Source organism: Chiloscyllium punctatum, chromosome 2 (genome assembly GCF_047496795.1).
Source record: "Chiloscyllium punctatum isolate Juve2018m chromosome 2, sChiPun1.3, whole genome shotgun sequence".
NCBI classification, from domain to species: Eukaryota; Metazoa; Chordata; class Chondrichthyes; order Orectolobiformes; family Hemiscylliidae; genus Chiloscyllium; species Chiloscyllium punctatum.
Window position 1 is genome coordinate 58491418 of NC_092740.1, and position 288358 is coordinate 58779775.

The 288358-nt window shown below is 40.5% G+C and overlaps 1 long non-coding RNA gene across 2 annotated transcripts; it reads right to left on the minus strand.

Annotated features, from left to right (window-relative positions):
• Nucleotides 1-109395: 109395 nt before the first annotated feature.
• LOC140484505 (uncharacterized) lies at nt 109396-237827 on the minus strand. 2 transcript variants are annotated; one of them, XR_011962219.1, is made up of 3 exons: nt 237655-237827; nt 185585-185717; nt 109396-110169 (listed from the first exon to the last, which is right to left on the minus strand). It is a non-coding gene; the product is annotated as an uncharacterized lncRNA (long non-coding RNA). The 2 variants fall into 2 exon arrangements; XR_011962222.1 differs by lacking the exon at nt 109396-110169 and adding an exon at nt 155340-155864.
• Nucleotides 237828-288358: the final 50531 nt, after the last annotated feature.

Sequence of the window (288358 nt, forward strand, 5' to 3'; positions counted from 1 at the left end):
ATTGAAATCTGCAACACAGACAATATATTACAAGACTGTTGTGACATTCTGCAAACAATTTTGCACACTGCAATCTACAATCAGGATGACTGCAATCTGCTCCACTGCTGTATATCAACAGCTTGTGCTACAGTGGAATTTCAGACTTCAGACAATCACAAAGGCCAATCTTCCATCTATAGAATCCATCTACCAGGCCCGCTGTCAAGGAAAGGCCGCCAGCATTCTCAAAGATCCATCTCACCCTGACAATGTTTTTCTACAACCTCTACCATCGGGGAGAAGGTACAGAAGCCTGAACACATGCAGCAGCTGGTTTCGAAACAGTTTCTACCCTACTGTTGTTAGATTACTGAATGGACTCACAAACTCTTAACATTTACCTGTACCTGTGTTTTTGTTTTTGCCACTGTTTACCTATTATTTACTTATCTGTGCTACTTAACTATGTGATCTGTCTATATTGCTGGCAAGACAAAGCTTTTCACTGTGCTTTGGTACATGTGATAATTCATTCAATTCAATTCAATTCAATACATTTCTGATGAAAAGCAGGATAAAGGGCTATGGGGAGCAGGCAGGAAATTGGAGTTGAGACTCGAATCATGTTAAATGGTGGAGTGAGCTTGAAGGGCTGACTTATTTACTCCAGCTCTTAATTCCGATGTCCTGTTGAGGTGGCACCTGTGCAACCCAGTCCCCAGCTGGGCTGCAGCCTCTCAAACCTAACGTCTCACTGCATGAAGGCTATCCTCTCAGGTATTCACAATAAGTTGGTGGTCATGTCTGTCGTATCAAGTAGAGGTGCTGTATCTTCATCATCACTGTTCTTGTTATTATTGCATTGTCTGGACAGATTGTTGTTCTTGGGTATGTGAGGTTGAAGTTGTGGAAAGACGCTCTGGCCACTGGTTCACCAATGGCTTGCCAAATAATGGCCAGCATTGCCTCCTTCACAGGAGTAGGACATCAAGCCAGGTCTCCTCTGGTTAGCTCTCACTAGTTCCAATTGTCTATCATTTCTTCCTCCGAGAGAGGAAGTTCTGGGGAATGTATTGTTTGATGTGGCTATCATGGTTAAACAACCACTAGTTTGTACAATTTGCAACTCATGGCTGTTAGACTTGTCACAATGTGAAATGCATGATGATGAAGTGAAGCATATGGATGTTAGGTATGAGCCTAATTTGTGGAGATTGTTGGGGGTAGGTGCGACAGGAGTACGGTGATTTGAGCAGTGCCTGAGGCTTCCAGATGGTAGGATGTAGTTTTTGAAGATGCATTCACTGAGCGTGATCACTTGTATGAAGTCATTGTATTTATTTCAGCACTGCATGCAAATTCTCAGGCTTATCTCTGGGATTTGTACATCATTGCTATCTGCACTGTCAATGTGTCGGAGACTCTCATTTCCGTTCAAACCTCTGGACTTCAGTACATGGCTCAAAAACATTGAAGCTTGTTCACTCCCTCCTGCCCATCTGCACACCTCGCCCCAACCAACCCCTTTCCATTATGCTATGCCTCACTCTACCAAGTCAGATTATCTTCAACCACATCTTCCAACATCTACTCTGGATACAATGCATCTTTCCTTTGAAAGGTGCAGAGTACCTTTAAACAGTGCAGGATAGCTTTAAGTGATATTTGTCACTCATGATACTCGTCCCATGCAGATGAGTTCAGCCAATGAACAAGTGCAGTAAACAATTGACTTGGCTGAGACAACATTCAAGTGTTCAGGTAGCATGAAGTTGGTGTGTTGCAATTTACAGCTTGGTTGAAGTATGCATTGCAATACCTGTGTCTGTTACTGGAAACAATCCAACATATTTCCCCATTGTCATGAAAACTATTATATAAATTCCTCTATCTTTACCACAATATCCAAAATGTTGTTTCAAATTTTTAATCAACTAGTTTATTTATCTCAAAGAGTTATAATAAATCTAACAGAATCAAAGTTTCAGATTGATAATTGCTTAAAAACTGTTTATAAATGATCTGTCTGCAAAATTCTACTTAAACAGTTAACATCAATTAATTGAAATGCTGAAGTTTTGAGGTGATGTAAGACGACGACTACATGAAAGGAATGTATGTTGCCACAAAGAACTTGCAGCATGTAAGGAGTTAATGAAAGTCTGTCAGGCTGCAGTGTAGCTGACAGTCAGCTGTCATTCACTGTTTATTGTCCTGAAGGCTGCAGCCATTCAACCATCATTTGTTTGCTTGTTTGGTTGGTGGTGTGCTGAGTGGGGGAAGGGTGTACAGGGTGGGGGGTGCAGGGGCGCAGGGGGATGAGTGAGCATCTGAGAAGTTTCAGGGCTGAATAGACTTTTGTTTTGCTCTTTCTTTTGCCTTCTGACTGTGTCAAATGCAGTGTGTCTCTTACGCAGTTTTGTTCTTTAGACGATCCCAGCCTACTGAAGTTAGTTATTATGCAAAAACAGGCCGAAGCAAATGGAAGTCTTGCCTTTTGCTTGCTGAGACTGCAAACAAGTGATCAGTCTGAAAAATAACAAAGGTTGCAGAGCTGAAAAGAGACTCTTGCCAGCTGAGCCTACCCCTTCAGTGGCTTTTTGCACATACATGAGTTCCCTTCTCTCACCACGACTTAGAAAAAAAGCAAAAGTTCTTTTCCCTTAATAAATGAGATGAAGTATTTAGCAGTTTTGCCAAACTTACTATAGCTCAATGTGTAAATTGTGGGTGATTTTGGTCTGGTTTACTTCATTCATTGGCATAGAAGCATGCACAAATTTGAAACAATACATCTGCCACAAACAATGTTCAGCAAACTGGTAAAATATTTTGCCTTGTGGGATACAATATTATGATTTTTGGATAAACCTACCTGTTGAATTACTCAAATGCAGTTCCAATGTGCCAAATTCTGGCAATCAGTGCACCAGTTTCATTCAGTTCAATAGTTTAGGTCTGTATTCTGGCCAACTTTTAACACTTTATTGTTGATTCAGTTCCGAATTCTCAAATCTCAATTTACTGTATTAATTTGGACAATTCCCCTAAGAATAGTAAACTTATTGGCAATGTTGTGACTAAAATGGTCAAATATTATCTAACCAAAAATGTTTTGGTAATGATGTGTTCTTCTAAATATTCTCTTCGACCAAACTAATTATATATAAAATTACTGCAGCTTGTTGCTGTATCACACTATCTTCCCTCTTCTGCACCATTACCTCCAGAAACCACTAAGGATCTCCCCTTGGCTCTCTCCTGTTTCCCTGCATGCACACTCATGGTTGCAGTGGGCTGAATGTAATATCATTTTTGGCAAAGAGTCAGTTGTGCAGAAGTTTTTGGAGCCATTCTCACCATGAGGCCCAGCAAGGACACTCGCTGTATCTTACCAAACTCACCTCATTAATTATCTGCTCTGCCATGCACCATTCCTGAAACAACTCACTACTCAGCAAGTAACTGCTGAAAGATCAAAATCCCAGCTTCCTGGATAGTTAAAGACACCACTATCCACCTCAATGACGGATGGGATTCCAAAGCTGCCCTGCATGGTGGACATGCAGTAAGAAGTTGGAGAAAAGGAAAATACACAGTGATTCTCCAGCTGGGATTTGGAGTTCTTGGTGCATGGAGTGGTTCAAAAAAAGGCTGTCCTCTTCCTGGAAGACTGGCTGAGGTTGCCACAACACTAGAGCCTGGAGGATTGGCAGAGATTTCCAAAACCTGGTAGCTTGGTCTGAAATCACGACCCAGATCAGTGCAGTCTCCATGGTTTGGGGGAGCAGCTGATAGTGCCACAGAAAAGACAATGACCTTCTCTGCTCACCACACACTTCTCTCTGCTGTCCCATGCTCGTCCTGTCTCTGTAGCTGCACCCACCACAGTATACGATCTGCCACTCTCACTATTTCTTGAAATGTCTTCCCTAGTTTGCTATAGTTTCTCTCTATCCGCCTACAGCATTAACCATGCATGGCCTCTTCATTACTTACTTACTCACTTCAGGTACCTTTTGACTACCTAGACCAGAACTAACAGCAGCACCATCCACTTTCAAAACATTCATTCCCTTTCTCTCTCTAATTCCGAGAAGACAGCCCACAGCAGGGTAGAAAGGGCCTCAATAGGTGACGGGGCACCGGTATCAGGTTTCCCACCCACCACAGGGAGAGAATCTTGGCCCTCACAGGAGATGACTGGCACTACTCCTGTAGGGACGTTGAGACACCTATGACTATTTATCATTTCACTGCAACTCTCACATCAACCCTTCCTTACGTTGCTGTGTCTTGCAGGTACCAGCAGGGTGTGACCTTGGTGGGAATATCATTGCTGAGCATGTACATTGCTACTGATTTCTTGACCTCTGTGTGCAAGTATTGCTGTCAGTGCAATGGTCATAGGTGTCTGGGGCAGGGTGTTGGATAGTATTATACATTAGGGTGGTTAAGGGTTAGGAGTGCCCAGGTCTGTATCCTGTACAGTGAATGAGTCTGTGTGCAATATTCTTGTCCTTTGAAAAGCCTCAAATCATTAGGTGTTGAAGTTCCCTCATTTACAGATTGAGACACATAGCCTACCCACTCCAGGGTTGCTGGCAGTTCTATCCTTCGCCATTGTGCACATTTGATTTCCAGCACGATGAAAGGCAACAGTGATGCTGCTCGGTCAGTGGAATTCCAGCTTCTGCCTCTATGTGTTTGAGAGCATTGACAACCGCATCCTGACAGTCCGTCCCATAAATCCCAGAGACTTCACACCTCACAAATCCTCACCCCCCCAACCCAACTAAATGAGCCTGATCCTGCCCACCTCTCTCCCACCCATCTACAGTTGTCTACCACCTATTTATAATATCATGGAACCCCAACAGTGTGGAAACAGGCCATTCGGCTTAACTGGTCCATACCAATCCTCCGAACAGCATCCCACCCCAAATCCATCCCCCCAACCCTACATTTCCCATGGCTAACCCACTAAGCCTGCACATCCCTGACCAGCTGTCCCTAATCCCTGTGAATAGATTTCCAAGTCTTCTTCCCACAACCGTATCACCTCCTGTCTCACCGCAGCCCCTTTCCCTTTAGTTTCTCTGGACAGAATTGAGAAGCTGACTGTTGATCATGGTCTTGACCAATATAACCAGATCACCCTGATAAGAAGTGTCCAGAGCCCTGCCTGATGCTTGTCCATCTCCCTGACTGCATTCGGTTTAGGGTGAGAGGGGAAAGATATAAAAGGGACCTAGTGGGCAACTTTATCACACAGTGCATGGTACATGTATGTTACGAGCTGCCAGAGGAAGTGGTGGAGGCTGGGACAAATCCAACATTTAAAAGGCATTTGGATAGGAATATGAATAGGAAGGGTTTGGAGGGATATGGGCTGGATGCTAGCAGGTGGGATTAGATTGGGTTGGGATATCTGGTCGGCATGGATGGGTTGGACCGACGGGTCTGCTCCCATGCTGTATAGCTCTATGACTCTATGACTCGACTGCCCATTATAACGACACAGGACTGATCATGACCCTCTTTGGCCTGCAGAAGTGCCGAGTTCTGATTGAAAACAAAACCAACCAACTATCTGATCATGATCAATCTCCTCAGCTGGTGTGAGAGGCAGCCCTTGTCTTACAGTACCAGGACCCTCTGTCTGACAGATGCCTCCATCGACTTTTGTGAGGATGACTTTGAGAACACGCTGCACATGCAGTGTGTTTGCCCTGTGAGCTGCTAGCACATGGTGCAGTCCTGAGACTGACGTAGCATACTGCCATACTACACAATGAACTCCTGCTTGACTGAAGCACTGCTGACCAGCAAGACAAGTGACTGAGCTATGTGATTACATAAACTGGCATAGCAAGGGAAGACAAAACTTTGTGAGCATGCAGGTAGGCACTAAGTGACCTCGCCAGCAGAACTGAGATGCAAACTGGTATGTGCTGGGTGCCCTCTGTTCAGTGAAGGCCTGTGCTTCCTAAGTGTTTTGCAGGTGATCAGAAAGGTACAATCAGGATCATGAGAGATTGGCAGATTTCAGATGACACTGTATGTGGATGAGGGCTGCAGCAGCCAGTCCCCATGGATCATGTCCTGAACGATTGTTTTGTGTTTGTGAGCTGTAGTTACCAAGTACCCACGCTGACCTCTGCGCCGAGAATTCTTGGTTTCTGGTTTGCTCGGGGGTTGGTAAGATAGGAAGCTGCATATTAATGAGGTGAAATGCGCAATTAACAAAGTGGTTAGCAAACAATAATCACCTTAACAGACCAACTCACAAGTCCCTTGCGAAACTTTCACCTCGATGACCAGAACCTAGGTACAAAGACGTGGCAAGTTCCTGCCATCATCAAAATAAGCCTCGCAGGACTTTACGGGTGATTCTGCCATGAATCTCCTCTTAGTCTACATTATTTATGCTCTTATAAGATGCATCCCATAATCTGAAACACAACAACAGATCCTATATTATCATTGAGTCATAGAGTTATACAGCACAGAAACAGACTCTGGTCCAACCCATTCATGCAGACCAGATGTCCTAAACTGATCTAGTTCCCTTTGCCAGCATTTGGCCCATATCTGTCAAAAACCTTTGTATTGGAATACCTATACAGATGCTTTTTAAATGTTGTAATTGTGTGTAAACTGATCATATCCTGCTTTACCTCACTGCTTCATCTCTCGTCCCCAACACTCTGTTTGATTTGTCAGCTTGTTTATCCAACAGCCGGTATGGTACGAGGAGAAATTTCTTACAATTAAATATTGGGAAGAATGACCTTTTTGTTTTCAGCCCCTGCCACAAACTCTGTTGTCTTGCTGTCTCAATCTGTCACCCCTCCCCACCTCAGCTGCTGCTTAAAGCTGAAGCAATTTGTTTGCAAACATGAATTTGAACCCCGAACTGAGGTTTCAACCATATATCTGTGAAATCATCAACAGTGCTTGCTTCATATAGTTGAATCCCATTTAAACTGGTTGCATTTACTTTTATTGTTGAGCTTCTTGACTGTTGTTGGGGCCACACACGTACAGGCAAGTGGACAGTATTCTATCACACTCTAATTTGTGCCCTGTAGATGGTGGACAGGAGCTGGGGAGTAAGAAGTTGAGTTATTTGCCACAGAAATCCCAACCTCAGACCTGCTTTGTGTTTATGTCTTGTCCAGTTCAAAATTGTTTCTGATCAATGGTAATTTTCTGATACTGATAGTGGGAGAATTCAGTGATAGCAATGCCATTCTATGTCAAGGGGCAGTGGTTTGAATTCTCTCTTACTAAAGACAGTCAATGCCTGGTATTTGTTTGGCATGAATGTTACTTGTCACTTTTCTATCCAAACCTCAATGGTGTTCATGTCGAAATGCATTTGAACATGGACTACCCCAGGGTCTGAGGAATCATGAATGGTGTTGAACATTGCAAAACTATCAGTGAACATCCCTGCTTCTGACATTAAAATGGAGGGAAGGTTGTTGATAAAGTTACTGAAGATAATTGGGCAAAAGACACTACCCCAAGGAACTCCTGCAGAGATGATCTGAAGCTAAGTGACTGACCTCCAACTACCACGACCATCTTCCTATGTGTCAGGTATGATTCTAACCAGCAGAGAGTTGTCACCCTGATTCCCATTAGCTCATAGAGTCCCTACAGTGTGGAAACAAGCCATTTGGCCCAACAAGTCCACACCGACCCACCGAAAAGTATCCCACCCAGACCCATTCCCCTCCCCTATTACTTTACGTTTTCCCTGACTAATGCCCTTAACCTACACATTCCTGAACACTATGGGCAATCTTAGCATGGGTAACTCACCTGACCTGCACATCTTTGGACTGTGGGATGAAATTGGGCACCCGGAGAAAATCCTCACAGACACAGGGAGAATGTGTAAACTCCACACAGTCGACAAGGCTAGAAACAAACCCAGGTCCCCAGTGCTGTGAGGCAGCAGTGCTAACCAGTGAGCCACCATCCTGACTCATGTTTTGCTCAGGCTCCTTGATGCCACATTCAGTCAAGTGCTGCCTTGATGTCAAGGGCAGTCACTTTCACCTCACCTCTGGAATTCAGCTCTTTTTGAACATGCCTAGACCAGTAAAGCTAAGTGGCCCTGGCAGAACCCAAGATGGCCATCAGTGAGCTGGTTTTACTGATTAAATGCAGCTTGATAGTACTGTCGATGACCCTTTCCAACACTTTGCTGCTGTTTGACTGATGGAGCAGTTGGATGTACAGATTGTATTTATCGTGCATTTTGTGGTCAGGACAAACCTGGATAATTTTCCACATTGACAGATGGATGCCAGTGTTATAGTTACACTCAACTGTACAGTGTAGCCAAGAATGCTATGTGTTCTGGAGAATACCTCTTCAGTACTATTGCTGGAGTATGGTCAGGGTCCATTACCTTTACTGTATCCAATGCCTTTACCCCTTTCTTATTATCATTTGGAGTGAATTAAGTTGGCTCAATACTGGTAGCTGTGATGCTGGGGTCCTCAGGGGGAGACTGGGATAGGTAAGATTAATAAATATGCTTCAGCTTGGACATGATGGTCTCAAATCCTCCATCATTTTTCCCTAACCTGTCCTTATTTGCTGGTGCACTTATGTGTTTGAACATTGTGTTCCTTCCTGCACTCTCTGTTTATCATTATTCACAATTCTACACCGTGCCTTGTCCTTTAACATCAACTGTTCAAACCTCCATTCATGAGAACCCTTCCACCACCAGCCCCACAATACTATTTAATTTAACATTTCTACAGCCTGAGTCATGTAACTGACTAGGCCACTGGTCCCAGCATGATCCAGATAGTGACTGTTTCAACAGTGCAACTCCCTCTTTCCCTCCTACTGGTGATATCATGTCATGAGATAACAGAGGAGTGAATGTGAAGATAAGGTGGTTCATAATTGTCTACAATTACATCATGAAGCTGTTGCTGTTCAGCCATGCATACAAACTATTATATTGTTGAAGGCCAAGTGTCCTGGTGGCAGCCACCATACCATTATCCTGAGCAGTTTGCTTTTCCTGCTGGCTTTGTGTACCAAGAAGAGTCAGAGGATAACTGCGCAGAAACAGGGGCTACCCATTATACACCTGGCTGACAGCCCCCAAACACCACCTCACCAGGGCCATATTAGCAAAAGCCTCACTGCCAACAGCACCATTGTGGAACCAACCATCAACAATGTTTTATTGGACAACTTGCTGGTCCTCTCATACTCAGCAGAGCATGTTTCTCAACTCATGGTGGTCTATTCATTTCTTCACAACTTCACGATCATGATACTGCGGTCCTTGCCACAAGGCATTCAACAAGAATAGGCAGGGAGGATGCAGCTCGTATGCCTTCGCTTTATGGCTTGTTTAATAATGCCTGCTCAGATGTGGCTTACTTTATAAAAATATCCCTTCATCTGCAAGGCTTCATCGTCTTCTGCCCCACTACATGACCCTTTGACCAAAATCTGACAATGAAAACACCCAGCAATAACATGTGTAGCATCATCTTTATTCAAAAACATACCTACTTTTACAAGAAAAACGTAACTACTTATCCTTGGATATTTCCTGAGTTATTGTCTTGTGGTTTGTTTGCATTTCTTAATGTTCCTATTCAGTGGTACTGCAGTGTTTTGGAATATGGCTGCTGGTAGACTTCCACTGGGGGTAAATTGCAGCTGGCTTTGGAGAATGCCAGTTCTGGAACTAGATAATCCAGCTTTGGACTTTACCACATGTTTGGCACTAACCTAGACTGGCTGACTAAGAGACAAATGTTATGACATTAGTGGAGTGGTAGTGGTGTGAACATGCATTCTGTAAAACAGAGTGAAGGCAGCAGGTTTGTGGTCTGTGTGAGTGGAAGCCGAAGCATTGACCTCTGGATACTACTTTATGGCTGGATGTACTGTCATGGAGGTGTCCACCACTTCACTGGTGAAATGGATGGGTTTTCATTTTGCTAGCTCGTAGGTAGATACGTGGGACCTTTTTTGTTAATAGTTGAACAATCTAACATTTGGTGAATTCTCCCTCACACTGATAGGAAGAGAATGGACGATCAAAAAGGATCAAAACATGACCTCACTATGAACACATGGCTGCCATGAGGCAATTACCTTTCTGGTAACTTTTGTGGAGCTTCCTGCTTAAAATCCGAATATTCAGAAAAATGAAGTCTTGCTTTCATGATTTGCACACATACTGGAAACCAAGATCAAGGAAGCTTTGCACATCTGCATTGTGGGAGGTTTCTATCCTCCCTGAATTTGCCTTAGGACACTAGAATTATAGTGTGCCATGTATACAATTCCAGTCTAACTCCTCACCTGCCACTGTCCCAGAGTAGCTATCTGAGCATTTCTGTTAGGAGTGTGAGCTCCTTGGGACTCACCTCTCTGTCTCTGCAGATGAGTGAGAAATAAATAAGAACGTCTAAGTGGAGGATTGGCAATGTTGTGAACTGGCAAGCTGGGGGTCCAGACTAGTATTCAGGGGATATAGATTCAAATCCCACTATACCAGTTGGTAGATTTCCATTTCAATGGGTAAAATTCAGAATATAAAGCTAATCTCAGTGAAAACAGCTATCACATTTGTTAAACATTCATCTAATTCACTGATGTCTTTTAGGGGAGGAAATCTGCCAGTCTTATTTGATCTATGACTGCAGACCCACAACAGTATGTTTGACCTTAAACTGCTCTCTGAGATGGCCTAGTAAGAAGCCCAATTAAGGATGTGCAACAAACTCTGCAAGTGAAACCACCTCTCATGAAGTGACAAAGAAAATATTCTGAGGGACATTATGTGTCCTTTTGAAGCTCCGAGCATCTCTGTGTGCATGTTCATTTAGTTCTTCTATTCTATGGCTCCCCACCAATATCCTCATCTGGGTTCTCAGGAGCAGAACTAATGTGTAACCATACCTTTTGGTGAGCTTGCACACAAGCTACGGTTTCCTCCTGTAGGTTGAAACATTGGCAACATGCAGATCCCAACTCCACTCTTTAAAGCATGTGCAATGGCAGATGAACATGACTGTGCTTCTTCATAGGCCAGGGACAGCTATCATCCTTCACCCACCAGCTGCTGTGGCTAGCCAGGTAGCGGATCTTGTTTGTTTATAATTAGGAAACCAAAGGTTTGGACTGGGGATAGAAAAGGGCAGGACAAAGGTAAGTTGAGTTTTGGTAAGTGTATTAAGGCCGGAATGTACCCTTGGAAATGTCAGATATAATGGGTTCTGCTGAAACTAGCCCCATGATGCAGAACACCGCCTTCATTCTCAGACTTAGGTGATGCCTGTATCTCTGCTGCTTCTGCTGAGCTCTCTTCTGTTGTGTGCCATGTTCTGTAAGAGAGAAGAAAAAACATCTGTACAGCACTGTATTAGATTCGTGTACCTACTATAACTGAATTTTTGCAGAGGTTGTGAAGTTGCATTCAGCGGAAGGGCGATGTGGAGAATTTGAAGGTTAGAGCTCAATCTGAACTGCAAGAGTCTGCTGACTGATACGTGAATGGGGATGTGGTGCTTTCAAGAGCATCAAAGGCTCTTCTTCAGCATGTCAGGAATGTCGCATGAAAATGCATTCATTAACTTTGACCAATGAATAAAAACGTTAAATTTCTCGTGCTGCTGCTAAATCCTTGGGAACAGGCAATAGGAAATTATCTTTCTGGCCACCAGCTCTAATCCCTTTGCAGAGGTTTCCTTCTGAGCCTCCAAGCCCCATGAAAACATGGTTTCTCCCTTCTCGTTGACCTCCAAAACAAAAGCTTCCAGCACCATTTTTGGGATGCCTTTCCGTCCTACTGCTCCATTTATTGTAGTCAATTCAAGTACACAGTCTGTGCAGCCATCCTGTAAAAGGGCAAGAACAGGAAGCTGGCTCTCATATACTGGGACATGCCCATCTGTATACTACAATCAGGCAAATGAGAAAGCAGTTCAAAGTTTCCAACACAGTTTATCTCAATGGGCCAGGCATAGATGAAACACAAGTTCTGATTTCTATTTGTTGAAAACAGTTTCAAACGAATTTTTGATTGATTGAATTTTTGTCTTTAAACTCCAATACTGCTCAATATGTAAGATGATCTACTTCCAGTTCAGTGTTCCAGGATATCTTACTTACCACTGATTATCAACTCTGGGTTAAGGCCACTGTCCAGCTGAGAGTCAAATTACAGATATTTGTTCTCAGATTCTCCAACCAAAGGCAGCACCAGTATCTTTTACCCAGTGACAGTGTAATTCCCTTTTGAGATCAGACTCAACCTCAGAATTCCTTCCGTGACCACTGTCTGTTCCAGTCTAGAGTCAGTCCTAATTAACAAATCACAGCATCTTTTATATTCAACACAGGCAAGGTGTAATTAATAACAAATGGAAGTTATACATTAAATTGAATGTGGATGGGCTTTCTTTAAAATATGCAAGTATAGTTTTCAGTTCCTTTGGGATTCTTCTGTAGGAGGATAAGCATTTAAGTTATTTCTGTGTAAAATAAGAAGTTATGCCAACAATGCCGAGTATGCACTGACAAAGTAAGAATGGATTGATTCATTTGTGGCAGACACTTTCTGAATTTTTGGTCATTTATTTATATTACAAATCAAGCAGGGATAATGCTGAGTTTTGTTTGTCATAACTGCTAATAAACAGTACTTTCAACGTACTTTTGGTTAGGCTGAAGAAAGTTTTTAAAAACCGACACTTGAATCAAAACATCTGTTAGCTTCTACTTAATAGAAACTTGTAACTGCAAGAAAGTATCCTCTTAAGAACAACAAAGAATTACATATAAATTATTTGATCCTTGCACTTATCAAAAACTGATAAATTGAGGAAATAATGTAGACATACTAAAACATAGCTGATATTAGTGCTGCCTGCCTTGAGAAACTGAGCATTCCCAGAGCTGGAAGTTAGGAATTCTCAACACTGATCCCCTGTGGGTTCTGATCTTAACCTACATTTCAAGCAAGTGAGATAAACACACACTGGAGCCAGCAGATTCTTTATAACAATGCTGCCAAGCTCTGATAGAAACTAAGAAAACGGAATCTGCCATTTGGCCCTTTGAGCCTGTTATGCCATTCAATACTGAGGGTGGCACGGTGGCTCACAGCAGCAGGGACATGGGTTCGGGCGACTATCTGTGTGGAGTTTGCACCTTCTTCTGTGTCTGCATGGGTTTCCTCTGGGTGCTTCGGTTTCCTCCCACATTCCAAAAGATGTGCAGGTCAAGTGAATTGGCCATGCTAAATTGCCAATAGTGTTCGGTACATTAATCGGGGTAAATATTGGGAAATGAGTCTGGGTGGGTTACTCTCCGGAAGGTTGGTGTGGAGTTGTTGGGCCAAAGGGCCTGTTTCCACACTGTAGGGAATCTAATCTAGTAAAATGATCATGACTGATCCTCTATCTTAATGCCATTTTTATGCTTTAATCCCCATACCTGGTGATGCCTTTAAACTGAAAAAAACTCTCATTCTTCAACATATTGGCATAGTGGCTCAGTGGTTAGCACTGCTGCCTCACAGTGCCGGGTTCAATTCTAGCCTTGGGTGACTGTCTGTGTGGCGTTTTCATATTCTCCCCATGTCTATGACCTATATGACCCATGACCTACCTACATGGTCATCTGAGTGCTCTGAGTGCTCTGGTTTCCTCCCACAATCCAAAAGATGTGCTTGTTAGGTTAATTGGCCGTGTTAAAATTACCCATAGTATTCAGGGAGGTGTGGCTTAGGGATAAATGTAGAGTAGTAGGGGAATGGGTCTGGGTGGGTTACTCTTTAGAGGGTCGGTGTTGCTTGTTTCCTCAATGTAGAGATTCTTTCCTATATTCAGTGACTTGACCTCCATAGCCTTCTGCATTGAGAATTCCACAGGTTCACCAATCTTTTGACTGAAGATATGATTCCTCATCTCAGTCCTAAATGGCCTGTGACAACTGGTTGTGCACTCTCCAACCAGGGAAAACACACTCCCTGCATCTAGTCTGTTAGAGTTTTAACATGTTTCAATCAGATCTCTTCTCTTCCTTCCAAACTCAGATCGACCAATTTCTCCACATAGGCAATCTGCTCTGCCCAGCATCAGCCTAGTGAATCTCTACTGCAATCCCCCTGTCGTGAGTTTGTTCTTGCTCAGATAGGGAGACCAACACTCTAGGTTTTCAGAATTAGGTCTATTATCATGTGTACTGAAGTACAGGAGTACAGTGAAAAGTGTACAAAGTCGACTGGTGCCATCTTTGGTACAAAGGTACCCCAGTACAAAATCCTAGATAGAAAGTAGAAGACTAAAGAAATAAGTTAAAAGTTCAACATTACATTCCTTGTATAGCAAGGGGCCTGCAGGTGCTCCACGCTGGGCTTTCCCACAAGGCCACATCCTCTCCTGTGCTGGCTCACCACCAACCACTAACTGGACTCACCACCCACTTTGTTGCCAGCTGCCATCCAGGCTCTCCAGCCGGCAACTGTTAATGCCCCACAGACCCGAGCTGCTGCCAGGAAAGCATATTCGGACTTGCATCCTCAGTGATGAAACCATGCAGGTCAAACAATTTGGCTGGCTGGCTTGAGAAAAGATTTAATCTTAAAAAGCCCTGTTATAATTTCAGAAATCCCTACTTCTGAACCCAAAGCCTCTTGCAACAAAGACCAAATGACCATTTCCTTCCTAATTGCTTGCTGAACTTGCCTGTCCACTTTTATTGATTGACTGGTGTGCAAGGATATCCTTTATATATCTATACTTCCTGATATCTCATCATTAAAATAATACCCTTCATTTCTGTTTTTCACACCAAAGTGTATCATTTCAAGGGGATCTAAGATGGCGGCAATCTGAGAAGATCACACTGCAGAGCTTCACACCGCAGCAGGAGCAGTACAGTCCTTTAACCCACCCAACCGAGGTCATCAGGATTTCTTGGAGTGTTGGAAAGATTGTGGAGCCCCAAGAAACATTTAAAAATTGACTTACCTGTATTTTCAGCTGTCCAGAAATGCCTAAAAAGGGAGGAGGAGCATCTGAGGCCAGGCCTGCAGCTCAGCCTGCAGCAGCCTCAGAGCGGATTACTCTCCAGGACCTGGTGAACCAGCTCTCGAAATCTCGCGAGATGTTGGGGAAACAGATTGAAGATAAGCTGGCTCCAGTCTCTCTCATGCTGCAGAAGCATGAGCAGCAGCTGGGAGACCTGGAGAAGAGGACGGATGAGGTGGAGCACAGGGTCACAGTGGTGGAAGCTGATGCCAGTTCATTCAAGGAAGAGATCCAAGCCCTAAAGACGAGGTTCCTAATTTGCATGACCAAGTGGATGATCTTGAAAACAGGGGCAAGAGAAAAAACATTCGGATCATCGGTCTGCCTGAGGGTAAGAAGGGTGAGCGGCCTGCGGAATTTGTTGAAGATTGGCTTCCAAAATTCCTTGACTTGGAGACTGGCATGAGAGGATTGAAGATAGAGAGGGCTCACTGGGTCGCAGCACGGAGGTCGGGTCTGGGTCAATGCCCTTGTCCTTTCCTGGTGCGGTTCCACCATTACTGGGATAAGGAGAGAGTCATGGAGGCTTCCAGACTCCAGGAGAAGGATCCAAAGGCCCTAATTTACGAGGGGTCTAAGATCATGTTTTTTCAGGACTTTTCAGCAGCGGTGATCTACAAACGAAAATTGTATGATGGTGTCAAGAGAAGATTGAAGGAGCTTGGAATTCAGTACTCCCTGAGATATCCGGAAATGCTTCGAATCGCCTTAGATGGATCCATGCATCTCTTTGACACATCAGAGAAGGCAAGAGACTTTGTGGACAAACTAACCTAAGTTAAACAATTGTAGTATGTATAAATATCATTGCTTGGGTATGCGTTTATCATTCTGTAAAAGAAACGGAGGAAATCCGGTTGGAGCTTTGTTTTTCCCTTTTTTTTACCTCTATTGATTATAATTTGGTTCAAACTATGTCTGGCGGTGGTTAAGATGTACATTTTAAATTTCTAAGTTAGGACATACCAAAGGATGGGTGGGGTATTTATACCCCCTTTTTTCATAACAGAATGTTTTTTTTATTCATATTGATATTCGATGGAATGTTTATTCTTTTTAGCTTGTGCTTGCGATGCGGCTCTAGCTGGGAGAAGTGAAGGTGGTTGAGATGGTTAGATGCCTATTTATGGGCAGTTCGGGATGGGTACTTGCCACCTCCTCTGGGCAGGGGGTGAGCTCCCCTACTCAGTGCTATTGGCGTTTTATATGTTGGTTTGTTTTCTGGTTTTTGTTGTTTTTTATTTTTAATAATTTTGTATGTTTGTTAAATGTAGTGGTTTTAGTTTATGTAGTTTTTATATTTGGTGGATCATGTGACACTAAGGCTCAGCAATTTGTGGCTCGGGTTCCTCCTCTCTGGAATTTAAATGTAATTGCAGAAGATTATGGCTAATGATTTGATTAAATGGTGTACCTGGAATATCAAGGGAAGTCACTCACCAATTAAGAGGAAGAAGGTACTCTTGAGTCTTAGAAAGGAAAAGGTGGATATTGCTTTGTTACAGGTGACACATTTGTATGACAAGGAGCATCTGAAATTACAGCAGAATGGCTTTGACCAAGTTTATTTTTCATCATTTAATACCAGAAGTGGCTATATTGGTTAGGAAAAATCTCTCATTTAAATTGTTGGAATGTGTTAAAGACACATACGGGAGGTTTGTAATTCTTAAAGCCTTGATAAATGGGGAAGAACATGGCATTTTAAATGTTTATTGTCCCCCAGCTCATCCTCTTAAATTCTTGGTAGATGCTTTTTCTAAACTGATAAGTCTCCAGTCTCGGCACATCATTATAGGGGGAGATTTTAACTGCCTCATGGACCCCACAGTAAACAGGTTGCCTAAAGGTCCCTTGATACCCTCTGCACAAACGAAACAGTTATTGGGTTTGTATGGGGAATTAGGATTGGTGGACGTCTGGAGGTGTCTCCACCCTACAGGTAGGGATTTCATGTTTTTCTCCAATCCGCACAGGAGATTGGATTAATTTTTTTCTGATTCCTGCGGTAACCCTGGATCTGGTGGCATCCTGTAATATTGGTAATATTGCCATCTCTGATCATGCTCCAGTGTACCTCATGGTTAAAATCAAGGATGTTACAGTGGATTCAAGGTACTGGCGAATGGACCTCTTTATTCTCATGGACAGCAAATTTGTGGAGTATTTCTCTAGGGAATTTTGGGCATTCCTAGACATCAATATAGGCTCGGTTGATAGCTTATCTGTTCTCTGGGAAACTGCCAAAGCTTATGCCAGAGGGTTGGTTATTTCTTATTCCACAAGCAGGAAGTGGCAGAAGGGTGAGCAGCAACGTCTCCTTGAAGCACGGTTGAAGGCAGCTGAGAAGACCTATTTTGACAGACCCTAGTTGGTCAAACAACAGAGGATTATGGCACTGCGGTCTGCACTAAATTCCGTGCTCACGCAGACGGCAAAGAAGGAGCTGGCTTTTGCAAAGCAAAGGTTATACGAGCATGATTATACGAGTCTGGGAACCTAATATGTGATTCTAAATGTGGCATTCCAGAGATTCTACTCTAAATTATATCAGCCTGAGAATTGTGAGGAGGGGCAGGCCAAAATGGAATCCTTTTTTAGAGATCTGAAGCTCCTGGGTGTGACTCCCGAACAACAGTCCTTTCTCAACGCCCCATTATCAGAGCAAGAAGTGCAGGAAGCTGTGAGGCAGCTTCAGAGTGGAAAGGCACCCAGTCCTGATGGACTTCCCAGTGAATTCTATGAGGAAATTATAAGTATACTGTCAGGCCCGATGCTGAATATGTTTAATGATTCATACAGTCATCTTTGTCTCCCATCATCTCTGAGAGAGGCCAATATTTCACTTATCCTTAAAAAAGGGAAGGATCCGGAAGACTGTGCTTCATACAGGCCCATTTCACTCTTAAATGTGGACTTTCAGATCCTTTCTAAGGCTCTTGCGTTAAGGCTGGAGACTGTGTTACCTTTTATTATTAAAGAGGATCAGACAGGGTTCATAAAGAGTCGCAGATCCTCCAATAATGTTAGGAGGCTGCTTAACGTAATTCAAGCATGCCAACAGCAGTCAATACAGGGATTGGTGATTTCTTTAGGTGCAGAGAAGGCATTTGACTGAGTTGAGTGGCCGTACCTTTTCTATACTCTAGACCGGTTTGGTCTGGGCGAAGTTTTCATAAGATGGGTAAAGGTTCTCTACAGTGTACCTCTCGCTGCAGTCATTACCAACGGGGTACGATCAAGCAATTTTAATATTTCTAGGGGCAGTCGGCAGGGCTGTTCCCTTACACCATTACTTTTTACGTTGGTGATTGAACCGTTGGCAGGGCCATTCGTGGGGATCTCAATATATCAGCTCCAGAAGTGGGGTCAAAATTACATAAGATCTTGCTGCATGCAGATGATGTTCTAATTTTCTTGACAAATCCAGCAGTTTCAGTGCCTTGCCTGATACAATGCATTCATGCGTTTGGCACTTTTTCAGGGTATAAGATTAATTTTGCTAAATCAGAGGCTATGCCTATGGGTGGTCTTACGAAAGAGTTGGCTCTTGAGAGTGACTATAGATTCCCATTTAGGTGGTCACAGGGGAGGTTTTGTGCATTTGGGCATATTCATTACTCCAGTTCTGAATTGGCTGTTCAAAGCCAATTTTACTCAATTATTTGAAAAAAATTAAACAAGATCTCCAAAGATGGAAGGCACATCCAGTCTCATGGTTGGGTCGGATAGCGCTTATTAAGATGAATATTCTCCCTCGTTTGTGATACCCTATACGGATGCTCCCCCTGATTTTCAATAAACAAACACTCAGGAGACTGAACAGTTGGTTCAGCTCCTTTATCTGGCACCGTAAACGGTCCCTCATTAAATTAGCCAAACTTCAGTTGCCTCACACACCGGGGGGGGGGGGGGGGGGGGGGAGTAGACCTTCCGGACATTAAAAATTACCAATTAAGCTCACTTTTGACCTACGTAAGTGATTGGGTTTGTGGGGACCCTCTTTCAATATGGCTAGATATCAAAGTCTCCCAGGCAAGATGCCCCCTTACCAGTTTGCTGTTTTTGGACAAGGCGAGGACAGTTAGGGAATATTGCCATAACCCAATAGTCATCAATACTGTTAAAGCATGGAGGGCAGTTCGGCAGAGGGAAGGTAATATTGGCAAAACATCTTTGTTTACATCTTTAGTGGGTATGCCGTGTTTTCAAACAGGTATGATAGATTCAGGATTTAAACGTTGGGCAGCTAGGGGTATATCTTGCATGGGTGATTTATTTGAGGGAGATGTAATGATGTCCTTCGATCAGTTAGTACGGAAGTACGAGTTACCCAATAGAGACCTCTTTCGTTTTTTTCAAGTTAGGGATTTTATTCAAAAAAGGACCACACTTTTGACTGATCCTTACAAATCTGACATAGAAAGAGGGGTACTAAGGGCTAAGAGTACACTCTCTGTCAGTACTCTATATCACCAATTGGGGGGTGCCACCTCAGATGAGTCTGATCGACTCTGCAAGATGTGGGAAAGAGAGCTGGGTGTTGAAGTTTCTCCAGAGGCATGGGAGGATATTTGGGAGAATGCAAGGAAGATATCAATTTGCAATAGGACCCATGCTTTACAGTTGAAGATTCTCCACAGGGTCTACTTAGCCCCAGACCGTTTGTCAAAATTTAAACCAGGGGTATCTTCAGCATGTCCCAAGTGCAAGGTCTGCATGGGTACTCTTACCCATTGTCTTTGGTCTTGTGACAGGCTTCAAACATATTGGAGCACTGTGGTGGGTGCAATGGAGAGGATTTTAGGTGTAGGGGTGGAGAAGGACCCGATTTCGCTCCTTTTGGGCCTACCCATTATATTTCCTGTAGACTCGCATAAGGCAAAATTTTCAATATTCTTACATTCTGTGCAAGGAAGAATATCTTGCTAGGTTGGATATCAGAAAACCCCCCCAGGTCTGTCGGGATGGCGGAAGATTGTTATGGAGCATATTCCCCTGGATTTTCTCACAAATGTGGTACACCACAAAACTGAGAATTTTTACAAGACATGGCAACCCTTTTTGAAATATCTGGACACAGATTTATCTGCCACACTAACAAGGGCTTTTGTCTTTCATGAATCCAATATCCAGGAAGGAGGAACTATGAATGTATGAGTGTTTTATTTGGCTGGGCTGAGTTATAACTATTTATTTGTTTGTTGTTAGGTATTTATTTAGTTAGTTAAATAGCTAGTTTAGGGTTTTTAAAAAATTTTATACGTCTCTATATATGTTTATACATTCGTATAGGAGGGTGGGTTGGGGAATTTTTTTATTATTTGGGTTTAGTTTTGTACTATTTTTGTACTGTTTTGAATTGCATTGTTTTGTATTTGTTGTAATATTTATAAATCTATTTTTTCTTAATAAAAATATATTATAAAAAAAGTGTATCATTTCATATTCAGCTACATGGTACTGCATCTGCTATGTGTTTGCCCACTCACTTAAATTGCCTGATGACAGTTTTGATCTCTGAATATCATATCAACTAAGTTCTGTCTGGACCCTAGCTGGGTAAAGATTAATCTCTTTCCTTCTGCTTCAATAAAGGTCAATGAAAGGAGTCCTTGTAGACTAGTTGGCAATCAAAACAGAAAGGTAACTCATAGCTTATATTGCATTCCTGAGGAAATAATGTTGAGTCAAGTACATGGCCCATACACTTGGGTATTTCTGAGGAAAGAAGGAAGTCTCTAAGCAAGTTTCTTCCTCAACCATTCAGTACATGATCCTTGATGAAGGACTGTTGCATCACAGTCAAATGTTATAAGTGATTTTTGCAAAAGGCAAAAGGAATTAGCCAACAACTATCAACCAGTTAAGGCTATGCCAATTTTAAAGCACACTAAAAATAATTGGGAGGGATTTTCAATGTGTCCCTACTCATACCACCTTCAAAACATTTGGGCTGAATTTACCAAAAGGCAGCTAAGTGGCAATTTTGGGCAGTATCATGGAGAGTGTTTCTCTCCATGAGCCCCAGCAAATGATCTCATTCAATTCTTTGCTGCTTATCTCATTATGTAAGCATTATGTTTCTCTGCCAAAACACTCACGCCATTGTGTACACTCACCATCAGCAGGAATAGTTGCCGCTGCTAGGACTTTCTGGAATTTTTGCTGTTGGAGTCATTTGTAAAGTTTGGGTCAATTGTTGCTAACCACAGATATTCCTACACAGTACATTTAGTTAAAGAGAAATAAAAAACAGCAGTTTCTGAGGGTTCATAGCTGGCATTTGTGACAATTCATTGCAAATACGATCTCACATTTATAAATGTATTGCAATTTTATGGCAGCATCTGACTTATTGTCTATCATAATAACTGAAGCTGCAAGAGTTAATCTGCACAGACTGCCTGCCCTTAGCACAGGACCATGTTAGAACTCTATCAAAGGAAGTGTTAGTCTTTCCTGAATGCTTAGCAGAGCATAACGTTGTCTTTGTTCAACGTGGGAGCCGCACCAACTGGTAAGCCTTCAAACAGTTCAAAACATTAACTTTTATGGAAAAAGCCAAATTGAAGAAAAAGAACAAATTTAAAAATTGCATTTGCTTCTGGGAATAAAAAGGATTTGCTTGTCTTCCGAGCAAGAACAAATTTAAGTCAATGAATGATCGGTTCACCCAATGTACATCAATTGGAACTGAATGTCTATCCTGCCCAGCTTGTACTCTATGCTGCACTGTTCTATCAAGCTGAAGGTGATGTTCTTCCTGCTCAATATCCTCATGTTCCTATTGGGATGACTGTTACTGCTCTCCCAACAATTCAGAGTCCATTACGTCCTCGCTTTGCTTGCTCCAGTTGTGCAGAACACAGCCTGCATGGATCATGTGGTACACGTGATCTGTACTGTACTGCAAAGCCCCCACCTGATTGATCTGAGCCTTATGACCTCCACCTTCAGGAGCTCTGTTATCTGCCTCACAATGGCCCTGGTGGAAGATTGGGCAGCTTTAACCTCAATCAGTGGGTTGCATAATGGAATCTCAGCCATGGTTGCTGAGGGTGTCCCTTGTCTCCTAGTAACCATCACTGTAAGGCATCCAGCCCTTGAAATGAAGCAAGTACATGAGAATTCTCAAGGATCTTGGCATCCCAACAGCCACAGACTTCTCAGAATTGGTACTGATATTCACAGATGACTTGTTACATTGATGTAATAGGGCCCTTTTCTGTTGATGAAGTCAACTGCATGAAGGTATGGTGCTCTCAATATAATATGTACAGTCTATAGTGCCCTGAAATCGATGGCAAGTATGGTTGACTCTTTACTGCCCTCTGAAATAGTTATATTGTCAAAACCTTCTATGCCTGCTGTAGCACTGCCTTGTTACTGATTTGGAAATAAGCCTGATGTTAGTTTGACCAGGCTTTCTTTTCAATGTAGAGCACAACCACCTGAATAGGCAAGTTTGATGAATTAATATAATGTGCTTTTGTAAGGAACTGTGTTCTTTTTTATGCAGTTTGTTTTTTATTCAGCCATGGAATGTGTGAACTGACAGGGCCAGAATTTGGTGTATCCCTAATTCCAGTTGAGAAGCTGACGCTGAGCTGTCTTCTGAAACCATTGCAATCTATATGGTGTAGGCATACCCGCAGCGCTATTGTGAAGGAAACTGCATGGAATTTGACCAAGTAACAATGAAAAGTGGTGGAGCAATGGTGGCATAATAGTAATGTCACCAACCCACAATCCAGAGGTCCAGATCAATGCTATGGAGAAATGGGGTGGAAATTTTGTAGAATTTAATTTTAATTAATACATCCACCATCAAAACTCATAAATTGTTGTAAAAGCTAATCTGATTTGCTGATGTCCTTTAGGGAAGGAGGTCTGCCATTATTTTCTGTGACCTTTATGTGACTCCAGAACCACAGCAACGTGGTTGACTCTTAACAGCCCACTGAGGTAACTTTGCAAGACATGCAGTTCCCAGGCTGACTAGGGATGGAAAACAAATGTAGCCCTTTCCAATAACACTCACACCCCATATTAAAGAAGCGTAGATTAAAAAAAAGTAGTTTCACATCATGGTATTGTGAGACTCGGAAGGGTGTCAAGCTTCTGTTGTCTTTGTCCTATTGAAGGAACTTTGTTGAGTAGCTGCAGTGGATCTTGTATATTGTACACAATACTATCACAGAGTGGTGATGGAGGGTCTGAAAGTCAAAATTTTTGGTTGAGATTATGATCAAGCAAGCTGCTTTGCTTTTGATGGTCCTGCTGAATGTATACCACAGTACTATCACCCCAGGTGCTTCTGCCTTGCCATTGTGACAGGATAAGACAGGTCATGGTAAGAGACAGTGATTGTAATGCATGGCTATATAAAGGTTCTGACTGGCTTGTCTGTAAAGCTTTCCCAACTTTGGCATATGCTCTCAAATTAGTGAGGAAAACTTTGTATGACCATATGGGCATGGTGTGCATTTGTTATTTCCAGGCCCTAGGTCTGAATTTTCTAAAATTGTTTTAATATAAATGATTGACTTGCTCAGCAACTTTGGAGTGCAAATAACCAATCGACCACATTGCTATGAGCCTGAAGTCCTACGTAAGCAGATCGGAGAAGTACAGCAGATTTCTTTCTCTAAAGGATATTAGTGAATGAGACCTTTTAAAATTGCAATCCAGTAGTTCCATGAACATCAGTATCGGGATCAGATTCCAGATTTATTTTTGAATTTGAATTTAAATTGCACCAACCGTTGCAGTTGGATCAGCATGAACATTAACAGGCTTTATTAAACATTATTAAATACACAGGGTGGTAAGAGAGGACCACACTGGAACTTTTCAGACTCCCAGCTCCACTGATGAACTGATATCAGTACAAACTAGCTCCAGTTACACATGCTTAGTAATTAATCCTAATGTAAAAATATAAGTAACCTTTTATGCCATGACTGCCACGTCTTAAAAATTGTCCATATTACAGAGGAGGAGGTGTTGGATGTCGTAAAATGCAAAGGTGGGTAAATCCCCATGGCCTGATCAGGTGTACCCTAGGACTCTGTGGGAAGCTAGGGAAGTGATCGCCAGGTATCTTGCTGAAATATTTGGATAATAGATAGTTACAGGTGAGGTACTGGAAGACTGGGAGTTGGCTAATATGGTGCCACTATTTAAGAAAGCTGGTAAGGAAAAGCAAGGGAACCATAGACCGGTCAGTCTGATATCAGTGGTGGGCAAGTTGTTGGAGGGAATCCTGAGAGATTGTATGTATATGTATTTGGAAAGGCAATGACTGATTACGAATAGTCAACATGGCTTTGTGCATGGAAAATCATGTCTCACTAAATTGATTAAATGTTTTGAGTAATGAAGAGGATTGATAAGGGCAGAGCAGTGGACATGATCTTTATGGACTTCAGTAAGGTGTTTGACAAGGTTTGAAACAACTAGGTAAAAACAATGACTGTAGATGCTGGAAACCAGATTCTAGATTAGAGTGGAGCTGGAAAAGCACAGCAGTTCAGGCAGCATCCAAGGAGCAGTAAAATCGACGTTTCAGGCAAAAACCCTTCATCAGGAATACAGACAGAGAGCCTGAAGGGTGGAGAGACAAGTGAGAGGACGGTGGGGGTGGGGAGGAAATAGCATAGAGTACAATAGGTGAGTGGGGGAGGGGATGAAGGTGATAGGTCGGGGGGGGGAGGGTGGAGTGGATAAGTGGAAAAGAAGATAGGCGGGTCTTCTTTTCCACCTATCCACTCCACCATCACCCCCCCCACCCCTGACCTATCACCTTCATCCCCTCCCCCACTCACCTATTGTACTCTATGCTACTTTCTCCCCACCCCCACCCTCCTTTCACTTATCTCCCCACCCTTCAGGCTCTCTGCCTGTATTCCTGACGAAGAGCTTTTGCCCGAAACGTCGATTTTACTGCTCTTCGGTTGCTGCCTGAACTGCTGTGCTTTTCCAGCACCACTCTAATCTAGAGTTTGACAAGGTTCCCCATGGGAGACAGATTAGCAAGGTTCTATCTCATGGAATACAGGGAGAACTAGCCATATGGATGCAGAACTGGCTCAAAGATAGAAGACAGAGGGTGGAGTTGGAGGGTTGTTTTTCAGACTGGAGGCCTGTGACCAGTGGTGTACCACAAGGATTGGTACTGGGTCTACTACTTTATGTCATTTATATAAATGATTTGGATGTGAACATAAGAGGTTTCGTTAGTAAGTTTTCAGATGACACCAAAATTGGAGGTGTAGTGGACAGCGAAGAAAGTTATCTCTGAGTATAACAGGATCTTGATCAGATGGGTGAATTGACTGCAGAGTGGCAAATGGAGTTTAATTCAGATAAATATGAGTTGCTGCATTCCGAAAAGGCAAATCGGGGCAGGAATTATACACTTAATAGTGAGGTCTTTGTGAGTGTTGCTGAACAAAGAGACCTTGGAGTGCAGGTTCATAGTTCCTTGAAAGTAGAGTCACAGGCAGATAGGATAGTGAAGAAGACATTTAATATGTTTTCCTTTACTGGTCAGACCATGAGTATAGGAGTTGGGAGGTCATGTTGCAGCTGTACAGGACATTGGTTTGGCCAATTTTGAAATATTGTGTGCAATATCCCTCCCACAGGAAGGATGTTGTGAAATTTGAAAAGGTTCTGAAAAGATTTGTAAGGGTATTGCCAGGGATGGAGGGTTTGAGCTACAGGGAGAGGCTGATCAGGCTAGGACTGTTTTCCTTGGAGTGTCGGAGGCTGATGTGTGACCTTGCAAAGGTGTATAAAATCATGAGGGGCATTGATATGGTAAATAGACTAGGTATTTTCCCTTGGTTAGGTGAGTCCAGAACTAGAGGGCATAAGTTTAGGTGAAAGGGGAAAGATTGAAAAGGGACCTAAAGGGCAATGTTTTCACACAAAGGGTAGTGCATGTATAGAATGAGCTGCCAGAGGAAGTGGTAGAGGCTGGTACAGTTACAACATTTTAAAGGCATCTGGATGGTATTATGAATAAGAAGGGTTTAGAGGGATGTGGGCTGGAAAATGGGGCTACATTAATTTAGGATACCTGGTCGGCGTGGACGAGTTGTACTGAGGGGTCATTTCTGTGCTGTGCATCTCTATGACTCCATGACTGCCATGGTGGAATTTGAAGACAATGTTCCATTTGACACTTAAACAATAATCACAGTATAGCTGGTGTAAGTGTTATTCCCATTCATATTTAAAAGAATTATCAGTTGCTCTTGATAATGTTTTCGGTTGTACTTTTTAGTTGCCAATTTGCTGTCGTTACTGTTTGATGCTACAGTTGTCCAGACTTTCATTAGATTATATGGCTGGGTCCATGGTGGAATATTGACCTGTTTGATTTTCTGATTTGGAATTCATTGAGACTGATAAAGGAGGGGCACTGGGCAAATGTCCAGAGACCTCTAAGTGCTTTGAGGAAGGATAGAAAGTGGGATTTCACTGATGCCTACCTGAGTCCAGTGTACAGGCACAAAAGTGTATTCCTATAGTTCAGCTCAGAACAGTTTGCATCCACTTTAATGCAATGGATCTCTCAGAGATTTGTTACCAGTTGCAATCCAATCCCAGATCACTACATCTTTCTTTGTTTCTCTAATAGCAGCCCTATCCTCTTCAGAGTCATTGCAGGCTGCAGCAATAACATCTGTCATATTAATCATTAATAATTGCATAAAACAGATGACAAATGTACTGTTTACCAAAATCAATCATTTAATCTCATTGCTGACAGCAGAGGCTTCAAGGTAGAAAGACAGGGCTCTGAGTTCACTGAACAGAACAGATAAGTACATTGCTTTATCTATAAGACATATAATGTTATATTACTATAACACTTTCAAACAGGTAGAGTCACTATCATCCAGCAGAACATTGAGCTGCTGTCTCATGAGACAGAGAAAGAGAGAGAGACAGAGACAGTGAGATGACTGGTGGTCAGTTTAATCTGAGTGTTATGACACCTCAGGCAAGGGGTGAAGTTGAGAAGGTAGGACTTTTATGGTCAGTGTCAGAATTCAACCCATGTTGTTGGCATCAATCTGTATTGCAAGCTAGCTGTCCAGCTAACTGATGCCTTTACTTGAACAACTAATGTCCATTTCAAGTTCATTAGGGAAGGCAGAGGTAATGTCACTGGTCTAGTATTTCAGAACTCAAGGATAAAATTCTGGTGCCAGGAGTTTGCATCGCACCCTAGCATTTGATTAAATTTGAGTTTAATAACATCTGGAATAAAAACCTAGCCTAATGACCACATAACCAGGGCTGATTGTTGTAAAAACCCACCTAGGTCATTAATACCATTTATGGAAGGAAATCTGTCATCCATACTGTGTCTGGCCAACATGTGACCCCAGACCCACAACAATGTGATTGACTCCTCGCTGCCCTCTGACAAATTAATGTTAAGCAACAAATGCTGGCCCACCATGCGATGCCCACATGCCGTGAATGACTTAAAACAAATTGAGTGACTGATCTAGATGTTTTTAGTACATTACCCCTAGTGGGGAATGACCATGTCAGGCAAGAAGCCAAACAGCCTTAGTTATGGGAATTGGTATTGAACAAGGAAAGGAAGTTCATTTATGTGTCCCTTTGGCCCATTGGAGGCACCATCACCCCCTTGACGTCACGCCCACCTCTTCCCCTTTAAATTCACCCCCACACCCCAGCCTCTTGAACCCTACCACCGAAATTTCTCACGATTGGCTGGCAGCTTTCTAAGGCAGGACATCTTTCTGAGTTAGGGGTAGAAGCCTTGGCTGGTCTCAGCAGTAAATTGTTGTGAGGCAACTGTTGAGATCATGGATGTTCAACGGACAGTTTAACCAAACAGGTTAGGAGCATGGCACCCTTTACAATCTAACATCAATAATTCTAGATTGTAGGGTGCCAGTTTCTCAGCCAGTGCAGGTTGCATCATTGACACCTACCCAATAATATGGTGAATAGCCCACAAATGTTCTGTACATAAAAGGCAGGACAGATCCAAATCAGCCAATTGACCATCTCATAATCTATTCCCAGTGATCGGGAATGTGATGGAAGGTATCATCAACAGTTAACCAGCACCCACTCAGGAATCACCAGCCCATTGATGCTGAGTTCAGGTTGCACCAGGCACAATCAGCTCGTGGCCTCATTACAGCCTTAGCTCAAATATTAATAGCTGAGGCAGAGTTTAAGAGCACGGAGGTTATGATGGAACTGTATGAAATATTGGTTAGGCAGCAGCTCAGAATATTGTGTGCAATTCTATATTCAACATTATAGGAGGGATGAGATTGGAAAGGGTGTAGAGGAGATTAACTAGGATGCTGCCTGGTGTTATGGACCAGACCAGACCCCCCTCAAAACATTTTAAGTGGATAGCCCAGACCCTAACTTTATTTTTTTTTTAGGCAGATGTAAATTGGATATTCTGGGATGCTGTAGTTGATCAAACTATTCAGTTTTAAACAAAACAGAATTTATTTAATCACCGTGGAGGAAACTTAGAACAACTTAACTTATTTGATAACCCAACTGACATGATGTCGCAACCTAACGAAGCTGTTCCAATTCCTGCAACATCTCATAAGCACTCCCCTTGGCAAAATGTAAATTCAAACACCAGATCTTAAAGACAGGAGTGGTTTCAGAGAGAAAGTTCAGGCAAGATCTCTGTTGCACCATGGAACCTCTTTTCAGTGTAGCTGCTTCTCTAGGTCCCCAGCAAGTTTTGACTCCCTGCTAAAATTCAATCAAACTAGAAAGAAAAACCTGAACTGGGAGAACTGGCCACTCACAGAGTCTCAGAGTCACAGAGACATACAGCACGGAAAGACACCCTTCGGTCCAACTCGTCCATGCCGACCAGATATCCCTATACAATCTAGTCCCACCTGCCAGCATCCGGCCCATATCCCTCCAAGACCTTCATATTCATATGCCCATCTAAATGCCTTTTAAATGCTACAATTGTACCAGCCTCCACCACTTCCTCTGGCAGCTCATTCTATACATGTACCACCTTCTGTGTGAAAGAGTTGCCTCTTAGGTCTCTTTTATATCTTTCCCCTCTCACCCTAAACTTATGCCCGCTAGTTCTGGACTCCCCCATACCAGGGAAAAGATTTTGTCTATTTATCCTATCCATGCCCCTCATGATTTTGTAAACCTCTATGAGGTCACCCCACAACCTCCAACGCTCCAGGGAAACATCCCCAGCCTATTCAGACTCTCCCTCTAGCTCAAACCCTCCAACCCTGGCAACATCCTTGTAAATCTTTTCTGAACCCTTTCAAGTTTCACAACAAATTTCTAACAGGAAAGAGACCAGAATTGCACGCAATATTCCAACAGTGGCCTAACCAATGTCCTGTACAGCCGCAACATGATCTCCCAACTCCTGTACTCTATGCTCTGACCAATAAAGGAAAGCATATCAAACACCCTCTTCACGATCCCATCTACCTGCAATTCCACTTTCAAGGAGCTATGAACTGCACTCCAAGGTCTCTTTGCTGAACAACACTCCCTAGGACCTTACCAGTAGGTGCATAAGTCCTGCTAAGATTTGCTTTCTCAAAATGCAGCACCTCACATTTATCTGAATTAAACTCCATCTGCCACTTCTCAGTCCATTGGCCCACCTGATCAAGATCCCGTTGTAGTCTGAGGTACCTTCTTCGCTGTCCACTACACCTCTAATTTTGGTGTCATCAGCAAACTTACTAATTATACCTCTCATGCTCACATCCAAATCATTTACGTAAATGACAAAAAGTAGTGGACCCAGCACTGATCCTTGTGACACTCCACTGGTCACAGGCCACCAGTCTGAAAAATAACCGTCCACTACCTCCCTCTGTCTTCTACCTTTGAGCTAGATCTGTATCCAAATGGCTAGTTCTCCCTGTATTCCGTGAGATCTAACCTTGCAAACCAGTCTCCCATGGGGAACCTTGTCAAATCCCTTACAGAAGTCCATATAGACCACATCTACCACTCTGCCCTCATCAATCCTCTTTGTTACTTCTTTAAAAAAACTCAATCAAGTTTGTGAGACATGATTTCCCCGCACAAAGCCATGTTGACTATTCCTAATCAGTCCTTGCCTTTCCAAATAAATGTGCATCCTTTCCTTCAGGATTCCTTCCAACAACTTGCACAACACTGACGTCAGGCTCACTGGTCTATAGTTCCCTGGCTTGTCCTTACCACCTTCCTTAAACTGTGACACCACGTTAGCCAACCTCCAGTCTTCCGGCACTTCACCTGTGACTATTGATGATGCAAATATTTCAGTAACAGGCCCAGCAATCCCTTCTCTAGCTTCCCACAGAGTTTGAGGGTACACCTACTCAGGTCCTGGGGATTTATCCACCTTTATGCAGTTCAAGACATCCAGCACTTCCTCCTCTGTAATATGGACATTTTTCAAGATGTCACCATCTATTTCCCTGCATTCTGTATTTCCCATGTCCTTTTCCACAGTAAATACTGATGCAAAATACTAGTTTCGTATCTCCCCCATTTTCTGAGGCTCCACACAAAGGTCGCCTTGATGATCTTTATGGGGTGAAAATGTGTTGCTGGAAAAGCGCAGGTCAGGCAGCATCCAAGGAGCAGGAGAATCGACGTTTCAGGCATGAGCCCTTCTTCAGGAATGAGGAGAGTGTGTCCAGCAGGCCAAGATAAAAGTTAGGGAGGAGGGACTTGGGGGAGGGGCTTTGGAAATGCGATAGGTGGAAGGAGGTTAAGGTTAGGGTGATAAGCCGGAGTGGAGGTGAGGGCGGAGAGGTCAGGAAGGAGATTGCAGGTTATGAAGGTGGTTCTGAGTTCGAGGGTTGGGACTGAAACAAGGTGGGGGAAGGGGAAATGAGGAAACTGGAGAAATCTGAGTTCATCCAGCAACACATTTTCAGCTCTGATCTCCAGCATCTGCAGTCCTCACTTTCTCCTAGAAGATTTTTTCCCTGAACTTTATGGGGCCCTATTCTCTCCTTAGTTACCCGTTTGTCCTTAGTGCATTTGTAAAAAAGCCTTTGGATTCTCCTTAACTCGATTTGCCAAAGCTAGCTCATATTCTCTTTTTGTCCTCCTGATTTCCCTCTTAAGTATATCCCTACTGTCTTCTTGCTCTTCCAAGGATTCACTCGGTCTGTCTTGTCTATACCTGACATATGCTTCCTTCTTTTTCTTAACCAAACCCTCAATTTCTTTAGTCATCCCACGTTCCCTATACCGACCAGCCTTCCCTTTCACCCTAACAGGAACTCCTCTGCCATTGTTTTCAAGTAGACATTTCCAGATATATTGGAACCTCTGTCTTTACGATCCCTCTTGAAAACAAATGAGGACAACATAACCTTGTTGAAGGGGCAGCATCGTCACACTGGCACGTTATGAAGAGAGATTGGATATACTGGGATTATTTTTCTTGGAGCAGAGGAGATTAAAGGTTAAGGTGATGGAGATATATAAAATTATGAGGATCATCAACAGAGTAGATTGGAAGGAAATGTATCCCCTTGGTGGAGGGATCAATGACAAGAGAGCATAGATTTAAAGTAAGGGGCAGGAGGCTTAGAGGGCATAAGAGGAAAAATGTTTTCACTCAGACGGTGGTGGAATTCTGGAACTCACTGCCTGTAAGGCTGGTAGAGGCAGAAACTTTAATTTAGGAGATATTTAGATGAGCACTTGTGATTCTAAGACATACAAGGTTAGGGACTAAGTGCTTGAAAATGAGATTAAAATAGTTAGGTTGTTTTTGATTAATTGATCCTGGGCCAAAGGACTTTTTTCTTCTGCTGTAGATCTCGATAGCTGAACTCTATTGGTGAGGTGGAGTGACTGTCCTTGGTAACAAGGGCACATTTGACAGACAGTGGCATCAAGGAGCCCTCCCAAAACGTGAATCAATGGGAATCAAGAGGACTACTCTCTACTGGTTGGGTCATACCTGGCACATAGGGAGATGGCAATGCTTGGTGGAGGTTAATCATCTCAGCTCCAGGGCATTTCCACAGGAGTTCTTCAGGGTAGTGTCCTAGGCCCAACCATCTTCAGCTTCTTCATTAATGGCCTTCGCTCCATCATAAGGTCGGAAGTAAGATGTTCACTGATGATTGCATAATGTTCATGACCCCCTGGTTACTGAAGTTGCTAAAAGGTGGCAAGTGACATTCATACCACACAAATGTGATCATCTCTAATAAGATAAAATCTAATCACCACCCCTTGGCATTCAGTGGTGTTATCATTACTGAATCACCTAGTGTGTTGTTAAAATCCTGGGGTTACCAGTGATCAGAAACTGAATGGATTCACCTTATCAGTACACTTGCTACAAGAGCAGGTTAGAGGCCAAGAATACTGCAATGAGTAACTCATTTCCTGACTCCCCAAAGCCTGTCCATCATCTAGAAGGCACAAGTTAGCAGTGTGATGGAATACTCCCATTTGCCTGGATGGGTGCAGCTTCAACAACACTCAACTATCCAGGCCAAAGTAGCCCACTTATTTGTTACCACATCCACAAACACTCAGTCACTCCACTACTGATGTTCAGTAGCAGTAGTGTGCACTGTCTACAATATGCACTGCAGAAATTTACCAAAGATCCTGAACAGGACCTTCCAAACACATAACCATTACCATGAAGAAGGGAAATGGTGCCATCAAACCGTACAGATGTTATCAAACAGTGATTGCCTAAAGCTATACCTGCCAACAGAGACAAAATTGCAGATGTTAAATACATTATCATGAAACTACATCTCTAGAAATTTTAAAAATAAATGTCCTTACATAATCTAATTGTTACAATGCTTACATATGGAGAAAGGGAATATTAGTTCCAACCTTGTCATTGCTTCAAACTTGAACTTTTTACATTTTGAGTTTGTTGAAGGTCATTGCTCAAGGCAACATAAAATCCCACATAAACTATTTGTCCTTGCCACCTGGAGACGTCTGTATATTGATGGACAGTTTCAAATATTAACTGCAATTCAAGAAAGTATCTCTGTCCTCTGCAGGCCTAATAATACCACTGAGCCAGGTCAATTTCCTTATGCCCTTGTCTGCTTTGAGCTGCTCTCTGCTGCCCTCTGCTAATCCCTATTGGTCCCCTTGCATTGCCTCCTCTCTGATTAGCCTGTCAAGATACAGGGAACCTTCACAGAAAGCAATGGATTGGATATCTCGCCAGGCCTACAGCTGGCAGCCAAAATGCCACCAGCCCGTCCATTCCACTCTCTTTGTTGGCTCTACTGATTCCATCTGTAGTGCGTGAGCTAATACCTCTAACGTCACCTCTTTATTTAATCACTCTGTCAAAAGTAATGAGTGAAGTTCAAAATTTGGGATCATGAGCAGAAAGGGGCTTTTGAAAGTTGTTTTCACGCCCAATCAAAAATCTACACTTGGAAAAAGAGGAAATAGCACCATTAATGAGCAAACTCACCAGCAACTGGAGGATTAATCGTACGTGTGAAGGCGGAAGGGTTCATCTTCCTAATTTCCTGTGATGGAATTTTCAGTCATTTGTAGCTTCAAACCCATAACACATTTCCAAATACAAAGCTGTGAAGGATATTGTGATAGCATAGAAAAATTAATGTACTCTCACATACTTTAAACAGTTCCTAAGAATACAGGCTCATATATATGTTTAGCCCTTTCTTTACTCAGTGCACAAGGGAAATTCTTTTTTTAATGTTTCAATTATTATATGCTTAAATTTTAATGTTGGGTTCCCTATTTTCATTTGATTTTCTTTAAAAGTGTCTGGTTTTAATGTGCTTCATTTATTTCATTCCAATTGTACAAAAAGGTTATTGCTCACACAAGAGCCATTATGATGTCTTGCTTGTGAGTTGAAAAGTAAATGCAATCAATCACTCCAGTGTTTTCTGTTTACTGTGTGGTGTAATCAACAAAACATGTTGCACTTGTGCTAGTCTGTAAAAGAACCTGTATGATATAGTCATAGCTTCAATAGTGTACTTACTACAGAATGGGCATTGTCACACTCTCCATAATGCAAACAGCACAGCAATTTGTATAGTTTGCAGTAAATGGTATGATCTACAAATTCAGTACAAAGATTTTTGTTTCTCTCATCCAACAAATTGTCAAACTGAACTCCTAATCTGTTACCATTCTCAAAAGTGGCACACTTGTTTCCAATACTGTCTCCTACTGCAAACAGAATACAAATACCATGAGGGATTATTGTAGTAAATGCTCAAGGGCTGGTTCAAAAGGCTGCAACAATAAAGCATTGGCAGTCATGTAAGAGTTGAAATTTATATGATTTTAGTGTTTTCCATTAAGTCAACTGGGATTGTGTATTTTCAAAGAGACATCGGATAGATTTTGATAACAGGCCAGGAGGACTTTATTAGATATAAAGAGTACCTAAAGAGTTAAAAGTCAAATTGTAGCATCGATTTTTTTGAGGTTGGTTTTTAATGCATTGACTTCATTTCTGTCAGGTTCTTATTGGTAAAGCATAAAATGTTTCAAACTGAGATATCCTTTCTTACAATAGAGTTAAAGAGCTGGCTTGTCATCATCTTGTGCTTGAGATGCCTTTATCTTGGTGCTATCTTCATGCATGTTTGCAAAGAAGGAATTCTTTGGGCCCTCAGCCATGTCTGCTCTGAGGTTATTGGGTGTCCGATGTCAGGGCTCAGACCAGATCTGTCAGGGACAAAGGAATGCACAGAAATGATGAATGACTCCACAGCCAAAAGCAAAAGCTTCACTGTAATGGCCACAGTCTCTGTGAGCAATCCTTACTCATAGCTCTCAAGGTCAACAGACGTTCCTACATGTGCAAACAAAGCATCACATTGACCTACGAGCATTAAATAAAAGATTAGACAGTTAAGCTGTGTTTGAAAATTTAATTGCATAATTGTGTAATTGCTTTGTGTACCATATTACAAAAACTATTGCTTTCCTCTACTCGCCATCCAGGAAAGTTTTAAACCCTAGTGACAGGAATATTAATGTGCTCACAGTGTCATATCTGTTTCAGCTCATGCATATTCAGTGGCCTCTCTCTCAAAGATTTATGTCAGACTTTGCTGAAGTGTAGTTTTCACCCATTTTAGATAATAGCGTGCAAAATTGATGTTATCAGCTGTACTCTACACTCAACAGCAAACGAAACACAGAGAAGATATTCTTAACATGCCCGAATTCTCAGAATCAGAGGATTCACTCTTGTGTTTGAAGTAAAAACCTTTCAGGGGGAAAATCGTATATTTTGGAAACAGATTTTAGTCAATCTGATGGATTATCTTTTAATTAAGAATGGTTGATTTGAGCCCACTCTACTGCAACAAACGCCTGGCTGCTAATGAAGTTTAAACAGACTTACTTTATTTAATTACAGCTAATCACCAGGGTAAAATGTGGAATTGTCTTTGATCCACATGGAGAATAGTAATCTTTGTGGCAGATAGCATCTCCTATTCCCTCAGATGCCTTTCAGATTCTCCAGGAGGTCCAAGATTAACTAAGGGTTAATTGAGACAGCTGAACAATGTGATTGATGTATTTTTGCCCTGTAAAGCCATCACCCTTTCTGAAAACCTAGGGTTTCCATGTGCTTGTTTACATCAGTCACCTTAAGGGCATGTAATGCAGTGCAGGCCTAGTCATTTGAGGTAAGGGACTTGAAGGGCCCAAAGTCTTGCAGAATCAAAGAGGAGGCAATGCAAGGGGACCAATAGGGATTAACAGAGGGCAGCAGAGAGCAGCTCAAAGCAGACAAGGGCATAAGGAAATTGACCTGGCTCAATGGTATTATTAGGCCTGCAGAGGACAGAGATACTTTCTTGAATTGCAGTTAATATTTGAAACTGTCCATCAATATACAGACGTCTCCAGGTGGCAAGGACAAATAGTTTATGTGGGATTTTATGTTGCCTTGAGCAATGACCTTCAACAAACTCAAAATGTAAAAAGTTCAAGTTTGAAGCAATGACAAGGTTGGAACTAATATTCCCTTTCTCCATATGTAAGCATTGTAACAATTAGATTATGTAAGGACATTTATTTTTAAAATTTCTAGAGATGTAGTTTCATGATAATGTATTTAACATCTGCAATTTTGTCTCTGTTGGCAGGTATAGCTTTAGGCAATCACTGTTTGATAACATCTGTATGGTTTGATGGCTATTCCCGCTTATTTATCCACATGATCAGCTGATTAAAGATTCTCCATGTCCCTCGCCTTCCTTTCTAATAAACCATGAAAACTTTTTATTTTTAAGACTTCTATAACCAAAGGTTTGACAATTAAATGGCAGAGTCCTCACAATGAAAGATGGCAGGAGCTGGACAGACAGCTCGTTCAGATTTTTTTTTCTTAGTCTCCCTGAAGCAGCTCTATGTACTTTAGAAAAAAGACAGCAAGTCCAACAGCTTGTTTAACAGCATGTTACACTGAACGTGCTGATTATTGTAAAGGTCAGGTATTGACAAGAACTGAGCTGCTTATGTTTCGTTAATGACACTAATTACACCGTTACTCAGTAAGTGGTCAATAAACAAAAATTAGCATATGTAGAAAAACAGTTTATTTTACATTTCCAAGACAATTGCCCATCCTGTGGTTGTCCTCCTTATGCTGGGCTTGATGATGAGCTGTGATTGATGAGGTGATCAAGACAACTGGGTGTTAGAGACCAGGCTCTTGCTGAAAACCTCAACCTCTTTGCAAGCCGATTCACTTGAACCAGACAATAAAGATTTTAAGCTTAGGTCATATGTTTGAACAATGAGTTTTTTTCTACATGCCAATTTTCTAAACAAGTCAGTTTTCTTTGTTTCCATGAACCTTTGATAATTTAATGATCTGCTTGTAATTAAGCTGCTAGCATTTTGATAATAAAAAATAAAAACAGGTCAGCAGAATTAAATATAATTAGATTGTGTGAAGATTTGAACCAGAAAATTACTTTTACTTAAACATATGATTTGAGTTATTTCATTTCCGAATGCCGTTATATTCATTTGATGCTAACTTTCTTTATATATGGTTCATATTTTTTTTTCTGTAGCATTAAGTAGGCAAAAAATGCAGACCATTTTAAAGAGGGACAATTATTAAGAAATGTCCAAAGTTCCACGCATTATCTCATTTTATGATTACCCTCTGTTATAAATTAATATGAAATGAATAATTATGTCAGCAGAATGTTTACAAACCTTTCAGCAAGATGAATTTGATCAACCTTCAATCTACTGAGATAAAATAGCATGTGCTCCTATGAGAAGAGAGTACAAGACCTAGGGCAGATAATGCAGGAACACTGCAAATCTTACAGGTCACCATCACAAAAGTTCCAATTCATGTTATAACAACACACTAAAATATTACCATCCTGCTATAAGAATATATTTCAGCTGAAACTAGGACAATTTTTGTAAACTGTGGGCCAAAACCAGGCAGTAAAGTTCACCATGTTTACCAAAAGCATTATACTACTATACCATCCAACGTGGTAGATCCTTATCAATCTTTACACTGATTGGCACAACACTGCTGATAATACATCGATAAAGTCCCAACAATAGTCAAATAACTGAATTTTATTTGCATTGTCTATAGAATTTAGAAATTGCTTATTATTCTTAAAGTTTGATCTCAGGATGTAAGTGACATTGTTCAACCTTATTTTCTGATAGATGGTATAGGTATTCCTACATCCATGCAATTATTACCCTCCATTGTAAAGTATGGTCTTTAAAGCAAGAATTGATTTATAAATGATTAAAGTGATAAGTTTTGATTTAAAATATATGAAAATAGTAATATTAATCAGAATTTTCTCTAATAATTTAAAGATTCTATTTAGCAATAAATTTATGAAATAGACTATGCACAAGACCAGGTTTGCATAAACTGTTCATAGAATAATTCATAAGAATACCAATGTAAAGAAAACATTATGTTTATACCAAATGAGAGGAGATTGCTAAGTAGTTAGCAAGTGGATCCTGAATGGTTGGAAGCATTACAATGGAGAATGCATCAATTTGGTGATGACTGACAACTAATTGCCAAGCTTTGTTTAAATTTTAAACCAGGAAAACTATTGCCATGAAGAATGAACCAGAGGATGGTCCGTTATTTTATTACGTTGAAAGAGGAGCAGTCTGTGTACATATTCCTTATGTCAGCAAAGAACAGGGTCCTGTGTATTAATATATGTAGTTTCCAATACATGCAAGTGCAAACCAATGCTAGTGGCAACTGACAATCCTGAATTGATTGTCAGCATAATGTTTTCCATGTTCAAAATAAAACTCAACAATACCTAACATTTGTTGTGATTCCACAATTGGATAACATTTTCAAAATCGTCCTGAGCATAAAGTGAAGAACTTTGACAAAATGTACATTTTTTTGAGCAATACTCAAGTTCACACTACCAAGTGACTATTTATAATGAGTTAATAAATAACATGTTCAAAATACTAGCCGCACTACATTTTGCAACTTACAAGTAATTGATAATAAATGAATAGAATTTCTTTAAAAGATTGTTACAAATTAGATGTCACATATTTAATTTGAAAACATAGATAATATACAATTAAACTGCCAAGCTTATTTAAGAAATAACACAAGTACACATTAGTTAGAACCGTTATAGGGTAATAATCTAGATACTGATTCAGAACGTGAAGCTATTGTATAATTTTAATCTTGAGTCCAGGGTAAGTACACAGCGAAAATAGTTCCCAAAAAATTAAACAACAGCTTTTTGTTTCAATTTAGCCATGACTATAATTCTAAAAATGTGCTAATCAAATAGTTAAAATTGCATTCCTTACATTCAGCTCTTACCACCTTTAATCTTTTGTTTCTATTTTTTAACTAATGAGATTAATGCTTATGTTGTTTAATCCTATTTCAAATCTAGTTTTGTTAGGACATTTAGGAAGCCTGGAGTAATGAGTTCACCATCTGTGGAGAGTGGTGCTTGCTGAACTGTGTGGCCTCTGAGCAGTTCTGTAATTTGTGAAAGAGTAGGGGGTGGCAAATTTAGCCATCACATTACCCAGGTGGCCGCTATAAGAGCACTAGGGTATGAAGGTCATGCACAAAGTCATGCTCTACTGTGCATTTATTTGTAAAATCCTCTCTAGTTACAACACATGACCATGTACCACAGGGGTGCCACACAACCCACAATGTCATTGAAATACCAATTTCATTAAGGTAGTTTCATCTTATCAGGTTACGTCTGAAGTAGTGACCAGCTCATTTAAAACAAAGGCAATTTGACCTCTCCCTCTATCTAAGAACATGAAACAGATGGACCTGAACTGACTCATTTCCAACCACTGACAAATCTCTTAAATATTTTTTAATTCAATTCTGCAGATAAACATCACATTCAAACTATAAAGATTATCCTATGTCCCCATAACACAACTTTTAGAAGTTTTATGCTAAATTGTTCTTTTGGTCGTTGTTAATTTTGCTTTCATTCCTTTAACCCCCAATGTAAGACTGATCTCCGTTCAGCAACTAAATCTGACAAAGTTAAATTTTTTCAGTTTACTCTACAAATATTACTAATCCTCTGGGGTTTCAATGCCATTCCTTTAGCATTATATTTCCATATGGGTCAAGGTTATCTAAATTAAGTCCATTCACACCACTATTATTTACTGACATGAATAATATTTGTGTAATAAAACTATATTTTTAAATTATTGATTCATTAATATTGGTTTCTTTTGTCACTTTTAATAGAGAAAAATCATCACAAAACAATTGACTCAAAATTATTACTGGTAAGTGAATGTTTAATGCAGGTGAAAGCTGTAATTACCAAACATAATGGAAAGGGCTACAGTATTCCAAACTGCACAATTTCCCTCTTTATTTCGCTGAAGCTGTAACGCATGCTGGGATATGCTTCCACAGATGATGGCAACCTACCAGCATCTTTCCCAAGTGGTCATTCTTCATGTGTGGGCCTGGACAGTGACTGTCAGCAAGCTATTTGGCAGTGGAAGAGAAATGATAGCGTGGCTTGATCACATGTTTAGCTGAGGTCACACTTAGATTTTCCAACAAGAGTGAGTGGTCAGTCATCAGAAATGGGAATCTTGGGCTATCTGATTTGTCTCCTTATTTGTTTATAATCTACAAATCAGGCAATTGTACTGATCAAATTACACAGAGTTGCATAAGAATCACAATAGTAAAACAATTTATCTTGATGTCTAATTTTCCACACACACAGTAGTCAATAGCCCACGTAACCAGTGCATTCCCCTCATTCTCTTTCTTTTATTAACCTTACAACGTATTCTTAAATGTTGACAAGGTCTTTGCTTCAATCAGTTATTTTGCATGTGCAACACATGGGTGGACAACCATGTGTACAGGAACCTTGTAACTGTAAACCAAGTTATGCAAAGCATCAGATTTCCCTAAGAAAAATAATCAGAACAGTAGGGATAGGATTATCCCTGGGTCAGGAAGCCTGATTTTTTTTTTATTCAATCAGAGCACGTGGGCATCATTGGATAGGTCAGCATTGAACATTGCTAATTGTCCCAGAGAATGTACTAGTGGGCTGCCTTTTCAAACTGGTACAGTTCAGGGGCACAGATATGCCCATAATGCTGTGTAGAAGGGAGCTCTAGGATTTTGATCCAGTAATAGTGAAGGAATCGTGATTTAATTCCAAGTCAGCATGGCATGGAGGAGGATTTGCATAAAAGGTTGCTTCCAAGGGTCTGCATGCCTTTCTCCTTCTAGGTAGTAGAATTCACAGGTTTGATAGGATGTTTTGCCTCAGAGAGATGCCAGCCAATTAGAGACAGTCAGAGACATGCTTAACGGTTGAACACTTGGCATGTGCTTCTATGATAAATTCCAATAATGGGGTGGTGAAGGTGGTGATTGAGTTCCTTGAAACGCATTAACTGTTCACTTAAAAGTGGAAATTGGCCCATTTCAATGCAGGTTACTATAGTAATTGTAATGAGGCAAACCAGATGAACATCATACAATATGACTTCCCTGACTGCGGCTGTTAATCTGGTTTAATCAGGGAACCCTGGCTGACAGATAAAAAAGAGGAATGTCATTTATTCTGACACTCTGGCTCTAAGGGAGCTAAACCAGTGTTAAGAGCTTTCCACATATAATAAAAGGTGACTTGGTGACAGGAAACCAGCCTCAGTGAAGTTACTTCAGTTATCCACTATCATTGCTGCTACTGGTTTAATTGTGGTGAGAGACGGTGGGCAGACAATCTACTGAACTTAATGACAATCTCAAATCCATTGACAAGGGAAAATAAAATCTAGTCTTATGTCCTGCTACAATCTGAATGAGATTGACTACTTCAGCACAGTTTAACAATCAAGTCTGGAGCTCTGGTCTGGAGAGATTGATGTCATATGATGCAGTACACTTATAGTCTATTGGTGAATTGATTTAACACTTGCAGAATCAGTGTGAAAGGTTCTTCAATTATGAATACTTTGGAACTGATCTGCAGAAATTTGGGGTGGAATCTTACTTTTATTTCACAAGTCGAGTTGAGTTTTTTGCAGAATTCCTCACTGTGTGGGTTAGTGGGTTCTCTCATCATATCTTACCTAACTCACCATATGAATAAGCTTGCTTGCTTCATGACTCATGCTGGCTCCAGCTTAACACACACTATTCCCAGTGCAACTTGTCACTCAGAGGATATTCTGGCATCTAACTGGCTTCCCTCATGCCCACATCACTTTTAAGCCCACTGTACACTCTAACAAGCACTGTCAGCCCAGAGCTGCCCTGCAAGATTCCTGACACATGCCCACACATAGCAGACTGAGAAAACTGGCACCAGCCATGTGGTCAGGGAAGTGGAGGTCCTGGAGTAGTCCAGATGTGGAGCTTCCTGTCTCCCGAGGACTAGGAATGCAGGTCAAGTCACTAGGCCATGCCAGCATGGTCTGAAATTGTCATCTGGGTAAAAACAATATCACCATCGAGAAGAATGTGCAACTATGCCAGAATATTGCTGTGTAGGAAGAAGGCCAGTCTCCACTCTATCAGCCTATGTACCGCTGTCTTTCTCCAATGCCTCACACTCACTCTATCTCTGCTACTGCACCCATTTCTCACCAAAGCTCATGCTGTGCCACTCTCAATAATTCCTACAACATCCGCCCTCACTTTGTGCTCCCACTCAAGCCTCTGACAGCATTAACCTTGTGTGTTTTCTGTACTGTCTGATCACTTGGCTCAGGGCACCTCCTCACTTGCACCAAAAGTAACAGCTGTTCCATCAATTTTCATTTCCTTTAATAACTACATCCCTCTGATTCCAAGGAGAAAACATCCCACAATAATATGGAGCAATTCAAGAAAGGTGATGGCCTGCTGAACATTCAGCTCAGATCAGATCAGATGGTGCAATGGGCCAAGGAGTGGCAGATGGAGTATAATTTAGATAAATGTGAGGTGCTGCATTTTGGAAAGGCAAATCAGGGCAGGACTTAGACACTTAATGCTAAGTGTTGCTGAGGAGTGTTGCTGAACAAACAACCTTGGAATGCAGGTGATGGAAGTTGTTGATTTGGAAGGTGTAATACTTTTTTTTTAACCAAAGCATAACAGATTGAAATCAGAGAAGGAATGATTTTCAATTCCGAACACTACTGGTCGATGGTAGTTTTACAAAAATGAGTTCTTTCCGTTGATTAGATAGTCAATTGAGAAAAACAAAATTATAATATGTGAATAATGTACTGAAACAATGAAGGTGGAATTCCTGTACACTTCTTGTAGCAAAACTTAAAACTGACTCATTATAAACGGGCTACATCTAGCACACAGAGGAAATCTTATTGCAATACTGATGTACTGTATAGTGGTTAGTCACAAAATAGCTCTTTCACATTCACTAAGATAATGCAGATGAATTATTAGAAAATTTGTTCCTGAGAATTACAGAATTTGCTGCCTCTATTGTAGAACTGCAGTTCAGAAATTTAACTACCACCTTACCATCTATGGGAGAATGCACTTTGAGCATATTAACATGTCTAGCTGAAAATTGTGCCTTTGGAATCTGAAGTGGACCACCCACCCTTTCCCATATCTCCCTTTACATCCACCTTACCCTAATTCCAATTTTCTATTGCAGGATGTCTGTTTTACCAATGGTGGCAGTTAAAAATCACCTCAAGAATAAGTTCCGTTACAAGGAGTTTGAAAGGTAATAGTTCTGATGCCAATTACCCATTTATGACTATGTATGCTTGTGAAAGGGGATTATTTTACAGAAAGCATTGTGACAACTAGAATTTGTTTACGAGAAGAGTTCTGATATGCACAGATTGCAAACATCATTTTCGATGTGTACAGATTCAGGCCAAAGAACACTTCTCAATTTGACTAAGCAGTTACGAAGCTGAATATTTTCTTTGATGTTTTGAAGCACTGCAGTGCAAATGCATGATTCTGTATTATTGAAGTTCTGAAGCACAGCAGGAGAGAAGACTAGAGTGTTTGCCAGACAATTTGAAAACTGTAATAAGATGTCTTGTCACATTGTCTTGAGGAAACCCGGAAAGTTAGGAAAGGAAACTGGATATATCTGTCAGGAGAAAGTTCTCACCGAACCCCAATAGATAAATCAAAAATAATAGCCACTTACAGGCAATGTTAAAGATGGCAGTGAAATAGGCATAAAGTTGCCTGTTGACTGTGGTATGTTTGAATTTTAAATTTAAGACAATAGGTTCATGATAGAAATTCGTGTCTGTCACTGGATCAATGTCCATTTAGTTTCATTGAGCTGAACTATCAATGTCAAGCAATTTTGCAATACTTTATAAGGTGTATTCTGTATAAACACATATTAACACAAATGAAATATTGGATGGAATTTTATAGCCCAATGTTGACACTGGCCATATGCAGACTGGGTGATGTTGGGGGGTGGGGGGAGGGGGTGGTGCTCATTTATTTGATTAGGAAGTCCCTCTACCAAGACCTGGAGGGCATACATGGATACTACCATGGTTTACTGGGTGGCTCCTCTTTGGGGCCAAGGGCCCAACTTTAGCTGGTAAAATACCATGACAGTGTGAAGATGAACCTTCCCTTGTCATTTTATGGGTAAGCACCCTGCCTCCCAGCCCAACCTAGATAGCTGGTAAAACCTAGTCCATTACTTATGAAAATTGAAGCAATTTTACAAGAGGGAAGGCCTCATCAATAGTCTCACATAACTATGTGAAATGGAAGAGACTTGAATCTCCCAAACACTACAAACACTGCTCTTCCAACAATATAAGTATTGACACCACATACCAATCCACTGTGATAGTTCTTTAGAGTGTCACTCATTTGCAGCTCTATTTTAAAACCATTCCATCGCATGGGCAATGTAACGATTATTCAGAAGTAATGCCACAGCATCAAAAGGTGGTAAAGTACTATAGAATAATGCATTATAATTCAGATCAAGCAAAATAATATCAGGCAATCACAATGGCACCTGACATGCTATGAAGCAGATCAGTGAAGCAAAAAGTCATATCATAAGGTGTTCCATTTATGATTGACACTCTGATTTCTATGTTTATAAAATACACTGAGTATCCCACAAAGTTTCAGTTGCAATTATTTCATTTTTTAAAGCAATTTCTCATAAAACCATATGTAAAGCATATAAGAGTATTCAGATGCAAATCAAGTTTGATTTCATTCAGTTTGAACTGGTCTAAGCGACTAAATCAAAAGCTCACAAATCAATTGTTAGCTCATGTGGCCTCAAATTTAGGCTCTCCAAACGAACACGAACCAGGAGTTTAAAATTAGGTTTCAAATATATACCTAGCCCTCGTATGCCTCTTCTAATTCTTGCCACCTACTTTATAACAGTGATTTTCCTTCAGTTGGCTGTAAAATGCTTTGTGACATCCGGTGGTTATGAAAGGCACCATATGATTGCAACTCTTTCTTTCTTTTTATGTATAGTGTATGCACAAGCACAAATATGCGTACACAAACACATAGATGCACAGCCATCAGCGGTGGTTTCTGTATCAGCGATGGCTCTTTCTTCTTCTCTGAGTCACGTTCTGGATTTAAGTCTAACTCCAGGACTTGAGCACAAAAGTCAAAGCTGACTTTCCAGTGCAGTGCTGAGTGAGTACAGAAGTGTCAGAAGTGTCACCTCTTAGATTAGAAATTTAAGCCGATGCCTGATTGATCTGCTCAGGTGCATAGCAATATTTTGGAAAAGACCAGGCGAGTTAACCCCAGTATCCTGACTAATATTTCACCCTCAATCATAATCACAAAAGCACAAATTACTGGTCATTATCACATTGATGTTTGTGGCAGTTTGCAATCTACTTGTTGGGTGTTGCAGTCCCTATAATATGACACTGATTAGACTTAAAACTATGAAACACTGAGAGAGTCCAATACCCATGAAACATGTCATATGAATGCAAATCTAATTTTATTTCTTCTGAATATATACAAACAACACAAACACAAAATGGCATATTTCGTCACTCATTTGAGCCACTTCTTTAGCAATTCCTATAGAGAGTCCAGCTAAATACCTTGCAGAAATTCACTAATATTGCCAGTTAGAGTGATGAGTATAATGTTAGAAAGTTTGATCGCGCAATACATTGTTTTCCGCATAATGTATTAAAAGCAGTGCCACAGCTGATGAATAACATTCTCCAAACGTCGAAACTTTAAAATTAGGAATTTATTTTTCAACATTAAATATCTGATTATAAATAGAGTCATAGACTCATAGAGATGTACAGCATGGAAACAGACCCTTCGGTCCAACCCATCCATGCCGACCAGATATCCCAACCCAATCTAGTCCCACCTGCTAGTACCTGGCCCATATTCCTCCAAACCCTTCCTATTCACATACCCATCCAAATGTCTCTTAAATGTTACAATTGTACCAGCCTCACCACATCCTCTGGCAGCTCATTCCATATATGTACCACCCTCTGCGTGAAAATGTTGCCCCTTAGGTCTCTTTTATATCTTTCCCCTCTCACCCTAAACCTATGCCCTCTAGTTCTGGACTCCCCGACCCCAGGGAAAAGACTTTGTCTATTTATCCTATCCATGCCCCTCATAATTTTGTAAACCTCTATAAGGTCACCCCTCAACCTCCGATGCTCCAGGGAAAACAGCCCCAGCCTGTTCAGCCTCTCCCTGTAGCTCAGATCCTCCAAACCTGGCAACATCCTTGTAAATCTTTTCTGAACCCTTTCAAGTTTCACAATGTCTTTCCGATAGGAAGGAGACCAGAATTGCATGCAATATTCCAACAGTGGACTAACCAATGTCCTGTACAGCTGCAACATGACCTCCCAACTCCTGTACTCAATACTCTGACCAATAAAGGAAAGCATACCAAATGCCTTCTTCACTATCCTATCGACCTGCAACTCCACTTTCAACAAGCTATGAACCTGCACTCCAAGGTCTCTTTGTTCAGCAACACTCCCTAGGACCTTACCATTAAGTGTATAACTCCTGCTAAGATTTGCTTTCCCAAAATGCAGCACCTCGCATTTATCTGAATTAAACTCCATCTGCCACTTCTCAGCCCATTGGCCCATCTGATCAAGATCCTGTTGTAATCTGAGGTAGCCTTCTTCTCTGTCCACTACACCTACAATTTTGGTGTCATCTGCAAACCTACTAACTGTACCTCTTATGCTCGCATCCAAATCATTTATGTAAATGACAAGAAGTAGAGGGCCCAGCACCGATCCTTGTGACACTCTACTGGTCACAAGCCTCCAGTCTGAAAAACAACCCTCCACCACCACCCTCTGTCTTCTACCTTTGAGCCAGTTCTGTATCCAAATGGCTCATTCTCCCTGTATTTTGTGGGATCTAACCTTGCTAATCAGTCTCCCATGGGGAACGTTGTCAAACGCCTTACTGAAGTCCATATAGGTAACATTTACTGCTCTGCTCTCATCAATCTTCTTTGTTACTTTTTCAATAAACTCAATCAAGTTTGTGAGACATGATTGCCCACACACAAAGCCATGTTGACTATCCTGAATCAGTCCTTGCCTTTCCAAATACATGTACAGCCTGTCCGTCAGAATTCCCTCTAACAACTTGCCCACCACTGAGGTCAGGCTCACTGGTCTATAGTTCCCTGGCTTGTCCTTACGACCCTTCTTAAACAGTGGCACCATGTTTGCCAACCTCCAATCTTCCGGCACCTCACCTGTGACTATCGATGATACAAATATCTCAGAAATAGGCCCAGTAATCACTGCTTTAGCTTCCCACAGAGTTCTAGGGTACACCTCATTAGGTCCTGAGGATTTATCCACCTTTAACCGTTTCAAGACATCCAGCACTTCCTACTCTGTAATCTGGACATTTTGCAAGTTGTCACCATCTATTTCCCTACAGTCTATATCTTGCATGTCCTTTTCCACAGTAAATACTGATGCAAAATATTCATTTAGTATCTCCCCCATTTTCTGTGGCTCCACACAAAGGCTGCCTTGCTGATCTTTGAGGGGCCCTATTCTCTCCCTAGTTACCCTTTTGTTCTTAATATATTTCTAAAAACCCTTTGGATTCTCCTTAATTCTATTTGCCAAAGCTATCTCATGTTCCTGTTTTGCCCTCCTGATTTCCCTCTTAAGTTTACCCCTACTTCCTTTATACTCTTCTAAGGATTCACTCGATCTATCCTGTCCGTACCTGACATATGCTCCCTTCTTTTTCTTCACCAAGCCCTCAATTTCTTTAGTCGTCCAGTATTCCCTATACCTACCAGCCTCCCCTTTCACCCTGACAGGAATATACTTTCTCTGGATTCTTGTTATCTCATTTCTGAAGGCTTCCCATTTTCCAGCCATCTCTTTACTTGTGAACATCTGCCTCCAATCAGCTTTCGAAAGTTTTTTGCCTAATACCATCAAAATTGGCCTTTCTCCAATTTAGAACTTCAACTTTTAGATCTGGTCTATCCTTTTCCATCACTATTTTCAAACGAATAGAATTATAAATAAATTTGTGCAGTAAAAAGCACTTCCCAGCACAAGTGATTCTTCTTTGTGCACCAGACATTTTCCATTTAACTTCCTCCCAGTTCTATATCTCACTGGAAACATCCTTGACAAGAATAAACCATGCCACCTCTCCCCATATCCATATTTTGCAATTCTCACACATGCCAATGCTAAGGTTCATAACTCTTTTTTTCAAGAAATGAAAGATTTGATGTGCTACAACTTTAATATTCCACATGTCTGTCTGAGCAATTCTACTTTTCATCTGAACATAGCAAAAGGATACACTTTTCCAATTATAAAAAAACAATTCTGTTGTGTGATGTTAAGGTTATTTCTGAAACTGTCATCAAGTTTGTTCTTTCACTGTAAGCTGGAGACAGAATTCTTTTCAGTGAGGGTGTCAAGTGCTATGCTTAACATTGTTTCCCCTTTTTTTTGATAATATCAGCCTGAGAAAATTGCAAATGGGAGGTCCATACTAAGATGTTTATTTCTTTTGTGATTACACATACATGTCAAAGGTGAGAAAGAGAAAAAAAACCCAGGAAGCATGTCCAGAATCTTTAATGGAAACTAGAATGTATGTTATTACTACACATTGAAATAAAACATTACAAACATGCAGCCAGTATTATTTGACCAAATGTTCGCCAACCCACACATCAGAGTTTGTTTGTACTGCTCGTTGTTATTCTGTAGCTGGAATTTGGTGGATGTGTCTGTGCTGTGAGGGCACTCCATACGCTTTGCTGTGCATGAAAAAAATCATGTAGAATTAGAGTACATCTCCTGTTAAAATGGGCCCCAAGGGCAATAGATTCATATCTGAACAATGTTAGCAAGTAAAATGGGGATTGCAATTCTACTCAAAACTATGGTTAAATATTCCCTGCAGCCCTGTGCATCCAATTTGATCACACTGCTAATTTTTTTTCCCTCAGTCTTTTTTTCTGACATTGTATACCAAGCCACAGTTTAGGGCTTTGTATCTATGAGAGTTATCACAAAACTAAATAGAGAATACTCATTCTTTTATTTGTAGTTTTGTAAACAATTTATTATTGAGAGTGTCTTTCCATAAAGTTTTGTCAAGAATAAATAATGTCCTGGAGAAATGGTAACCTTTCATCCGTCAGACTTTGCATTCAGGTTTTCGCCAAATACCTTCTCTACAGTAGAACATATATATCGGCCTGCATGACAGTCACCTCCTTTTAACTGCTAAATGAAATGCTGCATATGTGTGACATTTACAAATGAAGTAGACAATCAAATCCTAACATAACTGCCATGGTAAGAGCTTTTCAATAAACACAATGGGTTGGTGATAGCATTTTAAAAAAGTGCATTGCTTTCTGGATATTGAGAAAGTGCATGGTTCCATCTTACAAAATAGCAATCTGAACATTTACATTGGGATGAAGCATCTGACAAAAAGTTGACTTACAATTTTACATTTCTCTAAAAGTCCTTCACAATTATATTGCAATAGGAGGAAATTGAACTGGTTGATCAAAGGCATACAATAGTTTGAAATTATAATAAAAGCTCAGCACTCACCAACATCTATGAAAGGTATCTAAACGAAAAAGTTTTAGGGTAAGAAATAGTTGTAAATGAAGAAATGGAAGCAAGAGAGATACTCAAGAAAATTACAATTTCCAGGAGTTGTCAAGGAAAGGCCACCAGCATTCTCAAAGATCCATCCCACCCTGGCAACGTTTTTTTCTACAACCTCTACCATCGGAGAGAAGGTACAGAAGCCTGAATACATGCACCAGCCAGTTTCGAGTTTCTACCCTACTGTTGTTAGAATACTGAATGGACTCACAAACTCTTACCATTCGCCTGTACCTGTATTTTTGTTTTTGCGGCTATTTAGCTATTAGTTACTTATCTATGCTACTTAACTCTGTGATCTGCCATATTGCTCACAAGACAAACCTTTTCACTGTGCCTCAGTACACGTGACAATAAATTCAATTCAATTCAATTCAAGTGGTCTTAACTAAATCATTGGAGCTATGAGCTGACGTGTGCCATGATCCGGATGGTGTTCATAAAGGAAGTGGCTAATGTGATAGTTGATTTGTTGGTAATAATGTTACAAATTCCCTACATTTGGAGAAATTTCCTTTGGATTTGAAAATAATGAGTAACTTCATTATTCTGTTATGATGCCAGATGATGAAAGTACTGGATGTGTCTGACTTCCAAGTGAAACCTAATTTGAAAATTTTTATTCTTGTCATTTGCTTAATGTGATGGTCAGTCACTGAGTATATCACAACAGGCTGCCAATGTCCTTTTAGCAAAAGGACACAAGTTTATTACACAAAAGTAAAAAAAAATCAAAGCTGTATGTATGAAATTTGTAAAGATCTCAACATAAACAACAAAAATAAAGATTCAACCCTTTATCTAGCAATAGCCCTAATTGTCATTCAATCCCAGTCGAGAGTGTGGTGCTGGAAAAACACAGCAGGTCAGGCAGCATCTGAGGAGCGGGAAAATCGACATTTCGGGTTTTGACTCTAATCTCCAGTATCTGCAGTCCTCACTTTCGTCATCCAATCCCATTAAGTATCATGCTTTTCTTAACTCTTTAATTTCTTACACAAATACTGTTTCAGCCTTTCTCCTTGGACTGATGAAGCAACTTCAGATTTATTTCAACCTCTAATGACCTGAGGACACCTTTCCAACTCTAATAGCCTGGATGCTCCTTTCCAAATCTGACAGCCTTGAGATAGCCACCAACTTTCACAGTCTGGACATTTATAAACTAAAATCTCACTGTCTGGAGATTTCTATGGACTCAAAAATTTGTCCTTCCACTTGGATGACATCTCTTCTACTGAATTCAGCCGGCCTAATTGACACCCCATCCAACATCGTAAGCATTCATTACTTCCACAACTGTTATTCATTGTCAACAGTATATATCAACTATAAGATACATTGCAATAAATGGTGACATTTCTTCTAACAGCATTTTTTAATACACAACATCTACTACCTAGAGGAATGAGGTCAACTTGCGTTGTGAACATAACCAACTCGACATTTTCCTGCAAGTTACGTACAATCCTGCCTTCAAAGTATATCACTGTTAAGCATTACTGGGTTGGTTAGCTCAGTTGGCTGTGTAGCTGGTTTGCAATGCAAAGTGATACCTACAGCATGTGCTCAATTCCCACATTAACCAAGGTTGCTGCAAAGGTCCTGCCTTCTTGAATGGGTTCCTCACCTGATGTATGGTGATGCACAGTTTAAACTCACCACCAGTTGTTTATCTATAATCAGAGAGCAGCCCTGTGGGACTGTGGCAACTTGCACTGATGTTCCCTTCTTAATAGCATGGTTTGAAGACAGTTGTGGTTCAAGAGCAAGCCACATTGCCAGCTTCTCAAGTACAGTTATGGATGGATGAGGAACAATTGATAGATTTGCTGGTAATGCTCCCATCTCATTACCAATCCATTAATAAAAAAAATCATGAATAAAATTAAAATATTGCATTTGCTGAAATTCTGAAATATAAAGATAAATACTGGAAAGGCTCAGGAGGTCAGATAGGCTTTGTGGAGAGAAAGCGTTACTGTTTCCAGATTTATGACTTTCCATTAGAGCATTATATTTTGTGCTATTGTTGTGAAAACATCAGGTAATATATTGTGCAATGACACTCCATCACAGACACAACATTGAAGCACATCTTATATTTTTAAAGTTTGACTCTATTATTCAATGACCCTAAAAAATTTGCAATGCTGTTGGAAATGGTCTGAAGCCCAGTTGTCACCCTGCTTTCTGTCTTCATGTGCCAGGCTACATTGGAAAACTGGTACTTACTGTGAGCAAAGCCCTCCCTATTATTTGCAAATGTGAACAGCAATCAAAAAAAAACATAGGATACTTTTACAACAGAGTATTGTGAGTGATTGGTCATATTTTCAAGATCAAAGGTCAAGATTGTTCCTTAACTATTATTGGATTGGTTGGCTCCAGAGGACCACAATCCTCTGATTACAGACAAACAGCTGGTGATGAGTTTAAACTTTGAGTCACTATGCCTCAGGTGAGGAACCCATTCAAGAAGGCCAGACCTTTACGGTGGCCTTGGCTAACCATTGCAGTAACTGTTTAGGAACAGTCTTGAACTTTGACCCTAAAATTATTACCTATTTTTGACAACGTCTCTAGTAAAAGCACTCTAAGATTTTTTTCGATTGCTGTAAACCACTATCATAGATTGCATGGATCAAACTTGCATGTTGTTTAACACATTATGTTATTTTTAAAAATCCATTAACATTAAAAACATCTCCTGATTTTTTGAATACAGAATTTTGTTCTAAATTTAAAATATCTCCTGATTACCTACTTCTGAGATTCTCAACACTGGAAGTATAGTCAATATACTGCCAATTATCATCTAGTAACACCAGTGTGTTTTTGAAATCTAATAATTTTATGTTTTTATTAAATGTCTTCTGTGCTGCATTATATAGCTGAATAAATGATTAAGTCAACTGTCATATACAGATTGCAAATTGCTTGTTTCATTTGCAATTTACACATATATCTCATTAAGCTGCTATGTATTTATCAGGATTCAATGATATGCAAAGGAATGCAGAGGTGGATTTTCACCCAAGAAATATAAATTTGATGATTCCTGTAACATTCAGTTAATCTTCAGTGTCAGTTAATCCCTCATCATCAAACTGAAAATCTAGCTATTGTTTATTCAATTCATTAACTTTAACTATTTTAAATACTGAACTAAAAGAGTGGAAAATTTGTTCACACCACTTTTGTAACATATTTGTTATTGCCATTCCTAGTGGCGCTACCCATATTTCCATCCATTCTCTGGGGACAGACAGCACTATGGGATACTATTTAATTTTTTGGGCAGCACGGTGGCACAGTGGTTAGCACAGCTGCCTCACAGCGCCAGAGACCCGGGTTCAATTCCCGCCTCAGGCGACTGACTGTGTGGAGTTTGCACATTCTCCCCGTGTCTGCGTGGGTTTCCTCCGGGTGCTCCGGTTTCCTCCCACAGTCCAAAGATGTGCAGGTTAGGTGAATTGGCCATGCTAAATTGCCTGTAGTGTTAGGTAAGGGGTAGATGTAGGGGTATGGGTGGGTTGCGCTTCGGCGGGACGGTGTGGACTTGTTGGGCCGAAGGGCCTGTTTCCACACTGTAAGTAATCTAGTCTCATATGGAATTCTCCATTTAGGAACAGGGTGTAAGCTCAGTAGGTAGTGGCCACCAATGTTGCCTGCCACAGAGAAATCAAAGTTGTCTGTGCTGCCATTAGAAGCAGTGACATATAAGCACATATTCCTGCCAAAACATTTCTCAACCTGTTCAAGCATTCTACAGATTTTGTACATATCAAAGTGTTACTGTGCTTCTTTTTAACCTCTGTGCATAACATAGGTATGCAGCATGACGCCTTGGAAATCTACAAGAGCAGTTCTACTTGTGCTTGTATAACTCCTTTAGTTTGGTAAAACATCCCATGGTGCTTCAAATAAAATTTGATCCCAAATCACATTAGGAAATAATAAGGCATTTGATCAAAAGCTTTGTCAAAGATGTACAGTTTAGAGATTATTTTTAAAGAAGGAAAGATAGGTAGAGATGCAGACAAGTGTATAGAATGAATTTTTCAAAGATAAAATAGAAATGTTAGGAGCAGGAATAGGTCATTCAGCCCATAGACCTGGTCCAACTTGTATTCACAAAACGTGTTTTTCAAAAGAGGGCTGATGTAGTCACCAATGGCAGAGGATGTCAACTGAGTGGTCTGTCTGGAGAGAGATCCATGGAATATCACATCTGCAGATGTAAAGGGAACTTCAAACAACAGTCTTTCAAAGGGGGTAAGAAGAAAATCAAACCAGACTGGACTGTGATCTCATGTAACTACAAAGATAATGGGAGACTGACGACCCCCTGCTCAACAGCAAGCCATCCCCCTGAAGATTATTCCAAACTGCAGAAATACTTTGAAGACTACTCAAGGATAAAGATTTAAAAGCCTGTTTTAACTTTATTGGAGTGCGCTGGTGGGGCTGAATACTCCTGTGTGTATCAGCCTGGGTTTGAATGTTAATGTTCTCTGACAGTCACAATTGAAAGACAACCCCTAGTTTTACCTGCATGGCAGGTAAAGACACTGTGCTCCTCCAAATATTGGCAAATCAAGGAATGATGGAATTTAATCTCAGTTGATAGGAATTAGAACTATGGAATCTCAGGCAAAAGTGAGGACTGCAGATGCTGGAGATCAGAGCCAAGAGTGTGTTGCTAGGAAAGCACAGCAGGTGAGGGAGCATCCGAGGTGCTAGAAAATCGATGTTTCGGGCAAAAGACCTTCATCAGGAATGAGGCTGGGAGCCTCGGGGGTGGAGAGATAAATGGGAGGAGGGCGGGGCTTGGGGGAAGGTAGCTCAATCCCCTCACTCCAGTTTACCCCAATTCCAACTTTCCAGCTCAGTACCATCCTCATGACCACTCCCATCTCTCTATCTTCCTTCCCACCTATCCACTCCACCCTCCCCTCCAACCTATCACCTTTACCCCCACCTCCATCCCCCTATTGCACTCTCAGCTACCTTCCCTCCAGCCCCACCCCCCTCACATTTAACTCTCCACTCCTGAGGCTCACAACCTCATTCCTGATGAAGGATTTTTGCCTGAAACGTCGATTCTCCTGCTCCTCGGATGCTGCCTGATTTGCTGTGCCTTTTGAGTACCACACTCTTGACTATCGAATCTCAAACAACCTACACAACTAAGATTGTGAAATTGACTATTCAACTTCCAACATCAATGCTACTAGAAACCCCCGTTGCAACATTTGCCTTCATACTTTTCACATGAGAAGAAATACTATCACATTACAACGTACCAAAAAGATACCCAAAGTACCAAAATGGATCATTTTTCTTTTTGGCACAATGTATCTTTTGGCTTCACCTCTTGTTACTAATCTGTGTTGGGATTGTATTTCTTCTCATGTGTAGTGCACATGTGTAGAAAGTTTGCTTCAGCTAGCTCCTTTTAAAACATAAATTCATCCGGGTCTGGGAAAAAGGTAAAGGAAGCAACCTCCCCTTGTAAGTTAACATTTTTGCAATCAACCGAAGGGGTTGGTGAAGAAAGGAGGGGAGACAATTCATCCACGAAGGGAGTTAACAGTTTGTGTCATCTCATCTGGCAGCGTAATAAATTGGGGAATCTCCAATTTATGACCTATTATAACATATTTGATAATATGATAACTAGTCTGACTGCAGCATCTGTTATCCTGTCTACCCATTATAACCTTGACTCCCTTGTTAGACAAGAGTCTGTCTACTGCTGCTGGAAAAATTTAATGACCCTCCTTCCACTGCTGTCTTGGGAAGAGACACATAACCCTCTGCAAGAAAAGACATCTCCTCACCTTAATGTTAACTGGATCCCCAGTCTCCCACAATGGGAAACATTCTTTCAGTATCCACCATACCAATTCCCTTCAGGATCTTATAGGTTTCGATAAGATCACTTCTCATTCTTCTAAACTTCAATAGCTAAAGCCAATCCACGCACCTGGTCAAAGGCTGACAATCTGCATATGTCCTGCACTGTTCATTTTATTTGCTCCTGATATGTTGCATAGATGATAATTAGTACCCAGCTTCACCAATGTAGACATGGAGGCACTGCTGGGGAATGTGCATGATCACTATCCATAGAGCATGCTTTGATGTCGGTCACTGATGGAGGACCAGAAATGCAAGCAGTGAACTGGAGTCACCACATAACCACTGTAACTTTAGTGTTTTGAATTGTCATCATTTTTTCTAGCCAGTGAGAAAAATACAAACTGCATTTAAACAAGGTGGGCTAACATAATTTTAATGATGCTAATGGATGGTACTGGGCCGATCACCACTCACTGGTGAGAATCTGATTTCGTCATTCAACACTTGGTTGGAAAATGGAACATTTTGCTTGCAATGGCAAACAGCCCCTCATTGCTAATCTCATGCGATTCTCCCAACTTTCTCACTAGTGCCCAGGTCAATCATTGCCTGAGAAGTTTCTGCTCAAAGTTTTACTCCAGATGTGGTGAAACAGTAAGAGTGTCTAATTAGGCAGGGTAGTGGTGCAGCTAATCCACGTCACCTTCTCGCCTCCACTGAAACTAGATTTGAGGTAGGATGGTCCATAGTTGATCTGCCTGTCCGCCCTGCAGCAGTTGAGGCTTTGATTGGCCTATTAAGGAGCACGTATGAGCCTCAACCTGCTGCCTCTAATGGGAATGTTATTTAATCCATTCATGGGTTGTAAATGTCACGAACTATGTCAACATATATTGCCCATTTCTGAAGCAGGTGTTGGTGAGCTACTTTCTTGAATCATTTGGAATGGCAGAGCATCACTGTGATGTTAGGGGATTTCCTTCTGGATTTTCACCCAGGAAGGAATAGTGATATACTTCCAAGTCAGGATGATATGTGATTTGGAGAGGACTTGCTGGTAATGGTGTCCCTGTATGTCTGCTGTCCTTCTCCTTCCAGGTAGTAGAGGTTGTGGGTTTGGAAGGTGCTGTCAGGAGAACGATGGTGAGCTATTGAAAAGCATCTTGCAGGTGGTATACACTACCATGACTACAGTGGAGGGAATGAATGCCAAATGCAGTGGATGTGGTGCTTAACATTGGGCTGCTTTGTCCTGGATGGTGTCAAACGTCATGAGTGTTATTGGAGCTGTACTCATCCAGAAAAGTTGAGAGAGTTCCATTACATTCCTGAGTTGTGTCTTGTAGATGGTGGAAAGCCATTGGGTGTCAGTGAGTGAGTTACTCACCTCATAATTCCTAGCCTCTGGTTTGCTCTTATCGCCCAGTTTTTATATGGTTAGTCCAGTTCAGTTTCGGTGCAATGGTAACTTCCAAGATGTTGGCAGTGGAGGATTTAGCAATTGCAATGCCTTGGAGAATGTCAAGGGTAATGGTTAAATTCCCTTTTTTCTCTCTCTCTGTTGCTTGGCACTTTTGTCATACGAATATTGCTCACCACTTATCAGCCCAAGCCTGGATGTTGTTCAGATTTGCCGCATATGAAATGCACTGTTTCAGTATCTGAAGAGTCGAAAACGATGCTAAACATTGTGCGAACATCAGCATACATCCCTACTTCTGACCCAGAGATCAACATATGTCACAATGAGAAAAAAAGAGAGAATGGGTTGCTACTCAGCTGGAGGTACTTTGATTAAAGACACTCAGAGCCTGATCAAAGCACATGGGCAAGGGCATGCCTGCTGAGAACCACCCCGCCTTCATTTTCATCTCTCCCTCTCTCTCTCTCTCTCTCTGACCTCCCCTTAATCCCCACCATTGGAAACAATTGCCTCCCTTTATCCCAGTCTTTTATGGATCACTTACCTTGCTCCTGGACCTTTGGATTCCAGCATTTTTCTTCCAGCAGGTGCTATAGTCTTCTCCATGGTACTGCCATCCTCTGATTGCTGGCAAATGCTGGCAGGCAAAGCTTCTCCTCCGGGGGGGCTTAATTCCCGAGAAATATTCCTTGGTATCCTCTGAACTGTCTGATTAGTAGATGATCCAGTGGGTCTTCCAACAAAGAGACAATACAAGGGCTGATTTATGAACATCCAACTTACGAATGCTCATACTTATGAACATGATCCCATAAATGGCTCTAAAAATTTAAAAGACCTGACATCAAAAGGAAATAATAGCCGAGGGGTGTTATCACGAGACTATTAATCCAGAAACTGAGCTAATGTTCTGGTTTGAAACCCACCTCAATAAATGATGCAATTTTCATTCAATTAAAAACAAATGGAACTAAGAATCTACTGAGAACCATTAAACCATTGCCAATTGTTAGGAAAAACACACCTGGCTCATTTGGAGAAGGAAACTGTCATCATCATCTGGTCTGGCCTACATGTGATGCAGACCCACAACAATGTGGTTGAATCCCCAGACTGACCTCTGAAATGGCCTGGTAAGCCACTCAGTTCAAGGCCATTTTCCATGGAGGATATAGGTCTTAGCTGCTGGTTGGAGAGCAAATGAGGAACTTTGGATCATGAATGAGTTCTGTTCTGGAGTCCGTTCACAAATTGGAACACAAGCATTCTTAAGTACAGGAAATATTCATATCATTATTTAATTCATTTGTTGGGTGTGAGCACCACTGGTTGACTAGTGGTAAACACTAGTCAATAAATACTAGTCAACCAGTGGTGCCCACATCCAACAAATGAATTAAATAATGATATGAATATTTCCTGTACTTAAGAATGCTTGTGTTCCAATTTGGGAACGGACTCCAGAACAGAACTCATTCATGATCCAAAGTTCCTCATTTGCTCTCCAACCAGCAGACAAGACCCATATCCTCTGAGGAAAATTCCACCCATGATATATACTGTCAGGTCACCTGTTGCAACAGATCATATTCTTATTTAAGCTTTACCCCAAGCTTGTCACTCACCCTAACTTTAGCAATGTTATTAGTCTGAGAAGAGTACAGTGCCAAAATAGTGATTTTCACAGCCTGCCTTCTCCTGAGGCACTAGCATTAAACATAAATCTTGGTGACCACCATTTTCTCTGACTCCAGGCAGACTGAATTTGCAATGAATTTTTACAATCAGTAATGGGAATACCTAGTTGTTGTCTGTACAGACGTCAAGGAAATCTTGCTGTCAGAGGTTAATGTCATGATTTGCAGTTTTCAAATATATATGTAAGTAAGTGGGCAGTACTTCTGTGTTGTAGCTGGCTGGGATTGTGCAGCGTAAATAAGGCAGATTCCAACACAGGAAGAGCTCCAGCATATTTAAGGGACACCATTGTAATCTCCTGAAGCAATTCTACATTACACAGCTCTTTAAAAAATATGTGAAGGATAATGAAAGTTGTTCCCTGTAAATAAACCACATTATAAAATAGTTCCTCCAATGCAGCATTTATTCAAAAGCCAACAAAATCATCCAGGAAGCAGATCCTGTAGCAATAGTTGTACCCCAGGCGAAATAAAAAAGGACAGTAGCAAAGATCCATTCATTACTCTTGCCTGTACATTCAAGAAGATGCTGAAATGTGATTGGCCAATTCATAAATCAATCCGATAAAAATCAGCCCCATAGTGAAAAGACACATTAGTCATGGTTTTGGAATGTATTTTATTTAAGTTAGTGATTATTGATGAACTAATTCCACTGGAGTGTGTACATGTCAACTCCATGGCTTGATTTAACAAAAGTAAACCAACCAAAAACACTCTTTCTGCTTCATAATGGGAAAGTTTCAGAATTCTGAATGTTTAAAAATAAACAATAACATTAGGTAACAATTAATTGTTTGAAAAAAATTCATATTCAGGCAAAAGCATGAAGCAAGGAATACCTTCCTTGGTATGTTGATTAAACATATTTATACTAGCTAATACTTTTAGCACAGACTGATGTAAAATTCTGTTGACAGGATCCTGTTGTCCTTTGTAACATGTTAATAGCTGTCTTTGTCAGCTTGCTTTCGTTATAGCAGCAGAGGTGTTTTCAAATACGTTATGATTAGCGTTCCATTTTAGGACTGGGGCCCAAAGTCTTGAGCGACATGAGGGAGTACTATAATTCTGGAAGTGCTAAAGAGAGACCATGTCTTTCTTATCTTGTGGACCATAAGGTAGGTACACACTAAGAGCTATGCTTATCATATTTTGAGGCACAGAAAGAGACCATTTTGATTTCATTGGAAGTATTCGCCCAATAATCTTAGCTTTACCAAAAACAGGTTTCCAGCACCATGCTCAGCGCAAAATGTATTTTCTTTGACAGAACAAAATATACTGTTTCAACTACTTAGAAATTTGCTGAGACATCATTAAAATTTGATAAGGTATTAAGAAAAACAAATCTTTATTTTATTAAAGCTGAATTAATTTCTGTAATTTTTGACCACGCGTCTAATTTGCGAAAGAAAGATCTGGAAATTACTATTATCATCCTGGAACCCTCCCCAACTACACCACCACCATTTTCCCTCTGCACCACAATTAAATGATACTTAGATGCCAAATGAGAAAAAGATCCCAATGCACAACCTGTATCTGACCTCAGAATTGCACGATAGCCTTGACATACCCAACCTGCTGATGGAATTTTCATCCATTTGACGTTATGTCAATGCCTGACTCGCATTGCATGGGAGCTGATCACAAGAAGCGTCAATGAAAATTCAAATAACCTGACTCTAGGTTAGTTCCAATCATGGGAATAAAGTGTCATCTCCAGGATGCAGCACTGTAGAAAATACTCCCACAGATTTCTAGGGCCTTCATTTATTGTTTGGAACAAATGATCTTGCAGATGTTTAGATTTTAAATCAGTGCAATCCTGAAAAGTATTAGAGGATATGAGTTTCAGTTTATCCATTGAGCTTTAGACTTTGAATTAATAAATCATAGCTATATGAGGAAAAAGATTGAATGTGAAAGAAGAAGAAATCTGGGAATTATAGACGAGTCATTCTGCAGTCAGTCATGGCCCAGTTCTTCAAATCCTTAATCGGAGATAAAATTGGTGATCCTACAAAACAGCATTATATCCTCCAGAAGAGCCAGCTTGAATTTGCTCTAGGTAAGGTCATTCTGAAAAGATCAGTTGAATTGTAATTTTTAAGTCATCTTAATCACACAGATAAAGGGAACGCAGTTGGATGGACAGGTATTTTCAGAAAGATTCAATAAAATGTTTGGGCTAGATTTTCACCTAGAAGGAAAGATGCAATAATCAGAAGAGTTCCCAACTTGTTGTCCAACTTTACCTTGGGAGAAACGAGCTGCACAGACAGATTTCTCATTGTCAGGGATAGGTACAGGCTGCAGTCAAACCAAACAACCAGAGAAAGAGGCAGCCACAGTGGTTCTGGGTACAAAGTGGAGCAGTTTATGGGCTTCATACCAATTGTAAGCCTTCTTTTCTAAGCACCTACTGCCTACTATTTCACAGCCCAAGTAATCCCTATGTCACATCCACACCACCTCATCCCCTTTACCCACCAGTATTGCCTCTCAGACCCCCTGTACTAAGGTTTGCCCACCAGTCACACCCTATGGCTTCTTGTACTTTTCATGCCAATCTATGACATCTACATGCCCATTGAATCACCATAAAATCTCTCAAAGAACTAGTGAATACTATACTGGCAGTAAGATGTTTTAAAAAAGATTTTAAAAAGTCATTCATTCATAAGTTTCTATTTTGAAAAAATAAGTTGAATGTTTCATGTTTCTGGCTAAGTGTCATTGGCATTGAGTTTCATGAAGGGTTTCTCTCTGTGAGGCTGAACAAAATCTCTCACCATATTTTACCAAACTTACACATCTACCTACCCCACCCATGATGCAGCACCATCTTATGCAATTGTAGCCCCAACCTGCTTCTTACTATTCCCAGAACAACTCATAACTCACTAGATATTTGCAAAAATACCAATACTTCTGGTGCCCACATCATATTTAAAATGTCATTTTGTCTCCTGACTAACAGCGGAATTAAGAAGTTGCCATGGTCAGTCATTCTGAAGATGTCGAAGATGGGAAAATTAGTGCCACATTTCTGCAATATGGCCCTGAAGGTCCTGTGGAATGGCTTTATGCAGACGAGGGGCTCTCCCTTTCTGGAAGACTGTCAAAGGAAACCACATCACCGGACTATAGTAACCTTGTTCAAGGTCCCCACATATCTCACTGCAGTCTCCATTGTCCAGCAGAACAGATCATCTTCAATCTGCCAGATAAAGTGCCACACACCTCTGTCTACCTCATAGTCACTATGTCTGCTACTGCACACGCTCCCCACCAAGGCTCATACTCTACCATTCTCACTATTGCCGACAACATTGTCTCTCATTCTTGTTATCCTCAAAATCTCCCGGATCACTAACTCTTCCTGGCCTCTGTTCCACCTGCTTACTAGCCTGGGGCACCTCACCAGCATTTAACCAGCGCAGCAGCACAGACAGCTGAGCCACCCATTTTCATCTCACTCAATCTCTTCCTTTCTCTCATTCTAGATAAACATAACACACAATAGGGCAGAAAGAACTGGGATGGGGTGTCCAACATGAGGATCCTCAAACTCAAGGAGAGCATCTTGTCTCTCTCAGAAGACCAGGACCATGCCAAAACATCCATGCTCTGCCAACTGAGTAAGTACAATTCTTCATTCCACTGCAACTCTCATTAACTCCAATGTCAGTGTCATTCATTGCTCATCACTTGTACCCATTCTCTCCCTTGATGTCTTGTAAGATCTGTTGGGAGGTCACGATTCCTGCAGGGTGACAACCTGCTCCACCAGAAATCACCTCCTCGACCTTGCAAGGAATGAGTTCCAAGGCCTCAGGAAAAGAATCAACAAGGCTGCCTCCAATGTTGACACCTCAGTGAGAACATCATGTTTATAAAGTGTGGGAGCACAAGCTTGTGAGCATTCAGCCTGCAGCTCTGCAACTGGCTGAGAAAGAAACACCCCATTGCTGGAGACTAGGCATCCAATCAGGAGTCAATCTTTGTCAAATTCATAAAGTCATAGAGTCATTCATATGTACAGCGCAGAAACATACCCTTCAGTCCAACTCATCCATGCTAACCAGATATCCCAAAGCAATTTAGTCCCACCCCATCCCTCCAAACCCTTCCTATTCATATACCCATCCAGATGCCTTTTAAATGTTGCAATCATACCAACCGCCACCACTTCCTCTGGCAGCTCATTCCATACACGTACCACTCTCTGCATGAAAAAAGTCCCCCCTTAGGTCTCTTTTATATCTTTCCCCTCTCACCCTCAACCTGTGCCCTCTAGTTCAGAACTCCCCCACACCAGGAAGAGACTTTGTCTATTTATCCTATCTATGCCCCTCATGATTTTACAAACCTCTATAAGGTTACCCTTCAGCCTCCGACGCTCAAGGGAAAACAACCCCAGCCTATTCAGCCTCTCCCTAAAGCTCAAATCCTCCAATCCTGGCAACATCCTTGTAAATCTTTTCTGAACCCTTTCAAGTTTCACAACACCCTTCTGATAGGAAGGAGACCAGAATTGCATGGAACATTCCAACAGTGGCCTAACTAATGTCATGTACAGCCGCAACATGACTTCCCAACTCCTGTACTCAATACTCTGACCAATAAAGGAAAGCATACCAAATGCCTTCTTCACTATCCTATCTACCTGAGACTCCACTTTCAAGAAGCTATGAACCTGCACTTCAAGGTTTCTTTGTTCAGCAACACTCCCTGGGACCTTACCATTAAGTGTATAAGTCCTGCTAAGATTTGCTTTCCCAAAATGCAGCACCTTGTATTTATCTGAATTAAACTCCATCTGCCACTCCTCAACCCATTGACCCATCTGATCAAAATCCCGTTGTAATCTGAGGTAACCTTCTTCTCTGTCCACTACATCTCCAATTTTGATGTCATCTGCAAACTTACCAACTGTACCTCTTATGCTCGCATCTCAATAAATTTACTGGGAGCAACAGGCACAATAGATCCATATGTGGGAGGCAATGATTTTTCTAGCATGGAGAGTGCCAGAGTACAGCAATGCTATGGGAACCTAGTTGTCGCAAGGGGGCAATTATCTAGCTGATTCCACAGACAGGTTTGCCATTGCCCTTGACAGCTAGGTCCAGCACCCTCAGAGTCTGCTAGGTATGCACATCTGCCTGCACTCCATTTCCCAGGCCACTGGTACTCATGACTGACAGCATGGCAATGGAAACCTAGTGCATACTCCAGGTGCCTCTTCCTCGCAAAGAGACAGGATGGTGCAAAGAGACACTAACTGAAGGAGGAACACCTCAGGCCACTCAGAGTTCTCCCCTCAGGACACTGTGGATGTGGTTGAGTTGTTCAGCTCCACCTTGCCTGGCCACCCCACACCCCTCCCCAATCCTTGGAAGTTCAACCTGAAGACGGCCCTCTTGCCTCTGGCAAGGATACTCTCAGCATGTCTGGACCTTCCAGACATAAACACCTTGCAATCCCTGGCCTCAAAACTTTAATATGAATGGTCAGCAAAAATAACACCAGATTTCTGGTAAGATTTAGGGTCTAGATTAGAGTGGTGCTGGAAAAGCACAGCAGTTCAGGCAGCATCCGAGGAGCAGTAAAAACGACGTTTCGGGCAAAAGCCCTTCATCAGGAATACAGGCAGAGAGCCTGAAGGGTGGAGAGATAAGTGAGAGGAGGGTGGGGGAGGGGAGAAAGTAGCCTTCTGGTAAGATTTAGCCTATTGTCTGTAACATATGATTTCATGTTTGTGACAATGTCAGGCTGTTGCTTTACTAATCTATGGGACAGCTCTCACAATTTTGATGTAAGCCCCAGACTTTGCAAAAAAAAGACTTTGTAATGTTGACAGGACAATATTTGCCATTGTCATTTATGGTTGAGAGTGTGGTGCTGGGAAAGCACAGCAGGCCAGGCAACATCTGTGGAGCAGGAGAGTCGACGTTTCAGGCAAAAGCCCTTCATCAGGAAAAAAATGATTCTGACTAAGGGCTTTTGCCCGAATCGTTGATTCTCCTGCTCCTCAGATGCTGCCTCACCTGCTGTGCTTTTCCAGCACCACACTGTCGACTCTAATCTCCAGCATCTGTAGTCCTCACTTTCACCCATTGTCATTTATCATGCCCAGTTTATTTTGCAAAGCTACTACTGTGTGTATTTAAGAGCCAACCACAATGCTGTCAGTCTGGAGTCATGTGTAGGCAAGTCCAGATGAGAAGTGCAGATTTTCTTCCCTAAAGAACATTAGTGTCCTGTGAAATGAACTGAATTCACTGGCACCAGGTATGGTGTCAATGTCAGAAGAAGCCATTGGTTTAAAAAGGACCCATTGCCCAGAATATGAGTAAGGATTTAAATAGCTGAAGTTATAATTGCAGTGATGTCTCAGAAACATTTTTAAATGGTTGACTTCAAATTATTTTGACTGTTTTGACTGTGAAAATATCATAACCAGTGTTGATGCAATGAAAAGCTTATTGTCCATATTTTGACTAATCTTTACTCATCTATTCACAAACAATTGGGCATGAACAGAAATGCTTTCCATACACTAATAAACATAGAAGAACTTTCTTGTTTGTACAAATAAGGATAAAAGAAGGTCTGGACAGATTTGTTTTATCACAAATAGACCATTTATTTCTATACAGACAATATCAGTTTGCATAGTACTGAAGACAGTATTTCAACATTAACATTTTAAAACTAATGTTCTGCGATTCAGTTTACATTTCTCAAGTGTTATGCACTTTCATATATAAATGACAGTTTATGAAGCAACACAAATTCAGGACTGTCTCATTCTTTAAATCATTCCACTTATACTTCACTTGACTTTACTAATTACCTTAAAGCCTTTGGGACACAAAAAACAGTAATTTTTGACATATTAACACGACTTTAAGATTTTAACCAAAATGAACAATGTCTCAAATGACAACATCATGTGTTTGAAGGGCGATCATAAAATTCAAATTAAAGATTTCTTTTTCTAAACCAATAAGTGTAATAACCTTACTCCTTTAAAAGTGAAATATATCTCTATATTGATTATGACAAATGTAATTTATCCTAGTGTGAATAGTAAGTATTTCCAATATCCAAACAAATTGCTGCAAATACATTTGGTGCAAAATAACCAGTGGCAGATGAAAAGTTGCTGGTTATGTGATGTTGCCATGCAGGTTCAGCACTTATATATTTGGCAATGAGGTATATTACATAAGAGTCTAAATTTGCCTGAGTAAATTCTGACAACTATTACAAGTGACATAAAACTTTATCCATTTTTTAAAAGTGGCAAATGGGTACGGGAAATGTTTCTTTTGGCATAGGTTGTTGGTGAGGCACCATCCTGAGAAGCTGAGCAGAGCAGGCTTGATTCCAAAACAGGATTTTGATCCCCCTTAGCATAAGCCTGCATACAGCAGTATTTCTGTATCTCTAGAAGTTGAGCCAAACCAATTATGGATCAAATGTTTTTCAGACTCTCTTTAACCTGAAACTGATATAGTTACTAACCACGTGCATCAATGATCATTGAGACTACCCAGTGAAAAATCCAGATTGGAATAATAAAATGTTTATGGGCTTCTGTTGATGAGCATGGAATCACACGAAGTTGACTTTCACATCAAGGTCCTGTGCCTATCCCAATACCTTTTGAAGAACAACCTGGAGGACATGATTTGGACTGGGGTGTACAAAGTTAAAAATCACTCAACACCATGTTATAGTCCAACAGGTTTAATTGGAAGCATGAGCTTTCGGAGCACTGCTCCTTCTGATGACCACCTGATGAACAACCTGATAAAGAAGCAGTGCTCTGAAAGTTAATGCTTCCAATTAAACCTGTTGGACTATAACTTGGTGTTGTGCGATTTTTAACCTGGAGAACAGCCACCTTTCTCAGGCAGACAGATTTTCTTAATATGAGAAGTCACAGCATTTGTTGCTGGTGATGAAGCCATCTGCGATTCCAAGTAATAATGAAATATGCAAATAGACTCTTTGCAGGGATCACTCGTCAGTCCTTGCTATATAGCTGCACTTGATCATTATTCAAGGTTAACCATCAAGACTGTCTGGATAACTAACAGAAAGGGAGTAGACACCAACCACTGCATGACAACCACAGGCTATTGCTCTCAGGCGCGTGATTGAGGATCGGTGACAAATGCTCTGCTTAATCTTAAATCACCATTTTCATATTGTTTTCCGCTTTTGGTTTCATGTTCAATGATCCCTTATGGCTGTTAAGCCAAATAGATTGCTTAATCACATAGATGGTTCAAATATGAAAGCCCCATTCCATGATTTTTTGAAAGCTTTACAAGAGTTGAAAAATGAATGGCTCAGATGTGTACCACAGAATAATGATACAAAAAAGCACCTTTTACACTGCATGTGCAACTGAAAAGGAAGAAAATAATGTTTCTAAGGTTAATACCTGTGAAACTTCTGAGTTGGGCAAGGTGTAGCCCCGGAGCCTGCACTCTTGGGAGTGGCAGTGCCCGGAGCGGGGACTCCTGGTAGCGGTAGGCCCAAAGCCTGGACTCTTGGAAGTGGCAGTGCCCGGAGCGGGGACTCCTGGTAGCGGTAGGCCCAAAGCCTGGACTCTTGGGAGTGGCAGTGCCTGGACCGGGGACTCCTGGTAGCGGTAGGCCCAAAGCCTGGACTCTTGGGAGTGGCAGTCCCCAGAGTGGGGACTCCTGTTGGCGGTAGGCCTGCAGCCTGGAATCTTGTCAGTGTCAGCAAGGCAGCAGAAGTAGAAGAGCTGAATTCTCATGTGGCATCAGCGTCATTGTTGCTGTTTCTGGAGTGAGACATCTTGAGGAACGGGACACCTTCCAGACACCTTGCAGATGCCCTGAAGCCATAATTGAAACCCCACTACAAAGGGAAGGTGATCTCTTATTTAAGTTATTTCTCTGTTTATCTATTGTCCCTTAAAATTGTGGGCAACACGGTGGCTTGTGGTTAGCACTGCTGCCTCACAGCATCAGGGTCCTGGGTTCGGTTCCCACCTGTCTGTGTGGAGTTTGCACATTCTCCCTGTGTCTGCGTGGGTTTCCTCCGGGTGCTCTGGGTTCCTCCCACACTCCAAAGATGTGCAGGTAAGGTGAATTGGCCAGGCTAAATTCCCCACAGTGTTAGGTGCGTTAGTCAGAGGTAAATTTAGGGTAGGGGAATGGGTTTGGGTGGGTTTCTCTTCAGAGGGTCAGTGTGGACTTGTTGGACCAAAGGGCCTGTTTCCACACTGTAGAGAATCTAATCTAATCTAAAAATGACACAGGATTGTGGCGACAGAATACTTTTCATGTGTTTTCAAGATAAACATGACAGTAAATAAATCATTTATCATTTATTTAACTTTTCCCTGCCATATTATAATAATGGAGAACCTGGAGTCTAAGATGGAGCTGGCTGCTGCAAAATATGAGCCTCAATTTCAGCTAAATTTCGTCTCAGAGTCATCGAGCTGTGTAGCACGGAAACTGACTTTCAGTTCCACCCATCCATGCTGACCAGATATCCCAAATTAATCTAGTCCCATTTGCCAGCACTTGGCTCATATTCCTCTCAACCCTTCCTATTCATGTACCCATTCGGATGCCTTTTAAATGTTGTAATTGTACCAGCCTCCACTATACTTCCTCTGGTAGCTCATTCCATCACGTACCATTCTCTCTGTGAAAAAGTTGATCTTGAGGAACCTTTTAAATTTTTCTGCTCTCACTTTAAACCTATGCCCTATAGTTTTGGATTCCTGGGGAAAAGACTTTGGCTATTAACCCTGTCCTTGCCATTTGTGATTTTATAAACCTCAAGAAGGTCAACCCTCAGTCTCTGACTCTCCAGAGAAAGTAACCTCAGTCTATTCAGCCTCAACAGCTCAAACCCTCCAATGCCAGCAACATCCTTATGAATCTTTTCTGTACCTTTTCAAGAATTGGATGCAGTATTCAAAAAGTGGCTTAACCAATGTCCTGTACAACATGAAATCTCAACTCCTATATGCAATGTAAAGACCAATAAAGGCAAATATACTAAACGCCTTCCTCACTATGCTGTCACCTGTGATTCCACCTACAAGGAAGGCAGACATCTTAACACTTTCCAGATCCTATGAAAGGGAATTGGTAGCTGGTGAGGAATTGAAGAATAAATGGAAATATTCAATTTTTTAAAAAATGTACATTCTCAAAACCCCTGTGAAGTCACAGAGATATACACATTTTCAACCTAAAGATCAGACCAAATCGAGAAATAATTATTGTCATTGCTTCTTTTACATGTGTTGCCTGGTTTTCCCTTACGTTGTGGGCAATGCTGTCCTGAAAGAGAGATACATTGTGTTAATTGGCTGTTTTAGTCTCCAGGTCCCTTACTCACAGTCAGGCTGGATTTGTGGAATGGATGGTGTAATAATAGGTATTCAGGAGCAGAAACCTCGGATGACTTTCTTTGTGCAAGCATGCATTTTGGGATGTGAGACAGCTGGCGTGTTTCGTGGCAAATAACTTTATTTCTGGGGCAAGAAATGTGGGAGTTGTGGGTAAAAAAACTCATGTGGTGCTAACCATCATTAACACATAGCTTACTGATTGGGTTGGGGAGGTAACTCTCTGCAAGAAACAATGAATTATTGGAACATGGTGGGAAGGAAATCATTGGGGTGGGGATCAGGTTAGCTGACAAATTCAGCAACTTCTTGCCTATTGCATGTGCAGTAATTCCACGTATAGATATACAAGTATAGAACTCAGAATTACTTTTACTGCTTTTTAAGACAGTTGTACCTGGATTTCTGCAATCTGGACCCTGAGATTATCAGGTGATGTATCGAAAAGATTTTACAGTATGGGAGGAAGTATTTCAGCACATCATGTTTATGCTGGACCTTTGGAAAAACTATCCATTTTTTTTTGTTCCTTTTCAAAACTTTGCATTAAATATTCATCCAGTTCCCCTTACTCTTCTTACATCCATATTCCATCACTAATTTTGATAGGGCTCTCTGTTTCTGAACAATCTTCTGCATTGTAAAGACAGAACTCCTAATCTCTCTCATCATTCAACTAAAGGCAAAATATTGTGAATGCTGGAAATCTGAAACAAGCACTGAGAATGCTGCAGAAACTCAGCAAGTCTGCCAGCATCTGTTAACATTTTGAGTCCATTATGACTTCTTCAGAACTGAACTGATGCTCCCAGACCTGATGAGTTTCTCCAGCATTCTCTGTGCTTGTTTCTCTCTCTTTGCTCCTTAGCTGATGATCACACACTTAAGTATTCCAATTACTGTAGAAAATTAAATAACATTTTTTCCTACCAACAGCTCATCATTTAGAAGATCTACATTGGATTGCTTTGTAATATTGATGCAATGCTTTTGCTAGAAGTTGAGTATGCAACAGTTGCACAAATTTATAAAATTACATGTACTTGCCGTACAATTTTACCAACAACTGGAGTAGGCTTAATATTTTATCTGAATTAATTTCTCTTTCTTGAACAAGTAAGTAACATATCACCAATTTTTGATCCTTTGGAACTCATCACATTTTTGAGTAATTTTTTTTTACTTGAAGAGACAGTGTTATTTTGAAAACATTAATCTGGAATCAGCCCGTCCCAATTGCCTTAATCAAAGGGTTCTAGTCTCTCTGTGTAACTGCTGCAGAAGCTAATTTCTAGGTTCTACTCAGGATATTTAAATCAATCATTTCACCAATGACATTTGGAGAGCAAACTGATGTACAAGATGCAACTTTATGATGTAAAAGCATGATGATTGCTAATGATTCGTGTATTGAGCAAGTGGAATCATTTTGTTGTCGAGTTGGTGGGCAATTGTGTGAGAGAAAACAAAGGCAGATTTTATAATTGGCTGCATCTCTGGGAATCCTGCCCTCATTAAAAATTGTAATCTTCTCTCACTGTGTTGACATGTCACCTGAGGAATAAACTGAGCAGAGTGAGAATCTCACTTTCCACATCGATCAACACTTGATAATTTTATTATTTTAAAATCCGTAATGGCACATTAGAGTGCTTCTGAAGTACAACTTATTAAAGGTGAAGTTAGTCATGAAGTCAACACATGATGTATGTTGAAGAGCTTGACTACAGTTGACAACAGTGCCGTTATAGCACTCAGTACAAATCTGTAACTCTGCTCCTTGCAAGTTACATCATCTGTAGGTGCTGCTTCTTTGACAAATGTGGGTGTCTTTGTCTTAACACCAAAATTGTCAAGACTGTTGCAGTCCTATCAAAGCTGAGAGGTCGAATGTACACCAATCACAAACAAAAACAAAAATAGAAACTTTACTGTGTATAAGGATTGTGTTCTCATTACTATTCTTTACTGTACTAAAACACGATCAAGTTATGCAAGCCACAAAAAATACAGATGAGCAGTTTCCACCTCTGCTCCCTGGACAAATCTTGGATATGTCTTGGTCAAAGTGCCAGTTATAGATATATCAGCATGTTTCCTTACTTGAATGACTCCATAGGCAGTAACTCCAGTGAGTTGATAGATTTCCAAGTCAGGATGGTGAGTGGCTTGGAGAGGAACTTGGAGGTGGTGGTGTTCCCATTGATTTTGTACTCCTGTCCTTCTAGATAGTAATGGTTGTGGGGTTGGAAGGTGCTTCTGCAGGAACCTTGGTGAATTTCTGCAGCTTGCAGAATTTACACACTGCTATTACTGAGTGTAAATGGTGGAGGGAGTGAATTTTTGTTGATGTGGTGCCAATCAAATGAGCTGCTTTATCCTGGATGGTATCAAGTTTCTTGGAGCTGCACTCACCAAATAAGTCAGGAGTATTTCATCACAATCCTGACTTGTGCCTTGTAGATGATAGTGGACAGGCTTTCGGGAGTCAGGACATGAATTACTCACAGCAAGATTCTGACCCCCTGACATGCTCTTGTATTTATATGGTCAGTTCTGTTCAGTCTCTGATCGATAGTAACTCCCAGGTTGCCAACCAGACTGCTGGGAAACAAACAAATAAGGACATAAATGAAACATGCAGAGGGAAAAATAAATTATCAGAGGCAGAAAAGAGACCCTTTTGGAAGGAAAAACTATCAATCAAACTCACGCCAATCCTATTCATTGATGCCATTTGCTGAAAAGGCTGTCACTCATGAATGAGCCTCTACAGCCATAATAAATGAGATGGATGGATGTCATGAAGCACCTGGATGTCATGAGTGCAGAGTGCTTCTGGTTGTCCCTTGCTCTTTTGTTTTTCTCTAAAAAGCTTAAAGATAAAGAGAACCAAGTGGTAAAACCCAATATTATTCTTTTGGACTTGTTGAGAAGGCAGAAGCACAACCACTTATTCTGAAGCTCACTTGATTATGCACTCATTTGTTACATTTTCCAATTGAAAATAGAGGGGAAAACAACTAAAATGGTCAAGGAATGACTTGACAAATTGTTCACTATCCTGAATGGATACTTTATTCAGTTCAATGCTACCTATAAAGGAAATAGTAACAGTAATGATGGGAAATTAGATGCTTAGTGTTACAACATTTTAGTTACATTTACATGCATTCACCTACAAAATAGCAAATGGTCCTTTCAAGTTTCCTTCACTGAGTCGAATGGTCACAAAAATGTGAAGAACCAACTTGACACATGTCTAGCTGAAATTTGATCAGTAATACCCATTTTACACCTGATTGACAATTAGAAAACATGCACAGAATAAGTAGTTATTTATGTGTACTTCTTTTGTTTTGCAAACCATAACGTGTTATGAATGGAAAGCAACTTTAGCAAAATAACTGTTAAATCTGTACCAATGATAGTGTAAGAGAGAGTTTAAATATTGTCCATTACAATATTAATGTTGTGTGTTCCTTGTTTTAAACTCACAATTAAAGTGAAGTTCCCTCCAATTCATGTTTACATCTATATATGTCAAACACTCCATAGGTCTGCTTTTCTGTATGAACAAAGCAAGAATGGTAATTTGAAGATTTTTAATTAGGAGTCAGTCTGGTTGACTTTATTTCATGTGCATGGGTTGACATAAAATGTGAAGTAATGTGAGTGAAGCCTATCAATTCCAAGTTATTGTGTTTACTGTTCAGTTCTACCATAGACTTCAAAACATAGACTGAATAAAATAGGTGTCAATTAACATAAAGTGTAAACAATCATCAATTGCAAAGTGCCAGTAGCTTTACAAATATATCGGAGTAGATAAGGTACAGTGTCAATACCTAAAACAGAATGTCAATAGTTGTTAAAATACTCTTTAAAGTGAGTTAGATTTTGTCAATGGCTGTATTCAAGGGACAATAACTGTAAATAGATATCGATATTTGTTTAAATACTCTTCAGATTGAGTTATTCAGAATGACAGCTGCTGAAGAAAAATATCGGGGGCTTTTAAAATCAAACTTGCTCAAAATTAGATTCTGCAATACATTTGTGTGACTCTGTTGTAAAGTAATTCTCAATGTGTAAGTGCTACAATTCAATAAAGTGATATTCAAAATGAAAGACAATTCATTGTCGATATACATTCTGTTAATAGCATGGCTGAAATATAAACACAACGACAAAGGATATACTTACTCATAGACATTCCTTTGGCACACTAGGGATAAATAAAAACTTCAGTGAGGGCAAAGGACTTGCCGTGGTGGATCACCTTCACTGCCCCGTTTTTATCACTGTTGAAGTAAAAGAAAAGGAATAGCAAGCAAGGAGTAATGTAGGGGAAGGAATGGCCTAGTTATATTATCACTGGACTATTAATACAGAAACCCAGGTGATGTTCTAAGGGTCTGGGTTCCAATCCTGCCACATAGAATCTCACAGCAAAAGTTGAAATTGAATTCAATAAAAATCTGGAATCATGAGTCTAATGACAACCATGAACCTAAAGTCAATTGCCAAGGAAAAACCCATCTGGTTCACTAATGTCTTTTCAGGAAGGAAACTGCCACCTTTACCTGGTTTGGCTCACATGTGACTCCAGACCCCCAGTAGTGTCATTGACTTTGAACTGCCCTCTAAGATGGGCAATAAAATGCTGGCCTAGCTAGCCACGCCCTCATGCTGTGAGTGAATATTAAAAAACGGCAGCTGATGCACAATCACCGATTTTAAACACACACTGAAGATGGAAATTAGCTGCTCTTTAAAATGCAGGTACATAAGTATTGTTAAGACAACTACAAGAAATGCATTACATGGCTAAAGTATTTGAAAATTACTTTAAAAAGTCTTAACAAATGTGCTTTTTATATTAATCAAATATTTCAATGTTATGAATTTAAGGCTTTATAAGATTGCTATGTTTTAAAAGTTCTTTCGAATATTAGGTAAAATGGAGCAATGAAAAGGGGCATTTGGCCTGCTGCTAGTCTGCCTGTGTGGCTTTGTTACCATGACAACTTAGGATACAAGTAATCTATCTTTGAAGTCAACGGCTAAATTTAATATCTAAACACAAAGGGCAGAGAAAATGGTTTTGGAATGAATAGGCTTACAGTTGTCAAACAGTTCAGCTTTTTTATTGATTCTGTATACAAAAAGAAGAATATATTTTGCTGTAAACATTTTATTGCCCATCCTCGAGGGCGGTTCAGAGTCAACCACATTGCTGGGGGTCTGGAGTCACATGTGAGCCAGCCCAGGTAAGGATGACAGTTTCCTTCCCGAAACGACATTAATGAACCAGATGAGTTTTCCCCTGACAATTGACTTTAGATTCATGGTCATCATTAGACTCATGATTCCAGATTTTTATTGAATTCAAATTCCTCCATCTGCTGTGGAATTCTATGATTCTACATAGTAGGATTTGAACCCAGGGTGGCACGGTGGCTTAGGCAGGCATTGTGGCTCAGTGGTTAGCACAGCTGCCTCAAAGCGCCAGGGATCGGGGTTCAATTCCAGCCTCGAGCGACGGTCTGTGCGGAGTTTGCACATTCTCCCCGTGTCTGTGTGGGTTCCTTCCGAGTGCTCGAGTTTCCTCTCACAATCCAAAGGTCTGCAGGTTAGATGAATTGGTCATGCTAAATTGCCCATGGTTTTCAGGGATGTATAAGTTAGGTGCATTAGTCAGGGGTAAATGCAGAGTAGTTGGAAGTGGATTTGAGTGGGTTACTCAATTAAATTCTGGGCAAGGAGGACTTGCTGGGCCAAATGGTCTGTTTCCACACTGTTGTGAAAAAGAAAGAAAACAGACAAACTGGAAAAACTAGCCAATGGAGGCTGCAGGTAATGATTGTTCTCTGGTGGCTACCAGGCAGAATGCTGGTTGGGGCTGGTCCTCTGGTCAAAGATGTTCAATCCTGCAGTGATTTAAGGGCAGAAAGATTCACCTGTCAAGGCCAGGAAATGAACCAACTGGAGAAATCCCTTGCTGCAATAAATCAGTTCAGGGGATTCTCAGATGGTTAAAGAATATTACCATTGTTTTACAATTTGGAGAAGTAAGGACATATTAGTGCAATGGAGGCTGGAAGTAACTTTGGATTGGTACATATAAAGATTATGGCTGCAAGTTCCCCTTCCTGACAAAATGTAGACTAACACGCCACCCCGGCCCCTCCATTGCTGAGAAAATACAACTTATCACATGCCAATCAGGTTATGAAAAGCTGACTGGAAACTCTGGCTAATTTCTCAGACTACCAAAAGCCTTAATACTGGCATCCAACATGGCCAGAAGCTGTCAGTCGATCAGAGAGCAGCAACTTCAGCGTCCTAAAAAACCATCAGTTAATGGCTATTCCTCAGGAAATCTAATGGTGAAAAGTTAATTTTATTTTGTCTTACGTTTGGAGTCACAGGGGGTTCATGAGGCCAGGTCAGTAAAGTAGTTTTCAAAGTCCACCCCTTTACTGTTCATCTGTGCCATCACTTTCTTGCAAATTGACAAAGCAATCTTTTTCTCACCAATCAGGAAGGCGGGTATTTGGGGAATGGTGAGGTGGAGCTCTAAAGTAGCCATTAATTGACCACTTAAGGACTTTGAGTGGTGGTGGGGTGAGTAGTTTTGCAATGTTTCTCCTTGCCCAGAATTTAATTGTTAAGCTGGCAAGAAAGCATTGGGTATCTCTCCAGGGCAACTCGCTCAATTATTTCTCCTTCTTACCACCTTCAACGAGGGTAATCTCTCTTCCATAACTCTCTTGACAATGCAGCATAATATATCAATGTGACGTGAGGTTAACAGTGTATTAAGAAACTAACTAGGGAATTTTTTTTATCGGTAGTTAAGAGTATTCGTTTTTTTTTGTAAATTTGGTTAGTGTTCATTTTGGCTTGCTCTGGCCAAAGCCTTAAAATTTAAAATCTTGCTGTGCAGTTCTTTTATGCTATAAACTGGAATTCAAATCACTTTTTAAATAATTATTGGTCTCTATGAGGATTCTAACATGTACAATATACAAAGAATTTCTGTTATCACATTACAATGATGCAGAATAGTGCCACAATGTAGTGACCTTCACCATGAATTCCCACTTGGTAAATTCCTGATTTCTTCCAACTTTGTTGGGGAGGGGAAATTTTAGTCAATTTTCAAAAAGGAAAATGAGAACATTAGGATACTTGGGCACAATCCAGCAACTGAGTTAAAAGTTATCCTGAGAAAATAATTTGCATAATTGTGCGAAGGTGAACATCTGGGTTCGATCAGGATTGCCCTTGCATGGTCAGGTAAATAAAGCTAAAATGTCAGACTGTAGCACCAGAGATCTCCTTGGAGTAAACAAATGCAGAGTTTCCAAAAGGAATTTAAATGCTTTCAATGGGCACATTATCACTTTTAATTTATGTTAAAGTATGTGCCCACAGTTTCTCATGAAGTCCATTAACAATTACATCAAAGCAACTGTGTCAGAAAACAGCTTTATGTCAACTTTATGTACCTCCTAAAGACAAAATTCTACCTTACTTAAAACAAGAACATTCAGCTTCCAATCTTAATATACAAAATAGCATTTACTTTCTACACTAGGAATCCCAGTCTTCTATCAAAGTTCCAGTGGGAATGTTTTTGGAAATGCTACCCTGATATTCCTTACCAAAGGCAATGAGATTTGTCATCTTAGTCCTGTTTATGGGATCTTACCGCTTTAAGTTTGACTGCTGTATTTGTTTCCATGTCAACAATCATTGTAGCAAAGAGAATTGAGATGTTTCAGAGGGGCATGGTCAAAATACAAGAATTTTGCCTCATCTTTCAGGTTGACAACCCTCCGGAGATCAGTGCTGTTCCGCCTCTAGTCTCTTCCACTTTTCATTACACTGCAATTGACAGCTGAACCTTCAGACGTTTAGATTCTGGAGTTTACCCTCTAATCTTTCCTCATCTTTGCCTCTCACTATTCCTTGAAAGTGCTCCTTAATAACATCTCATTGATCATAGACCTATTCTATCTCTCCTTGTACAGTTGTGTCAAATTTTGTTTCATAATGCTATTAGGAAGCACATTTCAATAATTGGAAGCATTATAAGTGTAATAGATGTCGGTTAAGTGAAAAAGGGGAAGGTGCTGAAAGGAGAAGAAGGAAAATCATTCTAAGGTCAAAAACAAACAAAATTAAGTGAAAGAAAGAATTGGTGTTGCAGGGCATGCCCAGGTGGTAACTGGACATGTGAAGGAAAAATGAATGTGTCTGGAGAGGGCATGAATGGCAGAATGAGGAATAGCTGCCGACTGAAAAAAAAGAGGAAAAATCAAGTCTAAAAACAAAGGAAAAGGAAATAAATCAGGTGCAGAGATTACACAGCCTGAAATTCCTGAAATGAATGTTGAATCTAAAAGGGGTGCCCAATTAAAAGATGAACTGCTGCTCCATAGGCTTACGGAGTAGAGTTTGAGTGGAGCACTGCTAAAGTTTGAGGACAGAGAGGTAAGCATAATCTGGATGAGAGGCTGCACAAAATGACTTTCCTTCTATTTTATTTGAAACATTCTGAAATGTTTATTGGAAATATTTCAAGATCCATGTGCTGTACCATAATGATGATCATCTACTATTACCTTTTAATAACTGAATGTCTTAGTACTGTTGTCAATTGTGGCTGGCCATATTATAAGAAATGTTATCATATGACCACATTCCCTGCAGCTGTGGATGGGAGTTTCAGTGGGCATTTTGTCTGCCCAGATCCAGCATTAAAGATGTCTCCTGCAGCTGGAGAGAACTGAAGATTGACTACAAAGAACAAGGAAAGTTAGCATGTTAATACAGCAAGCATAGAAAGACTAATAGCATGTTGACCTTTATTGCATGGGGATTGAAATACAAGAATAAAGATGTCTTGCTACTATTGTACAGGGTTTGGTAACCCCACAGCTGGAATACCATGCTCAGTTTTGGTCTCTATCTCTACAGAAGGACATTTTTGCATTGAAGGTGGTATGACAGAGATTCATTGATTAGTTACTTGTATGAGAGAATTATCTTGGATGAAGGTTTGCTCACTGAGCTGGGAGGTTGATTTCCAGATGTTTCATCACCCTACTAGGTAACAACTTCAGTGGACCACAGGCGAAGCAGTGTACATGATTCCTGCTTTCTATTTGTATGTTTGGGTTGCTTTGGATTGGTGATGTTATTTCCTGTGGTGATGTAATTTCCTGTGAAATTAGAGAGATTGAGCTGAAAAATGTGTTGCTGGAAAAGCGCAGCAGGTCAGGCAGCATCCAAGGAGCAGGAGAATCAATGTTTCGGGCATAAGCCCTTCTTCAGGAATCAGCTTATGCCCAAAACGTCGATTCTCTTGCTCCTTGGATGCTGCCTGACCTGCTGCGCTTTTCCAGCAACACATTTTTCAGCTCTGATCTCCAGCATCTGCAGTCCTCACTTTCTCCAAGTTAGAGAGATTGGTGAAATTAAAGCACAGGACCCGGTCTCAGCATAAGAGTTTAATCACTTCGAACTGAGAACAAATTTCTTCATTGTGAGGGTTATGAATCTTTAGAATTTCCACCGCAAAGGGTTGTGCATACTCCATCATTGAGTATATGCAAGGCTGAGTTAGAATTAGATTTGGCCTGGAATTTTCTCATCTTTGGATGGGATTGGAAGTGGGGTAACAGGCATATGGCCTCTGAACAACTTGTGCAATATCCTGCCTCCTTTCCCATCCAGTGCCATTTTCCTTAGAAATGTTGTGGGGGGGAGGGGATAGTGTACTAAACATTCCAGATCCTATTAGTCAACACATCATGAGAAAGCCTGTCTCCAGAAACTCCTGAAATTTTCACCAAGATGCTCACAGTCCAAGAGTAGTCAGGATTTATACCACCACTACAGACCATTTAATGGAGGCTAAAATAGTGTTAAAAGGTAAAGTAAAATAGTTTTTGTCTCCTTCACAGTGCATCAGGAACTTATGGGTACTGTTTAGTGATTTGTATGTGTGTTCATTAAGGTGAGTTATGAAAATATGGTGAATGGAAGATATAACTACTCATTAAACAAGGTGTTTTCTAAATGTTTAACTCGATCAGACATGTCGTATGAATCACTAGCTTTGTGTGTGAAGAGAAAAACAATGAACAAAGAGCAATCACATTTGCTGGATAGGTGCAGCACAACACCAAGTCCATTGGTTGCCTCTGATGAAGAAATATGAATAGCAACAGTTCCACTTCCAAATTCGGGGAGATTTTCTCGTAAAAGTGAACATTAAACCAGATTCTTGCTGTGAATTATTTCAAATTCACTCAAGCTGTCAAGATCAACATTGTAAATGTGGAAATGGGTATCTCATGCAATTGACCAAATGATTGCCTATTACAAGAAACCTTCTTTCCTTACAAGTTTGATGTGCAGCTTTGCACAATAATTATATTCGCTGAGGGCTGGATACCTGTGACCCTGAACATTAAATGAATTCCTACCCAAGAGTATTGGCCCTTTAACCAGCCCCTGTTCCAATCCCAGCTCTGCCATTTTTAGGTAAAGTGCTTTATCAAATGAAATCTGCAATGTTCAATTGTGCCTTTTTTTCACTCTTAATAATGAGGCCAATCACAACAGCACTCATACTGTGGGTGCAGAAACAATTGCCACTGCTGGGCCCTGACAACATGCATGCTAATGCTACCATATTTAAATCCCAGCTCCAAAGCATGTCAGATGCTGTAAGCCAAGAGCTGCCTTCACACTGTGATGCTGCACTTCTATCTTCTTGTAGACGGCTGAATGAAACAAGCTAACTCCTTGATTCACCGACAGGGACCTGCAAAAACTAGGGAATGGGGTGGTATAAAGAATGGCAGTTTACTTTCCTGCTCACTGGCAAACGGAGTCACCCTTCAAATACAACTCACCTTGTTCAGGGTAGTGGCTCCAGAAAGTGATGGGTCCTTGGTGAAACAGAAAAAAGTTAATTATCTTCGGCAGCCCACAAGGGTAAATGTCACCATATTCTCTCTGCTACCTCATACTTACAATACCACCACTCACTCTAACTCTGCCACTGTATACACATCTCACCAAGGCTCATGGACTGCAACTCTCTCCATTGCATCCATTGTGTCCACTCAATACCTTTTGCTCCCCTCATCCTTACAAACTACTCATCCTTCCTGCCCTCTGCTTTTTCTATTCACTCACTAGGGAGACATCACTACATCTCCTAACTCGTTCATCACTACTAACTGCTCTTCCATCCAACTGCATTACACTCCAACGCTCACTTTTTCTCACTATAAGATAATTGACCCACTTCCTAAACAGATGTTTCAGTATCACTGCCAATGACCTACCTATAAACCTTGAACTGGGTGCACTTGACCTGCAGGACACACTATAGCCCAATCTCTGCACTGCAAAATCTTGGATTCCTCGACTCTTGTGGGATCAAACAGCTGACTGACCACGGTTAACCCTGGACTGGAATAAAATCAGTCCCTTGACAGACTGTGGCAGTCGTCAAAAAGTGTGGCATTGGAAAAGCACAGCCAGTCAGGCAGCATCCGAGGAGAGGAGAGTCGATGTTTCGAGCATAAGCTCTTCAACAGGAATATGACTGTGGCATTACCCAGCGACTGACTGTATTCCCTATGACCTACTAAGGACCTTTGACTTTCAGACATGGACATTTAGTTGAATCATGTATAGTGTGTTTTCTGCAATAGAATTTCTTCCTGGAATAGTCCATCTTTCTTTCTTCTTTTAAAACACTCCTTAACATTTACCTTTTATTTGCCTCATCTCCATCTGTGGTTCAGTGGCATTTTAAATTTGATGATGCCTCTTTGAATAACTTTGAAATGTTTCACCATCTTAGAAGTACTATATTAATACATTTTGCTGCTTTATAATTGAAAATTATTGTTTTTAAATCAACTGATCACTTGAAATTGCAAGATTGCTTATCAATGTTTTTTTTAACCAGTAATGAACATTTACCTTGTAAGAATAAACTATTCCTTAGTTCAATTATCATTGTTTTCTACAGTTTCAATAGTACACGTTCTATTGTGCTTTGGAAATGTAGAAACTAGTTGTGCATAGAAATAGTCAGTATTTCTGTTAATTGCAAATAGAACTACAATAAGGAATGTAGGTACTTTCTCCATAGTTTCGGTGGGCCATCGTTTGAAAATAAACTCCTGTACCTAGTAGAAGTATCCATGAAGAGGTCTTGGTAGTGTTATGCTGATATCTTCAAATGCAGATAGATATGCAGCTCCAACAAAACTGAAATAATCCAACAGAAAACTACAAATTGGAGAATTTGCTAGACCCAAATTCACTGATCATATTAATATGTATCTTGTCACCTCATTACATTGTACAATGGCGTAATACTATTCAAGAAGAAACAAATGTTATTGCGCACTTTAACTGCTTTCAAATTCAAATAGAAAATAAGTTACGTTGGATTCCTTGACTTACAAAGAAATGTCAAATTGTGCTGTGTGTCTATGAAACTTTGATGAATTACCAAAATGGCCTTTGTTCTAACTTGTTAGGTGTTCTACAAGTGATGAATTCATTCTCATTTTGAGCAACTAAAGGTCCAATGGATTAAAGGTTTGGTTAGGTCTTTGAAAGTGAAAAAAAATCCCATCATGAAACATAATACAGCAAGAATTGCATGAAGAAAGATTCCTAGGCTTTCAGCTGAGTAATCTCTCTGACAACAAGACTGAGTGTAAGCAGATGTTGTTGTTATATAAACAACATAGGCCTCAGTCCATGTAGGCCTCAAGAGCTTAGAGTCTAATGGACTAGGGATGGCCTTTATTTACACAAATCCATGAATGTGGTTGAAATGCCTTTTTTATAACAACACAGATAATAATCTACTGACAGGTAAGCATTACTGACCACTTTATAGGCTGCAGTGCAAAGAGATTTTTCTGGGCTGGCATCAGAGTCTTTCTCAAGGCTTTCCCCACCCCCTCCTCAACGTGTGTATATTTTACTAGGAATGCACTATATTTCTCGTCTCGATATTATCTATTTTCCTAATTTATCTTATGATGTAGTTTGAAAGGAGACCCTTTCAAATTTTCGAATAATTGTAATATGTCTGAAACACATTTTGATTTTTAATACTTTTAACACCTCAATATTCAAATGGTTTGCTGGAGGCTTTCAGGCGATAGTCACCCTGGTGTGTCCTTGTCAATCAATAAAACTAAAAGGTTTGACCTGCCGCCTTGTTCTTGTTCATTGTTTAGAATTTGAGAAACAGGAATAGGGGCTTTGGTCTCATTCTCCCATCTCCTAAATCAACATCTTTCAGCAGTGATGATCCATATTAAGTGGTATTACAAACAGACCTCTTGTGGTAGCCTCAAAAAGTTATTACTTAACATAGACAAATGGTGGTCCAGTTTCTCTTTCTTCGAAGAATTGTACACTAAATGATAATTAGATTGATATTTTGAAAACATAATGGTTGCATAAAATAAAAGAATGCATGGAGGTCAGACTAAAATATCAATTTGTCATTTGAGTAAAGTGCAGTGTCATCATGATTTACTTGAAACATTGGCAAATATAATTTAATGCACACAGCAATATAATACTTACTTCAGTCCCAAAGCAGCTCAAATACAATCTGAACATGTTTCAAAACAATATTAAAAAATGATTAGTGAAAATGTTTTCGATACTGAGGTTTATTCCTGGGCTTCAGAAATTGTATTTAACATTTTAGGGAGGGACTTTGTCCACAATGATATGTTTTCTCGTAAATTCTGATTTTCAAATGCCAGCATGTGATCAATGCAGCTTTAGATTGGCAGATCTAGCTGAGGGTTCCTGAAAGCTTGAATAGAATTACATCAGATGTTAGAATTAAAGAAATACTTTTGTAAAGTAAAAAACACGTCATGAATTATGCTAAAAGTTTTTATTTTACTTTTGCAAGGAATCTTAAACCTTGCAGCATTCTGAGTAGGGCTTGGTTTAGACCTATTGTAAGTAGTTAAAAATCACTTCAGAAAATTCTGATGTCTTTTATCATATAAGCTGTATGATGACATAGGTCGAATGGATAAATGCAAGGATGGCTGAGATCCAAGTCTTGACATAATCTTTAGAACAGATCACTGACAGCAAGGAAACAATGTCCATTTGGCAATAATTTTGAAGGCCAACCTTAAAAGATTATGGTCAATAATTTATGTTGCAAATTCACTTTGCAAATTATATTTCTTTTCTCAGGCATCTGCTCCCCCTCAAAAAATTGCTTACAACAATTTACTGTCTGCATAAATATTTGGTTTTTTGAGTGATCCACTTTTGCAAAGAAACCAAGAAAACTCTATTAAAATCTTGTTTCCGCTGTTGTAGTAGCATGAATGGACTAAATCAGTGGCACAAAGCATGACAGTGCCAATTCATCATTTCATGGAAGAATGGGATGTGAGGTTTTCTCATGAGTTCTCAGTTCAGCCATGACGGAATGCGGCAGTGCAGAGCAAGATTGTTTGGGAGAGCATTCAAGATTCCTCAGGCATCCATCAACCCTAGTGTGAAATGTGATCAAATAACTGAGCTGTGGGGAATTTTAGGGGGACGTTACTGAAGAATAAAATCAGGAATAGTAAATGCCTTAGCAACATACCTGGGAATAAGATTGACATGGTTTTTTTGGTTTTTTTGATGGGATATGGACATCACTGGCAAGATTGCCCATCCCTAATTTCCATTGAACCAAAGGCTTATAGGCCATTTCAAAGTAAAGCCCACTTGCGGGATGTGGAATCACATGTAGGCCAGACCAGGAAAGGATGGCAGATTTCCTTCCCTAAATGATTTTCATGAGGTCACACAGGTTTTTATAACAATCGCTGATAATTTCGTAATCAGTAACTTGCAATTCCAGATTTTATTAATTTAATTTAAGTTCTGACAGCTGCCACTTGGAATCAGATCACCAAAATATTAGCTTAGAGCTTTGGATTATTAGCCCAATGATATTGCTAGCCCAGCAACTGTAAAGCCAAAACCTTTATCCATCACACACATGAAGGTAGCAGGAGCATTTTAGAGTCCAAGGAGTTTTCTTATGGATTCATAAAGTCCCCCAATGCCTGTTTGAAAGTCATCTTTCAAATATTTCATTCAATGACAAGTAGCTAGTTACAACCATTGTCCAGATCAAAATGGCAGAAATGTTTTGCACCTTTGAGAACTTGCAATGCTTCCACAATCCTAGGCAGAGGGTGAACATCCTTGTGAGTGTTTACATCGAGTGTCTGAAAATTAACACAGATTCTAAAGTTTCTGTCTTTCTTCCTCACAAGCACCATGGGAGGTCGTATGGATGTAATGATATTTGGCTGAGACGCCACTTTAAAGATATCTGCAGGTAGCCCTGGACTTGCTTCCACTGATGAGCTAGGTATCAGTAGCAGGGATTTTTTACTGAACGGTATTCTTTAGTCAGAATCCTGTAGTTTACCAGGTCACAGTACCCAATGTCATTGTCATAATTTTTACTGAAAGTTTTTCCATACTTGGTGAGAGCAGAAACAAGCCCCATCCTCTGGCTCTTCTCCTAGGAGCCAATGTCCAACTTTGAAACAAGGTTAATGATATCTCCTCCAGTCTATCCACTCTCCACCACAGTGATAGAAGCAATGGATATTATGAGAGCTAAACATCTTTGGTATTGAAATCAACAACCGACATGGATACTGCCCTTTGCTCCCACAGCGGTGAGGGTAATTCCCAGCGTTACACAATATGGGAGCTCTGCTACATGTGATATCTGATGTTCTCACGAGACCTGATATCAGTTAGTTGGTGACAGCTTACAGGAGTCTTCATGAGCTGACAAGTAACAGCACAGAATGATTTCCTACTACTCAAACAATCCTCGGATGCCATAGAATTTGATGATCCTTGAGTGCACCAGGAGCAAGATCAAAGACCCTGGTGTTTCATCTTTGACTTTTAACTGTGCTGTTCACAGAGGTCACCATGCACATTTTCAAACATGCCAGGATATCTGTTGACACATTGACTTCAACACTGCAGCTATTTTCAACTTCCTCACTTCTATTGAAATTTCAGTTGGGTTACAAACTACCAGAAACCTCAGGCTGTGAGAAGTGTGTTTGGGGGCAGGTAAGGAGAACTTGATGTAGCCATGATAGAGGACATCTGAGAGACCTGGCAGAGGGAGGACACATCAGTCAGTTTGCATTCCTGAGCTAGGTGCTCATTGAAAAATGGGTGAGTAATGGTTGCTAATTTCACTTCTGTGCCAATTAGGTACAATGTTTCTTCTTTGCCTAATTTCACCATAGGACAAATCCAATTGTTCTTTCGAGCATCCTTTGGATGCAATTGACTGCAAGACTTACTATAGAGACAGGACAGTGGATTAAACTCCCTACAGTGTGGAAACAGGCCCTTTGACCCAACAAGTCCACACAAACCCTCTGAACAGTATCCCACCCAGACCAATTCCCCTACCCTCTATTTACCCCTGACTAATGCACCTAACACTATGGGTAATTTAGCACGGCCAATTCACCTGGCCTGCATGTCTTTGGATTGTGGAAGGAAACCAAAAAACCCAGAGAAAACCCATGCAGGCATAGGGAGAATGTGCAAACTCCACACAGACAGTCGCTCGAGGCTGGAATCGAACCTGAGTCCCTGGTGCTATGAGGCAGCAGTGCTAACCACTGAGCCACCATGCTGCCCTAGTAAGGCCTACATTTTCACTTACCATGCAGCAATCTGTTCTGCCTGCCTCTTCAGCCTGAGGTCGACATCCCCATCCACACTGAGAGTCACCTCTCTGACAATAGCCTCTTTCCTTTTCTTCGGAGTCCAAACTTGCCCATCATCTGAATTATGTGAAGGTGCAGGTTGAAGAAATATAATTGAAGTTTGTCACTATTAAGCCATATACATAGCTGTATATGGGCATTCCCATCCCTCACTGCTTCTGATAAATGATCCTTCAGTTGCCTATCCATCAACAATTTGAAGATAGGATATAGGAAGTTTATGTGTTTGAAGAACTTCACCAACATTCATGATACAGAAATGAAGCCCTCCTGTCACCTTGCTGGTATTCCCAAAACATCTGCTGTAACTGTGACCAGCTACTTGTAGTCCCTCACAACCTTTCTCAGTGCCTTGAATACCCATTAATACTTCTTTGAACACCTGTCCCTCTTCCCAATATTTCTGAGGGAGCTTTCCTGTACAGATCTTTCATCACAAATGCCACCCGGTCACTTGTGTTAGGATCTTTGGATGGCATAACTTTAGCTCTGCATTCTCTATCTGGCCTTCAAGTGTTAGATCACCAAGTGTTTTCTATCTTCTCCTAAATCCATCCAGCTTCCTACTTATTGGCAAGTGAAATACTCAACTGAAAGTATCACTTCCTACCAGCGTGATATCAGGGATCACACATGGGGCACCTTTGTCTCGCTTTGATCCAGATTTCTGATTCCCTGTGCCAATACCTGAGTGTCACTGATCCTGGAACAGTATCCGTCTCCCTTATGATTGCTGCCAGTTTCAACGTCTCCACCATCTACTCCATCTTGGCCAGGCAGCATTTGATCCTGTCCATCCTATCTTGATGCCTGTGCTGAGGAATCCTGCTGACTATACCAGAAATGTATCATGAGATTTGAGCACAAAGAGCATGCTGCAGAGATTCTTTATTCCACTGGCATTGGGTCATTACTAACATGAAGGTAAATCAAGGTTATGCAAGGAAGTATTTACAGTATTTACAAATGAAAATTTTGGAATAAAGCTTGTGGTTTATATTTGACTCTTTGATCCTTCTTCCCATGAGGCCTCATTCCACAAAGACATTCTTTGTTCCAGAGAGTCTGTTCAATGACATGGATGCACTCTGTCATCATCACCATTTTTTGTTTGAGGTCCAAGGCCTGAGTTCTCTGCTCAGTGCCATACCCCAAGTCACTATTGCTATCTGCTGCTGGAGTGGGCATCATTTTCCAATGTGCAGGAACTGCCCAGTTCATGCCTTGGATCATTACACCGCACCATTATCCAACATAAAATGTGGCCTTTCTTCGGTGCCTTTAGTGTTGGGATGGAGGGAGAGATCCTTACTCTTGCTGCCAATGTGCAACTGTATGTGCACCAAAAGGCTTGAGCCACACTCATCAAAATCAGGGCAATGATGTGAAATGTCCATGTAGAGGCATCCTACTGATTGTCTTGATGGAAGCCTCTGGGCTCCAGTGTTTGGAGGGTTGTTCAAACTTGAGGTATGTATGCTACAACTGCTGAATGATCACATGATTGAGTAGCTTGATTCTGATATTGTCCACATTAACTCATTGGAACTGCTCCCAATGGACCCAGTCACTGAAGCTGTGGTCAGCCCTCTGTCCGCTACACTCAGTGCTACTACACAAATGGGTGAGGAAAAAGTGAGTTGACCAGCCCAGGACCAGCGTCAATCTTGGGTGATTGGGGAGCTGAACCCTACTGAGGAGTGCCCAGCCATAAGTCTTCTTATGATTTGGCAAAAATGCAGGCAAGCAACAGCCACTCATTTTCCTCAGAATATCGTACAGATAAGAAAGGGGCAGCACTCCATGGGGTGTGGGGTGCAGGTCAGAACACCATGTCAATGCTGTCCTGCATATCAGCAATGCAACAGCATATAGGGGACACCAAGGGCCATAAGATTTGATTTAGATTAGATTCTCTACAGTACTAAAACAGGCCCTTCAGCCCATAAAGTCCACACCAACCCTCCGAAGAGTAACCCACCCAGACCCTTTCTCTACATTTATCCCTGACTAATACACCTAACACTATGGGCAATTTAGCATGGCCAATTCACCTCACTTGATGAATAAGATGACTCCTTCATGTCAGTTCTCTGTGCAAATCATTTCTGGAGCTTTGTATCAGTACTGTCCAGACAGAGGGTGCTGCTTGATCCTCAGAATCTCTGCGACAGCCAACTGGAGATACACCATGGCAATAGGATGGACAATGATGATCTATAAGAGCTGCAGCATTGTGTTGAGTAAGAACATGAGAACAATATTCAGAGGTAGCAGCAGCTTCAGCCTCCTGCAACACAGCAGCATTGACTAAAGTCACAGAGTTAGGACCTCTTTGTGAACCTTGTTCAATAAAACTGAGCTGTATGAAGCCATCTCACTGAATGTCGTTGTTAAATCTCAGTTGTAAGCGGAACCTAACCCTTTGCTCTTTCTGTGCTGTTTGTGTTGTTTAATGAAAGTTAAGGTTACAAACAGATGGAAGTCCTCACAGTATCTGATACTCCCTCATTCAAGTCTAACAATGTTTCACATTAGGATGTGCACGGGGGAAAGGATATCTGTCACTTAGACAGGATTGGAACACTGTGAGACCCCAAGGATAGCTAGCAAATATACCTTCATTCTTGTAGTTGCAACTAAAATGTGTAGTGCTGATGATGAAAAGTGAGCATATATTTTCAAATGCGATAATGTACTTAAAATGAATTGCCCCCATACCACCTATGAGCTCTCATATAATTTTATTCATTTCATTGCCATTATAACTTGATGCAATCCTCATGTGGAGTGAGCCTACCCTATAGCGACAATGTTTGCGTCGGATGGACAATCCCAGGATATTTGTGGTTAACAGACTGGGTATCCTGAATATACACTGCCAACTGGCAGGTTCTTGGCTTCTCCTCACCTTGGACTTCCAGAGCGTTGGGCATTGCATGCAGGTGCAGGTGGTGGGCAAAAGCAGCCCTGAAGTGTCCTGAGAGTAAACTTCTGGGGGAGTTGTATGTGGTTCCACCTCTAGCTATGAGGAGTTGGAGACCATCCAGTCTCCTTGTGAGGAAGGATCACCAGGAGTGTGGTCAGAATCTTTCATGCCCCTCTTGCCTTGCTGAGTGCCAGTGACTGGAGTAATGGAGTGCAGGTCTCTGCAAACATCCAGCGGTCATTGAGTGGGTTAGATCTGGCTGCCCACTGACCAATCCACTCAGGTCACAAACAAAAGTCAGCATGGTACAGCTGTGGAGTAGTGGACTCCTCCAACCTTTGAGCCAGTTTGCTGAGTGCCTCCAAATATCCTGTCTACTAAACCTGTGTCTTCTTGTGCAGTTGGATAAAGTTATAAATGGCTAACAACATGGCGTCCTCTCCTTTCAGCTGCCAAGCTCTGAGTGCCAGGGACCTTGGGCATTTCCCTCTCAACCAACTGTGGAGACGTGGCAGAGATTTGCTGACCAGAATGTGATACTGTCTGTACTTCAGCTAATGAACCACTGAGGTGTTTGTGTGTGATCTGGTGGATGGTGCAGGAGGCATCCTTGAAGATGCATCTTCTTAGGGATCTGTAATATCGTCTCCGGAGGTGGATGAGAAGATGATGTTATCTGGGACAGCTTTCTTGATAGTGGTGATTTTGGAGGTGCCACTGGTGCCTACAGGAGACAAAAAAGCAAATGAGTTGCAAAAAAGGGTGGATATTCGAGCATGTTATCATGGAATGCACAGAGGCAGTAATAGGAGAGCATACCTTGACCATGAGTCTTCCTGATTGCTGAGACATAGCGGGTGTCACAGGATCACCAAATGAGTGGTCTCTATCCTTTTCCACTAAGATAAGGATCCTGTCTTCACTGGGGAAGAGGAAATGAATGTCAGACTACCCAACTGAGCTCTCTCTGTCCTATTGCAGGCTGTTTTCTCCTGGAATTAAACAAAGGGAAGTGTAGGTGAAATTAAAATGGTTACCACGGCTGTTAGTGTTGGAGAAGGTGCGGACAAGGTCATGTGGTGTTTTAGCTGAATAATAGGCACTGCAAAGGGCATGCATAATTGTGGTTTGGGAGGTGCAGTTGGACGTGAGCGAGTGAGGGAAGATGTTAAGAACATGAGACTTGATGGAAATTGGGTGTGAATGTGAGATGGCAGACAGAAAATGGTAGCATCTCATAAAGCATAGCAAGTCATTAATCCTCTCATGCTACTGCTGACTGTTCGTCCAGACTGTAGACACTGCACTGACCCAGGTGGCAACTTCAGTCCAGGTTGGCAGGATCTGGTGTCGTGGTCTCCTCTGGCAGTCCTGAAGAAAGAGGAAAGCTCTCTTTTGCACTATCCCATCCACCAGAACCTCCAAATTCCTGTTGAAAAAGCAGGGAATTTGTTTAAAACAAAACAAAGAACTGAGGATGTTGGAAATCTGAAATAAAAACATAAATTGCTGGAAAAACTCAGATGTGGCAGCATCTGTGGACAGAAAGCAGAATTAATGTTTTGAGTCCAGTCATCTTTCGAGTTAATTTACCTCTGCTGGTCATCTGCAAGACAATTCTTCCAACTCTGCAGCCATGAAGTGCAGCTGCTAACTGGTAGAGCTTGACCTAGTGCACGGCAGTGGTTTAAACCCAACAGTGGCAAGGGTTTCATATTCTACTGGCATGATGATGAGAGCAGGGCCCCAAGGAGGCATGGCACATAGTTAATGAGAATTGGGTTAAAAAATGCACTAGAGCTCATGGACCTCCATGAAACTCCAGGAAATTGACACTTAGCCAACTTTTGATAAATTTCAGCCTTTTGTATGTTTTAAGTAGAGATTGATAGATTTCTCATTACTGTGGCATAAAAGGTTTTGGAGATAATATGGGCAAATGGCAATGAAGTATTTGAACTGCCATGATCATATTAAACACTGGAGCAGAGTTGACAGGCTAAGCAACCTATTCCTGCTCCAATGTTCCTATAGATACTCCTCTTGAGTCAGTTGTTTAAATTCTCCTTTCCGACATGCTCCCTATATCTTTATTCCTTTTCTTCAAGCCACTGTAATTTCACTTGTGCTCGGAGCAAAAATTATTATTTATTGAAGATTTCTGATCTTTTCAGAAGGCTTACAATAGGGAGATGGATGAGCCTTGCATGGCAGGAAGAGCAATTCAATAAAATAAAATCTTTGCAGGTTCCAGATTGAACAGAATTGTGGTTTTTAAATATGAGGTTCAACATGTGATCCAAAATGTTTATTGGTCACAGAAAAGAAAAACAATACAATAAACTTAGTGAATGCTGCCTGAAGTGAAATAGAGTAAGTTAAAGTACAGACGTGACAGATGTGGATTTTCAGAACTATGTGGGGGTTGAATCATATTTCACTTTAATTCCCACTTAGAGCACGTCTGTGTGTTAGTTGTTTGTTTTGTATCTCATGACCAAGTTTCCAGACAAAACAAGGTCAAACCCTAAATGGCCATACCAGATCTGTTAGAGCAAAGGTCAATGGTTTCTAATGCTGGGAGTTAAAGGCTATAGGTCATTGTTCACTCATGTCAGTTATAAGTCAAGTTATGAAAATAATAATAAAAACAGTTTTAAAAGTAAAACTAATTGGTTTGGAACATGTCAGAAGGAAATATTCAGTAGACTAGAAATAAACAATTTCATCCATAAGTTAAATTTTCAAAGTTAAATGTAGAAAAATATGACCGGGCAAAATATTTACTGCAAAAAGCAAGTAACACCATAGCAACAGACCCTTGACGTCAGAATCACAGCAGACGTACAAAGGTCATTAGACTCATCCCAAGGGAATGTGTGTACTTAGTTCTAATTAGACTGGGTGTGAGTTTGCTAAAAATTAAATTACTTTTAAATAAAGTTAGGAGATGCACTCAGCAATATTCTTCCAATGCCTTTTATCAAGCAGGATTCCCGTGAGAACAGAAAGTGGGTAAAGAGAGCTTAGATGGACAGTCAAACATATTTACCCCTGGGTGGAAGGTACAAATTAAATTAGCCTGGCACAAAAGGGAGATGTTTTCTCCTTCTGTTGAGATGTCATGGTAGTGAGGAAACATAGTCTGGGGCCAAGAAAAATGGCACAAATGCATTCATCTTAGCTACCATTCATCGTCCTCCAAGATCTAAACTCAGTACATAAAGGAGCAGCACTTTGAAACCCTCCTATTGCCCTAGTTACAGTGTAGACCATGCAAAACAGAGACTAGTAGCATTTAGCTGGCAATGAGCTGTGTATGAAGTGTCAAAGTACTGTCATCAGTTTGAAGACTGATACTTTAATTCTAATCACTCTTTCAGGCACCTACTTTCCTTGGAATAAATCTACCAATTCATGAATTGGCATCTTATTATGGATTGTGGCTATTTTAAATCATTGCTGTATTTACTGGGCTTGGACATTATAAAAATGGAAACTGCTGTAATTTACAACAGAAGCCTAAACTAATATGTGTTACTATTTTCAAAATACAGTGCGCTTTTTGCAAGAAGATTTAATTTTTTTCTTATATTATCAATGGGCTGTAATAACGTTCCATTTAAAATATCCCACCTATTAATACATCCCATACTTTCTGAAGTTTGACAGCACCATGATTGACAAAAATAGCCAGTGAATATCCATAATTAAAGGGATAAATCTCAGTGTTCAAAATTTTGTTTAATACTATTCCACATGAAAGTGTACACTAAATGTATCATTAAAACCACTATGTCAAAAACAGGAAAAGCTAAATCACCCTAAAACAAGCGGCTGGATTTAGTGCAGTCTGTTGTAGTGAGGACCATTGGTAGTTAGGTTCATTTAATCATGATGCAGACATTGCATCAGTTGCCCAGCAACAGGAAAACCAATCCTACTGAGGAGGGTGAGTGGAAGGGGCTGACACAGAATTCCCAGCCAGAAGTCAATTAAGCTCATTAATGGATCAACTGACACCCATTAAACACTGACTCATCATAATCTCATAGTTAAATGGTGACCTCCTGGTTTTCTAATGGGCTTGCCAGCATCTCTAGGCATCATGGAGAACATGGCACAAGAAGTCACCCTCAGCTCCGCCTTTTCCACACAATAGATCCCATTCGCTGCTCCCACCCCTCACTTCTGGTTTGTGGTCTGTCCTGGGCCTCAGGTGGGTATTTCGCTAGCAGTTACCATCATTCCTGATAGTGCTGATTGGCCGTAAGCAGTTAGTCCTTTTACTATTGAGGATCCTGAATTCCAAGGAAGGCTCAACACTGCCTACTTAACTGTTTGATGCACACTTAAGACAGTCAGGCCTCCCTCAGAATTGGCAGAGGTTCTGGTTTCCAACCTGTGGGTGAGACCCCATCAGGTGTATTGTACCCACCCCAAGGTGTCAAAGACGGAGCCAGTTGGATGGATCAAGTATGGGTTGGGAATGGGGGATATTGCCTTTGGGGCAAAATGCCTAAGTTCTTTCAATGTAGAAGCTGGATCTTACACATTTCTGCCCTGCTTGCACAATGTCAGTCTTCTCAAATTAGGTAGCAATGGCTCCTCCATCTATCCCCTTAGCAGTTTTTACTTTAGTAATACAATACAATGTTTTCAACTTTCTAAAGATTTCTGAGGAGCTTTCTCGGGTATTGCTGGGAAATCTGCCCACCAGCTAAGATGATATTTTTATTGGGCTGACTTCTTCAACTAAACAGGGCCTTGAGCCCAATCTGTCAGTTGCCAAGATGTCAGCCCAGTTTCCTCCCCACTTCATCAGCTAGGGACCTCTGTTGCACCCTCTCCTGCCCTGAATATCGAACTGTCCCCATCTGTCCAATCACATAGCAGACAGAACTTGCATCAGCAGAGCAGAATCTAAATAATGGTTTATTCTTTGTCACTTAGTCGATTATTATTTCTTACATACATTTTCAATACATTTAGCTCTGTAAAGAGCTGAGATACGTTCTTCAGACAAATATTAGGCAGTTAAAGTACATGGACTGAACTTTACAAGAAATTGACTAAGTGTCAATTTTAGGGAGCTTCATGGAGGGTTTCTCTCTGTGTGTTCCACAGAGTTTCCTCACACTATATCCACAACTTGTCTCATTAACAATACACCACTCCTCAATGACACGCACTCGTGCAAGATTCTACTCACCAGTGACTTCTGGGATTCCCATCAAAGGTGCCATTTTTAAAATGTAGCTGTAAACCATGACAACCATACTTGTGTGTGAAGAATTGTCCCAGAGATGGCTAAGAAAGGAAAGCTAGTACCCTGTTTCATCAACAGGGACATGGACCTCTTGGTCAATGAGACAGTAGAGAAGAGGTTTAAGACAGAGACCTGGAGTTCTTGGTGGATGAGGTCACACAGTGGATGGCTACTGTGTTTCTTCAGGAATACCACAGCACCACACCCTGCCAGGCTGACCTCAGGTAGCGCTACTCAGGTAAGTGCAATGATCACAGTTTGGAGAAACATTCGGCAATCCTACAAGAAAATGAATGACCTTCTACCATCTGCAAGGCTAAGTTGCATCAACTTCTCTCTGTTACCCCACCCTCATTCTATCTTTGCTCTGACATCCACTTCCCACCAAGTCTACTAGGCTTGCTATTACATGCTATATCTTCCCCCAGTCAATCCACCCCTTCCAATCCCCCCTGAAAATATTTACCCTGCATAGTCTCTGCATTACCTGCTCACTCATTCAGGACACCTCACCACCTTTTCCTCACCTAGCTGTGCCACCCACTTTCATCTCACTGAATCATTGTCAAGTGCTGTGCTGCTCTCCCATTCCCATCACTGTGAGTGTGTTCTTAACATGCTCAAACTTTGACGCCAATTTCACACCTTATTCTCTTTCTCTTATCTCCTGCATGTACCTAGACAATGTCTGTCAGCAAGACTGCAGCCTGGATCCATCTCTTCTTCCTCCACCTCTGAGGAAGAAGCCACAGATCCCGCAGAGCATGTAACAGAAAGGCTGCTTCCTGCACCCACCAAAATATCCCATCCAGCTCAAACATTGGCACCTCAATGTGTATGTCACCTAATTTAGAGCCACGTGCCCATTCTGGTAAAAACACAACTCTCTGCAGCTGGTTGAGGAAGAAGTGGCTCAAATTGTTGGCATTGAGAGAACTGCCAGAGATAAGGCACCTTCCCAGCCCAAGATAGATGCAGGGTACAAGAACACAGGCAGACATGCTAGTGTGGGCACTATGGAAAGGATAGCTACCACACAGGTAGGATTAGAACATTTTTGTGACCCTAAAATGCTAGTTTCTCTCCCTTAATTTTTGTTGTTGCAATGAGAATAACATTTGTTCACACAACTGATGGTGAAAAATAAATATTACATTTACAACTGTGATCATGTATTTACAATGACATGACCCCATAACACCAGTATGCTCCCATAAGGACTTCTTTTTCCTTTCTTCGTCACCTGTGTCTAGGTGTATTCTGTCAATCTGTAGCTGGGGTAGAGGAGGCCTGCCCTATGGTCGAACTTAGCAAAAGTGAGGACTGCAAATGCTGCAGATCAGAGTCAAGATTAGAATGGTGCATTCAAGGAGCAGGAAAATCGACATTTTGGACAAAAGCCCTTCATTAAGAATGGATAGCTCCTATTGTGGAGCTTGTTGATCTACAAGTTTTGGATGGGTAATCCAAGGTGATTGTGGCTTTAAAGCCTAGATACACTAAATATGTCCTTCCCAGATGCTCCTCAGCTTGAACTCTTCCAGGAACGAGAATAGTAGGCATGCTGGAGGTGCCTGGCCACATCTGGCATATCCTGAGAGAAGACTTCTTGGGGTCTGTATGTCGTTCATCCTCCAGCTAGCTGTCTACTGTCACATGAGAGGAAGGGGCATCTGGAAGGAGGTCCAAGTCCCTCATCCTTTGGTTGTCTTACCATTGGTGCTGAGCATGCTGTGAGCATGCATGGTAGAAATAGTTTTGAGGGGGAATTCTCCATCATTCAAGTCAGTTTGTCCAGTACCTCTGATAAATCTGCCAGCTAGCCCTTAGTGGAAGAAGGTGTTGCAGCATTATCTGGCATCCTGACCTCTTCCATTGGTGATAGTACAGCACTCTTGTTCCTATCTCATCTGTACAGAATTCAGTGGCTGCCAAGTGACTGTGAATTTCTTGTGAGGGCATCTATTGCAGCAAGTGTCACTGTAGTGATCTGGTCCACATCTGTTGAAGCCTAATGCTAGCCTTGGTATTGCAGAAGCATGTGTTCTTGAACCATTTGTTCAGCAGCCCTTAGTGCAGTGGCCACACCGGTGAACATACTTTCTGTGGCTGGCTCCACTGGCATTCCATTGAGCTATTGTGGGCCATATCAGAAAAAATGCAACTCTGCAACATATTCAAGCATAATCTTAACAATGTTTTCCAAACATTGGAACATGTAGGCCCCAATGTGGAAGCCAATGGGATGTCTCCTTGATTGAGAAGTTTATTGCTCAAACTATTTGGCACATATGCAATAACAAATTATACATGTGACAGCAATAATGAGGACATGTCTTCCCACCTTCAGTCCTGAGAGTACCCAAGAAAGGTAGACTTTCATTAAAGACATTGGTGTGGATGTTTTATTGTCCAAGGTGTAACGTGAGCAGTCTCTACACCATGTACATGCCATGGAACAATTAAATGTGATTATTACTTTGATGACTAGAATTAATCTTTTCAGCCTGCAAGGCAATTTTTGTTTTGCTTCACAGACATTAGGAGGATTAATTTATAATGTTGAATGATGTGGTCAAAAGTGCTTGAGCCAGGATTTTTAGTCAACATAGTAAGTCAATGCTCAAGGTCCATATATAGCATTTTGTAATAACAGATGTCCTTCACCTGTATTCTATTGACTTCTGTTTAATGCTATTGTCCTTTGAAGGGCCTCATAAAGCATATAGGTAGGCCTTTTCAGATTACTCCCAGTGTAGTCACAGCCACTTACATTTGAATTGTGCACACTTGTGATTTGGTTGTGGATGGAAGGTGAGTGCTCATTCTTCACAGAGTGAGTCACAGGTATAGGGAGAGAGTGCAGTTGAACACGTGGCTGCAAGGATGGTGTAGGAGGGAGGGCTTCAGATATTTGGACAATTGGACTGCATTCTGGGGAAGGTGGGACCTGTATAAACAGGACGGGTTGCACCTGAACCAGAAGGGCACCAATATCCTGGGGGGTAGGTTTGCTAGCACTCTTCGGGGGGGTTTAAACTAATTTGGCAGGGGGATGGGATCCGGACTTGTAGTCCAGCAAGTAAGCTAGCTGTGTGTCAGGATGCCCAAGACTGTAGGGAGGCTGTGGAGAAGGTAGCACTGACAGGGACTACTTGCGGACACAGAGATGGGCTCAAGTGCGTATACTTCAACGCAAGGAGTATCAGAAATAAGGTGGGTGAACTTAAGGCGTGGATCGGTACCTGGGACTACGATGTTGTGGCAATCACGGAAACATGGATAGATGAGGGACAGGAATGGCTGTTGGAGGTTCCTGGTTACAGATGTTTCAGTAAGATTAGGGAGGGTGGTAAAAAAGGAGGGGGGGTGGCATTGCTAATTAGAAATGGTATAACGGCTGCAGAAAGGAAGTTTGAGGGGGATCTGCCTCTGGAGGTAGTATGGGCTGAAGTCAGAAATAGGAAAGGTGCAGTCAGCTTGTTGGGTGTTTATTATAGGCCCCCCAATAGCAGCAGAGATGTGGAGAAACAGATTGGGAAACAGATTTTGGAAAGGTGCAGAAGCCACAGGGTCGTAGTCATGGGCGACTTCAACTTCCCAAATATTGATTGGAAGCTCTTTAGATCAAGTAGATTGGATGGGGCGGTGTTTGTGCAGTGTGTCCAGGAAGCTTTTCTAACGCAGTATGTAGAGTGTCCAACCAGAGGGGAGGCCATATTGGATTTGGTACTCGGTAATGAACCGGGACAAGTGGTGGGCTTGTTAGTGGGTGAACATTTTGGTGATGGTGACCACAATTCTGTGACTTTCACCTTGGTTATGGAGAGAGATAGGTGCGCACAACAAGGTAGATTTTACAATTGGGGGAAGGGAAATTACGATGCTGTAAGACAGGATTTGAGGAGCATACGTTGGGAGCATAGGCTGTCAGGGAAGGATGTGGTGGAAATGTGGAACTTTTTCAAGGAGCAGATACGACGTGTCCTTGATATGTATGTACCTATCAGGCAGGAAAGAAATGGTCGTGTGAGGGAGCCTTGGTTGACGAGGGAGTTTGAATGTCTAGTAAAGAGGAAGAAGGAGGCTTACATAAGGTTGAGGAAACAGGGTTCAGACAGAGCAGTGGAGGGATACAGGATAGCCAGAAGGGACCTGAAGAAAGGGATTAGGAGAGCTAAGAGAGGGCATGAAAAATCCTTGGCGGATAGGATCAAGGATAACCCCAAGGCATTTTATGCGTATGTGAGAAACCTGAGAATGACAAGAACGAGGGTAGGTCCGATCAAGGACAGTAGTGGGAGACTGTGTATTGAGTCGGAAGAGATAGGAGAGGTCTTGAACAAGTACTTCTCTTCAGTATTTACGAACGAGAGGGACCGTATTGTTGAAGAGGAGAGTGTGGAACGGACTGTTAAGCTAGAAGAGATACCTGTTAGGAAGGAAGATGTGTTGGACATTTTGAACAACTTGAGGATAGACAAGTCCCCCAGGCCTGACGGGATATATCCTAGGATTATGTGGGAAGCAAGAGAGGAAATTGCAGTACCGTTGGCATTGATCTTCTCGTCTTCACTGGCAACGGGGGTGGTACCAGGGGACTGGAGAGTAGCGAATGTTGTGCCCCTGTTCAAAAAAGGGAATAGGGATAACCCCGGGAATTACAGGCCAGTTAGTCTTACTTCTGTGGTAGGCAAAGTAATGGAAAGGGTACTGAGGGATAGGATTTACGAGTATCTGGAAAGACGCTGCTTGATTAGGGACAGCCAGCACGGATTTGTGAAGGGTAGGTCTTGCCTTACAAGTCTTATTGAATTCTTCGAGGAGGTGACCAAGCATGTGGATGAGGTTAGAGCAGTGGATGTAGTGTACATGGATTTTAATAAGGCATTTGATAAGGTTCCCCATGGTAGGCTTATGCGGAAAGTCAGGAGGCATGGGATAGAGGGAAATTTGGCCAATTGGATAGAAAACTGGCTAACCGGTCGAAGGCAGAGAGTGGTGGTAGATGGTAAATATTCAGCCTGGAGCCCAGTTACAAGTGGAGTTCCGCAGGGATCAGTTCTGGGTCCTCTGCTGTTTGTAATTTTTATTAATGACTTAGATGAGGAAGTCGAAGGGTGGGTCAGTAAATTTGCAGATGATACGAAGATAGGTGGAGTTGTGGACAGTGAGGAGGGCTGTTGTCGGATGCAGAGGGACTTAGCTATGATGCAGAGCTGGGCTGAGGAGTGGCAGATGGAGTTCAACCCTGCCAAGTGTGAGGTTGTCCATTTCGGAAGAACAAATAAGAATGCGGAATACAGGGTTAATGGTAGGGTTCTTAGTCAGGTGGAGGAACAGAGGGATCTTGGGGTCTATGTACATAGATCTTTGAAGGTTGCCACTCAGGTGGATAGAGTTTGTAAGAAGGCCTATGGAGTATTATCGTTCATTAGCAGAGGGATTGAATTCAAGAGTCGTGAAGTGATGTTGCAGCTGTACAGGACTTTGGTTAGGCCACAGTTGGAGTACTGTGTGCAGTTCTGGTCGCCTCACTTTAGGAAAGATGTGGAAGCTTTGGAGAGGGTGCAGAGAAGATTTACCAGGATGTTGCCTGGAATGGAATGTAGGTCGTACGAGGATAGGTTGAGAGTTCTCGGCCTTTTCTCGTTGGAACGGCAAAGGATGAGGGGTGACTTGATAGAGGTTTATAAGATAATCAGGGGAATAGATAGAGTAGACAGTCAGAAACTTTTTCCCCGGGTACAACAGAGTGTCACAAGGGGACATAAATTTAAGGTGAAGGGTGGAAGGTATAGGGGAGATGTCAGGGGTGGGTTCTTTACCCAGAGAGTGGTGGGGGCATGGAATGCGCTGCCCGTGGGAGTGGCAGAGTCAGAATCATTGGCGACCTTTAAGCGGCATTTGGATAGGTACATGGATGGGTGCTTAATCTAGGTTAGAAGTTCGGCACAACATCGTGGGCCGAAGGGCCTGTTCTGTGCTGTATTGTTCTATGTTCTATGTATAACCTCTCATTTGTGATTGGTTGTGGGTGGTAGGTGAGTGTTCACAGAGTGAGTCACAGGTATAACCTCTCATTATAGTTGATACCTAAATCTTCACATTTCTTTCTTCTTTGTCTTCCTTGTTAATCCATCTTCATATTCCCATAGAACTGTTCATCTCACAATGGTACACCTGAGCATCAGATATGTAGTTTTGGTCATGGCAAATCTAGTCATTCATTGACCCCTATCAAAGACAGAGTGGCACTTACCATCAATGATCTCTCCATCCCACATTTCCTCCAATGCCCTCCAATGCTCTATCACCTCCCACCATTATATGTATCCTTTCCAATTTTTATCTCCTCTTTTCTGAGCATACTGCCTCATTACTGCAGTTGAGTTTCCCAGCTTCCCTACCCCAGCAGTGGCTTTGGCATTCAATGGGAAGATCTTAAGCACTGGCCATGTCCCACCCCATGACCAATTTTAAGATATTAAGATGAATTAGTAGACCCCTGACCAATATTTATGCAGCTCCCTGACTGACTTACCACAAGTCCCCAGGCTAGTTGACTTGATCCAATAGGATCAATGTGGTCCACTTCCCAGAATGTAGAGATACAAAGACCTTGACACTGGATGCCCCAATTAGTTGACTCACTGTGTCCAAGCATGGACTGATATCAGGTGCTGCTCCTAACTTACTATGTCATGACACTTGACTGAAATTTATCTCCCTTAACCTGACTAAGGAGTATTCCAGTTATACTTTGAGGCTTGGCCACTAAGTTGAAACATATATAGTGTGTTTGCCACATATGCCGCTGGCACATGGCTCACTTCCAACATTGATGTAGCCTGGTGTTGTACAGCAACATGTTCACCCCTCTGACTGATCAGAGGGGTGCCTAGCATTGTATCGGTACTAAATTGCAAGGCAAGGAAGAAGTACTGTGGGCCATAAAGTTCTATATGAAGAGACTAAACACAAAAAGGAAAGGCAAAGCAGAAACACTGTGAGCACCAAATTGACCATATGATCATAAGACATAGGAGCAGAAGTAGGTCACTCAGCCCATTGAACCTGCTCTGCCATTCCTTGATCTGACAATCCTCGATTCACTTTCTAACTTATTGCTATAACCCTTGATTCCCTTGCTGATTTAACATATGCCTACTGGAGCCTTGTATATAGTTAACAAGACAGCACACCAACCCATCTCATGCCATATCCTCATTTCTGAATTATCTGGACAACATTTACACTGAGATAATGCCCTCTGGCTCTAGACTCTCACACAAGGATAAATAACCTCTCCAATTCTATCCTGTCAAACACCCTAAAAAACTTAGCTTTTTCAATAAGATTTCCTTTCATTCTTCTAAATACCAAGGAGAACATCCCCAAACTACTCAATCTCACCTCATTTAACAATGCTTCTGTGACCAGAATCAACCTCACCAACCTTCTCGGAAATGCCTTCAATGTTAATATAACTTCTGTTATCTAAGGAGATCAAACTTTTCACAGTATGTCAGGTGTGGTATGACTAATACCCTCATGCAGGTCTAGCAAAACCTCCCAATTTTTGTACGTAACTCCCTTTGAAGTGAAAGCCATTCTTTCATTTGTTTTTCCTGTTGTTTGCTGAACTGGCTTGCAAGATTTTTAAAAATTATCCCCAAATCCCTCTATGCTACAGCATTCTGCAATCTTTCCCCATTTAACTAAGATTCAGCTCTCCTACTCTTCTTGCCAAAATGATTAATCTCACATTTCTCCACATTATATTCCATCTTTTGCCCACTCACATAACTTGTTTATATCCCTTTGCAGATCCTCTGAGTCACCATCACTGCTTGCCATTCCACCTATTTTGGTGTCATCCAACTACTTTGCAATAGTACATTCACTTCCTTCATCCAAGTCAATCATGTGTTTTGTAAATAATTGTTAATGATGACACCAATCCCTGTAACATTCCACTGATTAGACACGCCATCCTGAAAATGTCCCTTTTAGCCCAGCTCTCTGTAGTCATCCAATCGTTTATCCATGCTAATATGTTAGCCCCTGTAAACTCAACCATGAGTTTTTATCTTGTTAAGCAGTCTTACATATAATGCCTTTCAAACACAATTTGTAAATCTAAATATATTACAACTACTGGTTCTCTTTATCTATCCTGCTTGGTACCTCCTCAAAGAACTCTAATAAATTTATCAGAAATGATTTCCCCTTCCTGTACTATAACTTTCTTTATGGTAAACATTGTCATTTTCTCAATTTTTTGCTAAGCTAATTGGCCTATAGTTACCTGCTTTTAGTTTCCCTCACTTTATGAATAAGACTATTATATTTTCCAATCATCTGAAACTTTTCCAGAATCTAAGGATTCTTGGAAGATTATTAGCAGATCATCCACTATCTCTTTAGCTGCCATCTTCAAAATCCCAGAATACAATCGATCAGGTCTAGGGGACCTATTGGCTTTCAGCCACATTAGTTTCCATAGTACTTTTCTCTAGTGATAGTTATCGTGATATTTCCTTCCCCTTTAGCCACTTATTTATTTAGTACATATGGAATGCTATCTGTGTCCTGTAGCATAAAGACTGATACAAAGAATTTACTCAATTACTCTGCCACTTCCTGGTTTACCATTATTATTACTCCAGTCTTCTATAATGGGCCTAAATTCACACTAAATTCCTTTTTACACATTTAAAAAAGCTGGATTGGTTAGCTTAGTTGGCTGGGTGACTGGTTTACAATACAAGATTCATGAAAACAGCAGAGGTTACCATAAAAGACGTTCCTGCTCGATCTTTCCCATTGCCTGAGATGTGGTGACCGTAAAGTAAAACTATTACCTATTCTTGCTCTCTGATGAGGAAGTAAGACTGGTGACTTTATCTTTTTTTAAAGAAACTGTCACTGTCCATTGAAATGTTCTTGCTAGTATATCCTATTTGTTTATTTTCTACCTTTTATTTCGTCATCTTCTGTTGGTTTTTAAAACTTTCCCAATTCTCTTGGCCACTGTTCCTAAGCCGTCCTATCTAGAGAACTCCTTTCCCAGTCACCCAGCCAACGTCCTTTGTACTTCCCCTTATTTAAGTTTAGCACAGTTGTTTCCAACCCAGGTTTCTCACTCTAAATTCTACCATGTTATGGTCACTGTTCTTTATGGGATCAATTATAAAACCTGAAAATGTGTTGCTGGAAAAGCGCAGCAGGTCAGGCAGCATCCAAGAAGCAGGAAAATCGATGTTTCGGGCGTGAGCCCTTCTTCAGGAATAGAGGAAAGAGTGCCAAACAGGCTAAGATAAAAGGTAGCGAGGAGGGACTTAGGGGAGGGGCATTGGAAATGCAATAGGTGGAAGGAGGTTAAGGTGAGGGTGATAGGCCGGAGTGGGGGTGGGGGCGGAGAGGTCAGGAAGAAGATTGCAGGTTAGGAAGGTGGTGCTTTGTTCGAGGGTTCGAGACAAGATGGGGGGAGGGGAAATGAGGAAACTGGAGAAATCTGAGTTCATCCCTTGTGGTTGGAGGGTTCCAGGACAGAACCCCACTGGTCCTCACCTACCACCCCACCAACCTCCATATACATCGTATCATCCGTCGTCATTTCCGCCACCTCCAACTGGACCCCACCACCAGGGATATATTTCCCTCCCCTCCCCTATCAGCGTTCTGAAAAGACCACTCCTTCCGTGACTCCCTCATCAGGTCCACACCCCCCACCAACCCAACCTCCACTCCCGGCACCTTCCCCTGCAACCGCAAGAAATGCAAAACTTGCGCCAACACCTCCCCCCTTACTTCCCTCCAAGGCCCCAAGGGAGTCCTTCCATATTCACCACAAATTCATTTGCACCTCCACGCACATCATTTACTGCATCCGCTTTACCCAATGTGGCCTCCTCTATATTGGGGAGACAGGCCGCCTACTTGCGGAACGTTTCAGAGAACACCTCTGGGATACCCGCACCAACCAACCCGACCACCCAGTGGCTCAACACTTCTACTGCCCCTCCCACTCCGCCAAGGACTTGCAGGTCCTTGGACTCCTCCATCGCCAGACCATAGCAACATGACGGCTGGAGGAAGAGCACCTCATCTTCCGCCTAGGAACCCTCCAACCACAAGGGATGAACTCAGATTTCTCCAGTTTCCTCATTTCCCCTCTCCCCACCTTGTCTCAGTCCCAACCCTCGAACTCAGCACCACCTTCCTAACCTGCAATCTTCTTCCTGACCTCTCCGCCCCCACCCCCACTCCGGCCTACCACCCTCACCTTAACCTCCTTCCACCTATTGCATTTCCAACGCCCCTCCCCCAAGTCCCTCCTCTCTGCCTTTTATCTTCGCCTGCTTGGCACACATTCCTCATTCCTGAAGAAGGGCTCATGCCCAAACCATCGATTCTCCTGCTCCTTGGGTGCTGCCTGACCTGCTGTGCTTTTCCAGCAACACATTTTCAGCTCTGATCTCCAGCATCTGCAGTCCTCACTTTCTCCATTTATTAAATCTGCCTCATTACACATTTTGATCCAAACTAGCCTGATTCTTGGATCCGAACCACATTGTTTTGGGAAACTATCCTAAATACATTCCATGAATTCGCCCTCTTGGTTATCTTTACCAATTAATTTTTCCAATCTATGTGAAGTGCAGGTGCAAAGTGAGTGAGCACTGAAAGAACAAGTGGGGACCCATGAGCAATACTGTTCCAATCCGTGAGATGGTTCTTTGCCCCTGCACACAAAGTGTTCTGATGCCAACCTCTGTGGATGTGAGTGGGTGATCACTGACCATGGGAGATAGTACAAAATGAATGCTAGTAAGAGCAAGAGGCAAGTTGGAGCCTCCAGGTGCCCACCCTGACTTTCATGTTAGGAATTGGTATTGTCTAATTTCTATCCAATGCATGGGAGGATTGGAAAAGCATGAAAATGAAGTTAGATTAGGTACTAATAGATTGCAAATAATGTCTCACCAGCTCAATAGCAAGATTCTCATCTTGCTTTTCAAAAACTGTTTGCAGAATCAATCTTTTAGTTTGCAACATTAAGAATCTCATTTCTTCTGATCTCATCATATTTTCCCACTGACATTCCATTGTCCATGTGATTCAAGGGCTGGAAAGATTCTGCACTTTTTTCTGTGTTTGCCTGTGTATTCTATCACAGGAGACATGACAAAACAAATTTTCACAGACCAAACTTTTAGTAACACTGTCATCAGTACTGAAAATAATTACATAACATTGAATGAGGAAAGGTACGTAATATACATAATGTTGATGTGAATTGACATTGCGCATTGCTTCTTCATGAAATGCAAATGTCCTTGTTCAATTAACTTTCCATGAGTCATAAGAAGGCTTAGTGTGGAGAATACAATTTTAGTTATAATGTCATTGCAGATTCGGTCCTCATTTATTTTCCCATCTTTGGACGGCATAGCAGAAGTGTTTCTTAGTAATGAGACATAGTATGTTCTTTTGTCTATTCATCTTGTCACACCCCTGTCAGCTCCAATAAAAGTGCTTACCTGAATTATGCAAATGAGCTTTTTGTTGTGTCCAGCTCCTGGTATTGTTCATCTCCACTATGGCTGAAACTTGTAGTTATCCTCTCACTTATAATGTCTGATCTTAGCACTCCTGAGGTCATGACCTTTCAACCTCAGGGCTTGACTTATGCCACATCCATTTGACAAATCGCTTTGGCCTGCACAAAGACTGGTTGAGCTCCAAAGTGACTGTTCACCATACATCACTGTTTCAGTGTTTTGACATTTCCTTCTCACTTTTCCTCTCAGTAATTGGACAAAGGGAACGAAAGACATTTGTGTCCAAAGAATGCTTTCATTTGGGACGATGATAAATGGCTGCCCTTTCCAAGAAGCTACAATCCCACTGCCTGCTAAAAGTTCCTTCACAAGAGGTCTTTTGAGTGGGAGCTGCTCACCAATTCGCTCTTTGTGTCTCTTCAGTCTACTCTTAACTTCAGTTCCCTCACTTTAATCAAGTAACTGACAATAGAAGATTGAAGTTAGCAATGTGGTTTTTCAAACATGTTTTACATGAGCTAAGTGCCTCACAGGGAAATTTCCATCACTAACATTTCCTGTGAGAGAATTTCTGGATCTGGCAAAAGGAATTGCAATGTGGTCAGTTACATAAATGAAAAAGATTGTACTTAAATATCTTCCCAAGTGTTCACCTTTACACTAAATCTGTGGGAAGCTAATGCTTCAACAACCTCCACCTGAAATGGTGAACTATACAGGGTATTTTATTTTCAGTTTCAATCATAACTGAGAGTGAAAATAAACAGAAGCATTCAATTTATAATCATGCATTTTATAATTAAGTTGTACAAAAAGATTTCTCTGCTCTTTCACAATTCCAGAAAAATACAAAAAATTCAATTTTTGGACTTTATTTAAGGAATTCTGCACATTATTTTATTTTCAACTGTGCCCTTTGTATTGTTTTGCTTTCTTTATGTGTTTTATAAAAATGATGTTCCATACTCAAATTAAAATGGCATAATGCTTAGTGCTTTAATGTTTGATAATCCTTTTAATGTATTCAAAATGGGAGCAATAACAACTGAAACATTGCAAAAAGATTTTGATGTGAAAGTGGTTGACTACTGTAGGGCAAAGGGATTAAGCAGCTCATGCATGCAGAATGATATTTTATATCAAACAACAATTGTTGTCAGGCTACTAATAACAGATGAGGAGAATTGCAGCTTTGTATTCAGGTCAAAATATGTGTTTTTACAAAATACTGTAAGTTGAAGTCACAACTGGATGAAAATCCACATAAATATTTTCCTTCACTATCTCATCTGATTAGTGCCCTTTGTCATTTAATTAGACCAATAATATTACTCATAGGAAATGCCATTATATATAGCCCCGTCATGCTTAAGAAACTCCTGAAGACTGATTTTGTATTTCTCAAAAATTTGATTGATTTTGTACAAGGCTATGTCTGTTAGTTTTTAAATACTAATTGTCATTTGGCATTAGTGGATTTCTTCATAGGTTCTTCAGAGTACGTAGTTATGATGACAATAAATTGTGCAATACGGTGATACTTGTCATTTGTTACACCTGATGTAGAAAATGAAGCTTTAAAGTGGAATATTTTCTCAAAATGCTCCATAACAAGCAGTAAGGCGGGTGAATATTTGTTCCTTTCTGGCATTTTTAATGGGAAGTGATCGATAATAAAACTTATTTACAGTAAAAGGATGCTTTTAACCATTTTATGGATAAGTTTGGGATTATTATTGCTATCTGCTCTGAAAAAAGTAGGGTATGCATTAAACATTATATTATTTCTAAATTATACTTTAATCCTAATTTCTCCTCATTTCATCGAAAGTCATTGACTTCTGCTGGTGTACATCTTTCTGAGCATTGCACCCATCATCAGCTCAGCAGCACAGTGGCACAGTGGTTAGCACTGCTCTCTCAGAGACCCAGCTTCAATTCCTGCCTCAGGCAGCTGTCTGTGTGGAGTTAGCCCATTCTTCCCGTGGGTGTGCTCTGGTTTCTTCCCACAGTCCAAAAATGTGTAATTAGGTGAATTGGCCATTGTAAATTGCTCATAGTATTAGGTGAAGGGGTAAATATAGGGGAATGGGTTGCTCTTCAGAAGGTCAGTGTGGACTTGTTGGGCTGAAGGGCCTGTTTCCACACTAAGTAATCTAATCTATAGCAAAGGCAATATTATTCAAATGTTTATCTGACCAATGAGTGTCAATGAATTATTTACTCACAGAGGGCTTTCACACATGCACATTTTCCAGCTGAATCACAGAATAACAGGAGCTCCAACTGAATTTTCCTTTCTCTGGTCAGGGAGTGTTATGACCAGTTATAGGTATCAACCATTCCCTTTGCTGTTTCAGCATACACTATGGATCAATTCTAAAAACCTTCAGATCCATACAGTTCAGTCTTGCACTCAATATTTACCTTCAAACCTACTTGGATAGCTTTCTTTCAACTAGTCAATGCTAAACAGTGCTAAACAGTGCCACTTTCAAAATAGATTTATCAGTTGATATGACTCTTAATTATTGTACTGTTTTCTTAGGATGTGAAAGGTTATAATTTTCAAGGATTTTTAAAAATAAGGCAGATTTTTATATTTCATTAATACATGAAACAATTTTATCTGATTTTCATACATATTCTAAACAAAAAAGTGTCTGATCCATAGAAGACTTTTCAAACAGTTAAATACATCTTCAGACCATAAGGCTATAAGAAACAGGAACATGAGTAGGCCATTTGGTCCCTCCAGCCTGGTCCACCATTCAATAGGATCATTGTCGATCCTACACTCCTCATGTTCACTTTCCTGTCCTATTAACCCTTGGTTCCTTGACTGAACACGAATCTATCTCAGCCTTAAACATACACAGGACTCTGACTCAATACGTCTCTGTGGCAAGGAGTTCCAAAGATGCCCAACCCTCTGAGAGAAGAAATTCCTCCTTATTTCAATCATAAATTGGCACCCCTTTATTCTGATACTATGTTCCCTGGTCCTAGGCTTTCCTATAACGGGAAACATCCTCTCAACATTTACCCTGTCAATCCCCTTAAGAAACCTATATATTTCTTAATGTACACCTAATAGAACTTTCCAAATGATTTTAACAAATTTGAAAGTTATTGAAACAAGCGCAAAGATGCTGTGCAGAAAGTAAATTAGGTTAGCAGTTTAAAAGAGATTTATTACACTTTAATATTGTGTGAAGTAGAATAGAAATGTGAGACTTTTATAGTTTGTCCTATGACAGGAAATATATGTCAGGGCAAGGTGAAGCAAGTTTCTACTGAGCTTTCAAAGGACAGTATATTATGCTTTTAGAAATGACAACTGGAACTGTTCTACCAAGTGGAAAAAAAACTCCCGTGCATATGTTTATTTGTTCAACTACTTTTTATTGTAATTCCATCTATTATCAGACCATATCCAAAGGTGGCTAGGAAACATTAACAGGAGCAAAATGCATCAATATTTTCCCATGGAGAAGCCACAGAGCACGTGTGCTGATGAACTGAAAAATCATGGCCTGAGGCTAATGCCCGGATGTGTTCCACTTCATAGTTTCTCATTCAGTGCATGTGAATGCACTGAGAGCTGGGAAACCATGGGAATTTAGTTAACAGGATTTCAGCCAAAATGGTTTTCATTTAAACAGCCTTTTTACAGAACCCCCGCAAATAGGCTGTAATCTCACTCTCTCGTCCTTCCAAAAGCCTCTTTCAATACTACCTTATAACATTTACTGATCTACTGAGAATATGTGTCGTGTGATTTTTGAAAGACAACTACCCTTCCATCATTTTAAAATACTTAACGGGATTGTGCTGTTAAGACCACATATAAGTGTTTTAGCTACTAATTATGAAATACCCATTGCAAATAAATAATAGCTTGATGCCTGGATTTGTGGAGGATGTACAGATGATTTATTTCAGTGGGCAGCCTCTTTTGCGCCGTCATAATAATTTATAAAGCTGATTCATGTACAGCCTGAATGGCAATTTTCAGGTTATGTGCACTTTAGAAGGAATATTGCAAACTTCCCTTGCTTCTGCAACTCACTCCCAGCTTATGCATTGACTGGAACTCTGTCTGCTAGGAATTTAAGCCTGCAGCCAAGCAATACTTGAGAATGAGAATCGCACATAGATCATAGTGCAGGAGGCCTGTGACTTCCTTTTTGCTGTCCTCAGTGAAAATTTACAAGTTGACTGTACTTAAAGCAACCTTTGAGGTCATCTTCATACACTTGATGCATCCTGTCATAATAAAAAAGAGAACAAAATTGCTGTAAATAAATATAAATGACAGCTATCCTAAGGGTTAATACAAAATTAAATTGTTTACATTGGATTAGTGCCAAAAATTCTTGTTCATTTGGAAAAAATATATGGTGCTGAGTAATAAAGTGTAGAGTAAAAAGAAATACAACATGGGAAACAGCATTCATTGTGAAGAAAATAGAAACATAGCTTTGTTTTTCATTTTCTCACCTGAGTAAGTCTAAGCAACAGCAAGGTTACTCAACAGTGCAATAAATGATTAAAATACTTTTTAAAATATCACTTATTCTGAGAATGTAAACAGAATAAATTTTGGATTTGGAGGATCTGCAAAGCAGGAACCAAACTTTGAATTTAAAGACAATGGTATTTATATGAGAATGAAAAATCTGCTTTTCTGAGTGAGTGGAGGTTGGCATACAATTACTTCTAGGTCGGCAGGGGCACTGTTCAACATTCACCAAAAATTCATACTGTAGCTCCAACCCACAAGCAATAGGTACATTAAATGAAAAAGCTACCAATCCATCTAAAACAAAGCAAACCTACAGCTAAAATAGTTACGAAATCAATCTAACACCAACTGGAAAAGACTTCTAAATTTAAAGCTAGAAAGCACTGTTGACACATTACCAGATTAAATCTTAACATGTTTGAATATCATTTTACTCTTTGCCATCTGAATGAAGGCATCAACCCATTTATTTTTAATAGATTTATGTTTCTATAGAAATACAAAGGTAGAGGAAGATTATGTAAATAAGGTAAAATCAGCAGCATTAATTTTACCATACATTTATGCATTTGCTCAGTAAGGCAGAACTTGAGCCCTGCTGTAAAAAAGGAACAAGCTGTCAAAGTAGTTTATTTTTCATTCATCAGGACAGATGCAAGAAAATCAAATTTCAAAGGGAGCAACTATTTATACTGCATGAGGAAAGGGTGCTGATTGATTGGCAAGTCAACTCTGATTAGTGAAGCACAGTGCTTTCCAATTGCACCTTACTAAACCTCAACCTGTTGCTTAAATATCTGAGATATTTGAGAAAGGAAAAAAGATACAATTCCAGGCATTGCAACCTTTTTTTTGAATTAAACAAAGAATGGAGATCATAGTTTCCTGACTGTTATCCATGGCACTGTCTCAGTCAGTGTTGACTGGCCAATCAATTAGCACTCTTTCCTGAAGCAGTATAATTTGTTGCACCCTTTGAAATTTGGTGTTTTCATGTCTGTCCTGATGAGTGTAAGATGAAAGTCTTCAACAATATCTCTCCTTATTCTGGAATATATTTTAATTTGCTTTTACTATAAATGTCATTAATCATTTCTAGCATAATTTTGGAAGTGGTCTTCAGAGCTCCAAAATGGTGTCTGTGGTACCTGTGCACAAAATTTAGGCTGGTTTACACCATATTGATACACACATTAGCACACAAGATGTAAATGTTCACTGGAAATGGAAAACTAGCTGTACATGATGTCAACCGCATTCAATGTTGATCTGATGCCAATAGTACCATTTTGGAGATCCAGGTTCCAGACAACTCCATCCCTTACTCTTGCTTTCAGCAGGATGAAAGAGATACCACTGGCACTACGTTAAAAAATCCTTAACTACTTACAGGTTATTTGCTGATTAATTTATTCTGGCTGCTTGATGAATCTACAAATGTTCAGATCTTTACAAAGATTAGGTTTCTGAAAGTCTACAGGGACTGGTGCGGCAGGTATTCTCTAACTTCAAAGCATTTGCACAAACCAATTGTTCCTAGAATGAGTGTACTGGTAGGCAATGCAATTCAAAGAATTATTAGAGTACAACAAGTTGGTATGAGGAAGAACAGGGCTCTCAGAAGGAAACGATATCAATCCATGATATTTGGAAACATTTCCCCCACGGGAACCTTAGAAAAGAACAATGTATGTGCTTCATGAGAGACATCCATCTTCAGCAAAATCTGCCGCTGCCATTACCATGACTAAGCTCAGAGCAGGGCAAGAACCTCATTGCCAGTGGCTGTGAATGTCGCCACGTCAATGAACCTTTATGCATACGGTTTCTTTCAGGCTGAAGGTGGAAATATTTTCAACATCTCAGAGTTTGACAATTGTAGCTTAAGAAAATCATTAGACTCGTGCCCACAACCCCTTTTGCACACAGTACTTTATAGCTATAGTGCCAGTAGACTGAACTTCCATTGCAGGAGTGAGATACTGTGTGAAAACTGATTATGCTGCAATGCAAGCTTTCTTTAGGTCCACAAGTGTGCTGACAAAATTGGCGACAACTTCCATACTGGAGAGAATCATCTCCAAACACTGGCAGACTTCCCAAAGCACTGCCCACCATAAAAATCCTCAACTGAACTTGCAGTTGAACTGTTGTGGAACTTACGCATCTGGCAATCTGGCACTTGTGCTGTCCTTGCTCGTTTTGGCTACAGTGGGTTTATGATGTATGTTTCATATTCCGTGTGGTGTAATCATTAGGCATGGGGAGCATAGGGCGTATACAATTTCCAGATTTGTTTGTGAGGCTGCTCATATAATTTGGATATACCCTGTATTTGTTTCTCTAGTACCTAAAATACTTCTGTGACTGCTGTCTAGCAAATCATTATTGAAGATTGATATTACTTACATGAGAAAGAATGGTTCCAGCTCAGCACATATTGATGAAATGGAACTTGGTCGAAAAACAGGACCTTACTTTAATATACATTTACTAACTTGTCACAAGAACACTTCATCTCATCCAGAACTGTAATGGGTATCAATGCTGCACATTTACAGCTTCAAAGCTTCCAATCTGTCTTGAAATGTTTGTTTCCCTCCACTGGCATTGTTATTATAATGCTCCATCCAAAGTTGTCATCTAAAAAATCACAATTCTTTCACACCCAATGCACAAAGACAGATTCTAAATGGTAGTACTTGAACAAATACGTTATGGTAATTCTTACCTCAGTTAAAAACAAGACAATACAACAATGCAGGCAAATGCCTTTAATTTTAGGGTGAACTGTGTCCTTTTGTTTAATGGTTAATCATGAGCCTGAGACCAAGTTTAAATATATAGACAGTGTTTAATCACCATAGTCAAGGTCAGGGTTTCCAGCTGTCAGTTTACATTTGCAAGTAATCTTCCATACATGCTCCCAGTTTTCTTTCTCGTCTCCTCCCATTTGTGTCTCTGTCTTATTACTTTCGCCATCAGCAACCCCCCCAACACACACACACTACAAACCATCCCTTCTGACCCCCTTCATTGTTAATGTTCTCTGTCTGCATTCTGGGCTACCTACTCGCTCTACAAAAATTATTCGAATTTTTCATTTTTTGTTAGTTTTTTTAAGCTGTTTGGTACAACCAACGACATTAAATGCAGCAGGTTGCAGAGTTCAAGTGCTCCGAAATGTGAAGCGAAACAGCTGCCCGTAATCACTTGCACAAGTGAGGTTTCGGGCTTCGATTTCACCTCTCATCTGCTTGGAATCCTGCATTTCCTGTGTGCAGATCAAATGGCAGACACTGTCATTCAGGGCTATAATATATAGAAAACCACTTTGGATGTTATGCATTAACACCCTCTTCAGTTTTATACAAATTTTGACACTTCCTAATGCCAATAAGAAGGCAACCTTTAGATATGCAGAGTTTTTTTATATCCTTCATTTCAATACACTCCGCCATCATATACATTTTTCATAGATACAGAGGAACAAATCTAAATTTATTAAAACATTGTCAGCCTATCATCAACATTTTAATCCTTGTTACTTTGTTGAAATTGTTAGTGGGCTGTTGTAGTATTTTTGTACTGTTTTTAAAAAGACAAGTAACTATTACTCTTTAATGAAAACTTTTAAAACTCATATAAAAACATCCACCATGTCTCAGTCATGTCAATGCATGCCAGATCATGCCCGCATTCAGCCACGTTACTCATATTCTCCAGGCCAATTGATGCCTTCCATCCATCACTGTGTTCAATTGTGGAAAAATGGCAGAATAGTGCCAACACACACCTCTCCCACACCTCACTTTAGCCCCATGTTCACTTAGTGATAGCTCATGCCAATCAAGTCCTTGACCAACCAGTTTGTTTCCTACATCCTCCATTCTAACTCACCAAATATCTGCCATGGATAGAGCTCAGAATCCAAGATTAGATTAAATCAGATACATTTCAAAGCATGCAAGTACTACACATTTCACTGTTTATAAACAACAAGGTCTCATTGATAAAAGCCCATTTAAACGCATGTAAATTTCAAGCACTTAATCTCTTATAGAGTCATATAGCATGGAAACCGACCCTTCAGTGCAACTCGTCCAAGCTAAACAGACATCCCAGTCTGACCGAGTGCCATTTGCCAGCATTTGGCCCATATCCCTTCCTATTCATGTACCCCATCTAGATGCTTTTTAAATGTTGTTATTGTACCCGCCTCCACCAGATCCTCTGGCAGGTCATTCCATTCATGCACAACCTTCTGCATGAACAAGTTACCCCTCAGATTCTATTTAAATCTTTCCCCTCACTTTAAAACAAGAGCCACGAGATTTTGGCTCCCCCACCCCAAGAAAAAGACCTTGTCTATTTACCCTATCCATGCACCTCATTATTTTATAAACCTCTAAAAGGTTACCTTTTAACATCTGATGCTCCAGGGAAATAAAGCTCCAGTCTATTCAGCTTCTCCCTATAGCTCAGATCGTCCAGTCCAGACAACATCCTTGTAAATCTTTTCTACACCCTCTCAAGTTTAACAACATTTGTCCTATCGAAGGCTGACCAGAATTGTATGCAGTGTTCTAAACATGGCCTCACCATTCTCCTGGAAAGCCGCAATATGATGTCCCAACTCCTTTACTCAATATTCTGACCAATGAAAGCAAGTGTGCCAAGCATTTATTTCACCACCCTGTCTACCTGCGACTCTACTTTCAAGGAACAATGCACCTGCCCAGTTCTCTTTGTTTGGCAACACTCTAGGTCTCTTTGTTTGGCAAAACTCCCCAGGGCCCGATCATTAACTGTATAAGTCCTGCCCTGGTTTACCTTATGAAAATGCAAAACCTCACATTTATCTGAATTAAACTCCATCTGCCGCTCCTCGGCCCATCTGGTCAAATTCCCTTATACCAGGCTTTTATAAGCATTCTCATCTATTCTTAAAAATCATAAGTCACGTACTGCTCCGGCAAAAATGAGTTCAAGTGACCCTGCTGACTTTGGGTTTCCCTCATGTAGGAGACCCACCCCCATTCCTCTACTTGCAAAAATGGAGTCCCTCACAATTGGAGCTGGAATCTTCAGATCCAGGTTTCCATCACAATTTTGGGAAAAATGGAAAATGGAGCCGAGTGAGACAAGCGACACAGAGATTATGTAACATTAGCAGTGGAAAATCGTGTGGGTAGGAGTAGGTGTTATAATAATGAGATGGGTAGAGCATGAGCCAGGTTGGGAGGTGGGTGCAGTGGCAGAAACAGAGTGAATGTGAGATAGCTGAGAGAAGATGGTAAACTTACCCTAGTGGAGGTTAGAAGCTCACAGTCCTTTCTGCTCATTCTTTAGATGACTGAGACTACACTGACCTGGGTGGAAACTTCAGACCAGACTAGAGAGGTCTGGCATCATTGATATCTGCCAGTCCTGTCAAAGAAGGATGTACTTCTCTGCATTAACCTGTCTAACCAGACCTCCAGTTTCTTGTCTTCAAGCGAGCACTAATTTCCCCTCATCTGACATATCCAGAGCAAATGTCCTAAACCAGGCAGGGCTGCACCCTTTTTACTTCGAACTGCCAGCATTTGACTGGGAACATAACAGTCTTTTAAAGATGGCACTAGTGCAAGGGATAGACGAGAGGGACATTGTATGGATGTGGTAAATAGATAATGAAGTGAGATTGAAAGGATACCATGAGACAGCTCACTAGGCCTCATAGAGAGAATCCCTCCATGAAACTCAAAGAAAATGACACTACTTCGCTTTGGTAAGATTCAGCTCAGCATGTTTGATTGGTGAAAGGACATAGCAGATCAATATTTACCACTTCCTCTCTTTAGAAATTATATTATAGAGATAAAATTATAAAATAAGAAACTGGAGCAGGATTAGATCATGAGTCTGTTCTTTTGTTTAATCCTCCAATAGCAAATCGACTATCTCAACTCCCCATTTCTTCTTACTCAATATTGTTGTAAGGGTTAAAGAGTTCAAACCACTGATTGCCATAAGCACCACATGATGATGTCACGTGGACTAGTGTGTAGAACAACATAGGATCATGAATGAGTGAGATTTACCACCTGGTCACCTCAATGTCACTGTAGTATTGTCTATCACATCAATGTAATCTATAACTAGTTGCTAACATGCAATAAGCTATATATTCTTAACCACAAGGACCTTTCTAGTTAGACCAGAAAATGGCTTTCCTTTACCACACTAGACCAGCAGTAGTTTCCACACTATTCCCCGAGCGAATCAAGGAGCAACATTTGTCATGAGCAGCATCTCATACAGTGTAGTGAGCTGACATTCCCTCACAATCTGATAGGCAACAGTGCAGATCTGATTTGTTTGCTCATACAACACATGATGAGCAGTGAAGTGAGATCCTCAGACTTCCTTGGACACAGAACTGGCTTGGTCATGGAAGATAGAGAAAAGAAGTGGAATGTTGTTTTTCTGGCTGGAGAACTGTGACCCGTTGGTGTTCCACAAGGATCGGTGCTGGGACCCCTGTTGTTTATTTTATATATATTGGAGGAGAGTGTAGGTGGCCTGATTAGTAAGTTTGTGAAAGACTGGAGACTTAGTGGAGAAATGGCAGATGGAATTTAACCTGGACAAATGTGAGGTGTTGTACTTTGGAAGGTCCAGTGCCAGAGGTAAGTATACAGTAAATGGCAGAATCCTTGGAAGCTCTAACTTACAGTGAGATCGAGGCATACAGGTCCACAGTTCCCTGAAATTGGCAACACAAATAGATAAGATTATCAAGAAGGCATATAACATGCTTCTCTTCATCAATCAGACATAATATATAAATGTTGGCAACTCAGATTGCAGCTGTACAGAACTTTAGTTAGGCCACATTTGAAATATTGTGTACAGTTCTGGTCGTCACACTACCAGAAGGATATGGACGCTTTGGAGAGGGTACAGAATAAGGTTTTTAAGGATGTTGCCTGGTTTGGAGAATATTAGTAATAAGGAGCAATTGGACAAACTTGGTTTGTTTTCACTTGGACTTTGGAAACTAAGGAGTTGACCTGACAGAAATTTGCAAAATTATGAGAGGCATGAATATAGAATGGATAGTCAGAGAGTCTTTTTCCTGTGGTAGAAATGTTAAGGGGGAAAAGTGTGAAGGAGATGTGACAGGCGTGTTCTTTTGCACAGAGGGTGCTAAGTGCCTGAAATGCACTGCCAGAGAAGATGGTAGAAGCAGATACAATAGTAAAGTTGAAGAGGTACATTGACAGATACATGAATTGGGGGGGGGGGGGAATAGAGGGATATGCATAGAGGCAAATGGATTTTAGTTTAGAAAGGCATCATTTAAAAGACATCTAGATGGGTACATGAAGAAAAAGGTTTTAGAGGGATATGAGCTAAGTGCTGGCAAATGGGACGAGATTAATTTCGGATACCAGGTCGGCATGGATGAGTTGGACCGATGGATCTGTTTCTGTGCTGTACATCTCTATGACTCCATATGTCAGTGCAATCTTGGAGGTCCAAATGACCTGTTCCTGTTTGTACAGTTTTTTTGCTCTTTGTTTTCTTTATCTGCTTGTCCAGCACAGCCCACAGCAGCAAAGAAGTGAAAAATTTAAGAAGTCTACAGAAGAAACCTCAATGGCAATTCTCAAGAAGCGAGTACATTCCAGTGAATGTTAAAAGCATTTCACTCAAGGTATGTGGGCATCATTGGCTATGCCAGCATTTATTTCCCATCCTTATTGCCCTTGAGAAGGTTGTGGTAAGCTGCCTTCTTGAACCACTGCAGTCGATGTGCTGTCAGGGAGAGAATTCTAGAATATTGACTCAGCAACAATGAAGGAATGGTGATAAATTTCCAAGTCAGAATGGCGAAAACATGAGGGTGCAGCAGGAAAGTTAGAAAGTCCCTGAAGAAGGAGAATTAATAATTCCAAACAAGATACAGAGTACATCATGAGATAGTGGTCTGTGGGAGTGGTTCCAAATCAAACTTCAGTTGTGAACAAACAGACATTGGAATTTCCATGAGTACAGAATCCCTGGAGGGAGAGGGAAGACTTTAAAAATAGCACAGTAATCCAGACTGAAAAAGGGAGATGTTAAAGAAATTACCCATAGGTCAGATCAAGCATCAGAGTCCAGTAAGTGAGCATGACAAGACACAAGAACAGAATTAAAGGGCCATGAAAGAAATGTTAATCTGAGGTTACAGGCGTGGGGACATTGCAAAGACAATAACTAAATGATAACATTAGGCAAATTGATAACCTAACCAGATTTGGACAAGCAGGGAAGGGAAGTTTTGGAATATTATATTCAGACTGCTTAAAAGGTGTGTGATTAGCGTTGTGATGAAGAAAGGACTCATTGACTAAAACCACAGGGAACGGAGGTTATTCAGCAAAACCATTAATAAAGCAGGCATTATTTATTGAAGTTGAAATACCAGGATTCATAGTGCAGAACTTCAAAAAAGACAGAATTCTAAAAATTCATGGTTTCTCCTTTTACAATGCTAACATAAGGAGCTGCCATTCAGAGGTACCATGTGCAGTTACAGGAGCAGCCAATAGACATTGATATGAGTGATAATTCTACACCATCAGAAGGATCATCACTGGGCAGCACATGGTTCAGTGGTTAGCACTGCTGCCTCACAGCACCAGGGTCCTAGGTTCAATTCCTGCCTTGGTTGACTGTCTGTGTGGAGTTTGCACATTCTCCCCTGTCTGTGTGGGTTTCCTCCCACTGTCCAAAGATGTACAGGTCAGGTGAATTGACCATGCTAAATTGCCCATAATGTTATGTGCATTAGTCAGAGGGAAATGGGTCTTGGTGGGTTACTCTTCAGAGGGTCGGTGTGGACTTCTTGGGCCAAAGGGCCTGTTCCCACACTGCAGGGACTCTAATCTAATCATAACAGTAATGCAAACTTTGAAAGCAATAAACCCACAGCTCCTGTATGTCCATCAATATTATTGAAAATACAGACAGTATACTTCTCTATCCTTGGTCATTTATCTGTTGGTTCCATAGATACCACTGCTTTCTTTTTAACAGAGCAAGCATATCTTAATGTGGCACATCCACTTGCAGTGCAATACTCAGGGCCAAGCATGATAAGTAAATGCATTGAATATATTCAAATATTCAACAAAATTAATTTATTTCTAATAAACACTATGGTCTTTAATTCTTCTCACCCTAAATTCAAGTCTTTGACTTTGTTGAGATCCCTATATAGAAGGTTCCTGCAGCATAAAAGGCAAAGGTAACAATGACCTTCATGTCTGTGGTAATGTTTGCAAGGTGGTTAATTGTTTGTAGATGTCTTCATGGATCAGGTAGTATAGTTCAGCCACAGCTATCTGGCTGAAATTTAGATTCCTTATAAAATGCCTGTCTGTCATGTCCAGATAGTGGAGAAGAGGAATTCACAATTCTATAATGTTTTTCATGACATCAGGAAGTTCAAAGCATTTCATAGCCAATTAAGTACTTTTGTAATGTAGTCAAAGCTTAAAAAATAGGGAAAAATGGCAGACAATCTGATCATTACAACGTCCCACACGCAACAATGAGATGACCAAGTAATCTGTTTTAATGATGCATGCTAAGAACAAATATTTACAAGAATACTGGGAGAAATCTCTGAAGTAGTACCACACAATATTTACATTCTCTTCATTTGGAAGACAGGTTATTAAAAAAAAACACCTCCAACTATGCTGTTCTGCATTGAAGTGCCAACCTAGATTATAAGCTCAGGTGTGAACAGGGTTTGAAACCACAGCTGTTGATGTAGAATTAATCAGACTCAAAGTTAGGACTTAATGCACTCTTCATTTCTAAATAACACCAGTGCCCAATTACAATTTTGAAAGAAGCTACATGGATTTTCCAATTATAGACATCCATACCATTTTGGGTCTTTCAACTTTACTGTCATAGTGGTATCCAGTCCGTCTGTCATGGAACCAGGTCAGCTTTTATTCCATTGCTAAATATCAGATATATGAAAGGACATAGTTTATAGTGAAACTTTAGGCTAACTTTATGCATTGTGTAACACAATAGAAAGGATTGCCTTTTAATTTTAAAGACATTAAAATGCACTTCTGTGCAGGAGAAGCTCATATGGGAAACAAAACAAGGCACAGCATTAGTCTTTGCACGTTCATTGCTGCCTTGTCTTGTCAAAGTGACATTTACATCATTTGTGATTAATCATAGGCATAATATGGTTCTGTGCAGATAGAATCAATCTGTGTGTCTATTTTATCTTATTTTCCCAACTAGAAGCAGATTTAAGATTGTTATCCTAGGTATTGTTATCTCAATGGATTTGAGAGCTGTGCATCCTAATGAATTAGAAAATGAAGATGAGAAATAGTTAGATACAGGATTTCTGTATTGCCACTCATCAACATAATTGAAAATTATGATTCCTTAAAGGCACATTAAAATGACTGCTGTTTAATACTCTCGCATGAGACAAAGTTGTAAGGTGTTTTATATGTTAATTCATGTTTAAACTTTCTTTGTAATAACTGAACAACAGTTATACTTTTGTTGGTCCGATTATTTTACCTTTTCTTCTCTCTAACCCTAATGACAGTAATTTCTGCAGGGCATGGTTCCATCAGGAGTCCTGACTCCACTAGCTGCTTTCCATGAGTGAACAGTTATTGTGAAAATGAATGGTCCTTGATTTTGTGCACAGCATAGGTCAACTCCTTCTGTTTGTCCTCCAAAATCCACAAAAATGCACTTTCCAGCCAAGTCTATTGGGCAATAGTTGAAGCACCTTCACAGCTGCCATGGTTAAAATCTGTTAACAATACACACCAAGGATCAAACTAGGAAATTCCTGGTCTGTGTAAGCTCAACATCACACTAGGTGGTGAATTTACAACAAAACCATGGAGAAGCATGATAGAACTGCAGTGAATGTTTTCAAACAGTAAAACTTTCAGTGTTCTCATCAACAGTTAATTGAATCAAGAACTCTACTGTTTATGACAATCTCAGGATGTTGCTGGGGGCAAAAATTTTTAAATTAATTTTTTTTCTCTTAAAAAGAGTTCAAGTTACATACTAGAAAAATATTTTTCTTACATTCTGGCTGATTTACCATCAATTATCTTTCCTGTCAAACGTCTTCTGTAATATTTGGGGAATAAAATTTCCTCCTTCCTGCTACTGCATGGTCATTCCAAGTTTGGTGAGATCTGGCACCACATGAACTGAATTTAATGTTTTGATCTGTTTATAGATCTGTTTTACATTAAGATTTAATTGAGTATCATCTACAGTTATAAAGCCATAGCATCATACAGTACAGAAACAGATCCTTTGATCCAACTTGTCCATACCAACTAGATATCCTAAATTAATCTAGTCCCATTTGCAAACATTTGGCCCATATCCCTCTAAACCGTTCCTATTCATGTACCCATCCAGATGCCTTTTAAATACTGTTATTGTACCGGCCTCCACCACTTCCTCTGGAAGCTCATTCCATACACGCACCACCCTTCTGCGTGAAAAAGGTGTCCCTCAGATCTCATTGAAATCTTGCCCCCCTTATCTTAAACCTATAACCTCTAGATTTGAACTCCTCTACCCTGGGAAAAAGATCTTGGTTATTCACCCCTATCCATGCCCCTCATGATTTTATAATCATTTATAAGGTCACCCCTCAGCCTCCTTCCCTCCAGGAAAAATATTATTTTCAGCATACTTAGCGTCTCCCTCTAGCTCAAACCTTCCAATCCTGGCAACATCGCCGTAAATCTTTTCTGCACCCTTTCAAGTTTAACAACATCTTTCCTAATGCTATATTCCAAAAGTGGCCTAACCAATGTCCTGTTACAGTAGAAACATGACCTTCCAATGCCTATAAACAATGCACTGTCCAAAAAGGCAGGCATACAATGTGAGCAGCTAACATTTTTTAATTTTAATTTTAAAGTGGCTGTTTTGAGGACTGTATCATACGAGCACAAAATTATCAGCTGGTCATTTTGGAAATCCTCATCTAGCTGTTTAAAAGTTCATTGATGGTAACTGCCTGGTTCATGCCTGGTTCCCTTTGTATGGTATGTAGTCGTTCTCAGGCCCCCTTTGACAACTCATTCTCTAGTACTCGATGACCTCATATGGAATTGGAAAATTTCATTTCATTACATTTTCTTTCGATTTTAATCCTTCTTTCACCTTAACCTGGTCCATCTCTAACTGTCCCCTTCTCTTCCCTGAGTTTATTGTTTCTATATCTGGCGATAGGCTGTCCATCAATATTCATTATAAATCCAGACTCCCACAGTTAACTCGACTGCACGTTCTCACACCTTGTTTCCTGCAAGTAGTCCATTCCATTCTCTTAGTTTGCTACCTCTGTTACATTTGTTCTGCTGGGTGTTCTGACAGGTTCTTTCAACATGACTACTTTTTACCTCAGCAAAAAATTCTCCCTCCATCCTGCTTGACTGGGTCTCCTGAATGTTTGACCAGCTTCCGATACTTCTGCCTTGATCTCTTCTCCTCCCTCCGAGAACAGCAATATGATTTTAATTGTTTTCAATTTCCTTCCAGTCTTCGTATTTATCCTCTGCTGTTTCCACAAGCTCCAACAAGATGCCATTTCCAGACCCCTCCCTTTTCGTGTCAGCAATGTGCAGAGCTGTTCTTTCAGGGAATATTCCATAACATTCTGGTCCACTCCTACGTCATTCACATCTATTCACATCTACCCGACCTGACTCCATGGCACATTTTCATGCAATTGCAGAAGGTGAAACTTTTGTCCATTTACTTCCTCCCTCTTCACTGCCCAAAAGTCTAACCCCCAATCATATTTTCCAGTCAAGCAGCAATTTACTTCTACCTTCTTCAATCTAGTCTACTGAATTCATTTCTCACATTGCATTCTCCATTATACTGACACCACCAAATACTGATCAGAAGGTTGCTTTGTAGAATACCTCTATTTTGTACAAAGGGTAACCCTGAATTCTAGTCACTTGCTCTCATGTTAATGTTTAGTACTAGGGCTGGCATAGCATTCCAGTGAATCTAGAGGAACAGTACAGTGTGCCCCACCATGCATAACTGCTCAGATACTGAAGCAGTTCATGTTCAAATGCAACAAGTTCTGGACAATATCCAGTCCCTGGACAATAAGTGGACTCACAATGCCAGGCAATGTTCATCTGAAATAAGAGACAATCTAACCATCCCCTGTGACATTCAATGATGTTACCATCACTGAATCCCACACTGTCAACCTCTTGGCAGCTTCCATTGATGAGAAATTCAACTAGACTTGCCACGTAAATACAGTAGCTATAAAAGCAGCTCAGAGGCTAGAATTCCTGTGACAAATAGCTCATCTCCAAACCTTGTCCACCATCTTTAGGGCTTAAGTCAGGAGTGTGATGGATACTCCCCCACTTGCCGGGATGGGTGCAGCAACACTCAAGAAGCTTGACGCCATCCAGAACAAAGCAGCCCACTTGGGTGGCACAACATCCATGAGCATCCTTTCCCTCCACCACCGACACTCAGTAGCAGCAATGTATACTATCTACAAGATGCAATGCAGAAATGTTTAGACAGATCATTACACAGTACCTTCCAAACCCACAACCACTTTCACCAAAAGGTCAAGGGCAGCAGATACATGGGAACACCACCATCTCTGAGTTCCCTTCAATTCTACAGAGAAATATGACTTGGAAATATATTGCCTTTCCTTCAGTGTTTCTAGGTGAAAATCCTGGAATTCTCTCCATAACGGCATTCTGGGCCTACCTACAGCGGATGTAGGACCATTTGGCGCAGCCACTTTGGCGCGAGCGATTCAGCACGGCCGGTTTGGCATGACCCATTTTGGCACAGACCCATTTTGGCGTGAGCAATTCAGTGCAGCTCTTATTTATTTCTTTTCAGGCTTACTTACAAGCATTAATGAATGCAATAAAAAGAAAAATAATGTTTATCCTCTTTAGTAAAAATGTTAAAAAGAAAATAAAAATGAAAGAAATAAGGCAAATACAAAAATGTTGATGGCATTTTAACGGGTTGTATTGTATTTTAATAATTTGCATATTAATATGTTTTATTTTAATATATTTTATTTTAATAATAGTAGCTTAATACCTACTACTGAATAACTACAAAACAGTTCTGCGCCAAAATGGATCACGCCAAACCGGCCACGCTGAATCGCTCGTGCCAAAGTGGCTGCACCGAATGGTCCCACTCCGACCTACAGCACATGGACTGCAGCGGTTCAGGAAGGCATTCTATCACCAGGAATAGGTAATAAATGCAGGTCAGCCAGCAACACCCACATCCCATGAGTAAATAAAAGAAAAACACTTCATTTTACACTGAGGCACTTTACAAAATTCAGGAGAAACACCTTCCAACCATGAACATTGTTCTCCATTTTCATTATACCATCTTCACCCCTCCCCCAATGTTTTGCTTGCATAGGTTTGCTCTCAGCAGACCTACTTTCTGCTGCTAGCACTCACATTTACATTAACATCTATATCTTACCTCTACTACCATTAGCATTCACTTTGCCTTTTCCTGTAGCCAACCTGATAATCTGTTTCACTTGTTCTTTTGTATAGAATCCCTACAATGTGGAATCAGACCATTCAGTCCTTCACGTCCATACCAACCCTCCAAACAGCATTCCAACCAGACCCACTCTCTTACCCTATCCCTGTAACCCTGCAGTTCCCATAGCTAATTCACCTAACCCACACATCTCTGGACACTATTAGCAATTTAGCTTGGCCAATCCACCTAACCTGCACATCTTTGGACTGTGGGAGGAAAGTGGAGCACCCCCCAGGAAAACATGCAGACATGGAGAATGTGGAAACTCTACACAGATGGTCACCTGGGGGATGGAATTGAACCTGGTTCTCTGGCTTTGTAAGGCAGCATTGCTAGCCACTGAGCCGCCGTGCTACCCTTTCTATCTTGTCAGCAATATAAATATCAACATTGTTTAGCCCCTTTCAGTTGCAGAAAAGACTCATATTGCATTTAAAACATTAACTCTCTCCACAGATGCTGCCAGATCAGTCAGTTTCTGTAGCACTTCCTGTTCATGTTAGAGAAAATAAAGGATTCTAGTCCCAAGGGTGTGCTGCACAGAGGGACTTTGGCATATGCATCCATAAGTCATTACAGGTGGCAGGAGATCTATTAATGAAGTATACAGTATTTCAGTCTTCATTAGCAAGGCATAGAATACAAGAGCAGGGAGTTTTGCTGAATTTACATTGGACAATATTTAGATCCCACTTAAAGTGTCTGTACAGTTCTGTGTTCCAAACTTCAGGAATGATGTGAAGGCATTGGAATGAGTGCAGAAGAGATTTATGAGAATGACTTGAGGGATGAGAGACGTAAGTTTTGAGAGAAGTTGAGACTATTTTCCTGGTGGTAGAGAAATTGTTTTGCTAGAAGTGTTCAAAACCATGAAGAATCTGAAGAAAGTAGATTGGGAGAAACATTTCCCACTCACGATGCAGAGGGCACAGATTTAATGCGTTTTGCAAGGAAGCAAATGCAAGGTGAGAAAAATAAACTTTCCACACAGCAAATGGTTTGGATCATGAAAAGAGAGACTAAGCATAACGTGAATATAAAATAAAACAATTAAATAGTTTGCTAGAACTAAGGGTGAGAGGGCAGGTGGTATGTCACAGTCACAGCATGTGGGCATTCCTAGGTGCCACTTTCGTCTAGAGCAAACATGTCTGTGGTAAATGTTCTCAGTTTGAGCAACTTTGGCTCAGAATTCGTGGTACCATTCATTATGGGGAAGTGAGGAAGAATATAGTGGTATGAGGGGATAGTATTTTATTGGGGTGGACACCATAGTCTGCAGCACAGAGTGCTGTGTTGCCTACTGAGGGATTGGGATATATTCTTAGGTCTGGAGATATGTTTGCAGTAGACGGAGGGAAGCATCCATTTGCCATGGTCCGTAGGAGCCAGCTCCATAGACAGGACAAAGAAAAAGGTTCTGTACAGGCAGTATGAAGAGTTAGGCACCAACTTCGGAAGCAGAACTTCAATGGTCTTAATGTCTGATTTCTTACCTGAACTAGGTACAAATTGAAAAAGGATAAATCAGAATACAAAGATAAATAAATTGTGCAAAGGCTAGTATGTGAGTAGTGGTTTCTGGTTCTTTACTGAGGAAAGTGTGATCTGAACCAATGGAATGATCTGTAGGGGCCAGTGTTTAGTCAACTACATAACAGGATTTTCAAACAGGTGATGTGGACAAGGGATCAAATTTGGGAAGAAATAGTAATTCAATGATTAAAATCAAAGCTGAAGAGAAAGGTGTTAATATGGAAAATGATCAACAGACGAGGACAGGGAGTGATAGAGAGCACAAATTTAAAAGTGAACCAACAAACAAAACTAGAATTTACAAGGAGAGTGAAAGGATGATATTAAAAGGATAAAATTAGATGTTTTGTGACTTAATGCATGTGGCATTCAAAACAAAACAGCTGACCTGAGATCGCAAATAGGAACAAATAAGTATAATCTGATCGCCATTACACAGACATGGTTCCAGGATGTCATGAATTGGAACATAAATCTTGAAGAGCACAGGACATTTACCAATGATAAAGTGAAGGTGTGGTTTTGTTGGTTATTTGTGGAATTAGCCCAATAGAGAAGGTGAGCTAAGTTTAGGAAATCAAGATGTGTAAACAGTTTGGGTAGTAATGAGAAATTATAATAGAAAGAAGTCACCTCTGGAAATAATGTACACACCCTTCCAAAATTAAATACATGGTGCAGAGGAGCACATAGGAAGAAAAACTATGAGATTATCAGAAAGGCATGGTAATAATCATGGAAGATTTTAATCTACAGATCACTTGGAAAATGTAGCTTAATGGAGGAATTCATAGAATGTTTCAAGATAATTTATTTGAGCAGCGTGTCCTCAAGAACATGACCAGAGAGCAGGCTGTACAAAACCTGGTATTGTGCACTGAGATGGGATTGATAAATAACATCAGAGTGAAGGGGCTCCTACGTAGCAGTGATCATGATGTTATTCAATTTTACATTCCAATTAAAATGTAGAAAATTAGAAAATAGAAACAGGAGTGAGCCATTTGGCTCTTCAAGTTTCTTGCCAAGCCGCTCACCATCCTGATTGGAAACATATCACCGTTCCTCCAGTGCAGTGGAGGAACACTGTCAAAATCCTGGAATTCGCTCCCTAACAGCATTGTTGATTTACCTTCAGCACATGGACAGCAGTGAATCAAGAAGGCAGTTCACCATCACCTTCTCAAAGGTAACTAGGGATGGGCAATAATTGCTAATCTAGCCAGTGATACCTATGCCCATGAGTGAATAAAAGAAATAGTTGTACAGGGCATTGGTGAGTCAACATTTGGAATACTGCACACAGTGTTGATCAACTTATTTACAGTAGAACATGAATATGTTGGAGGGATTTCAAAGAATGATTACCAGACCAACACATGGAATGAAAGACAGTCTTAAAGGAAAGGTTGAACAGGTTCAGTTTGAACCCCCTGGAATTCAAAGAGGAGTAGGTAAAGTGAAGGTGACATACTTTCAGAAAGCACTTGGTATGGTGCCACATGGGAGGTTGGTTAGCAAATTAGAAATGCTTGGGATTGATGGGTCCTTGAATAAGAAGTTGGATAAAAGATAGGAAACACAGGCTAAGTATACACGAGCATTTCTCAGATTGGAGTTGAGTTGAAAGTGGTGTTCTCTAGGGATCGGCATTGAGACCCTTGCTTTTACTGATTAAATAAATGATTTGGAGATGGGTGTTGAGGGCAAAATCTCTACATTTGTAGATGGTACTATGCTAGGGAGAATAGTGAATTGTGTGGACAATGCTGAGTGACTTCAGAGGGATATTGACAAGTTGGCCAAATGGGTAGACCCCTGGCTAATGAATATTCATGCAGACAAAGGTGAAGTAATGAATTTTGGTAGACGAAATATAGAGAGAAAATATAGGCTCAATGGTACAACTTTGAGGGAAGTAAGGAGCAGACAGACCTCAGGATTCACGTGCATGATTCTCTGAATGTGGCCAGGCAGGTTGAAATAGCTGTTGTGAAGGTTGATAGGATCCTTGAGTTTACAAATCGAGACATAAAGTATAAAAGCAAGGAAGTGATGCTACACCTGTACAAATCATTGGTCAGACCACATTTTGGAGTATTGTGTTCAGTTCTGGGCACCTTATTGAAGGAAGGATGTTCCAGCTTTGGAGAGGGTTCAAAGGAGATTTCGAGAATGATAGCAGGAATGAAACATTTTAGATACAAGGAAAAGTTAGACAGATTGGGGTGATTCTTCTTGAAGCAGGGACCAGTAAGTGGTAAATTGAATGAGGTGTTCAAAATTGTGAACAACTTTTAACACGGTAATGAAGGATAGTCTGTTTCTATTAGAAGGTATGACAGTAACTAAGGGTCACATTTTCAAGATTGTCAGCAAGGAATCTAGGAGTGAAATGAGGAGAAATTTCTTTACTGAGAGAGATGTTCGGATTTGGAATGCGTTGTCTGGAATAATGGAGGCGGATTTCATAGGGGGTTTCAAAAGAGTGCTGAATATTTATTTGAAAGTGATGAAATTGGAAGGCTATGGGGATAGGGCTGGAGAGATTGACTAGCTGGTTAGCTGATTCTGGAGCTATTACCAACATGAGGGGTCAAATGGCCTTGTTCTGTACTGTAAAATTCTATGATTCTGTGACTGTATCATGTAAGATTCTGAACTGTCATGCTGTGCAGTGGATGTTTCATATTTAAGAAGAATCTAGAATGAGGAGTCACTATTGAAAATCAGGGGTCTTCCATGTGAGATGAGGTGAGGTGAATTGCTTTCCCTCAGAGGGTCAAGAATCTTTGGAAATCTTCTGAAAAGATCAAGACGCAGGGCATAATAATTGTAATGAAGTTAGCCAAGTGGACCTCCTAGAATATGAGTTCCCTGTTTGGGGCTGTTAATCTGGTCCAATCAGTGAGCCTTGGTTGACAGATGTAAATGAGTATCAGAGGTTCTGTTCTCTCTGAGAACTGGATCAGTGCCAAGGATTCTCAATATGTAATAAAGGGTGACTTGGTATCAGGATATTAGCCTCTGAGGAGTTATTTCAGTGGCAATTAGAGAAAAGCACACTCCTGAAGAAATTCACTCACAATAGTTGTCTTTGAGTTGGGAGCAAACCTTTTTGGCATCATGCCATTATTTGGGAAGTGTAACTCGTTCAATCCAGCCATTGAAGATTGGGTTCTTTATGTGGGAAGAATGCATTTGTTTTCTAGGCAAATGACATTAGGGCAGATGAAAAATGACGAGTATTTCTCCTGACAGCTTGGAGACTGACAGGTCTTCCGGTTATTCGGAGCCTAACTTTCCCTGATGCACCAGATACTAAAGCCTTTCAAAGGTTGTCGGATTTATTTAAGGAATATTACGACCCCAATCTTCCTCTAATTCTGAGATGCTATCTGTTTTACTCAGCACTTCGAGAACCAGGGAATCTGTATCGGGATTTTTGATAAGGTTAAGACAACTGAGAGAGGCATGTGACTTTGTTTTAATCCTAATGAGATGTTGAGAGACTGCTTCATATATATGATTAATCATTCAACCATGCAAAAACTACTAGCTGAAGCCCAACTTGACTTCAAACTTAAAAATCACGCACCACCAAGTTATAATCCAATAGGTTTACTTGGAAGCACTGCTTTTGGAGCACTGCTCCTTCATCAGGCAACCACTTGATGAAAGAACAGCACTCCAAAAGCTAGTGCTTCCAATTAAACCTGTTAGACTGTAACCTGGTGTTGTGTGATTTTTAAATTTGTACACCCCAGTCCAACACCAGCACCTCCAAATCATGCATTCAAATTGGCTTTATCACTGGAAAATATGGCAAGTGGAGCATATGAGTTGGAGGATGTGCTGATGGAAGTGAATATTCTCACCAGTCTGACTGAGCTTGAGGAAATACCACTTCAGTGAAGGCAATTAGATAGCCTCACTCAGGACATATCCTGAACAGAGGGACTCTAGATCAGCCCATATCAAAGCCCCAAAACAAAGCCAAGTCTTGGCCAAACAGTTAAAATTTTCTTCACGATCTGTGCTGGCAAGCCATTGTAGTTGCTGTCAGTATGCCAACTCACAACAGCAAAGGAATCCCACTAGATCTAAATTGACAAAGAGAACTCATAAGCCAATATCCAGTGCATACCCTGGGAAGTCCATCAACATCTGGTTTGGAACAGTTAAATGGCTTAGCATCTTCCAAATCAGAACCAACAAAATAAACGTCTGGTCAAATGGTCACCTGGTTCTAATGGAGATCGATACCGGCACAGCCATTTCAGTGATCGCAGAACCAGTCTAACAAAATATGCTCTGGACTCCAACCGTTAAGTTTGTGAAAGAGCTCGGCTAGACTGACAACCTGTACCGAGGCACCATTACAGATTAAGGGTGCATCTTCAGTTCTGGTTTCGCATGAGAACCAGCTGGTTCAGTTACCACTGATTAATGTAGTAAAAGGTTTAGGCCCAAGCTTGATGGGGAAAAATTGGTTGAGGAAAGGTTTCGTAGATTGGCCCAACATTTTTCCATGATAAAATGGCTGCCCAAGTGAAGTCTTAATTAAACGCCCAGAAGTTTTTCAGGATGGTCCTGAGGCTATCAAATGAGCCAAGGTCACCTTCAATGATTCCACAAGGCCCACCCAGTGCTCTTTGCCTTATGAGCAAAAGAAGAGGCAGAAATCAGGAGACTGGAAAGTGAAAGAATCATCAAACCAGTCCAGTTTGCAGAACGGACAGCACCAGTCATACCGATTGTGAAGCCCAGCAGTTTGGTTTGCCTTTGTGAGGATTTTAAGCAAATGGTAAACTGCTTTTTGCAGCTGGATAAATTCCCAATGCCTCGCATAGAGGATTTATACGCAAAGCTGGTAGGAGGAGCTGTCCTTTACAAAGGTGGACATGAGCGATATGTACTTACAATTGTGGTTACATGAGGATTCCCAGAAGCATACTATAATCAATACTTCTTGGGCTTTGTATCAATATACTGGACTCCCTTTTGGGGTATCGGCAGCCTATGCAATTTTTCAGTGCACAATGGAAAACATCTTATAAGGTTTCCCCAGATCATCATTTATCTAAATGACATGCTACTAACGGGGAAGACCAAGAAGAAACACTTAGAGAACTTAAACATAGTCCTTAGACATTTCTCCCAAATGCGCACATGCCTTAAAAGGAAAAAATATGTGTTCCAGACACCACAAGTGACCTACTTGAGCCACAGAGTCAACAATACAGGGCTACACCAGTGGAAGATAAAGTGAAGGATGATGATGTCAGCTTGTACTAGGGGGCATAAGTACAAATTGAGGGATGATAGATTTAAGACAGATGTCAGAGGCAGGTTCTTCACTCAGAGAGTGGTAAGGGTGTGGAATGCCCTATCTGTCAATGTAGTTAACTCAGCCACATTAGGGAGATTTAAACAATCCTTGGATAAGCACATGGATGATGATGGGATAGTGTAGGAGGATAAGCTTAGAATAGTTCACAGGTCGGCACAACATCGAAGGTTGAAGGGTCTGTTCTGAGCTGTATTGTTCTATGTTCTATGTTCCATGTTCTATGAAGAAGACTAAAAGTGCCCTGGCTCTCACTTCTGTACCAGAGCTTAGTTCTTTCCTTGGGCTGGTGAGTAATTATGGTAAGTTCATACATAAACTGGCCTCCATCTTAGCAGCTTTGCATCAGCTCTTAAAAAAGGATAAGCCTTTGAAATGGTTATGTAGCCAAGCCATAGCTTTCAGGGAAGTGAAGAAATAGCTATCATCCTCCAAGGTTTTGGTATGCTATGAGCCCAAGCGAGATCTGGTATTGACATACAATGCCTCCCTGTACAGCTTGGGTTGGCCCAATGGAGAGGAACGCCCAATAGCATATGCATCCAGAACTTTCGCAAATGCTAAGGCAAAGTGTAAATATGCCTGGATAGATTAGGAACGTTTGGCAGTTGTATTTGGAGTCAAGAAATTCTGCCAATATCTTGATGGACGTGCACTTGTAATAATAATGGACCACAAACACCTGCTAGGACTACTTAAAGAGGACACAATAGTACTGCCCATAGTTTCAGGTCAAATTCAGCAAGGAGCTCACATACTAAGTGTGTATAATTACAAGATGGATCACTGTCTGGAGGCCATGAAGCAAATATGGATGCGTTGAGCCTCCTCCTGTTGGGAGATACACCACCAGTATTACTGTCACTGGAAATGTCCATAATAGTTTTAAATTTTCTGGACACACTTCCGGTCACAGCTGACTTTGGACACAGAAAGATCCGGTTCTGGCAAAACTGAAACAGTTGGTGATGATGGGGGAAACCAAAGGGCTGTCACAACCAGAACTTAAACTTTTTTGGACCTGGAGAGACTAGGTCACCATAGAGGAAGGAACATTGTAATGGGGTCAGGAGTGATTGTCCCGAGCAAAGGTTGCCGTCAGATAATGGCTAAGCTCCACCAGGATCATCCGGGGTTTCCAAAATGAAGATATGTCTAGTGGCTAGGATTGGATGCAGACATAGCCACTTTGGGGGGGCAGTGTCCCAAGTGCCGTAAGGGCAAAAACTGTTGTGAGCAGCTCCCCACATTCATGGGGATGTCAGGTAAACCATGGACTCAGTTACACATCAACCAAGCAGGTTCGTTCATATTCTTAGTCATTGTGGCTCAAAGTGGCTGGACGTGCATAGAGTTCATTCATCAAACATGGAGACAACAATAGAAAAACTGTGCGCATCTTTTGTAATACACAGATTCCCGGAATTGTTGGTCACGGATAATAGCTGTACTTTACCAGCAGGAAATTTGAGTATTTCCTAAAGTTGAATGGTATTTGTCATTCCATAATATTCATCATCCAGTGTTCTGGGAGAAAGAGTGGTCCAAACTTTGAAGGCAGGCTTAAGAAACAGCTTCACAAGCTGCTGAATTGTCCTAGATCTTATTTGATTATAGGATCATCCCTCATAAAACTACAGAGATAACTCCAACAATGTTGATAATGGGGAGAAGACTCCATACCAGATTAAGTCTGATCTTCCCTATCTATCCTGCAGGGTAGGGTGAAATAACATCAGGAATGTCAATGCTGAACACAAGACTCACTAAGCGATTAAGACAGTTTGCCCTCAGGGGACGAGGCTCGGTGTACGAACCATAGGAATTGCCCTGCTTAGGTAAGAGGCACGGTCAGATTCAGGCAGATGCGACAGTCTTCAACAAGCACATGAACCATATCAACGCTGGAAATTCACAAACGGTGCGGGAACAAAACATGCCTGGCTCTTCAATTGCCTTTCCAACTGTTCTGGAACCTGTAGGTTCTCCCTTTCCCTCAAGTGTTGAAGATACTTTAGAATCTAAGGTGTACACAGCAGATGTCACTGCCTCATTGATTTTGCTGCCTAAAGAGGAGAATGAATTTCTTCTGAGACGCTCTGGGCGAAGTAGGCAAGCTACTGTGTGTTATATGCGGCCCGTATCAAAGGCAGAGTTGGAAGAAACTGACTCAATGCTAAAATGCCCCAGGAGCAGCTACAAAAAAAAAGCACCAGCCTAGGTCCTCAGACTCAGAGGGGGAGGGATATAATGATTGGAATAAGGTCAGCCAAGTGGATCATATAGAATATGAAGTCCCTGATTGGGGCTGTTAATATGGTCTAACAGATATAAATAGGAGTGTCAGAGGTTCTGTTCATTCTGAGAGCTGGCTCTGAGGGAGCTGGATCACTGTCAAGGACTCTCCATCTGTAAATAAGGGGTGATTTGGTGAAAGGATATCTGCCTCGGTGGAGTTACTTCACAGAGTTTTGAATAATTTTAAGGTAGATGTGGATACATTCTCATTAAGCAAGGGTGTGAAATATTATTGGGATAGAGCAGAAATGCAGATTTGAGGTTGCAATCAAATCAACCATGAACTTATTGAATGGCAGCATAGGCTCACAGGACTGTGTGGCCTATGTGTGCTCCTAATTCATGTATCCGTATGTATACTTGGTGTACAGATTTGAACCATTGCACAATGCTCATTTGCACACTGTGACACAATGTGAAAACACTGGTTCTGTGAAAACTGAAGGTGGCAGGTTAGGAACATAAACTGATTCTCATGCTATTTCTTAGTGGGATCAGCAGCATGGGTTGAGATGATATTCTTTTTTCACAAAGAGCTATCCACACAATGAGCTGGAATTTGACCTTGTGTGATATTGCAAAACAGGCTATAGCAGGTGGTCAACCACACCTCTCCGAGATGTTATTTATATTGTAAGGGGTAAAATATCCCTGCACATGTCAAAGACCAACTGGCTGCTTGTATGCAAGTCTAACACTCAGTGCAGGTGAGAAAAAATGATTTAGGACCTTTTACTAACTCCACTAATTTCTTTTGGAAGTTTCTTCAGGCTGCAGGCTCCAAAGGAAAGCATTTCCATTCAGATGATACTAGCAACAGGAATACTTCTTTTAACTCATTCTTAATTACCATTGGTGCAATGGGAGCACAAATCATGGGATTTGGGGACTTCAATGCCATTGGCGCTGATTTTAATTTATGGTAATGAGCTCCCAGTAGCTTCAGTGAGTGCATACATCGAGGGCCTCAGATTGGGTCAAGAATGCAACACAGCAATTACAGCTAGAAAACCCGATAGAAATCCAGAAACCACTAAGATTGACAGTACACTGATTTAACGCTAGACAATGATCGCGATGTTTCAGAGAAATCCAAAGACACAATATGATGGCTTTATCAGGGAGTTGCCTTGCTATGAGGGCAACATGGAAACATTGAGGATAACCCAGCAAAACTGAGGAAAAGTGAGTACAACAAAATTCATATCAACATCCCCGAACAAAATAAAAACAAAGAACATGTTTGCACCCCCTAATAGTTCTCCTTGAATAAGCAGTATCTCTGGGATCCTAATGTGCAAATTATGATGGGTGAGACTGGTAGTATAGGCAGGGCTTTGTTGGGCCAATGGGATTTCAACATTAAAGTAACTTTGAGTATATGACACTGTTGCCTTATTCTCAGGTCCACAGCAAACACCATTTCCCTAGCCCTACACTCATTCCTGGAACATCGAGAAAACCAGACCACCAATGTCAGGCTCCTACTCATCTACTACAGCACCACCTTCAACACAATAATCCCTACCAGACTGATCTCAAAACCCTGAGACCTAGGACTCGGCTCTGCCCTCTGCAACTGGATCCTCAGCTTCCCGACCCACAGACCGCAATCAGTGAAGATAGACAACTGCACTTCCTCCACGATAATCCTCAACGCTGGCATCCCACAGGATGTGTACACAGCCCCTTCCATGTGCACCCACAACTGTGCTGCCAAACTTCGTATGAACGCCATCTACAAGTTTACTTATGACACCACACCACTGCTGTAGCCGGATATCCAACAATGGAGTCAGAATACACGAAGGAGACAGGGTGCTCGGTGTCATGGTGCAATGATAACAACCTCTCTTTCAATGCCAGCAAAACAAAAGAGCTAGTCATTGACTTCAGGAAGAAAGGAGGTGAACATGCCCCCATCTACATTAACGGAGCTGATGTGGAAAAGGTCAAAAGCACCAAGTTCCTTGAAGTGTCAATAACTGACAATCTGTCCTCGACTTCATGCCTTGTCTTCCTCAGGAGCCTTAGGGATTTTGGCATGTCCACAAGGACCCGCATCAACTTTTACAGATGCACCATAGAAAGCCTTCTATTTGGGTGCATAATGGCTTGGCATGACTGCCCAGGGCTCTAAGAAATTTGTGTGCATAGCCCAGTCCATCACAGAAGCCAATTTCCCATCCATGTCCTCCCATCTACACTTCTTGTTGCCATGGAAAGTCCGCTGACATTATCTAAGACCTCTTGGACGCCAGTAATATGGGTCGTCGTTCTGCTATAAGGGGGAATTTCATTAGTGTGAATTCATTATAACACAATCGACAAGTTAGGGACACTGTTTCTAGAGCATAATCAATAAAGCATATATTGGTTATAATGTGATTCCAACCCCTTTAGTTTAAATGGTATTGCTATTATGTGCTTTTCTTATCACACGGGGTTGCACGAGAACAGAAGTACTGCATTATAGCAACTTCTTTCGTCTGGCAGAAAATGCAGAAGTTTGCAAACACGCACCAACAGGTTCAAGAACAGCTTCTTCCCTGCTGTTACCAGACTGCTGAAGGGACCTCTCTAATTTCAAATCTAAGGTTGATTTGCTTTTGTGCACCTCCTGTGCAATCATAACCTTGTATGCCTAGCTCTATGAAAGCACCCTTTGATCTACATGTCACTGTTTGTTATGATTCGTCTGCACTGTTTGCAAAACTAAACTTTTCAATGTACTTAGATATATGTAACAACAATAAATAAAATCAAATTATGCCACCCATCAAAAGGTCAAGGAAACAAAGTCAACCAGTCAATTTCCTAACCCCAACCCACTGAGAGCCAGATCTTGTAAAATCTACCCTAATCTCTATTTCCTCAAGAGGCTAAAGACACTCGGCATGTCTACAAAACCACCTACCAATTTTATAGATAAGCCATAGAAAGCATCCTATTTAGCTGCATCACAGCTTTTTATGGCAACTGCTCTTCCCAAGACTACAAGAAATTATAGAGAGTAGTGAACTCAGCCTAGTCCATCATGCAAACCAGCCTTTCATCTATTTACTCCATCTGCACTTCCCACTGCCTCAGGAAAACAACCAACATAATCAAAAACCTCCTATCCAGTTATATACTCTTCCAACCTCTTCCATTGGGTAAAAAAATATAAAAGTTTGAATTATTTTATGAACAGATTCAAGAACAGCTTCTTCCTCATTGTTAGCAGATTTTTGAATGGACCTCTTTAATGTTAATGTTGATCTTTCTCTCTTTCCATCTTCCTGCAGCTGTACCACTGCATTCTGCACTCTGTTCTGTTGTATGATATGATCTGCCAATAGAGCACGCAAAATATCACTTTTCACTGTATCTTGCTACATGTGATAACAATAAATCAAATCAAAATTTGTCAAACTTATTTTTGTCTTGCACTCATTAGGGAGATTAACAAACATGAATTGTCCTTCCTAAATCTATGTTAACTCCAATCAGCCAATTATTTTCTAATATCCCATCATCATATCCTCGAGTATTTTCCATTTTACTGGTGTTATGCTTAGGGGTCTGTAGTTACCAATTTTCTCTCTCCTTCCTTTCTTAACATTAGGATTACATTTGAAACCATTCAATCTGCAGGCATCATTGCAGAATTAATAAAAAATGGAAAATCGATCATCAATGCATTGAAAATCTCTGTAGTCATCTGTAGCTGCACAGATAAGAAATTACCCTTGTACATGGCCCATTTTGACCTTACAAAGGCCTTTGACACCATCAATCAGGAAGCATTAGGGAACTTTGGTTTCACCATGAAATTTGTCACCATTTTTCACCTGCTCCACCACAACATGGAATCATAGTAATGACAAATGGCTCCACCGCTGACCTATTCCCCATTCTGACCAAGTACGGCTGCATCATCACTCCTACACTGTTTTCGATCTACCTTACTGCAATGCCTCACCTCACCAGCAACAAGCTCCATGCTGAAGTGGTGTTAACTTACAGAACATGCTGGAAATTATTCAACCTTTGCTGCCTTCAAGTGAAAACCAAAGTCACCCCCAAGTAGTGTTACCGAGCTGCAGATGATGTTTATATTTGTGCTTTCTCAACACCTATACAAAAGCATGTCAGAGCATGGGTTTCACCCTGAACATCCACATGATGGAGGACCTCCACCAACCTGGCCTGGCATGTGGAGCAAACCTTGATCATCAAAGTCTATGGGGTGGCCTTAGAGAATGTTGACCATTTCCAAAACCTGATATGTGTCCTTTTGGCTACAGCAGCTATTGATAAAATGATCCAGTACCATCTCCAGTGCACTAGTGCAGGCTTCAGCCACCTGGGGAAAACAGATTTGACACCAAGATCATGGTTTACAGAACTGTGGTGGCTCCCGCTCTCCTATATAGACACCTCAAAGCACAGGAGCAGTACCACCAACACTACTTGCCCAAGATCCTGCGAATCCACTGGGAAGAAAGACACACCAACACCAGTGTCCTCAACCAGGCCAATGTTCCCAGCCTCAAGGCACTGAATAGCCTTTAATCGGCTACGATGTGTTGGTCACATCATCCACACGACCAACACAAGTCAAGCAGGTGCTCTACTCCCAACCTCAAAATGACAGGCAAGTCCCAGGTGGACAGAGGATACCCTCAAGGTCTCACTGGTGAAATACAGCGTTCCCACAGACACTTGGGGATCACTGGCCCAAGATCATCCTAAGTGAAGAAAGAGCATCCAGTAAGGCATCAAGGACCTCGAGATTTGCTGTTGGGGAAAAACAGAAGCCAGGCAAAAACAGCAAAGGGAGTGCACTGCCCCACCAAGTCCCCACCCTCCTTTCCCCATGACCACCTTCTTCCCCATGTGTAACAGAGCCTGCAGTAGCTGCATCGGTCTGTACAGCCACCGAGGGACTCACCCTGAGAGTGGAAGAGAGTCATCCTCATCTGCGAGGGACTACCAATGAATGAGCCATCTCTTTTAATTCTCTAGGGAGAAGGTCTTTCAAAACTTGCCAACTTTCAGTCCCATTAATTTTTCCAATGCTACCTTTTTACTAATATCCATTTATTTTAGTTTCACACCCTCAGTAGATCCTTGGATCTTAACTATTTCAGGAGTCTTCTTGTGTCTTCTTTTGTGACACAGCTATTTATTTAGTTTCTCTATTTGTCTATTACCTATCATAAATTCTCCTATCTTTGCCTGGAATAGACCCACATTTGTCTTTACTAGATTCCCACAGAAGTTTTTAAAATCTGTTTTTATGTTTGTGCTATTTGAATTCATACTCATTTCCCTCTTTACCAATTTATTTGTCTTAGATTAGATTAGATTACTTACAGTGTGGAAACAGGCCCTTCAGCTCAACAAGTCCACACCGACCCGCCGAAGCACAACCCACCCAGACCCATTCCCCTACATTTACCCCTTCACCTAACACTATGGGCAATTTTGCATGGCCAATTCACCTAACCTACACATTTTTGGATTGTGGGAGGAAACCAGAGCACCAAGAGGAAACCCACACAGACACAGGGAGAATGTGCAAACTCCACACAGTCGCCTGAGGCAGGAATTGAACCCAGGTCTCTGGCGCTGTGAGGCAGCAGTGCTAACCACTGTGCCACCGTGCTGAGTTTTCCAATTCTCCAATCCAGCTTAAAATCTTTTTGGCAACTTCATAAGCTCCTCCTTTGACTCAACACTATTTTCGACCTGTCTTGTTAAGTACTGCATTCTTGGTTATTCTTGCCTTTTAGGATGTATGTTTTGTTTGTGAAAACCAAACACTAATTCTCAAATTGTTAACCATTGCCTATCTGCCATCAAAGGTTTTACCATGTTTTTTTCCCATTCCATCATATTTTCCAAACTCCCCTGTTAATGTCAGTATGTGTCCACTCTGAGGCATGTTAATACATTTAGCTCTCTGAACGAGCTAGTCTGAACAATTAATGGCATTACATATAAGAAAAGTCCAAATATAAAATATTTACGAGCTTAAAAATATGTACGCCACCTTTGGGTTCTCATGGTAACAGAAATGTAAAACAATGATGTAAAAGAATGATCACTTTAAGGATATGCTCAACAAACAACGGAGACTAGCTGATAGTCATTACAGCATACATTTGAGGGCTTGTTTTCAACAGTAAAGTGTGTTGAATAGGAAGGGGATAGAGAAGAGTGATGTTTGTGTTGGACTAAGAAATGGTAATAAACAATTGAAGATAATAGTTCAGATTCCTGGTTCCTACTTCCATAAACAAAGGAGTCTCAGTAAAGCAATTTCACACAATTTAATTGGGGTAGCACGGTGGCTCAGTGGTTAGCATTGCTGCCTCACAGCGCAAGGGATCTGGGTTTGATTCCCACCTTGGGCGACTGTTTGTATGGAGTTTGTGCATTCTCCCCATGTCTGCATGGGTTTCCTTCTGGTACTCCAGTTTCCTCTCTCAATTCAAAGATATGCAGATCAGGTGAATTGGTCATGCTAAATTGCCCATAGTGTTAGGTGCATTAGTCTGGGTGAGTTGCTCTTCAGAGGGTCAGTGTGGACTTGTTGGGCCTGTAGGGAATCTAATCTAATCAATATATTATAATAGAAAAGTCCATAGCCATGTTGTAGAAACTCTCTCTTTGACCAGGACAGTATTTTTAAGAGGTCACTGGTAAAGATAGTAGTGCCAGGTTTCACCAATAAGAAACTACCCCAGTGGCTAAATATTTGATTTTTTCTACTTAAGTCATGGGGATATGGTTGTCACTGTCTGTGCCAGCATTTATTGTCCATCCCCAGTTGCCCTTGAGAAAGTGATGTTGAGTGTGTTTTGCATATATGCCTCTGGCACTTAGAATTTTACTTATAATCACATACGAAAAGGCAAAAAATAGAAAAAATAGAAACAGTACTGAGTTCTGGCTAATATTTTCGGAATGAACACTGTTGACCAAAATTTGGATGATCATTTCCCTACAATGCAAATTGTCCTTTATACATATCATATTAAACAACCATTTGAGAAACAATTCAAAACACAGCTTCACAAAATAGAAAATGTTGGCAACACTTTGCAAGACAAGAGAAAAGGAGAGTTAATATTTCATGTATAGTGTTCTGAAGAGGGTCACTGGACTCGACACATTAACTCTGTTTTCCCGCCTTAGATCCTGCCAGACTTGCTGAGTTTCTCCAGCAATTTCTGTTATTGTTTGCTAACCAAAGCTGAGCTGGTAACAATCTTGCCTCTCCGTTGGAAGGTTTTCGCTTAAAGTCCCACTGAAGAACTTAACGCAAGTCAAGCTGATGTTTCTTTTCAGAAAAAGTAGAGCAGTTATCCCCACCTTTTTGGCCAAATATTCATTCTTCAGTTCGCATCACAAAAATTATGCCTTCAGTATCTTGTTGCTGTTTGTGAGAGCTTGCTGTGTCAATATTGGCTGCTTTGAGTCCTCACAGTGATGGTAGTTCAAAAAGAACATCATTGACTAAAATGCTTTGGTATGTCCAGTGGCCATGAAAGGTCTTATATTAATAGAAGTCTTTGTCTTTTAAATAACATTTCATCAGCTCCTATTGAGCTTTCTCAACACATTCTGATTTTATTTCATATTTCCAGCTTCTGCATTTAATTTTGTTTTACTTTACATAAGACTGTTTGCATCGAGAAATGGCTGCTAAGCACCACTTTGAAGAATATTATCTAATTTATGTTAAAACAAGGGATTTAGCTCAAGTTCTTTACACTATTTCCAAAATGTGAAATTATGCAAATTCACTTAATCCTTCAAAGCTATACCCTGTAAATTGGAAGATAAGTGTTTAAATGCTTATTAAAATAAACATTACATGACATCTGTAGCACTGTTAAGCACATTTACAATATATTCTTAAAGACACAACATTGCTTTCCCTTGGTGCTGTTCCTTGTTCTGTGTAGTACCAGCAGATACAAAAGGAATAGGCCACTCTAATATTTGTACTGGAAAACGCTATATTAAAGTATTAACAGAATATTGATTGAAACAGAAATGCCTTATTCTACCAAGCCAGTTCATCTTATTTTTGTTGCGATGCTTTGTTTGATTTTAAACTGTAAGTCAATAAAGTGGGATGGGAATGCTTTAAATCTGTAGATGATTTGTTTATGGATATGAATTGTAATTATAATATATACATAAATATCCATTGTAACAATTCAGATGCAGATACCACCCTACTCTTTTGCACCAATATTGTTAAATTTTGAGATGAGGTGTCATAAAGGATAATCTATCCAGAATATGCAGGCATGGTGTGATCTTTGATATGTAATTAAATCTCATCATCTTCCAGCATCATTGTAAATTCATGTATTTGCCTTATGCTTCATTATCATAGAGAAAATTTGCACTGGTTACACTAATTTGTTTAACCAAAGACTTCATGATTTTGAATTACTGTGTGTATAAAGATTAGTGTAGCAATAATAATCAAATATGTGATCCAGTAACAGCAATAATGTTAATGGGTTGAAGTAAAGTGGATAATATATTTTCATGAAATTCTTCATGTCACTAGCTTATCAAATGTGTGAACTTCTTTAATTTAAATAAGTTGATGTCCTTCAGCAAGATGAAGAATTTCACAGAAACATATTCATAGAATAATATTCCATGGTCTAATTTAACCCCAAGTAACTCCAAAATATATTGCATTGCAAAACAAAGTCAGTATCAATATTCGGTTTTCAGGACTCGTTTGGTGAAATCATGCACGCACAAGCTTACCACTGTGTTTGAAAGCCCTGCATTGCATTAACCTATATTTCTTTTTGCAACGTTGTCACCTTTCATTTATGCAAACAAGAACATTTCACATTGGTGTGACACAAATCTTTGAAACAGAAGCTATTCATTAAAATTGTGCAAATGTCAAATTGCAGCAAAGCAACATTTCTGCCAATTGCATGTTGGAAAGACCCCATCGTGTTACAATAAGCGATTATTTGCATCAATGCAAAGAATGTTTGAAGGGATCAATCTCATCAATGAGAACTTTTTTTATCAGCACAAAGAAATTCACAACAAGAAACCTTTCAACCAAATTTGTAAACATTATGAAGGAAATTTTGACTCTCAAATGAAAATCCAACCTAGCTAGAGCCCAGTCCTTCTAGGAATGGCAGCGAGATGTTTAGTTCATGTTTGAGTCTTATCATATATTGTTGGGCTGCCTCCTGAGTAAAACAACCAAAGAAGTATGAGTTACCTATGAAATTCACCCACTTTGGAAGCTGTGCCAAGATTACAGTGAATGAAGAGATGGTACGGCAAATAGGGGAGTACAGAGCAGTCAGTGGTTTCAAAGGGAGCGTAATTCTGGGCATGGAGTTTTTGACATCCTTTGTGGAGGCCAGGTCACCCTAAGCACACAGGTTAAGGTGTATTTTCCCAACTATCCTTATCCCCAAAGCTTAAAACAATCATTGGGGAAAATATGCTGGGAAAACGATTAAACCTGAAGACTGATACATCCCAAAGCCAGATGGCTGAAATCTTCAGATTTTAAAGGAAGTGGCTGTTAAAAATTAAAATATGAAGTTTATAATCTTCCACGATCCCTCAGATTCTGGAAGGCTCCCTGTGTAATTTTTTTTATATTTAACCCATTTTTCTACTCAACTTGTTCAGGGATGTTATTACACACTTCTGGAGCAGGTGGATCTTGAAGCTAAGCCTCAAATCAAAGAGGTAGGGACTGCTACTGTGCACAAGATGGTCATTTTGGGAAGTATTCAAGCTCCAATTGGTCAGTATGGGAACTGAACCCATAAGGCCCGTGTTCTAACCAACTGTGGTAACTGGTCATTGGCCAAGGTTCCCAGCATATGGGAAAATAGCTCATGTGTAACACCTTTATTCAAGAAAGGTAACTACAGGCAAATTGGCCCAATATCTATCATTGGGAAATTGCTTGAATCTACCATTAAGGAGGTTATAGCAGGATACTTAGAAAATGATGGCGATCAAGCAAATAATCTAGCTTTGTGAATGAAAAATCATGCTTAAATAATTTATTAGAATATCTGAGTATGTAACAAGTAAGGAAGATAAAAAGGAACCTTAGATGGAACCTTAGGAACCTTACTTGGACTTCCAAAAGACATTTGATAAAGTCTCATGTCAAGTTAGTGAAGGATAGGGTGGGGCCTGTAGGGAACAAGCAAGGTAGGCCCCTCACTGAAGCAAAGGATATGGCAAAGGTATTATATGAAATACTATTCGTATCTGTCTTAACCAAACTAGAAAATAGTGTCAATGGCCTTTTGAAAATATGAATATTGACAACTGCAATATAGAGATAGATTTTAAAAAAGGTGCTAAAATTGTTGGCACCACTCCAGTTAAAGAAGTTGCCAAACCCAGATGAGATGCATCCTAGATTGCTGAGAGAGTTAAGTGAGCAAATTGATTTTGAATAGCTGTTGACAGAAATTTTCCAGGCCTCTCTAAATATCGAATTAACTCCGGGGATGGGAGGATTACAAATGTGACACTATTTTTCTGAAGGAGAGAAAGGAAAACCCTGGAAACTACTCACATGTCAGCTTCACTTCAATGGTGGAAAAAGTAGTAGAGGCAATAATACATGATAAGGTAAGTATAGTGAAAAATAACTTAGTACCAGACAGTCAACATGGATTTGACAAGGTTAGGTTATGTTTGACAAATTTGATTGAGTTCTTTGATGAGGTCACCCAGACAGTGGATGAGGACAGTGCTGTGGATGTTGTATACTTGGACGTCCAGAAAGCATTTGATGTGGTGCCATATGCAGGTTGGTTAACAAGTTAGAAATATTTCAGCTCAATGTGTCCTTGGCAGTATGGCTGAGAAGTTGGCTAAAAGACAAGAAACAGAAGTTTGGGATATGTGGGCATTTTTCAGATTGGAGATGAGGTGCAAGTGATGTTCCCAGGAATCAGTGTTGGGACCCTTGCTTTTTCTGATTTACATAAATGATTTGGAGAAGGGTGTTGGGGCAAAATCTCTAAATTTGCAGATGATACTAAACTAGGGTGAATTGTGAGGTTGATGCTGAGCAATTTCAGAGGGACATGGCCAAATTGGCAGAACATGGCAGATGAATGTCAATGCAGAAAATTGTGAAGTAATGCATTTTGGTGAAAGACACACAAAGAAACAATACAAGCTTAATGGTACAACTTTAAGGGAAGTACAGGAGCAGAGGGACCTCAAGGTTCACATGCATAAACAGTTCTTAAGAAGGCTCATAGGATCCTTGAGTCTATAAATAGAGACATTGAGTATGATAGCAAGAATATAATGCAATACCTCTCAAAATCATTGGTCAGACCACTTTTGGAGAACAAGGCTCAGTTCTGGGTATGTTATTTAAGGAAGGAAGTTAAACCCCTGGAGTGGGCAAAATGTGGACAGATGGAGTATGCTGTGGGAAAAGATTAATTTGCCCACTTGGGGTGGTAAGGAAAGAAGAGCATTGCATTACTTAACTGAAAATAGAATGCAGAACTTTGTAGTAAAGATGCACCTGATACATGAATACCAACAACTTACAATGCAAGTTTGGCAAATTATTCTGAAGTCAAATACACTGTTGGTGTTTATTGTAAGGGGAATGAAATATAAAAGTAGGGAAGCTTTTATTGTGGCTGTCTAGGGCCATGGTGAGACCACATCTGGAATTCTGTGTACAATTTTGATCTTACATAAAAAAAATTTCAGTAGATGGGCTTAACATATATAACCATTGGTGTTTAGAAGAATGAGAGTTGAACTTAATAAAACATAAATTTCCTGAAGGGTTTTGATAGGATGGAAACCAGAAAGATATTTCCTTTAACGGGGAAGACGCTGTATAGAGTTCACAGTTGAAAATTAAAAGTTCCCCTATTACGATGGAGATGAGGAGAATTCTTTTCTCTCAGACTTTCATTAGCTTGTGTAATTCACTTCCCAAGGAAGCAGTACAAGCTCATTGATAGAGTCACAGATTCATACAGTGCAGAAAGAGCCCTTCGGCCTTTCAAATCTGTTCAGACATAACTACTACTAAAGGTGCGCTAATTCCAATTTCCTGAACTTGTCCCATAAACTTGAGTGTTAAGATATCTCAAGTGCTCATCCAAATATTTTTTAAAGGATGTAAGGTTTCCAGCCTCTCCTACCTTCCCAGGCAATGCATTCCAGATTTCCACCACCTGCTGAGTGAAAAAGGATTCAAAATCCCTTCTGAATCTCCTGTCCCTTCCCTTCAAACTATACCCTGTCATGATTGACTCTTCCACCAATAGCCGTTCTCTGTTCATCCTGTCCAAACCCCTCATAATCTTATTCACCTAAATCATGTCCCCCTTAGTCTTTGCTGCGATAAAGTAAGCAAGCCAAACCAACTAATCTCTCCTTATATCTCAATTTCTCCATCCCAGGCAATATCCTGGTGAACTTTCTTTGTACTCCTGTTGGTTCTATTGCATCCTTCCTGTAGTGAGATGACCAGTACTCCAACTGCACACAGTTAGCTATAGCCTAATCTATGCTCTGTACAACTCCAACATTACCTCCTTGCTCTTATACTCTAGGTCAGGACTAATGAAAGCAAGTGCCATACATGCTTTCTTAATTATTCTATTCACATGCTCTGCCGACTTCAGGGATCTGTGAATAATTACCCCAAGATCCCTTTGTTTCTCTAAGCTACCCAGAATCCTACCATTCATTACATACTCCCTCATCTTGTTGTTTCTTCCAAAGTGTATCCTATCAGACTAATCAGGGTTAAATGCCATCTGCCTCTGCTCTGCCCATCTGGCCAACCCATCTATATCTTCCTGCAACCTACAATTATCTTCTTGACTATTACCTACCCTAACAATCTTGATGTCATCTGCAAATGTGCTTAATAATTGCCCCACATTTTCACCTATATCACTTATGTATTTAACAAACATTAAGGGCCCTAGTACTGATCCTTGTGGTACACTGCTGGACACCAGCCTCTAGTCGCTCAAACAGCCTTCAACCACTACTCTTTGCGTTCTATTACTATGCCAGTTTCTGATCTATCTCACCAAGTCTCCCTGAATTCCACATGCTTTAACCTTCTCGATCAGTCTCCTGTTGGGCCTTGACAAAAGCTTTGCTAAAATCCATACAAACTACATAAACTGAACTTCCCTCATGCACAGTTTATGATTGAACTTATTCAAGGTAGAGTTAGATAGATCTTTGATAAGCAAGAAAATCAATGGTCATTGGAGAGCAGAGAGCAGACAAGAAAATGGAGTTGAAACCACAAACAAATCAGCCATGGCCTTAATGAATGGAACAGCAGGCTGAAAGGGCCAAATGGTCTACTGCTGCTCCTAAGTTCTATGTTTCTACATTTCTCTGTACCTATTGTTTAAAATTGCAATCAATTGGACTAGATTGGAAAGTAGCAAGTTTACTACTTTTTAGCTCCAAGCTTCTACTATGTGAAGAAGTTAAGATTGTACCGTACTCAGAGTGTAATTCAAGCAATTAAAGAATCAAAGGAAGTTGATAATATGTATAAATATAAAAGGTATCTTATCTCACTTTATTTGTCTACATTATAATCCTCAACTCAGTATCCAGTCAGCAAAAGAGATTTGTATCTTTGATGTGACAATGTAGTTAACAGAATCAATTGTATATTGGCAGCAGAATATTGGAATTTTTACCAGATGGAACTCAGTGTCATTGATGGGAAACAGCAACTTAATTGACAAGACTGAGAGGCAATAATGGAGAATCAACTTGAATGACAAAATCAAGTAATAATGTTTGATATAAGCCTGAATGTCAAAGTGAAGTTGCAGCCACAATAGATGCAGATTTAACCTAACAGTAAAGACAATGGGTTTGCAATGTAGGTCGGGATTTAACAGAGCGGTGATGTTGCTATTCGAAGGCTGGAAAGTCAAGAGTGACCCCGCCTCAGCTAGTCATTGTAGCCCTGGCTGGAAATTCCAATTCTCAGGCAACAGACTCTCCAGTCAGGACTTGTATTCCTTTAAGGAATAAGTCCCACTCTCAAAAGCTGACAGTCAGTTAGAGAAGGGGCCAGTAGTTCATTGGTCCAAGCATCATTTATACATTAACAATCTAGATTATACATTAACGATCTAAATGAAGGAACTGAGGGCATTCTGGCTAGGTTTGCAGACAATACAAAGATAGGTAGAGGGGCAGGTAGCATTGAGGAGGCGGGGAGGCTGCACAAGTATTTGTACAGGTTAGGAGAGTAGGCAAAGAAGTAGCAGATGGAGTACACCGTGAGAAAGTGTGAGGTCATGCACTTTGGTAGGAAGAATAGGGCATGGACTATTTTCTAAATGGAGAGAAAATTCAGAAGTCTGAAGTGCAAAGAGACTTGGAAGTTCTTGTCCAGGATCTTCTTAACGTAAACTTGCAGGTTGAGTCAGTAGTTAGGAAGGCAGATGCAATGATGGCATTTATTTTGAAAGGATTTGAATATAAAAGCAGGGATGAACTTCTGAGGCTCTATAAGGCTCCGATCAGACCATTTTTGGAGTATTGTGTGCAGTTTTGTGCCCCATATCTTAAGATGGATGTACTAGCCCTTCAGAGGAGGTTCAGAGAATGGTCCCAGGAATGAAAAGCTTAACATATGTGGAATCTTTGAGGACTCTAGGTCTTTATTCGATGGAGTTCAGAAGGATTGGGAGTGGGGGGGGGGTCTAATTGAAAAATTCTGAATGGCCTGGACAAGAGTAGATGTTGGGAAGATGTTTTCATTGGTAGAAGAGACAAGGAACAGAGGGCACAACCTTAGAGTAAAGGGAAAACCTTTTAGAATGAAGATTAGGAGAAACATCTTCAGCCAGAGAGTGGTGAATCTATGGAATTCATTGCCACAGAAGGCTGTGAAGGGCAGGTCATAGAGTTCTTGCGTATCAAGGGGATCAAGGGCTACAGGGAAAAAATGGGAAAATTGGGTTAAGAAGCCTATCAGTCATGACTGAATGGCGGAGCAGACTCAAAAGGCTAAATGTCCTAATTTCTGCTCCAATGTCCTATAGTCATCACCCAGAGAGGGAGCAGTGGGTCGCTACTAGTACTGCAGCCGACCCAGAGCAACCATATCGAAAAGGGCCCAGTATTACCCAGTTTGTGGGGCTCACCAGAGCCAGCTAGACAAATAACAGCGAGGGTGTATAGGGGATGGTGGCTGAGCATGAGGCAACATCAAAGTTTCTTCCAACACAGGTGTTACGTGCACAGATTACTAAAGATGACAGGACAAGGGGAGAGCAGTAAATAACACATAGATTATTATCTATTAATAGCACAAGAGCAAGCAGATAATGCTGAACTTGTATAAGATGCTTGTTAGACTTCAGCTGGAGTAACATTTTTAGTTCTAGTGTACATTATATAAAGGATTTGAAGGCACTGGAGAGAGTGAAGCAGCAATTTATAAGAAAGGTTCCAGGGATGAGAATCTTCCAGCATGAGGACAAATTGAAGAGGTTGAAACTGTTCACCTCAGAGAGAAAAGATCTGAACAGAGATCTGAAAGAGGTTTCCATTATTAAGAACAGATTAGAAGTAGTAGAAAAGGAGAAACTCATCCTGCTCATAAAACAAAGAAGATCAAGAGGGCATAGATTTAAAGTAATTTGCAAAAGAAGCCCGACTGATATGAGAAGAAACATTTTCACTCAGTGACTAGTTTGGGAATGGTGTGCAAGACTTGGACATGTGGTGGAGCCAGGTTCAATTGAGGTATTTAACAGGACATTGAAAATTATTTAGTTAAAAATATTGTGCAAGGTTATGGGGAGAAAGAAGATGATTGGCTTTAGCTAATAATCATCTTTTGAAGAGACAGTGCAGCACAATGGCCCAAGAATAGCATCTTTCTGCACTGTAACAATCCTGTAATTCTACGGGTGGTCCTTGCTGCCAGGCAGCTGTCCACAGGTTTTAAACAGGAGAATCCCTTTCTCAAAACAACAAGGAGGCTGCCTGGGCATACCTATGGCAAAGTGCCCACCCTCTGCTGGTTAAATGTCAGTGGCAGCTGGAAGTTGATAAGCATGCAATGGCCCCTTCATCCAATTTTATACAACTGCAGCCTCCTTGCCTACTCCCTGGGGCCCCAATTGCATTATGTTCAAAATGGATACGGTATTACATTTTAGATTTTGCAACTTCAAACCATTACTCTGACAAGTAAATCAGTGGACATTTGATCGACTTTCACGAATCTCTGAAATGCTAAATTAGGATTTCACACTATCAATAAATTACAACCAAGGTTAGAAATATCCTCTGTGCAATATTGCAGCTTACATAATGTGTTAGGTACTGTAACAAGCTTGTGACAAATAATGGTGACAAAATCCAGTACCAATAATGGGATGTAAAAACCAAGAAGAAAACAAGGGGGCTTGAAATTGGTCACTGCAGATAACCCAAAACTGTCTGATGGGGAATCAGCAGACAACTTTTCTCTCCTCAACAATATAAAACAAATACTGGTAGTTGGTATTGACATTGACCAATTTCATCCCGATTGCCATATGATAGAGATGAGTGATATGAATTAGCAAGCCAATATTTTATATTATTGTCTGAAACAATCATAGCATAGAACACCAACCTAAGAATTTGGGCTTCTCATCAGAATTCAACTGTCCTGATATGGCAGATGTGGAAGCACGATACCTCCATAAGGACAAACAAGGGATGTTCCTCATCCACACTTGAAATGACTGAAGGCCTTTCCATCGGTAAATAAGGGCCCTTATGCCTGTTTGAGGCATCCATTCCAAAGTTAATTTTTCCTGAGGAAACTTGCGGTCGCATGGACTGCAGTCAGGAAAACTAACATTGTGCTTCACTTGCTCTAAGTAACCTAAAAATTGATCTGCGAGAGGCAGGTTAACTTACTCTTTTCACTGCTGCAGAAACAGTAACAATTCCTATATTTTGCACAATCTTCATCAATCTATCATTAGTTCTATTTTAATGAGGCCCAGACCTAATATCTTTGATGCCTCAGTCCTTACCAGGGAAGGAAACTTCCAACCTACACCAAAGATTGTCACACCTGAATTTCTGGACTACTTATATCTACAATTAGAACAATTAATGGAATTATTTTGTGGGCTGTAATAGCATCTCAGTTTTGATAGCATCATAAATTGTTTCCACTGACTATATCACCCTATCAAAACAATAAGATGTTGGTATAATGTTACACACTAAATAGTTCAAATTATTGATTTTTCATCAGTCAAATGTTTGAATAGCTAAGCTTATCTTGTATAACACTTCTAAAAATACCACTAAGACACAAACTGTCGACATGCATATTATACAGGAATCAATGTTTGCTATTTGTAAGCACATCTGCTTTTCAAGGTGAAATTTTACTTGATTAATGCACAGTAAAATATTTCTGGTTACATCTCTGGAACATGTAAACCATCCAGCAGATTTTCTGTAAACACAGTTTATACATGTTCTATATTTAATGCTTTGAAAGGCCCACTTGTCAGCCAATCTAATGACACTTCAATTTAAATGGTTTTCCTGCATAGATAGGCAAAGATATATCAACTTCAAAGTAAAGTCAACATATCCCAACCATGCACATTTGGTATATGACAATTGTCTGACTTCTGAAAAATTGATACTGTGTTAAATTTTAGATATTACAGTTTCAGAGCTTTACTCTGACAAGTAAATCAATGGATTTTTCCCCCTTATTTTCATTAATCTTTGTAAGGCTAAAGTATCATTTCACTCAGTATCATAAATTAAAACCGAGGTTACAAACGTTCTTTGTTCAATGTTGTAGCTATTAGAATGCCATGTGTATTATAATAAACTTTACTAATGAAGACAATTAAAATAATTACCTCCATCCTGCTTTCCAATGTGTTCCCTTTCTTCTGAAGATGCTAATTTGTCCTGAGCTGCAGGTAACCTATTGCACTACGTCTGAATGACCATGACTCATACATCAGCACAAACAGCATATGTCAGATTTTCAACTTCCTTCTTGAACAAAAACAAAGGTTGTGGATGTCATTAATTGTACTCCTCCTATAACAGGTATCTTTTAAACCTGACTGCAAAGTTTAAAATCTATCCCTAATTGTCAGCAGGTTACAGTACCTTGAGATACATCATGGTCACACTCTATCCTACTCTCACACTATACATTTTCAGCAGGAAGTTTTCTGTATGTATATGATATTGTTGAAGCTACAACTTATGATGGTAAAAGCAAGTAACCTGGTAAGAATGAATTATGCTGAATTTTAAGTCACTGCCCAAAATGGTAAACTTTTTTTAAAAATCACAAATAACCTAGTTTATTGAAATTATTTCTTTTAATTTATCCAGATGGAGTATTTCAGCTTCAGCAGAATTTTAACTGTGATAAATTAGCCTATGTGTTTGTTTGTGAAAATGAACTCATCACATTTAGATGCTGGAAGTATACACACTGAATTTGCATGGTAAATCACTTCAAGACATAGCCACAAGAGGTTTCAGAGAGGACAATTGCAATTTATTTTCAGGATAGATTATAACCCAGTAAAGAAGGGGCACTGCGGTATGTTTTAAGGTCTCCTTAACCTGTCTGTCCAAATTGCATAAATCACAGCTATAAAGTGTGCTTATTCACCATACTGGGGTTGAAGTGCTGTGACCAGATTTTGACCTTTTTCTGGGCCCCAAATGACCCTAACTTCGAAGTTCAAGCAGTCAATTGCAGGTCATAGAGGCCAATTACAGAATTTTATTAATTCAGACCTAATAGTTTAAAAATGCATGAAGCTTCAGGCTTTCACTCCATGTTGCACCTGCTAGATTTGTGAGTTATATTGTACCTGATGTATTATAAAGCATGTCTGTGCTCTGACTACATAGTGAACTTTTAGGCCCATGTAAGTCCCATCCACTTATGGTTACACCCACTAGTTGTTTATCAGTAGAATCGGAGAATATGGATAGGTTTAAACAGCTGTCAAACATTCTTCCAAAAGCTATTAGTTTTTTTCTGCTAATATCTACCTGTTTTATACATTTACCGAGCTCCTCACTTGTCACTATACAGGTTCTGCTAAGTCAAATAGAAGTTTGATTAGTTTGCAGAGAGCTAGAAGCTCCAAAGGTTCAACTGGGTCATGTAAAAGATTTATGGAGCCTAAAACACAGTTATCTGATAGAAATTGGGAGGCCTGGAGAAAGCTAACACCCACACACAAAGTCCAGCAAATCTGCCCTTTACATTCTTGATTATTATTCCCTGTCAAAAAGCTGGAGAAATTGATGACTTACACAGATACCGAACCGGACATTGAGAAAAAGAGATGGACACAAACCAGCAAAGTGGCATGCTTGAAAAGGTTAAAACAACACAGGAAAGTTATTTATGTTAGCTTCAAGGACAAGTGAGTTTGTCAACGCTTTCCAAAATTGAACCCTGATCACTGTCTTTCTTTTCATTAGTTCATTGATAATAAGTTTGAGTGTTCAGATTGTTTGCTCTGATAAATAATGAAAAACATTGAATACAACAGATTTATTTTCAAGAAATCAAACTTTTCCTTTGCCTTTACTTTGCATTTCAAAGTTCACAAGGTCAAGCACACAGCCTCAATTTAGTTAAATCTGGTTAAGAATTTGTCTTCTCAAACAAATGCAAAGATAATGAAATGAATTGCTGAACATATTCCAACAACCAAGAATTGGGGGCCAAATTTAGCAGCTATATTCCACGTCTTCTTCGCTGTCTGCCAGATCCAACTCACGCTGCCTGTGATCTCCACAAATAGGGAAAGGGGGCAAGTCCTCAATCTACCCAACAGGAATAAGATTCAAATACAGTATTTCTGGCACCAATCTGATCCACCTAGACAACCAGCTAACCTTGCCTGAGGTTTGCTTCCAAGAATCACTGCGCCCCACAATGCTCAACTTGCATTTGCAAACTGAAATAACCTAAATAGAGCCTAAACATAAAACTGTCTATTATATTACATGAGTAAGTTTATTCCAAATGGAGATTGCATACACCAGTTCCTCTCTTAAGCATTAAATCATGAACAACTGCCTTGTGAACAATTGGCAACTTTTGTTATTTTGTTATGCATGTGGGCAAAGATCTGGGCAAGAATTTCCTTTTGACACACCCGGACCCTATCATTCATAAAATAAGAGTTTATTGCAATTTGTTTCTGGTGAATCACATTAATTAGTATTTTATTAGTGGACCTTTATCCATTTTGAAGGAAATTCTAGACGGTGTTATAACTGAGATTGGAGGAATACACTGTCTTTCTCGAATCCTGCTACTTGGTGGGTGACAACTTAACTTTAACTGTTTTACCCACATCCTAATCTGGCTAATTATATGCTTCCTAGTAAACTTAGATTAAAAAAAGATTCATCAGGCAGGTTTCTTTGATAACATAAAATATTGATTTATTTCTGAAGTAAAACTTGTTTCACAAAAAAAGGGTTCAGTTAACACATGCAGTTTGTAATACGAAAATATAATAGTTTAACATTCTAAATATCCCAAGTACACACACAAATGCATACATATTCACATGAGAAAAAGAGCAAACAACAGATTTCTCTCAAGAGATTTACTTTGAGAAAAATACCTCAGCTAACAATTCCTAGTTCATGAAGGCAGAAACAACAAGGTATAGAATGTTCAAATGGCTTTCATTCTGACAAATGGAGACAGGTGTCACCAAATTTAAGCTTGTGTCTCTGGGCTTTTGGCAGTCAGATACACAGGATTGAGACGTGTTCTAGTGGCATTTCAAGAACATAATCAGATTTTACACTGATTTCATCACAAAAGTGTTGTGGAATCAGGGAACTTGAGTTGAGCAGCTTCTTTCTTTCAGCAAACTTCTCCAATTGAAAATTTAAAATTATCTCCAAGACTGCAAAACACTATTCAAACTAAACAGTTTTCAAAACAAGTTGTAAAAGCAGTCAGGTGTTTTTCTTTAAGTGAGTTCAAGCAACCAAAAAACAAGAAATGCGTTGTTGAAAAAAAAGTCCAAGGTTTCATTCACTTTTTAGTAAATCCCAATCTCGCATTTTAACAATCCTTCAAACTCAAGGCAATAAAATTAATCATGTGTCCATCATAAGAATGACATTCCTTTTTTACTCAAAATTTTTGTAAGGAAATTTTAATTAGAAATCTTCCTTCCTTGAGTGTGATGGTCAAGTTGCCATAATCCCATAGGGCTACTCTCTCATTAAAGAGAGATGATTGGTTGTAAGTTTAATGTCAGCACACCTCGGGTAAGAGACAATGTTGAAGGTGGAACTTCATCCCATTATGGGAATTGAATCCGTTTTGTTGGCATTACTATGCATCTCTTCAGAAATTCTTAGCATCTTTGAACTCAATAGCTTCAATTATGGTTAGTTCCACGATACTGTCTCCTCCATTGGGTGTAGCATTAAGGCATGTCTATCTCCTGCTAGTTTGACATCCACCCCTTTTGAGAGTAAGCAAGCCTTGCAAGAAAAGGGACAAAGTGTCAGTGATCGTATTGCACTGTTTATAGGTGATATGCCTTCCATAGTTAAACATCAAGGAGCAGAGGCTGAAACAGAAATCACAGTCTACTCCTGCCCCAGCCCCTTGCCAACTTTGTCCCGAGCGCAGTAAGCAGCCTAGAGTCCAGGTCCCTGGTTATTGATCCCTGAAGTGCCTGACAGGGAGCTCACATGGTGGCCAGAGTCACTATTTTCATCACCCGCCTGCCTCCATTCCTGCACTCACATTGGTATTGTTTCTCCTCCTTCCATTCATCTCATTTGATTTACTCACAACCTAAAAAGTCGCTGGGTTTCCTGCTCTGAGCTACTACTGATGTAACTCTTTATCTTGTAACCAAAACCTTCCCATCAAGTCGATGGAGGATAATGTTTAGGGTTGGAACTGTGAGCAGATGTTGAGATTAGTTTAAGATTGCTCTAGCAAAAATCTGGCACAGATATATCAGGTCAAATGAACCTTAATTGCTCAAAGTGAGAAAAAATGATGTGGCCTCATTGGTACTCCTCATCGTCACCACTTTCTCCCTGTTTTCTATCTCTTCACTTCTTTATCTTACTTTTCACCCGCACCTATTCCTGCCAGCTACCCCTCTTTCTTTCTGATTTTCCTTTACAACATTAAGCAGGCATCTGAGGAGTTCACTGTATGTTGTTCTACAGCGGTCTACAGTATAATAACCTCTGACTCCGCGAAAGTTTAATCATTGTTTTTAAAAAAAAGCTTCTCCTCTGATTGAGAACCATTTAACCAAGCTATTTTCACTTGAAAAATCTACTGAGGACAAATGCAAAATTCTTCTCTCACCAATGGAACTCTCAAATATTAACTGAGCAACTTCCAAATTTGCAAGGATTTGGCAGGCTCCTGTGAGAATCTGTACCTTCTGTACTGGCCTGTTAAAAATATAAAACTAGTTCCGTGTATCTACATGCTTGTATCGTGACACGACTTTACATATTATTCAACCATACAGATTGAACTCATCTACAACCCGTCCCAAGCCTTGCTGTACATGGTGCAATAAATGGGACACAGAGTCAATTCTAGTGTATCAGCTAGCGTGAACACAGCACTCAATTCAAAATATTGTTAAACAGAAAGAAAATCCTCATTGCACAGACTCCCCTAGATAAGCAGTGCACTGACATGAGCATGCTCTGATGACTTTATTGGAAGAGACAAGAAGCAAGCATAGCAAAAAAAACCTGCAAGACATAAGTTAACCATTTCCTCCCCAGCAGATTGAGACTGCTTTTTTTCGACAAATAATTAATAGCTTGGAGCTGCAAGTCTCAGACAGGCAAACTACAAAGCAAAATCAATGAAATCGTAAATAAAGAACACCAAGAATAGGCTGGGTCATTGCAGCATTGGCCTCTGTCTTCTCAGACACCCCCGCCCACCCTTCTTTACCCCCTATTGATGCATAAATCCTTCAAAATTGACAATATCCACAAGCATGAATCCATTGTTAAAAACCAACCATGAGTTGGCAAAGCGCTGGAAGGTAGGGTTTATTTAGATAGCATGCTGAATATTCAAATAATTAAACATAACGTGACCTTTATTGCAAAAGATTCTTTTCCCAACACTGAAGAGTAAATAGCAGTGTTTACAGTCTAAGCAGCATAACAAGATTGGTTGTAAGCAGTATTCAACAACTCCAAGAAATCCGCTTGATACACTTTTTTACTTCCTTTCTGGCACTGCATTGGATTTACAGTCCATGTATTTTGAACCCAAATGACCGTGACGCTACCTGGTTTCAAAGGTTTTGCTTCCCTGCAAACACAGAACAGGCCCTGAACCTATATTTACACAACAGTTTCAGTATCAGTGCAAAGTGGTTTCCCCTTCAAATTTATGCTAAAGTTATCTTAGAACCAAAAAAGTTGATTGTTTCAGAGTGGTTGCTGTGCCCCTCTTGGGCACTGTTGTTTGCCCTGGGATCGCAATTTAAATGCAAAATTGCCCAAAGACTTTCACTAACTCTGTGTAAGTATATTCCCACAAGGAAGGTGATTGCATGAATATCAGGATTTAATTTATAGCCCAGGGAGCTGTGTGCCTCAGTATCTTCACTGTGGCAAGTCAGCAGAACTCGTTAAAGTGCCACTAATTTGTGCATTGTCTTCTATCGGTCCTGCGTTACCATTGATCACCTCCCAGTCGAGAAATGCTAATTATTAAAGAAAAACAGTTGCATTCCTTTAAATACCTCCACACCTTTCCCTTGGATTTCTACTTAATTGCTCTTGCTGTGTGAATATATAGAGAACTGTGGTTACTGAATAAACAAAGTGTTACATATCAAGGGCTTAACAACTAATTTGTAAATGGGGAGAAACATAAACGCACATTAAGTATCTGATGAAACTCTGGTACTGATGGTATCTGGCATTGTGCCAATGTCAGACAAATAGAGAGCGTACAGAACAGCGTGCTTGTATTTACTGTTGGCTTGGCCGTTCTCCCATTTGAATTCCATTGATAGGAGTTTAATGTGCTTATCACTCTTGGGATTTTGATCAGCTTAAAGTGTCTGACATAGTGCAGGGATCATCAGACCATGGGCACTTTAAAGTTTGAGGTGAAATAGTGGGTTTTAGATAATCTAATTAGTTTATGTAAACTGTGTGAAAAGAGGCTGGGCCCCATCACACTATCATCAAAATTTACATGTAAGATTGTTAAAACTTTTGGGATAAGAATGGTTTGTATTCCTGATTAAGAGCATGTTGTCTGAACTGAAATACTTATTTTACAATAATTTGCTTCTATTGACAGCACTTTTGCTCTCCTCTAATCAAAATTTAATGATTTTCATCCCCACTTTGGACTTCAGCACATAAAATGGGCTGGTGATTCAATATAACACTGAGGCAGTGCTGCACTGTTAAACCTGCCACTTATTTCAGTTGAAATGTTAACTTGAGGTTCTGATTGCCTCTTCAAATTGTGTGAAAGATCCCATGACTGCATTATTCGGAGTAGAAGGTTCTTCCAGTATTCTGGTCTATGTTTCTACTTTAATTCATACCATTAGAAACAAATTATGACAATAATTCATTCATTTGTAGTCATGGATCCATTGATAAGTGCAGATTGGCTTTTTTTTATTTGCCAAGATAACAACGTGGTTACTCTTTGAACATAATCAATTGGCTGTAAAGTGTTTTTGAAGATTTCAGAAGGTGCTACACCTTCCACATATATTCCACATTATTTTCCAAAATGTTGGACTCCAAACTGGCTGTAGCTGAGAAGCAAAGTAGTATGACAAATTGTTTGGACATCTATATGATGTTTGGAAGAACTTTTAAATCTCAATGATAATTTATGCAACAGAAAGAAAAGCTAGCCAGAAAAAAAGGATAGTCAACACTTAATAGATGATACTTCATACATTTATTGTTTGAAAGTTCACAAAATATATTATTTTTGGTATCAAATAACAGAAAAGATGAACTATTGAAACTCCAATGATTCTGGAGTTTCAATAGCTCATCTTTTCTGTTATTTGATACCAAAAATAATATATTTTGTGAACTTTCAAACAATATGGATAGTGAAGACCAGTGTTCAACCACATTTGTATTTAAGTTGGTCCTAGATGCTGCACTTTTGGAATCAGAAAGGTCTCCAACTTGACCTAAGTCTCTCTTCACAAAGGTACAGCATTATAACCTCAATTCCAGAAGCTAGGTGGCAAAATGATTTTTTGGCTACAAGAAAGTTTTGAGCTGGTTTGTATTCTTTACTTGCGGCAGAATTAACTTCACAATGGTAAGCATTATGTTACTATCCAATCCACATTTTAGGAAGTTTACTTGTGTTCCCACTAACTGTGTTAATCATCAATGGAGCCAGTATATCTGGTGTGAAGTCAACATTTTCCTTCTAAACAGAACAGAAGATGAACTGTTCTGCTTGCCTGGTACCTGAAGATAAGTTTCAAAATAGTAAGAGATTAGAAAAGTCTTCAAAATCGAAAGCTTTAATTAGAGAAAGTTGGAACATGTTTGGCCTGACTTCTAGGAACTCAAAACCATTATGGAAACAATGCATTCACTTCATGCACCTCAGGGAAGCCAAAGGAATGTGTTACTGCCTGCTTTCTATTCCAACTGAATTTACTCTTCATTAACTTCAATGATGGACCCAAAGCCACCCAACAAATTAGGTTACAGTCAAGCTACATTTTTACCTCCCAACTCAAATGCCATTAAACTATAAAAAATTAGCAACAGAATGACATGAACTGCCATTAATCCAGCAGGGAGCTCAATAACGTGCAGATGAACGTCTTGTGATTTAAAGGAGAAGATAGAGCCTATCAACAGATTAAACACTCAGCTGACCATTAATTTATGACCTAATTAATTGCCTTTATTCCAGCAGATACCCTACACATTCAGAAATCATCAGTGTGTGCTACTGCCAACTGCCAAACATATGATAAAAGAAAGCATTACCTTTATATAGCACCTATTCTGCCTCTCAGAAACATATCAAATTACTTCAAAGTAAATTATTTTAAAGTGCAGTGTCTGTTGATATCTGCTTAATGGAGCAGTTTTACTGACTGAGGTAAAAATATTGCCAGAGCATCAAGGAATCATCCTCTAATACTAGGGAGTCTTTTGCATTGATTCCAATCACCGAGATGTCTGTTTAACAATTCATTTGATGACAGACTGTGGAAAATGAAGCATGTCCTCAGTTTGGTTTATGTGTTCAAGTAATTCAAAAAAACAAGCAAAGTGGGTATCTCAATTTATTAAATGCAGAAAAGATGACTCAGTAACAGTTTCTTATATTTTAAAAAATGTAATAAAGATTAGCAAGATTTAAAGTTCAGTTCTTGGACCAAAGCCACAGCCTTGACAATAATGTATCCTGCCTCTTTAGGATTTGCAGCAACATCTTGTTTTATGAATGGACTACAAACACACTGGTGTTTGCTAATGGGGATATACACATAATAATTGGTCTTCAACTTTGCCCTGATATCTCCATCTGTAGATTGGCAAACTTTTTTTAAAATTATACTTCTGTGAAATATCTTAGGGTGTTTCACCTACATGAAAGGTGCTATATACCTGAAGTTATTGTCATTGCATCTTGTTTTATTCAATCTCAATACCCTTCCTTAGCAAAACATTTCCATTGTCAGAACAATTAAATGCATTCAATCATCCCTACACCGACATTTACTTGTCACACCATTTAAACATCTCTACTTTGTTATAAAGATGCTTTATAAGGTTGGTTGGATGACTTAAATTGATTTTCACAATCCTTCAAAAATTATTACAAAATTTCAAAAATTATTTCATTTGACTAGATTCCCTACAGTGAGGAAACAAGTCCACACCTACCCTCCGAAGAGTAAACCACCTCCCTCTGAGTAATACACCTAACAACTATGGACAATTTAGCATGGCCAATTCATCTGCCCCGCACATCTTTGGAATGTGCGAGGAAACCAGAGTACCCAGAGGAAACCCATGCAGACACGGGGAGAATATGCAAACTCCACAAAGACAGTCGCCCAAGGCTGGGATCAAACCAGGGACCCTGGTGCTGTGAGGCAGCAGTGCTAACCACTAAGCCACTCTGCCACCTGTGTTTTTGGAAAAATACCTGGCACAGTTTCTTGAAAAAAGATTATTGATAGTTCACTATGGATATTGGAGATTTTTGATTTAATGAGGCCTTTTGTAAATTACATAACTAGTACTAATTGTTGACTTTGGTGTAGACCCCAACTGGGGCTGTTTTGAACAGTGTTTTTGGAAAGATGCTTATTTTATCAGATTCAGCTGGAGAAAAGCCCACTAAGAAGACGCTAAGTTGGAGGAAAGCTTCCTGAGTACAAGTTAGAATCATAGAATCCCTACAGTGTGAAAGCAGGCCATTTGGCCTATCAAGTCTGCACCGACCCTCCAAAGAGCATCCCACTTAAACCCGACTCCCTGTCCCCATAACTCTGCATTTTTACCATGGCAAACCTACCTACACATCCCTGGATGCTACTGGACAATTTAGCATGGTTAAGCCACCTAACCTGCACACTTTTTGGACTTGCCCAGCTGATCTTTGCGATTTCCGAAAAAAATTGAAACCTAATTATTTGTTTAGCATGCGATTGAATAAACATCTCAAGATTAATTTCCTAAGTAAGCAATGTCTGCAATATTTCAGAGACAATTGTGTGTGATTAGTGCCTTGACCATAACCGCTAACATATCAGAGCAACAGATTCCAGAACACTTTTAACTTTATCCTTTTACTTTCATGAATAAAGCAATGGCCAAGTGTTTTTCTTTTCAAAAGCTAATCCTTGCAGAGAAATCTATTTCTTTTCCCAATTCCCTGATGACTACCTATGTATGTATAGGATGTTCAGAGGAATAACTAGTTTTACTTCTAAATTACTGACTGTCTATGTGAATCAATTATTAAGTATCTTTATTGAATATGTTTTGTTTTAATAGTAATTAAGTAATTGTGTTTCTTAAGAAATCTGGCTGGTAGTTCTTGTTACTTAAAACATTATATAGATAAGGTATTTATTTGGTCATCTTGGTAACTGGAATAAGTATTTTTTTCTTTATGTCATGAACTGTTGAATAGTGCACCTAGAGCAACAGTGCATTTCTCCAACCTCAGTCATTACAACTTGGACATCTACCTCTGACCATCACTACATGCAACCCATTCAAGATATCCTAATGTGGCCTTCATGCCCTGAACCATACGTGGCCACTTCAACCTGCTGCTGGTGACTATCTCTGGTCAGTGTCATCTTCCACATCCTTTCCCTCCTCCTCTCATACCTGCTCTTGCCCCACTGAGCTGCTTTGCTCAAGATCCTTACTACCTCTAATGTCCATATCTCTCTGGATGCTATCTGATGCAGAAAGGAGAAGATAACAGTGACAGAGAGATCCTTGTATATTAGGTGGTATTAGAAAGCATCACCCAAATAGAAAGGCACCATAAGCTGAATGGCCTGCATAATGATTTTCTTTAGGAGTAGGTGATAATAGTTGTGTCAGCTCTGTGCCTCTATCTGGAACTTGCTTAGAAGAATCAGTAGCCAACTCTTCAAGTCATATCTCTTGTCCTCTAGGATCCATCCACACACTTTTGGATGTTGGAGTGATAACCTGATGAAGCGTGGACTGTTGAGTGATGAAGGAGGCACAGCAGCTGCCAAGAAGGAGAAAGCAGATGAAAGAAGTTGGACATTGAGAGAGAGAGAAAGAGAGAGAGAGAGAGAGAAAGCTCTTTCTGTTGAAGATTTTATTGACTGCTCAGTCGGTGCCTTAATGATCACATGGGTTCAATAGATGATGCATTACAGGTGGGGAGTGCGATGATGCTGGAAGAACCACAATGCTCTCTCTCCTGCATGTGTCTTGACATAAATGTACTGTCCAGCACAGAGACCATCAGCAGGTTGTTGCGATCTGCAACCATTTGTGAGATGTCCCGAAGCTCTGCAGTTGACCCTTGAAATAGGCAAAAGTGAAGACGTTCAAGTCCACAGTGACTTTCACAGCCACGGACAGGGCATGGCAGGCAGTCCTGTATTTTGCAAAATCTTCAATGCTGAGAACATAAACATCTGTGATCATCATCCGAAAGGTTTGCAATGTCCTGTGGCAATGGATCTTAGTCATCTCCAGATATAATCTCTGTTACCATTTTGCACCTACTTCCTTTTCTTTGCCCTTCTCATACCTGGGGTTTTCCCTTCCTGCCATGGTTCCCTAATCCCCAAGCACAAAATCCAGGAATCATTCCACCATTTCCAGTTGCAGCATTCTTTGTGAACAGGTGGCCATCCTATTGGAGTTGGCAGGCTTTTCCCCTGCTTTCTGACCCCTTTCCGTAGTGCTGGCTACCCTTCTCTGCACCACCTATTCAATGCCAGATGGGGATCTCTTTCCAAATCTCTCTCTTCATCTGATGCTCTAATGATGCTGCGGTAATTCCCTGTGGGAAACTATGACTGACTGCTGGCACTGCACACAATTCCCTTCAACTGGTCAGGCCCTCTTTGACAGGACCATTATAAGCTCTTTATCAAGCTGAACTGCCCTGAATTCAGGTTACTTTCCTGCCCTCCCTCCATCCTGATGAACAGTGCCAGTGCTGGGAACATTTCAAAAATGACTTGCTGGCCAGCGCTAATATTTTCTGCACAAACCCCCACTCTACCTCGTTTCAGAACTCATTGAGGTCTGAAAGTTTAGCCCCTGGTGGGATACTAGGTTGGAAAGTTCTTTCAAAAAGCCAGCAGAGAACAACAGAATTCAATTCCACCCTCAGGTGACTGCCTGTGAAGAGGTTGCACATTCTCCCCTGTGTCTGTGTGGATTTTCTTCAGATGCTCTGTTTTTTTCCTACAGTCCAAAGATGTGCAAGTTAGGGTGTGTTGGCTATGGGAAATGTGGGTTATAGGAATGGGGAGGGTGGCTCTTTGGAGGATTGATGCAGACTTGACAAGCTGAATGACTGCTATCTGCACTGTAGGGACTCTACGAATGGCGTCGTTCTGCTTTATAAGATTCAATGATTCCTGGTCAGGCCAAATTATAGAAATACTTCCCTCTGATAATGACATAAAATGACAAATTCAAGTTTCATTCCTATGTCTATCAATAAACCAATAATTTATTAAAGTCACACAGTATACCACGCTGGTTGATCAGTCAACATTTATGTAGTCCATTCAGTATTGTAAACAGAGGAGTATTGAGATTTGTTGTTAATTTTTGATAAAAATTGCACTCATTAACCTGATGGTTAAAATTTTAAAAGGCACTGTTGGAATATTGCGTACAATTCTGGTCTCCTTCCTAATGGAAAGATGTTATGAAACTTGAAAGGGTTCAGAAAAGATTTACAAGGATGTTGCCAGGGTTGGAGGATTTGAGCTATAGGGAGAGGCTGAACAGGCTGGGGCTGTTTTCCCTGGAGCATCGGAGGCTGAGGGGTGACCTTATAGAGGTTTGCAAAACTATGAGGGGCATGCTTAGGCAAAGTCTTTTCCCTGGGGTCGGAGAGTCCAGAAATAGAGGGCATAGGTTTAGGGTGAGAGGGGAAAGATATAAAAGAGACCTACGAGGGTGGTACGGGTATGGAATGAGCTGCCAGAAGAAGTGGTGGATGCTGCTACAATTGCAATATTTAAGAGGCATTTTGATGGGTATATGAATAGGAAGGGTTTGGAGGGATATGGGCCGGGTGCTGGCAGGTGGGACTAGATTGGGTTGGGATATCTGGTCGGCATGGACGGGTTGGACCGAAGGGTCTGTTTCCATGCTGTACATCTCTATGACTCTATGACTGTATGACCTACCACTGGGCAACCAAAGAGTCTCCTTGATAGAAACTTGGACTTCTATTTGAGGATGAAACTGGTCAAATTATGCTCTATAGATACTCTTTCATATTATGATCAATTTGAACTTATTTGAGTGGCAAAGTGAAGTTCTTTCTTTATCATTCTGTACCTAATTGTGACATAACGGCAGGGTGAGAAATGAATAGAGAACGAATAAAAGCTGAAACACTATTCAGAAAAGCTTATTCCCTGCTGTTATCTGAGTTATGATATATTAGAGTTGATCTTTCTCTCAACTTCTCTCGTAGCTTAATATATTCTACATTCATTCTGTTACCCTAATGTACTTATGTAAGGTATGATTTGTCTGGTGACCACACAAAACAATACTTTTCACTGTATCTCGGTACATGACAATAATAATTCAAATCAAGTCAGAATATTGGAACTGTCTGGAATCAAAATGGAATGTCACTAAGACTAGTTTTGACATTGTAGCCCTCAAGTGGCAAAGACTGCCACCTCCTTTTCACTATAATTTTGAGGCCATGACCTTATTTATATGTAGCTAGTGAGTTGTAAGGTGCTAAAATTCAAATCCTGATGTATTTTGCTGACTGGGTAGAGCAAGGGAATTGCAGGTTTGGGGAGGGCCATGGTCAATAATTGGTGTAGGTGTGGGTGTGGGGTTGGGGGTAGGTACATGTGTGGATATGGGGATGCATGTGGTGTGTGAGGGATGTGTGTGGGTTATGTTTGTGGAGTGTGGGAGTGTTTGTGTGTGTGACGATGTGTGTGTAGAGGTGTATGGAGGGTGGGAGTATATCGGATTGCGGGAGGTGTGTGCACGTGTGTGTACGTGTGTGTGCGTGCGCACGTGCGTGTCTCTCTCTGTCTTTTTGGAAGTGGCCCACATTATTCCTGTGCATTTTGATTCCACAGAAACAACTTCAGATTTACCACTTCTGACCATATTATCTCAATGGTTTGTGGAGCTAATCTAAGCAATCACTACACACACTCCAATTGACCATGCTAAAGTGTCAAACAGAACCTAAAGGCCCCAATTTATTTATTCAAACAGATATACTGAATAGGTACATCCCATAGAATCACAGAATCCCCACAATACGGAAGTAAGCCATTCATCCCATCAAGTCTGCACTGACTCTCCAATGAGCATCCCACCCAGACTCAAGCCCCTTCCCTGCAATTCCCATGGCTAATCCACCTAGCCTGCACTTTCACTATGGACAATTTAGCATGGCCAATTCACCGAACCTGCACAGCTTTGGACTGTGGGAGAAAATTGGAGCACTTGAAGGAAACCCACGCTGACATGGTGAGAATGTGCAAACTCCACACAGACAGTCACCATAGGTAGGTTTTGTCAAAATGGTGCTGATTCCATCATCAAATGCAACTGGGTACTAAGCATACTGGCTCTACTTTGAAGTAATTTCAATTCCATTAGTGTGGTTTAAAATGGGTTAAAATCAACTACAGTATGTTCAAACTTGTCAGTGATATAGATTCTGAAAGAAATTGTTTCAAAACTTGCAGATGTTTGACTTTTTATTTATGCTTCCTTTTCTCTGATATATTCTTATTAAAGAATGCAGTTTCTATCAGTGCCCTGTTTGTTAACAAATGACAGCCTGTCGCATTTAATATTCACTGCACCCAACAATGTAGTCATTAGTCAGCATTTCTCCTCATAAATACAAAGAGCTGCCTTCCTACTCACAACTGTATTGCACTGCAACGTCTTATAAAAATAGCACATCTTATGACATTTCAATTCAATTCATTTCAAAACACTTATTAATATTGTTTCATACCAACAGCCAGTGTTTATTTGGGGCAATCATTATTCTACTAAACTGGGCTCTGAAATATGCGCCATAATACCTGTGTAAACAAACTCAATCTGTCACTATCACTGGTCCAGATTATCTCCACTCAGTGAATGTGAGCATAGAATTCAGGAGCAATTTCATCATGTGCTTCAGGAGAAAAGGTTCTTTAACTCAGAATGGTAACAACCTATTAACCAGACAACACTTTTGTGCAATGGAATATTAGTGCAAATGCAATAATCTTGGAACAATTTAGTTGGTCACATCAAACAGAAAAGCAACGTAATACCATGGTTAGATTGCACAAAGCAATTAGAGAATTTTGGGTTCAATAAAGCAAAGGCAAAATACCAATAACATGATCTGGTAACATGACTGGGTGCTCCGGTTTCCTCCCACAATCCAAAAATGTGCAGGTTAGGTGAATTGACCATGCTAAATTGCCCTTAGTGTTAGGTGAAGGGGTAAATGTAGGGAAATGGGTCTGGGTGGGTTACGCTTCGGTGGGTCGGTGTGGACTTGTTGGGCCGAAGGGCCTGTTTCCATACTGTAAGTAGTCTAAGTAAAGAATGGGACTTTTCTCAGTGGGATATTTAAATGAGATGTAGAACCTTGTGTGTGAGTCCATATGGGGTGATGCCCTCGTCATTTTTAGCATCTTCAACCCATGCCTGGCACTTTAGATGACTGGGGGCAGAGAACACTATATGGCGCGCAGCTGGTATCCCCTCCAAAGATCTCTGTGCCACCATTGGTGTATGCTACACAATGCTTCATGCATCCTATGGAATACTTATAGCATGGTTTCAGGTTACTCCGATAGTTGGAAGCACCTATACTGCTGCCATTCTATGTAGAGTGCCCTTGTCAATGACTCCCGATGCCCTGCACCACATGTGTCCACCTGAACAGGGCTGTGTCTGCTCTCCATTCTACAAAAGAGGAACAGGCACAGTTATCTCTGACTCCAGTATCTCCTTTAACCACGAGTGCCATGGTCGTCATCCTATGCCATCCTACCTACAAGCATTTGGGAATGGACAGAGGCGAGAGTATCCATTCTGATGGACTATGCGTTTGGAAGGTATGACACTACGTTTTTATTCTCCTCCCCCACAGAAGGAGGGGACAGGTTGCTGTGAGTTTGACATTTGCACCTGAGGGAGACTCAAGAAGAGATGATGAGAGTCAGCCAAGGGGATTAGGAACTGATGTGATTAATGTTATCACTGCGCAACATGCTAATGGACAGGTTGGAGTGCACTACATCCTCTTTCTAATTACCTTACACTCTATAAGACCATGTTCACCAATAGCTCCCATTTATCCATGTCTAACTGCTTCCTCTACCACTACCCTGGCAAACTATACTGTTATCTGCTCCATAGATGTGATGCATTCGAAGAAATGCATCCCTCCTCCCAACGCGGCCTTCTCCTAGATAGTGTGTGCCCCCTTTCTCTTGAAAGGACAAAGAAAGTGAGATATAGGCCTATAGTCCTCTGTGGCCAAGATAATCTGCCCCTATTTATTAGAAGTTGCATATTTCATTGTTGGCAGATCCTCATTGCATTACAACTGTCAGCCGTTTTGAAACTTCAGTAAGTGTCAAGGGCACTGTCTTGCCAAGTTCAGAAATGGTATGAACTCTGGAGCCCCTCAGCTGGCTTTGATGCCCATCAACAAGGGGGTAAAACATATCTGATCTTATCCTCACCAATCTGCTGCTACATATACATCTGTTTATGACTGTATTAGTAAGAATGACCACTACAGAGTCCTTGAGGAGACAAGGTCCCATCTTCACATTGAGAATATCAACCCATTGCGTGCGTGGTATCACTTTGCTAAATGGGATAGACTTCAAACTGATCTAGCAATACAGGGACGGGCATCCATAGTAAATAGCAGAATTGTACTCGAACACCATCAAACCCTGTCAATTATAATCTATCAATAGTAAAATGATAGAAGGTGTCATCAACAGTGCTATCCAGCAGCATTTCCATAGTATAACCTGCTCACTGAAACCCAGCTTAGATCCATCCGCACCTTGTTCTAGCTTTAGCTCAAATGTGGACAAAGAGATGAATTGATAGGATGGGTGCATCAGTAGCTAGGTCAGCATTTATTGTTCGTTCCTAATTCGTCAGAGGCCAGTTAAGAGTCAACTACATTGCTGTGGGTCTGAGTCACATGTAGATCAGACCAGGTAAGGATGGCAGTTTCCTTCCCTGAAGGACTTCATTAAACCAGATGGCTTCTTTCCAAAAATCAGAGATTAATTCACTGTCATGACTCTTCATTCCAGATTTTAATTCAATTCAAATTCCACCATCTGCGGTGACACGATTCAAACCTGGGTTCCCAGAGCCATTACAGTGGTCTCTGGATTGACAGTCAAGCGATAATACCACTAGGCAATTATATCCCTTACTTGACCAAGTTTGGGCATCATGGAGCCCAAGAAAACTGGAGTCAATAGAACTCCTTCCCGAAGGGAATGTGAGTTTATTGACGGCAAATGGACTGCAGTAGTTCAAGAAAGCACCACTATCTTTTCAAGGATAACTAGGGATGGACAATAAATGCTGGCCTAGCCAGTGATGCTCATGTCCTATGACAGAATAAAACAAATTATCTGAAAACAATGAGTGTGCAGGACTACCCAGAAAAAGCTGCTGGTGGCGCAATGTAAATTACTCCTTTGGTGATTCAACGTAGACATAACAGACTGTACTGTAACCATTCTGTGTTACCAAAAAAATTACTCTTTAAAGAATAAGGGGAAGTACAGATTAGCCATAACACTAAATACATTGAATTGCAATTGAGGAAAATACAAAAAAGCACAATGCTTAAATTAATGAAAATTAAGGCATTATATATTATGTAGCAGGAAGGGTGTAATTGTATTATCTAATAAATCTGAGGTTGTGGTTTAAATACTTTAATCATATGGACCAGTGAGCCTTATGTCGGTGGTGTCGTTGGAGGGAATCCTGAGGGATAGGATGTACATGTATTTAGAAAGGCAAGGACTGATTAGGGATAATCAATATGACTTTGTGTGTGGGAAATCATGTCTCATGAACTTGATGGAGTTTTTTGAAGAATTAACAAAGAAGATTGATGAGGGCAGAATGGTGGATGTGACCTATATTGACTTCAGTAAGGTGTTCAACAAGGTTCCCCATAGGAGACTGGTTAGCAAGGTTAGATCTCATGGAATACAGGGAGAAATAGCCATTTGGATACAGAACTGGCTCGAAGGTAGAAGACAGAGGGTGGTGGCGGAGGATTGCTTTTCAGACTGGAGGCCTGTGTCCAGTGGAGTGCCACAGGATCGGAGCTGGATCCACTACTTTTCGTCAATTATATAAATGATTTGGATGTGAACATAGAATGTATAGTTAGTAAATTTGCAGATGATACCAAAATTGGAGGTGTAATAGACAGGGAAGAAAGTTACCTCAGATTACAATGGGATCTCGATTAGATGGGCCAATTGGCTGAGGAGTGGCAGACAGAGTTTAATTTAGATAAATATGAGGTGATGCAGTTTGGAAAAGCAAATCAAAGCAGGACTTATACACTTAATGGTAAGATCCTAAGGAGTGTTGCTGAACAAAGAGACCTTTGAGTGCAGGCTCATAGTTTCTGGAAGTGGAGTCGCAGGTAGATCGGATAGTGAAGAAGGCATTTGGTATGTTTTTCTTTGTTGGTCAGAGTATTGAGTGTAGGAGTTGGGAGGTCATGTTGCGGCTGTACGGGATGTTGTTTAGGCCACCTTTGGAATGTTGCATGCAATTCTGGTCTTCTTCCTATTGGAAGGATATAGTGAAACTTGAAAGGGTTCAGAAAGGATTTACAAGGATGTTGCCAGGGTTGGAGGATTTGAGCTATAGGGAGAGGCTGAACAGGCTGGGGCTGTTTTCCCTGGAGTGTCAGAGGCTGAGGGGTGACCTTGTAGAGGTTTATAAAATCCTGAGGGGTATGGATAAAGTAAATAGACAAGGTTGTTTTGCAGTGGTGGGAGAGTTCAGAACTAGAGGGCATAAGTTTACGGTGAGAGGAGTAAAATATAAAAGGGAAGTGCTAGCAAATGGGACTAGATTAATTAGGATATCTGGTCGGCATGGATGGGTTGGACCGGAGGGTCTGTTTCTGTGTTGTATATCTCTATGACTCAATCACTCTCTATAAATCTGTGGAACTGTCTTCTTGCTGGAACTGAGGGGCCCAGTGGTTGTAGGATTAGAAACTGCTGAGCAATGTAGACAACATCAAAATGATTTGGTTTTTGTTACATTTGTTAAGTTGCCTGTGGATATTGTTATAAGTGAGAGGGAGAAAAATAAAACTGAAAGAAAGAGATGAGTCTTGTCTGTAAGTGAAATCTATCTTCTCGTACCTGGGACTTTCATTTTTTTTGTAGCCTTGAGATCACTATTCAATAGCAAAGAGAGCAATTTTTCTGTGTGACAAATAAAAGCTTTTGAATCATTTGACAGTTGTGGTGTCAGAGCAGTGAGTGATTATTGAACAATACTGCCTCACTCACACCTTCTGTCTTCTGCTTACCTGACCCTCCAGTTTTGGGGTTGGAACAGTATTTCACCCCTGCTGGTTACTTTATGTGCAACTTCAATTTATTAAAGACAAAAATAAAAGTTGTTTACAGGAAGAGACTTTTGCTGCAGGATTATATTCCTCTAATGTAAAGCTGAGGCCATAGTGAGTCTATTATGTGTCACATATATGATTAAAATGCTCAACTGCAGGTAGCCATAATTGAAGTAATAAAAAGTCAGATTTAATATACAGAATCACCTCCCTCTTGCAGGTGCCTTTACCTGGTTTGCTGCTCTTACACATTTCTACCCCAGTAGCTGTAGTCGGCCTGGTGAAGGTTTGCTGATTTCCAGTGGGGGAGATGGCATATGTCCTCCTTACAGGATGTTCTTGAACAGCTCTTGGCCTTCACAGAGTGTTTTCAGACTGCACCACCTTGACAAGTAGTAGTCTGGCCGGACAGTACGTGAGGATGGGTGAAATGGGGAGATGGTAGAATTCTCAAAATACGATTGCTAGGTCGTTTCTGGCAGAATATGGAGAAAAAGTAAGTGAATGGAGTTCAGATACAGACCAGTCATGATCTGGGTTGAACTAGCTCAAGAAGCTTAATGACCTTCTCCTAGTCTTAATCTTCAAAACCTTGCAACAAACTGTCTTAAATCTCTGCCTTGGTTACAGTCCATTCATGACCAAGACTCACTATGTGCAGAACCTGCGTCTGTCCTATACCCTCAAGTCTGTTCAATGCCAGTCTTAATGGGTGGCTGAGAGTGTCAGCTAGTGATGTAGCTAAGTGATGATACTTTATCATGGGAGGCCTGGTATTCCTGCTAAGACTGCAATGACATTGTAGTTCTTGGGTATCTGGAAGCAGAATGCAGCACAGAAAAAAGGTGAGATGGAAAATTAGAGGTCCAATCATCTACAATTTGCTAATAACGGTAGATTACAGAATGAAGTGAAATTTGAGACAAGCCAGAAGACAGGAACATACACCATCCTGATTGTTCTTAGTGACCTCAGCTACTACAGCCTCAGTCATGGCTCACCCCCAAGATTCAAAATGCCATTTCTTCCTGAGGCTCCAGGTGAAATAAAGGTATCTGCCCAGCTTCATTTTTGCTCTACTACTTACTCTCATGGGCCATCTTATCTTGCAAGAGGGATGAACACTGTATGTAAGTTGGTTGCAATTTGTTTGTGTGATGGGGCCTTGCATTATTCAATAACTGAAGATATGCAAAGGCTGTGAGAGGATGGGGTGAGGCTGGCATCATGACGAGGAATGTGAAGGTGAGGTGGAGCATCTGAATGTTATGCCCGAGTCCTGATTGCCAGGAATACTACTGGGTGATTGATAGGAGCCCACTGAAAAACATGAGACTGGTGGAGCACAAGGAATCATCCAGTGACGATGCATTCACTGACCTTGATGACTTGCATAAAGTCTTTGAATTTCTTTAACACAAATTCAGGGGCCAAATATCAGGAATTGCATTAAGGGTATGCATAAATGTAAGTTATTTTGTGAGCTGTTTTGCAATCCATTAGTTATTCTTTTTCATTCTCACATCCAGAAATGAGTATGCATTTATAGAATCATAGATGCCCTACAGTTCGGAAAGAGGCCATTCAGGCCATCCTGTATGCACCAACCCTTCAAAAATCATCCTATCCAGACCTAGCCCCCTCCCTATCCCTGTAACCCCGCATTTCCCATAGCTAAACCACTTAGCCTGCACACCCCTGGACACTAGCATGGCCAATTCACCTAACCTGCATATTTTTGGACTATGGGAGAAACCGAAGTACCTGACAGAAACCCACACAGATACGAAGAAAACATGCAAACTCCACATAGACAGTCAGAGACTCATAGAGTCATAGAGATGTACAGTGTGGAAACAGACCATTTGGTCCAACTCATCCATGCTGACAGATATCCCAACTCAATCTTGTCCCACCTGCCAGCACTTGGCCCATATACCTCCAAACCTTTCCTATTCATATACTCATCCAGATGCCTTTTAAATGTTACAATTGTACTCGCCTCCACCACATCTTCTTGCAACTCATTCCATACATGTACCACCCTCTGCGTGAAAAAGTTGCCCCTCAGGTCTCTTTTATACCTTTCCCCTCTCACCCGAAACCTATGCCCTCTAGTTCTGGACTCCCCCACCGCAGGGAAAAGACTTTGTCTATTTATCCTATCCATGCCCCTCATGATTTTATCAACTTCTACAAGTCATCCCTCAGCCTCTAATGCTCCAGGGAAAATAGCCCCAGCCTATTGAACCTCTCCCGATAGCTCAAATCCTCCAACCCTGCCAAAATCCTTGTAAATCTTCTCTGAAACCTTTTAAGTTTCTCAACATCTTTCTGATAGGAAGGAGACCAGAATTGCATGCAAAATTCCAACAGTGGCCTAATCCAAGTCCTGAACAGTCCTTGAGGCTGGAATCAAACCCAGGTCCCTGGCACTGTAAGGCAGCAGTGCTAACCACTGAGCCACCGTGCCACCCAAATTGGGTGGACAAATCGCTTGTGACAATTATCCAAGACGTTTCACATGCAATGGTTCACAATGGAAAATATTGAATCAGTGCACCACATTGGATTTTAACACCTATTCAACTGTCTAAATCTGCTGGTCAAGGTGTGTTAAAATCCCACTAACAACATGCCTGTTCTCTCCACAGATGCTTACTTAAAGGCAAAAAATGTTTCCACTATTTTCTGTATTTCTTCTCGATCAGCACTTAAGGAGTGAAGTACCTTTTAATAATCAATCTATGGCCCAATGAAGACTACAGCCTGGATTTTAATATCATGTGATATAATGGACAGTAATCTGGTGGAGTGGATCACTGTCCTGATCTAGTATATAATAGATTGTCATTCACTGAAATCAAGGGATTGACAATTGGTTTCATTCTACATAGGGAGGGCAATACTCCACCAGAGTATGTCCCATTCCAGTAAAGAGGAAAATGTACTACTATGCTTTCTGTGATTTTATGTTCAGTTTTCATATTTAATGCAGTGGTGAATCACCAGGCAGATAAATCCTGTTTTAATCACTTATTATAGCTCTCTGTTTGTGCTGCTGCCTCCTTCCTCTGTACAAAAGATAAAAATGAATCATACTTCAAGATCTAGGCAGCCACAAACCAGAGTTGCAAATAAATGTTTTATATTTGATGTTTTTCCCAGGATTTCAAGTTGGAATCCTCAGATTATGTGAAATCCTAGGGGACAGTGAATCATTCTGACTTCTATTAATCTGTTATTACATCTTTATATTTATTGATTTCACAGCATTTATTAGTCCAGTTATAGAGTCATACAGTCATAGAGATGTACAGCATGGAAACAGACCCTTCGGTCTAACCTGTCCACGCTGACCAGATATCCCAACACAATCTAGTCCTACCTGCCAGCACCCGGCCTATGTCCCTCCAAATCCTTCCTATTCATATACCCATCCAAATGCCTCTTAAATGTTGTAATTGTACCAGCCTCCACCACATCTTCTGGCAGCTCATTCCATACACGTACCACCCTCTGTGTGAAAAAGTTGCCTCTTAGGTCTCTTTTATATCTTTCCCCTCTCACACTAAACCTATGCCCTCTAGTTCTGGACTCCCCATTCCCAGGGAAAAGACTTTGTCTATTTATCCTATCCATGCCCCTCATAATTTTGTAAACTTCTATAAGGTCACCCCTCAACCTCCAATGCTCCAGGGAAAAACAGCCCCAGCCTGTTTAGCCTCTCCCTATAGCGCAAATCCTCCAACACTTTCAAGTTTCACAACATCTTTCAAATAGGAAGGAGACCAGAATTGCACGCAATATTCCAACAGTGGCCTAACCAATGTCCCTAAAGCCGCATCATGACATCCCAACTCGTGTACTCAATACTCTGACCAATAAAAGAAAGCATGCCAAACGCGCATCTTCACTATCCTATCTATCTGTGACTCCACTTTCAAGGAGCTATGAACCTGCACTCCAAGGTCTCTTTGTTCAGCAACACTCCCTAGGACCTTACCATTAAGTGTATAAGTCCTGCTAAGATTTGCTTTCCCAAAATGCAGCACCTCGCATTTATCTGAATTAAACTCCATCTGCCACTTCTCAGCCCATTGGCCCATCTGGTCAAGATCCTGTTGTAATCTGAGGTAACCTTCTTTGCTATCCACTACACCTCCAACTTTGGTGTCATCTTCAAACTTACTAACTGTACCTCTTATGCTCGCATCCAAATCATTTATGTAAATGACAAAAAGTAGAGGACCCAGCACCAATCCTTGTGGCACTCCACCGGTCACATGCCTCCAGTTTGAAAAACAACCCTCAACCACCACCCTCTGTCTTCTGCCTTTGAACCAGTTCTGTATTCAAATGGCTAGTTCTCCCTGTATTCCAGGAGATCTAACCTTGCTAATCAGTCTCCCATGGGGAACCTTATCGAATGCCTTACTGAAGTCCATATAGATCACATCTACTGCTTTGCCCTCATCAATCTTCTTTGTTAGTTCTTCAAAAAACTCAATCAAGTTTGTGAGACATGATTTCCCATGGAGAAAGCAATGTTGACTATTCCTAATCAGTCCTTGCATTTCCAAATACATGTACATCCTGTCCCTCAGGATTCCCTCCAACAACGTGCCCACCACTGAAGTCAGGCTCACCGGTCTATAGATCCCTGGCTTGTCTTTACAATCTTTCTTCAACAGTAGCACCATGTTTTCCAACCTCCAGTCTTCCAGCAACTCACCTGTGACGATCGATGATACAAATATCTCAGCAAGAGCCCCAGCAATCACTTCTCTAGCTTCCCACAGAGTTCTCGGGTACACCTGATCAGGTCCTGGGGATTTATCCACCTTTAACCATTGCAAGACATCCAGCACTTCCTCCTCCGTAATCTGGACATTTTTCAAGATGTCACCATCTATTTCCCTACATTCTATATCTTCCATATCCTTTTCCACAGTAAATACTGATGCAAAATATTCATTTAGTATCTCCCCCATTTTCTGTGGCTCCACACAAAGGCCACCTTGCTGATCTTTGAGGGGCTCTATTCTCTCCCTAGTTACCCTTTTGTCCTTAATATATTTGTAAAAATGCTTTGGATTCTCGTTAATTCTGTTTGCCAACGCTATTTCATGTCCCTTTTTTGCCCTCCTGATTTCCCTCTTAAGTATACTCCTACTTCCTTTATACTCTTCTAAGGATTCACTCGATCTATCCTGTCCATACCTGACATATGCTTCCTTCTTTTCCTTAACCAAACTCTCAATTTCTTTAGTCATCCAGCAGTCCCTATACCTACCAGCCTTCCCTTTCACCCTAACAGGAATATACTCTCTCTGAATTCTCGTTATCTCATTTCTGAAGGCTTTCCATTTTCGAGCCGTCCCTTTACCTGCGAACATCTGCCTCCAATCAGCTTTCGAAAGTTCTTGCCTAATACCATTAAAATTGGCCTTTCTCCAATTTAGAATTTCAACTTTTAAATCTGGTCTATCCTTTTCCATCACAATTTTAAAACGAATAGAATTATGGTCGCTGGCCCCAAAGTGCTCCCCCACTGACACCTCAGTCACCTGCCCTGCCTTATTTTCCAAGAGTAGGTCAAGTTTTGCACCTTCTCTAGTAGGTACATCCACATACTGAATCAGAAAATTGTCTTGTATGCACTTAAGAAATTCCTCTCCATCTAAACCTTTAACATTATGGCAGTCCAAGTCAATGTTTGAAAAGTTAAAATCCCCTACCATAACTTCCCTAATATTCTTACAGATAGCTGAGATCTCCTTTCAAGTTTGTTTCTCAATTTCCCGCTGACTATTAGTGGGTCTATAATACAATCCCAATAAGGTGATTGTCCCTTTCTTATTTCCCAGTTCCACCCAAATAACTTCCCTGGATGTATTTCTGGGAATATCCTCCTTCAGCACAGCTGTAATGCTATCCCTTATCAAAATTGCCACTCCCCCTCCTCTCTTGCCTCCCTTTCTATCCTTCCTGCTGCATTTGTATCCTGGAACATTAAGCTGCCAGTCCTGCCCATCTCTGAGCCATGTTTCTGTAATTGCTATGATATCCCAGTCCCATGTTCCTAACCATGCCCTGAATTCATCTGCCTTCCCTGTTAGGCCCCCTGCATTGAAATAAATGCAGTTTAATTTATTAGTCCTACCTAAATAGTTGCTACAAGCCAATATAAAACAATCTTTGTTACAGTTCTAGCACCACATTTCTATTAGTTGCTGGTACAATTTTCAGAAATTCAGATAAGAACCTAGAAATTTGTGAATATTTACAGACAAAGTACCGCACAGAAAAGTTTATAAACCAAGATTACACTTAACCAAAGAATTTAGGAATAGAGAGCATTTTCCAAGAAATGGAAAACTGAGGGGTCACCCAACAGGGGTAAATAACATGATGACATGGTTTAATAGAGCAGTCACTGTTATGACCTGCCATGGATGGTGATCCTCAATTTGCTACCATTCCTCACAGCATACCTCAAACTGTTAAGCTCCCTGGTGAGGATGGATGAATTTTCAGAAAAAAATGAACCCACATTTTGAAAGAAACCAATTTAATCAAGATTTCTTGAATGAACAAAGAGTGCATCCAACAATTACTGAACACAAGAAGGAATAGTAACACAACACACATACACATATTTTAGAAAAGAATAGGTAAGTCCAAAAACATAAGAAGTGAAAAGAAATGGATCAACCTCTGAATTGTTCATGACGAGCTGATCGTTGAGTGCTGCAGTGGATGTTACTTGTAATGGTATTGGTGCTTGAACAGTTACTTTTGAGACTCTTGGATTCGTAGGATGATTGAATTCTTTTCTTCTGATTCCATTTGGTCGTGGCTGACCAACAACAGAGTGAGAGAGAATTTTTTTGTCCTTTCTTTACTTGTGGTGTGGGAATGTTTAAATGGTTATTTTCAGAGTGGTGACCCTTATCACAGGTTAAATCACACACTAGGATTTGAAGCAATAGCACACACCAACTTGTGTTGCTGTCTGCTTTTAAACTTTTGCTTTTAAACTTTTGTGTTATATATGTCTGAAAGAGCAAAACCTGAAAAGCATGCAAATGTGTTTTCTGCTGAGTGGGAGAGATAGTCATCAACTCATTATCTCTTCTTTTGATTCTGCTCAGCCTGCAGCTTTCTCGACGCTTCACAGGTCCAACGTTCTGTGGTCCCACACAGGACTGTGCCAGACAGCAACTGAATTTATGCCTACAGACATTTATGGCTGTAGCAGACTTCTTTTAAAAAATATATGTGGAGTTAAAAATTGACAATGCTCATGTTTCTTCAAGCTTCTGATACATCTTCATAACAACATGAAAAAGATGTTTGCACTCATAAGAAAGACAGAATCTAAATTTTAAACATAAAATAGTTAAGTCATAAATCAAATTCAAAATTTAGGACAAACCTCTTTAACCAGAAAGTAGTGAGAATATGCAACGTGTGAAATGGTTAAGGTGAATGGGTAAGGATGGAAGCCTTTAAGGGATAAGGAATAAGTTCAAGAAAGAGAAAGGAATAGAAAGGAAAACTGGTTCTGATGAAAAAAAAAGTTTATGTGGAGTATAAATACCTAAACATTTTGAGCAGAATAGTCTGTTTCTGTGCTGTAGGTTCTATTTAATCTTATCATTTCAGAATTAGTTTTAAAAGATGGTATTATTCCATACAGTATTGCATGCCATGAGAGGGAATAGAAAGTTAGGTTTGATTAGGAAAACTGAGTCAGAGGAGAGGAGATTAAGGATTCCTAACTAAACTGATGTTGTGACAAGGTAACAGTAAATCATCTGTGTTTAAAAACAATGAAATTTTACATAAAATCACAGGAATCCAAGAATTACACAAACACCATTTTCATGTAATTTTCCAAGGACCAAGTTCAGAATACACTGTTGGCTCCCCCAAAATATACCAGTCCCACTCATTAGGATAACTGAATAAGCAAATATTAGTTATACATAGAAGGGCAGTTTTGTCCTTCTGCAAGGAAATGGTCCAATATGCAAATGCTTGTCACTCCAAATTAAAGAAGAGTACTTGAAGTGAGGTATAAATGGAAGAAATGTTTAAACCAATTCTACAAAGCTTTAGAATCAATTTCATATTTTGTAAGTTGGATTGAAAGAAGAGAAATATCCGTCATAAATAAAGTGAAAGGAACCATAAATTTGGATGGTACAAAACAGATTTTGTAAGCAGTTACAAGTATCATATTCGAAGTTGGTAACATTGTGGCCCTGTTACTGGGATTATAATCTTGAGATTGACACAAAAGATCTGGAGTTAAGAGTTCAATACCCACCTTGGCATAAAGTGAACTTGAATACAATTAAATAAATCTGAAACTAAAAAAAATTAACATGAATAATGGTAACCAAGAAACTCACAGAATTTCATAAAAATCTTTCTGGCTTACTATGTATATTAAGCAACAAAATCTTTCCTTAGCCAGCCTGGCCTATATATGATTCCAGAATCAGAATATTGTGCTTTGCTGAAATGCTGCAGCAAATCACTCAAATAAAAATCTATTTGATTTCAATCATTAACTATGATTCTCTCTTCACAGATGTTGCCAGAGTTGCTGAGTTTCTCCAGGATTTTCTGTTTTTTTAATTAAAGCAGGTCATTCAATTGTATTCAAGAAAATATTAGCTCTCTCATAGCCCTTAAATCAATTTTAAAAATTTACTTCTTTCCTGATTTAAGAATAAATAAATCGTTATTCAGGCAGACAAGATAAATGCCAACTGGGTTCCTGATTTGGCATTTCAGGTAAGAACCCCTGGGAACCATACATGATAGTAAGTGTCAGGTAAGTTATTTCAAGGTCAAAAGACCAGGTTATGATGTATCGTGTGGATGGTTCTAAAGATACTGATGCCAAGTGTTGCCTTTTCCACACTTGTTATTCACCTGTGCCATGCTCTCATGCAAATGTATGGCTTTGCCTCTCAGACACTTCAATGGCTCAGCATGTCACACTTTCAAGATTCAAGGTAGAATCAAAGGTTTTGACCTAGTCACGTTTTATAAGAACCCAGAATCTCAGGAACAAGGTCATTTAGGAACAGTCTGGCTGCTTGATGCAGAGTTAATAACATCTGAATCAGTCTGAATGTTGCATACGTTTCTGTCTTTGTTTATGTTCTCATTCAATCACCAACCCTTTGAGATTACTTTCTCTGCGGAAGCCTGATTGCTGTTTGGATATTTCATCCAGCAAGTCTCCTGTGCTCTGTCCAATGAGCTTTGGTCAAACCTGGGACCAGCTTACATGGGTAGTGATGGGCCTGTGCCACCTCAGGTGCAGACTGACTGCAAGTAACCTTGGGAAATTCTTCTTGCCCAGCTTTCAGAGAGAAAAACAAATTCCAAAATAATGACCATATTAAGGAGCCCTGCCTATAATAGCAAAACACCTTAGAAGTGGAATAGTGATCAACTAAAGACAAAACAGTAACTGGAACTGGAACAGAAACATTTTTATTTTAAATTAATTCCATAAAATTAATCTAACCTAAAGCTAGATTAAGTCCCAAAAACCATGCTTATCATTTCAAAAGTGGTACTGTTTTAGGACATTAGAAAAACACTTCTTATGTCTACATGCTGAAGTCCGTTTTGTATTTCCACTTTCTTTTCAACAGACTTGACTGAAATCACTACACTGTAAACAATAATATAGAGAAGGTGGAACAAGATGTTCAAAAGTGCTTGGCGCTATCAGATGGACAAAAGCTTGATATCAAAAGCAGGAATAAAATTTACACTTGGATGTACCAGCTGTTGAGGATTTCCAATCATGTGCTGTAACTTGAACAGAAGAACCTCAAGAGCAAGGGAAATGGCACAAGTGGTTTCCTTAAGATTTCCTTGGCTCCTCTATCAAAGTTCCACCAGATGAATTGGAGAATAGCTGCAGAAATTCAATCCCTTGGTTGGAGAGGCCATTGCACAACAATCCCCTTGTAGTCTGCAAGCAATTTTCTTGACAAAGTATAAATGTACCCTGAGACTATCCAGTTAAAAGCACTCTTCTTTGTTTTTTTGTTAAACAGGCAGATTCTACATATAATTCAAATAATATAACTCATTCTTCACTCCTCACATATAATTCAATTGACTTTGTTTCTAAGGATCTGTGATCTGGATTACTGGTTGATAAAAATGGACAGACTTTGGTGGATCTGGATCTGTCTTCCTGGAATGAGTTGGCTAATTGTTTAACAATGTTCTTCTGGAAATATCAACAAATGTTTTGTTCTACACTGAATACTGACTGAGTAAATTAAGGGCATTGTATGAACATTAAAAAATGTAAAATGTATGCAATTGTGTAAAGATAGATTTATGTACACTGCAATATACAAATATGCATAATCACACCTCCCGGCAATTTAAATTACAGATGAACAATAGCAGACTTTGAATGTTATTCCTTTCAGTGTATACAATATAACTCCTTCAGACTGATTCAGAAGAAAAAGTAGAACAATTGAAAATCAAATGAAAACTCAGCTTTGAGAACCAGGAGTAGAATAATCCCATAAACTTCAATACTGCAAAAACATATCTCCAACCGCATTTCTCTCATTGCTACATCGCTGTCAGATAGCACCTTTATGAGGAGCCTGATATTCCTGCCTTCATCCAAATTTAAGCAAAAAACAAAGTGTTACCAGTTCTTTCCCCACCTGACGCTTTCATTAAAAAACAACCTCCAACCATATGGATTGATGTCTTATCTTTAACACCTGATATAAATAGCATTGCCACTTTCAGAAGGAAAAATTGGCTGGAAAAGCTCAAATGCTTGTATAATTATGCTTTAATTTAATGGAAGGAAACTTCGACTGGCTCTGTTACAGCTGTGTGGTCCATCTAATCCAATCTTCCTCTCTAGGCTCCATGACAGTCAAGAGGTTGGTACAGAAGGGGGACCTTCCCTTCCTCAGGACTAGCAAAGGGGACCATTCCAGGACACGCTGCCCCTAGTCTAGGTTGCTAACCAGGTCAGCGCACTCTCCACAATTTGAAGGAATACCGAACAATGCCCAAAAATGGTCCATGATCTTTCCACTGAGCCAGATTAAGTGCCAACATCTTACTTCTATTATTCCACATTCAATCTATCACAATTATTTCACCCACCTTCCACCAAGATTCATAATAAGAATATAAGAGCAGAAGATATAGGAGCAAAGATTAGGCCACTCGGCCCATTGAGTCTGCAGCACCATTCAATCATGGTTGATAGGTTTTGCAACCCCATTTTCCCGCTTTCTCCCTGGTAACCTTTGATCCCCTTGACAATCAAGAACTTACCTATCTCTGTCTTAAATATACTCAATGACCTGGCCTCCATAGCCTTCTGTGGCCATGAATTCCACAGATTCACCACTCTCTGGCTGAAGACATTTTTCCTTATCTCTGTTCTAAAAGGACTTCCCTTTACTCTACGACTGTGCTCTCAGGTCCTAGTTTCTCCTACCAATGGGAACACCTTCCTAACATCTGCTCTGCCCAGGCCATTCAGTATTCTCAAAGTTTTAATCAGATCCCCCTCATTCTTCTAAACTCCATCGAGTCCTCAAACATTCCTCAAATGTTAAGCGTTTCATTCCTGGGATCATTCTCGTGAACCTCCTAATCTACCATGCTTACTGTTACAAGCAGCATTGCTCACCCTACTAACCCTGCATGACCTCTGCACCGGCTCCTCCCTCATTTGGCTCACCGCATCATCCATCTCCCAGCTGCTCCAGCACTAATAGCTGTGCTATCCATTTTTGTCTCACTTAATCCCTCCATTTCTCTCAATCCAGAGAAAATGACATATAATAGGGCAGAAAGAGACAAAGTGACTGGTGTGCTGACTGTTATCTGGCTGCTCCCCTCCTACGAGCCCTCACCAGTGAGCACTGGTCAGATTCTGAGCAAATGCAGAGACATCCATGTTGCCCAACCAAGTAAGGATTGTTGTTCTTTGTAGCACAACTCTTACATCGACTTTTCACCTGCCACAATCTTTAGCAATCAGTCACAATGCTTTTTGTGTTTTGTGAGTTGCACGCCTTTATCTGTGGTCAAAGGGTACTAGAAGTGGATTTCACTCTGCAAGGCATCCCCCCTCCACTTCTGATGAGGAAAGCACAGAGGCTGCAGAGGAAGCACCAGCAAGACGCTCTCCTGCACCCTCCAGCAGCTGGGATACTGACACCTCGGTGGATTTCTTTTCTAGACCTCTTCACTGTTACGTAGCCACAGCTGGCCAAGGAAGAATTGCCTCAAGTTGCTGGCACTTGGAGGACTGCTAGAGACCAGGCTCAGCCCCAGGCAGCAAAGGACCCCATGATGTGGGCAATCAGGGACTTCATATAAATGTACAGGAGCAGCAGGCACATTTTGCCAGGTTTTTGGGGGGGCGGCGGTGGGTACAATGACCACTATATTGTGGGAATGTAGTAATGCTTTAGAGACCCTGCTGTCTGAAGCATGCAATTGCATGGTTGTCTCTGGCTGTATAGTTTAGTGGCTGACACGGAGAGGCAGTGCAGCTGTCTGAATGACTGCTGGACACATGGATGGATCTTTATTGCATTGATTACTAGCCATTACTCGAAGAATAAAGGGCAAGGCAAATGGGGACAAGAGACCTTGATCTTACTCCAGGTGCCCATTCATTACGAGGAGACATGGTGATGCCAGTAGGCATACAGCTGAAGGAGGAACCACATGCAGCATTGCTCCACCAACAGCCCCCCATCGTCATGATAAGACCATAAGTCATTAAAGCAGAAGCAGCCATTCAGCCCATCTTGTCTGCTTTGACATTAAATACAATCATGGCTCACCTGCTAACTCTCAACTCCACTTTCTTTCCTTTTCCTCATATCCTCAATTCTTTTACTGATTTAAAAATCTCTCAGCTATCTACATACTTAACATTCCAGCTTTGACAGCTCTCTGTAATAAAGAATTCCTCAGATTCACTGGCCATGGATAGGGTAAATAGAAAAAAGTATTTTCCCTGGGGTGGGGGAGTCCAGAACTAGAGGGCATAGGTTTAGGGTGAGAGGAGACAGATATAAAAGAGACCTGAGGGGCAACCTTTTCACACAGAGGGTGACACATGTATGGAATGAACTGCCAGAGGAAGTGGTGGAGGCTGGTACAATTGCAGCATTTAAAAGGCATCTGGATGGGTATATGAATAGGAAGGATTTGGAGGTATATGGGCCAGGTGCTGGCAGATGGGACTAGATTGGGTCTGGATATCTGGTTGGCATGGACGGGTTGGACCGAAGGATCTGTTTCCATGCTGTACATGTCTATGACTCTGTGACTCTGTGTAAGAAACTCTTCATTATCTTTACTGGGGGACCCCTTACTCTGAGATTATGCCCTCCAATCCTAGACTATTGCACGATGGAAAGCAACAGCTCCATGTCTACCCTGTCAAACCCGCTAAGAATCTCACATTTTTCAATAACTTGAAGTGCAGAAAGGCAAATTAAGGCAGGGATACTACCAGCATCCAGGAATACACTAATTCAAAGCCAGCAAGGTAGTTCTGAGATGCAGCCTGGTCCAATCCATAAGTTAGGTCCCTAACCCCAACACAAAGTCTTCCTGCTGTATTGTTGACACATGCTCTCGAGTGGAGTATTGACGTACAGAGGCATTGTACAAGTCAGATAAGTGACATGATCGTGTGGAGAGGGTGGCATGTGTCCGATGCCAGTGTCTGTGGACACAGGGTGTATGCAGCTGCTAATTATGAGCATACCTTGGTTCATTGGTGCCAGATATCCAAACTGGTGTTACAAAGTTGCAAGTGGAATTGCCAGGTAGCCACTCTGACTTCCATGGTGAGACATCTCAGCATCTAGTTTTCTTGCTGCTGCTGGTAGGATAGGAGGCTGCATATTAATGAGACAAGTTGGCAGTTATTGGGAATGACAATAGCAATAATCCCCATTAACAGGCATCTCACTGCTGCCTGAGAGAATCTCACCTCAATGCCCAGAACTCTGTTGACAAATACTACTAGTTGCTCCCAACATTGAAGAAAGACTCAAAAAAATTATCTTCTGATTTTCTCAGATTTTTTGTCATAACCCATGTTGATCAGGGCCTGGTAAGATTCTGCCCTTAGTCTTTTTAAATTAGATTTTTAATCCCTCTTTTTGATTTGATTCTGATTCTTCCTGTCTTGTCCAATTGATGAAAAAAAAGTTTGCATGTGCTCGTTAAAAATTTCTGTCATTTTATGTCTGGTTTGTTGAGGATAACACAAAATCAAAACTTGTTTAAGGTGTAATAACATACTACACTTCGTTATACCTCTGAAAGGCAATTTCACACATTCAGAAAATAAAATGAGACAGTGAAGTTCCAAAGTATAAATGTACCTATTTTTATCAGTTTTATTTTCACACAACATTTTTATTTTGCTTGGTAATCTGACAGGTTGTCAGTAAACAGTGTTACTGCCTGAAACTAGATTTTTACAGGATAAACTCCCAGAGGCACAAAAACGCCATATCATCAGTTTCTAGGCCAGGGTCTGTAATATTTAAATTTGGGTTTCCTCTCCCTCACAACTATTATCTGAAAAAGGTTGCAATATCATGCAGTAAATATGTAACTTTTTATAAGTTTTTGAGCTTGGAACAAACTGCTTCTTTGCAGCACAGAACTGGGTAGGTCACTGAAATTTGTTAGTCTAAGATATACCAGCATTATTTATCAATACAGGCCAGCTGGTAATCGCATACCTGTAAGAAACGTCTTAGTTTATTCAGTTGATCAGCAACCTTTCATGTTCTGCTACATCAGGAATTGATCAGATTGTGCCTGTGCTCATTCTCCGAGGACTGGCCTTTAACTAATCAAACATAGTTTGGAATGCTAGGAAACAAGAAGTGGAAGCAAAATGGAAGACGATTTACAAGTTAGGTGTTAAAAACAAAAATGAAAATACAAAGTTTAGGTAATAGAAACATGTAAAATTACAGTTGGATTGTTGAAGGTGCCTGTAGAAAAGTGAAAGTGAACAAAAAGAAAATACAGGAATGTTTAGGTTTTCTATTTGTGGTGCATTTTGAAGTATTTGCTTCTGGAGTTTTGAACATTAGGGAAAAGCTTCGTACAACTATTTGTTGTGAATTGAAATGTGAAAGGTTGGCATAAGCAGATTCAATAACAACTTTCAAAACGAAATGAAATTAAAAAAGGTGACATGGAAAGAGCAGGAGAGTGGGACTAATTGAATAACTGCATGAAAGAAACAGCAAAGGTAATGTGGTCAATTGACCTTCGTCTATGAATTTAATGGATCATTACTTGTCCTGTTTGACATCCTTTATTAAACTTCATCCTTCATTACAAATTCATTATATATGAAATAAAAACTTAGAAAGCCAACTATCCCACTTTGGAGTTGTCTGGATGGTTGCTAGTTTGAAACTTAAAATCTCACCACAATAATCTCAAAGATAAATGCACCATATCGATCCACAAAATTCGCAGATGGAAGATGTTTGACTCCTTGTTTGTCGTAATTCAGCCAATCCCAACTGGAACTGTTCAAATGAACCCTGATCAATCTTCTGGTTCAGACACCATTCAGTTATGAAAATTATCCACCAGAGAGATATATCGGAACCAAGTCAGTGTTTGTGTATTGTACATACATTAAATATGTTGGCATTAATTCTTAGAAAGAATGAAAGGTTAAAAGGTAAGGTATTGAATAACGTTGCTAAATCTGCAGTGGATTTTCATAATTTTAATGTTTCAGTGTGAATTTAATCTCATATCAATGATCTAAAAGCCCAGAATAGCTGCTGTCAGCAAGAATACCCAGAACTAAATAAAATCACCCCATTACATTCATTGCATTTATTGAAATGAGATATATACATGGGAGTGATTAAGGCAGTAATTTCATCTTGGGGTACAGATGCTGCTTACAAGCAATTCAACTTTTTCTTCAGCAGATTATGACATCATCTGCAATGTGATTACTACCTTATAATTATTTCCAGGTATCCACTGCTCTCTATTCAATTATCCATTCAGTGAATACGGAAATGGAAATGTCAATTCGTTCTGATTTTTGTACCTTACCACATATTATTTGTTCATTCACCACTAATGAGATACTTGTTCTTTTTTCCAGGAGAGTCAATATTTTAAACTATTCTGCGACCAAACTTTCTTCAAGGACTCATTGTTATCAAAGAGTGATTTAAAAAAAAATCACTTGTAATCTTTTGGTTTTTAAATACACTTTTCTTAAAAAATAGAAAACTTATTCTTGATTAGTCTCAGGTTCTGTTGCAAAGAGAGACAGTGCTGGGATGTATATTTGAAAGGATTTCACATTGTCATTAGGAGATTTGGGGACAAATTTGTAAGAGTTCTCTTCTGAGACATTAAAATATTTTTATAAGTCTTTACCCAATGCAAGTGGATGAATGAGTTTTACTCATATACCACAGTTTAATAGAAAAAGGTCTCTGCACATAAACGTCAAGTAGCTCTTTACTTCAAGATGTGGAGTTTTATAGCAAATGCCACGAAACATAACATTTCATAACAGATGAAACTAGACTGCTTCCAATTTCTTTACCAAAAAGCACTACAACAGGACTTATTGCCACTTAAAGATGCAACTTAAATAAACATACAAGCTCAAAACTTTTATTCAGAACTGCCTTTAAACTTGATTAATGACACAATTTCATAATTCCAAATGTGTTTCAGAATTCTGCCACCTGCAGTAGCTGTCAAAGCTTTGATGGAAATAAATATTTTTTTAAAATATGCAACATTTCTGATAATTTAGAACACATTGCAAAATATAGTTAGAAATTTAAAAGGCTCTAGGGTAAGAAGATGAAGCTATATTTTCCTCTTTCATTTTCTACCACCTTTTTCCCCTTACTCTCATTCTCTCCGTCCTCTCTCCTGCTTCTCATTGCCTTCTTTTTCCTATCAACTGCCCTGTCAATTCATTTGCTGCCCCATCATTTCTTGCAGTCTTACCTCTCTCTTAACAATCTCTTCTATCAGTGCCACTCTACTGTCTTTGCTACTTAAGAACACCAACACCTCACCATCATTCTAGTTGGCAATTTGTATCTATGGTTTCTTTGAAGAGTATACATGGGTTATACACCATGAACATTTTGAAAAGACTCAAAATACTGCTGAGAAATCGATGTAATATTAGTCGGGATTCCATGCAGCATATCTTCATCAACTGCCTGACATTTGGCATTACAATAAAGCACTTGTGAGAAGATCATGCACGTTTATGGCATTGCTGGGTTTCCCAAAGGGCTGGATGTAGGTGGTATCTATAAACTTTTAAAACTAACCTCCTCCACATACAGATTGAGAAACACTATTGCTTGCTCAAAGTCCTTATTTCAATGTCAATATGCAAAGAACTCTCTGCATGAAGTTTGCTGGAAGTTGCCATGGTGTATTCACCATCAGCAATTTTACAATCCTTTTAAGGAACATAACCATATCAATGGATGGCACCACGGATATTAACCCCTGTCAAAACATAAATGTAGAAATGTTACAACAAAGTTCAAGCTTCTTCAAAAAAATGGGCTTTTTAAAGAATAATTTTATCGCCTTAAATTGTCAGGAGAGACTGTCCAGTGTGCCACGATTGAATACTGCCCATTTCTATCACTTGTTTTGCCCTTTTCTACACTTCGCAATTACAAATGGGCATGGTCATTCTTGGAGAGATGCACAGCTGTTTTCCAGGCAGGAGAATATGTAGTAAAGGTCAGGATGGCAGTCACTCAAAAGGCAGCTTAAAGGGCTAATCAAAGAAGAGTTCTCATCTGTTTAACATCATCAATCTTTGTCACAACTGTCAAACCTACTTCTACCCCATCTTCAAATAAACCACAGTAAATCCAGTAACCGACCCAAAATGTCACATCAAACTTCGCTGGCTCCACAAGATTAGGCAGGTTTTAATCATCTGATTGAATGAGTCAGCAGGGAATAAATGCACTCTGTCACGCATGACTCTGATCTCCAACAAGAACAAAGCACGACTGATGCTTTCTCTTTAAATGTATTGAAGTTGAATGTCATCATTGGCCTCCCTCACTCCAAGGATGATGTCCACCATGGGTTTCTGCCGTGGATCTTCTTTTGATTAAACAGACAAATTCTTGATCTCAACAGATCTTTGAGCACATGAGACTGAGTGTCCCACAGAATAGTGCGATCCAGAGTGCATTAATTGCCCACTTAAAGGCATCAATTGGTGGCAGATCAAGAAGGCTGCCATGTGTTTTGGGTTTAATTGAGGCAGAAGTAGGAAACAGCAGAGTCCCTATCTAGCACTCTCCTATCCAATTAAATTCCCTCTCCCAACCTTCCTTCAGGCAAAGGAATTGAAGTCCAGACAAGGAGGGAATATTTACTGCTCCAAGTCTATTAAATCTCTTTTCAAACTCTTCAAACTGCCCTGGATTTTAAGATGGGAATCAGTCACTTCATTCCACAATTTGTGCTCCAGATGTTTGACAGACTCGTGGTTTCAATCCCAAATAGTCAATTTCTAGTCCTGAGGTCAGTTGAGTCCAGCTCCACTGGCTTATCAAGCTAACTACCAGAATGCCTGCTTCATACTGCAATTGCCCCTTTAAGCAGCAACAAGTTTTAGAGATGTGAAGTAGATAGAACTTGAATCCAGACCTCTGGCACAGAGGTATGGACATTACCACTGTCCAACACGAACACCTCAAAAATTCTCAACTGAATTGTTCAATTGTTTCATTACTCAATTCTGGGCCAGGTGAGACTTGAATACATTCCTTTTGACCCAGAGATACTGACACTACCATGGTGGCACAAAGGCTGCAAACAATTGTATACTGTGTGCATGCAGGTCTTTGCCTGTCTCCCAAATAGATTTTAGCATCTAATTCCTATATCTTTAGAACCCCCCACCTCATCTCCACATCATTGCAGGCTCCAACTAGATAGTTAGCATTATAATTTGCATTGTTACATCAACTGATTCTACAATTTGCATTGGTTGAGACGATGACATCAAGGCTCTTCCAGAATGCCTGTGCAGGCTTGTTAGCTAAAGCAACTTGTTGAAATGGATGCAAAACAAAGTTGAAGTGAATATTAACTTCAACAGAACATAGAAGATAGAACAGTACAGCGCAGGAACAGGCCCTTCGGCCCACCATGTCTTCACCGACAATTCTAAACTAATCCCATCTGCCCACACATGGTCCTTATCTCTCTTCTTCTTGCCTGTCATGTGTCTGCCTAAATGCCTCATAAACGTTGCTATCATATCTGCTTCTACCACTTCCCTTGTCATTGTGTTCTATGCACTTAGCACCTTCTGGGTAAAAATTCTAAGAACATCCAGACCTGGGTAGATGTTGATCTTGTTTTTTGTGCCCCTTCCCAGCAGCCGTAACTTTGTGTTCCTCGCTCTATGATCGTTGCATGTTATGATCTGCCTGTACTGCATACAAAATGAAACTTTTCACCGTACGTAAGTACATGTGACAATAATAAATCAATTCAAACCAAAGCCTCCAAATATGGCCGAAGTAAAGTTTTATACGGCTGCACCATAACTTGCCAAATTTTGTACTCAACGCCCCAACCAATGAAGGCAAGCATCCTGTTCACCTTCTTTATCACTTTATCCATTTGTGTTGCCGTTTTCAGGGAGTTATGAACTTGCACCCCAAGATCCCTCTGTATGTCAATACTCTTACAAATCCTCATATTTATTATGTACTTTCCTCTTGTATTTGAACTTCCACAATGCATCATCTCACACTTGCGCAGATTGAACTCCATTTGCCATTTCTTCAACTTTCCAACTGATCTATCTGGACCAGCCTACTATGCGGGGCCTTGTCAAATGCTTTAGTAAGGTCAATGTAGACAACATTCATTGCATCACCGTCATCAATTATTCTCGTCATTTCCTCAAAAGATGTAATCAAGTTTGAGATACAAGACCTACCCTGCACAATTCCATGTTGACTAGCCTGAATAAGTCCATTCTTTTCCAAATGTGAGTAAATTCATCAGGAGACTATCCCTTTTACTAAACTTCAGCAAAAATGTAACAGAAAATTGTTATTTGAGAGGTCAAAAAGTCAGATGTGATGAAACCTGGATTATTGCCATAATTGGTAATACTTAGCTAATTGTCTGATATTGCTTCCACATTATCTAATGTGATTTGCATTGAGACTCACATGCAGCATAGGCACCCATGTTTTTGGTTAGAGTAAAAAGAACCAGTAAATCTTTTTACTGATTACTTCCACAACTCTGTCACTGATGTGATTGCCCAGTGTAGTTGAAAGGTTAAACAAAGTACCACAACTGTCAAAGCTGACTGAAACCAACTGGTAATCAGTGCTAATAGGTACATAATGACAAACACTGGATCTACTTGAACATAGATGAATCACAGCAGACATAATTCAGCTGAGGTTACAAACTCATTTAAGGAAACAGAGGATACTCCATTCAAACTGTGGTTAAAGAACAATTGGCAAACTAATGTTGGATTAAAACATTTGTATTTGTTTTTCAAAGGACCAATATTCCATGATCACTGTATAATTCAATCAAGTCACTTTATGCAGACTAATGATGTGGACATAAACAAGTGATCTTCAGTTCAGGCCACATTACCGTGCTGAAAATTTGCTCAAAGCTACAAGTGGCTTGCATTGATACTATAAGGTCAGTTAACAGTTGTAGCATCAGGTTAAGTCCCACATGCCTGAAGGTGTTGCAAAACATGTCCAAACAGGTTGACGTTTTCTTTAAACTCAAGGAATTGTTTCTTCAGGACATGGCTTTCGCACAGAATGGTCTTCAGAATTGAGTTTTCAATTGTAATATATTCCATACATGCTAGTGATTTTATAGAAATTCTAGAAAATACCCAGTATTATCTGCATCAGAGAAAATGTAGTTTTATTAATGAGTTCCCTAAGGTATATAACCAGACTTGTGTGTATGCTTAATATAGCATCCACAATCCTGTTCAGAGAAAGATTGACCTGTTCTCAAACTATGAAACTGAAGGCTACATTATTTCATCAATAGAATTGGGTCAGAGTAAGACTTTTGGTGAGTGTGCAGAACCTTTCTGACCCCAACCTCATTCATAATTCAGGACTCACAATCGAGGAAGGGCAGGTAACCAACAGCACTTTCTCACAGGAGAGGGTCCATTACTGCAAAGGAGTAAAGCTCAAAGCACTGCATATCCACAAAGAGTTGAAGCCGACGTTAGATACAGCAGAAACCCATGGTTATGTTTTTTTTTAAATGTGGTAGAGGAGTGCTCACAGAATGGTCAGCTTGGCAACAGAGAAAAGCCACTACCTGTCCCTCCTTATAACAGTACTTATAATTGCTGACCCATTTAATTCACAGTACTAGCAAGCTATCCTGTGGCATTGGTCATTATGGGCCAATGGTTACACTGTTTCAAGGGAAGAGCATTGAGCTGTTGAAATGAATGCTATCCATGGTGGAGATAAAATATTTAAGTTATTATTTAAACTAATTAAGTTGTTGTGAAATTTGCATAGTCATCAGTAATTAAGAATTACCCAGGTATCCTACATTGACATCACTGCAAATAGAAAATAGGGATTTTAATATAGCTGAATATTAGCATTCATTAATGCAAAGATAAGAATTTGAACAAGCAAAAAAGTAAAGGTGGCAAGCATATCCAATTGATTTCAGTTCCCCCAATAGGAGATTGACTTAGTTAGTGTCAAGAATACATTGCCTTTTCGTATGGTGGTTTTGGCATGATTCAGCCACAGTTTCCAAAAGGGAATTAGATAAGCAGCTGAAGAGAAAACACTTATGTTGCTAAAGGAGAAAGGCCAGGGAGTGGGGCAAGCCAAGCAACCCTTGCAGAAATGAAGCATGGACCTGATAGTCTCTGTCTGCGCTCCAACCATTCTATGGAACTGTATGATTGGTACATACTCACATAATGTGAAGAACACTCACTCTTTAATGTGATAATGCTTAATAACAAATTGGATTTTTTCTTTGATCAAGCTATTTTAAAACTGTGCTTATTAGATATGTTGATTTCAATTCCAGCTGAGCTCATCAAAGTGCCTTGTACCGTTTGATTGACCCTGCTGCCTGATGGGAAGCTGGTGAGCTCCGACAACATTCCTACCTGGTAGTTTGAGTCAGAATTTAATTACCAAGTTTCATTTGAATGCTACCATTCAGATACTCACCTCGTTCAGTTGGAAAGAAAATGACGTGTGTGAGGAGGAGAATGTTGGAATGGTGTCGAGGTTACCGACAGGTATCAGAAAAGGCTGTCAGCAACAAGATAAGTCAGGGAAATGCTGTAATGCTGCTGTGATCAGAGAAGGAGATGGGAGCCCAGGCAAACAGTGCTCCAGACATTCCTTGTGAGGTTCAGAGAAATTCCCGATCTAACATGGTTAATCAACATACTATCAGTGTTATTTCTGATTAACTGGCTACTTCACTGAGCTGAGCATTCAGCAGGAACTCAACAGGAAACAGAAGAACATATATGACTTTGTGAATAATATGTCAGTCTGTTGTTTGACTATCCTGTGAGAAAACTCGACAGTTTGGTGTTGGAGATCCCAGAGATGAAGAGCTTGTCATATAAAAAGTGGTTGATGACTCTGGGGGTGGGGGGGTCCATACTCTATGGGGTTTAGAAGGATGAGAGGGGATTTGACTGAAACTTACAGAATCCTGAAAAGTCTGGATAGAGTGGATGTGGAGATGATGTTTCTACTAGGAGGAGAGGCTAGGATCTGGAGGCACAGCCTCAAAATGAAGGGATGATCCCTTAATACTAAGATGAGGAGAAATTGCTTCATTCAGAGAGTGGTAACTCTGTGGGATGCATTGCCACAGAAGGCTATGGAGGCCAAGTAATTGAGCATTTTTTAAAACAGTGATAGATAGATTCTTGATTAGTAAGGGGATCAAAGGTTACAAGAAGAAACAGGAGAACGGGCTTAAGAAACATTATCAGTCATGATTGAATGGTGGAGCAGACTCGATGGGCTGAATGGGCGAGTGTCATAGAGTCATAAAGACACACAGCATGGAAATACACCCTTCAGTCCAACCCGTCCATGCCGACCAGATATCCCAACCCAATCTGGTCCCACCTGCCAGCACCCAGCCCATATCTCTCCAAACCCTTCCTATTCATATACCCATCCAAATGCCTCTTAAATGCTTCAATTGTACCAACCTCCACCACTTCCTCTGGCAGCTCATTCCATAAACGTACCACCCTCTGTGTGAAAAGGTTGCCTCTTAGGTTTCTTTTATATCTTTCCCCTCTCACTCTAAACCTATGCCCTCTAGTTCTGGACTACCCGATCCCAGGGAAAAGACTTTGTCTATTTATCCTATCCATGCCGTTCATAATTTTGTAAACTTCTATAAGGTCACCCCTCAACCTCCAATGCTCCAGGGAAAACAGCCCCAGCCTCTTTAGCCTCTCCCTATAGCTAAAGTCCTCCAACCTTGGCAACATCCTTATAAATTTTTTCTGAACCCTTTCATGTTTCACAACATCTTTCTGACAGGAAGGAGACCAGAATTGCACGCAATATTCCAACAGTGGCCTAACCAATGTCCTGTACAGCCACAACATGACCTCCCAACTCCTGTACTCAATACTCAGACCAATAAAGGAAAACATACCAAACGCCTTCTTCACTATCCTATCTACCTGCAACTCCACTTTCAACGAGCTATGAACCTGCACTCCAAGGTCTCTTTGTTCAGCAACACTCCCTAGGACCTTACCATTAAGTGTATAAGTCCTTCTAAGATTTGCTTTCCCAAAATGCAGCACCTCGCATTTATCTGAATTAAACTCCACTTGCCACTTCTTAGCCCATTGGCCTATCTGGTCAAGATCCTGTTGTAATCTGAGGTAACCTTCTTCACTGTCCACTACACCTCCAATTTTGGTGTCATCTGCAAACTTACTAACTGTACCTCTTATGCTCACATCCAAATCATTTATGTAAATAACAAAAAGTAGAGGGTGCAGTACCAATGCTTGTAGCACTCCACTGGTCACATGCCTCTAGTTTGAAAAACAACCCTCCACCACCACCCTCTGTCCTCCACCTTTGAGCTAGTTCTGTATCCAAATGGCTAGTTCTCCCTGTGAGATCTAACGTTGGTAGTCAGTTTCCCATGAGGAATCTTGTCGAACGCCTTACTGAAGTCCATGTAGACCACATCTACTGTTCTGCCCTCATCAATCCTCTTTGTTACTTGTTTAAAAAACTCAATCAAGTTTGTGAGACATGATTTCCCATGCACAAAGCCATGTTGACTCTCCCTCATCAGTCCTTGCCTTTCCAAATACATGTACATCCTGCTCCTCAGGATTCCCTCCAACAACTTGCCCACAACTGACATTAGGCTCACTGGTCTATTGTTCCCTGGCTTGTCCTTACCACCCTTCTTAAACAGTGGCACCACGTTAGCCAACCTCCAGCCTTCCGGCACCTCACCTGTGACTATCAATGATAGAAATAGTTCAGCAAGAGACCCAGCAATCACTTCTCTAGCTTCCCACAGAGTTCTAGGCTACACCTGATCAGGTCCTAGAGATTTATTTACCTTTATGCATTTCAAGACATCCAACACTTCCTCCTCTGTAATCTGGACATTTTGCAAGGTGTCACCATCTATTTCCCTACATTCTATATCTTCCATATCCTTTTCCACAGTAAATACTGATGCAAAATACTCGTTTAGTATCTCTCCCATTTTCTGCAGCTCCACACAAAGGCCACCTTGCTGATCTTTGAGGAGCCCTATTCTCTCCCTTGTTACTCTTTTGTCCTTAATGTATTTGTAAAAGCGCTTTGGATTCCCCTTAATTCTGTTCTATCCAAAGCTATCTCATGTCCCCTTTTTACCCCGCCGACTTCCTTCTTAAGTATACTCTTACTGCCTTTATACTCTTCTCAGGATTCACTCGATCTATCCTGTCTATACCTGACATACGCTTCTTTCTTTTTCTTAACCAAACCCTCAATTTCTTTAGTCATCCAGCATACCTACCAGCCTTCCCTTTCACCCTGACCGGAATATACTTTCTCTGGATTCTCGTTATCTCATTTCTGAAGGCTTCCCATTTTCCAGCTGTCCCTTTACCTGCGAACATCTGCCCCCAATCAGTTTTTGAAAGTTCTTGCCTAATGCCATCAAAATTAGCCTTCTCCAATTTAGAACTTCAATCTTTAGATCTGGTCTATCCTTTTCCATCACTATTTAAAATCTAATGGAACTATGGTTGTTGGCCCCAAAGTGCTCCCCCACTGACACCTGCCCTGCCTTATTTCCCAAGAGCAGGTCAAGTTTTGCACCTTCTCTAGTAGGTACATCTACATACTGAATCAGAAAATTTTCTTCTACACACTTAACAAATTCCTCTCCATCTAAACCCTTAACACTATGGCAGTCCCAATCTATGTTTGGAAAGTTAAAATCCTTTACCATAACCACCCAATTATTCTTACAGATAGCTGAAATCTCCTTACAAGTTTGTTTCTCAATTTCCCTCTTACTATTAGGGGGTCTACAATATATTCCCAATAAGGTGATCGTCCCTTTCTTATTTCTCAGTTCCACCCAAATAACTTCCCTGGATATATTTCCAAAAATATCTTCCCTCAGCACAGCTGTAATGCTATGTCTTATCAAAAACATCGCTCCTCCTCCTCTCTTGCCTCCCTTTCTATCCTTCCTGTAGCATTTATATCCTGGAACATTAAGCTGCCAGTCCTGCCCATTCCTGAGCCATGTTTCCGTAATTGCTATGATATCCCAGTCCCATATTTCTAACCATGCCCTGAGTTCATCTGCCTTTCCCGTTAGGCCCCCTGCATTGAAATAAATGCAGTTTAATTTATGAGTCCAACCTTGTCCCTGCCTGCCCTGACTGTTTGACTCTCTTCTGCTCTCAACTGTACCAGTCTCAGATTGATCTCTTTCCTCACTATCTCCCTTCTGCTCCCCCCCTCCCAACCACACCCCCACCTTACTAGGTTAAATCCTTCCGAGCAGCTCTAGCAAATCTCCTTGCCAGTCCCCTTCCAATTTAGGTGCAATCCATCCTTCCTGTACAGGTCAGTTCTAGCCCAAATGAGATTCCAATGATCCAAACCTGTGAATCCTTCTCCCATACACCAGCTCCTCAGCCATGCATCTTCTGCTTTTATTGGAGTGGGTGTAGTTGCTGTGGCATGCAAACAAGCCTCAACTTTCTACTCAAGGGGGCAGAGAATTGGGACAGAATTGTTTTTCAAAATTCTGTTTTCAGACCTTGGTCTTCTAGATTTTCATGCAATGGGCTGTGAAGGTTGACCTGGTTGGCAGTTCCTTTGAGCCATTCAATTTATTGTGTTCCCACATTTTGTTGTCTCCCCATGTGGATTGGGTCAGCACCCAGTTGATAGCACTCCCACCTTTGGATTACAAAACTTCTCAATTCAAGTTTCAATCAAGAGCTCCAGCTGGCTCCTCAAGTTTGCCTCTCCTGTATAATTCTGAGGGTGGACCACACTGCCAGGGCAGTAGTCTGAGATCCTCTATGCATGGATTGATGTAAAAGATCTCAAGGCATTATTTTGACAAAGAGCAAGGAAAGTAACATGATGTTCTGGTTGATATTTATCCCTCAATCAACAAAAACAAAATCAGATTTTCTGGTCATTTATCACATTACTATTTCTGGACTTATGCTGTGTGAAAATGGCTGTTGTGTTTTCCTACATTACAAAAATTGCTTAATTATCTGTAAGGACTTTGAGACATCCAGTGCTCTTAATGTGAGTTTTCAAGATTCATCAAATTAAGTTACACAACTTGCCATAATGAGATTTGATTTCTGAGATGCCTTTGAAAGTTTACTACATGCACTATAATTGTTAGTTACACTGGAAAATAAAAATATTAAAATCCTTAGAACATATTTCTGCATCTAGCGTCTGTAGTAAGTGCACATTATTGTTCTAGATCAATCGTTCTCATTTATATTGAAATGCAAGATTAGTTTCTGCCCGTAATTATTTTCTTTACTCCCTTCATATTTGCAGTAAGGTGCAATATTAACTTGAATAAGTATAGCAAGCTATTAAAACTAACTAATCTGACACCTCTGGTTAACAACAGCTATTTGTTATACATGATATTTTATGGCTACTCTTATTCAACAATTTGAAATCTTTCTTCAACTTAGCCATTATTTTGGATACTGTCTCTAGCATCTGTGGGTACTTGATTCAGTGATAAAGTGATAAGAATAAAAAAGCATTAATAAAAGAGACTCAGAAGCAGGAGTGGGCTGTTCATTCATTTTCAGCTCTGATCTCCAGCATCTGCAGTCCTCACCTTCTCCTGTTCATTCACTTGGGTCCACTCTTCAATTCCATAAGAGCATAGTTGATCTGAACTTCACATTCTTCTAAATTTCAATGAATATAAACCCAATTTTTTGAACATTTTCTTATCTGCAGTTCCATAACAGTATGGTTGATTTGATTGTGGTCTTAACTCCACTTTGCTGCTTATTCATACATAAACCTTGACCCCCCGGTCAAGCAAACATTTGTCATATTCAGTGTCGATAGCTTGCTATGGAGAAATCCAAAACCATGACCCTCTATGAGATGAAATTCTACCTCATCTCCATCTCAAACTGGAGACTCCTTGTTTTGCAACTTTGCTCACAGTTTGAAAATTCCCCAAGAGGGGAAACATTTCTTGGCATCTACCCTGTCAGGCTATCTCAGTATTTCAGTAGATCACTTCACATTCTTCTAAATTTCAAAGAATATAGACCCAATTTGCTGAATGTGTTCTTATAAGACAAAATATTCATCCCAAGATCAGCTGGGTGAATTTTCTCTGACCAACTTTCAGTCCAAATGGAGGTTCCCCCAACATCTGCAGTGTTGACGAGGGCAGGGGAGATTGAGCCAGTGCAGGGAAAGCTTACAAAGCAATGGAGATCGAGCCCTTGTGGGGCCTAGCATGGACCTAGCATGGCTAAGCACTTAAGAAAGACAGCAATGTTTGAACTTTTAGCTTTATTTCTTTATTTTTTAAACTGAATATGAAGAAGGACTACAATGTTTAACTTTAATTTTATTCCTCATTTCTTCTACCTTGTTCTTAAGATTTTGTACCTCGATACTTATACCTAAGATGGCGCTGTATGTGGTGACATTGAAAACTTTGTATAGTACTCCTATGCTTTTGTATTTGAGTACACATGACAATAAAGTCTAAGTCTAAATCTAAATACGTCTTTCCTTAAATAAAGAGAACAAAACTGAACATGGGAGCGTTGGGGCTGGTTAATATGGATCACTCTCAGGCTGGTTAAAAGATGAGAAGAAAGGGAGAATGAGAAAGTGCCCTTCGTGCATTGGGTGACCCGTACCCTCCCCCCTTTCCCAAGATGATAAGTCTTCATTTGTCAATTCCCACCTTACCAAAGAGATCCATTTCCCCCCTTTCCCCACCCCACTCCTGTTGTCACCATCTCTAAGTTCCTAGTCCTTTCCCAAGATTACCTTTCTCTGGACACTGTGACTATTTTCCATCCACGGTCTAGTTGCTGTCTCAGCAGCATTAATGAGTTCTGATGCTCCTGAGGGTACACAAATTGTAAGCCAATCAGATTGACCGACAGTTTTTGAGGGTGGGGTATCCCTCCAGTGAGAGACATAAGTCCCACTCTCACTGACTTCAGGTCACTCCAGAGTGTGTTATTGCTTTTATTGCTTAATGTGGCATAGTTAGCAATTGTTATTTCTTCTGGAAGGACAAGCAGTGTGCTTTAGCTGTAAAATTTCAACCCTAGGTGCAGTCATATTGATGCCCTGAACTGATTAGTTGTCCTAAGATTTCCTATCTTTTTTACTCCAATCCCTTGCAATGAAGATACATATTCCACTTGCATTCTAATGCTTGCTGCACTTATATGCTATCTTCTTTTGTGACTCATGTACAAGGATAATGAGATCCCACCGTACCACAGAATTCTGCAATCGCTCTCTGTCTAAAAAATATGCTGGAGCTTGACAAAAAGGGATTCCAAGTTCATACAACAAAGCAAAAATGATTTTTTTAAAATTGGTCATTTTTAGTTTTTTATTTCATTTCTTTCTGCCAAAATGCCAAAAGTTTTCCAGGTATTACACCATCTGCCAAATCTTTGCCCAACTCTTAAACTATCTGTATCCATTTTGCAAACACTTTGCAGTCTTCAAATTTATTTTCCTGCCCATCTTACTTTGGTTTGAAAAGCTGGCTGCAGTCCCTTCATCCTAGTCATTATTATAGATCGTAAATTGTTGAGAGCTCAGCACTGTTCCCTGTTGCACTCCACTAATTACAATTAGCCCGTCTAAACCTAATCCTGTCTCTGAGATTCCAGTTAGGCAGTCCTTTGCCCACTCTACTATATAACCCAAATATCATAAGATAACAAGCTTTTATCGTGTGCAGTAACCTTTCATGTGCAGCATTATCACGTGTCTTTTAGAAATGCAAATACATTATGTCCTCTGATTCCTCTTTATCCACTCTGTTTGTTACATTTTTAAAGAAGTTTAGTTAACGATGACCTGTCAGATTTGCTTGGGTCATCTGATCAAGGACAGTGTGACCCTCAGTAAAAGGTGAGTTTAATCTGAATGTTACCATACCTCAGGCAAGGGCAGAGGTCAAGTAGGTGGGACCTTCATGGTGACCTCAGTCAGTGTGGGAATTAAACCTGCGCTGTTGGCATTATTCTGCATCGTAAACCAGCTGTCCAGCAAATTGAGATAACCCACTCCCACCTTTTTGATTAGTTAGATAGACCTTCAACAAAATGCGAATAAGAGCCTCTGCCCGAAGAGAATACATTAAAATGCAAAAATTATCTGGACACTATTGATTCTTCTCCATGATGGTTTTGAAGATCCATGTTTTAACTTATTGAATCTTATTGCTTTCTCTTTGATTTGGACATTTTTTTCTTAGCTTCTTTGTGAAGAGTCTATTCAATAAGAAACAAACTAATAACACTTACTAACATTGAGCATTATCTACTTGATGGCAAAACATAGGAAAAGATTTAAAACATTGAACAATCATGAATGGAAAGTTGAAGATTAATATTTATACATGTCTGTTTTCTTCATCAAAAATAAAATGTTTAAAATGCCTGCCTGTACTGTATCTCAAACCTACTTCCAGCTCTACTATCTGAAACCCGGTCCTTTCAGTTTTACTGTTTTTCTTTAATGAACTAACAGACTTCACACTGAACCAAAATATGGACTCACCAGATGGACACCTGTGTCCCATCACTCAGTGGGAGCCATTGGCTGACTCTCGAGGATGATATCCATTCAAGGTTTCAATTTTCTGCTTTAGGTCTTCATAGAATCATACAGTAAAGAAATGGTCTTTTGGGTAATCAAGTCTATACTGGCCAAATTTCTCCATCTGCACAGAAAAGCTCACCACAAGACATACATTACTGTCTGTTTGATGGTCCTTTCATTGAATTTGGAGAATGTGGCAGAAGGATTGCCGGTGAAATTTCTGCAGTGCATTTGTAACATACAGTCTAAGTTTGACTGTAGGACAGGAGTGTTTTGATGACAACAATACTGTACACTAGAACTTTTGCTGACATACAGAGGTCTTTGTTGTGAAACACTCGCTACTGCAGTTTGTTGAAGGTTGAGCTGGCACAATTGATGCTTTTGAATATTTCCATCAATGGTGAACTTTTGAGAGAGCTGGCTGCCAAGGTACAGGAAGTGTTCAATGTAGTCCAGCGTCTGTCCTTCAAAAAATATGAAAGGTAAATATTTAACTGATGAGGTATGGGTTTTGATGAGTTTGTGAATCTGGTGTAAAGTGGGCACCAACATTGCAGTCATCTGTAAACTGTTGATCTATGGTGGTCAGTTTATGTTTGAAACAGAGATGACTGAGGTTAAACAGATTTCCACCTAGGCATTGCTAGGTAGACAGGCTGGTGAAGAAGGCATTTGGCATGCTTGCATTCATTGGTCAAAACACTGAATATAGGAGTTGAGATGTCATGTTGTGGCTGTACAGGACGATTGTGAGATCACTTTGAGAACACTGCGTACAATTCCTGTCACCCTTCTACAGGAAGGATGTTGTTAAACTTGAGAGGGTACAGAAAAGATTTACAAGGCTGTTGCCGGGACTGGAGGTGTTGAGTTAGAGGGAGAGTACTGAATAGGCTGCTGCTTTTTATCCTGGGGTGTTGGAGGCTGAAGGGTGACCTTATCAAGGCTTATCAGAGGAAGTGACGGCAAACAGAGGGGCAGCCGGGAAGGAGAACAGTGAGTATAAATACTCACCCTTTAATCACCAACGGTCATTTGAGTGGGAGCAGCAGCCGAGGAAAAGCGAACCTGGGAGACTACAGCTAAGGTAAGACAGTTTGTTTCAAAATTACTTACCTGTAGCAGGCAGCGGAAGTGAGGTTGGAGCGCATAGCTGGGCGGGAAGGTAAGTGATTAGTATTTGAGTGGGTGTGTTCTAGACCCCAGGTCCTACTTTCGTAGGGCCTCCCTCCCACCCTCCTCCTCTAACCTAACTTTAAAGTCCACAGGTTATTGACTCAGTGTTCTTGTTTTTGGAGACAAAGTGTACAGTCATGGCAGCGCAGGCGGTGGAATGTTCCTCCTGCAGGATGTTTGAGGTAGGGGTGACCACCGATACTCCTGCCGACTTCGTCTGCAGGAAATGCAGTCAGATCCTGATCCTCACCGAACGAGTTAGGGAACTGGAACTGAAGCTGGATGAGCTGAGGATTATTCGAGAGGCTGAGAGGGTGATCGATAGAAGCTACAGGGACATAGTTACGCTGGAGAACAGAGGTAGCTGGGTAACAGTTAGAGGTGGGAAGGGGAAGAAGCAGGCAGTGCAGGGTTCCCCTGTGGTCGTTCCCCTAAAAAATAAGTATACAGCTTTGGAAACTGTTGGGGGGGACAGCCTTGCAGGTGTAAGCTGCAGTGAAGGGGTCTGTGGCTCTGAGACTCAGAAGGGAAAGGGGGAGAAGAGGAGAGCGCTAGTTATAGGGGACTCTCTAGTTAGAGGGACGGACAGACGGTTCTGTGGACATGAGCAAGACTCTCGGATGGTTTGTTGCCTCCCGGGTGCTAGGGTCCGAGACATCTCGGACCGTGTCTTCAGAATCCTTAAGGGGGAGGGTGTGCAGCCAGAAGTCGTGGTACACATTGGCACCAACGACATAGGTAGGAAGAGGGATGGGGAGGTCATTCAAGAGCTCAAGGAGTTAGGCTGGAAGCTAAAAGCTAGGACAGACAGAGTCGTCATCTCTGGGTTGTTGCCGGTGCCACGTGACAGAGAGGCAAAGAATAGGGAGAGAGTGCAGTTGAACACGTGGCTGCGAGGATGGTGTAGGAGGGAGGGCTTCAGATATTTGGACAATTGGACTGCATTCTGGGGAAGGTGGGACCTGTATAAACAGGACAGGTTGCACCTGAACCAGAAGGGCACCAATATCCTGGGGGGTAGGTTTGCTAGCACTCTTCGGGGGGGTTTAAACTAATTTGGCAGGGGGATGGGATCCGGACTTGTAGTCCAGCAAGTAAGCTAGCTGTGTGTCAGGATGCCCAAGACTGTAGGGAGGCTGTGGAGAAGGTAGCACTGACAGGGACTACTTGCGGACACAGAGATGGGCTCAAGTGCGTATACTTCAACGCAAGGAGTATCAGAAATAAGGTGGGTGAACTTAAGGCGTGGATCGGTACCTGGGACTACGATGTTGTGGCAATCACGGAAACATGGATAGATGAGGGACAGGAATGGCTATTGGAGGTTCCTGGTTACAGATGTTTCAGTAAGATTAGGGAGGGTGGTAAAAAAGGAGGGGGGGTGGCATTGCTAATTAGAAATGGTATAACGGCTGCAGAAAGGAAGTTTGAGGGGGATCTGCCTCTGGAGGTAGTATGGGCTGAAGTCAGAAATAGGAAAGGTGCAGTCACCTTGCTGGGTGTTTATTATAGGCCCCCCAATAGCAGCAGACATGTGGAGAAACAGATTGGGAAACAGATTTTGGAAAGGTGCAGAAGCCACAGGGTCGTAGTCATGGGCGACTTCAACTTCCCAAATATTGATTGGAAGCTCTTTAGATCAAGTAGATTGGATGGGGCGGTGTTTGTGCAGTGTGTCCAGGAAGCTTTTCTAACGCAGTATGTAGAGTGTCCAACCAGAGGGGAGGCCATATTGGATTTGGTACTCGGTAATGAACCGGGACAAGTGGTGGGCTTGTTAGTGGGTGAACATTTTGGTGATGGTGACCACAATTCTGTGACTTTCACCTTGGTTATGGAGAGAGATAGGTGCGCACAACAAGGAAGATTTTACAATTGGGGGAAGGGAAATTACGATGTTGTAAGACAGGATTTGAGGAGCATACGTTGGGAGCATAGGCTGTCAGGGAAGGATGTGGTGGAAATGTGGAACTTTTTCAAGGAGCAGATACGACGTGTTCTTGATATGTATGTACCGATCAGGCAGGAAAGAAATGGTCGTGTGAGGGAGCCTTGGTTGACGAGGGAGGTTGAATGTCTAGTAAAGAGGAAGAAGGAGGCTTACATAAGGTTGAGGAAACAGGGTTCAGACAGAGCAGTGGAGGGATACAGGATAGCCAGAAGGGACCTGAAGAAAGGGATTAGGAGAGCTAAGAGAGGGCATGAAAAATCCTTGGCGGATAGGATCAAGGATAACCCCAAGGCATTCTATGCATATGTGAGAAACCTGAGAATGACGAGAACGAGGGTAGGTCCGATCAAGGACAGTAGTGGGAGACTGTGTATTGAGTCGGAAGAGATAGGAGAGGTCTTGAACAAGTACTTCTCTTCAGTATTTACGAACGAGAGGGACCGTATTGTTGAAGAGGAGAGTGTGAAACGGACTGATAAGCTAGAAGAGATACCTGTTAGGAAGGAAGATGTGTTGGACATTTTGAACAACTTGAGGATAGACAAGTCCCCCAGGCCTGACGGGATATATCCTAGGATTATGTGGGAAGCAAGAGAGGAAATTGCAGTACCGTTGGCAATGATCTTCTCGTCTTCACTGGCAACGGGGGTGGTACCAGGGGACTGGAGAGTAGCGAATGTTGTGCCCCTGTTCAAAAAAGGGAATAGGGATAACCCTGGGAATTACAGGCCAGTTAGTCTTACTTCTGTGGTAGGCAAAGTAATGGAAAGAGTACTGAGGGATAGGATTTACAAGTATCTGGAAAGACACTGCTTGATTAGGGACAGCCAGCACGGATTTGTGAAGGGTAGGTCTTGCCTTACAAGTCTTATTGAATTCTTCGAGGAGGTGACCAAGCATGTGGATGAGGGTAGAGCAGTGGATGTAGTGTACATGGATTTTAGTAAGGCATTTGATAAGGTTCCCCATGGTAGGCTTATGCGGAAAGTCAGGAGGCATGGGATAGAGGGAAATTTGGCCAATTGGATAGAAAACTGGCTAACCGGTCGAAGGCAGAGAGTGGTGGTAGATGGTAAATATTCAGCCTGGAGCCCAGTTACAAGTGGAGTTCCGCAGGGATCAGTTCTGGGTCCTCTGCTGTTTGTAATTTTTATTAATGACTTAGATGAGGGAGTCGAAGGGTGGGTCAGTAAATTTGCAGATGATACGAAGATAGGTGGAGTTGTGGACAGTGAGGAGGGCTGTTGTCGGATGCAGAGGGACTTAGATATGATGCAGAGCTGGGCTGAGGAGTGGAAGATGGAGTTCAACCCTGCCAAGTGTGAGGTTGTCCATTTTGGAAGAACAAATAAGAATGCGGAATACAGGGTTAATGGTAGGGTTCTTAGTCAGGTGGAGGAACAGAGGGATCTTGGGGTCTATGTACATAGATCTTTGAAGGTTGCCACTCAGGTGGATAGAGTTTGTAAGAAGGCCTATGGAGTATTATCGTTCATTAGCAGAGGGATTGAATTCAAGAGTCGTGAAGTGATGTTGCAGCTGTACAGGACTTTGGTTAGGCCACAGTTGGAGTACTGTGTGCAGTTCTGGTCGCCTCACTTTAGGAAAGATGTGGAAGCTTTGGAGAGGGTGCAGAGAAGATTTACCAGGATGTTGCCTGGAATGGAGAGTAGGTCGTACGAGGATAGGTTGAGAGTTCTCGGCCTTTTCTCGTTGGAACGGCGAAGGATGAGGGGTGACTTGATAGAGGTTTATAAGATGATCAGAGGAATAGATAGAGTAGACAGTCAGAAGCTTTTTCCCCGGGTACAACAGAGTGTTACAAGGGGACATAAATTTAAGGTGAAGGGTGGAAGGTATAGGGGAGATGTCAGGGGTGGGTTCTTTACCCAGAGAGTGGTGGGGGCATGGAATGCGCTGCCCGTGGGAGTGGTAGAGTCAGAATCATTGGCGACCTTTAAGCGGCATTTGGATAGGTACATGGATGGGTGCTTAATCTAGGTTAGAAGTTCGGCACAACATCGTGGGCCGAAGGGCCTGTTCTGTGCTGTATTGTTCTATGTTCTATGTTCTAAAACCATGAGGGGAATGCATAAGGTGATTAGCCAAAGTATGTTTCCACCAGTGCGGGAGTCCAAAGCTAGAGGGCATAGCTTTAAGGTGAGGGGGATAGATTTTAAAAGGACCTGAGGGGTATGTTTTTCACACTTGGAATGAGCTGCTTGAGGAAGTGGTGGAGGTGGGTACAATCACAACATTTGAAAGGCATCTGGATGGGTGTATATGCAGAGGAATGGTTTAGAGAGATAAGGGCCAAATGCTGGCAAATGGGACTAAGTCAAATTGGGATATTTGGTCGGCATGGATGGGTTGGACCGAAGGATCTGTTTCTGTGCCGCATGACTCTATAATATTCACGCCTGAGAGCAATTGATCTTTGATGATGTTATACTGTAATAATATGGGGTCTATCACATATTCTTAACATCAGTCTACATTTTGAAGGCCACTGTTACAAATCCCCATCCATAACTAGTGCAATCATATCTTCAGGAAGCAATTGCTGGATTGTGAAATTTATTGGAAATCCTTTGGCTGGTCCTCCTTAGGAAGCAAGTCTCACTGAGGGTGGCAATGTCAACTTGGAATCTTAATATTTCACTTTATATGAGCACAGCTCTTCTTTCCAGATGATCCCTCTTATTCATCCATGAATGCTGTAATATTCCAAATTGATCAAATCGAGTTATGGTTCTACATGGTGTAGCTCCCCAGCCAGGAGAATACCTGACAGCCTGAGCACATTTTCGAGCCCAATTTGCGGTGAGCAGAGAGCATTATGAAGAGGATACTGCTACCCAAGGCCACCTCTGTCCCAACACAGATATGTAGAGGTATTCACACATCCGCCACTTGTGTGCAGATTCGTGAATAGGAGCATATAAGTTTACAGCCCTGTTCCCATCTCCAATCATCTATAATACCAGGACTTGCCAAATTGATCCTGGTAAAAGCCTCGTGTGACTTTATTTGACATGAGGACCTTGGTGTGCCCTCAGTATCTACATGACATTGATTGGTTGTTGATGATTAGATTTTGGTGATGCGTCCAACCACAATGGTCATAATCATCTTGCCTTTGCTGCTTTCTTCCAATTTTGCAGCTGGTGAGACATGCATTCTTCTTTTGTGTATTCTGCCAATCTTTTGTTGACTGTATTTTGCCAAACTCATCTCCATGGTTGGCCCTATTGGGAAACATGGTTCTCCTAATGCCATTGATTAATGGACCATCCGAGTGCATAAGTCTCTTCGCCACATCAAGATTGTGATCCACAGTGTACTTGGTATGGCATACTGGCAGATTAAGGTTTCCCTGCTCAGACACTTTCCCTTTATGTCTTGAAAATTTCTATGAGCTGAAATACCAGGAAATGAAGGATCCATATTGTTTTTTTATGAGCCTTACCCCTTGACTTCTAAAGCTATTCAAAGAGCTCTCCTTGATTCATCTAAATTACAAATGTTTAGTGAACGAGCACAGATTTTCCTACATTGTATTCATCTTAAAGTGTAGTCCTGATTTTCAATCATCTGATAAAGATGTTCAAAAAAGTTATTTAAAGAAAAACATAGTTACACTGTAATGCTAAAATATAAAGTAGACAAGGAAATAATAAAAAAGTCCGATTTGTGGCGCATACATAACTTCCCTCCCTGTGGGGGAGCAGAAAGGTCAAAAGCTCACGAGTTGTGCAGTGCAGCTGCACTTTTTAACATTGCTTTCAAATAATTTACATTGTCAGAAATGAATGTGTTTGTTAATCCAACCTTTTAATTACATGATTGGGGAGGGGTTGTTATGTGGGGTAGTTTGCATTCAAGACAGTTTTAAAGAGACAGAACATTTTTTTGTTTAAATAGGATGAACTTTTAAAAAAAATCAAGTAACTCTCAACTAGAATTCTGTTTCAAATCAGTTTTAGCATTATCATAAAGCAAAGGTTATTTTACTGAAGATGACTTTAATAGTATGCAGCATGACCTCCTAGCTTTGTAAATCTTCAATCTTGTTTCAATTAAAACTTCATGTAGAAAAGTTTACTTGCATGCTGTCTTCTTAGGGATTAGCTATCTCTAAGCATATCATGAACAGTTGTTTTTATTGGCAGATGAGATGGACACTTCAGCATGTAAAAGAATATTTTATGCCTAGCAAAACATTCAGGGCACATTACAGGATGTTAAAGAATGACAATTCCACATCTTCTGCACATATCATAAAAGGTGGGTTTGCACAATAACAAGAGGCATTTCAGGGTACGATAGATGGCATTAAAACTGCATTGTTGGAAAAATAGAATGTTGTTTTTGTTTTAAAGTTCATAAGCTTTATCAAGAAAATATCTGCTCTGGGCATGATTTAGAATTTGAGCATAGTCCCTCATTGCCAATTGGAGTGCTGACTAAAACCCTTGTTTACATGCACACCTCACTTGTCTGTGCATGTGTGAGTTTACAGCATAAGACTTCAATCTTTTCTTTATGTTAGACATTGTATAGTAAAGAAACTGATTTATAGAGTTCCTTTATGATTAAAAGAAGAATGTCAATTCTTCACTCTTCAAGATATCTTCCATAACTTGATATCCACACAGATTATTGTTCAATATGAAATGGAGATGTTAGTAAAGTAGACAGTTTATAATGTATGCCGTTCTCTCAAGAAGTTCAAACACTTTAGTCTTCTTGCATTTAGTTAATTATTGTTCAAATATTCCTTTATTATGCAAAGGGTTATGAAACATCCCCAACAAACCTCTGTCCATATCAACTCAAAGGTTAAATTATGTTAGTTCACTGCTGCATTCTTTTTCTGTTCATTTAAGTGAAATGATTGTTTCTTCACGTTATTATAATTAATTGTACTTTGTCAATGATAAATATGAACAGATTGATGAACAATATTAATTTGAACTAACTTTGACTAAAAATTATTATGAACTTTCAGGATAATCTAGAAATGTGGATTATTTTCATTTTTTTACAGAAACAAAGTTCAAAAAGATTTCAATTAAATTTAATCAACATAGTTAATAATACTGTGAGGAAACCAGTGTTCAACTGTGACCTAGTAGCAGAAGAGGTAAAAACACTTTCTTCCCAAGCAGATGGTCGAAGGGTTGAAATCAGAGGGCAGCCTGTCACTTCAATCCGCCTGCCACTACTCAGATGAGATTCAGCAGCTCTTGTCTGGTGAAGTGAAACATCTCATGACATAAGGGGAGGACCTAGCATTGTCAAGACTACGGGCTAAAGGACCTCCTGCGCTCTATAAGGATTTATCACAAGAACAATGTCACCGCTAATATGGTGTCTGACAAAGTGGACAAATTTTGTTAGATCATATAAGCCTTCCTAAAGTCTCATTTATGTTCTATCCATAGGATAGATATTCTGCATTATTTAACTCTGTTGTCTGCTTTCCCGGTCATGGATGCTTATTGTGTCAGTAATACCTAATCTCAACATGGCAAGGTGTGAAAAGGAATTCACTAACTATGGTAATTTGTAAAGTAAAACCCAAAAATGACCTTGAAAACCACCAGATTGTCATTAAAACTTGAGATGATGATCCTTTAGGAAAGGCAACCTAGCACCATATTTATTTTTGACCTATACAAGACTCCAGTCTCTAACTAAATGATTGACTCTGATTATCCTCATGGTAACTAGAGGTGGGTAATAGGTGGTCTTTGCCAATATTGTATAGATCACAAAAATACATAAAATATATAAAAATCCTTAGGAGCCTTGTCTTGCAGGACATAAATCATCAAAACAAATCAGTCTATATTCTGCATATATTCAAGAACCCACTTTAATTTTAGTGATATCTGGCAAACTGCTGCCATTTCGAATATGAAATTTTAGCACTTTACAGAGAGGTGATCCTGCTCTCCAGTGCAGAATCCATGACAACATACCACTGTTTTAATAATTCAGTAGTTTGCATGTAGCCCTGCTGCGCTCACTTAACTGTTACTTCACCACAAAACACGAGCTCTGCACATTTGAAAAAACAGATACCAAGGAACATTCACAATGCAGCACTTCTACTCAAGGCAGCTATAGAGTTGGCATCAGAGCTATAATGTAACTGAGTCAGAGCTAATGCCTCGAGCAGAAAGAAATACCTCAAGATGTTTTTACTGCACGCTACTGGAGATACAATATCACTGGAGAGAATGCAGATGAATGTCTTGCATTCCACCATTTATGCTGTTAGGCTCAGGCAGGGAACTCAGTCCTCTCATGCAGAGTAACAATGAAATTCATTGCGACTCTTTAAAGAAGTATAAAAAAGTGGCTGAAAAACTATTATTTAAGGAGGAGGCAGAATCATATCATTCATGTTATAGTCATACATTTCAACAGCAATTTTCTTACTTCTGAGCAAAAATGCATCTTTGCATAAAACAGTGCCCTTCTAAAATTGTATTCAAATTTTTCTTCTATGATTCTGAACTTTTTTGAGTATACTGCTGTGCATTTCAAGATTCCATGTGCATTTCCCACAGGTAGCAGGTTATTCCAGCACAAAATAGCCTTTAGATATTTTTCAGTTCAAAAGGAGAATATCTGATATGCAAAAGGAATTGTAGACTTCAGTTTCAGAATAATTTAATCCTATGCATTTTCAGGAAGAAACAATAACAAAAGAACTAAAAATCACAGCCAATAAAACTGTAACCTTGAAAGGGTGCCCCTTGGCATAAATTGCTAGTGCACTGATCCACTACACTGCAGAGTGATCACACACATGGGTAGTCCCCCATGATTAACCACATGCAGAGTTCCCAGTCTCCACTGGGACTTTCAAGGAGGTCATAACAAAGGTGCAGTCCCCTGCCAGAGAACACGACAGAAGAGGAGGAGGGTGTGAAAAAGGAATACACTGAGGGATGCCATGCCACCCTTGTTCAGCTCATTCGAGAGTGGTGTAAACAAGGAAGAGGCCCAGAATCTAGCTGCTTGTCTGTTCTATTGCTATGCGTCACAATATGACCTAAATAATTGAGGGAGACAATATACAAAATCGAGGAAGTAAAATATCATTAACGAAAATTTCTTTCAGCATCAAATGGATCCTCAAGGGTTAAACTTGTTTCATAAAAAAATAACTGTGCCACATTAAATTTGTACGATCAGAATAAAATGACAGATACTCAAGTCAATTTCTTTGTATGCCTTCAAGTTAACTGTTTGTGGGAGAAAGAAAAATAATTAGATGTATTGCCTGCAAATTCTCATCTACAAAAACCTTCTTCATAGTTTTTTGAAATTATTTATGCAACATTTTGATCATTATGTCAGAAGCAGCACAGGAAAATGTACAAAGCATAATGCCTTTATCTATCTTCAGTTGTCTACTTGAAAATTTCACACAGAATTTAATAAATCTTGTTTTGATATTGTGCCACAATGCACCAAGCCTACCCTTGGTTTAGTTTAATAGGGTCAAAATATTTCCACATTGGGAACATACACATTAATCATATGTCCAGTGGATTTTCAAAATTGAAAGAGACAAGGCCAAGCAAAATTTTAAATTAATTGGGCCTACCCCAGCATTCAGGGTCACCTTGTGTCAGTTGTCCCACATTTTCCAGGTCATGGAGTTCCTATTTACCGTACAGCTGGCACGAAGAGAGATAGACGCTTTGGGCAAAGAAAGGTGAAAGAACTCCACTCCAAAAGTGTGAATTTTCCTACAGGCAATAACAACAATTGCTGCTGCAGATTGTCGCCAGACACCAACCACTTAAATAATGCATGCTCTGCTGAGGACTCAGTTTGGTGCATTTTCTAATAGAGTAGTCAGGCAATTTTGTAAACACCCTGTCGTTTACCATAAATTCACTGGGCTGGTTCTGACTTTTGAGTAATTAGTGCAGCTGCTGCTCACAATTATTAATCCTAGGTGAGAAACTGTCACCAAAATAACCTTTATTTTAACATGGAAAGTTCTGTGCAATTTACACTTCAATCAAAAATGCAGTACATTAAATTACCTCTGAAGAATTTACTCCTTATGTTTACATTTTTCTGCCATCATCACAAAGACTGCTATTTGATGTGTGGAGAGCCAAAGGTTAATGTAAATTCAAAGTTTGTCTCTTAGATCTTAAATGACTTCTGCAATTTCCTTCAGCAAGATTGAACAGTCCTTTGTATTACTTTAAATTTACTGAATTTCAAAACCCAACAAGATAATATAATTTCTGCACCATCTTGCCTAAAATGTAAAGAACATCTTAACTGGTGCTAAAGAGGATGATCCATCTTACATGGCTGACCTTTACTCTTTACTAATGTAACAGTGAAATCTAGCCAGACAGATTGAGCTGAATAACCACCAGGACCATCCAACCTGTCTACAGCCACACATTTCAGCTGCAAAAGGACAAAGTATTCAACCAATAGGATCATTACCCCCACCCACCCTCCACCAATAGAAGAAACATATTGGCTACAGGTACTTTAAATCTACCTATTCAGACATGTTATAACACACCCCTGGAGCAGGTGGGACTTGACCCCAAGCCTTATAGCCCAAAGGGGAAAACTTTACCACTCTGCTATAAGACCTAACATGTTGACTGTACACTGGTGGTCAGCCACAATTCACAGAAAAGCCCTTCATAATACTTGAACGTGCAAATAAAAGTAGGCAGATTTATAATCCACCACAACACTCCTGTTAAATCACAATGAGGCTTTTTTTTCATTCATTTCTGTTTTTGTTTAGATCATATTAAACTGCACCATTTTCATTTACTAATGATTAGAAGTGAGATGAATGCAACCATAACCAACATGCTGGGCACTGTCTGCTCGAAGGCTCCACCATTTGTTGGCGTATCTTTAACTGGTGAGGCCTTACAATTCCAGGATTTCCCTCACTAAACCTACCAATAGCTCTCTCATTTAAGACAAAACTTAAAAGCTATCTCTTTGACCAAACATTTAACTATCTTTGATGTCAAATTCTGTTTAATAATATTCCTGCAGAATTCATTAAGTTTTACGACAATAAAAGGCATCATATAAATACAAATTGGTGCTATTAAACCTTGAACTTTAAACTGATCACAACATGAAGTAGAAAATTGTTTCCCACAGGAATTTTCATTTTTCTTTTCTCTGCTATCAGGTCAAACCTTGATTTCAGAGTGAGATATATTCACAAGATTAATCTATTTCAAACTAACAACAAAGTTAATAGATACTAAAAATACGCAAAATCTTTGAGACATTCTTGCCATAAGTCCAGTAGCACTATGCTAGAAGATTTGTATCATAGCAGGTCGAAAGTCTGAGGGCTGAAATACATCACTTTTCATGTCCTCTTGTACTTCTCCACTCTTGGCAAGTATGCTCCCTTCCAATTGTCTGGCCATGATAGTGTAGAGAACTCCTGGGCTCAGAATTTCCTCAGGTTGGAACTTATCATTTATATGATCTATTTGGAGAAATGCATTTATATGGCATTTTGCTGCCTTGCTGAAATTATGCGATATATATCAATATTGCAAATGCTTTCACTTTGCTTTGTTGCAGTTACTAAACGATTATCATATCATTGGGAGCAGTTAAAATATCTTCTGTCTACAGCCACACATTTCAGCTGCAAAAGGACAAAGTGAAGCTCAGATTGAGTCAATGTTCAGTGTTGTAAGAAAAGTAGCTATTGTTACAAAAAAAAATTACTTAAACCACTGTCTGCAACTTTGAATTACTGAGTGAGTCAGAATGGCTGTGAATTTTCCATTTCCTGTAGCTGCAGAAATTAAAGGAGATATGAGGCAGAACTGGAATTTTTCACTTCAGTGCAAAATCTGTGAGAAGTGAATACAAATAGTGAGCAAATAAGAGTAGCAAGTCTACTATCAGTGCTGTGAAAGGAGGATGACAAGCAATGATTATGAAAGCATTGTAAACATACTTTGAACCCTCTATTAATGTTAGCTATAAATGCTGTGAGCTCAACATTAGAGTTCAGTGGAAAAGGGAGACTATTGATGATAATGTGATGGCACTGACACATCCACAGGATTCCTGTAGCTTGGCGACTAAAAGATGATCTCATCAGTGATAGGAATGTCTTTAGCATAAGTGATGCTGCTATGACAGCACAGCTGCTGAGAAAAGAGAACCCTACTCTCAAGAAAGCTATCGACATGTGCAGAAGCTCTGATGTTGTCAATCATCAGATGAAGTGTATTAATGGAAAAATGGACAAGACTTTACATTATGGTGAGAGACATTCCAGACTAAACATGCACAATGTATTAGAAGAAATATTTTGCGTAAGAACCAACAGAAAGATCAAGGCCAGAAAGCAGTATATAATTATTGTAGTGAACATTATGTGAAAACAGATCCAAGCCAGTCAGTAAAACAGAAACTCAGAAACAATTCTTTAGATATCCTTTAGTATATTGTATAAATACAGACTTGTACATATAGCTTGTACAAGCACCAATGTTTCAACACAAATGGTTTTTAAGTACCCATTTCACATTTTGACTTCCTGGACCAATATTCTTTCCTACCAAGAACATGGGAGGTTGTTGTTAAAGTTCAGTAGGTCTGGCAGCACCTGGCAAAAGAAATCAAAGATAATGTTTCGGGTCCGATGTTAGAAATGTTAACTCTGATTTCTCTTCACAGATGCTGGCAGACCTGCTGAGCTTTTCCAGTCACCTCTGTCTTTGTTTCTGATATACAGCATCCGCAGTTCTTTCAATTTTCATTAAGAATATTGTAAACTCTGCCACACTCAATAACCACCTGGAAGGTCAGCATATGAAAACTGTAGGTTAACAAAGTGTTATTATCATTATTTGTAAATATGCTTTCTAAAATAGACATACCATGTTAGGCATTAAGCCACAGGTGAGGTGCTTGAAGACAGGAGGTTGGCTAATCTGGTACCACTATTTATGTAAGGTGGCAAGGAAAAGCCAGGGAACTATAGACCGGTGAACCTGACATCAGTGGTGGCAAATTGTTGGAGGGAATCCTGAGGGATATGAATTACACATATTTCGAAAGGCAAGGACTGATCAGGGATAGTCAACATGGCTTTGTGCATGGGAAATCATGTTTCACGAACTTGTTTGAGATTTTTGTAGATGTAACAAAGAGGATTGATGAGCGCAGAATGGTGGGTGTGATCTATATGGACTTCAGTAAGGCATTCAACAAGACTCCTCATGGGAAACTGGCTACCAAGGTCAGATCTAATGGAATACAGGGAGAACTAGCCATTTGGATACAGAATTGGTTCAAAGGTAGAAGACAGAGGGTGGTAGTGGAAGGTTGTTTTTCAGACTGGAGGCCTGTGACCAGTGGGAGTGCCACAAGGATCAGAGCTGGATCCATTATTTTTCTACATTCATATAAATGATTTGGAAATGAACATATGACGTATGGTTAGTAAGTTTGCAGATGATACCAAAATTGGAGGTTTAATGGACAGCAAAGAAAGTTATCTCAGAGTACAATGGGATCTTGATCAGATGGGCCAATGGGCTGAGGAGTGGCAGATGGAGTTTAATTAAGATAATTGCAAGGTTCTGCATTTTGGAAAAGTAAATCAGAGCAGGACTTACACATTGGGGAGTGTTGCTGAACAAATAGACCTTGGAGTGCAGGTTCATAGTTCCTTGAAAGTAGAGTTGCAGGTAGGTGGGATAGTGATGATGGTGTTTGGTATGCTTTCCTTTATTGGTTAGATCATTGAGTATAGAAGTTGGAAAGTCATGTTGTCGCTGTACAGGTCATTGATAAGGTCACTTTTTAGAATTTTGCTTGCAATTCTGGTGTCCTTCCTGTCAGAAGGACATTGTGAAACTTGAAAGGGTTCAAAAAAGATTTACAAGGATGTTGCCAAGGTTGGAGGATTTCAGCTATAGGGAGATGCTGAATAGGCTGGGGCTGTTTTCCCTTGAGCGTTGGAAGCTGTAGGGTGACCATCTAGAAGTTTATAAAATTATGAGTGGCATGGATAGGATAACTAGACAATGTGTTTTCTCTGGGGTTGGGGAGTCCAGAATTAGAGGGCATAGATTGAGGGTGAGAGGGGAAAGATATAAAAGGGACTTAAGGTGCAACCGTTTCACGCAGAGGGTGGTGCGTGTATGGAATGAGCTGCCAGAGGAAGTGGGGTAGGCCAGTACAATTATAGCATTTAATAGACATCTGGAAGAGTATATGAATAGGAAAGATTTAGAGGGATATGGACCAAGTGCTGGCAAATGGGACTACATTAGTTTAGGATATCTGGTTGGCATGGATGAGTTGAACCAAGGGATCTGTTTCCACGCTGTACATCTCTATGGCTCTATGACTCTAAGTTTAATTTGTATATTGATATTGTGTGGGTTAATGAGAGAAGGACATAGTTCTGATTTCATTTGAGAGTCATCTCAGTTTTACTTGTTTCTAGAAATTCATTTACAGACATCTAGAAGTGAAAAGTTCAGTGCTTTAGGAAACAAAGGGTAAGAGAGGAAACACATTGAACTGTTTGCTCGCTGTAAGTTGTTTCATGACACAGGAGGCTGAAGCAGAAACAAGTTTCCCTTAGGTGGAGGGACAGAACCATTCAAAAGTATGCAGGTTTCTTTCAGAAAGAAGTCAAGAATAAAATGCCTGTAACATTAGCAGCATAGTTTACAGTCGTGAGAGCAATAAGGGCAGAAGAAAAGAAAACCCGAGTGACTTAGAAGTCAATAACAAAGAAACGTCAAATCAGAAGGCTTTACGATGACAAAGAGGAAGACATTTAACAAAATTTGAATGCGTGAGTTTAAGAAACAAATGCTAAGGAGTAAATGAACTGGGTTAACAGTTTGTTAAAGGGTTTCAGAAAGAAACATTAACCAAAGAACTTGTATTTTTTATTTAAGTATACATTTGTTGAGAAGAAACTGATACCAGTTGTGCCCACTGAACAAGGAACCTTAAAGTGCAAATGAGGTGCCTCTTCACTGAGTCTTGAGTGGCTGCAAGCTGTTGTGGGTAAAAGGACTGAATCTTCATTTATAGTATCTGTAATGAAACCATTTCAAAAAGTTCATATTTGGACTAAAATTGTTGATGTTTTTGACTCTTTTGTGGATAACCTTTTTTGAGGTTCTTTTGTTAAAATTATATTGGCATGTTTATGAATATGTTGAGTGACTAACCACCACAATAAACAAATTGCAAAAATAAAACACAAGGTCTATCAAGACAGGTTTCACTCTGAGATCTGACTTTACCAGTATTACTATCAGTTAGGATCATAACACATTTTTGTGAATTCACTTTCATTAGTGTCTATTTGGTCTCATGGTTTTCTCAAGTGGGACAGGCTTTACCATAGTACTCAATGTTAATATAATTGGCATTTGGTCTAATCATTGTGTCTAATCATTGTGACTGTCCAGTTAAACTTCTTAACTGCTCCATTCCTTCTTCAACTGTAAAATCATCTCTCTCTCTCTTTCTGAGAACCTGGTCTGACTTATCAGGATGTGATTAATGCTTTCTAAATAAGGCCTTTGATCCAATTTCACTCTTGACTTAATGTCTAACCTGATATATTTAAAGATCCCCACCAACTCACACCACAAGCTTGACTTACAATCTTAAGTTCTCTTTTTATTCATTGAGTGGTTTAAAAAAATACTTTCCTTGGAAACTTTTAACCCAGCAAATATACAGCTTTTATGGTGATTGATATATATTCCCAGGAGTATATTATCAAAAGAACAAAGTGATTCTTCAAGACCACTTTTCCTGCAGTAGGGGTATTCACAGCTAAATTTTGATCCCCAGATTTCTCTTCAAAACTCTAATCATCGTTCTCCATTCTATCTGTAAACTCCACAGTTTAAAAAAATTCCTTATATTTCCTAAAACAGTATTTTAAAATATGTTTAATAAGTCAATAGTATTATTATTGTACTTATTATCAAGTACAATAGTTGCTTAGAATGCTACATTAGAAAGTTTTAAGAACAGACTGAAAAAAATCACTTAATATGTTAATGCTGCCATTTAATGAATCTCCCACTAAGATTTCAATAATTTACAAAAATAAAACTACTTGCAAATGGATGAAAGTCAGTTGGTCATTTTTCCTTGGTATACAGTTTAACAACTCTAGAAATAGATAAGCAAAATATTGCAGATGCTGAAAATCTGAAAAACAAAAAAATGTTGAAAACACCCAGCATGTCAGAAAACCTTCATGGAGAGGGGGACACTATTGATGTTTCAAGTTAAGATTCTTTCAACACTCAGATTAATGATCCAAGACATGCAAACACATGAACAAAGAACGAGAATAGGCTACCCAGTCCTTTAAGCATGCTCCACCATTCAATGAGGTCATGGCTAATCTGATTTTAACCTCAACTCTACATTCTTACATATCCCTGATGATCTTTCATTCTGTTGGTAATCAAGAAACTATCTAGCTCTGTGTCAAAAATATTTAAAGGTTCAGCATCCAACACCTTTTTGGGAAGGGAATTCCAAAGGCTCACAATCCTTTGAGAGAAAAAGAAGTTTCCTCATCTCTGTCTTAAAACACCTTAACTTTAAACTCTGACCCTATTTCTAGTTTGTCTCACAGAGGATTCATCCTTTCACAATCCACCTGATTAAGTCTCCTTAGGATCCAATATATTTTGTTAAGTCACTTCTGGCTTATCTAATCTCCAAAGGATAGAAGCCTAGTATGTTCAGCTCGTCCTCATAAACCAATCTGCTAATTACAGGTATTACTCTAGTCAACCTTCTCTGAAATACTTACAAAGCATTAAAATCCTCCATAAGTACAATGATCATTAGTGTACATTATACTTCAACAGTTTCACTAAAGCCCTGTATAATGGAAGCATAACCTCCTTACTCTTATGTTCAATTCCCTCTCAATAAAACAAAAGATGCTATTAGCTTTCCTGATAACTTGGTGTACCAGCATACTAACGTTCTGTGATACATGGACTAGAACACCCTGATCTCTCAGCATCTCAGAGTTCTGATACCTCTCACCATTTAAATAATATGTTTCAATTTTTACTCCTTCTGCCAAACTGAATAATTTCTTATTTTTCCACATTATACTCCATACGTCAGATATTTGCCCACTAACTTATCCGATCTATATCCATTTGTAGGCTCCTTATTCCTGCTTCACAACTCACTTTCTTATCTATTTATTGTTATCAGCAAATTTAGCGACCGTACCTTTGATCCTTTTGTGTGAATCACTTATATAAATTGTAAAGGATTGAGGTCCCAGCATTGACACCTGTGGTGCACCAGTCATGACATCCTGCCAGCCTGAAAAAGACCCATTTATTTCTCTTCCCTTCCTCCTGTTAGACAGCCAATCATTTATCCATGACAATATGTTACCCGCAACACCATGAGCTTCAATTTTCTACAGTAACCATTGTAGTGATCTCTTATGAAATGAACTGAATTAGATTATTGTCACATGTATTCCACCATCTTAGGTATAAAGGTACCTAGGTACAGAACCTTAATACAAAGCAGAAAGATAAGGGAAACAAAGTTAAAAATTAAAACACTACATCCTTCTTACTAAAAAGTATTAAAACAAAGAAACACAGTTAACAGTTCAACATCACAGAGTCTAAACACCCAGCAATGTTGGGTTTGCACTCCCCTTAAGGGTTTGACCTCCCCCGCTCAGGGCTCGACCTCATCCTCACTGTAGCCCTGAGTTGCCTGCTCTAGCTGCCTTGCAGCATGTTCCTGCACCGCCTTGGACTTCCTGCTGCGGCTCTCACTGCCAGTCTCCCCGACTGTTTATTCTGGCTCTCGCTGCCAGTCCCCTGACTGTTTACTCCCCTCTCACTGCTAGCCCCCCCGACTGTGTACTCCCTTCTCACTGCCAGCCCCCCTGACTGTTTACTCCCCTCTCACTGCCAGGCCCCCTGACTATTTATGCTCGCTCTCACTGCTAGCCACCCTGACTGTTTACTCCCCTCTCGCTGCCATCCCTCCCTGACTGTTTACTCCCCTCTACTGCCAGACTCCTGACTGTTTACTCTCACTCTCACTGCCAGCCCCCCTGACTGTTTACTCTCGCTCTCCCTGCTAGACCCCCTGATGGTTTACTCCCTTCTCACTGCTAGCCCCCCGACTGTTTACTTCCCTCTCGCTGCCAGCCCCCCTGATGGTTTACTCTCTTCTCACTGCCAGCCCCCCTGACTGTTTGCTCCCCTCTCACTGCCAGCCCCCCTGATTGTTTGCTCCCCTCTCGCTGCCAGCCCCCCCGACTGTTTACTCCCTTCTTGCTGCCAGCCCCCCTGTTTACTCTCCTCTCGCTGCCAGCCCCCCTGACTGTTTACTCTCATTCTCACTGCCAGCACCCCCCGACTGTTTACTCACGTTCTCGCTGCCAGCTCCCCCCGACTGTTTACTCCCCTCTCACTGCCAGCCCCCCTGACTTTTTACTCCCCTCTACTGCCAGCCATCCCTGACTGTTTAGTTTCACTCTCGCTGCTAGCCCTCCTGACTGTTTACTCCCTTCTTGCTGCCAGCCCCCCTGACTGTTTACTCTCCTCTCGCTGCCAGCCCCCCTGACTGTTTACTCTCGTTCTCACTGCCAACCCCCCCCGACTATTTACTCCCCTCTCTCTGCCAGCCCCCCCCCGACTATTTACTCCCCTCTCTCTGCCAGCCATCCCTGACTGTTTAGTTTCACTCTCGCTGCTAGCCCTCCTGACTGTTTACTCCTGCTCTTGTTGCCAGCCTCCTCGGACTGTGTTGGGAAAGTTGTTGGAGAGAATCCTGAGGGACAGGATATACATGTATTTGGAAAGGCAAGGACAGATTAGGGATAGTCAGCATGGCTTTGTGCCTGGGAAATCATGTCTTACAAGCTTGTTTTAATTTTTTGAAGAAGTAACAAAGAGGGTTGATTTTGGCAGCGCAGTAGATGTGATCTATATGGACTTCAGTATGGCATTCAACAAGGTTCCCCATGGGAGACTGATCAGCAAGGTTAGATCTCATGGAATAAAGGGAGAACTTGCCATTTGGATACAGAACTGGCTCAAAGGTAGAAGACAGAGGGTGGTGGTGGAGGGTTGTTTTTCAGACTGGAGGCCTGTGACCAGTGGAGTGACACAAGGATCGGTGCTGGGTCCTCTACTTTTTGTCATTTACATAAATGATTTGGATGCGAGCATAAGAGTTACAGTTAGTAAGTTTGCAGATGACACCAAAATTGAAGTGTAGTGGACAGCAAAGAGGGTTACCTCAGATTACAACAGGATCTAGACTAGATGGGCCACTGGGCTGAGAAGTGGCAGATGGAATTTAATTCAGATAAATGTGAGGTGATGCATTTTGGGAAAGCAAATCTTAGCAGGACTTATACACTTAATGGTAAGGTTCTGGGAAGTGTTGCTGAACAAAAAGACCGTGGAGTGCAGGTTCATAGCTCCTTGAAAGTGGAGTCGCAGGTAGATAGGACAGTGAAGAAGGCGTTTGGTATGCTTTCCTTTATTGGTCAGAGTATTGAGTACAGGAGTTGGGAGGTCATGTTGCGGCTGTACAGGACATTGGTTAGGCCACTGTTGGAATATTGCAATTCTGTGCAATTCTGGTCTCCTTCCTATCGGAAAGATGTTGTGAAACTTGTAAGGGTTCAGAAAAGATTTACAAGGATGTTGCCAGGGTTGGAGGATCTGAGCTACAGGGAGAGGTTGAACAGGCTGGGGCTGTTTTCCCTAGAGCATTGGAGGCTGAGGGGTGACTTTATAGAGGTTTACAAAATTATGAGGGGCATGGATAGGATAAATAGACAAAGTCTTTTCCCTGGGATCTGGGAGTCCAGAACTAGAGGGCATGGGTTTAGGGTGAGTGGGGAAAGAAATAAAAGAGACCTAAGGGGCAACTTTGTCACACAGAGGGTGGTACGTGTTCGGAATGAGCTGCCAGAGGAAGTGATGGAGACTGGTACAATTGGAACATTTAAGAGGCATTCGGATGGGTATATGAATAGGAAGGGTTTGGATGGATCTGGGCCGGGTGCTGACAGGTGGGACTAGATTGGGTTGGAATATCTGATCGGCACGGACAGGTTGGACCAAAGGGTCTGTTTCCATGCTGTATATCTTTATACTCTTTGAGTGTATGAATAACCTAGCTTTAACCTTGGTACTTGAATGAACAACAGCAAGTTCGGTACTGTCATCCCTGCAAAGTCTTTCTTCACGACTTTCTTCACAATTTGGGTGCTTGTGACAAAATTAGGAGAACTCTCCCACACACTGTTCTAGCAAAAGCCTGACATTACCCCTAAGGTTTGGTTTGGTGAGTAGCTCTTTGTCCCAAATAACACCATCACCATCTCTACGTGTGTCCAATCCCAGGACAGATTCATCAGAGATGGCAGGTGGGAGTTCTCAACATTGATCCCAGAGTCCATGAAATCTCAAGGCATCAGGTCAAATGTAGGCAGGGGAATTTCCTGCTAAATGCACTTTGTCTCATGTGTTGTAATCATCATGTTGTAAACCATCTGGAGGAAGCAAAAGCACAGAATGTGTGTTTGATGGGGGAGCCTTAATAATGGGTGACCTCAATATCCATTACCAAGAATAGATTGGCAACATCAAGCTGGTTGACTCTTAAAGGGCATAACTGCTAGATTAGTGATGGTAACAGGTGGTGAGGAGAACAAGAAGAGGGAAAAACACACTTGTTACAGAATCTGTTACAGAATCGTCTGTCTATAACAGTGCTGTTAGGAGTGATCACTGTACAGTTACTGTGAAGATGAAGTCCATCTTCACATAAAAGGTACCTTCCATTGTATTGTGTGGTGCTACAACGATGCTAAATGGAGTAAGTTTTGAACTGATCTAACTCAAAACTCAACAATGCCACCTGGGCCATCAGCAGCAGCAGAATTGCATTCACCCAGAATCTATAACCTCATGGCTTGGCAAATCCCCTTCCTTACCATTTCCAAATCAGAGGATCCACACTGGTTCAATGAAGTGTACAGGAGGTCATGCCAGGATCTGCATCAGGCAGAGGTAAAACTAAGATGTCAACTGAGCAAAATTACAGCAGGACTACTTGCATGCCAGGCAGTGTCAGCAGTATGCAATAGGTAAGCATTACCAATATGAAAAGCAATCCGACTAATTTTCTTTCCAACTGTGAGAGCCTCCAAGATCTTTGTGTGGCAGTGGTTTCTAGATTTGGAAGGCAATGCCGTGATTGTCAGCCACACAGCCTAGAAGGAACGTTGACAACAAATAGATCAGATCTAAGCTCTGCAGTCTTGCCCCATCTCGTTGTGAATATTGCTGAACAAATAAGAATTTCATGAACAGAGAAGACTCCAAAGTATCTCCAGCATCAACCATGGAGGAAACCGAGTTCTTCATTGCCGAAGGTAAGGCTGAAGCATTTACAACAATCTTCCATCAGAAGTGCCAAGTGGAGGCATCATTTTTGCCTGCTCTTGAGGTCCCCAAAATCGCAGATACCAGTCTTTAGCCAATTTGATTCACTCCACATGATAACAAGAAATGCCTGGATTTTGCAAAGGTACAGACCTATGCAGAGCATTCCAGCAAGAAGACTGAAGACTTGTACTGCATAACAAACCATACCCCTTGCAAACTTATCTCAGTAGAAGTTCTTATGAAGAGTCACTGGACTCGAAACATTCACTCGGCTTTCTCACCACAGATGCTACCAGACCTGGTGAGGTTTTCCAGCAATTTCTGCTTTTAGTTCAGATCTCCAGTATCAGCTGTTGTTAGTTTTATTCCAGTATAAGTACAACTCTGGAATTCACTTGGCAAAGCAGTAATTTTCACTGACATATCCTGTGTATATAAAGCAGGATAAATTTGACATGGTGAGTTATTGTGCTTTAAGTCACCTCTTGATCATCATCAACAATGTTATCTGACAGCATTTGCTCAGCAATAATCTGTTCACAGGTGCTCACTTTGGGTTCCTCCAAGGTCACTCAGCAGCCGAGACTTACAGGCCTGTTCCAAATATGGACAAAAGAGTTGATCTCCAGAGGTGAGCTGAAGGGACTGCTCTAGACATCAAGGCAGCATTTGACCAGGTATTATACCACAAAGTCCGAGCAAAACTGGAATCAATAGGAATCAAGAGCAACACCTAATGGGACTCACATTCGTTGGTGACATGGGTAATCTTCGACGATTTTCATTCTTCTCAGTTTGTTAAATATTAATGAGTGTCTAAATGCCAAATTGTAGTGGCCATCAGGTAGGAAGCTCTGTCTCCCAATGGAATGTTTCAGCTTCCACCTTTCAGGTGCCATATTTAAAAGGAACCTGGACAGCACTTTACTCTCTGTCACTCAGCAACTTCACTGAACCTCTTCTCATCATCCCCACTTGCCCTGGAGATTTCAAATATCATGCAAAAAGTAGTGCAGTGCTTTAATGGTGGCTTCCTAGAAGTTCTCCTTCTCTTAGAATCCCTACAGTGTGGAAACAGGCCCTTCACCCCAACAAGTCCTCACCAACCCTCCAAAGAATAACCCACCCAGACCCATTCCCCTACCCTATTACCCTATATTTACCCCTGACTAATGCACCTAAACTACACATCCCTGAATATTATGGCAATTTAGAATGGCCAATTCACCAAACCTGCAGCTCTTTGGATTGTGAGAGGAAACCGACGCAGGCACGGGGAGAATATGCAAACTCCACACGGACAGTTGCCCGAGGCTTCGCACTTGAAATAAAAATTGAACTGAAAATGTCAGCAGCTTGCACACCATCAGATTACCATAAAAAATCACACAACACCAGGTTGTAGTCCAACAGGTTGGACTATAACTCAGTGTCATGTGATTTTTGACTTTGTCCACCCTAGTCCAACACTAGCACTTCCATATCATCAGATCACTGACCTTTTATCACAACTAGGAGAATGTACATATCTGATACAGTCTCTCATAGAGTCATACAGTCATACAGCATGAAAACAGACCCTTCGATCCAACCAGTCCATACCAAACATAATCCCAAACTAAACTAGCCCCAACTTCCTGCTCCTGGTCCATCTCTGTCCAAACCGTCCCTATCCACGTGCTTATCCATAAGTCTTTTAAACATTGTAATCGTAGCCACATCCACCACTTCCTCAGAAAGTTCATTCTACATGCAAACCACTGTCTGTGGAAAGAATTTGCCCCTTGTGTCTTTTTAATTCTCTCTCTTCTCACCAAAAAAAAGTGCCCCTTTAGTCTAGAAATCTCCCCTCCTAGGGAAAAGACAGCTACCATTAACTCTATCTATACCCCTCATTATTTTATAAACGTATGTTAGGTCACCTCTCAACATCCCATGCTCTAGTGAAAAAGTTCCAGCCTATCCAGCCTTTCTTTATGACTCAAACCTTCCATACCCAGTAACATTCTGATAAATCTCTTCTGTACCTTCTCCAGCTTAATAATATCCTTCCTATAACCATGTGACCAGAACTGGACACTATTCCAGAAGAGGCCTCACCAATATCCTGTACAATCTCATAAAAACCAAAAGAACTATGGATGCTGTACAGCCTCAACATGACCTCTGAACTCCTATACTCAAAGGACGTAAGCAGGCCAAACACCTTTTTAACCACTCTGTCTATATGTGACGTAAACCTCAAAGAATTATGTACCTCTGTGAGTAGGTCCTTTTGTTCTACAACTACCCAAAGCCCTACCTTGTTTGTTGTACCAAAATGCAACACTTCGCATTTATCCAAATTGAACTCCATTTGCCATTTTGCAGCCTATTGACCCATTTGATCAAGATTTCTTTGTAATCTTAGAAAAACCTTCTTCACTGTCTACTATGCAACTAATTTTGGTGTCACCAACAAACTTACTAACCATGTCTTCCATATTCTCGTCCAAATCATTTATATGAATGCTAAACAAATGAGGACCCAGAACCGATCCCTGTGGAACACCGCTGGCCTCCAGTCCAAAAAGCAACCCCCCACCATCACTCTCTTTCAGGTAATTATGTGTTCAATTCGTCTGAATCCCATGTGACCCAACTTTACTCTCACCAAAAGCTTGCATGGGCTAAGGGCATGACTGGAAAAGAAGGCCTTTGAAGTGAGCCCTGTTTAGAGTTCAGCCTTGCTTCCCTGTCCCAATCAGGCTCACTATCTCAGCCAGTGCTATTTTACTTAAGCAGGCTTATTGGCCAAGTTAAGTTTCAATACCAATATAATAATCATTTAACAACAACAAAACAGATACAGTCGACTGACATTTCTCCTAATTTAATCAACATCGGAGAGGCTTCAAATCCAACACTCTAAGATTTTGTGCAAACAGCAGCCATTTTCTGAAGGTGCCAATTTAGTGAAGTCATTTATGCTTTCAACAATCAAATAATTTGATAAAATTCTAAAAGCAATCTAACTTCATATCAGAACCATCGAGTTTCCCATTTTAATCCCATTTTTAATTGCGTCTTTGAGAAACCAATTTGAATTGGTGTAAGTCCCCTTTCTTTCTTATTGTTATGAACTGAAGTGTCCAACTCCATCCTTCCTTATCTGCCATTTTGCTGCTTATAGAGCCCAGCAAGTCACAAAGAGAAATGTTCAAGTGGTGGACAATAAACTTCTTCAATAGAAACTCACTGGAGCAAGTCACTGCACCTAAAGTGTTGACTCTGCTTTCTGTCCACAGCTGCTGCCAGACCTGCTGAATTTTTATCACAATTTCTGTTTTGTTTCTGATTTCCAGCATCCACAGTTCTTTTGGTTTTTTTTGTTCAGTGTCACACTCACTAAAGCTTGGAGGGAGATTTCTACCCTGCCACGTTCATGCCTCATATATGTCATGAGCTTTGTGAGTAGACATGTTTTCTATTTTTGGCTAATGGTATTATGACCCTGAAAGTAATTCCAGTGGCATGGGATGTTTATGAATATTCATGACATGCTAATGAATGGAAAAACAGATTGCTGCCAACGCTGGTTGTGAAACTGACCCACCTGAAACATTCTGAGAATTTTAGTAGCGAATGTTTATCCTGCTACTAGGAAACAGAAATTGTTTTACCCTTTTCCACAGTAAATACTCGTTTAGTATCTCTCCCATTTTCTGCAGCTCCACACAAAGGCCGTCTAGCTGATCTTTGAGGGGCCCTATTCTCTCCCTAGTTACTCTTTTGTCCTTAATGTATTTGTAAAAACACTTTGGATTCTCCTTAATGTAATTCTATCCAAAGCTATGTCATGTCCCCTTTTTTCCCTCCTGATTTCCCTCTTAAGTATACTCCTACTGCCTTTGTACTCTTCTAAGGATTCATTCGATCTATCCTGTCTATACCTGACATATGCTTCTTTCTTTTCCTTAACCAAACCCTCAATTTCTTTAGTAATCCAGCATTCCCTATACCTACCAGCCTTCCCTTTCACCCTAACAGGAATATACTTTCTCTGGATTCTCGTTATCTCATTTCTGAAGGCTTCCCATTTTCCAGACGTCCCTTCACATACGAACATCTGCCCCCAATCAGCTTTTGAAAGTTCTTGCCTAATGCCATCAAAATTGTCCTTTCTCCAATTTAGAACTTCAACTTTTAGATATGGCCAATGCTTTTCCATCACTATTTTAAATCTATTAGAACTATGGTCGCTGGCCCCAAAGCGTTCCACCACTGACACCTCAGTTCACCTGCCCTGCCTTATTTCCCAAGAGTAGGTCAAGTTTTGCACCTTCTCTAGTCGGTACATCCACATATTGAATCAGAAAATTTTCTTGTACGCACTTAACAAATTCCTCTGCGTCCAAACCCTTAACACTATGGCAGTCTATGTTTGGAAAGTTAAAATCCCCTACCATAACCATCCTATTATTCTTCCAGATAGCTGAGATCTCCATACCAGTTTGTTTCTCAATTTCCCTCTGACTATTAGAAGGTCTATAATACAATCCCAATGAGGTGATCATCCATTTCTTACTTCTCAGTTCCACCCAAATAACCTCCCTGGATGTATTTCTGGGAATATCCTCCCTCAGCACAGCTATAATGCTATCCCTTATTAAAAATGCCACTCCCCCTCCTCTTTTGCCTCCCTTTCTATCCTTCCTGTAGCATTTGTATCCTGGAACATTAAGCTGCCAGTCCTGCCCATCCCTGAGCCATGTTTCTGTAATTGCTATGATATCCCAATCCCATGTTCCTAACCATGCCCTGAGTTCATCTGCCTTCCCTGTTTGACACCTTGCATTGAAATAAATGCAGTTTAATTTATCAGTCCTACCTTGTCCCTGCCTGCCCTGATTGTTTGACTCGCTTCTGTTCTCAACTCTACCAGTCTCAGATTGATCTCTTTCCTCACTATCTCCCTGGGTCCCAACACCCCCACCTTACTAGTTTAAATCCTCCCGTGCTGCTCAAGCAAATCTCCCTGCTAGTATATTAGTCCCCTTCCAATTTAGGTGCAATCCGACCTTCTTGTCCAGGTCACTTCTACCCCAAAAGAGATTCCACTGGTCCAAAAATGTGAATCCTTCTCCCATACACCAGCTCCTCAGCCATGAGTTCATCTGCTTTATCCTCCTATTCCTGCCCTCACTAGCTCGTACCATTGGGAGTAATCCAGATATTACTACTCTCAAGGGCTTCCTTTCTGAATTCTTGCCTAACTCTCTGTAATCTCCCTTCAGAATCTCAACTTTTTCCCTTCCTATGTCGTTGGTTCCAATGTGGACAATGACCTGCTGCTGGCCCCCCCTCCCCCTTGAGAACATTCTGCACCCTCTCTGAGGCATTTGTTCCCTTTCTGAGTCTTCAAGGTGGCTTGAAAGTTAATTTCAGGTGACATTTAATAGGTAACCACATTGCTGGGCATTTGGAATCACAGGAAGGCCAGATCAGGTGAGGATGATCTATTTCCTTTCCACATGGACATTAGTGAACAGGATAGTCTTTTTTAATGTCAGTCTTCAGCTTTATTAATGGAATTCAATGTCCAAAGAAAATTAACTTGCAAAAATTAATTACTAATCCAATGAGATTAGCACTTCCGCACCTTGTAATGCATCTTGTAAATGGTACAAATTTGGGGTGCAGTGCATTAGTAGTGAAGGAAATGACTGGTTGATATAATGGATTAGGTGCAAATCAAATGGTCTGTTTTGTATCGAATGTTGCTCAGTTTCTTGCAAGTTGTTGGAACTGCATCGATCCAGACAATTAGAAGGTGTTCTATCACAGTCCAGATTTATGCTTTGTAGATAGTGAATGTGAAATCAGAGGTAATCCACTTGCCAGGTGAAGAATTCACTGATGGTAACAACATTGAATGTCATATATAGGTGATTAGTCTCTTGCTCTTCCTGTTTGGAATAGTCATTGCCTACTACTTGTGTGGCAGAATGTTACTTGCCATTTATCAGTTCAAGCCTAAAAGTTATCCATGTCTTGCAAACTGCTTTTATTATTTGAAAGATTGTTAATGATAGTGAACAATGTGCAATCATCAGCAAACATCACCACATCACCACTCTGCCTTCATGGTGAAGTGTAAGTCATTGAAAAAGCAGAAAAAATGTTTGGGCCAGAGGAGCTCATGTAGTAATATCTTGTGACTGAGATGATTGGCCTGCAACAAACACGATCCTCTTCCTTTCTACTCAGTATGTCCACAGCCAATTGAGAGTTTATTTTCCAGCCTCAAATCCCAGCTTTGCGTTTTAATTTCCTACTCTTACAACCGACCTGTCTTTGGGGATTAAAAGTGCACCAAATTGTTTTAATCCATCCTGTATTAATCCTTTAATAATTGTAAAAATCTTTAAGCAAGTTAGTGTTTAATTTCTGATTATGATAAATAGATTCAATTTTCTGTGTTTCTTCAGTATTTGTTTCCTCAGTCCAAACAGAATTCATCGCAATCCATATTGTACCTTCTCTGTTGTGTTAGAATCTTTCAGATCTAGAATAATCTAAAAAAAACCAACATAATGCTCCAAAATTGTACAATGAAAGTGGAGTTTATGACTAAGGGGAAATGGGTGAGAAAGTTCCAAAGAGATCAAGGAGATCTAATAATTGGGCAGGGGAGATGGTGGTGTTGGAAGGTATACTGGTTATTCAAAGAGAAAAGCCTTTGGTGATCAGACTGGCTCTCCTAGGGTGGTTGTGGAGGGTTAAAGGCAGAACAGACAGCTTTTGGATTTACTGGGTAGCTTGTTATTCCTGGAAGAGAACAATTCCTGCTGTTCCTGACCCACAAGTATTGCGGTAAAAGCATTTACCTTTCGAATTTAGTCTTTTCCACCTTTAATACATTACCAAATTTCCTGAAGTCTGAAAAACATGGCTGGCTGAGGTTAGGTATGGAAGGAAAGCAAAGTACAGCAGATGCTGGAGATATGAAACAAAAACAATGTATGCTGGAGAAATTCAGGTTTGGCAGTCTGTACAGAGAGAGAAGCAAAGTTCTAGAATCCAATGAGTAAGTTCAAGTTCAACATTACTCTGTCTGTTAAAGTGAAGGTGAGCAGCAACGTTACATTGCATAAATAATCAAATATGTTTCAAATTATTCATCTGCCCCTTATCCTGAGTCTCTTCAAACCATATGTAGACAGATTTGGTTCCTGTTCCAAATGCTGTTTTAACCTTGGATGCCCCCAACTCAGCTATTTTGGGAAGTTAAGATCCAGCCTACATTTCTTTCCTTCAAACCCATAATTTCATGAGTATTTTTATGTCCTTAATCACTCAAAGTGCTGTTTTACCTCTTTGTGAACCTAAACCCACCAGTAGGGAAAATGTTGGGATCTACCACGAAGGACATGATAAATAGATACTTGGATAAAAACGATATGATTGGGCACAGTTAGCATGGATTTGTGAATGGATAATTGTGTTGGAGTATTTTGTTGGCACAGTTGTTGGAGTATTTTGAGGTTGTTACTGACAAAATTGATACAGGAGTGTCAATGGATGCGGTATATGTGGAATTTTCAGAAGGCTTCAAAGGAGGGTGGTTAGCAAAAGTAAAGCATATTGTGTAGAAGGGAATGTACTGGAATGGTTTATGGATTGACTGACAGACAGAAAAAAAGAGGAGGAATAAATAGGTCATTCTTGCATTAGCAGGATGTGACTAGTGGGTTACCACAAAAATCTGCAATTTTGCTCTAATTATTCACAATACAAATCGATAATTTGGTCATGGGGCCCAAATGTAATATTTTAATTTTGCATGGAATACAAAACTACTGAGGAATGTGTTTTGTGAGGAAGATGTAAAATATTTTCAGAAGGATTTGGTCAGGCCGAGTGAATTTTGCAAGAACACGGCAGATAGAATATAATGTGGAAAAATGTGAGACTATCCACTTTGGTATGAAGACAGATGTGCATATTATTACTTAAATGGTAAGAGGTTGGAAAGTGATAGGAAACAGACCAAGGTATCCTTGTTGATAAATCTCTGAAGTCTAAATACAGATGCAACAAACTATTAGGAGGGCTAATGGAATGTTAATTTTCATTGTAGGAGGATTTAAGCACAGAAACAGTGAAGTCTTACTTCAATTGTATAAAAGCTTGGTTAGACCATACCTGGAATGCTGTATGCAGTTTTAGTCTCCTTACCTCAGGAACAGTATTACCACAGAGGGAATGCAATAAAGATTCACTAGACTTGTTCCCAGGATGGTGAGACTGTCCTTTGAAGAGAGTTTGGGTAAACTGGGCTTGTAATCTGTGGAGATTTGAAGAACGAGAGCAGATCTGAATGAAACCTCCAAAATACTTAAAAGGATAGACAGGCACTTACAGGCAAAATGCTTTTATTTTTTGTTAGCCTCGATCTAGTTGAGGGGAGGGGGCATCATTTAAAAATAAACAGATACCATTTGGACCAAGATGAGGAGGATTTGTTTATTCAAAGAGGGGTGAGCCTTTAGAATTTCTACCTCAGGTGCTGTGAGAACTCAGTCTTTGAGGATATTTGAAGTAAAGGTTGATAGATTTTTAATTGTCAATGTTGTAAAAAGTATTGGGATGATGCAGATAAAAGGCATTGACATATTTCATCATCCATGATCATATTAAATTGTGGAGGAGGCTCAACATGCTAAATAGTCTATTTCTGTTCCTCGATCCCCAAATTCCACAACTCTTTCCTTATTTGAATTATATTTGCTACCTTTGATCGTACTAGAACTTCTTGCAAACAGATGGAAATTGACATTTATTCCTAGTAAAGAAAAGCCCTTATGCTGATATGGTTTGACTTCAGTTGATAGCAATTTGACTATATCTAACCAATAATGACAGCATTACAATCCTCAGAATCTTTCATTGTGATTTATGCTACAAAAGTCAATCTTGACTATAGTTGATGTCTATTTTGTAGACAAGCAACTAATTTGGCAGTTCTGAAGCCAAGGGTCATGGGACCAAAAACATTAACTCTGATTTCTCTGCATAGATACTGCCAGACCTGCTGAAATTTTCCAGCAATTTCCATTTTTAATTCTGATTTTCAGCATCTGCAGATTTTTATATATTTTTTAACTAATTCAGTAGATAGTGTCATAGACCAGACCCCTTCAGAATATATTAAGAAAGTAGCCTCGACCCTAATGTTTTCTTATTTTAAAGGTAAATGCGAGGTGCTGTATTCCAGATGCAATTTGATTGGTCAGGCTACTCGACGTTAAGCAAAACACAATTTATTTAAACACTATATTTAAAATACAACAAAAGAAGGGAGGAACTTGGAATAATTTAACACTATTGGAAAACTTAACAGAATCATAGATATATTCATTATTACTAATTAGCTGTTCCACTAAAATAACTTCCCATAAACATACCTTTGACAAAAGGCAAATTCATGACACTGATTTTCTCACCTACAGTCCTATCAGCAACAAAGAGATACATGCAGCAGCTCCTCAGAGAGAGAGAGAGTGAGAGAGAGAGAGAGAGAGAGAGAGAGAGAGAGAGAGAGATCTTTCCCTTCCACAATCTCAGTTCACACTCATTAACTAACTAAAGCAAAATCCTGAGTCTGTGTGTCTCCAATCGCTTCTACTGTTTCAACTTCAAAACAAAACACCCAAAGCATCACAATTCATTTATTTTCTCATAGACTGCTCGTCACCTTCCCCCCAATATCTCTTATCAAAAAAGGAAAAAAAACCCTCTAAAAACCAAAGTATCGGTACAATAGCAAGCTCCCACAGACATAAATGAAGACTGCATGGTGTTTGCTAAAGGAGAAATAGCCATGAAAGTTGGAGAACTCTCTGCTCTTCATTAAATAATACTTTTTGGAGAGCCCATCAGGCAAAAAACATTTTGTATTAGCATTTCATGACACAACACCTCTATAGCGGAGCATTCCATTACTATATCTGTCACTGTGGTGTTAGCCTTGCTGATTGATTTGTGGTCAAATCACAACCAACTATACCTAACTTACAATTAATTTACATATTTCTCTTCAAAGAAACTTCATTTTGAGAACTATTAAAACAGATTATGCTTCGAGACCCTTTCCAACCCTGAAGAATAGTGAGGATATCAGAAATGCAATAAGTTAGTGCAAAAGGAAGTGGCAAAAAGATATTGTATAATCAGAGCCCCCAGCCAGTTTTAATATGTATTACCAGCAGCTTTCAAAGCATAGAAACAGTTATTTTTGTTTTAACAAACGTATTAATTGCTTTTCCCAGATGTTCATTAATACCACAAACAGACATTTTTGAAAGATATAATTCATCAAGTAGCTGATGTGTGCTGTTGAAACAATTTCATTCAAAGCTTCTCGCAGTGCTCAGTGAGTAACTTTATGAGTTTACGTGTGTACTTTGGCATCAGAATTGCTGGGGTCCTCAGGAATGTTGCATGCATGTTTCATTCACAGTCCAGTGAGGCAGCTACCATTATTAAAAGCTGAGGATGAAAATGTATTCACAGAGCATGGATGTAGTGTCATTCACAACATTAATTGCAGACTGTTTTACTGAACCTTACCAAGCCAAATGTTTCAGGTCACATTTCTACACAGAAGATAACTGTAAAACATTGATGAGGGTAAGGCTACTGTTGTGGTGTATATGAACTTCCAAAAGCTGTTTGACACAGTGCAATTAAACAAACTTGTGATGAAAGTGATAGGTAATGGAATAAAAGGGACAGTTGCAATGTGGATACTAAATTAGCCAAGTGACACGAAACAGATAGTAATGATTAATGGGTATTTTTCAGATTGGAGGCGGCTTTGTAGTGGAGTTCCTCAAGAGTCATGATTACAGCCTTAACCTTCCCTGAGATATATATAAATGATTTAAATGTTGGTCTGCAGGAGATAATTTCAAAGTTTGTGGATAATATGAAACTTGGAATAATTATAGACTCTGAGGAGAACTGTGTAGAACTTCAAAAAGACATAGATAAATTGATTGAGAGGACAAATAGGTGACAGATGATGTTCAATATGGAGAAATGTGAGGTAATACACTATGGGAGAAAGAACATGAAGAAACAATATAAAATAAAGGGTGCAGTGTAAAGGACAAACAGGAGCAGAGAGACCTGGTATGTATGTGCCTATGTCATTTTATATGGCAGGACGGGTAGAAAAAAACTGCCATTGAAGTGTACAATTTCTCAGCTTCAATAATAGGAGCATAGAATACAAGAATAGGGAAGTTATGCTGAACCTATAAAGAACACTTTTTAGACCTCACCTAGAGTATTGTGTACAGTTCTGGGTGCCACACTTTGGGAAAGGTGTAAATGCATTGGAGAGAATGCAGAAAAGGTTTTCAAGATTAGTTTCAGAAATGAGAAACTTCAGTTTGAAGATAGTTTGGAGAAGATAGAACTGTTTTTCATGGAGATAATGCAGCTGGTGGGAAATTCGATATAAATTTTCCAAATCATGATGAATTTAGACAGAGCAGATAGGGACAAACTATTCCTGCTCAAAAAAGGATAAAGAACCAGGTTGCACTGTGTTAAAGTGTTTGTAGAAGAAACAAAGGCAGAGAATCCCTGTAACATGGAAACAGGCCATTCAGCCCAATAAGTCCACACTGACTCTCTGAAGAACATCACATCCAGACCCACCCAGCCTATATCCATAACCTTGCATTTCCCATGCTAATCCATCTAACCTACACATCCCTGGACAGAATGGGCAATTTAGCATGGTCAATCCACCTAACCTGCACATTTTTGGACAGTAGAAAGAAACCCATGCAGACAAAGGGAGAAAATGGTGAGAAAAAAAGTCCTTTTCGCAGTTTGAAAATGTGGTGGAGACAAATTCAATTGATGCATTGAAGAGGACATTGGAAGATGATTTCAATGGAAATAACAGGTGGCGGGGGGGGTTTATAAAGAAAAGGTAGGAGTTTGGCACTAAATCAAAATGCTCAGAGAGCTGGTGCAGACACAATGAGCCAAATTACCTGAACTATTATACTTCTGTGATTCTGCATCATCTTTGCAGCAATAGTATTATATGTAACCCATAATACCAATGGAATGGTTAAAATAACTAGTACAACACAACTCTTATTTGTTAAGTGTCTCAGTTTCTTCAACTTCTTGGAAGGAACTGACACTTGTTTCCAGAAATCAAAAATATCTTGCAAATCAGTTAATTTGGAATAATGGCCATTCAACATTTTCTTCTTCCCACTACTCAACAAAATATCCAGGCACTTGCACAAAACCATGTTAATAGTTATTGGAAATTTATGTCATTGAATAAAGTGGATTTTTCGCTCGAACATAATTTTATAATCAACTTTTCTGCCAATATTTACTGAAGTAAAATCCAGCCCTTTTACATATTTTCATGGAAACAAAGACAAGTTTGTTAACTGTTTTTAATTTCCGATCTCTTTCTTTTTAGTTGCCAGCGAGACTTTAACAACTTTCATGGTGTTAGATTGATCAGCTGCATTGAAGCTTCTGAACTATGCCATGCAATAATAGGGTGTTGGATTGGACCCTAAGATTATCCATGCAACTTACCCTGCCATTATTCATATGCCAAAGGGAGGCATGTCGTCGAGGTCAGCTATTTTCCATTAGGAGAAGGTTTCAATAAAATAGTTACCTGAAAATGACAGCCTAAAATAACTTGCATTTCTCAAGTGCTTCTCATGTACAGACGGAAATCTTGGGAGTGGTCAACAGGACGGCGTTCAATGAGTATCATTCAACAGCTGAGAGAATGGAAAGAGTACAGTTTAGCAGTAGCATAAGCACAATCTGAGGGAGACATCTTTACGAGGCTTTCAAAAGTAGTGGGGCAGGAGGTAGAGATGTTGAGAGTGATAGCTTGGGAGGAGCTATTGGAAAGAGCCATAAAATGGGAGGACTAAGCAACAAGAAGCAACTGTTGGTATATTGGCTGAAGGAGCAAGCAGTGACATGTAGCTGCACATCATAAGACAAAGGCACAACACGTTTACAAAGGAATTTGAAGGTAAGGCTGGGAATCCTTTAGGAAATTCTCTGGGGCATGGTTTCAGAAATGAGGATAAGAATCAGCCTAAGTGAGAAAATGAGCTGCAGAGTTCTGGATGACTTGTAGGTTGTGAAGGGCAACAGGTAAGTGAAGAAGCCTAACCTTGTGTAATAGAAGTGTAGATTTACATTTAAAATGGTGAAAGTAAGTGATCTTAATGATGGAATATTAGTGAGAAAATTCAGCAGTTTATCAAATGTCTACACTTCAAGGCAAAGGAGGTAGCTAGGGAGGTTGAAGGAGTCAAGGTAAAAGATTAATTAATGTCCAAAAGGGGCTAAAATAGAGCCATTTAAAAAAGTGATAAGCATTTTCCTCAGCATTTTCTTTTTTCAAATGCTTCATTATACACTAAATTTCTGGATTTATTGAAATAAAATCACTCTGCAACACTCTTTGGACTGAATGATAGCAGCTTTCAACTGAGAAAGAAATATTCCAATATACATGCCAGAGCCGCATTTAAACAATCCAAAATGAATCGCAGTTCCCTGACCTCTCCCCCATAGCCCTGCAGTTTCTCCTGTTCCAATATTTATCATTTTTCCCTTAAAGGATTCAGCAAATTTTGTCTTAACTACTTCGATTGGACAGAATCAGAAAATACTAAGAATCTCAGAAACCAGAAACAAATTCAAAAAGTTTACAAATAAAAATGGAGAGTGAGTTCTTCAGCAGTTAACGCATTTGCAGTCTGGTTTGTTTCCTTCAGCTATATCCCAAAGAAGAATTAAAAGACTTAAACAAGCAGAGACACTCAGTTTGTTTTAAGTAGTCTTGGTTTAATGACACAACTTTTGTTGTCTTCTTATTTTGGTTAGTTCTGAAATGACTGTAGGTAGTTAAATAGGTTGCGTTATTTTCGAAGCAATCTTATGCCTCCCTGTCACTGAAAAGTGTACTATAATTTGACAGTAAACTGAATTCCTGATCTGTAGTGTGTGGTTTATTTAGCTCCAAGCATCTGTGTTTGGATTTGAAAATACTGATTGGGTCCCTGCCAGGGGCATTGAAAGGTCAAGTCGTTCTTTTACAAGAATTTTTTTCTCTCTGAGAGTTCAGGTCATTAATCAGGGTGAGAAAGAGTGGCTCGTAATCATTTGGTTCCTTTTGAGGGATCTTTTTAAGCAAGTATTGTGGCTTAGTGTTAGAGATTCAGTAAGTGTTTGTTAGGATCACACTGTCATGGTAATGCAGGTGACTTGATACTCCTTAAACTGACATTAGTTGTTATGACAATCGATAGATCAGTAGCCTTGACAAGTGTACTGATGATATTTTAAGTTTTCATCCTTCTAACGGAAAATAAGACAAACTTGTTGAAAATTTTTTGACATATGCTTAAAATGAAATCAGGGTTGCTGTTGCTGACTGGCTTACCATTGCTGCAAAAAGGTCACAAACAGCAATGAGAAAAAATTATACCTTTGTTACTTTGAAATAATTATTTTTTCAACATGGAGTGATTTGTGTTTGCCAATAGACTTGGCATTTTTGTGGATAAAAGCATGCTTGCAGGTCGGCTAGATAAAGCAAACAATTACCGAATATTCAGTTAGCTATGTCTAGCCAAGGAATTACGTTTGGGACCAAATTTTCAATTCAGGATTGGAAGACCAACACCAGAATTACTTGCTGCTCCCAAAATGCCTCACTCTTATGATGCAATGTTAAATGTACAGGGCCTTATTGGCTGGGAGGTGAGTCCCGCACTCCCCATGAGGCACTGAACCCCTTCAGTAGACAGAGACTATCTGCCTGGAGGAGATGAAGGGCTTTTGCCCGAAACGTCAATTTCGAAGCTACTTGGATGCTGCCTGAACTGCTGTGCTCTTCCAGCACCACTAATCCAGAATATAGTCATGAAGGAGGCTGCTGCTGCCTTGCTGATTACAGCATGCAGCTTTTTAGGCGCAAAGTAGGTGGAATGAGGGAGACGTGGCTTTGCATAATAAGAAAAGGACCAACTCCCATGCCCATGATTGTGGTCTAGAGATTTGGTTCCAACACAACTGGACAAATATTTATTTGAATTCCACAGCAAATCCAACAGCAGTACACTGTGAGGCACAAAACTGTTTGAACTTGGCAAATGCATTTGGGCAAATACAGGCCACTTAACAAGTTCTTTAAGGATTCTAAGGCATCAGTAATTACCAGAAAGCACATTCCCAGATCCTTCTTTTCAAAATGTAAAATTATCTCAGAGACATCGGGATCACGTTCAAACTCCAGAATCATGCTTTTCAAATCCTCCTGGACTGGGCCTAATCCTGGGTCCTTTGAAAATCCCAGCCGTGGTCTCAGTGTCCCAGGCTGACAATCAGCATAAGAATCCACCAGCATTGTTGTTATCAAACTTGCATGCATCTGGCCATTAATTGAGGTCATGATGAGGCTGAACTGTGATATTCTCATGGCCAAGTAGCTTACTAACTCATTTTCTAAAATCACTGCACAAAAACAATGACTAGATAGGTGCAGCACTGATGCAGCACTGTGGCTCAAGTGGTTAACACTGTTCCCTCACAGTGCCAGGGAGCCAGGTTCACTTCCAGCCTCGGGTGATGTCTGTGTGGAGTTTGCACATTCTCCCCAAGATTGCGTGAGTTTCCTTCGGATGGTCTGATTTTCTCCCACAGTCCAAAGATGTGTTGGCTAAGTGGATTGGCCATGTTAAATTGTCCTTCATGTCTAGGGATGTGTTGGCTGGGTGGATTAGCCATGGGAGGTGCAGGGTTGCAGAAATAGGATTGGATATTCTTTGGAGAGTTGGTATGGATTGTTGGGCCGAAAGGCCTGTTTCCATACTTTAGGGATTCTACTCTATTCTAACAAGAGAATGCACTTCAGTGTGTAAACATTACTTCTGGAATGAGGTGCTGGGCAAGTCTCATTACTTACTAATACATAAACTACTTCTGATAATCTAATGGCACAATGATTGGCAGTCCTGAATTCAGTTCACAGTCATCTCACTCAGAGGGAAAATGCTGGACCTAAAAAAGATTTTAAAGGAAGCAAAACAAAACAGATTAGGAGGTTTCTCTCTTGAGACAAATAAAGATTGAAGAATTACCTGATCATGGTGGTTAATATTATGGAATGATTTAATAAGGTAGACTAGATGTAGTCTGATGGAATTTGCAAATAATGATAATGCAAATGATAATTATGTTACTCTGATATCAACATAAAATCAACAGTATAGAGCTGATAAGTATGCTGTAAATATATAAACAAGATTAAAAGTCCTGACAAGAGTGGGAGCCTTACTGTAGGCTAATTACAAACTAGGGATGCTAGAGATCAAGAAGAATGGTAACCTAGAGAAAAAAGTGTGTGTAGTCACCTGATGCCCAGAATTACTGAAGTGAAGTGAACTGAAGTGAGAAGAACCCTGACAGTGAAATGTGATTAAAGCATAACATTAAGCACGAGTGAGAAGATGCTTAGACATGTCGATTGAGTTAAAACTTGGAGTCATAAATATTAAATAGTTACCTTTAAATCTACAAGGAAACTCAACTGAAGCATCTTAATGCAGAGACTGGATGAGAATGTGGAACCCGTTATTACCAGGAGTACCTGGAGAAAATACATTTAGGAGGCAGTTAAATAAACATGTGGGAGAAATTAAAAGACGATATATTGTTGGCATTAGTTAAAGAAGGGTATTAAGAATCTTGTGTGGAACTTGACCATTGATATGAGCCAAAATGCCTCTAAATTTCCATGTATCCTGGTTCTGACTTGCATCTTTGCCTACTTTTTTTCCTCTTGCAAGGATGCTTGCCTTGAAGAAGTTTTCCTCCTCTCTCTACAAGAATCTCAGGGAGTCCCTCTCCCACTGCAACTTCCAAGTCATTTCCTCTGCCATGAAGCTCTTCAACCATGTCGTGAAACAAACTCGCTACCACAGACTATCACCTTCATCCCCTCCCCCACTCACCCATTGTACTCTATGCTACTTTCTCCCCACTCCCACCCTCCTCTAGCTTATCTCTCCACGATTCAGGCTCACTGCCTTTATTCCTGATGAAGGGCTTTTGCCCGAAACATCGATTTCGAAGCTACTTGGATGCTGCCTGAACTGCTGTGCTCTTCCAGCACCACTAATCCAGAATCTAGATTCCAGCATCTGCAGTCATTGTTTTTACCTCCTACTTTTTTTCCTGTCACCCTTGCTGAGCTCATCTTGTCCTGTTCCCCCAATCCTATTTCCACTCAACTACTGACCACTTGACATCTCCTGGCCCCCATGTTAACTGATGTTGTAAACCGTTGTCTCCCTACAGGTACTGATTCGCCTCTCCCTTAAATCAACCACCAACATCCTTATGAAGAAAACATTGACTCCACTATCTTTACAAACTACCACACCTTCTTCAATCTCCTTGCCGTCTCCAAAACCTTCCAAACCTTTGCACATTGGAATATGGAATTTTGGGAACAATCAGGCTTCTGTTCCTGCCACAGTACTAAAAGAAATGTCAAAGTTAGAAATAACCCCCAACATGACTGCGACAAATATAACCTATTTCTCATCATCGTTCTTCTCCCATCTGTAGCCTTCAATGCAGTTGACCAAACCATTCTGCTCCAAGCCTTCCCTACTGTCATCCAATAGGTGAGACTGCCCTCATCTGATTCCATTCTGACCTATAGCCTTCCAAGTATCACCTGCAATGCAACCAGATCCTGTATGCTTATGTCTGAAGTTCCTTCAAGGACATAATATAAGATCTATAGAATCTGTAAGATGTATTGATCTTACCTATTTTTCATCTACATGCTGCCCCTCTACAACATCATCTGGTAGCATAATGTAATTTTCATATGTGTACTGTTTCAGCCAGTTCTACCTCATTACAACCCCATCTTTACTCTTCTATTCATGCTCGACTGTTAGACAGATTACCCAATGCCAAGCATTGGTTGAACAGATATTTCCTGATACAATGTTGGACAGACTGGTTTGGTCCCAGTCAAGATTAGAGTGGTGCTGGAAAAGCACAGCAGGTCAGGCAGCATCCGAGCAGAAGCAGGACTTTCGCTTGGATTGGTCCCAGGTCCAAATTCATTTCTCGGGCAACACCTATTCTTCCTACCCTGGCAACTGTCTGAGATTACGCCAGTCTATTCTCAAACTTGATAACACATTTGATCCAAGATTAGTTTTGTCTCATTCCAAACTTATCAATCCAGAATTAACTGCCCATTAACTATTAGCTATAAAAAGCATACGTAATTTAACTTTCATATTGTGGAAAGAAGTGGTCATATCATGTAATCAGCTCTTACAGAACAGCCACTGCCCTGTGTGTGATAATAACGGAGTTAGCTACAGCTCACATTTAAAACTCATCAGGACTATAAGTTAGCTCCTGTTCAGAAGAATAGTATCAAGATTCAGATAGCTTTTCTCTCACTTCAGGAGAATTTTGAATTTACAGATTCCATTTTCAATGGATGCCTGGAAATTTCTCTAACGTAAACCGGATTCCAAATGTATTGATTTTTGAAGAGGTTGATTTTCTATTTCTTTTATAGCTTATGGTGTAAAGGTATGAATTATGAGGAATTTCAATTCACTTTAATCAGAGAGGTGACCAGATAGAAGTTTATGAAATTATAAAAGGTTTAGATAGAGTTAATGGGAGTTGTCTTTTCCCTAGGATGGTGGATTTCGAGACAAGGAGACAAATTTTTAAGGTGAGATGACAGAGATTTAAAAAAAGACATGAGGGACAATTTTTTTTATACACAGAGGGTGGTTCACATGTGGAATGAACTTGCTGAGGAAGTGATGGATGTAGGTACAATTACAACCATTACAAGATATTTGGATAGGTACATGAGTAGTAAAGGTTTGGAGGGTTTTGGGCCAGGAACAGGCAGGTGGAACGCATTTCGTTTGGGATTATGTTTGGCATGGACTGGTTGAACCGAACGGTCTGTTTCTGTGCTGAATGGCTCCATGACTCTATAACAGAAAATTTAATATCCAGCCGCGATTCCACACCTGATGTCCATCTGTTGGCTACATTTCTAGTTTGGAATTGCCAAAAAGTGCCAAGAATGGGTTCAAATATTAAAATAAGATTTTGGATGATGCCCGTGATCTCTAAACTAAATATATTGGATGCACTATATCATTGTTATTTCCTGGTATGATGGTGACAGAATTGCTCGATTAAAAAATTGCAGGTATTTATGATACAGGGACTGTATCATAAACTTTTATTCCCCAATCATGTTAGAGAATCAGTAGTGACAGGCTAAATGGACCTAGTAGCAGTAACAGCATTGAATGTTTTATGTTAGGGCTCAGGCATACTTCCCATTTTGGTAAGTATGAAATCAAAAGTTGTCCTTAACTCTACATTTAGTAATGCTCATACCACTTCAAAATCATATAAACTAAAACTGAAAATAAATGTTAAAAATAGTACACCAATGGCATGTGACAACAGTACTAATGCGATGATAACTGATGGCAGACATGTTTTCTTTCGCCTGAGGAATTTTAATGAATTTCTACAAGCATGTAAAGCAGCTAGATGTTTCTGAAATAACATACCGGGCATCTGGCTCATTTCCTTTACAGTGTATGAATAGTAAATCTCTATTTGCAGCAATCATGTAACAAGAGGGAGAACAAATGAAAAGTAAAGCCCCAGAGAATGCTTTGACAGACACCAAGAAAGATGGAAGTTTTAAAATTTCCTTAACTCTAGAAATACGTTCTTGCTCTATTGCTAGATAAAGATGAAGAGGTTGAGTTATTGTGAGATTATAACATTTATCTAGTGGATATGACGATATTAAAGAATAAAGGAAAATGCAAAAAGGAAACTGTGAAGTACCAAGGAGGTGGATATTTGACTTCATGAGCAATAAGCATTGCCTGGTGAGATATTTAGAGGACTGGGTACAAGGATGGAGAAGTTAAGGTCCAGTTATACAAAACCCTGGTTAGACCCTATTTGGAAAACTGAGAGCTACATCTTAGAGAGGACATATCAGCTTTGGAGGGAATACAATGTAGGTTTCCGAGAATGCTAACTGGACTTCAGTGGTTAAGTTATGAGACAAGATTATAAAAATTAGGACAATTTTGTCCAGAATTTAGAAGGCTGAAGGATGATCTTATTGAAGTCTTCAAGCTATTAACAAGACACAGGGTAGATAAACTATTTCCAATGGTTAGGAATTCTTAAACTGAGGAGCACAGGCTGAGATTATGGCTCGACTGTTCAAGAGGGACATGAGGAAGGACTTCCATAAATGGTGGTGGTTGCAGGGTCAGTTGTTAATTTTAAATCTTAGATAGACAAATTTTTGTTAAGCAAAGATATTAAGGGATATGGGCCAAAGGCAGGTATATGGACTTAGTCCATGGATCAGCCATTAACTAACTGAATGGTGGAACAGCCTTGTGGGACTGAATGACCTAATCCTGTTCCTAACTTCCTATGTTCCTAGAAATACTGAGGGGCAGATTAGAATAGCTAGGCAGTTAAGGGCTTATGAGAGGAGTTGAAGCCCATAGCAAAGATTGCCTGATTTTCCTTTTATTGAAGTCCATGAAAAAATCAAGCAGCCTCCAACATGGCAGCGTAATCTTGCTGTCAGATTTTCCTCAGTGCTCTCTGTCCTCTATTACAATAATGTTTTATCTCTTAGCAGGTAGACATAAGTTGCAATAGAACTGTATTAAGCTTCCACACACACCAGTAAGATCAGTAATTTGTGATTTCCTATCGTAAGATAGAATGGATATAGAGTCATAGAGATGTACAACACAAAAACAGATCCTTCGATCCAAATCATCCATGCCGAACAGATATCCTAAATTAACTTATTCCCACTTGCCACCACTTGGCCCATATCCCTCTAAACCCTCTTAATCATATACACATCCGAATGCCTTTTAATTGTTGTAATTGTATCAGCCTCCACCATTTCCTCTGGCAGCTCATTCCATACACCCATACTTTCTGTGTAAAAATGTTGCCCCTTAGGTCGCTTTTAAATCTTTTCCCTCTCACCCTAAACATGTGCCCTCTTGTTGTGGACTCCCCCAAAAACCCAGGGAAAAGACATTGTCAACTTACCCTATCCATGCCCCTTATTATTTTATGAACCTCTATAAAGTTCACCCCTCAGCCTCTGATGCTCCAGGGAAAACAGCCCCAGCCTATTCAGCCTCTCCCTATAACTCAAACCCTCCAACTCTGGCAACATCTTTGTAAGTTTTTTCTGAACCCTTTCAAATCTAACAACATTCTTCCTCTAGGAGGGGGAACCAGAATTGCACACAGTTTTCCAGGATATATTAAAATGCCTTAAAACCAACTAATTTCATAGAATGTAAAGTGCCAAGAAAGGAATTTGTCATATTTTGTTGAAAATTCAGTGTTTTTATGTGGCAATGATATGTTGTTTAATTATATTATGGTATAATATCATCATCAGTTCACTGATTTTTGTTCCCAGCTTATATATTTTACATTTTAATACTCCTTATGCTCTCTAGCATATCAATGTAACTTGCAACTGATTGCTAATAAGTTATAAACTACTTCTTGTACAATACAAAAGCACTCTAGTTAGAGCAGTAAATGTTTTTTTCTCTACAACAAGCAATGCTGTCATCCTGACACATAAAGAGGATGGTGGCAGCAAACCCACCCCATGGTGAGGTGCAGACTCAATCTATTTGCCGACAACAGTTCTGAATTATTTTGATATGGCAGTAGGACATGATAAAATGCTGTATCAATGCACATTCTTCCGTTACTGTATAAATTTAACCAAAAGCATAATTAAGTCAGTAGTTAAGTGTCATGGTAACAGATCATAGTCCCAAATTATGTACAGACATATTGAACTTTTAAGTAAGACAGGTTGTTCTGTTCTGTTTTATCTTTAAAAAAAGACACACAAACTAGAGTTGGCTGAGAATGTAATTTAATGACTGTTTGAAAATTTCCTCTGTGGATTACACCCAGCCTCCTGAGAGGCCATGGAACGTCACACCTGGAAATGTGCCAAAAAAATTCAGATAAACTCTTCAAAGCAAATGTGCTAGTGTATAACTTTGGTGTATTAGTGCTACTGGTCAGTGTGTGCTGTAGGGGTTACAGTTGACAACACCAACTAGACACCCCTGCATTTACAAGTGAAAAAGAAAAAGGAGGAAAAGTCTCCCTGTTTGCTGGAAACAAGTCTTCAATCAGAAACTTCAGTCTACATGGAAACCAGACAACTCCTCTCAGCGAGTCTGAAAAATCCAGACTCTCCAAATCAACTCTCAACTGCCAGAGTCAACACAACTAGGATTACCCAAATTAGTGGATGTATCAGCTCACGTTCTACGCTGCATTGACAAACCAATGACTGATTTGGATATCTTTTTAAATTGTTGTCCTTTTACTCACTTCTCATTTCTAATCCATGCGTGTCTGTGGAATTTTATTTTTCCTTTTTGTTTTAGTAACTGATAAACTCACTTTTCCATTGGCTGAAGAAAGCCTAGTTAATTTGCTACTTTTAAAATATGAATATATAAGAACGCAGAAAAGCATCCAATGAGGGAAAGGATCTTTTGTTCTAAATTAATCTTATTAGAACCAGCTTGGGGTGGGGTGGGTTTGAATAAAGAAGGCAAGGTAATTCCTCCTTCCCCATCCAGGATCTTAACAAATTGGGGACCCTTATCACAGAACCAGTCATGACGATAAGCTGACAGCATATGGTGAGTCCAATTACAGCATTTACAATTCTGAGATTCTTTTAGATTACATTACAGCATGGAAACAGGCCCTTCGGCCCAACAAATCCACACCGACCCGCCGAAGCGCAACCCACCCATGCCCCTTACCTAATACTACGGGCAATTTAGCATGGCCAATTCACCTGACCTGCACATTTTTGGACTATGGGAGGAAACCGGAGCACCCGGAGGAAACCCACGCAGACACGGGGAGAAGGTGCAAACTCCACACAGTCAGTCGCCTGAGGCGGGAATTGAACCCAGGTCCCTGGCGCTGTGAGGCAGCAGTGCTAACCACTGTGCCACCGTGCCGCCCCCTTTTATCCTGTTGAAGGTATTTTTGCACAAGCTTTTTATATGAGCGGGGACATTTTTGTTCAGAAAGCCTTGTTGCAGTGACATTTCAGTGATTTGTCTAAGTGAACATGTAACTATATCAGCATTTGTTGTTTTTTGTAATCTACAGGAATCTCCAAGAAAAGAGGTGAATCAGCTAATATTAAAGAGACAGGACTCATCTTAAATATGGCAGCATCTTGTAGACCACTCAGCATTGACTAACTTAACAGAAATAACACATACAGAGCTGTTACCATAGGTCCCTTTTCTATCATTTCCCGCTCACCCTAAACCTATGCCATCTAGTTCTGGACTCCCCCAACCCAGGGAAAAGACCTTGTCCACTTGCCCTATCCATGCCCCTCATTATTTTATAAACTTCTATAAGGTCACCCCTAGCATCTGATGCTTCAGGGAAAACAGTCTCAGCCTATTCAACCTCTCCCTACAGCTCAAACCCTCCAACCCTGGCAACATCTTTGTAAGTCTTTTCTGAACCCTTTCAAGTCTAACAACATCCTAACAACATAGGAGGGGGACCAGAATTGCATACAATATTCCCGGAAATGATAATTTGCCTTAAAACCAATTAAATTCACAGAATACAAAGTGCCAAGAAAGGAATTTGTCATATTTGGTTGATAATTCAGTATAATAAACTCAACCTTAATAATATCTCAGGGGTTGCACCAAATTGGAAGAGCTGTCTGACTGATTAGTCAAGCATCAGGCTGGCATAGTCACTCTTATTGTATGTTGTGGACAATGTCCCAGACACCATAATCATCATCCCTGGCTATATCTTGTTCCATCGACAAGATAAACTCAGCAGAGATGGCATTACAGGGTGTACAATTAGGAGCTGCCCTCAAAATCCACAACATTGATTCTGGACTTCATGAAGTCTCCTGGAATCAAACCAAATATGGAGAAGGAAACCTCCTGCTGATTGCTATTCACTGCAGCAACCTCAGCTGATGAATCACTGCTCCATCATGTTGAACATCTTGTGCAGAAGCACTGAGTGGCAAAGGCACAGATTGTACTCTGGATGGGGGATTCCAATGTTTAGCACTAAGACTGGCTTGGTAACAAAAATACTGATTGAGCTGGCCAAGTCTTAAAAGACATAGCTGCTATACTGGGCCTATGGCAGGTGGTGAGGGAACCAACAGAGAGAAAACATTTGACCTTATCCTCACTAATTAAGGCTATAGCAGATGGATCTGTCCATGAGAGTAGCGGGAGGAGTGACCACTGCACAGATCCTGTGGAGATTAAATCCCACCCTTCAGGTTGAGAGTTTGTCCAGTAGGATAGATCTTGAACAGATCAACTAATTTAAGACTGACTGTCCATGAGATGCTTTGGGCTATCACTGGCAGCAGCATTGTAGTCAACCAGAAATTGCAATCTCATGACCAGGCACTTCAACCACTTTCCCATTACCACCAAGTGGGGGAACAACCCTGGTTCAATGAAGAGTACATACCAGGATTATTACCAAGTATACATAAAAATGAGATGTCAGTCTGGTGAAGCAATGACTCAGGAATACTTGCATATCAAGTGATATATTTAACATACAATAGACAGACCTAAGCAAGTCCATAGCTAGTGCTTTAGATCTAAGCTTTGCAGCCTGCCCATCAAGTTGTGTATAGTTGTGGTCAATTAAGCAACTCACATTCTCAATCACAGAAGAGCTCTGCATATCAGTGCAAAAGGCAGTTCTGAAACATCTGCACCAATCTTCAGCCAGAAATGCTAGATCTTCTCCTGAGATCCCCAGCGTCACAGATGTCAGTCTTCAACCAATTTGATTCACTCCATGTGATATCAAGAAATGGCTGGAGAGTGGGACTAGCTGTGTTGCTCATGCAGAGAGCTGTCACAAACATGACAGCTGAATGGCGTCCTCTGTATTAAAATCATTTCTCATCATGAAATTGAAAATTTAAAATTATAAAAGGTTTACAATAACTGGTATGATCTTCAACTGGCTCAGCTGACCTAGTTAGGCGATGATAAATTGTTTGGCTGACAATCCTTACATACAAGCAATGGCAAATCTCCATTTGGACCAAAAATAGCATGCGCATCAGCCCAAAATAATATTTATAAACCTGACCCAAAACCTGGTCATGTTCACATCTTGCGAGATCTGACCCCAAAGTCTTTACAGAAAATTCAGCGTTGTATTGATCAAATGTTTTAATTAAAAGATGATGACATGCACAGTGCATTTGCCATGAGGCCCTTACAGGGACCTCTTTTCTAACGTTGCCACATCTGTGATTGAAAGGACATTTTTGAGCCATCAGTTGCTAACATTCAATGTACTGAATAGTCACACTCTAATCAAAAAGAATCAGCATGTGTTTTTATGTGATGCTCAAATAAAGATAAAGTAACTTCTTTTAATTTAGAAAGTACAGTAGATTCTGTAAAATGTTCAGGATGGATACATGGGCACTACCTTAAGGTCTGTTCCAAAGGTACTTACCTGCTTACGTATCTCACTGTAATTAGCTTCAACAAATTGAAAACTTCAAAGAATCATAATCAGTGAAAGGCTGTTCTACAGAGCTTGTCAGAGCAATGGAACCAAACACATGCCCTTGAAGTCAGGAAAGGGATGCTTATGATTAAAGATAAAAAGAAAAACTTTGAATGTTGAAAACCTGAAATAAGACAGAAAATACTGGAAGTGCACAGCAGGTTAATCAACATCTAACAGATGAATGTAGGTTAGTGTTCTGACTATCATCCTTCATTAGAAACCAAGCTCCTGCCAGATTTCTCTAGTTGGACCTGCTGTGCACTTTCAGCAGTTTTGATTTCAGGTGTCAATGAGTGTCAGATAGTTGGTTAAAAAATACTCAGGATTGCTTTGCACACTTTAAAAGAGCCAGGCACTGCTTTATTCTGTTTTGACATGATGCTCCTTTCAAATGGAATGATCCAAATGCAAGAATTCAAATCCCATTGCACCAGCAGTTAGGATTTAAAGAATGGGCATAATCTGTGCAACACTGCTGTGAAGAAATGCTTTACAGATGCATTTTTAGCCTCAGATTTTCTGTTCATATTCAGACCAAGGCTTTAATGAGATCTGAGCCTGACTGGTTCTGTTAAAATCCAAACTGCACTGGTGAACAAGCTATTTTCGAGTGAATGACTCTTGGTAGCATTGTTAATGACACCCTCCTTCACTTTACTGATCAACACGAGAACACTGTTGTATCAGTAATATGCTGGTCTGACTTCATCCTGTGTTTTGTGGACAGAGCGTACCTCAGTCATTTGCAACTTTGTTGATTTGAAGTAGATGTTGTACTGTATTGGAACATGCAAGAGAACCAACTGATTCTGGATCACATGTTTTCAAACTTCAGCCATGTTATTGTCTAGGCCCATAGTTTTTTCAATATCTAGTGTACCAAGCCATTCCTTGATATCACATGGTGGAATTATGTTGATTGAACACTGGCATATGTGATGGTCAGGATCACAGAAGGAAGCCAAGACTGATCATCCACGTAGTATTCAGGCTGAAGGTGGTTGCAAGTGAATCAGCCTTGTCTTTTGCACACATAAGTACTGGCTCTGCAATCATTGAGAATGGGGATATCTTCATGGAGCCTCCTTCTCCTGTTAGTAGTTACATCACCACACTTACATACAACTGGACTTGTGGAGCAGGGCTGCAATATTTTGATCTGATCTGTTGATTGAGGAATTGCTTAGGTCTGTCTATATTATGTTGCTTCCACTATCTGCTACATGCATAGCCCTATCATGTAAGTTCATTAGATCGGCAACACATTCTGGGTACGTATGATGTTACTACTGGCAGTCTCACCAACACTCCTCGTTCAACTAGGATTAATGTTAACAGAGGATTGACCAGTACTCTCATCTTGAGTGGGATATTTCTGTCCATATAAGTGGCAGTGAAAATGGCAGATAGGGTGATAATCATGTGAATTGGCCCATCCCTTTCCCATCACCCCTCCAAATCATGTTCGAGACAGGAATGTGTGTGATCAACATTCTAGACCCATCATCAATTAAGGCCCTTAATTAAGTGGATAGTACCTCCTTTTTCGCTAATCTAGGGCGAATGGGGGAACATGACGAGTGCTGTAACCCGCCATCCGCCATCATCCAAAACAAATCTTACCTTATTGTTGGTCCTCTTCTTCATGGCTCCTGTGCAGACGTCAGGCAGTTGTGTCTCAGCAGTTCCCAGAGACTGCCGATCCCAAAAATATCAGCAGCTTCAGGTAGGGCAGAACTTCTCAGCCACTGACCTGAAAGGTCAAGATGCCGACTGGTTGGCAGTTAAAAGCCCGATCTAGCTGGTCTTCTCGCTAACAGAGATGTTAAACGTTATCAGTAACATAATGACTGTAAGAAATAGGAGCAGGAGTGGGCTATTCAGCCCCTCAAGATTACGGCACCATTCAGTAGAATCAAGGCTGATCTGAAATTCCTCACATCCTGTTTCCTGCGTTTTCCCTATAACCCTCAATTCCCCTTCATTTTTCCACACTTTACTTTCTGACCCCATGACATTTGGCTATTTCCAAAATACACAGACATCAAATCCTAATCCATGGAGTGGAAGGCAAATAGGTTTTCTACATAGCTTCATAAGTCTACCAACATCAATGGAAAATAAATTTATACCCTTACATTTACTGCCGGGGATTGGATCCCTCGTTAGACCAGTAGCTAATTAAAAGCAGTTAATTGAATTAAATTAAAAAATAGAGTACAGAAAACACCTTTGTTGCTGTGGTTCCATCAGTAGACAGCAGCTGATTAGCCACAGTCCACCATGACAATAAAGAATTTTTTAGTGTTTGAGGCTGTCATTTTATTAAAAGTGACAGGTCAATGTGTAGCGATAGGAATTGGGAAAAATGGTTGGCACACAGTGCTTTAACTGTCCTCCTGGAACTAGGGTTTGAATCCAATGTATGCTGAAGACAGATTCTATCTATGAGATGTGAGTATCTTATGTGACATTAGTTTAGGCAGACGACTCTATTCCTTATGGACGCGGTCGCCAGCAGAAAAGAGGCCATATTTCAGATGACTGGCAATAAGTGTGCCATGGGAATGAATAGTACAGGATTTGAAGAATAATAAGAATGACACCAAATTCAGTATCAAGTGCTAATCTCAGACTGGGGTTATGCTAATATGCTGGAGCAGAATATAGCAATTTAGATTCTGGATTCCGGAATGCCTGGCCTGACTACAGGCACTCAAAGCAAAACACTTTACTCCCCAAAATAAATATATGCCTATTTGAGTCATAAACGTGAATGGAAATTTGTGACAAAGTTTAATTTTAAATAAGAACATTTATGGAGTTATTCAAACAAGGCCAACGAAATATGTTGCTAACATTTGCGCTTCTTTGATTTTTCAAATATTAATAAACACATTAAAATATTTTTAAATTAATATGTTTTATACTATTTAAACAGACAACACAGTGTAATTGAACATTTTCCTGCAATTTAGATGAAAACATTTGTTTTATACAATTAGTGCAACCATACACAGGAAGCAAGATCATCAAAGCAGTTCACAGACATCAGTGAAATCAGTTACCAACAAAGGTTTTCGTCCAACAAGTGTAGCTCAGTGGCCTTGTTGGCTCTGAATGTTGATTTGGAACCATATGGGAAGCAAAATGTTCATAAATGTCAAGTGCTTCTTTGAAATCACCAAAGGATGATTACAGCCATAACCTAACACAGAGAGAGGGGGCAATAAAATAACCCATTTTGTCATTGAGAGAGACATTTTGCCCTTTCCCTTAGATAGGTATCATCATGTTGCTGGCCCAAGAAACCAGATGGTTGCCATTTCTAAACTTCAATATTTTCCATCAGAAATCATATTCCTTAGTGTCAGTAGGTAGCTTTACTTTTGACCAATTATCTAATATCAGAGGAAAGTTCAAGAAAGTTGATGCCTGATTTCTTCAATATGTTACATTTCCTGGCAGGCTGGGATAATAGTGCAGCAGGTTGGAACCATCAAGAAGCAGACAAAACAAGCCAGGATTCCCATGAAACAGACTGGGAGGATTGCGAAGCGGTTTGGGATCACTGTGAAACAGACCAGGAAGATTGCACAGCAGATCAGGAATACCGTGAAGCAGACAATTAAGAAACAGGCTAAGAATTCTGTTATATCGAAAGGGAGGAGTGTTTCACAGGGAAGATCACTGTGAAACAGGCTGGGGGGTGACCGTAACAGGTTGGAATTACTTTGACGCAGGTCAGAAACACTGCCATACAGGTTGGAAATGTATAGTAGGTCACATTCACCATAATGCAAACTGCCACATGAGCGATCTATGCCAGTGACTACCTAGTTGCATGACATTTCTCTCCAAATGATAGCCTTGTTGCAGCAATCCTGTTTACTGTTGTGATTCAATAGGGCTCGTTTGGATAGGTGCAGTAGAGAAAATAAAAACTTGCTAATTTGACAAAGCAAGGTCTTGTTTTAAACAAGACTTATTTTTTATTAAATTATTCATTTTGTGGGATGTGGGGGTCGCTGGTTGGCCAGCATTTATTGTCCATTTCTAGTTGCCCTTGAGAAGGTGGTGGGGAGCTGCCTTCTTGAACTGCTGCAGTCTACCTGCTGTGGGTTGTCCCACAATGTCATTAGGGAAGAAATTCCAGGATTTTGACCCAGCAACGGTGAAAGAATGCTGATATATTTCCAAGTTAGGATGATGAGTGGCTTGGAGGGGAACTTGAGGTGGTGATTAGATTACTTACAGTGTGGAAACAGGCCCTTCGGCCCAACAAGTCCACACCGCCCCGCCGAAGCGCAACCCACCCATACCCCGACATCGACCCCTTACCTAACACTACGGGCAATTTAGCATGGCCAATTCACCTGACCTGCACATCTTTGGACTGTGGGAGGAAACCGGAGCACCCGGAGGAAACCCACGCAGACACGGGGAGAACGTGCAAACTCCACACAGTCAGTCAGTCGCCTGAGGCAGGATGTACCCCTAGAATTGCTGCCCTCATCCTTCCAGATGGAAGCAGTCATGGGTTTGGAAGGTGCTGTCTGAGGATCTTTGGTGAATTTGGTAGATAGTACATACTGCTGCTACTGAGCATCGGTGGTGGACGGAGAGGATGCTTGTGGACATCATGCCAATCAGGCTTACTGCTTTGTCTTGGATGGTGTCAATTTATTGAGTGTTGTTGGGGCTGCACTCATCCAGGTAATTAGGGACTATTGCACCACACTCCTGACTTATACCTTGTAGATTGTGGACAGGCTTTTGGAGTCTGGAGGTGAGTTAATCACCACAGTATTTCTAGCCTCTGACCTTTTCTTGTAGCCACTGCATTTATGTGGTGAGTCCAGTTGAGGTTTTGATCAATGATAACTACCAGAATGTTGATAGTGGGGGATTTAGAGATGGTAACACCATTGAATGTCAAGAGGTGGTGTTTAGACTGTCTCTCTTGGTGATGGTCAGAGCCTGGCATTTGTGTGGCGCGAATGTTACTTGCCAACTGTCAGCCCAAGTCTGCATATTGTTCAGATCTTGTTGCATTTGGACATGGACTGCTTCAGTGTATGAGGAGTCACAAATGGTGTTGAACCTTGTGCAATCATCAGCGAACATCTTCACTTTGGATCTTATGACACAGAGTGGGTTATTGATGAAGCAGCTGAAGACGGTTGGGCCTAGGACAGTATGCTGCGGAACTCCTGCAGAGATATCCTGGAGCTGAGATGACTGACCTCCAACAAACATGACCATCTTCCTATGTGTCAGGTATGACTCCAATCACTGGAGAGTTGGTGCCCGATACTCAATGAATCCAATTTTGCTAGGGCTCCTTGGTTCCACATTCAGTCCAATGCAGCTTTGATGTCAAGAGTTGTCACTCTCACCTCACCTCTGGAATACAGCTTTTTTGTCCATATTTGAAGCAAGGCTGTAATGAGATCAGGAGCTGAGTGGCACTGGGGAAATCCAATCTTGGTGTCACTGAGCAAGTTATTGCTGAGCAGGTGCTGCTTGATAGCACTGTTTATGATACCTTCCATCACTTTACTGATGATTGACAGTAGACTGATGGGGCGGTAGTTGGCTGGGTTGGATTTGTCCTGCTTTTTATGTTCAGGACATATTTGAGCAATTTTCCACATTTACGGGTAGATGCCAGTGTTGTAAATGTACTGGAACGGCGAACGGCAAGTTCTGGAGCACAGATCTTCTGTACTATTCCTGGAACATTGTCAGGGCCCGTAGCCTTTGCAGTATCCAGTGCCTTCAATTGTTTCTTCATATCATGTGGAGTGAATCAAATTGGCTGAATACTGGGGACCACTGGAGAAGGCCAAGCTATTTGGCATCCAAGTAGTCCTGTTTGGTGGCTTCACCAGCTTGACACCTCATCTTCAGGTATGCCCGGTGCTGCTTGTGGCATGCCCTCGTGCACTCTCCATTGAATCAGGGTTGATGCCCTGGCTTGATGATAATGGTTGAGTTGGGGATATACTTGGCCATCAGATTACAGACTGTGCTGGAGAATAATTCTACTTACATGCCAAACAGCATAGGCAGCAAGTAATAGACAGAGCTAAGCAATCCTACAACCAATGAATCAGATCTAAGTTCTGCAGTCCTGCCACATCCAGTCGGGAATGGTGGTGGATGGTTAAACAGAGTAATTCTGCTGCTGTTGATGGCTCACAGTGCCTCATGAATACCCTGTCTTGAGTCGCTAGATCTGTTCATAGTCTGTCCCATTTCGCACAGTGATAGTGCCACAAAACATAATAGAGGTTATTCTCAAAGTGAAAGTGGGATTTTGACTCCATGAGGACAGTGCGGTGATTGCTTTACCGATACTGTCATGGACAGATGTAGCTGCAGCTGTCAGTTTGGTGAGGACGAGGTCAAGTATATTTTTCCCTCTTGCTGGTTCCCTCACCAACTGCTGCAGACCCAGTCTAACAGTTATATCCTTTAGGACCCAACCAGTTCAATCAGTAGTGCTGCTTCCAAACTGGTCATGGTGTTGGACATTGAAATTCCCCACCCAGAGTACATTTTGTGTCCTTGTCTTCCTTAGTGCTTCCTCTAAGTGTTGTGGAGCACATGGAGGAGTACCAATTCATCAGCCGAGGGAGGACAGTATGTGGTCATCAGCAGGAGGTTTCCTTGCCCATGTTTAACTAGAAGCCATGAGACTTCATGGGATCCATCGTCAATGTTGAGAACTCCCAGAGCACCTCCTTCCCAATTGTATACGACTGTGCCACTTTCTCTGCCTCTGCTGCTTCTGTCCTGTCGGTGGGACAGGAGATATACAGGGACAGTGATTGTGGGTCTGGGACTTTGTCATTCTCACTGAATCATGCCTTATATACAATGTCACGTTGTTGCTAGACTTGTTTGTGAGACAGCTCTCCCAATTTTGGCAGTCACCCCTGGCTGTTAATGTGGAGGACTTTGCAGGGTCACAGAATTGTTTCTGCCGCTGTCTTTTCTCGTGCCTAACTCAATGCCAAGTGATCCGTCCAGTTTCATTTCTTTGAGTCTTTGTAACGATTGGTACAGCTGAGTGGCTTGCTAGGCCATTTCACAGAGCAATTGAGTGTCAATCACATTGCTGTGTGTGTGGAGTCACATGTAAGCTAGACCCAGGTGAGGATGGCTGATTTCCTTCCCTGAAAGGCATCAGTGAACCAGATAGGTTTTTCCGACAATTAACAAAGATTTCATGGTCCTCAATAGATTCTTAATTCCAGATTTTTTAAAAAACTTAAATTCAAATCCCATCATGTCAGGATTTGAACTTGGGTCCCCAGAACATTATTTGGGTTGTTGGATTAATAGTCTAACAATAATGCCACAAGGCCATCACCTTCACTGTCTTAATTGCTAACATGTGAAAAAAAAACTAAGTACAAAATCACACTGATATGAGAAACACTGTTACAGAGATTATGGGGAAAACCTGGATGGTAGGTCTTAATTCTTCACAATTCTAAGCCACTCTCCTACCAAGTCTGTATGATATTATTAAAGTGGGTCATGCTTGAGGTATTCCTCAACATTAACTTTTCAAATCATTAGACCTTTTACAAAAACCAGAAAGAGTGTGAAGCATCTTGGATCACCATGCAGCAGATCAGGAAGCATGTGTTGTTGGCCAGGATCACTAATTGGAGGCAGAAAAGCAACACAGTTAACTGGCTAATGAGTTATATAACTTTATTTCCCCTTCCTCCAAAATTAAGTAGACAGTCTAAAGATTGGAAAAGTAAACAATTCAATGTTATTATTGTTAATAACGTTTTTATTTTTCATTGTCCCTCCCTTAAGTGACAACAGAGGAGAGAAGTAAGAAGTCAGCAAACCTTCATTTTTAAATTGCAAGCTTTATTATCTAATAGAGAAAGAAGCGTCAAAGTACTTTTGAACCCTGGAGTGCACATCTTATAGAGAAACATAAAATGACCTGGATATCTCCTGTCTCACTGGCAGTTCAGACACAGTGGGGGGGGCACGGTAGTATACAGTTCAGGAGAGAGTTGCCCGGGAGGTCTTCAAATTGATTCCGTAGCCCACAGAGTCTCATGGCTTTAGATTAAACATGAGCAAAGAAACCTCCTGCTAATTACCACATATTGTTCTCACTTGACTAATGAATCGGTATTCCTCCATGTACTTCACAACACTTAGAGGAAGCACTAAGGATGGCAAGGACATAAAATGTACTCCAGGGTGGGGGATTTCAATGTCCGTAAGATGATCTGATGCCCTGGATGATCAGATGTGCAGGAAGTGTCATAAGCTCCAACAGTTGGGTTTTAAAACTTGAGCAGAATCTGGTTTCCCTTTGGCACCTCCATGAGGTGGAGAACTTGTGGATGTGGTCATTTTCCAGTTTAAGAGAATACAGGGGGAGAGGGAATGAGTCACCAGAAAGCAATCAGTCAAGAAGCAAGTAGCACAGGAGTAAGAACCAGAGTAAATGCATTTCTCTCTCCAATGCGATGTTCCTGTATATTTTGAGTTTTCAGCCAATACCATAAAATTGTGGGCACAAACAGGCTATTAAAATGGCTGCTGCAAATAATGTATCCATTGCATTTTGATCTTTGAGCAGTCCTGACTCTCAAATAAATGCATAATTAAATATGATCATTCAACGCCATCTGGAGAATTCATACATTAAGAGTCAAGTCCATTGTACCACTGCTGGCTGAGGCATAGTGGTGAAGATGAAAAGTAAACACCGGAAAAGCAATACCAATGGAAGATTTGATAGTTAAGAGGAATGGATGGGAAATTCTTTGGCTGCAAATATGACTGCAGGATGAGGTTTTGCCTTCTTGGCATCAAATTTGAGAACGTCACTGAATGGCTGCAGAGCACCTTGGGTGGGCAGGGCAAACAGCCAGAGGTTGTCATCCACATCAGTATGGATGGTGTGGATTGTAAGATAATGTGGTCCTGCAGTCACAATTTAGGGAGCTGGGGAAAAAAATTAGAAAGCAGGACCTGAAAAGAAGCAATCCCTGAAATCCTCACAACATTATGCATATGTGAGTAAAGAAGTCGATGGAGCGATCACATGAATGCATTGTTGGAGAGATGAGACAGAAAGGAAAACTTTAGTTCCTGAAGACAGGAGGATCCATTCTGAAGGAGATGCCCTGGCGGAAGTCAGATGGGTTACACCAAAACAGAGCTGTGATCTATTTCCTTGTGAACTGGGCTGGACTCCAAAACTTTGAATCTGAAGACTGCTTATAGTCCCAGCTCTGGTCATGGCTGGAACTGCAGTTACTATGTCTATAGAACTCTGGCCAATCAGGGGTTGAGGTAGAACGTTCTCCAACTGAGGAGCAGAGACCCTGCCTCCAGCCAATAATGCTCCTTCGAGTGTTAGATAACTGCAGGGAGCCAGTATTAGAGAGGATGAGTTCCCTGCAGATTTTTCAGATGGCAGGCAAGAATGTCTGTCATAACTTCAGTCACATCTTTAGTAAAATTGGTGCAGTAGCAGCCAATAGATAAGTTGAAGTGATCCCACAACCAAGAAATCAAAGATCTAAAGTCCTGCCATACCCAGCCATAAATGTATTGGACAATTAAATAATTGTCTAATAAGTGGAAGAGGCTCCATAAATATCCCCATCCTAATGAAAGGGGTATTCAGCACATCAATGTAAAAGACAAAAATGAAGCATTTGCTTCTATCTTCAGAAGCACTGAATGCTGCAAAGGCCATGGACCCTTACAAGATACCAGCAATAGTACTGAAGACATGCTACAGAAAAAAATTGCACCCTTAACCAAGCTGTTCCTACAAAACTGGCATTTACTCATCGATATGGAAAATTGTTCTACTATGTTTTGTATAAAAAAACGGACAAATTCAATCCAACCAAACACTCAACCATCAATCTCAATCATCAGTATGTCATCAACATGCTATCAAGTGGCACTTACCCAACAATACCCTGTTCACTGATGCTCAGTTTGGGATCCTTAGGCCCATTCAGCTCCAGAATTGTTATGGTGCAGATGGAAGCCATTAGGCCCGTTGTGCTTGCACCGGTTCTATTACCTCATGCCCATCTGCTGCTTTTTCTTCATTTCCTTGCACACTATTTCCAGCCAAATAATCCTCTTGAATGCCTCAACTGAATATCCATCCACCATATTTTCAGGCAGCACATCCCATATACCAACTACTCACTGTGTGAAACCGTGTTTTCTTATAAGGTGATGAAAGGTTCCGACATGAAACATTAGCTCCCTTTCTCCTCTGATGCTGCTTGACCTGCTATGCTTTTCCAGCTCTTCTCTTTATCCATTCTGACTCACCAGCATCTGCAGTTCCCACTATCGACAAAGAACAAAGAACATTACAGCATAGGAACAGGCCCTTTGGCTCTCCAAGCCTGCGCCAATCCATATCCTCTATCTAAATTTGCCATCTATTTTCTCAAGGTCTGTATCCCTTTGCTCCCTGCCCATTCATGTCTCTGTCTATATACATCTTCCCACCCTTACCACCTTTGCTGGCAACGCATTCCAGGCAGCCACCACCCTCTGCGTAAAGAACTTTCCACGTATATCTCCCCTAAACATTTCCCCTTGCACTTTGAACACACGACCTCTAGTAATTGAGTCCTCCTCTCTGGGAAAAAGTTTCTTGCTATCCACCCTGTCTACACCTCTCAGGATTTTGAAGACATCAATCAGGTCACTCCACCTGCCTTCTTTCCAATGAAAATAATCCTAATCTACTCAACCTTTCCTCATAGCTAGCACCCTCCATACCAGGCAACATCCTGGTGAACCTCCTCTGCACCCTCTCCAAAGCATACACATTATTTTAGTAAAGTGGCGACCAGAACTGTATGCAGTATTCCAAATGTGGCCGAACCAAAGTCTTATACAACTGTAACATGACCTGCCAACTCTTGTACTCAATACCCCGTCCGATGAAGGAAAGCATGCCATATGCCTTCTTGACCTACTTTGCCACCTTCAGGGAACAATGGACCTGAACACCCAGATCGCTCTGTACTTCAATTTTCCCCAGGACTTTTCCATTTACTATATAGATCACTCTGGAATTGTATCTTCCAAAATGCATCGTCTTGCATTTCTAATCTATCTATATTCTGCTGTATTCTCTATCAGTTCCCTTCACTGTCTGCTACTCCACCAACCTTAGTGTCATCTGCAAACTTGTTAATGAAGCAACCTACATGTTCCTCTAAATCATTTATGTAGATTACAAACAACAATGGTCCCAACACAGATCCCTGTTGGTCACTACTGGTCACAGTTCTCCATTCTGAGAAGCTCCCTTCCACTACTACTCTTTGTCTCCTGTTGCCCAACCAGTTCTCTATCCATCTAGCTAGAACACACTGGACCCCATGCGACTTCACCTTCTTCATCATCTACCATGGGGAACCTTATCAAATGCTTTACTAAAGTCCATGTGCATCCACATCCCTTCCCTCATCAATCAACTTTGTCACCTCTTCAAAGAATTCTATTAGGTTTGAAAGACCTGACCTTCTCTGCACAAAACCATACTGCCTATCACTGATAATCTCATTTTCTTCCAAATGGGTATATTTTCCTATCCCTTAGTATCTTCTCCAGTAGCTTCCCTACCACTGGCATCAGGCTCACAGGTCTGTAATTACCTGGATTATCCCTGCTACCCTTCTTAAACAAGGGGACAACGTTAGCAATTCTCCAGTTCTCTGGAACCTCCCCCGTTTTCAAGAATGCTGTCCTTAGTAACTTGGGATAGATCCCACCCAGTCCTGGGGACTTGTCCACCTTAATGCCTTTTAGAACACACAACACTTCCTCCCTCGTTATGCCGACTTGACCGAGAGTAATTAAAGATCCATCCCTAACCTCAATACCCACCATGTCCCTCTCCTCGGTGAATACTGATACAAAGTACTCATTAAGAATCCCACCCATTTTCTCTGACTCCACACATATCTTTCCTCCTTTGTCCTTGAGTGGGCCAACCCTTCCCTTCTTATATCTGAATAAAAGGCTTTGGAGTTTTACTTGACCTTGCTCACTAAGGATATTTCATGACTTCTTTTCGCCCTCTTAATTTCTTGTTTCAGATTGGTCCTACAATCCCAATGTTCTTCCAAAGCTTTGTCTGACTTCAGTCACTTAGACCTTATGTATGCATCCTTTTTCCTCTTAGCTAGTTCCTCTCACAATTTCAATGTCATCCATGGTTCCCTAATCTTGCCATTTCTATCCCTCATTTTCACAGGAATATATCTCACCTGAACTTTAATCAACCTGTCATTAAAAGCCTCCCACATGTCAAATGTGGATTTCCCTTCAAATTTACATTTTCCAGCTCCTGCCGAATTTTGATATTGTTGGCCTTACCCCAATGTAGCACTCTTCCTTTAGGACCACTCTCATCTTTGTCTATGAGTATCCTAAAACTTATGGAATTGTAATCACTATTCCCAAAATAATCCCCCACTGAAACTTCAACCACCTGGCCGGCCTTATTTCCTAACACCAGGTCCAGTATGGCCCCTTCAGAATTGGACTACTTACATACTGCTCTAGAAAACCCTCCTGGATGCTTCTTACTAATTCCACTCTATCCAGTCTTCTAACACTAAGTGAATCCCAGTCAATGCTGGGAAAATTAAAAACCTACTATCACCACCACCCAGTTGCTTCTACATCTTTCTATGATCTCTCTATATATTTGTACCTCTATCTCACGCTCGTTGATGAGAGGCCTGTAGTACAGACCCAACATTGTTACCACATTCTTCCTATTTCAGAGATCTGCCCATATTGCCTCACTGCTTGAGTCCTCCATAGTGCCCTCCTTCAGCACAGCTGTCATATCTTCTTTGAGCAGTAATGCAACTTCTCCACCCCCTTTACCCTCTCTATCCCGCCTGAAGCATCAATATCCTGGGACATTTAGTTGCCAATCATGCCCTTCCCTTAACCAAGTCTCAGTAATAGCAATAACATCATATTCCCAGGTACAAATCCAAGTCCTATGTTCATCTGCTTTCCCTACTATACCTCTTGCATTAAAACAAATGCACCTCAGGCCACTGTTCTCTGTTTTCTTGTAAGATCTTTGCTTCATTTGACCATCCATTTAAATCTATGCCCTCTTGTTCTTTTTTCCTTTCTGAACAAGAGTAGCTTTATGTTATCTCCTCTATCCAGCTCACTCACGGTTTTGAAAATCTCTATCAAATCTCTTCTCAGCCTTCTTCACTCCCAGGACAACAGTCCCAATCTCTTAATTCTATCCTCATAACTCAAGTTTCCCATTCCTTGAAACATTCTTGTAAATCACTTCTACACTCTTTCCAGAGCATTCACATCTTTCTTATAATGGGGTAGCCACAACTGCGCACAACACTCCAGCAAAGATCTAACAAGTGCCTTGTACATCATTCCTTGCTCTTTCACTCTATTGGTTCAAATATAAACAAAAGAGCTGAACTCAAGATGAGAAGACATCACACAGCATTTGAACAAGTAAGGCATTAAGGAAGCTTAGTGAAGTTGAAATCAATGGAAATCAGGAGAAAATTATCCATTGTTTGAAATCATAAAAGAGTATGTGTGATTGTTGGAAACTACAGCAGTTTCTCAAGATAGTATTCTGGGTCCATACTGGACCTGGCTGCTTCATCAGTGACCTTTCCTCCATCGTGAGGTCAGAGGTGGGTATGTTTGTTGTTGATTACACAATGTTAAGCACCACTCGTCATTCCTCAGATACTGAAGCAGTCTGCTTCAAAATGCAGCAAGACTTGGACAACATCCAGACTTGAGCTGACAAGTTGCAAGTAGCATTTGTACCACACAAGTGCCAGCCAATGACCATTTTGAGCAACAGAGAATCCAGCTATTACTCTTCCTCTTTAATATTGAACAGCTTAATGCTTATTGAATTCTCCACCAACAGCATATTGCAGGTTACTACTGATCAAAACCTGAACTGAAACAGCTACAGCAACAACAAAAGCAGATATAGCTGGAGAAGTCAGCAGGTCTGGCAGCATCTGTGGAGAGAAAGCAAAGCTAATGCTCCAAATCTAGTGACCCTTCTTTAGTCACCTCAGACCTTTCACTAGACTCAAAATGTCAACTGTTTTCTCTGTACTGATGCTGCAGGACCTACTGAGTTTCTCCAGTTATTTTTGTTTTTGTTTCTGATTTCAACACCAATAGTTCTTAGTTTTACATCAGCCTCTACATACATTGACTATTAAAGCAGATCAGAGATTCTGCACCCCTTGACAGTTCAAACCTGTCCATCATCTACAAGACACATGTCAGGAGTACAATGGAATTCTCTCTACTTGCTAAAAACACTCAAGAAACTCAACAACATCCAGGACTAAGCAGCCACCTGATTGGCACCCTATTTAAGATCTTCAACATATAGTAAATGTTGACACACAGTTGAAGCAAAGCATATCATCTACAAGATACACTGCAATAACTCACCGTCTCCCCAGACAGAGCCTTCCACCTTTACCAACTTGAACAACAAGGAAAGCATCTGCATGGGAGCACCACCACCTGCACATTCCTCTCGAAAGCACACACCATCCTGACTTAGACATTGCTGTCCCTTCACTGCAGCTGGGTCAAAGCCTTGTATCCCCAGTAGCACCGTAAGTATCTTTACACTCCAAGGTCTATAGCAATTTAAAAAGGCAGCTCATTACCGCTTTCTCAAGGGCAATTAGAGATTGGCAAAAAGAAACTAGCATAGTCAGTGATGCCCACATCCTACCAATGAATTAAAAAAGTACTATTCTTGGAATTTGAGACAGGTATTCAATATCATGAGGGCTCTGAATGTTGTAGATAGAACAAAAATGCCTTCCATTGGTGGAAGGATCAGAACTATAGAGTACAGATTGAAGGTAATTGTCAAAGGAAATAATGCCAACATAATGAAAAACGTTTTCATGCAATGGGTAGTCAGAATTTAGAATGCACTGCCGACAGTATGGTAGAGGCAGGGCCAATTGAGCCTTTTAAAAAGGATTTGTATAATTATCTGAAAGGCAAAACTTTGCAGGACTGCATGGAAAAGGCAGGGGAGTGGCACAAGGTGAATTGCTCTTTCAGAGGGTCCGAACAAATACAATAAACCACACAGCCTCTTCCATTGCTGTAACCATTCTCTGCAATTTCTCACTCTTTAAATCCCTTTTTATCTTATATCCTTCAGCAATCTGCTACTCTATCACTTCCTTTGTGCAGCTGTTTTCAAATTTATCCACTTTAATGTAAATCTGTGTTTTACAGGGTGGGAAAATAATGAGGAGAATTCTTAAATCGCATCTAGGAGGAAATGTGACTGGAGCTAACTATTTCCAGATTCAGAACCATTCAGGTTGAGCTTTCAGACGCAAGAAGTTGTATCATCTCAATTTTGAAATTACAATACAAATTCCAAAAACATAAAAGAAATCTGAACCCAGTTATAATTCTTTATAGAATTGGCTCATGGGTATTGTCTGTAATGTGCAAGTGAAAACTGCTCCTGATAACCTCATCATCTGATAGCATAAGACATTTAGATGACCATAGAGTGTTGTCTGAAAAGAAACAAAATTAATGTTGCTTCTGATTATTATGTAACCTGAAGCAATGTTGCATAGCCTCAACTCACCCAGCATAAATAATGTTTGCAAAATTTATGTGGATATTATATATAAAAGGGTTCCTTTTTCTATTGTACCATGTTTTTCCAGTTTAGACTCACCTCAGCAATGTTAAGAACCCCTCTCATCAACAAAACAAGCAGGTAATTTGCTTCAAACAGAACTTGGTCACCTGCAGTGCAGTCATTTCCCCCCTCATTTTGTTCTTCTTCCACTTATCTCAAGTAGATTGGAAACCTGTGCATTAAGAAAATTTGTCACAGCAATTGTATGAATGCAAGGTGCGATATTCTTAGTTGGAGCATTTTTAATTATAAAATATGTAATTATTTTCTGATTTGGAGTACATGGTTTGTGACCAGTATGGTAATGAATAATAACATGGCTCAGAGCATTAAAAACTGCAAAAGACATACAATGTCTTCTTGACCTTGTTTAGTCAATTGATTTTTTTTTGTGTTCTTATGCTCCCAGCTGTCCCACATTTACCTATTATGTTTCATGTACCCAAGTTAAAGTTGACCAGGAGAAGTTGGATGAATTGTAACACAGTGCTTTTGGGAAATGTTGCAATTATATCAAACGGTTAAACAATTATTGTTATAAACAGCAAATGAAGTTAGATTTTTGAAATTCTAATGCTTTCGCTTTACCTCAAAATATAATATTTTCACTTATTAGTGTTCATAGTAAAGCTAGCAGCATTTGGTGTGCAGAAAACATAATTATGTTCTTGAATTTGTTGAACATGATAGGTCAATTAAAAGCTGTGTATATTGTCTTACCTGTACCTTCCTCTTGAATGTAACTTCAGTAGATTATTTCAAACTTCTGGCTTTAACCAATGAGCTGCTGAATTGCTAACCAGAACATATTGCTGTATTTTCCCACCGGTTCACAGCACAATCCATTTTTTAAAAAATTTACAGCCCTCTCACTGGTGTGATCTCCCAAGTAGCACTGCAAGCTCACACAATTAACAGTTAGACATTTTTAAAATCAACATGTTCAGATATAAGTTTAGAGAGCAGGTTGAGATTTGAATCCAGATCTCCTATTTCAAATGTAGGGACATCACCACTAGACCGCGAGAGTCCATGATTTATGCGCATAATATTTAGGCAATAACATAAATATTTTTCAGGTGCAATTAAACAAATTGTGAACATACATAAAAAACTATGCTCCATTCAGGACTAATTCAACCCTTAAAAAAGCAGATAGAAGTCTATGACAACTATTTTGCTAATATGTAACATTTTTAAAAACTCATAGGCAGTGTAATTAAGAAGGTGTTGAGTGCACTTGCCTTCATTGCACAAACCTTTGAGTATATGAATTGGGATTTTATGTTGAGGCTGTACAGGATGATGGTGAGGCATCATTCTGGACTACTGTGTGTAGCTCTGGTCACCCTACTATAGGAAGGATATTATTAAATTGGAGAGGGTTCAGAAAAGATTTACCAGGGTGTTACCGGGAATGGAGGATCTGATTTGTGGAAGTGGGCTGGGTAGGTTGGGACTTTTCTCATTGGAGTGTAGGAGATTGAGAGGTGACCTTATAGAGGTTCTGGATGTGGGTTTTCTCACTGAACTGGAAGGTTCATTTTCAGACGTTTTATCGCCATACTAGCTAACATCTTCACTGGTGATGTAGTCCGCTTTCTATTTATTTATTTATGTGTTTGGGTTTCCTTGGATTGGACAAAGCACAAACAGGCAGAAAACTAGCCACCAGTATACATGATCATCAGCTAGCCACAAAACAACATGACCCACTCTCACAAGTATCCTTACAAATGGATGAGGAAGGACACCACTTCGACTGGGACAACACATCCATCCGAGGACAAGCCAAACAGAGACACGCATGAGAATTCCTAGAAGTATGGCATTCCAACGGGAACTCTATCAACAAACACATTCACTTGGATCCTATTTACCACCCCCTGAGAAAAAGAACAGGAAATTATATATTCATAGAAAATTATGTCACCGCAGGAAATGACATCGCCACCCAAGGAAATGCAAACACATAAATAGAAAGCGGACTACACCAACAGTGCTTCATCTGGAGGCTCACTGAAGATGTTACCAAATATGGTGACGAAATGTCTGAAAATGGATCTTCCAGCTCAGCGTGCAAACCTCCATCCAGAACCTCAAACTGAGCTACAAATCTTCTCAGAACACACTAACACCTATGTGCACAATATGCTAAAACTGGCCTGAAAATGGGAAACTAATGCCATCTGACAGAGTGCCACCTGCGAACAGTTGTACTTCCTGCACATATGCCTAAGGAAACAGGTACCACTTAAATATAAACCTCCCCTTAACTCCCCACTAGCCAAAAGAATAGCAGAGTAAGACAACGGCAGAATGCTTAGAGAAATTATTAGTGATGCCCACAACAGACTCCGTAAATACAACCGGGAAATTTTGCACCAACAATCTTTACTCACTAATGCAACAGACCATGAATGGACAGACACAGTACAACAAGCCATAGACATTAGACAGCGACAAACACAGAAAATTAAGAAAAACTAGATCTGCAGAAACACTAGACAAACGTACACTAAATAACAACACTGCCAACACAGAAACATGGATAAAAAACTTATCTAATCAACCCTTAACACACACTGAAAAAGCCATCTTAGTAAAAGGATTAAACTATAACTTCCAGGATATGGAAAAGAAAGATTCCTTAGCAGCATTAGAAACAATACTGAAAGACAACCTACTCACAAGAAACTCAGCAAACCATCAGACAGACAGTCGCTCCCACATTAAGCAAGAAAAAGGAAGGAAACACACTCAATACATAAGAAAGAAAAGCACTAGAAAGACTAAAAAAAATTGTCAACCCACCTACAGACAAAGGATGCTGAACAGTCATTTTAAATCAAAGAAACTACATTGAGGGAATGTATGCACTACTTCCAGATACCAAAACTTACCAACAAGTGGTGATGGACCGACCCCACAACTAAAGAATTGAATCACGGCCCTACTCAAAGAACTGGAGAAATAAATAAGACTGACTTCCAAAAAATGAAACCAGACAGATCCAACACACTGCGCTTCTGCAGATTACCCAAAATTCACAAACCAGGAGATCCCTCAGACCCATGATTTTGCTATCTGGAACACCAACTTACAGATTGGCCAAGGAGCTAAACCAAAGACTAAAACACTTGGTAGGAGACTCACACCACTCCATCCACTTCACCCTAGAATTCCTGAAGACCAAAGACACCAAGATAGAAGAGGAAGAAATAATGGTCTTCTTTTATGTAACAGTTGTTCACATCCATCAACATTAATGAGGCCAAGGAAACACTGATTATACTATTAGAAGAATCAAAGACGGATACACCAAACACCATCAACTTCATCAGTAAGGATAATATCGTCAAGCTGCTGGAACTATGCCTTACAACCCACTTCACCTTCAACAATAAAACCTACAGACAAACCAACGGAACACCCAGGGGATCTCTGATTCAGGGATCATAGCAGAGGCAGTAATGCAGAGACTCAAACAAACAGCTCTGCCACACATCCAGCCCAAACTTTGGGTCCACTACATGGATGACACTTTTGTCATCACTAAATGGAACAAATTAGAGGAAACCTTCAAGACCATCAATAATACCCTTGCTGGCATAACATTCACTAAAGAGGAGGAAAACATCAACAAACTGCCATTCTTAGATGTCACAGTAGAGCAAACAACCAATGGGGAACTCCCTTACATCAAAGATATCTCAGAAATGACAGCCAGACTACTCAGACCTCTTGGCATCATGGTAGCCCACAAACCCAGCAACACACTAAAATGGCAGCTAATGAACCTGAAAGACCCTATACAAACAACAAGCAAAACTAATGTCATTTACAAAGTACCTTGCAAGAACTGTAACAAACACTACATTGGACAAACAGGCAGAAAACTAGCCATCAGGATACATGAACATCAACTAGCCACAAAAAGACATGACCGACTCTTACAAGTATCCTTACATATGGATGAGGAAGGACACCACTTCAACTGGAACAATACGTCCCTCCTAGGACAAGCCAAACAGAGACATGCATGAGAATTCCTAGAAGCATGGTATTCCAACCAGAACTCTATCAACAAACAGGTTGACTTGGATCCCATTTACCACCCCCTGAGAAAAAAAACAGGAAAGTATATCACCATAGAAAATGATGTCATAGCAGGAAATGACCACCAACCCAAGGAAATCCAGACACATAAATAGAAAGCAGATACCATCAGTGCTTCATCCGGAGGCTCACTGAAGATGTTACCTAGTATGGTGATGTAACGTCTGAAAACAAATCTTCTAGCTCAGCGAGCAAACCAACATCCAGAATCTCAATCCGAGCTACAAATGTTCTCAAAACTTGCTAACCTTACAGAGATTTATAAAGATATGAGAGGCATAGATAAGGTGAATAACAAATGTCTTTCCCTAGTGTGGGGGAGTTCAAAATTAGGGGACATATTTTTAAGTTGAGAGGAGAAAGTTTTTAAAAGGACATGAGGGGCAATGTTTTTACACAGACAGTGGTTCATGTGTGAAATTAACTCCCAGAGGAAGTAGTGGATGTGGTACAGTTACAACATTTAAAATGCATTTTGATAAGTACATGAATAGGAAGGTTTTCGAGGGATATGGGCCAAATGCAGGCAAGTGGAACTAGTTTAGCTGGGAACAAGGTTGGTATGGACTAGTAGGACCAAAGGGTCTGCTTTAATGCTGTATGATTTTATGACTGTATGATGTAAAGGTCAGCAAAGCAGAGGAAAGAAAAGAATTGTGCAGTTTTGAGAAAAATTGACTTGCAGTAGATCAGACACTGTATCATGGGATACACAATAAGGATATATTGGTCCACATAGATGAGGACTTTTGGATTAGAATAGAATAGAATTAAGTTCAGATTGCATGAGCTCAATATCTAGGGTTTATATTTATTTGGAGGAAGAATGTGAATGTGCTGTAGCTAAATTTGCAGAGAAAGCAAAAACAAGTGGAAAGGCTGGTTATGAGATGGATACAAATAATTCACAGAGAGATATTGATAGGCTAAGTAAGTGTGCTAAAAATTGCAAATGGATTGGAATGTGGGAAAATGCAAATTTGTTTATTTTGGAAGAGAAAACAAAGGAACAGACTATTATGTAAATGGAGAAAAACTGCAGAAATCTACAAGACAAAGGGACTAGGGAGTACTAGTACGTGAAACACAGAAAGCTAGCACAAAGGTATAGCAGGTAATTGAAAAGGCTAATGGAATGATTGCCCTTATTTTAAGAGAGTTGAAGTACAACAGTAGGGAAGTTGTACTGAAATTGTCCAAGATGCTGGTGAGACTTCACCTGGAGGACTGTGAGCAGTTTTGGTTCCCTTCTTAAAGGAATGATATCATTTCATTGGAGGCAATTCATAGAAGGTTCATTGGGAGAGCAGAGATTGTCTTATGAGCAAAAGCCAAACAGATCAGACTCTCTTCACTGCAGTTTAGAAGAACGAGAGGGGATATCTTAAGGCGCTTGACATAGTGATCACTGAGAGGATGTTTCCTTTCATGGAAGAGCATGGTCTCAGAGTAAAGAGATGCCAGTTTAAGACTGAGATAAGGAGAAATTGAGTGCCTTTGGGACTCCTTGCCACAAAGAGCTGTGGGGACAGAGGCCTTGTCCATATTTGAGGCTGAGATAGATTCTTGATCAGTATGGGAAATGGGCAGGAAATTGGATGTGAGAAATGAAGGATCAGCTGTGATCCTATTGAATGGCAGAGCAGGCTTGAAAGGTCTAATGGCCTATTCCTGTTTCTATTTCTTATAGTCCTATGGTTGTGATCTAATTGTACTGACCTGAATACAAGAATTACAGTTGTCACTGATATTCTATTAGAATTGAATTAGCACTGATGACCAATCAAAATCAAATACCATTGCTGGCAATATATATTTTGGCATCACAAGTTGTCAGGAATATGCATTTTTCAAATCCTAGCAGCACACATACATCATTCTAAGAGTGCTCTAAAATGAATATTTATCCCAAAAAGTATACTGTAAATGAAATACAAACCAAAATGAAAACATGAACATATTCACAAAGGACTTTGGGAGCAGAACACACTTAGCCCCTTAAGCCTGCTCCATCATTCAAAAAGATCATGGTTAATTTAGTTATTCCACATTCCCAGCAAAACCCAATAACTTTTCACTCCTTTGTCTATCAAGGATCCACTATCTAATATCCAAACATTCTGTTTCATCCAGTCTTTGTGAAATAGTTCCAAAGACCCATGATCTGTAAGACAATGTTTTTCCTGATCTCTGTCTGACGTACATGACCCCATATTTTTAAATTGGGCGCCTAATTCTAAATTCTCTCACTGGAGTAAATATCTTTTTCATATGGTCTCTATCAAGATCCCACAGTATCTTTTATGTTCCAATAAAGCCAGCTTTTACTCTCCTAAACTCTAGTTTTTACAGACTAGCCTGTCCAACCTTTCCTTGTAAGCCAACTCACCGATTCCAGGTGTTAGTCTGATAAACCTTCTCTGAATTACTTCTAACTCTTTTATATCCTTCCTTAAATAATACAGTTTACACAAGATAAGGTCTTACCAATGCCTTTCATCAATGAAGCATCTTATCTCTCCTCCCTTTGCATTCGATTCTCCTCACAATAAACAATAAAATTCTATTAGCTTTCCTCTAAAAGGAAAACATTTTTAAAATATTACTTGTTTGGTATTATTTAGGGAAATGGATAGCATCATTATCACTAAAAATGGTATAAACATTTTCACTTGAGTTAATAACTCAACAAATGTTTCTCCTATCTTTATGAATATCTACCGAACTTGGGTGGTATATTCATTGTGCTAATAGGGATAACATAGGAAGCAAATTAGGACAATTAGATCTAATTTACGTATGTAAAGTAGGTTAGTCCATGAATAGCTTTTCCCCTGAAGTCAAACATCCATGTCTTTTATATTTATGAAATGTAGAAGCTATATTTATTCAGCTAAAAGGAAGAAGAATAAATTAAATATTCCAAATTAAATCTTGTATACAATTGATGCCTGTAAATTGGGACATCCCATTGGGAATTTGTATATGCTGATTAGTTTCATGACTAAATAGACTTTCCTCTGTACTTGAAATGCTGTAAAAATTGTTATGTTTGCTGTAACGTGTAACATGTAAACTGGATGTGAATGATAGTCCTCACTGGCATTCCACATCAGCAGCAGTTGGAAATAACATCCATCTAGAATGAAACCTTCCTTTCTTATGTACAGATCCATTCTCATAAACATACACCACTGACAGATTTTGTTGAAGTAAAAGTCTTTCTTCTTCAAGCATTTTACACAAAGCAGCAGAATGTTACTGCTGCAAACAGCTGTAATCTATCCAACACCTGCTCTCAATCACTATTTTACAAGCCACCCCTCCTGAGTTGTGTTTTCAGAAACCACAAACACATTACATTCCAAGTGGCAAGTGAAATGAACAAATATATTTTACACCAAAAGAAAAGGCTGATTTGAATGGGGTGAATCGTTTAAAATTAGGTTTTAAATCTTCATTGTCATCATCAAATGTCTATTGCATATGACAAGTCTGCAACAAAATCTGAATAAATATCACATCTGTGAATACATTAAGCTTTAATTAATGCTACATTAAATTACAGTGGCAATTAAGAGCCAATGATCTTAATGTTCACTGCACTAACCACTAAAATAATTGATAGGTTAGAATAAGTTATGAACCCACAGAGAGATGAATATCTACTGAGACTGTAAAGCACTGTCAAGCTCTGCTGCCTAGGTCGCAAACTCTAGAATTCTCTCTCTAAACATCTCTCCTTTCTACCTTTCTTTGCAAGCTGTTAAAATCCTGTGGAGTCTGCAGATCTGAAAAATGTTGAAAATATTCAACATGTCATGCAGCCTCTGTGAAGAGAGAAACAGAATTAACATTTTAGGGTTGATGCCCTTCTAACCTAAAGTATCATATACCATAAAACGTTGAGAAATAATTATTGACAGTAATGCACAAGACAATTTATTCTTTGCAACAGTAATATTTACAGCTGTTGGTTCATACCTTTCTCCTGTAAAACACCATCTAAATTTATAAGTGGAACTTGATTTTCAAGAATAATGTGAATCAGTGACCTTTGTTCATTGGTTTCTCAGTAAGGTCACCCTATCTGATTTTCTCTGTCACTTCTCAGCAACATTCTGTAATGTTATTGCCACTAACCATTAGGTGAATGGCAAAACCCATAAACTAGCTAGTTCACAGCAAGCACACCTGAAGAATAGTATAATTAACAACATAAGTAAGAACCTGGATCAGAATATTAAGCTACTTTTTTCTTGAAGATACTGCTTATTAGTGATTTTCCTACTTTCTCTTACACAAGGACACATTACAATGTGTGTCACAGAGCAATTGCGTTTAAAGAGTTAAGGTGATAACACAAACTGGGCAAATAAACCTTGAATAGTTTGTCAATGTCACTTTACTTAGTCTAGCTGCTCCAAAATGTGTTAGATCTTCAAAACATTTTTGAAAGTAAGAATGTTGCAAAACTCAGTGCCATAGTAAGTGTTGGTCTCTAATTAATGAGAGTCCAGAGATGAAAAAGGTGGTGGGTGAGTGAGGTGGGGGCTGGCTGCTGCTTCTGACAGTTTCCAGAGCAGCCAGCACTGATTGCCAAGTTAAGAAAGATGATAACACAGCATCCATTGCATACATAAGCAGATTGGTTACAGCCGCAACATTGATTTGGCATCGTGCCTCTATTTTGGACCTGATGGTGTTAACACCCTGTCTTAAACAGATAAGCTAAATACACCTTCAACTCCATGGTGGAGTACTCACAGGTCTCATTTCCACCAACATTCTAGTCCTACTATGGCAAGCATTATTTAAAGGCATCACCCTGCAACTTTGAATGGGGTAATTTTTATTTACAGCTGCAGTATTACTATCCAAACTATATATTATGTGGTGATGGGGACATGCAAATTCTTTCAGAGAATGGTGACACTAGATTTTCGGAAGGGAAATGTGGGTTTGAAAAAAATTCTGAGGAGACATAAGAACTACAGTTGTAGTTCCTTTTGAGCCGCAACCTGAACAGAAATGAAAGAGAAGCAGCAGAGAGGAAAGGCTGTTCACAGAGGCAGGACCAAATGGACTCTCAGCAAAAGGCAATTTCCAGATTATTTAGGAAGTATTTCACCTACCTTCAGCTCAGCTACTGTCTGCAATAGTTATCTTACTCTAAGAAGGTTCTCTATGAAATGTGAACTTTCAGTGGGATTGACTGCAGATGTCCTTGCAGGACAGCTCTGATCTTTGAGGATCCAGTTTCAGATTTTACAGCTGAACATGAGCAACAACAGAGGAGCCTGATGGCTGACAAGCAGCAGCAAAGGCAATGTTGGGAGGGCAGTGATGGGAGAACAAAAAGCTATCATTCTGCTGGAGCACAGATTGCTGGAATGCTGTGAGACTGAACAAGCCCGTTTCTGGACTGGTATCTATAGTCACTTTAGCATCAAATCAAGACTGCATAGCACAAAATTGTGTTTGTATGGCCACAAACAGAGCTTCGTATGATCCTAGTCCAAACTTTCACTGCAGCACTCAGAGTAATCTAACTTTTCTCTGTACTGCATTGGAACAGAAACATCAGCCAGGGCAGCTCTGGAGTTGACTACCAATTTCTCACTGGAAAGGATGGGCTCCAAGCTCTAGATGAAGCCATATGCCACGTTTGAGCTGGATTCTCCATGCGGGTTAGAAATGACAATGAGTTTTTTTTTTATAGGCCTGCCAGAGGACCAATCATTTGGATGTGCATATTTTACCTGAATTCTCTGCAGTAGAATTCATCTGTGACCTTGCTTTCTGGGGACCTGACACCTGGGTCTTACCCCAGAGGAACGTAAATGAGTGAGTTGCAATGTGTTTGAGTGATGTTTCCATACAGTTGAACACTTAGAAATGTTTGGAAGCTGCAAGATATGTGAGAGGTCTGCAACAGGGTATGTACATTTGAGTGAAACGGTGTATTTAATGTTATGAATGAGTCCTGATGGCTAGAGATTGTTGACATCCAAGTGACAATGCTGTGGTGCCTTCAGTAGGCTGCTGCCATAGTCTGGAGATGCCATTTGAAGATGCATTCACTGATGCTGAACATTCATGTGAGATTCTCACAGCTAGACTCTTCATATTGAATTTGATGGATATCTGCTCTCATTCCCTTCTATATGTATGTCTGGAGGACTTTCTGGCCCTGTGTAGAAATATGACTTACTGATTAACTTCCTGCATAAGTACTGCATCTGGGAAACTGCTGAAACCCCTCTCTCTCTTATCTTCTGCCCAATTATTCTTGTTTTTTTCTTCTGAGAAATACTCTCTGGGTCTCTTTCAAGTCACTGCTACAGCTAGAATGTACCATCCTTTCAGAAGTGCAGACTGACATTAATTAATGCTTCTCTACAAATAAAATGAGCTCCTTGAAGAACATCCATCCATTCAGAAGCACAAACCCTATCCCAAACATGAAGATGAGCAGGTACCACAAAGGTTGCGTGTTCCCTGTATCAATCCCATTGAATGTGTCAGACCATGAATCAGAAGTGCCAAAGTCCTACTTAATAGTTTACATTTTTAGCTTTTAATTCAGAATGTGTACTCTAAAATATTGTGATATAAATTCAATGTTGCTTAACCACATAGCCATTCCAATACTATGGTTATTGCTGAATGGGTACCAATCAAGTCTTGTGCTGAATGTTGCTGGAGCTGGACATATCCAGGCAAGTAAAGAGTATTCCTTCGCACTCCTGACTTATGCCTGAGGAAATCCTGCAGTGATGTGCTGTGGGAGACATGATTATCTTCCAACAACCATCTTCCTTATTGCTAAATATGATTCCAACCAGTGGTGAAGTTTACCCTCAATTTCCATTGAATGTTATAAAACTCCAACCAGTTTACTCATGTCCTTGATGGAAAGAGATCTGCTATCCTTCCCTGTTTTATCCTTTATGTGACTCTAGATTCTCATCAAGCAATGTGGTTGGTTGATGAGTGGCTTAACAAACTGTTTACTTCAGGAACGTTAGGGATCGGCAACAAATGACAGTAATACCTACATTCCATGGAACAAATGACTCTTACGAGCCTTGTGCTGGCTTTGTGGGTCTTCTGTTATGGACTAGCAAAGATGCAGTAAAACCTCTTTTATTATGGGCCAGCCCCTTGAGTCCTAACTGACAGCAAAGTGCAATAAAATATTGGAGATATATCACAAGTGTTTAAGGAGCATGGCAGTACAATATTAACCAGGTCATTCAAGGCTGATCTCTACTAAGACATAGAATGCAACATGCTACAAAATAATATGAGTTGAAAAAATGTACCAAAGTAAAGCAAGCTTTGTATTTCATTCATACCCAGCACAAAATTTAGAGAAGACGTCTGAAAGGAGCACTTTAATTTAAGTGCACTTGATGAGTTTATTAGCAGCCTGAATAGTCACACTTCAGAAACATTATTTAGTGAAATAAAAGAAAACAGCCAGGGTGATCATAGTTCATTGGTGACGAAGGAGAATCAGAGGGAATGATAAATAAGAATACAGTTGACAGAAAATAGAAGTCCAATTTTAAAATTGAATTGCTTTAGAATACATTTGGTTGGTTTCTTGGGCCACATGAATCATATTCAGACGACACTTGACTCGGTCTACAAAACAATGTAAGGGATGGACAAATATTCATTTGCACTGCAAATTACCATTGAACAGGGAGAAATCTTACTGGAAGCAGCAGTATTGGATGAAAAAATAGACTCAACTGTTGGAACATCTCTTACAATGGTCCCACTGACTCTGTCAATGCTTTAAGGTTGTCCAAGAAGTTTCAAAGACCAGCTTTGAATTATCTGGACAACACTGACATTCAAGCAACATTTCCAAAGCTTTGTGGAGCCCCTGTATTCTGATTCAAATAAACCCTTAAATCTTTCAACAGATAGTCTCCTCAAGTTACGTGTGAAGGAGTGCAGGAGCAGTTGAGAGTCAACAATATCAGCATCATACCTGAACAAAAAGGTTGAAGGCTCAGTTTCACAAAGCAATGAGCTTTAAATACTTTATGGGCCACTTTGGCATTGTTGCAGATGGATTAGTGTTTGTCCCATATGCAGGTAACTGGCCTTCTAAGTCTGCGGCAGCTTGCCAATTGGCTAAGCAATCAACCACAGCTGTTGGGCACATGAAATGCAATTGCTGAATATTTACTGATCATAAATAAAACCCTGATGATTCACGATGCACACATGCTAACACATTTCCTCTGTAGCACCAGCCATACGTAATTACCAAATAAAATTGTCATTGTCCAAATCTTTCAAGAAATACTTCCAATATTTAGACTAGTCACGGAAGAACGGAATGCCACACAATTTGCCTTACCAATGTGGACAAAATTGTCTGACTATTTACAGACTCTGCATATACTTTTAAACTTCTTTTCCTCTATCCAGCATCTTTTCAGGTGAATCAGTGAATTTCTCTTCCAATACAATAGATTGTTTTTGGTCCTCACAATGTGGTCTGCTCTGCATTGAGAAACCAAGTCCGGTAGAGTTGAGTGAATATTTAACAAAACACCACTGTTCAATTGACAAGCATAATCTCATAGCCCCAACTTGTCTGTGATTTCAATTCCACTCTGTGCTCAGCCTTTACAATCCCAATGGACTTTCATGTTGGCTCAAAAAATGGTTCCTTAACTTTCAACTGGACTTCTAATTAGTCTTGACAGGGAGATGGTGTCATGATGCCACTAGACTAGTGAACAAGTCGGTGGAATGGTTTTTATTTGTTAATTGGAAGCAAGCATTGATTGTCCAACCCCAATTGTCCAGAGATAAACTGAGAGCGAACAACATTACCATGAATCTGGCGTCACATGGGAACCAAAGCAAGTAAGGATGGCAGATTTCCTACCTTAAAGGACATTAGTGAACCAGATGGGATTTTACAACAATTGGCACTGATTACGTGGTCACCATGATCACCATTTAAATCAAGATTTTTATTGCATTCAAATTTCACGGTTGTGTGATTTAAACCTGTGTCAGAGACTATGCCACCCTCACCCTACAAATCCTACTATGGCAATGGATGGATTTTAAATTCAATTATTTCAGTAGTAATTCATTAATAAAATCTGGAATTGCAAGCGATTCACTAGTAATGATGCCATGAATCAAATTCCCAAATGTGGACTAACAGCATGAAACCACAATATCTTCTGCTTTTAAACAAGTAGAAGAAAATATACAAGCTAGGAAAGTAAACAGTCAAAACACTTTATCTTTTATTCTAAAATTCAGATTTAACAGGCACTATTGATTAATTTATTAATTAACAAACTGCACATGAAATGGCAGATATTGCCAAGATCTATAGAATGAACTTGTGCAGGAACCCATCACTCTTCACTGAACCACCGTGGGTGGCACGGTGGCAGTGGGCGGCACAGTGGCACAGTGGTTAGCATTGTTGCCTCACAGCACCAGAGACCCGGGTTCAATTCCCGTCTCAGGTGACTCTCTGTGTGGAGTTTGCACATTCTCCCTGTGTCTGCATGGGTTTCCTCCGGGTGCTCCGGTTTCCTCCCAAAAATGTGCAGGTTAGGAGAATTGGCCATGCTAAATTGCTCGTAGTGATAGGTGAAGGGGGAAATGTAAGGGAATTGGTCTGGGTGGGTTCTGCTTCAGCAGGTCAGTGTGGACTTGTTGGGTTGAACGGCCTGTTTCCACACTGTAAGTAATCTAAATTCTTCAAAGTCTGTTTTCCTCAAAAGGAATTTTAACTTCACTCTTCTAAAGAACTAGTCTGATCTCCAATTAATAGTTCTACTCAAACAGAGATCCACATATACAGTTCTCACAATTTTCTTGGTCTTCCTTTCCAGCAGAGGTGACCTGCTACTTATACGACATTATGAAACCCTCCCCTCGTCTTGGCTAAGTTACAAACTCTTGTGTCTACATACAGTCATGGTCCCTGCTTCTCAGCCACACTGCTTCTGGGCTTCCCCAAATCTCAACTTTCCAAGCTGCAGCAAGTAAATTATGTTCTGAGGAAGGATCACCAGACCCTAAATATTAACACTGATTTCTCTTCACAGATGCTGCCAGACCTGCTGAGCTTTTCCAGCAATTTTCTGTTTTTGTTTGTGAAGTAAATAGTGTTCCTGGGTTCATGAGTCTCACATTTTAGCAGCATGGAGTCACCAATGGTTCCCAGAACATCTCTGTGCCTCAGCCCTCTTAAAAACACAGAGCCAGCTTTGGCACACTCACATAGAACTCTTTGTGAATCACATAGAACTCACATAGAACACTGTACTCTTTGAAGAATGTTACTAACTTGATTATACTCAGAAGCTTCATTTCTGCTAATTTGAAAAGGGCATAAGTCTTCACATTTTCTCTCTTCCTCACTATTCTTCTTATCATTGACTTGCCTCTCACTTCAGATTCTTTGGAGGTTCCAAATTGAAGCTGTTACTTAACACCTTATAAATTAACTCAATCATCCAAAATTTCCCAAGGCTTCTCTTATTTTACGTTGAGGTCCTCCAAGTTAGACCATACCCCAATAGAACACACATTATGAATTTCTTCACCATCATTATGTACCTGAAGCTGTCAAACACAACTTATCAAGCAATATTTACATATCAAGCCATGAATTAGGAGCAGGAACAGTTCATAAACATATTACAATTCAATTAGATCATGGCTGATATGGTTGTGGCCTCAACTCAACTGCCTTGCCTAACCACCATGTATTTTGATTCTCTCATTAGTTAAGAATCTCACAAACACAGCCTTAAACATATCTAATAACCCTTTCTCCACGGAAGAGAATTCCACAGACATGTGTCTGTCTGTGAGAGAAAAAATTCTCATTGATTTTGTCTTAAATGGTAAATGCCTTACTTTTAAACAGTGTTCCCTAGCTCTACATCTTGTTTCAATATGGCAAAATAACCTCTCATCGTCCATCCTGACAAGTCTCCCTCAGAATAATACATATTTCTGTCAGGTCACCTTTCATAGCAGACCTTCTCCTGGGAACAAAGCCAACCTTTGCTCAAATTATAGCTCCCATCAGCACCACCACCCACACACATTCCCCAATCCCCCCGACCCCAATACCACCCACCATTTCCCCTGGTTGAGTGAACTTCCACTGAACCATTTCAAATTCAATTATTTCCTTTCTTAAATAGGGGGACCAAAACTGAACACAGGGGACTAAAGGTGGTCTCAGCAATGCCCTGTGCAACTGTAGCAAAGCTTTCCTACATTTATATTCTATTCCACTAACAATAAATGCAACATCATATTTGCCTTTCAGAACACTTGCTCTACTTGCATGCTAATTTTTTTGTGCATTATCTACCAGGACATTGAAATCCTTTGACATCCCTTGAAGAATTCTGCAATTTCTCTCCATTTAGCTTACACCATAAGACCATAAGACATAGGAGTGGAAGTAAGGCCATTCAGCCTATCGAGGTCACTCCGCCATTCCTTCATGGACGATAGACATTTTAACTCCACTTACCTGCACTCTTCCCGTAGCCCTTAATTCCTTGCAAGGTCAAGAATTTATCGATCGCTGCCTTGAAGACATTTAACGTCCTAGCGTCCACTGTGTTCTGTGGCAATGAATTCCACAGGCCCACCACTCTCTGGCTGAAGAAATGCCTCCTCATTTCCATTCTAAATTGACCCCCTCTAAATCTAAGGCTGTGCTTGTGGGTCCTAGTCTCCCCGCGTAAGGAAACAACTTCCCAGCGTCCACCCTTTCTAAGCCATGCATTATATTGAAGGTTTCTATTAGATCTCCCCTCAACCTTATATACTGCTTTTCTATTCTTCCTACCAAAGTGGACAAATTCACATTTTCCCACATTATACTCTACCTATCAAATTATTCCCTACTCACTTAAACTATCTATGTCCCTTTTCAGGCACTTTATTTGCTCATCATAACTTGTTCTTCTATAATGAAAAAAAACAATGTTTGAAAAATTCAGCAGCTCCGGCAGCATTTGCAGTGAGAAAACAGAGTTAAGGTTTCAAGTCATAGCTATCTTTGTGTCATCAAAAAATTTAACAACTGCACTTTGAATCCCACAACCAAGTAATTTCCTCAGCAAAATCTACATAGTTATGGCTAGTTCTGTTTCTCGAAACATAGAAAATAGGAACAGAGGTAGGCTATTCAGCCATATGAGCCTGCTCCACCATTCATTATGATCATGACTGATCATTCTACTTTCCCCCATATCCTTTGATTTCTTTAGCCCCAAATGCTATATCGAACTCCTTCTTGAAATCACACAATGTTTTGACCTTGACTGCATTTTGTGGTAGCGAATTCCACAAGCTCACCACTCTCTGGTTGAAGAAATTTCTCCTCATCTCAGTCCTAAATGGTCTACCCTATATCCTTATCCTGAGACTTCTGGTTCTAGATTTCCCTGCCCTCAGGACCACCCTTCCTGCATCTACCACATCTAGCTCTGTTAGAATTTTATAGATTTCTAAGAATACCCCCCCTCATCCTTTTGAACTCCAACAAATACAATTCCAATCAATTCAACCTCTCTTCATACACCAGTCCTGTTATTCCAGGCATCAATCTGGTAAACCTTCACTGAATTCTTCCTACGATAAGAACATACTTGCTCAAATAAGGAGACCAAAACTGCACAAAATATTCCAAGTAGTCTACTTCAGTAACTAGTATATGAGAATACCCAGGTCTCAATGTATATTCTCTTTTCTCAATTTATAACCTTTCAGAGAATACCTTCCATTTTGTTATAAAAGTGGCAAACCTCACATTCATCCATATTACACTGCATCTGCCATGTACCTGCCCACTCACTCAGCTTGTCCAAATCATACTGAAACAACTCTGTATCCTCCTCATAGCTCACCGTCCCACATAACTTTGTGTCGTCTTTGTCATCTGATTTGGAGATATTACTTTAGATTCCTTCATCTAAATCTTTAATTAATATTGTGAACAGCTGGGGTTCTAACACTGATCCCTGTGGTATCTCACCAATCACTGCCTGTCACTCAGAAAAAGACCCATTTATTCTGATTTTGTTTCCTGTCTGCCAAGCAGCTTTCTATCCATCTCAGTTTACTATCTGCAATCCCTTACACAAACCTCTTATGTGGGACTTTGTCAAGAAGCTTCTGAAAGTCTGTAAAAACCACATTCACTGGTTCCTCCTCATCAACGCTACTAAATATGTAATTGATGAATTCCAATAGATTTGTCAAGCATGGTTTCCCTTTCATAATTCCATGCTGACTGTCCAATCCCACCACCGTTTTCCAAGTGCAAATTTCTAAATTTCTGCCTGTCAGCTACTGGAGCACATTTGTAAGTATTGAGTACAACAGACATGACTTAGAATAATAGAATCCCTAAAGTGTGGACGTAGGCTACCTGACCCATTGAGTCTGCACCGACCGTCCAAAAAGCATTTCACCCAGACAAAATGTCCCTCCCCACATTTACCATGACTAATCCACCTAGCCTGCACAACCCCAGACACTACATGGCAATTTCCCATGGCCAATCTACCCACCTACACTGGGGGACAAAAGCAGAGCACCGAGCAGAAAGTGCAAACTCCACACAGACAGTCACCCAAGACTGGAGTTGAACTTGATTCTCTGGCATTATAAGGCAGCAGTGCTAACCATTGTGCCACTCTTGAGAGCACATAAGAGATATAATGTTGAAGGAGATGAGTACACCTTTAACATCTTCCCTATCAAGCTATTTTGTGGGAGTATAGCCCATTGTGCTTTCAGTCAATTCTGATGAGAAGTTAGTTTCTCAAAAGTTACAAAGCCCCTATATTTAAACTCCCTCCTTAAATCTTTTGCCAAATCAAATCTAAAAGTAGTCCTCTCCGAGTCAGTTTCACTTCTCGTTAACTCAAGCTTCTGAAATAAGAATTCATGCCCCATTTCAAACTTTTCTTTGCTTCTCTTTCCCAATGTCTTCCTTCTCATTAATTTGTCTCTAAGCAAACATTTCAAAGTTATATTACTCATCAATTCTGGACTGTTGACTTCATCAACTAACAGAAACATTCCTTTCTTCCTTGAACTCAGTACCCAGTCAATTCTTCAAGGATACACTTCCTCTTAGCACATGATGTTGTGTTAGTCCCCATATGCTTTGCTGCAGTCTAATGTCCTTTGCAGCTGTTTCAAATCTCTGAGAATTAGATTGTCTCTTTCAGCAGAAGTCTAATTTCAAAGGTTAACTTTCCAGTAAAAAACTAACGGAAATGGTAACATGAAATCTTGTTTGTTTAATTCTGGAAAATTCCAGTGAACTCATTTCGTAATCTCCAGATGAATTCTGGACTTGAGCCCCGAATTTTGTGGGTGTCTCAACAAAAAGCTGTAATCCAAAATAACCAAGTTCTTCTGTATGACCTTCAAATGAAGAAATTGATAACGAGAATCCACTTTTTGTGTTAAACATTAATTTATTCTGGTTTGATTTGAATTAAAAGGCAAGTAATACATTGAATAAACAGGTGAATTTCATTTTAATTAGTTAGTATAACAAAGCTACATCTTTCTCAACCACAAGCATTCTCAGTTCCATAATATATTATTATTCATACAAAGGGTCCTAATTAACAGCAGCCTTCATCCAAGTTCAATTGTAATCATTTCTATGAACACTTTATCCCTTAGAGAGGCAAAAGTGGAAATCGGGCCATTGGTAAATGATGCTGGAGAGATAGTATGGGGAACAAGTAAATGGCTGAGGAACTGAATAATTACTTTGCTCAGTCTTCATGGTAGAAGACATGAGTAATATCCCAAAAATTTAAGAGAGTAACATTGTAGAGCTGATTATGGTGACCATCACCAAGGTGAATGTGCTAGAAAAACTGAATGGTCTGAAGGAGGATAAATCACCTGGACCAGAGTTCACACCCCAGAGTTCTAAGGGAGATAGCTGAAGGAATAGTGGAGGCATTAGTGGTGATCTTTCAGGAATCTTAAAGTCAGGTAGTGACCCAAAAGAACTGGAAAATCATTAACATAACACCCCTGTTTAAAAAAGGAGTAAGGCAAAAGATGGAAAATTACAAGTCTATTAGCTTAACCTCAGTTGTGGGTGAGATCCTGAAATCCATTGTGAAGGATGCGATTTCTGAATGCTTGGAAATGTCTGGTAAAGTAGGGCAAAGTCCTTGGTTTCATCAAGGGAAGGTCATACCTGACAAATCTGCTAGAATTCTTTGAGGAAATAGTAAACAGGTTAGACCAAGGAGAGCCAGTAGATATTATCTCCCTGGGTTTCAAGAAGGCCTTTGACAAGGTGCCACACAGGAGGCTACTGAGTAAGATAAGGGCCCATGGTGTTAGAGGCAAAGTGCTAGCGTGGACAGAAGTTTGGCTGTCTGGATGAAGACAGAAAGTGGTGATAAAAGGATCTTTCTCAGGATGGCAGCTGTTGACAAGTGGTGTTCTTCAAAGCTCAGTATTGGGACCACAACTTTTCACTTTACACGTTAACGATCTAGATGAAGGACCTGACGGCATTCTGACTATGTTTGCAAATAATACAAAGATGGGTAGAGGGACAGGTAGCTTTGAGGAGACAGAGAGTCTGCAGAAGGATTTGGACAGATTGTGAGAGTGGGCAAAGAAGTGGCAGACAGAGTACAATGTGGGAAAGTGTGGGGTCATGCAATTTAACAGGAAATATAGAGGCATGGACTATTTTCTAAATGGGGAGAAAATTCTGAAGTTTGAAGTGCAGAGAGACTTGGGTGTTCTTGTCCGGGATTCTCTCAAGGTAAACCTGCAGGTTGAGTCAGTAGTTAGGAAGGCAAATGCAATTGTGTCATTTATTTTAATAAGACTTAAATATAAAAGCAGGGATGTACTTCTGAGGCTCTATAAGGCTCTGGTCAGACTACATATGGTGTATTGTGTGCAGTTTTGGGCCCCATCTCTCAGGAAAGATGTACTAGTCCTGGAATGTGTTCAGAGGAGGTTCACGGGAATGGTCCCAGGAATGAAAAGCTTAACACATGAGGAACATTTGAGGACTCTGGGTCTATACTCGATCAAACTTAGAAGAATGAGAGGGGGATCTAATTGAAACTTATGGAATTCTGAATGGCCTAGACAGAGTGGATGCTGGGAAGATGTTTTCATTGGTAGGAGAGACTAGTACCCGAGGGCACAACCTTAGAATAAAGAGAAAACCTTTTAAATCAGAGATCAGAAGAAACCTCTTCAGCCAGAGAGTGATGAATCTATAGAATTCATTGCCACAGAAGACTGTGGAGGCCAGGTCATTGAATATATTTGAGATGAGATATGTAGGTTCTTGATTGTCAAGGAGATCAAAGGCTACAGGAAGAAAGCTGGAGAACGGGTTTGAGAAATTTAACAGCAGAGCAGACTCGATGGGCTGAATGGCCTCATTTCTGCTCCTATGTCTTATGGTCTTATATATCATGAAAGTCCTGGTGCTATAGCTCTCCAGATTTCCTTTTCAGCTGACCATTGAATGACACCCCAATCTGACCAATTCTGGTGAAACCGCCAGCTCTTCAGCATCTCTAATTCTAGATTTTAGAATTCTAATTCTAGAATTCTAATTCTAATTCTGTTTCAGCCAGTTCATGCAGTATCTTCAAGTGTACTCTTGCACCAAATAGAAAAAAAATTTCTTCCTGAGAGAGATTAATATCTTCTGAACACCTGTTCACTTTCTCTTCATATCCACATCTGTATGCTGCTCACCTCCAGACTCCAGCTTTTCTTTTGCTTGACAAGTTCCTGTGTATTTGACCACACAGCTTTGTTAATTTCCTTCGTGATGGTACTGCTTCCAGACTAAGTGTCACCAGGTTATAGGTGCTAGGATATCCAAGAAAATTACACTGATCCCTTTACATTGATGCAAGTTATTAAAAGATCCTGTCCATCTTTCTTTAAAATAATAGCACATGAGCCAGACTTTTTAAAGAAATTGTTTATTCCATTCTGTATTGCTTTGCCTCAAATATCATCAGAAACATTTGAACAATATTTCAGTGGCAATTCTGAAGAAATGTGCAACAAAGTAAATACCCCTATACCCCTTTACACAAATTACATCTGTGCAGTTATGAATTTTTTTATCTCAGCTCTTTTTGGAGACATGTTTTATCCTCAAAACAGGATACATTTTAACTATACAGCAGCAATTACAAATAACTTCTCATTGATGCTTAGTTCCTGTTCTACCACATTCATTCACTTCTTTGATTCAGATAGACATGATTGAATACCATACATTTGGTAAGGCTGAAGGCCAGATTTAGTATCCAGGTTGAGTCCACAGAGTCGTAGGAATTCCTGGGTTTGCAAACTTGACCCTTACGAATGACTGTTGTATTTCTGGTCCAGGGAGTGGGTTGGATTAGATGTTGGGGTGGCCAATCCCAGAAGAACTGAACAGCCACTGGTTGCAGAGGGAGATTGAACTAGAAGACTTGCCTCAGGGATCCTGCATTGTATTTAAAGTGGAATGTTCCTCCAATCCTCACTCCCTACCTATTCTTCATGTCCTGTCTAGGCCTACAAATTTCACCCTTTGCCCCACCCCCAACAGCCCCACATACTCACAATATCAATCTATTCCCATTGTCTAGCAACCTTCTGT